This window comes from Leptodactylus fuscus, chromosome 4, assembly GCF_031893055.1.
Source record: "Leptodactylus fuscus isolate aLepFus1 chromosome 4, aLepFus1.hap2, whole genome shotgun sequence".
In the NCBI taxonomy this organism is placed as follows: domain Eukaryota; kingdom Metazoa; phylum Chordata; class Amphibia; order Anura; family Leptodactylidae; genus Leptodactylus; species Leptodactylus fuscus.
In genome coordinates this window covers 177723735-177980711 of record NC_134268.1, presented here as the reverse complement: position 1 = coordinate 177980711, position 256977 = coordinate 177723735, and the positions used below count along the sequence as shown (strand labels likewise).

Here is a 256977-nt window from a genome sequence, read left to right as displayed (position 1 = left end):
ATATGGATAGATAGATAGATAGATAGATAGATACTGTAACATCTTTGCCCGTCCGGGCTTTGGCGTCATCGTCTGGCTGCATGCTGCGGCACAAGAGGCGTGTTCGGCTGTGATTTCTTTCCTTGGGTTCTTCTTGCATTGTCTGAACACTGTCCTATTCTTTCACCTTGGTAATTGTTTTTCCACCACACTCATCTCCTTCAACTTCATTTCCCTCTGCTCCTCTAATAGTTAATTTTAGTCTTGCCCTGTGATTGACGGCCTATCCGCCTATCATCTCCGGGGCGGGTTTTTCCTCCCTATTTATTTTAGGCTCACATTCACACTGGTGCTTGCTATTGCCTTGTGCGTACTTGCTTTTTTCTGTCGCTGTTATTACTTGTATTCTAATCCTTGACCTCTAGCTTTACCTACTGACTATTCTTTTGGACTTTGATTTGGCACTGAATCGCTCGACTGTTACTGACCCTTGGCTAGCTGACATCCGTTTGTTGTTGTTTGTCTTGTCTGCATATTGTGTATCACATATATAGGAAGGGATCGTCTTCGAGTTGCCGCCTATTACGTAGGATAGGGCCTGGCAATAGGAAGGGACAGTGGGGGGCTTCAGCTTAGGGCTCACTGTCTCTTGTGTCCTGTTCCAGGGTTTCCAGCAGCTACTGGGGAACTGCTGTCCTAGCAATTCCATAACAGATAGATAGATAGGAGAGAGAGAGAGATAGATAGAAGAACCTCAAATTTATTTATATATTTAATTTATAGTATTTTTTATAGTTTTTCTTTGTTCCTTATAGCCTTTGTGCTGTGTCAGAGTGCTGCTACATTTTTCTGTTTTTATAGATAGATAGGAGATAGATAGATAGATAGATAGATAGATAGATAGATAGATGGTAGATAGGGATGGAAAGATAGATGTATATGGGGAGAGATAGATAGATAGATAGATAGATAGATAGATAGATAGATAGATAGACAGATAGATAATTTTGTAAAAACAGACAAACAAACAACTTTTTGGAGATGTATTTTCAGTTAACCCTTATGCTGGATTTACTCACACAGTTGAGTTCTTACCAACCAAAACAATCTCAAGGATATTGAAATTGTTGTGAGCTGGGCATCTACCACAAAGATTAGGTACAATAGGTCCATTCCCATCTTCCTCATCTGCTGATCTTCCTAAAAGCAAACCTTTCTATTCCCTATAATGGGGATAGGTTTGTTGGGTAATCTTTCAAATGCTGTTTACAGTCTATGGTTGAGATTGGTATACATGTTCTATGCATGGCAGATCAGTTTGATTGGGATTGGAGAATAATTGGTCAAATATCTGTACATGCAAAAGTATCCTTACAATTCCTCTTTCAGCAGAGAAAATGTGATCTTAGAAAGAAAGAAAGAAAGAAAGAAAGAAAGAAAGAAAGAAAGAAAGAAAGAAAGAAAGAAAGAAAGAAAGAAAGAAAGAAAGAAAGAAATTCCTCTTTTGGTTGCTTTTTGCTTTCAACATATGAAATGTGAATTTTCAAATACTAGTACATATACACTCACCGGCCACTTTATTAGGTACACCTGTCCAACTGCTCGTTAACACTTAATTTCTAATCAGCCAATCACATGGCGGCAACTCAGTGCATTTAGGCATGTAGACATGGTCAAGACAATCTCCTGCAGTTCAAACCGAGTATCAGTATGGGGAAGAAAGGTGATTTGAGTGCCTTTGAACGTGGCATGGTTGTTGGTGCCAGAAGGGCTGGTCTGAGTATTTCAGAAACTGCTGATCTACTGGGATTTTCACGCACAACCATCTCTAGGGTTTACAGAGAATGGTCCGAAAAAGAAAAAACATCCAGTGAGCGGCAGTTCTGTGGGCGGAAATGCGTTGTTGATGCCAGAGGTCAGAGGAGAATGGCCAGACTGGTTCAAGCTGATAGAAAGGCAACAGTGACTCAAATAGCCACCCGTTACAACCAAGGTAGCCAGAAGAGCATCTCTGAACGCACAGTACGTCGAACTTTGAGGCAGATGGGCTACAGCAGCAGAAGACCACACCGGGTGCCACTCCTTTCAGCTAAGAACAGGAAACTGAGGCTACAATTTGCACAAGCTCATCGAAATTGGACAATTGAAGATTGGAAAAACGTTGCCTGGTCTGATGAGTCTCGATTTCTGCTGCGACATTCGGATGGTAGGGTCAGAATTTGGCGTCAACAACATGAAAGCATGGATCCATCCTGCCTTGTATTAACGGTTCAGGCTGGTGGTGGTGGTGTCATGGTGTGGGGAATATTTTCTTGGCACTCTTTGGGCCCCTTGGTACCAATTGAGCATCGTTGCAATGCCAAAGCCTACCTGAGTATTGTTGCTGACCATGTCCATCCCTTTATGACCACAATGTACCCAACATCTGATGGCTACTTTCAACAGGATAATGCGCCATGTCATAAAGCTGGAATCATCTCAGACTGGTTTCTTGAACATGACAATGAGTTCACTGTACTCCAATGGCCTCCACAGTCACCAGATCTCAATCCAATAGAGCATCTTTGGGATGTGGTGGAACGGGAGATTCGCATCATGGATGTGCAGCCGACAAATCTGCGGCAACTGTGTGATGCCATCATGTCAATATGGACCAAAATCTCTGAGGAATGCTTCCAGCACCTTGTTGAATCTATGCCACGAAGAATTGAGGCAGTTCTGAAGGCAAAAGGGGGTCCAACCCGTTACTAGCATGGTGTACCTAATAAAGTGGCCGGTGAGTGTATACTGTAGATAGATAGATAGATAGATAGATAGATAGATAGATAGATGATAGATAGATAGATAAAACTTTTTGGCAGTACCATTGTAAAACACTAGGGGTGCTGTTTCAATGTAGTCTTGAAGGTATACGCATTTGTATGATCATGTTTTTGCAGAAGAAAGTGAATCTGTATACACACAGTACTGTAAGCAGCTCTGAGAGACCAAATCTAGAAGCTTTATATTGACAAGTCTCCAAGTAAAATGAATCTATCACAAGTATGACGAGTGTTCCTTACAGTTGGCACTTACACAGAACATATAGAAAGACATGGAAAAGCTTTAAAAGTCTATAAAACAGAAGTACAGTATCATACAAGAAGTTACAATATATCGCACATGCCCACAGTCACTCATGACTTACTTCTTTTGGACAACTGTAGTTAGCAGTCATGTTTTCTGATCCTTATACAGAGCGTCTAATACAATATGGAATTGGCAGAAATGGCTTAAGGATCTATTGCACCGACCAATTATTTGATCAATTATTCAGTTATTGACCTTGGATGGCAGCAAGCATTGCTGATGTCAAATCTTATTTCAGCTGGTCCGGCTCTGTTCATACTTGCCTTAAAGGGATTGCTTAGTTATGATTAAAAAAAGGTGACTAGATTCTTCTAAAAACAGCACCACACCAGTTCACAGGCCATGTGTGGTATTGCAATTCAGCCCTCATTTCCTTCAATGGAACTGCGCTGTAATACCAGCCATTACCCATGGACAGGGGAGGTGCTGTTTCTGGAAGAAAATAGCCAATCCTTAATGGGTTCTCAGGGCTTTCCTGTGTATTTAAAAATAAGAATTAGGTATTCTACAGAACTATCATTGCCTTCAAAAATACTGTTACCCAATGGCCCCATACAATCAATGTGATCCATCAGGATTTCCCATATTCAATGCATTGGTGGTTGCTTTCTGAACGTACTAAGTAATGACTGTAATGTGAATAGAACCTTATATAGAACCAACATAGATGTTTATTTGTGATCCGTCATTACAAAATTGTCAACGATATTAGGCAAATAATGTCTGTGTCATCTTATTTATTCATACATTCATTCATTCTCCGTTATATATAGCGACAATGGTTTTCACAGCCCTGTACAGTAAATATAGTTACCACAATGGACTAATTCATTACTTTTTTAGCATTACGAGTCTGCTGGAATTGAGATCACATATTACGACGTCCCAATCATTCTTTATTCTGTTGACTGTCTGAACTGTGCATTGACATGCAGATGTTTTACTACAGTGTGAATAATAATTTTAATTTACAGGAATTGCCATTGCCCACTATGGGGTCCATCGCACTATTTACATACAGTCTATACAGCAATTATTGCTCATTTTCGGCACGTTTAATAGCGCGTTCTGTGTCTGTGTCTGAAATGATTCATAAATGAAAAAAAAACTGATATATCACAAAGCATTGAAGTATTTTTTGGATGCATTATATATGTGTTTGTTGCATTCCTGCTATTTTCTATCTTGTGAGTTACAGCTGTAAATAGAGAGATAGCGAGACAAAGAAGACGAGATGTAGCATTAAGGTGCATAACCAATTTCTCAGCTCAGATGCTGTTCTTAGCAATGAGGACCTCCTGATGTAGGAACAGATGATCAGCACCACAAGCTAACACCATAGGGAGGCACATGGATGTCTGAATGCTTTGCAGAATACAAATGAATCATCCGCATTCTTCCTCTAGCAGACCGGGCCTCATTAGAATTTATTATCCCTCAGCTTTCTGATGTTAATGTACCAGTTACATAAATAGGAGGCCAGAAGGATTAGACAAGGGAACATAACGGCCCTAAATAAATACGAGAAAATAACAGAAAAGGTAACGCACAAAACAAGTCAACTAGTCGTAGCAATAGGACGAATAATACAAATATACAGTCATAGGAATGGCCTTCATTGTAGGGAAATCAATTCTACCATAGTGAGTGAGCGCGCACATGTTCACTACAGGGTATAATGCTACATTTAACGGCAACTGACCTAAGTATAAGGGAGCCAGTAAACTACCTCCCCCGGTGACACACGGTACTCGTTCTAGATGTTTTAGTGCCTATAAAGGCTTTGGATCAGAGAGCGCTCTCTCCTGATAGTTCCCTGATCGGCATTATCAAAGATTCACTAATGACAGCCAAAATGCTTCTCAGGTCTCCAGGTCTCCCCACAATGCAGACGAAATGTCTACTGTGTGAACAGCCAGTTATACGGTACTACTCATTGCTATGGATAAAAGCCATGGAGTGACAGGACGGGGCAGAGCCAACAATCCAAGAAGAACTGCTCCATACCCCTTTCCTATTAGATTGGATTTTAATTTTTTATAATGTGTGCTAAAGATTACACAGCAACCAAGTGTGAGCATTTCCTGTATGATACTGGGCGGATTTATATTACCGCTGTCATGATAGGCTGTATACAATTATCCATCGTTTCTTAATATTATTTCTTTCCCATTGCTCATATAGCATCAACATGTTCCACCGCCCCAACAAGTGCCTGTCCCCAATAGGGCTCACAATTTAATTTTCAGTTCAGGTCTAAAGTGAACATAAAGGTTTCTTTACAAGATTTTTTGTTAAACTTTTTTAGAATCTGTTTTCAATCAAGTTGGATATTGGGGGTGAAAAGAATATTCATGACAAAAAAAAGTTAAAGAATAAAATAAATGAATAAATTAAAAAAAAACAAAAACAAAAAATAAAATATCTAATAAAATAAAGCAAAATAAAATTTTTACATACATATACTTTACATATATACACACATACACTCATACATATATGTTACATATAAATACACATATACACATACATATATACTTTACATATACATACACACATACATATACATGTATACATTACATATACATACAGATACACATACATACACATATACTGTACTTTACATGTACATACATATACACACACACACATATATATATATATATATATATACATACACATACATATACATATATACGTTACATATAAATACACATACATGTACATATTCATATATACTTTACATATACATACCCACATACATATACACATATACTTTACATATACATTCACATACAGACATACATATACTTTACATATACATACAGATACACATACTTTACACATACATACACATATACTGTACTTTACATGTACATACATATATATATATATATATATATATATATATATATACTTTACATATACATATAAATACACATATACATACATATAATAATGCTGCTCTTCTGCTCTTATGTTAAATGAATTACCATTGCAGCCACGTGGAAGAGAAAGTGTTAAAATAAACAGTGACATATGCTGCAGTATGTCAACGAAATTGCTGCCATTACGGCGTCGAGAACAGATCGACATGTTAGACAAGCTGTACATTTTTACTGACAAATGGAATTTTCTGTTATGGTGATGGAAGCATGCCGTATAAATGTAATATAGCAAATTGTATGAATCCTGCTGCATTTTCTGGAACCTACGCCTACAACATTCAGCTAAAATGCTCAATGTAAGTCTTGTGTCAGCTGCTGAGTGACTGAAGGGTTATATTGTGCCATGATGTCATCTGAGCCACAGCAGCAGATATCAGAAGCTATTACCAGTTCTATAGACTAGTGGCAAAAATACTCAGAAACTTTCTTTTTATAATTTTGTTATTGACAAAAATACATATTTAATAAATAACTAATATTGGGCCTGGAAAAGTCTATATGTATCTGATTAATAACTAATCTGTCTGTATAACGTTACCTGCAGTCGGTAACTCTACAGGCAAACATACAGATACACAGGAATACACACAAGTATACAAAGATATATTCACATATATAGGGGTCAACTTATCATGAGGGGAGTTTTGTTGCCATGTTTTTGTCCTGGTGTTTTGTTTTGTTTTTTTGTTTTTTTCGACAATTTTATCACAATCTCTCACACTGGTTGATAAATGTGTCGCTATTCTGTAGCGGGGGGCTCCAAAGTTACTAAGGATTTTTGTGGGTGGATTTTCTCAGCCAAGTGGCGTATGCTTGCACAAAAATTTGGCAACTTTTTAAAAAAAAGTTAAGCTTAAACCTGCGCACCATGTAAACCACATCCATATTACAGGATAGTTTTGGAAAAGATACATTAGGCACACAGCACTATAAAAATGGCGCACAAATCAATTTCTTACAATGAAGAATAAAGTTAAAACACTCTATACTATAGGCACATAGACAATAGCACAGAGACAAATGAAGGCATACAAATACACAGATCAAATAACATACAAAGAAACACAACGCACAAACACACATATAACAACTCAGACCTGCTGTATACACAGGTACACACTGTATACCATTGCCTTGGCCTAGTAATATAATACTTAGAAGTATTTTCCAGCTTCTACAATTACTTCTGGTTTAAAATATTTTGAATGGAACCTATCACAATAAATCATAAAGGTTTTTATATCTTCAGTAATAAAACAGCCACATACAAATATTTAAATATAATGGGTACTTGATCACCATCCTCTATATTTATAATGGTAACTATAGGATTCCACTCGATCACCATCATACTCTATAGTAATAAAATCATCTGGTTCCATAAATTGTCGCTGTGTCATCTGTGACATTGTCATCTTACCTTATAAATCTTATAAATCAGAAATTCCTATACACAATATACCGTATATACTCCAGTATAATTTTTAAGCACAGTTTTTGTGCTGAAAAAGCCCCCCTCGGCTTATACTCGAGTCAAGCAAAAAAAAAATAAATTATTTATTTATTTTATTTGTATCCCTAGAATACATATAAAAGTAGAAAATTACTGTGAAACACATACACATTAGGTATTCCTGCGTCTGAAAGTGCCCAGTCTACTGAATATAGGGGATCTGCAGTGCTCCTGTTCCGTCAGAAAGGGGTTAATAGGAGCACTGCAGATACCCTATATTCAGCCAGGCTGAATTCTACGTGGGGAAAAAAACTCAGTCCTCAAACTCAGGGAAGGGGCAGACAGACAACAAAATCACCCCCTCCCCTTTCCCAGCACCCAGCAACTACTGCACCCAAAAACAATTTTAATTTTTGAAATTTTCCAGTAGCTGCTGCATTCCCCCCCCCCTCCCCCCATGGCTTATACTCGAGTCAATAAGTTTTCCCAGTTTTTGTGGTAAAATTAGGGGGTCGGTTTATACTTGGGTCGACTTATACTCGAGTATATACGGTAAATGGAATTTTCTTCTTGTACATTCATTGCACTTCTAGAAGTTGTAGCAGCTTAAAAAAAACACACGTGGTATTTAATGAATATTTTCCAGGAAAAAATGTACTTTTTATTTCAGAAAAACTTATTTCACTAGGGACTGGGTTGTCATAAAACTGTTCTGCAAAAATAGTCCAAGGAGGTCAATGTTAGAAGTTGACAGAGAATGTATAGGATAAGTATGTAAGCAGTTTTTTTTACATAAAATAATGATAAATATATTTCCCCATTAGCTTTCCATCCTAACATCCATATTACGGCACAATGGTTCTACTATTAATGCAAACTTATCTCACCATGTAAGAACATGCCTATGTATTATATATGTAATCCTGATAATAGTATTAATATCATGATTAATACAGTTATTATTGGGTCACCTTTGGTCCCCATATAGTGTTTACTGTTTACCCCTATAGATAGGAATATTTGCTGACCAACATACAGACATTTTTATTGGTACAGAAAATGGGTAATGCATCATTAACAGGAAAAAGTCATCTAGCGTATGACCCTTGCCCCCCTCCATATACGCACTGCCCCCCTGTGAGTTCCCTTACAATACATTTATGCCTCCACCAGCATTAACTATCCCTCAGCTGCACTCAGTTAGCACTGAATTTACACTCGGCTGGCTGAATATTTTATGGTCAGGTTCACATTTCTGAATATTTTTGAGGTTTTATGGCAGAATTATTTTGGACATGGGTAAATTAAGTTAAAGAGATGTTAAAATATAAGGAAATTTAGCAATTTTTAGAAAATTGTGTAAAAATTGCACAAAAGCCGTCACACATAAACAGTATGATTATTTTTTTTCTCAAAACTTTCTCAAAAAATTTCCTTGAATACTTTTAAAAATGACCAAAGATTAAGATAAGGCATTAAGACGATCATCGCTAGGATCAGAATGTACTCACAGAGATACTATACTGCGTTACAATGGAAGGATTTACATTATATTCCATGATGTCGTCTCCTCTTCTTCTCTGATGTCACAGTTTACAAGCTATGACCATGTATATCATTTTTCATAAGGTTTTTGGTTGCATCTTGTAAATTTTTGAAAAATTTCTGAAAAATTGTATTTGTATTTTCTTTAAAGATATATGAAACGCTAATAAAATGTATATTTCTTACAGTATAACATTGTACATGGACTAAACCAGTCATGGTGTACCAGAATATTGGTATAAGTGGTTAGATCCCATCACACATGGCCTTATGGCTTCTATTAATGCTTGGTTGTGAGCGCCAGTGCTTGCAATGACGCTATTAACACATATCCCTGAGATCTGACCCAGAAAAAAAATCAGAAAAATAAACTTGAGTAAATAAATGTTATAAGATACTGAGGCATAAGAGAAAGCCCTGAGTCATGTCATTGTCCATCAGACATCAGAGCATGTATCCTATCAGACAATGAGTATATTTGCTTGCACCGATATGATGGTCCGACTGCAAACTGGCCTTTACCCTCAGGCTCTGTCCCTCTTACTCCGGCTCATAGGATGTTAATGTGGGCTACTGTAGTAAGCCACTTTTGAAGGGAAGTCTACAGCTGCTGCAAAGCCTCTTGGGAAGCACCAATCATGCTTGCGCGGCAAGATAATAAGGCGGCAGCAGAGGTTTTCTATTTCCATGTCACTCAGTGAGGACTGCTGCTGCTTTGATTTACTGATAGCTCAATATCTGGGTCAGTAGGAAGCAGACACAGTTTGTCAGGCGGCTCCTGGACACGCTATGCCAGCCTAAAGTGAATTCTGTGGGGCTATCGAGCATCATTAGAAGAAGAAATATGGCAAATGTGTGTATTACAGAGGAAGGTTGAAGGGAGTCAGACAGGGATGAAAGCACAACCAAGGAGGATAAAGGACAGGACAATGGAGAACATTTTGGGAGACAACAATGTATACTGACCGTATAATGTTATAAATGACAGGGCCTTGTGGTAAATGCTTTAAAGGGCCCTATGTCCTCTTCAATTTTACTTTAAACCAGTATCAATGGTATTTCATGCAGAAAACTCACCAATGCAGTGAAGGAAATATAATAGGCCACCATTAAGGTATAGCCTATGCATATAGCCCAATTCATACAATCAACCAGGGGCATAACTTGAGGGGTTGCAGAGGGTGCAGTCACACCAGGGCCCAGGAGCCTTAGGGGGGCCATAACCACTGGCATCAGTATTGAGACTGCAGCTTCCATATGGCCCATAAGCCAAGGAGACCCACAGATTATCCTAACCACACTAAGGCGGATTAAACTCCTTAGCTCCCGTAACCATCACTATCAAGAATTCACTGTATGAGGTAGGGGGCCCCGGACAAAAGATTGCACCAGGCCCACAAGACTTTAGTTACGGCACTACAGTCAACTGATACATTGTGTGCATACTCAATAATCTACAATATGAGTGAATCTTCCCACATGAAATAGTCCATAGTGTCAAGTTATTTCTTTGAAGTCACAGCCAAATAGTTTTGTCCTCTGTTGGACATTTGGGGCTCATTATTATGTGTCAGAGTCTGGGCCCATCAGAGGATCCTCCAGTACTCTAGCGACCCAATCCAACATAGAGAGATAAACCAGTGCCATATTCTCCCCTTTTGCTACCTAGCAAACTTGGACTTTTTGGCTAAGCTGAGTGTGCATGTGCATAGGGAAGTCTGTTGGCCAAAGAAGTCTTCATGTGTGATAAGATAAGCATAAAGACCACCATGAACGCTCCTGTCCAGCTACCATGACACTATAACAATATGATGATAGTACAATAATTATATGTATTTCCATGACATTACAATTGTAAATGGAGGTTTTTGAGAATCTTAACACTCATATATGTAGAGAGCACGTGTCACCTCTCCGGACATGTCTGCTTTAGTAAATACTTGTATTCTTCATGATGTAATCTTCTAGACTTCCTTATCATCTAGCTCTGCATAGTGCCATTCCTGTTATTTCTCCTCCATATTTATGAATAAATGGACAAATAGGAGTTCCCATTATATTCATAGGGGTGAGTTCCTAAACACTTTAGCACTGTTAGCCCTGATTGGACAGTGTCAGAGTGATAAGGGAACTGGTAACACCCAGTTGTCAATTTATTCAATCTGTGAAATCATCTTCTGTATGACAATATAAGGCTAAGGTCACATCTGTATGAGTCTCCAGTTGTGAAGTGCCTTAAATCAGTGGATGAACATGTCCTCCAGTGGATCAGAGCAACGGACAGTCTGGTGCAGACGTGAATGTAGCCTTAGCCAGTTTCTAATCAATTACTAGTTATTATTAGCTATTCCAAATACTAAAGAAAACAATTTCTAATCCACCGCTATTAGATGGAGTCTTGTCCCCATACTGATACTCCTATGATCCAGTTCTACAACATGGCAAGCAAAACTGTAACGTTTCGGATTTTCGGATTTATGTTACTAGGGTATACATTAATAATATACCTGTACATGAGGCCACAGGTCTGTACTAAGTGGTTCCAGGATCTCCAATATGAGGATTACTTTAGTTAGATTACAGGTAGAAGTTTCATGTTTTGTACGAACTGAGCTGTAACATAATATACAGTATAAAGTTATTTCTCATGGGAATATTTTTTCCAGAACCAGAATATTGGTGACCTCCCTTTAGGACAGGTTATCAATATCAAGTTGATGGGGCTTCAATATCTGACACTACCTGACAACACGGCCGACTATCTGCGGGGAAAGCTCCACTTCTGATGCTCAGACCTATGACATCATGTTCATTGTTCACAAGGCCTGTTTGCAGCTCAGTCGCTTTCAAGTAAATGGGACTGAGCTGTAACACCAAGCACGTCTGTTATACCTACAATGTACTGTGCTTGGCAAGCAGTGAAGAGAACGCAACACCCATCCAAAAACTGCAGCCCCTTCGGACAGCTGATCAGGTTTCGGACCTCACCTCTATACCAGGGATAGCGCATCAATATTATAATCCTGGAGAATCCCTTTAATATGAAATATTGTAAATAGGGCTATAAGCACAGCTAGGAACCCTATAAAAAGTAGGATCCAGTAGTGTCATTCTAATACTAAGCATGATTTTGGGAATTGCTGTTCTTTAGTTCTCTAATATATTAGTGTAGATTGTCAATCCTTCTCAAAAATCTAGAGGTAACAATAAGAAGGGCTAGGGTATAACTAAGACAAATAAGTAAGGTAAGAATACCGGGTGGGTAAGTAAGGTAAGAATACCAGGTGGGTAAGTAAGGTAAGAATACCGGATGGGTAAGTAAGGTAAGAATACCAGGTGGGTAAGTAAGGTAAGAATACCAGGTGGGTAAGTAAGTTAAGAATACCAGGTGGGTAAGTAAGGTAAGAACATCGGGTAGGTAAGTAAGGTAAGAATACCAGGTGGGTAAGTAAGGTAAGAACATCGGGTAGGTAAGTAAGGTAAGAATACCAGGTGGGTAAGTAAGGTAAGAACATCGGGTAGGTAAGTAAGGTAAGAATACCAGGTGGGTAAGTAAGGTAAGAATACCAGGTGGGTAAGTAAGGTAAGAATACCGGGTGGGTAAGTAAGGTAAGAATACCAGGTGGGTAAGTAAGTTAAGAATACCAGGTGGGTAAGTAAGGTAAGAATACCAGGCGGGTAAGTAAGGTAAGTACACCGGGTAGGTAAGTAAGGTAAGAATACCAGGTGAGTAAGTAAGGTAAGAATACCGGGTGAGTAATTAAGGTAAGAATACCAGGCGGGTAAGTAAGGTAAGGTGTACATGTAGCCTATGCACAGAGCGCTATAGTGATCCCGTGGAATAAACCGGAGTCGGGGTCCATTGACTTGACAGCAGCACTGTACTTCTTCATTGTGTTTGGAGGCCAGATGGCGGAGGAATCATTTACTTCACCTTGTTGTGCTTAATTACTACAATCAACACAGTATTTTCCAGATTAATCATATAAAGTCATTTCATTAGTAACACAGCAGGCTGCCGAGTTATTAGCGTCATAACAGGTTCGCAAACAATTAAACTTTATTTGAACCTTAGAAATTTGCAGGGTGGAACGCTTAGAAAGGAAGGAGCAGCGCACCGCGCACAACATCACCGCACCACTGACATTTCAATATAATTCATTGAAGATGTGAAACAATGGCTACACGGTATAGCTAAGAAATACACAAGCAACAGCAAGAACTGCGCTAAAGAATTCTGCTTTTATTTCCAGAGAACAATATGAAAGATTAACACTAAGGAAGGAGACAGAAATTCAGATACATTGTAGCATGTGATGTATAACATTAAAAGAAAAAAAATCACAAGTCATACATTAAAGGGCATATAATAAACCGAAAAGTGAACCAAAGGTCAGAGCAATGGACTGATCAGTTGGTGAAGGACTCCCTCTCCTGGGCTCCGGGAGAAAAGGATAAGAATACATTTTTGGTTGTGGAGTAAATTTTCTTATGTGTACCTATAAAATAAATTATAGAGGGGGGAGGGCTGGAGAATTCCGCTTCAGCATTTCTATCAAACATCTGCCACCTGCTGGTCACTGACTGCATGAACCACACAATATTTCTGAATTTTAATGCTCCGCACACAGAGCAAACGGCCTTTAATGACAGATTATTGTGGATACAAATGGTACGCTTAGTTACTAAAAAATAACCGAAAATCATATAGAGGCTTGTATAATGTAGCTTAGATCACAGTGTATCGTTTTAATGGTATCTCCTATTTATTTAGATTGCAAGCTTATATGGGCAGAGCTTTTTCTACTGCACCATGACTACATATTTCATTGACAATTGCACCTATTTACATCACGCTGCTTTCTATCACATTATCCTATGACATTTTTATTGGCACGCACACCATTTAGTATTGCATTACTATTCTTATTAGTATATTCATAATAACTTCATATACATGTATAAAAACAGATTATTATTAATGTGCAAATATTCCAAGAGTTAAGAGATAAAACATGCTAAACTTTAAAAAAATAAAATAAAATAAATTGAAAAAAAAAAAATATATATATATATATATATATATATATATATATATATATATATATATACTGTATGTATAACATACATAGATAGATAGGTAGATAGATAGACAGACAGACAGACAGACAGACAGACAGATAGATAGACAGACAGACAGACAGACAGACAGACAGACAGACAGACAGATAGATAGATAGATAGATAGATAGATAGATAGATAGATAGATAGATAGTAACATTCTAGATTAATAAAAAAAAATTGCAATTTATTAATGTGAATATTTCTTTGTATTTATTTTTTCCAAACATAGATTGATGTAGAAATGGAACGAACACACTATTAAGTTATAATAGCCGGAAAAATGCAATGTTAAGCAATGTCATTATTTGACAAAAACTCATGAATATACAACCCCGATACCACGCAAATAATATACGAAATATACCAAGACGACAGAATCTTCTCCGTGTTTCTAATAAAAGACGATTCCTGGTTTAACAACAACAAAAAAAAAAAAGCGATGTGAGAGAAGAAAACCAGACACCATGAGTTTATCGTAAATATCACAGTATCTAAGACAGAAATTAATTACAATGTTTGATTGAAGGCAATATACAGTAGTGAGCAGAGATAAGGCGGCCGCTCGCCTGCTGCAATGTGGGCTTCTATCGCATGCAGACAACTAATGGAGCAGTATTAATTAAGGCTTAAAAGCTATTTTTTGCCACAGTCCTTAAGTTAATATAACTGCTGCAGAGGTTTTAGGAAGGAAATGCTTATAAAACAGAGAACAGGAGAACACATGAGCCATTATGGTAGATTGGATTAAAATGTACTTACCCAGGCCTCTCAAATATCATACATCTCCATTATGTACGCTCTAGGCACCAAGCCAATGGATCCCTTCATTTCTCCTACCCACCAGCCATATCTATTGTACTCCTAATTCAAAACAATAAGCTGTATTAACCTTTTGCCTAGCACAAATGTAATATCATTTAATGCAAAGCTACTTTTAAATGTTTTTGCCCTATGTTTGGTCTGATAATCGCAGCCACGCAAGCCAGGTTAGAAGGAGCGCCGCCATAATGGTCTGCTTAGATAAATTCCAGTGGAGGATAACCGTAAGGACATGCAAAGGTGTAGGTGGATATACTGATACTATATATGGAACAAATGGAGGAAAAAAATAACATACAGGCTTAGAAGCTACAGTATAGTACAGGTACAACAGAAATCAGGGAGCAAAAAAGCAGATAGATGTATAAGACAGACAAGATGTGGACTATAAAGATGGCCATACTAAAAGATAACCAAAGTACTTTAAACAGTTGTTGTGAGCTCACATTGACATCTATCTATCTATCTATCTATCTAACTATCTATCATTCTACTTACCTATCTTGATCTTTCTGTGTGTGTATATATATACAATATATATATATATATATATATATATATATATATTTATGTATGTATGTATGTATTTCTCTATATCGCTCAATCTATCTTCCTATCACTGAACATTATCTATCTATCTATCTATCTATCTATCTATCTATCTATCTAATTTATACTCCAAAATGCCCCCCCCCCCTAAAAAAAGGACTTGTTTATTCTATATGTGACACTTTGGTCTAAAGACCCTTCACTTTTGACTTGAGAAAGGTGTTTGGACTGAAGCATCACACATGGAATAACCAAGTGCTATTATTTCTTGGACCATATAATGGGAAAGGAATAGATACAGATCCTTAAGATGTTCATAACCAATTTTTGCAGACTTACTGTGCGGCCCCAAACTTTGTAGTACTATCTATCTATCTATCTATCTATCTATCTATCTATCTATCTATCTATCTATCTGTCTGTCTGTCTGTCTGTCTGTCTGTCTGTCTGTCTGTCTATCTATCTACTTTTCTACTAGCACTATAAATATTAATAACCAGGACAACATAATACAATACCAGAACAGGAGGTACTTTATACCTCTTTATACCTCTACCTTTATATAGGGTATTTTATACCCTCAGGGTGAATTCCCACATGGCAGGTTTGTTGCAGACTGTTCCATACATCGTACTTGTATAAAATCATGCACTTGCTGCAAAACAGCCCCATTCAGATGTATAAAATATATATACAATCTGCTGCATGTGAATTTACCCTTACACTATAGTAAAAAGTCAATAGGACATATGTAGCAGCTAAGTACCTTATAAATATAAACTGCACATTACCATCCAGTCAGCTCAGTCTGTACCATATTCCATGTACACTGTATTGTAGTAACCTTGCCGTAGGTGACATACAGTTATCCAAATAGGTAAACAATTTACTAATCTGATATTAAAAGTGTGGCCTAGCTTGTCCGTCATGCCCAGTGTTTTGTGGTTAACCCATACGTGCAGTGTCTACAATGTGGCGTGTTTCATACAGTGTCATGTGGCGTGTTTCATACATTGTCATGTGGCGTGTTTCATACAGTGTCATGTGGCGTGTTTCATACATTGTCATGTGGCGTGTTTCATACAGTGTCATGTGGCGTGTTTCAGACAGTGTCATGTGGCGTGTTTCAGACAGTGTCATGTGACCTTGCCATAGGCCTATAGGAGAGAGGGCATAGGACGGACTTTTTTAACATGATTCAGAGTTATTTTGGGGGCACCGGCTCTATAATTTGTAATTATTACTATTTGGGGATGTGTACAGGGATTACCATTCTATAATTTGGATTGACTTTGTAATATATTTATATTACATTTATATTGGAAATTTTACAGATGTGGCAGACTTTGAAACTTCACTCAACAGAAGCCATTGAAATGTCTGTCAAATTAATGTAATTAATGTAATTAATGTGTTAAGTGTCAAGTTTAAGTATGCTATATTTGCACAGGATCACTAACTATATCATAGCAATATACATCCACCTATACCTGGCATGTATCTCAGCCATCTTATAATATCATACCAGACAATCCTAATATACAGCAGCCCATCTTAGTACATATCAATAGGAAACAAGATCTATATTCTTATCAGGTACCACTATACATGGGCTGGTAGCCATTTCTGGAGCATGTATTCTGGCTATACAACGGCACACACAGGGTGTCATATAATGTCTTGGGTCTGCTGACCGGAATATTGTGAGGATTATACACTACGTACGATTCTTCTATACTTAGAATGTTCCCTAAAATCAGGGACTCTTATGAATACAATTATAGTATATTTGGCTATTGCTGTTTATGCAGTCTCCTAATATAAAAGTCTGAAGCTGCAAATGACATAATATTTTAATAGCCTCCCAGGAACCATAAAGTCAATAGTTGGTGAGTATAGCGCAAATTCCACAAAATGTGTTATAATGGTACATGTGGCATAATAAGTTTGGCACAATGGGCTATGTATGTTCTATACAACATAAACATACAGGTATTTTAGTGTACATATACTAGATTATTTTTGTATAATTTTCTATGCAATTGTGCCACATTTTATATCTTATCCCACCATGTCATGTTTACATCTACAGCATGCAAAAATTATTCTATAAAATGTTGAAAGCGTCACAACATATAAAAACACAATACTCTGGCTTGCTTTTTGATACCATACGCCTGTGTGACATTTACACATAAGAAACTCCATTACATATTCATCATTACAATGTATCACACTAAGAGCAACATCAAGATAAAGGAAAGATAAAAAATATTAAAAATGAATATTAAAAAAATAATTTCCACGTTACAATTGTATGCTTTGACCTCATAACACATTACAATAAAATATAGACCTGTATGGGGTATAAAAATAAGTGCACTACCCTAACGTGTATATTGATTTCATTCACACCAGGATGAGACTAAAGAGTTAATAAATTCTGGTATATTACATGGTTGTAGTAACACGGCTAGAAATTGCTTACTGCAGCTTTGTAATATGTTGTGTGTCACGACTTCCCATTTGTTTCCACTTGAGCTGAAGAACAAGGCTTCATTCACACACACACGCACACACTTTAGTGTGAGTTTTTAGGCTTGCAAGGCTGCCACAAATTTTATTGGTTTGGTGTATTTTAAATTTTTTATTGATTTTTTTAAAATTTTCTATAGAAACGTGCATGTAAAAAAAAGCGTTACCTACAGCCTACTGCAGTGTGAAAAAAAATCCATAGATCCAAAAAAATATACCAAAAGTAAAAAAAAAAAATCACACTTTGTAATTTTTTCCCAACGTCTTTACTCCATATTCAGTATTTCATATGGTGTGAAATTTAGTGTATAAATAACTGATATAAAATGTATATAAACACTATGACTAAATAGCCATGTCTCATATATATGTATATATATATATATATATATATATATATATATATATATATATATATATATTTATATTTATTTATTTAAACACATTGGCAAAAAAAAATATGAATTAAAAAAAATGATAAGACATACCGTAAAATAAATAAGAAGAAAGTGATATATAAACATACATAAAACAGAATACAATTCTCATTATGTAAATGCATCAGAATATTTGCAACAATTTTTTTCATTGACACAAAAAGTATTTTTTAATTGTCGTACCGAAGACAGAAGCCTGCGTGGACAATACGTGCAGGTGTGCTAGAATTCGAGAAATGTCATAATTCCTCTGTACTTGTGATTTATACAGCTTAGACACATCGCCTGAAGCTGACTAGCACACGTTGGTTAGATCTTAGAAAGCAAAGCTAAGAATTCTTGCCTATAAATTGTAGCTAGAGACATGTGATCCTAATTTTATGACATGCAGTAGAACATCTGGCTGATCTGTGCTCAGAATACCCAGGATGCAAAGCACAACTGCTCCACAACATTTTATGTTCTTAAATAAGGATAGTTCACTTCTGCTAAGCATGGACATTTTTACATCACACACTTCCTACAAACCACAAAACCTGATTTATGAGAGGTCTGTGATGTCACATTTACACTCACTGCAATCCTATACACACAGGTCAAAGATTTGTACGAAAAGATGGAGATGGCCACTAGGGGGCAGGACAGGGGAAGATTACAAATTCAGAGCATTTCAGCTAGAAGTTTTCCAAAATAGGTGTCCCGGACATGTTTTATGGGTTTTATAGTTTTATATAAATAAACTGCAGAGAGTGAGAGTGAAAAGTTTAATCCGCTCTAATAGATTCTGGTAGAAAACTGAATTCTCATTGAGACGTAGGAGAATTAGTTGTAGTGTGAGAATGTTCTATGTGCAATGACTTTATAGTAGTATGCAAAAGTTAGGATGAGGTTTATATTGACTGTAAATGGAGTTCTTTTCTATAGCTTATGTAGCGACAACATATGCAGAAATTGTCACTATTCATACAAATCCATGTCTATAAATTCATTCTCAGACAAATGTACTAGTACATTTTTGGGGTGCGGGAAAAAATCCCAAATGTATTTAGTTTGTAAATTGTACAGCGTTCGCCAAAAGTATTGGCACCCCTGCAATTCTGTCAGATAATACTCATTTTCTTCCAGAAAATGATTGCAATCACAAATTCTTTGGTATTATTATCTTCATTTAATTTGTCTTCAATGGAAAACCACAAAAAGAATTGTCAAAAAGCCAAATTGGATATGACTCAACACCAAACATAAAAAAGGGGGTGGACAAAAGTATTGGCACTGTTTGAAAAATCATGTGATGCTTCTCTAATTTGTGTAATTAACAGCACCTGTTACTTACCTGAGGCACCTAACAGGTGGTGGCAATAACTAAATCACACTTGCAGCCAGTTGAAATGGATTAAAGTTGACTCAACCTCTGTCCTGTGTCCTTGTGTGTACCACATTGAGCATGGAGAAAAGAAAGAAGACCAAAGAACTGTCTTTGAGGACTTGAGAAGCAAAATTGTGAGGAAGCATGAGCAATCTCAAGGCTACAAGTCCATCTCCAAAGACCTGAATGTTCCTGTGTCTACCATGCGCAGTGTCATCAAGAGGTTTAAAGCCCATGGCACTATGGCTAACCTCCCTAGATGTGGACAGAAAAGAAAAATTGACGAGAGATTTCAACGCAAGATTGTACAGATGGTGGATACCTCAACTAACATCCAAACAAGTTCAAGTTGCCCTGCAGTCCGAGGGTACAACAATGTCAATCCGTACTATCCGTCGGCGTCTGAATGAAAAGGGACTGTATGGTAGGATACCCAGGAAGACCCCAGTTCTTACCCAGACATAAAAAAGCCAGGCTGGAGTTTGCCAAAACTTACCTGAGAAAGCCAAAAATGTTTTGGAAGAATGTCCTCTGGTCAGATGAGACAAAAGTTGAGCTTTTTGGGAAAAGGCATCAACATAGAGTTTACAGGAGAAAAAAGAGGTCTTCAAAGAAAAGAACACGGTCCCTACAGTCAAACATGGCGGAGGTTCCCTGATGTTTTGGGGTTGCTTTGCTGCCTCTGGCACTGGACTGCTTGACCGTGTGCATGGCATTATGAAGTCTGAAGACTACCAACAAATTTTGCAGCATAATGTAGGGCCCAGTGTGAGAAAGCTGGGTCTCCCTCAGAGGTCATGGGTCTTCCAGCAGGACAATGACCCAAAACACACTTCAAAAAGCACTAGAAAATGGTTTGAGAGAAAGCACTGGAGACTTGTAAAGTGGCAGCAATGAGTCCAGACCTGAATCCCATAGAACACCTGTGGAGAGATCTGATGGCAGTTTGGAGAAGGCCCCCTTCACATCTCAGGGGGGACCTGGTGCAGTTTGCCAAAGAAGAATGGTCTAAAATTCCAGCAGAGCATTGTAAGAAACTCATTGATGGTTACTGGAAGTGGTTGTTCGCAGTTATTGTGTCTAAAGGTTGTGCTACCAAGTATTAGGGTGAGGGTGCCAATACTTTTGTCCGGCCCATTTTTGGAGTTTTGTGAAATGATGTTGAGTTTTTTTTTTTTCTCATTCTCTTTTGTGTTTTTTCATTGCAAGCAAAATAAATGAAGATATTAATACCAAAGCGTTTGTGCTTGCAATCATTTTCTGGAAGAAGACAAGTATTATCTGACAGAATTGCAGGGGTGCCAATACTTTTGGCCAACACTGTATTCAAAGATTGTAATGCTTTTGAGATGGCAAGTGCTTTATGTTGCCATTTAATGTTAAAAAGTTTGTACATATACAAATAACATGAAAAAGTAAGAGAGAGCATTCCGGTAAGATAGTACTAGGTGAGTATATAAATCATCCTATACATGACATCAGTGGTGGATATAACATGTTCTCAAAATATCTGCATTACAAAAAAAATAAAAGTGCATATGGAGCAACCAAACCCAAATACCGGCCAGAATATCTCAAAAAGAAATGAAAGAAGAAAATATACAGACCACAAGTTTCAAAAATTGAGCTGAGCTGTGGGACTTCTGTAGGCAGCATATTCATTTATGGTGTGGATTTTAAAATTATACTGGAAAAAATACATACACTGTCTACCAATAAGTATTTGGCACCCATGCAAATGAAGGTATTTGCAGTCGTAATGTACGTCACGCTTTCCGCCGTTAAACAGGAAACAGCGTTGGCATTAGTCGCATGTAAGATGCCATGAAGTGCAGAGTTGTCCGATTTTGAGAAAGGGGACATTGTGGGGTACCACAGAAATAGTCAGTCCTTAAAGGGGCTCTATCAGCAAAATCATGCTGATAGAGCCCCACATATGCGTGAATAGCCTTTAAAAAAGCTATTCAGGCACCACTAAAGTTATATTAAACTCCCCCCCCCCCGTTTTAAAATAATACCCTAAAAAAGAATGTGATCAACTTACCCATCGAGCCTATGATTTTCAATGGGTCTATTCATATGGCACTATTTATGTCCATTTTCACTGACAAGGATGGTGCATGTCAGTTTTTTAACAGCAGTGAAAAACTTTTTTTAAAGGTTTTTTAAGATGTTTTTTTTTTCCCGATAGAGAAGTTTCTAGAAACAAACCGGCAAAAAAGCCACAACCAAAGAATACAGCATTTTGAAAAAAAATAAAAAATAGAATCAACCAAAAAATGCACCAAAGATGAGAGAAAATGCTGTAAAAAAATGTGCACCATATATGATGTGTTTCATAACTCTCTAATGCAAATAGCTAGCATCGGGCCGAGGTGTGTACCCAGCCTTAACAAACAGGTTCTTTTGTTTATACATGGATATAAATTTGAGTAAATTTGTCAATATGTTCAATTACTATAACTGCACTGATTCATGCAAGTAGTGCACGGCAAGCACACGGACCCCATTATGGTCTACGGGGTCCGTGTGCTTTTATAGCACAGCGCTTGCAATTGCACTTGTATTCCGTTTGGGGGGTCTCCATGCGAACTCATTCTATACAGAATACAAACGTTAATGTGAACCAGGGGTAGGTCATTTCCAAGAGCATTCATATTCTGCTAGTCAGCATTGGCAGCAGTCAACAAGCTTGTGGTCAGACACATTTCCTGGTGTAAAAACAATACCTCTAATGATCACCAGAGTAAGCATTGTGCAGACAGCAAAATATCATGGCACATAGGAGATTTCAGCTCCAAAGAATGCAAAATTGTTATTATAGATCTACCTCTAATATAGACTGAAGCTCAGGATCAGTACAGAATAAAAGCATTCCTATCAGAGCACGTACACAAAGTGGGACAAACGTAACATATTAATGTAAGCTATGCTCCTAACCCAATCCATGTTCTCTTTGTGTCCACACACAATAATAAAGTAGTGATGGTTGCACAGACGCATAGCCATGATGCCTCTTTGGTTCCCTTCACACACTATGATGTCCTTAAATTGCTCCACTCAGTATAATGCCCCCTTAATGGTCCCACACAATATGATGCCATGTTGTTGCCATCCGCAAGTACAATGGCCCCACACATAATGCTCCATTAGGGGCCTCAACTAGTATAATGGCTCCTAAATGGCCTCCGCGCAGTATAATGTCCCCTTGGTTGACTCCACACTATAAATTGTCCACTAAATGGCTGACACATAGGATCATGCCTCCTTAGTATCCTCCACACAGAATAATACCACTTTGAAAAAAACGTCATGGAGTAAAAAAATGCTCTGTAAAAATGTTATGTCATAATAAACCTATTGAGTAATGTGTTATCTTTACCGCAGAAAAAAAAATCACAAAAAACCCCAGTGTACGGTGAAAAGTCAGAAATCTCTGCCATCATATGGAATCTACTAGGTGCCATGCACACAATACTTGTAGGGAATCCCAGGGATTGCTAAAAGGACGAAGCATCCCAGTGCTGGCTCTGTTAGTTTCTGACCGGCTCTGCTCCACTCCCCTTGGGGATCTTTTGCTTTTTGCTTTTAGCAATTTGTGAGTTTCTCAGCACCTGGATCCCGACCAATCAAAATGTCTGACATATCACCGTGACATGGCGAAAGTTTCTTTAAAGTGATAGGTACCCTTTAACAGCTGCAACTTACAAATAGCTTCCTGTCTCAAGCAACTGGTCTGTCTCAGTTACAGAGCTGAGGAAGATAAGGAGCGGGGATGACATGAAGACAACCCCTTTAAAAAGATCCTGTCATCTCTCCTGCCGTGCCGTGTCAGTAAATGCTTGCATTTCACAGAAAAAATTGTGGAGCACCTATTTCTAGGACTCTGCCTTGTGCCGTTCCCCTGTTATTCCTTCTAAGTATCTTTGAATACATGGACAACTGGGCATTGCACAGTCTGTAATGTCAGTCCTCATTGGACAATGGTGAAGGGATACCCCACAAAGGGTCATTTTCAGGCGCAAATTTGTTCATACATTTCTCCACAATAAAAAAAACTAAGGGTAAGAGCTGTGGCCATCCTGCAGAGGTTAACCTGTGAATTCTGCTGCAAGAGTCTTCTACGTTTGTTGCTACAGCAGAATTTGCTAAAATCCATTGATCATTTTCTGTAGCCATCTTTCTGTTCAATTTAGACCCAGTCCTGTACTCACCATAGCTAGTGTACAGGCTTACTAGTGAAGTGAAGGGGTATAACTTGAGGGGTGCAGAGAATGCAGTAGCACCAGGGTTCAGGAGCCGTAGGGGGTCAATAATAGTAAATGGTACATTATAGTTGGGGACCAGAGTTTATATTGGGGCCGGAAACTATATGTTACACCTCTGTTGAAGGGTGACACCATGATGAAGCTTGGATTGATATGCGCATGGGGCGCTGGACTGGGCACATACTATGGTGGTAGTTAAGCCACTGTTGGGGCAGTGTTTTTTCATTCTAGGGTCTATTGTGTCATTGTCTGGATTATATTGACTGCTCATTACTGTGGAATTATGGTTTGTATTAGATATATTATGACATTTATCAGCAGTTCCCTATTAGGTTTGAGCAATCGGGATCAGCAAAGATCGGATCCCGATCGGCGATGGAGCAAATTTCGTGATCGGCTGGAAAATGATCGAAAATCAGATTTTAAAAACAATCCTGAAATCTCAAGATTGGCTCAACCCTACCTATGACTTATTGCATTTAGGGTTGAGCCATCGGGATCGGGAAAGATCAGATCCCAATCGGCGATCAAGCAAATTTCACGATCAGGATCGGCTGGAAAATGATCGAAAATCGGATTTTAAAAACGATCCTGAAATCACAAGATCTGTTCAACCCTATTCCCTATGTCACCCTGTCTGTTAGATGGAGTCAAGTTTTTAATGTTTGCATATTTGGTGCCCAATAAAGTCTACATGAATTTTGATATTTACGAGTAGCATTTATTCTATGGGAATAATAATAGGTTTATTCATTGTAATATTTCTGCCTGAACAATCTGTTCCACATTCTCTGAACATTGTATAAGCAACCAGACGGGAACCCAGGGGTGCAAAAAGTCAGGATCCAAACCGGAGCATTATATTCCTTTTGAAGGAAACATTATAGAGATTTATAATGATCAAGGTGCAGAGGTTAAAATCTGCCCAAATGCCCAAAAGCTTTGGGGGACAGACAGCAATGTAACAGCAAGTAACTGTATCATGTGAAACCACAAGGACATACATATTTGAGAAACTTTCAAGAAAAACACACGTCCTTCATGGACCAAGCCAACTTTCCTATATGAATGCGGCCTTATAGGACTGAATATTACAAATAGGCTGATCTGGATATGTTAAATAAATACCATATGAATGGCGGGATTTTCCTTTAATAAAAACTTCATCAATGTTTACAAGAGCCGCAGCCGCTGACAAAATGTTTTTATTAAGTTAAAAATAATTTGGCCAACTTAATGCACAGATTATATATGTTACATTTATCTATAAACAATGTCTGGATGAATTATGAAGAAGTAATCTACACCGAATCCATTCCTTATCAGTACTGGCGTTTTCGTACGGGTACAGCGACAACTACTGTGGTTACGTCCAAATAATGTATTGGCAAAAATTGAAGGAGTTTCAAGTGGCCATTCCCTAGCATATTCTTCATATGTCTTAGAGTCATTTATCAATTGCACATAGTCTGGCTATTCCCTTCTGCACTGTATGTGGTAGTGAGTAGGAAAGCGTCATGTGCTCTGTCAGAAATGTTACTGATGCATTCAACCTTAAGCGCGCTATAATTGCTTGTAACAACTTATCAACAACATGGTTTTGTCATGATTCATTTCTGCACATGGCTGACACTTGAGGAGGAGAACTTTAGCCTACTTCAAATAAGAAAGAAGGCGCGCTTCCTCATTCTTGCCACTAGATGGTGTAGAACCTAATAGAATGCACCTGGTATTCCCATATGTGTTCTTAATGGACTAAATATTAAACAGAAGGATTGGAAAGTGTTGTTACTTGGGTTTACGTAAATTCATCTTCCTGGTTTATGAAAGTGAATGTGAAAATATTTTTTGTATAAAAGTGTGCGATCATTTCTTTTCATTATTAAATTTCCCTTAAAAATTTCTATTTGTGTCACTATAGTGATTTCTGTAACATTACTATTACTATTAGGTTCTTATGCCATACTTTATTAATGTGTCTAGATTTTTTATTCAGTAATATAACAAAATCAACTACAACTGCCCATATTATTTTCATACTGGGTATACACATATACATATATGATGACAATTTACCTACATAGGTATATTCTACAATATATAAGATAAGATATATGTATCATAAAGATAGATGTATTTGGAATTAGGAAGAAAATGTGTTATACCTTCTTAGGCTTGGTTCACATTTGTGTAGGTGAGTCCGCATGGGGAACAGACTACCAAATGCATTGGCAAGTGGTGTGCAGTGAAAGCACACGGACTCCATAGACTGTAATGAGGTCCATGTGTTTTCCGCACAGTGTCCACAGGGAACATGCGGACAGAAAAGTGGTACATGATCTACTTTCCTGTCCACATGACTTGACGGAGACCTTGCGGAAAGCACACGGACCCCATTATAGTCTATGGAGTCCGTGTGCTTTCACTGCACACCACTTGCCAATGCATTCGGTAATCTGTTCAGAGGAGTCCCCATGCGGACTCCCTGAATGGATTATCAACGCAGATGTGAACGAGGCCTTAATGTTTCTTCCCCATCATCTACATCCTATGACTGCATTCTGATGGCCATAATACATATGTACTTTAGTTTACATATTAAAGGTTAGTCTGTCCAGGTCGCTACATCCGGACCTTATGCGAACAGCTGAGCATGGCTGCTGTATACTGATCCCATATTTCCCATAGAGGAGAATTGGAGCTGCAGAAACAGCAGAATAATTTAGAGTATCCGAGGAATCTCTTGTGTAGTAAATTCAGGTCATTATACATACCATACAGTAGGATCTGTGGCTGTATTATAGGAGCTAAAATGTGCTAAAATATTAGAGACTCGAATAACTTCCATTATTTATGTGTTGAATAAATTTTCTAAATTTTTAATACATTTTGAAGGGCTAGAGGTTGGGTTTTCAGTTTTACTATACATCTTATTTCTAGTTTATAACTTTTCCAATTTTACAAAATTCAAGGTCCGTGCTGAAGTTGTGGAGTTGGGACCAATGTTGGGTGGAGATGGATTCGTAACATGTTTCTGACTCTGCCTTCAAAATTAAATGATTAATTAGTTTGAATTATATGATACAGTTATTGGCATTGCAAAATTAATTAGATACATAGCTGGCTGCATATTTACTTTCTTAGTACCGTATATACTCGGGTATAACTGAATTTTTCAGCACAGTTTTTGTGCTGAAAAAGGCCCCCTCGGCTTATGCTTGAGTCAAGCAAAAAAATTTATTTATTTTTTATTTATTTTATTTTATTTATTTATTTATTTATTTTTTTTTTTTTTTTTTGGGGGGGGGGGGTCTATGACCATCCACAATAGTAATGTATAGAATCTCCCATAAAATAGTGAAAAAAAGAAGTTTTAAAGAAATATAATAAAAAAATAAAATAAATAAAAGTTCTAAATCCCTCCTTTCCCTAGAATACATATAAAAGTAGAAAATGACTGTGAAACACAAAAACATTAGGTATCCCTGTGTCTGACAGTGCCTGGTCTACTGAATATAGGGGATCTGCAGTGCTCCTGTTCCGTCAGGAAGGGGTTAATAGGAACATTGCAGATATCCTATTTTAAACCAGACTGAATTCCAAGTGGGGGGGAAGAAAAAACCCAGTCCTCAAGCTCAGGGAAGGGGCAGACAGACAACCAAAACACCCCCTCTCCTTCCCCATCACCCAGCAACTACTGCACCCAAAAACTCAGACCATTTTAATTTTTGAAATTTTCCAGTAGCTGTGCTTACCAGCAGATCTCCACATTGAACATGCGGAGAAGAAAGTACTTCACAATCTACTTTCCTGTCCGCATGATTCGTGCAGTAAGCACATGGACCACATTATAGTCTATGGGGTCTGTGTGCTTTTACTGCACAGCTCTTGCAAATGCGTTTGGTAAACTGTTCGGTGGGTCCCCATGTGGACTCCCCGAATGGATTACCAAACACAGATGTGAACGAGGGGTAAGAGTGACAGTAGCCCTTCCACATGAGGACCCCTCGAACGGAATACCAAATGCATTTGCAAGCGGTGTGGAATGAAAGCACATGGACCCCATAGACTATAATGTAGTCAGTGTGCTTGCCGCGCACTGCCCGCATGAATCATGCAGAGAAGAAAGTAGATTGTGAAGTACTTTTCTCTCCGCATGTTCTGTGCGGAGATCTGGCGGCAACCACACGGACCCTATTATAATCTATGGGGATCTGTGTGCTTTTACTGCACAGCGCTTCCAATTGCATTTGGTATTCCGTTCATGGGGTCCCCATGCAGACTCCCCTTAACAGAATACCAAAACAGATGTAAACAAGGGGTGAGAGTCCTGCTCGCCCCGTACACACACAGTGATGGACAAGATTCTGTGCACACACTCTGTGCCGCAAGAGGACATCATGTGTTGGCAAAATAGCTCAAGAAAGAAAGACTGCTACCTTTTCACCTGGGCAGCAAGTTTAGGATCCCTTTAAATTCACCTCACTATACAATGACATAAATATTCTAGGTCGTATTAGCACCGAGACATTGCGACACAGTTCAGACCTGCATTAATTGTAATGCCACCTTCATTAGCAACCGGAATGTCAAGAAGTGAATGCAAAATGACAGCAATTACAACATTATCTATCATTTTATTTATGTGGCCAGTAGTTCTGTAGCATTTCTTTCTATAAAACAAATGATAGGTTCCTGCCGCTGCCAGACAGACAGTTACTGAATCTTCTCTCCTTCATTTCTGTGTTAATTAAGTTCCATATGCAAGTAGATAGTGCCAAACTCTCACACAATGGCTGAAGATTTGGACAATTGTCCTGTCACGTTATAAAGATTTACGGAGGTCCTCCGCTCGCGTGAAGTACTGAGCTCTATTTCATACACGACAATATCTTGGGGGATATTTATGAAAGGTAGTGTGTATTCCCTTTCTAATACGTCCTGTAATCCATAACTAATGAGAATCAGACATGTTCTGGTAACTTTTTGTGAGCCAGTAGGGATTTGCACAATTCCGCAATAAACTTCTACTGTTCTACTCTGCAATAAGGGTCCATTCACACGGAGTAAACGCGCGCTCATTTTGGCAAAATACACGTGTAAAAATAAGGCTCCCATTGACTTCAATGACTTTTTTTACATGGGTAAAAAAAACATGTCAAAATACACGCGTAAAATGTCATTTAAGTCAATGGGAGTCTTATTTTTACATGACATATTATATATTATATATAATACACATTGTGTATTCTTTACACGTGTATTTTGCCAAAATGAGCGCGTTTACTCCGTGTGAATGGACCCAAAGAGCCCCTTCACACGGTGTAAGCCCGTCGCTCATTTAGACACGTATGCACGTGTCCGAGCGCGGCGCTTCAAAACAGAGCCCATTGATTTCAATGGGAAGCGTGCATATATGCCGATATACGAGCGCTTCCCATTGAAATCAATGGGCTCTGCTTTGAAGCGCCGCGCTCGGACACGTGTATACGTGTCTAAATGAGCGGCGCACTTACGCCGTGTGAAGGGGCCCTAACACAGAGGAAAACTTTCTGGCCAGTAGGGGGCCTTTCTCAATCAGCACATCATTAGAGGCCCTAAGTATAATGAATGTCTCACATTAACTGCTTGCTGCCCATTGGTACTGGCACATTTTTGGCTAGTTTGGAGATGACTGTGCAGTAATAGTGAGTCTCCCCAGAGACAAGGCAGAGAGGGTCTCTTACCATCCCTGCCTTCTTGATCACTGTAAACACAAAACCCAATGAGCCCTGTATATACAGCTATGGAAGCTGCCATAATGTGGCTCTCTCTGCCTCAGGAGTCAGGTGATCGCTGGGTCCTAAAGGACCCATATCTGCCCTGCAGGGTATACTAGGAGACTGTACTTACCCTCTAACTGGGATAATATCTTAACCCCAGTTACAGGGAAAATCAGCATGAAATGGTTAATGCTGTATTGCTTTATTTCTCTTACTTGTAATTTAGTTATGTAGTAAAATGTCGGAATAGGACAAGACCTTTGGAGCACGAGACCCCCTTTCACTGCTCTGCACTGAGGCTATGAGATGAGGATCCTGAGCAGAAGCCTTCCTCTATTATCTCAGTATTTTCTATTAGGGTATATGAATGGGGCAATCCCTTTAAACAGTGGAGCGGGGTCCCACAGTCTTTGTGCTCCCCTAGCAACTCTTACCTTTTACCTGGTATCGCCCAATCCTGGCATAAAGAACACTAATGCATTCCTTATAACCCTGGTCTTGGTTCAGATCTGCAACTATCAGAGAATATACAAAACCTTCATGTAAGGCTTACAGCGGCTGGTTCCTGGTGATAGATTGGGGATTATTGGAGTAACAGTCTGTGGCGGCATAACATGTCATTGCTAATACAGACGGTGTAATTAATGGCTGTTTCATTATGAGATGGGCGAATGACAGTGTGCATGCTAAGGATATGTAGGGCTGCTGTGACTTTATTGTTAAAGAAAAGACTTTGAAGGTAGCTGAATCATATTTCATAAATCATAGTCACGGCGGCACTGAAGGGACAGTCATAGGGCAGACTCGCACATTGTTGACTGAAGAAGTTTGCCGGTTCCCAGTATTTACAGAGTGCATTCCTTGATTACTTATATTCATGGGGAGAAAGAAATGTTCCAGTCTCATGAGCTAACATTCTTCATAATAAAGTAACAGCGCCAAATCTAGTGAAATTGAACTGTCAGCCCATATAGTATATATATATATATATATATATATATATATATATATATATATACACTACAGGACCTGTCAGACTGTACAGATGGGGATATTCACATTGTACTAGGCTATATCAATGTTCACAATATCAACACCCTATGAACTTGAGCTTTGTGCCTCACTATATACAGTCAGTGGTGACATAGTATCATGAAAGCCATTGTGCCTAGAAACATTCTTGTTTACCTATTGGTGATAACATGACGTGGCTTTATGGTTATATATCTATGTATAAATTATAATTTACACATAGATATAAATGTATAAATTGTAATTACATTAGTATATAGTATAAAGGCAATAACATAATAATTCAGTGTCCATTAGAGACAGTATAAGATTATTAACTCCTTTCCGACATCCGCCATACTAGTAAGGCGTGTAAAGATGGCGGCCGCACGGGAGCTGGGCAGCCACCATAGCAGTCAGGTATCTGCTGTTTATACAGCAGACACCCGCACTGATCACGGGCATTAAACCCCCGGGTGCCTTGGTGAAGGCTGACTGAGGCGCTATTTTACTGGAGGCACGTGGGTGTCGCCATTTTCTTGTGGATCAGGGCCGGCATCCAGTTGTCATGACAGCCGGGAGCTTTATGAAGTGCAATATGTTCTATTGCAGGCTACTCTATGTAGCCTGCAATAGTACTGACTTTTTTTTGCAATGCATTAGCATTGTAATGCATTGTATTAGTGATCAAACACCTGGGGTTCAAGAACCCTAGAGGGTCTAATAAATGCATAAAAAAAAAATTTAAAGTAAAAAAAATTTAAAAAAATAAAATAAATGTTCATATCTCCACCCTTTCCCTAGAATACATCTACAAGTACTTAAATACTGTGAAAACGTACACATTAGGTATTACTGTGTCTGAAAACGCCCGCTCTACAAATCTATAAATATATTTCTCACTTATGTAAATGCCGTAGAGAGGAAAAAAATCTAAACTACCAAACCTCACTTTTTTCAGTTTTGCCTCTTATAAAAAATTTTTATAAAAAATGATCAAGGCAATAGCAATTCCCAAAAATGGTAGAACTAAAAAGTACACCTGACGCTGCAAAAAAGATGCCCTATACCCATGATGGCAAACCTATGGCATGAGTGCCAGAGGTGGCACTCAGAGCCCTCTCTTTGGGCACCCATCTGTGGAACAGACTATATTGTGTGGGGGTCACCGTGGAGCTGATTATGCTGTGTGGGGACCACTGTGGAGCAGATTATACTGTGTGGGGACCACTGTGGAGCAGATTATATTGTGTGGGGGTCACTGTGGAGCAGATTGGACTGTGTGGGAGTCACATTGGAGCAGAAAGCTCTATAAAGCCCCATGACCATATTTTGCAAGTCTGTAATTGAGTGCAATTGTGGATCCTCACATTATTAAGGTTAAATTGCCGTGTTTGCACTTTGTGATAAATTAGTGGGTTTTGAGTTGCAGTTTGGGCACTCGGTCTCTAAACGGTTCACCATCACTGCCTTGTACGTATGGCGACTTTTAGAAAAAAAAAAAAAAAAATTTGCACAGTTTTGGATTTTTGTTAAGGGGTTAAAATGTAAATAAAACCATATAAATTTGGTATCCCCAGAATTGTACCAAAACATAGAATACAGGTGTCATGTCATTTTGGCGGCACAGTGAACACCATAAAAGCGAAGCCTGTAAGAAAGTCCCACAAATGCACTTTTTCTTCAAATCCATCCCATTCTGATTTTTTTACAGCTTCCCAGTACATTGTACAGAATAATTAATGGTATCATCATGAAGAAAAATGAGTCCAGCAATCATTAAGATCTCATATGGCTCTTAAAGCAGAAAAATAAAAATATTATGTGGTTTTGAAGGGAAGGAGTCAAAAATGAAAATTGAAAAATGCCTGCGGCGGGAAGGGGTTAAAGGGGTTCTCCAGTTTCAGTAAATAAATTTTATCTCTTTTCTCTCTATCTTATAAAAATGAATTTCTGTCTGTCTGTCTGTTCTTTATGCGCGACCAAACGACTGGACCGATCTTCACCAAATTTGGCACACAGATACTTCAAGTATCTGGGAAGGTTTAAGACAAGAACCCAACTCACTTGGATGTATTGTTATGGAGATACAGCTTTCCCAAGACCCTGACCCCCATTAGCCAAAACAAACCTGCAAGTCTTTCACTCATATTCCAACAGAAATACACACAGTCACTGCACATGTACAATCCAACACTGATAACCAAGCTGAGATACACGCATCAGAGGATTAGATACACAGGTCAGCACACAATATCATATGTGAGAGGATTAGATACGCGCATCTCCACACAGTTCTGCATGCCAGAGGATTAGATACGTGCATCTGCACACAATTCCACATGCCAGAGGAATAGATACATGTGTCTGCACAAAGTACCATGCGCCAAAAGATGTCTGCAGACAGTACTACTCACTGGAGGATTAGATACGCGCGTCTGCACACAATAACACACGCTGGAGGATTAGATACACAAGTCAGCACACAGTGTCACATGCCAGAGGATTAGATACACACGTATGCACACAATACCTCATGCTGGAGGATTAGATACACAAGTCATCTCACAGTACCACACGCTGGAGGATTAAATACGAATGTCTGCACACAGTACCACAAGCTGGAGGATTAGATACGCGCGTATGCACAAAGTACCAAGCGCTAGAGGATTAGATACATGTGTCTTCACACAATTCCACAAGCCAGAGGATTAGATATGCACCACTGCAAACAATACCACACACCGGAAGATTAGATATACGGCTCTACACAGAGTACCACATATTAGAGTTTTACTCCAGGTTTCCATAGCAACCCAGCCATTTTTCTTCACTGCTTTATGTCAGCATTAAATGGGCAGAGAGCTGTGGATGACACTGTTACGCAAGGTAACATACACACAGCTTTACTCCAGGTCTCCATAACAACCGATCGCAGGTTTTTCACTGATATCCGAAATGAGATGCTTATGGATACACACACAAATGATATGCAAAATACACTAGTGCAAAACTGGACAATACTTATGGGGCCACTACACAAACCAAAAATGAAATATATCCGTGCGAAGCCAGGTCCTCCTGCTAGTTATTTATATAATGAAAAGTTCTACAATTTTCCAGTATACTTTCTATATCAATTCCTCACGGCTTTCTATATCTTTCTTTGATACAATGTTTACTTACAGTGAATAAAAATCAGTCCATGGTCATGTGATATACAATCTATGATCATGTGAGGGACACACAGATGCACAGACGTCTGATTACTGAGCTGTAACGAGCTGTGTAACGAGCCTAAGGCTAAGTTCACACATGCGCAAGGTCTCCGCTTGTGGATTCCATTCTCGAATCTGCTTGAAAAATGCATCTTTTGGATGGAAACCCAATGGACCTCATTATAATCTATGGAGTCTGCGGGTAACCACTTTTTTTAGGTTTCCATTTTTTCCAGGTCCTCAAACTGGCCCGAAGAATGGAAACCCAAGCGCAGGTGTGAACCTAGTGTAATTTGTACATGCATGACTGTGTGCTGCAGTAAGTACACTAACTAGCTTAGGCCTGCTTCTTTAAGGTGTAGCAGAGCAAATACATGTGCTGCTATAGAGAGACTGGAGACAGTTAGAGAGTCGTTGGCCAAACAGGTGTATACAGTGGTCAGATTTCTATTATAACAACCTCTCTTACTCTAGAAGACCAGAGCAGTTACATTAGAAAGCCTATTTGTGCTGAAACTAACAGAAATTAGTGCTCAAGAACTATGTGGTTTGGGAAAAATTTCAACTTAACGGTGAAGGATGCAAAGATTTTGACTTGGTTGAGGTGGTGGACGGTCATCATGTTTTTCTTCGGTTTAATATAGAAAAAGTACTGTAAAAAATTTCTAATAGTTTTCCCTCTCTGTTCCAGATATTTTTATATAGGTGACAACTGTTGTGTCACTAGGGGTAGGGATAGAACCTGTGACATGGGTGTGGTAGTGACTTTTTTTCACATTGTCTCACTTGTATAGAGAGCGATCAGAAGGCAGGGACTGTAATAATCCATCCCTAAAAGTCATACTCACCTTTCTACGGTGGTTCGGTTCCTAATTTTGCGGTCCGGTCTTCTTGGTCCCTTGCTGACATGTGACAAAAGTCCCAGCCACACGTGACCACTGAGGCCAATCTTTGGCCTCAGCGAAGGTCACGCGTTGTCACTACCTATGACATCACAAATCTCTTCCTGAGGCTTGCAGAGGCCAATCAGCAGAACTCGGGAAGAGACCCTTAAGAAGCCGCTGATGCAGAAGGACCGGAATGTACCAGAAGGACACCAGAGAATCGGATAGAGGTGAGTATGACTTTTTTTCCACTTCTCCTGGTTGTCCAGGCATTAAAAAAAATGCCTGGACAACCTCTTTAAGCATGGACGCCCTGGATGTGTGAAGTCTATGGGCCATCTGAAAGCTGTTTAATACAAAATAATTAAACATGTATATCATGTAGTTTATGTATGTATCTGCTGAATGCTTTTACATACAATAATGTAGTCAATAGAGATGAGCGAGTAGTATTCGATCGAGTGGGTATTCGATCAAATACTACGGTATTCAAAATACTCGTACTCGATCGAATACTACTCGCTATTCGAATGGAAAAGTTCGATATAGAACCAGCATTGATTGGCCAAATGCTATACAGTCGGCCAATCAACGCTGGTTCTTCTCCTACCTTTAGAAGTCTTCTCCATGCAGCTTCAACCGCGGCATCTTCCGACTCTGAATTCACTCTGCCAGGCATCAGGCCTGGGCAGAGCCGACTGCGCATGCCCGCTTGTAGTGTAGGCATGCGCAGTCGGCTCTGTCCAGGCCCGATGCCTGGCAGAGTGAATTCAGAGCCGGAAGATGCCGCGGGAACGCTTGCCGGAGAAGACTTCTCAGAGGATCCAGCCTGACCCTCACTCGTGGACTTGGTAAGTATAATTTTATCGAATGTTGCCTACCCCTGAAACGAGCATTTTCCCCCCATAGACTATAATAGGGTTCGATATTCGATTCGAGTAGTTCAATATTGAGGCGTTACTCGAAACAAATATTGAATCTCGAAAATTTTACTGTTCGCTCATCTCTAGTAGTCAACTGATTACAAGAAGGCAAAACTTTAAAAAGCTTAAAAAGCTCTCCACAAAAATCACTACCAACATACAAATCTCAAGTTCTCCAAAGTATATATAAATCAATGGATGGATGGATGGATGGATGGATGGATAAAACTGAAAGATTGATAGATGTAGAATTATAGATGGAAGCTAGAACTTATAATTTTTTTAGCCCTTCCATAAAATTTACACTTGTGTGACAAAATAATTGTGAAATACACCATAAACATTCCTTAAAACCTAGAATAGCAACATAAACACATGCACCTCATATATAACAATAAAACATCACCTCTTACCTGGAAGGTCATATGGTAAAACATATGGTAAAATGTAATAAATACATGTAACGTTCATAAGGTAAATGCAATAGATTTGGATTATCAGGGGCACCCTGGTGTTAGAACCTTTTTGCAGTGCTGTGGTCTTGTTTGACCTCTCTTGCGCAAATAATTTTTTCTAATCACAATCATCTTCTATGAAAGGGAAAGATGAAAATAATATACGTATTATCAGTAGGCAGTGGAGGGCATCCTATAATTATTGTCCATTATACTGGCCTTTCGCTGGTTCCTTGCCAGCCCCTGAGGCATGCATAAACATACTTTTAAGTTGATTCCTGTTATTAGGTTATGTTCTCAAATGTGATTGTATTAGAATGACAATGTAATTTATTATTGCGAGGGTAAGGACAATTTGTGTGAGAGATATCATTTTGGGTAGCGTATACAGCACTACTGGTAATGCCAAGTATACTCTCATGGAATTTGTCAAACAAACCAGTTCTCAGCATAGAAATGCACTTGCGTAACTTACCTTACTAAGAATATAGATGATGTCACCATACTTAAAGGACAATTCATCAGGGTGATCGCCTGTACAATCCCATAAGCCCCTGTAGTAATTTGCATAATCTGTCTCTTTTCCTAAAGAAGCAAATGATTATTATAAAAAGTTTTGCTACTACAAACAAATCAGAAACAAACTTAATGCATTCCCCCCAATGTATTCTAATGGAGGGTGCGTCACAAGTGACTATCCATTTAGATTGACTTGTTATTGAATAATTTGGCCACCTCTGTTATCATACTGTGCAAAAAGTTGAATATATTCTAAAAAAAACTACAGTAATGAACTTTACCATAACTATTTATTGAAAAAATACTAAAATTATAAATCAATTATAAATAAATCAATTAAAAATAGAATACAATCTAAATTTAGTAACTATTTTCTTTTCAAGACATAATTTCGCTTAAAACAAGGGTACTGCTATGGGGTCAAGTTATCCCCCAGATATGCCAACATGTTTCTGAAAAAGCAAAGTTTAGTATTTTACAGTATTTATTGCAGTGTGGCGTCACATGAGAGCTGATATAATATCAGAAGGACTCGTTTAAGTTTTAAGTTGCCCCAGATAAACCTGTTTAAAGCTCCCCCAACCTCCCGCCTCAGCTTCGCTGTAATATACATGATCCCACCGACAACTAGTGGAAACTGTGTATAGATTTCAGCTGGCAGTAAGAATAAAGAAGCACATTATTTCACAGACAAGAGCCAAATGTTAATAAAGATAATTACAATTTGTATCAATGACACAATTGTTGCCAAAACATCAAAAGTTGTTTGCAAAGTTTTGTTCTGCTTTACAGCAATAACTTTATATATGTTGGCGCAATCAAAATAAAATGTATTATTATTAAAGTTTGCATTTACTACCAATGTTTGAGTAGGTTTCTCCAGTCTCTTATTCCAGATTCCTTCCACAATCCAAAAACATACTGAAAGGTTTATTAGACTTTCTGAAATTGCCCTTGCAGTTGGGGTATGTGTTTGATATATGGGATTATGCTTTTATTGGAGAGAGGGAAATCTATGTAGATTTTTATAACTTTGCAGGACGTGATATGTATTCTGTGCTTGGAGAATGGAGACAGAAACATACTGTGCTTGGCTATCTGTGGCACAGCCATAAAGAATGAATGGAGTGGTAGGGTGTAAGCTTGGACTGCCACTCCATCAGGGTGGGGAAATGGGACCCAGTTCTTGAGATCATTAGGGGTCCTGGCAGTTGTCCCACTGATTAGGATGTTATCCTCTACCCTACCGATAAAAAATGGTGCAATTCCTTTAATGATTGTTAAAGGGATCCTGTCCGGTGCTTTTCCACCCTAAACTGGTACCAACATATGTAGTAGCATCAAGTAATGATCTTTCCTATGCCCATCACTAAGTTTTCTGTAGCTGAAAAGTCAAGTTGCAAGCTTTTAAAACCTTAGATTGGCATATAATAATACATAAAACATATTCCGTATCACTTTACAATTTGTAGGGTTCAAGTACAGACAAAAAAGATACATTACAAAGAAATAGTCACTTCATACAATGGGACTGAGGGCCCTGCTCGCAAGAGCTAACAATCTGAGAGCATATGCAAATTTTCCTTTATTGGTCATGGAGGGAGGGGAGCAGCTTCATCTAGTCATGTAGTCATTTTACTAAATCACACCCTTTAAGGCCAACATTTGATATTGAGATTGTAAGTCTCTCTGCACAGGGTGTGATTTAGTGTAATGACTCCATACAAGATGAGGATGTTTCCAAACCCTGTGACTGCTTAAAGGGAGTCTATTTAGTTACTTATACAGCATGTATAGTGTCCATATATACTGCAGCACTATACAAAGATTAGTCAGTATTTTTTTTTATGTATTTCTTGGGCACATCACATATGAAGACAACCGCCAAACAACAAGCGTATCCTAACAACTGCACAGCGACAATGGATGTAGTGTGAAAACTGCCATACACACCATTAACTGACTAAATACCCAACACTCATTGATCTGCAGACAGGATAATGTATGGATCTCCTCATGCTTACCATCTTAGGCTGGAGTAAGACGCTAGATTGAAATATATCATTTTCCATTTTGTGATATGGAGAAATGTAACGTAAATCTGATTTAAAGTGGAATCTAAAGAGTTAATTTAAAACTAGGAGAGTGACATTAATTAGAAAAAAAACACGAATCCTCATGCCAAATATTTTGACAAGATACCATGTGTTTGACAATGGCAATCTGCATGTAAATTGCATCATTTGATCTTGATGGAAGCGTAAACACAGTTGAGACTTTACCGCCAATCTAAGGTTGTTATAAGATCTTTAAACAGCAGGCCCGGTGGATTCCATAGCACTTTATAACCCACATTTACATCTCATTAGCAAGTTGTGTGCATAATGCATAGATCAGGAATAAATTACATTGAAGTAACTTCGTATGCTAAAAACACTTTATAGACAGGTTTACAAAATGAGCGGTATTGATAACGAAACACTCATAGAGAAAGTGGAACGCTTAGCGATAAATCCTCCGAGCTCCTCCACGTGAGAGAATTGTACCAATAAATTGCTAATTGCACAATGTCAAGGAAAACAGGCAACTTACTCGAGAATTACTTCTAATGCTAAGTCACTGACAAGCTCGACAAATCCTTACTAAAAGAGCTGGAATTTCATGAGCTTGCAAAAATGTTGAACCTCGGAGGTTATTCATTTCTATCATAGCCCCGACCACAAGTCATGCTATAACTTCAGGATAAGAAATATTCTACTAGTGATGAGAGTGCTTGTAGGGTTCTGCAGATTTCATTGGCATCAGTAGAGGACATGAGGGTAAAAAATATGCAAATCTATTCTCCAGGATGTAATTAGGAGAACAGTGCCTCTGTATGCCGCCCTCTACAGGGCAGCATCCTTAACATCATGCATGACTCAGTTAAAAAGTCTATTATCATGATGCGGATTTAATTGCCAAATTAGTATTTCTATTCCAAAAGGAACAGATTCCCAGTTATGGACAGCGCTGTTTCGGCCTATTGGGCCTCCTCAGCATAGCGCAGGGATACTGATTTGGCAGAGTGAGAGACTATAGACCAGGGTCAGGGGATAATCGTACACATCAGGGAGAGTGTGTGCCTACATAGGCAGTACAGAGACTTACAAGTCATGCCTAGCGGAGTAGGAATGACTTGTAAGTCTCCGTACTACCTATGTAGGCACACACTCTCCCTGATGTGTACGATTATCCCCTGACCCTAGAGGACATGACACATGCAAGGCTATTCCATAAGTGGAAATGTGGGCTGTGTCATTGGTGGGACAGAATCTTCAGTATCAGGGCTATTATGGTGTGAGCTGGGAGTTCTGTGGATGGCACAAAGCTTGGGTCCCTCAGACATGGGTATTCAGTGTTAGTAACTGCTGATTCTAAGGCCCAGTTCACATCTGCATTCAAGTTTCAGTTTGGAAAGTCTGAAGAATAGAAACCTATACATATATACTGTATATGTTCTGCATCCAGCATTATCTATCCATTTGCTACATCCAGTATTATATATACATTTCCTGTAGCCAGTAAGATGTATACATTGTCTTGTATTCAGTATTATATATACATTTTCTTCCATAAACATACATTACTATTTTCTCTTTAATTTGTTTCAACAGTTAGTATTTATTAGTTTTATTAGCAAAATTATTCATTTGGGAATGTAAATTCTCAGCACATAATTGTTGTCTATTGACAAGGGCCAATCTAGCTTTTCTGCTGCCTGAGGCAAAAATTAAAATAGTGCCCCGTCATAAAAATCACAACTCATCTGGCCTCATGGAAAATGTGGTCCTAACTGTTATTTTGAATAATATTTTGCCTACTGATATATTGTGCATGCTGCACCCAATTTTGCAATGTTTAGCTGTGTCCGCCATATTAGTGGTTTAAGTCTACCAAGGCATGTGGCACAGAAATGTTGGCCAAGCTCAATATAATACATATCTGCATTGTATTATCCAAAGTCACAACATAGTCAAGGCTGTACAATAGTTACGGCATTTTTTAGATTGTATTAATAGGATCTAGCCAAAACTCTGTTCCAGAATTACTTTATTTGCCATTGAGTTGCTTTGTGTGGCAACACGCAATGATTTCGACATAGTAAATACATAATATATCATTGGCATGGTTTTTAAATCTGCAGTATTAAATTAATATCCCATATGGATGCTTTGGGACATTGATCTCAGTGTGGAATATGTACTAAAATCTATATAACAATTCTATGTGGACATAACATAAGAGGTCCCCCAGTTATTTGTGAGGTACAGCTGGGAATGTTGTTTCAAAAATAATGATCATATGCTACGTTGGCCTATTCTCTGGCTACATCAGTCTCTGGTTTGGCAACATACCTTACAATTGCAAGATGAATTGAGATAATATATAATTTGGCGTATAGTGTAACCAATGGTGAGGCCTAGTTATCACCATGTCTTGGCTGGGGAATTCCAGGAGAAAAAGTTTGAGAAGCCCTGATGTAGACATCTGAATACCATAATGTATTGTAGTATATTAGAGTATGTCACCCTACAGTAAAGGCACTTGATAATATAGGTTGAAGACTGCGGTCTATGGCATGTTCCGAGAATAGATTGAAAAGTGACTTTGCACTGAGCAGAAAGCAGAACTCACAGCAAGTGTTGGTTTTCACACAAGTTTTTATAGACATTTTTAGTGCCTTGTAATGGTGACATATAGTATGATGTGCTTACTTCCTTTCTGCAAAACACAAAGCGAGCCCAAACACTCCTGGTAACCTGTTTCTGCTTTCCTGTGCGGGCCCTGAAATCAGCCTTTTGTTTCCTGTCCACATGTCACACGAGGAAAAGAATGAAAAGGAACTTCCTGATCATGGTCTCCATGTCCACCCTTGTCCTGACAGCAGGAGAGGAGTGATGTATATGGCACGTACAGCTGAGAGGGCGACCCAGACTACATTTCCTTACAGGACACAGTAAAGATAGGGCCACCATGCCTTTGCTTTTGCAGAGGTGCTAAATCCTGATAAGAAACACATCTTCTGCTGTCCTGGATTGTGTAATCTGTCTGTATTATTAAAAGTACAATGCCCTTGAGTTCAGAAATATATATTGTTCTTAGTCGGAAAGTTTCAAAAGCCTTGCATGACGTATAGTAATAGTAATATCAAATCTGTACTACTATTTGTTTCCATTGTTACTATTTGTTAATAATTAGAGATGAGCGAACACTAAAGTGTCCGAGGTTCGAAATCCGATTCGAACAGCTGCACACTGTTCGACTGTTCGAACGGATTTCGAGCCCCATTATAGTCTATGGGGGGAAATGCTCATTTCAGGGGTAGGCAACATTCGATAAAATCATACTTACCAAGTCCACGAGTGACGGTCGGGCTGGATTCTGCTTGAAGTCTTCTCCCGGCGCAGGGTCCCGTGTCCTCTTCCGGGTGGAATTCACTCTGCCTAGGCATCCGGCCTAGGCAGAGCCGACTGCACATGAGCGTGCGGCTCTGCCCAGGCCCGACGCCTGAGCAGAGCCGACTGCGCATGCGCGTGTATGTGCGTGCATGCCCGCGCATGCGCAGTCGGCTCTGCCTAGGCCGGATGCCTAGGCAGAGTGAATTCCACCCGGAAGAAGCGCGGAGAAGACTTCTAAAGGTAAGAGAAGAACCAGCGTTGATTGACAGAATGTATAGCATTCTGCCAATCAACGCTGGTTCTGCATCGAACATTAAACTTCGAACAGCTAGTAGTGTTCCATCCAGTACGAGTATCTCGAATACCGTAGTATTCGATCGAAAACCTACTCGATCGAACACTACTCGCTCATCTCTATTAATAATATTACAATTGGCCATGGTAGAATTTACAATCTAATTTCTCTAAATTTTACGATTTTATTAAAATCAAATCATTTGGAAGCTAGGAAAGACTGGGGTTGGGTAGTAGTGGAATGGCATCACTATAGTAGCTTTGTGCAGTGGTGTAACTAAAGCCTTGTGACCTCTGGCGCAATCTTTCATCTGGGCCCCCTACCTCGTCCCTACAGCGAATTCTTGATAGTGATGGTTATGGGTTCTAAGGAGTTTAATCAACCTTAGTGTGGTTAGGGTAATCTGCGGGTCTCTTTGGTTTATGGGCCAAATGGACGCTGCAATCTCAATACTGATGCCAGTGTTTATGGGCCCCATAAGGCTCCTGGGCTCTGGTGCAATTGCACCCTCTGCACCCCCTTAAGTTATGCTTCTGGCTTTGTAGATCCCTGACATTTCATTTCTAACAGATGGCAGAATACCTTTTCTGTACATAGGATGTACAGGTGAAGTAGTAGACTAAAAACACCCCCATAGAGCATGCTACTATCTTACTATTATCAGATGTCACCACATCTACAGTCCTATGAAAAAGTTTGGGCACCCCTATTAATCTTAATCATTTTTAGTTCTAAATATTTTGGTGTTTATAACAGCCATTTCAGTTTGATATATCTAATAACTGATGGACACAGTAATATTTCAGGATTGAAATGAGGTTTATTGTACTAACAGAAAATGTGCAATATGCATTAAACCAAAATTTGACCGGTGCAAAAGTATGGGCACCTCAACAGAAAAGTGACATTAATATTTAGTAGATCCTCCTTTTGCAAAGATAACAGCCTCTAGTCGCTTCCTGTAGCTTTTAATCAGTTCCTGGATCCTGGATAAAGGTATTTTGGACAAACAATTCAAGTTCAGTTAAGTTAGATGGTCGCCGAGCATGGACAGCCCGCTTCAAATCATCCCACAGATGTTCAATGATATTCAGGTCTGGGGACTGGGATGGCCATTCCAGAACATTGTAATTGTTCCTCTGCATGAATGCCTGAGGATTTGGAGCGGTGTTTTGGATCATTGTCTTGCTGAAATATCCATCGCCGGCGTAACTTCAACTTCGTCCCTGATTCTTGAACATTATTCTCAAGAATCTGCTGATACTGAGTGGAATCCATGCGACTCTCAACTTTAACAAGATTCCCGATGCCGGCATTGGCCACACAGCCCCAAAGCATGATGGAACCTCCACCAAATTTTACAGTGGGTAGCATGTGTTTTTCTTGGAATGCTGTTTCTTTTTGGACGCCATGCATAACGCCTTTTTTTTATAACCAAACAACTCAATTTTTGTTTCCAAAATGAAGCTGCCTTGTCCAAATGTGCTTTTTCATACCTCAGGCAACTCTATTTGTGGCGTACGTGCAGAAACGGCTTCTTTCTCATCACTCTCCCATACAGCTTCTATTTGTGCAAAGTGCGCTGTATAGTTGACCGATGCACAGTGACACCATCTGCAGCAAGATGATGCTGCAGCTCTTTGGAGGTGGTCTGTGGATTGTCCTTGACTGTTCTCACCATTCTTCTTCTCTGCCTTTCTGATATTTTTCTTGGCCTGCCACTTCTGGGCTTAACAAGAACTGTCCCTGTGGTCTTCCATTTCCTTACTATGTTCCTCACAGTGGAAACTGACAGGTTAAATCTCTGAGACAACTTTTTGTATCCTTCCCCTGAACAACTATGTTGAACAATCTTTGTTTTCAGATCATTTGAGAGTTGTTTTGAGTAGCCCATGATGCCACTCTTCAGAGGAGATTCAAATAGGAGATCAACTTGCAATTGGCCACCTTAAATACCTTTTCTTATGATTGGATACATCTGGCTATGAAGTTCAAAGCTCACTGAGGTTACAAAACCAATTTTGTGCTTCAGTAAGTCAGTAAAAAGTAGTTAGGGGAATTCAAATCAATAAAATGATAAGGGTGCCCATACTTTTGCATCGGTCAAAATTTGGTTTAATGCATATTGCACATTTTCTGTTAGTACAATAAACCTCATTTCAATCCTGAAATATTACTGTGTCCATCAGTTATTAGATATATCAAACTGAAATGGCTGTTGCAAACACCAAAATATTTAGAACAAAAAATGATTAAGATTAATAGGGGTGCCCAAACTTTTTCATAGGACTGTATTTCACTGTGCAGTAGGCAGTCTGGTGACATCATTTGTACCTTACATGATAAAGCTGAGGACAAGACTACTGTCAGCTCAGACACTTCAAGAGTTTCACTAGATAAGTATAACATTTTCTTTTTATCTTTTACATATACTATGTTGACAGACATGTAAACCAGATCTCCAAGACAGTCAACTGGAGTTCCTCTTCAGAATAGCTGTAGACAATTCACTCTAGATCTGGTCATACATATGTGTATCGCTAGCCATCTAATGTGTATAGGGGCCTCAAAAGCATATGAAGTGGTAGTGAAGGGTTGGGCATGTTGGATTTCAACATACCCAATCTATTTGTTCTTGAGAAGATAAGCCAGTGCTAGGCATGCCCGCCTGAAGCTTTCTTCATACTCCTCTTACAGAACACATGCATACTTGGTGAACTGAAGGTATGTGGGGGTGTTACTAGAGTTAGATGTGTACAAGCTTTTGGTTGACATCTTTACGTTGGTCATATGTATTAGGCAAATGTTCTATGAATGTGTTGAATTCTGCAGTACCAGCCTACTGCCTAATATGTATGGGGATGTCCTGACTGTCCTAGTTGACAGGGGTCAGATATATTTGACAATGGCTTATTCACTTCTCCCTATGGAGAACACATGTAATTTTTGCATGAATGGGTATGAAGAAGGAATAGATGTCAGTTGAGCGTTTGGCCAACAGCTATGTAAGGTGTATGATCATCCTTAGTCTAGTGGCAGACCTGAAAATTACATAAATCCAAGAGCTTACCCAATGTTGAAATATGTCTAAATTTTCCATTTAAGGATACATTCGGCCATTAACACTATAGTATCAGACTACGGCGGAATGCTCTAACCGAACTTCCTTGCCTCCAGACTTGTGTCCTCCTCTAATTTCCATGCATCTGCTGTAGTGTTGGGCCTTTCTTTTCTCCTATTCGATTGCTTTTTGCTATAATCATATGCAATGAAGATATGCATGGCCAACATTTAACCAGGCTGCAGATCAATTAGTGGTCTTAGGTTTATCTGATTTTTATCAAAGAAGACAGAACTGTGGGTCGATTGTCAGAGCCTGTGTCAAGTTGACCTTTTCACAAACGTCTACATTGCCAGTCCCCTGGGTTACTTGTTGTCCCCTGTCAGCCTCTGAATGGCAGAAGTCTGTTCTGTTCAAGCACAAAGTATACACAGATGTCTATATTACATTCTCATAGGTGTGACAGGGACTGCATGTTGTATCTATAAACTGTCCTTTAGCGGTGACACTTCCTCAATGATGATAAGCTAATTTATGCAAGTAAATCTCCTTTGTGCAGAAATGAAAGCTAATTGAGTCATTACAAAGTAATTCAGGAAGGAATGCCTTGTATAAACCGGCTTACTTTAGAAATCCTCCTCAAGTGTGTTTTGTGAATCCTAAATGGATGCAAGTAGCTTAGCTGCCACACAACATCCAGAACAGACAACTTTTACGGACGTGAATAAATTAAAGCTAGATAAGTTATCGCTACATTGTAATCACCTGGAGCACTTGGAGGAGTCGGGTTTGAAGGAACCAAGCTTATGGGTGTCTTCAATGGCTTTGGTATCTCAGGTACATTCACAGGTTCGCTGTCCTCTGAAACACAAACACAGATTCTGAAATGTGTGATCCTCTCATTGTCAGACACATATAATGCTAGTCAATAAAATGTACAAACTAAACACAAAGTCATCACAGCCCATTGATGGAACAATAGCTAAGTGTTGTTCGGTTATTGTCGGTGGAGCTCAATACATTGCTTCCTCTGCAGCGATCTATACAAAGGAGGGGAAGTGGCCAAGACAACAGGTAAAAGTACCAACAGCTGCAATGCAAACATTTTCACAACAGCCTGCCAATATGACTTAATCTGTTCCTCTCCTGGTGACAGATTGGTTGGCCTCCCTTGTCCCATCAATCTTTGGCCTTCCTCATGAAATTGTCAGCGAGATTGACAACTTTCAAAAATGGAAACCACAAAGTCCTTTCAGGTGGCCTCAAGGAGGCAACGTCTCCGGTCACTTAGGATCAATAGACTGTTGATAATTGTGATAGTCCTTCAATACCTTACAGCGTGCCAGACACAGGTAGGCGCTCAACACAGGAACGGATCTATTATTGTACAGCATCGCCATGCATTGCATAGATTGAAGACGAGAGCCTTTGTCTTCTGTTATTAATAAGTATTTATATATCCTGTAACACTATACAGAGGATGAACACCTATTAAAAAGTACCGGTAGATATTATGTATTTTAATGTCTATGAAAATGAAATAGTTAAAAAATAGCAATGGGATGTCTATTATCTTACTGAGAGCTACATTAAAGTTACACCAAAGTATTAATATGATGACATATATCCAAAAATATCCACATTCAAGATACAAGAAAATCCAAATAATTTACAGATATTAAAAAGTAAAAAATGGTTTCAAAGTCATTCTAATGTAACAAATATATGAGGTGTAGAAAATGGTTTCTCCAGTTTTTTTATTATTTGGGCCATACATATAAAAATTCATTGCTCACCACTTCCCAAGCCTCTGTTTCCAGCGACATCTCACAATTGTCAGCTGTTTGTGCCAGGTGACCACTGCAGGTGACTGACTACAGCGGTCTGCTAGCACATACGGGACATCACTGGCAACGTCAGCCAGAAGACCTGTATACAGATGAAAGGAGCTCCCTGGAGAGAAGCGAATAATGTCTTTTCATGTTTATGGGCCGCTCGGCAACTCTATTAAATAATAAAAATCCATTGATAGTCTTGAGATTTCATTGTACCCTGCACAGATTCAAGACACCCTGTGCCAGATGCAGCAAAGCAGCCCCAGAACATAACAGAGCCTCCTCCATGTTTGACAGTAGGGACAGTGTTCTTTTCAAGATATACTTCATTTTTCCATCTGTGAACATAGAGCTGATATGTGCCTTGCCAAAAAGTTTGATCTCATCTGTCCATAGGACATTCTCCCAGAAGCTTTATGGCTTGTCAACATGTAATTTGGTTATTATTACTTTTGTCAGATTCAAGTTATTTCTATGACCATTGTGAGTTTTTCTTTCATTAAACGAGGGGTAGCAACAATTTTGTCCACGTGTGTATACAGCTGACAAAGGGGTAGTTGTTGACCAACATGTATGTCACATACTGTATATAGTCAGCCATATTGTGACTGCTCTTGTGAGCTATGCAACAATGATACAATTTGCTAATGCTGTAAATATCTTTTTCACATCTTTGCAGATTTCTGCAACATCTACCAAATATTACAAAACATTATTTTTTCAACTTTGATGGTAACATGTGCAAAAGGAACGTGCCATATATGACATAATAGATGGGGGGGGGGGGTTTCAATACAATAACGATAAAATGCATTAGATTTAGACCTGGATCAATAGCTCATTTCCATTGAATTACACAGCCTCGTGTAGGCACAAAGACATTAAGTAGTTTTATAATAATAAATGATAGTATGAGGGTGCTATGGATTTATGTGTGTACATATGTATCTATGAGGATGTGGCTCTCTATGCTCTTTTTTAACATTAAACAAAACCAGTTCTGCCATGTAAAATGATCTATCAAACTGCACAGATGGCTGTGGGGCTTTCATTAGATAGTTACCATGGAAATCATAGCGAAAATCTGGAAGATTCTTACAAATAAGCAGCTTGTATTTACATGCCTCTCAGCTGCAATGTGGAACTTGTCTGTAAATGAACTTATTATTCCAAACACACACGGCCCACAAAACCCACCGGACGGATGAGCTTCTGAGACAATGGACCCATGACAGGTGGAGTACACAGCTCGATACTGTGAATACAACCCATCACTGCCATATACTGTATGCAGTCCCAAACATGGAAGATATCATGGGATTATCCCTCTAATCAAAGTCATATACAAAGTCCAAAAATAGTGTTGACTGCTTTTTTGCACGTTCCATACAAACAATGTACTATGCTATCTTTTTGCTTCTCCGTGTTCCCCTTAGCACCTCTGAAGATGCAGAGATCGAAGCAGGGAAAAAATAAGTGTCCTTCTCAATCTACGCAAGACTGATTAGTGAGTAAAAGGCATTGCAGAAGTGTGGAAGGCTAGAAAGTGGAAAGGAATTTGAGGCAAAAGTCCACCTGATTCCTCCTTATTTTGTGGCGTGTGACGTTACCCTATTTCTTTTACTCCTCCCTGCACCATATCACTACTGGTTAGTCTCCTTCCTCCTCTGGCTGCTCTCTATATAGTCCCTAGCACGTTCCTAGTCATGCCAGTTTTAGGAAGTTGAAATCTATACCAGCTAATAACTGCCTGAGCTCAGACCACAAGAGATATCTGTAACATTTCTGCCTGTTCGGGCCTCTGCGCCACCCTCTGCTCGCGTGCTGCGGTGCAGGAGGCGTGTGCAGTTTCATAATCTGCTTAAAGTTTTTAGTCACACTGTGTGAACTCAGCTCTAGTTCTGTGATTGCATTTGCACCACACCCGTCTTCTGCCAATGTTGCCTCTGTCCGTTAAGTGTTTGATTTTGTCTTGCCTGTGATTGACAGCTTTCCTTCCTATCAGGTTCAGGGCGGGTTCTTCCTCCCCTATTTAGTCTTGGCTCACAGTCACACTGTGCTGGTTATTGCCTCTTGCTTGCTGGTTCTTTTGCTGTTTAATTACTTGTATTCTATTCTTGACCTCTGGCTTCCCTACTGATCATTCTTTTGGACTCTGATTTGGCACTGCATCGCTCTTCCGTTACCGAACCCTGGCTACCTGACCTCCCTTTGTTGTTGTTCGTCTTGTCTGCGTTTTGTGTTTCACGTATTCAGGGAGGGACTGTCTTCGTGGTTGTCGCCTATTACCTAGAATAGGGTCTGGCAATAGGAAGGGAAAGCGGGGGGCTTCAGCTTAGGGCTCACTGTCTCTTGTGCCCCTCCCTCCAGGGTTCACCAGCAGCTTCTGGGGAATTATCGTCTGCTATTCCCTAACAATATCACAATATTATTAAAAGGTAATAATTTTAGAACATCTTACCCCAGCATGGCCATTCTTTTAGACTGGTAATATATGTCCGTCCTAATAAATCAGTCCCTTTATTTTAAGTTTTATTATACTTATCCTGCAATTTATTTTGATTAGATAATTCACTATATTAGTTTACAAGCAATGTTTCTTGCCTGTCAGGGTAACGCTGACAGGCATTCTGTTAGAGGAGGCGGAGTCTAAGATCGGACCACAATGGAGACTGCTGTGGTCCGATCTTAGACTCCGCCTCCTCACAGACGAGCCTCCGCCAGAACCAGCATTGATTGGCCGAATGCTGTACACTGGCTAATCAATGCTGGTCAATTCATTCCTATGAGAAAAAGTCAGCTCCCGCATAAACGCAAGCTGCCAGCTCTCCCAACTAGCAAGGACGAGCCTGCTGCAGAACCAGCGTTGATTGGCTGAATACTATACACTGTATAGCATTCGGCCAATCAACGCTGGTTCTGAATCGAATCCTTAGTGTGAATAGCTAGTAGTATTTGATCGAGTACGAATATTTCGAATACCGTAGTATTCGATCGAATACCTACTCGATCAAATACCACTTGCTCATCTCTTATTACTATATATGCCACAGATGGAATTTGTATAGAAGTACATGATGGCCATAAAGTTACCTAGTACAAAGCTGCACAACCTCTAAGATGTTGTATAGACCCTATTATGTGCCTAATGAACTGAGATACTGTATCCCTATCACAGATATTTTATTAGAAAGTACTGTATACAGGGCTCTATATACAATGTTAAGCATATCTTATGTTACAATATTGCTGCCGCATACAAGAAAACTGTTGAAGGAGTTGAATGTAAAGCTTATCTCTCACAAGAATCTTCAATCCACAGAGGCATCACAACCTGCTTTATCTCTACACAGAAAGGTCACTGGAGAGCACCATTTATAACATGGGGCTTGGTAGTGATAGGAGGATATTTAATGGAGCTTTTAGCACTCTGGTCATTTATCAGTTAATTCAATGAAATCACTTGCAAGTAAATGGAGTTGGGCTACAATACCTGACATAGACCATGGATCGGAATGGCACTGTTTCTTGGGGGAAAAAAATCCACTTTTGCTAATCTCAGATAATCATTTAAATGGGTTGTCCGGAATTTAATAATTGTCTGACAGCAGAGGATCTGCTAAAACAAACATTAGAAGGGTGCTTACACACTCACACTGTTTCCATCCATTCTTTTATTGTACTGTTTGAACAGAAGAGTGGGATAGACATTAATACAGATCCGACCAGGAACAAATCTTGAAAGACCCCACTGACTAAAATGGGGTCTGTTAGCTATCCATTGCCTGTTTTTGCTCTCACATCGCCTGATGAAAAAGTCATGCTTGCAGAGACAGATGGAGATGTGAACTGGTACCCAACTGTTCATTCCCCCTGCTGCTCCAGCACCATTGCTCTGGTGGTCCCTGACAGTCTTTATTTACTGACAGACCCACACTTCCACATGGCATGGCCAACCACTGGTGTCATGTCATGCAGATATCACTGCGGAGTTGCAGTGATCATATAGATGTACATCATGTCACCAGAGAATGGTGCATATATGTATAAGGCCTGGTTCACATGTGCGTTTGGTGATCTGTTCGGGGAGTCTGCATGGGAACCCCCTCCCCCCAGAATGGATAACCAAACGCATTAGCAAGCAGTGTGCAGTGAAAGTACGCGGACCCCATAGGCTGCGTTCACACGTAGTAAAGTGGAGCGCAATCTGGCACATATACGGCGTGTCAGAGTTTGCGCGCTCAAAAAGATCACATTGATTTCAATGGGAGTTACGAGCGTATATGCCGAGTAATTTTGCGCTCGTAATTTTGCCATTGTGTCTGTTCGGTCTCATGGCTTCACTTCTGGAAATTCTGTACCTAATTGGTCTCAGCAATCACATGAGGTGCAGGACTATCAGCAAGGAGGTGCCAGACCGAATGGACACTACTGGCGGACAACGGAGCGCCGGGGACAGATGAGTATTCTTTTTTATTTATTTGTTTTTTATTTTACCTCCCGCCCACCACATGAGTTGCTCCAATTCCTGGACAACCACTTTAAAGGATTTATCCCTCTTTCTAATATTGATGGTCTGTCCTTAGGATAGGCCATCAATATTACATCTGCGATGATATAACAGCCAGGACCTCTGCAGATCAGCTACGGGTAATGGTAACATTTCTAGGAGCCATACTGTTCACTTGCTATACAGACTGTAACAGTAGGTATATGTAGTGCACATGGTATAGTGCGTGAGCAGCATGGCTCCCAACATGTTATTACCTTTAACGGCCCTGTCTCGGTACCGCTGATCTGCAGGGTCCTGGCAGTGGGTCCCTAGAAACAATTCCACTGGTGGGCCCTGGACACCTCAGTCCGACCCTGGTGCAACTCTTTAGCATCTTACAACAACAAATGGACAATTACCCAGGCTAGGTTCACCCCAGTGCACGGATCTCCGTCATTCAGAGACTCCGGTGCAGATGTGAACTGAGCCTCAGAATTATGTATATATACAATTTTATGGTATGCATACTCAAATTAAATAGACTTTAATCAGGAAAAGCCTGGGACTTACAGTATATCTCAGTTTTGTGACCCTAAACAGTGAAAAATATGTGAAAATGCCACAATTACAATTCTAAAGTTAAGATTTATTAATATTTGGCCTGTACAGATTTGTATAATAAACACTAGATCTACATCATGAATAGCCGGGATTAAGATTTCTCGGCAGATAGCTTGGTTTAAGTGTACCTATTTAGAACAAGAAGGATAGGATGGTGTTTCCTATATATTCTTACATCCTGTAATGTCCACTAACTAAATATTTAATTCCAGTAAGGTGTTGCACGGTCTCTATTTTTCATGTTCACTCTTAGGCATCACTACATGTAGCTGCAACTTGTAGGAACTAACCTTATGCTTATCTATCTAATAGTATTTTAAAGCAAGACAGTATTAAAAGTACAATAGCATACCTGAGCCAAGTAAAAATCATTACCCCTTGTGGAATAGAGTAGGGGTAGGCAACCTTCAGCTGTTGTAAAACTACAACTCCCAGCATGCATACTTTCTCTGATGTTCTTAGAACTCCCATGGAAGTGAATGGAGCATGTTGGGAGTTGTAGTTTCACAGCAGCTGGAGTGCCAAAGGTTGCTGACCCCTGGAATAGAGAGTCATTGGAATAAGTGAATCGCCAATGCCTGTATTCCTCTGCCTACTTGTAGAAATATTCTTAAATGTTCCATTATCCTTGATACATTTCTATTATTCAGACGAGATGTGGGCTGTGGGAAAAAACTTTAAAATTGCTTTAGGGATCACATTGGTGTAAATATGAAAAGATAACACGTCAGACACAACTGTAAGTAAATTGTTCAAAACAGAGAAATATCAATACGTTGTATTCCTTGACAAGGAAACTCCTGTGAAAACTCCTATTACAATATTCCATGTACGAGTCTCTCACCAGTTCTCTGTATATCGGAGCGGGGCCATTACCTAAGAATAGTGTGAATCAGGGTTTAGGGACACATCTTTCAACTCGAGTTTATGGAGTTCTATGTGTCACCAATATCAGGCTTAAGCAGCTTCTGTATTGTGAGATTGCATGGCTCTCCATAGGGGAGGTGGAATAAAAATGCTTATCATAGATACTGATAATGATCAGATAGTTCCCTTCATACACTTATAATAATCTTAAATTATTCAGGAGAATATAGAGGGGATAAAAATCACATTGTACTCCCAGCAGGGAGAGATGGTACTAGCTCTAGCTGCACATGTGCCAAGACATCATGGGAATGGTAGCAGAACACAAAGGAAGAGATCGAATAAGAAATCTATAAATACAGATAAGCCTCATTGTAGCTATATGCCTAATGTATGCTGTTTTATTTTATGTTTATTCTTTGTTGTTGTTTTAAAAGGGACAGCATACATTTTATTGACATGTTTTTCTTCAGCTGGTTTTATACTTATACCGTACAAACATATAGCTGTAAAGTTTGGACAGGTCCAGTCATTTGGAATGTGTGAACCCCATATAATTAAATGGTTAGTTCTCCATAGACTTCTTTACTCACCATATGAATTTCATTACACATACAGTATTTTTATTTGTAGCTTTTGTTGTTTAATTTTTTTCTATGTAAAAAGTAAAAAATGCAGCATGCTAAATAGGTTTTTTTCTATGAACTTAAACTGTTAAAGATATCATAAAAAATATATTAGTTAGAAAAAAAGGTTTTTTTAACTTCATGTTTTCAACCCCAGAGATTGATTTTTTTTTATTTTTTTTTAACTAAGACTTATCAGCGACCCTTGTATAGTCACTGTATGCAATGTCAGATTAAGGTCCCTTAGGCCCACCCTGACATCAACAAACCCTAGGTAGAAACTACCGGGATAGTAGTGGTAGAAGCTGCCAAAGAGCCCGGGACATTAGGGGGCTCAGCGGCGGCCACTACTGCTAAAGATTTTTTTTATTTTTTTTCAATAGCCCATTACCTGCTGGAGTAACTCCATCAGGTAAGGGGCTCTATTTAATTACTGATCCTACCATGTTTCCCCGAAAGTAGGACACCCCCCGAAAGTAAGGCATGCGGGGGGTTTCTGTTGAATTTCCTAATATAAGGCAATCCCGAAAATAAGGCAAGCCTAGCAGTGGTGGGCGGGGTTTTGTGGGCGGGGCTGAGCAGAGCTTTCATGGGCGGGGCTTAGCAATCCCCTTTCACTGACACAGCAGCCGGCTGGATGCCATGCTCTGTGCTCTGTGTGCACAGCAAAGTCTCTGCTGTTGTAGAATGAGCTCTCCCTGCTCATCCCAGTGGCAGCAGCCGGCATGCAGAAGTGGCAGCAGCTGGCTTTCCTGTGCACACGGAGCACAAAGCACGGCTGCTGTGTCAGTGAAGTGAGGCTCGTAAACCCCGCCCACGAAAGCTCCGCTAAGCCCTGCCCACCACTACCGGAAGGTAAGTATGATACCTTCCCCCCCTCCCCTACACTACCTACAACCGGCAGTCATGCCGGAGCTCCGCTAAGGAAGTGCCGTCATGACTGCCGGTTGTAATAAGACGTCCCCCAAAAATAAGACAGGTCCTATATTTAGGGTGACAATTTAATATAAGACACTGTCTTATTTTCAGGGAAACATGGTAGCTCTGTTCACGGCCGTCTCTGCCCATTTCAAAAGTTCGCCACGGGACTCTGCCATTCCTAGTTCCGCCACTGGGTAGAAGGTCATAGTACCATTTCAAGTTTGGTGTCTTCTGCTGGACCCTTATTGTGTTATAGACTGGACCCCCCTGGTTATAGATTCTGGTGGTCCAGTCCAACACTATCTTTATAGCATATGTGAGAACACACAGAATGTAGGCCCCATAATTAGAATTAACCTTCTTATATAATGGATGTCACATGAAGATAAACTATAACATTCACGCAGGGATCCAAGATGTAGTAATTTTAGTTCCGAAATGTAACCAAAATCCATGAATCTTCCGCTTGGTAGTCCTTCTGCAAATGCTGAACATGATTTAGATTTCTATGGGGTTTTAGAAGCTCTGTACTTTATCCCTGATGAATCATTACGTGCCTGTAATAAAATGTATTACGACCATACAGCTTGTGAGTTTTAGAAATGATCATGACATAAATAATGCGAGTTTAACTTATTTTTGTATATTTTTGCTGAATGACATACTGATATAGAACAGAGCCGGCTGCTTCATCCTCCAAATAGCAGAAAAATGTGAAGTATTTACAAGCTGTGCTTCATTTCAGAATGCAGCCTCTTCTGTACACAGAGACAAGGAAATTTAGGGAACTGCGGTTATTGTAGACTGATATAAACTTGGCCCAGATGAGACGTATGCCTGAGAATGTCATTTCCAGGACACGACCAAAGAGGGACAGTCTCCTTACTGTACTACACTTTACAAATAGGAAATCCAACATTTTGGCAGCTCGTACAGGAAAAGTCTGGCTCCCACATGTTTCTTTCTATCGCACAATCGCTTACAAATTGTTTAGAGAAAAGATTTTCTGCACTTATTGCATGGCTGACCCGCGGACAGATAGGACTAGGAGGCAACCAAACACAGAAAACTAACAAGCTGCTTTTTTGTGTTTTCACTGCTCTCTCCATAAGCTCTGGAGCCCAGGGGTCAAGAGGTTTATTAAGGCGATAAGATAGAACAACAAATACTGTCATTTGCCATGTCTTACATTAGGAATAACCCCCTTATTTTCTTTTTAGGAATGACATGACAGTGAGCTATGGTATTCTCTTTTGTCTTTTGGCACGTAATGTGCCACGTAGATGCCGCGGGAGGTTTTGCGGGCCGTATACGCTCCCATTGTTTTCAATGGGAGCCGATACCGTATACGCGGCGCTATTTTGCAGGCCAATTTTTGGTTTTATGTTTCTGCTTATTCCTCCTCACATTCCAAGGGTCATAAGACCCATAACTTTTTGGATACTGTGTTTCTCCCCGAAAATAAGACATAACCCGAAAATAAGCCCTACTGTGATTTTTCAGGCTTTTGGGGTATGCTATAAGCCAGGGGTGCCCAAAACGTCGATCGCGATCTACCGGTCGATCGCAAAGGACGTATGGGTGACATTTTTTATTTTATTTTTTTTTTACTTTTAGTTTGTTTGAACCAGTGCAGAGAGAGCTGCCGCTCTGCTTGCGCTGGTTCAGACGTCTACGTTTCAGCATAGGCGGCGTTATCACGGCACCTACGCTGATACGCAGACGTCTGCCAGGAGAAAAGGATGCGGTGGCGGCAGCGGGAGCAGCAGAAGCATCATCGAGGTCGGTAAGTATGAGAACTTTATGTTTGTTTTATAATAGGCCGCTACCTGCTGGAGTATTCCCATCAGGTAGTGGTCTATTTACCAACCTCCCCTGACCTGTTCACTGCCGCCCCCGCTTCCCCTTGTAATATAGGCCGTGGCAGCAGTAGTGAATAGGCCCGGGCCAGGCCGCGATCCCACTAACGCTATTATTATATTCGAGGGTCTTTTCAGACCCCCGAGTATAATAATCGGAGCCCCAGGAAGGTGAGAGAACATAATAAACAATGTTACTTACCTCTCCGGGATCCGCCCACAGGCCCCGCCCACAAGAAGTGGGTAGTAGATCTTTTGACTTGGTCATTTTATAAGTAGCTCACATGCTGAAAAAAATGTGAACACCCCTGCTATAAGCCCTACCCCAAAATAAGCCCTAGTTACAGTTCATTAAAAAAAAAATAAGTGTCCAGACAGCTATACATGTAAAAAACGTAAGTATAATACAGCAGAACTGATACAGTAGACGCTTAATCAAGGAAGGTGGACATTCCAAAAAGAAAGCAGAGACCCCCAAAAGAATTGAACCCCCAAAAGATTCGGACATTGACTTTAAGTGAGCTATCTGTACAAGAGTATCACTAGTGAGATAGTTCTCCACAACAGTAAGGGTTGACTACCCCAGTGCTGGGCTCTCACAGATCAGCTAGTCCTGCTGGCATCACTCTGTTGTGGCTGCTTCAGGTCACAAGGGGCAGCCAACTGCTACACTTGGCTGCAGTGGATCACTGATACAATGGAAAGGGAAAGGGAGATGCCTTTGACAAGAGTGACTCAGGTCTGTGTGTGAGAACCTGTCCACCATTGGCACTTGCAGCCACTAGTTATTTTGGGTGTAAGGGGGTCTGGTGAGTAGAATGTTGTTCATGGAAAAAAAATAATCGCTGTTCCAAAATGGTAGCATCATGGTGCCAATGTTTTTGCAATGCTGTAATTGCAAATGACGATGTCATCTAAAGGGCTAAAAACTGGGCTGGCACCATTTGTGGCTGTTAGTGGTTGGTGCCATGTTTATTATACAGCTGGTACCGACCTTTCATGAAACGGGCTTAGCTCTTGAGCCCTCTCTATAGATCTCCTTGTGACTCATATTGCACACTATGTCGTTGATCATTAATTAAGGTGTTTAAAGAGGACCTTTCACCACTTTTGGGCACATGCAGTGTTATATACCACTGGAAAGCTGACAGTGCGCTGAATTCAGCGCACTGTCGGCTTTCCCGATCTGTGCCCGGTGTAAAGAGCTTACGGTGCCGGTACCGTAGTGCTCTATGGTCAGAAGGGCGTTTCTGACCATTAGCCAGAGACGTCCTTCTGCCTCGCGGCGCCTATCGCGCTGTACTGTGGAGCGGGGAGGAACGCCCCCTCCCTCTGCTCACACAGCTCGTCCATAGACGAGCATTATCAGGAGCGGGAGGGGGGAGTTCCTCCCCGCTCCACAGCACAGCGTGATTGGCGCCGCGAGGCAGAAGGACGTCTCTGGCTAATGGTCAGAAACGCCCTTCTGACCATAGAGCACTACGGTACCGGCACCGTAAGCTCTTTACACCGGGCACAGATCGGGAAAGCCGACAGTGCGCTGAATTCAGCGTACTGTCAGCTTTCCAGCAGTATATAACACTGCATGTGCCCAAAAGTGGTGAAAGGTCCTCTTTAAGTGGTTTTTGATTCTCTTAAAGAAACACTATTGCAGAAAATGCATTAAAAAATCAGAACTTGAATATCCATGTCCTTGTCATTGAGGACAGATTCTCAAAGAATTTTAGAAAATTCCAATGAAAAGACTGTCTTATCAAAGATAACCCCTATTAAATGATCAGGAGATCAACATGGGCCTGTTTTCAAGACTCCTGGCAAACAATTGATCTTACCAATGAAAGCCATAAACATAAAAAGCCCTCCCAACTATGTAGAGTTTATATATTATTGATGTGATTTAACCCCTTAGTGACTTATATTTTATCCGTAAAAGGTGTGTTATAAGTAACTAAGAAAATGTCATCCCTCTCCACAAGATACAGGATAAACGTCTGATGGAGTTTAACTCCTGGATCTCAATGATCACGAAAAATGGGGATCTACAAGTGTATTTTGTGAGATGGGGTTTTTTTTGTTTTTTTTAAAGTACCATTTTGATACATAGATTGTGTTTCATACATTCTATCACTCTTTGGGTTGGGCAGTAGGAAAAAACAATAATATTCACTATTGTTTTTTAAAAAGTTCATACAATATCGGTGTAGTGTAATAATGTTTTATGGTGAAACCAAAGTTATATTGTTTTTGCTCTTTTATACTACTTTTGTACAATTAAAACATAATTCATCTATGTGTCAAATTATTCACAGGGGTGGGACTGAAACATCACCTTGGAATAAAGACTCACTGGCTATTACATCTGCTGGAGTGCTGCCATTTTATTTTTTATATGTTGATCAGAAGTCGCCATATTCCTGAGGATTTGCATCTAGTTTGCAAATGCAGTAGTAAAAGTTGTAACCTTTTTTATATATATACACATACTGTATATGTATGTATGCATTTGTGATATTTACTGTGGGGGAAAAAAATATATTCATTTTAGAGAGGACATAAAGGCCTGATAAAGGACACACTCTTTTAAGTCCTGCCTAACTAACCCCTTGTTCACATCTGCATTTGGTAATCCGTTTGGGGAGTCCGGATGGGGACCCCCCCCATCGTAATACCAAACGCTTTGGCAAGCGGTGTGCAGTGAAAGCACACGGACCCCATAGAATATAATTGTAATAATTAAAGAATTATGCAGACATGACAGTAGATCACGAAGTACATTATAATCTATGGGGTCCTTGTGCTTTCACTGCACACCGCTTGACAATGCGTTTGGTATTCCCTTCAGAGGGGTACTCATGCGGATTACCAAACAAACACAGATGTGAACGAGGGGTAAGCTGTGCAGACAGTCTATAATGTGACTTCCTACACCTCAGAAATGAATGATCCAAATAAAGGATTGATAAGGACAAGTCTGTAAAAGTTGTACACCCATATGTATTTTAAAAACTTCTCCTGAAATGTATTGAAAAAAATAATGCAATGTTATACATCCTTACATGGTTGCTAGAACATCATATCTAAGATCCGTGTGCAGCGGCAGAAGGAATACATTTAGTTGCACATACCAGATATGTCGGCACTCTCTGCACCACCACTTAATACCTTCAGTAAATTCCCGCACTCAGCATTCTCCTAAATGAGAAAACCTCCTAAGGCTAAGGCCCCATGGGTCGTAAATACAGCAATAAAGCGCTGCGTGAAGAACCGCTGCGTGATCGCATTGCGGTTCTTTCCACAGCGCTTTGAAGAGAAAGTTCACAGAGTTTTCCTCCGCGGACTTTCTCTTCCCATTATATCTAAGGGAAAGCTGCGTAGATATAATTGACATGCTGCTATTTGCAAAACCGCAACAGCTGCGTGTCCGCACTGCGATCTTTTCCGCAAAGTGGGTATGGGATTCGCATGAATCTCATCCACTTTGCCTGCACTGTACAACGCCGCGATTTTTCCTGCAGCGTCTCCGCTGCGGGCAAGTCACGGCGTTTACATCCCGTGGGACCCTGGCCTCAGGCTGAGGCCACACATTGCTGAAAACTGTGTTTTTGGTTGCAGAGTTTGTTGCGTTCCGTTAGTAACATAGTAACAATTTTAGTTTGTCTGTGTACATGGAGGTACAGTATGGAATTGCAGCTTTCTTTAGGCTCAGTATTTGGCACATTCCTAAAAAGATAACATGACCTTTACTTGTATGTTTTTGTTGCCTTGATTATTTACAGATGTTGCTGATGCCAGCTTGTCAACTGACATTTCCATCACACTTCATTATACATTTATGCCACTAGGTGGCGAGTGTTAAACTAAGCTACCATCTGCTGCACCAAAACCAAGACTTCTAGTTAAAATCTGCAAAAACCAGATTACACAGATATTATATACAGTATATATATATATATATATATATATATATATATATATATATATATATGTACTTCAACTGACGTCGAGATCTAGTAATAAGTCAATAAATATGTATCTATAGCATAGTTTTTATTAAATGGGAATGGTGATCTCTCACCACTCAAGTTTTCTTTAATGTAGTTTCCCTTATGGGTGTTGTGAATGTGTTTTATAAGCAGTTTTTGAAGCCAAAGCAAGGGGATGGTTAAAAACAAAGTAGATATTGTCCTATAAACTTCCCCACCCTTTATAAGACACTTCTGACATTGCCTTACAACATTTGTTTGAGGCTTTGGCCAAATGTAGCTAAAACAAAACAGCAAAATCGCTTGCGTTTTCACTGCTTTTCCATTTTTGCATACAAAGTGTAGCAAATCCCATGCCCACTTTGCAGGAAAAACCACAGTGCGGACATGCTGCGATTTCCTAAACCAATGCAGTTTTGGAAATTGCAGCATGTCATTTAGACCTATGGTAACGCCTCTGGTTTCCCAATAGGTATAATTATTGAAAAAATTCCGCGGAGGAAAACTCCAAACTTTCTGTTTAAAGCGCTGTAGGAAGAACTGTGACGAGTTGCGGTTTTTCCCGCAGTGCTTTTTTGCTGCGGGACGTCCCATGGGGTCTTAGCCTAAAGCCACACGCTGCAGGATCATAGCGAACATCCCACAGCAGACCAGCCGACAGCAAAAAACAACCAAAATCGTCTGGTTTGTGCTGCAGATTACATAGGGGGTTTCTTTTATGGCTAATCTGGGTTTCAACCTCCTCATTGCAACATAGATAATCCGCAGTGGATCACACAGCAATGACTGACATGTATAATACTTTGCAGCGGGTTAATTGCCAGCAATTTCGCCACGGCTAACCTGATATGAACTTGCATTGTGTGGCCTTAGTCTTAAAATGGCAAGTGTAAAAGTACCCTAGAAGAGTACTTCATGGGCATTAATACTGTGCCTTGCTAGAAAAAAAAAATAAAGTACATGCCCTGCATTAACCTTTTTCTTTCTCTCAATTTTTATTCTGGTCGAGTTTCTGTAGAGAAAAGCACATTGCAATAGATGAGTGTACTAGACCATGATGGCTGAGTTTACTTCTGGCTGATGTACTGAAATTGTAGGACAAGTGTTGCCCTTTAATGTATGATATTTCCAGGAAAGCTTTAGTCCTAGCAAAAGATGACAAATACACTAGTTCATGGAAGTCATTAAATTAGAGTAGGTAAGAAGCAGAGAATTCCCATAAGGACCGATCCTTTTCATTATAATGGCTCTATTTGTGCCATTATCTAGAATCAGTATTGTTATGTGCCGCCAAGTAAACACTTGCAGCAAGCAAATTTCAGGGGAAAGCGGTGTCAATTCTGAGACCTTTTATTCTTGTAGATAGTAAATTACGGTATTGTCATTTCCAGATTACTACCATGACTATTGGTTACACTTACAGTTGCAGGAAAATTTAATAAGGAGAAATCCACAAGCAAGATGGACATTGTTTTAGTTTTTGCTAGATACAAGAGACACCCATATATGCCAATTCAAGGTCTCCATCATCTTTATGTTTGTATTCTTGTATAAAGTGTATGCCTAATTTGCAGTCATGTAGCGTGGAGGAATGATGGCCATTCTAGTGACTTGTGGGGGTCCATTTGATTGGACATTTCTCACCTACTTAGGAATGGTTGGTGAATGAGGATTATAGAAAAACCCCTCGAAGCTAAGGCGCCACAATGCATTTTTGACCATTTTGGAAACGCAGCAGATAAAAAAAATGTTACATTTTACATAACCAAAAAAGTGAATGAGATTCTGACTAATCCAGGCCACACGTTGTGTAAAATAAATGCTGCGATCCACTGTGGTTTTTAGCAGTGGGGGGGTAGAGATGAGCGAACACTGTTCGGATCAGCCGTTCCGAACAGCACGCTCCCATAGAAATGAATGGAAGCACCTGGCACGTACACTTTGCTGGCGGCCGGTCGCCGTGCCAGGTGCTTCCATTCATTTCTATGGGAGCGTGCTGTTCGGAACGGCTGATCCGAACAGTGTTCGCTCATCTCTAGTGGGGAGGCTTTAGCACATTGAAGTCAATGGTAGAAGCTACTTGATGGGTATGTCATGACTAGAGATGAGCGAACAGTGTTCTATCGAACACATGTTCGATCGGATATCAGGGTGTTCGCCATGTTCGAATCGAATCGAACACCACGTGGTAAAGTGCGCCAAAATTCGATTCCCCTCCCACCTTCCCTGGCGCCTTTTTTGCACCAATAACAGCGCAGGGGAGGTGGGACAGGAACTACGACACTGGGGGCATTGAAAAAAATTGGAAAAAGTCATTGGCTGCCGAAATCAGGTGACCTCCATTTTAGACGAATAGTGGATTTCAAATCCGGGTCATATGAGAATGTGAACTTTGTGACTATGAGACAGGGATAGCTGTACAGGCAGGGATAGCTAGGGATAACCTTTATTTAGGGGGGAATGTTATTAAAAATAACTTTTTGGGGCTCTATCGGGTGTGTAATTGTGATTTTTGTGAGATAAACTTTTTCCCATAGGGATGCATTGGCCAGCGCTGATTGGCCGAATTCCGTACTCTGGCCAATCAGTGCTGGCCAATGCATTCTATTAGCTTGATGAAGCAGAGTGTGCACAAGGGTTCAAGCGCACCCTCGGCTCTGATGTAGCAGAGCCGAGGCTGCACAAGGGTTCAAGCGCACCCTCGGCTCTGATGTAGGAGAGCCGAGGGTGCACTTGAACCCTTGTGCACCCTCAGCTCTGCTACATCAGAGCCGAGGGTGCGCTTGAACCCTTGTGCACACTCTGCTTCATCAAGCTAATAGAATGCATTGGCCAGCGCTGATTGGCCAATGTATTCTATTAGCCTGATGAAGTAGAGCTGAATGTGTGTGCTAAGCACACACATTCAGCTCTACTTCATCGGGCTAATAGAATGCATTGGCCAGCGCTGATTGGCCAGAGTACGGAACTCGACCAATCAGCGCTGGCTCTGCTGGAGGAGGCGGAGTCTAAGATCGCTCCACACCAGTCTCCATTCAGGTCCGACCTTAGACTCCGCCTCCTCCGGCAGAGCCAGCGCTGATTGGCCGAAGGCTGGCCAATGCATTCCTATGCGAATGCAGAGACTTAGCAGTGCTGAGTCAGTTTTGCTCAACTACACATCTGATGCACACTCGGCACTGCTACATCAGATGTAGCAATCTGATGTAGCAGAGCCGAGGGTGCACTAGAACCCCTGTGCAAACTCAGTTCACGCTAATAGAATGCATTGGCCAGCGCTGATTGGCCAATGCATTCTATTAGCCCGATGAAGTAGAGCTGAATGTGTGTGCTAAGCACACACATTCAGCACTGCTTCATCACGCCAATACAATGCATTAGCCAGTGCTGATTGGCCAGAGTACGGAATTCGGCCAATCAGCGCTGGCTCTGCTGGAGGAGGCGGAGTCTAAGATCGCTCCACACCAGTCTCCATTCAGGTCCGACCTTAGACTCCGCCTCCTCCAGCAGAGCCAGCGCTGATTGGCCGAATTCCGTACTCTGGCCAATCAGCACTGGCTAATGCATTGTATTGGCTTGATGAAGCAGTGCTGAATGTGTGTGCTTAGCACACACATTCAGCTCTACTTCATCGGGCTAATAGAATGCATTGGCCAGCGCTGATTGGCCGAATTCCGTACTCTGGCCAATCAGCACTGGCTAATGCATTGTATTGGCTTGATGAAGCAGTGCTGAATGTGTGTGCTTAGCACACACATTCAGCTCTACTTCATCGGGCTAATAGAATGCATTGGCCAATCAGCGCTGGCCAATGCATTCTATTAGCGTGAACTGAGTTTGCACAGGGGTTCTAGTGCACCCTCGGCTCTGCTACATCAGATTGCTACATCTGATGTAGCAGTGCCGAGTGTGCATCAGATGTGTAGTTGAGCAAAACTGACTCAGCACTGCTAAGTCTGCATTCGCATAGGAATGCATTGGCCAGCCTTCGGCCAATCAGCGCTGGCTCTGCCGGAGGAGGCGGAGTCTAAGGTCGGACCTGAATGGAGACTGGTGTGGAGCGATCTTAGACTCCGCCTCCTCCAGCAGAGCCAGCGCTGATTGGCCGAATTCCGTACTCTGGCCAATCAGCACTGGCTAATGCATTGTATTGGCTTGATGAAGCAGTGCTGAATGTGTGTGCTTAGCACACACATTCAGCTCTACTTCATCGGGCTAATAGAATGCATTGGCCAATCAGCGCTGGCCAATGCATTCTATTAGCGTGAACTGAGTTTGCACAGGGGTTCTAGTGCACCCTCGGCTCTGCTACATCAGATTGCTACATCTGATGTAGCAGTGCCGAGTGTGCATCAGATGTGTAGTTGAGCAAAACTGACTCAGCACTGCTAAGTCTGCATTCGCATAGGAATGCATTGGCCAGCCTTCGGCCAATCAGCGCTGGCTCTGCCGGAGGAGGCGGAGTCTAAGGTCGGACCTGAATGGAGACTGGTGTGGAGCTATCTTAGACTCCGCCTCCTCCAGCAGAGCCAGCGCTGATTGGTCGAGTTCCGTACTCTGGCCAATCAGCACTGGCCAATGCATTTCTATGGGGAAAAGTTAGCTTGCGAAAATCGCAAACTGACAGGGATTTCCATGAAATAAAGTGACTTTTATGCCCCCAGACATGCTTCCCCTGCTGTCCCAGTGTCATTCCAGGGTGTTGGTATCATTTCCTGGGGTGTCATAGTGGACTTGGTGACCCTCCAGACACGAATTTGGGTTTCCCCCTTAACGAGTTTATGTTCCCCATAGACTATAATGGGGCTCGAAACCCATTCGAACACTCGAACAGTGAGCGGCTGTTCGAATCGAATTTCGAACCTCGAACATTTTAGTGTTCGCTCATCTCTAGTCATGACTCCTATGTCTCAAAAATGGGGGTAGAGGTTATGCCAAAAATGGTCTAGTTTGAAATATCCCTTATATAGATAAGATAAAATATAAAGAAATTTATATTCATACAAATGTGCACAGGCATTATGGGGGCATAAAGGTAATAAATATAGTAGTAATAATAATAATACTTAGGATTTATACCAGGAAGCTCTTCATAAATGTCTTCATGATCATCCTCAGTTGGGATTGGCTGCGACACATCATCATACGTTTCTCCATCTATAAGAAGAAGAAACATGACTTGTATTAAGAACGGCTTCTCCAAATGTGCTCATATTCAGGATCCATCGCCACATGAACTGAGACAACTCCTGTATTGTTTATTACAGCTTATATATTATGTTCAATATGTTGGTTGTGCCAATGGAAAATGTAGTTTAGTTCACTCTGCCCTTATAAAGTCTTAGTCCCCAACATGGCAGAAGTCCACAAGCAGGTGTACTGAAGGAACATTTACGTGAAACCTCTCATGGATCTCTGGAGCAGTAGAAATAAGCTAGCTTGGATGGATTATTACCACAAGGGAAAAAAGTCAGTGGGCCACTTTAAAGCCACTTTAGCCTTGGCCAAAGCATAACATTGAATGATGTCCTAAGACTAGACACAAGGGTATATATCAGACATAAGGAAGAAGTACAATTTTAGGCTATAGCCCCATATTGTGGAAAGGCAGTTTTTTTCTTGCATATTTTGCTGCATTTTGTTTAAGCCAAACCCTGGAGTAACTACAAAAGGAATGGGGAATATGAAGAAAGCTCCTAGACGTCTCCCCTCTGCTCAGTCCACTCCTGGCTTTGAGTCAAAAAAATGCAGCGAAATCTGTAACAGAAAAAGCAGCTTTAATGCAACGTGGGGCTTTAGACTAAAACTATATTGGGCCTGATACCATAGAGCCTCTTTCAAGACCCCTTAAAATTTGAAACCATCTGTCTTTATGGAAGTTCAACCCCATTTACAAATGTTAACAAAATAAGGCTTTGTCTGAAGCCTCCGTCAGACTGGGTTCACACCAGTTCACTCCATTCGGGGATTCCAATCTTAAATCCAGTTGAAAAATACAGAGGGAAAAGTCCTGCAAGCAGGTCTTTTCTTAGCATTTTTTCGCCAGAAACTGTGCAGAAACCCAGCAGACCTCATTATAGTTTATGGGGTCTGTGGGTTTCTGGGGCTAACTGCTTTTTAATCAGATTGAGTTTTCATTTTTCGGGTCCCCAGACGGACCTGAAGAACAGAAAAACCAAGCGCAAGTGTGAATCTAAAGTCAACTGATTTGATGGGAAAAATGGCAGAGCATGCAGTACTTTTCTTCCCATCTAAGTGACAGACACCACTATGTAACCCTGTAACTCCATAAGGCAAGTGGTGGTGGAAGTTTGGAAGTTGGTCCCAACACCTGAGATCTATCATGTGATGGGTTCTGCTTCAATGTAAAGAGGAGTGTAAACATTTTTTGAGTCAAACATGCCTCTTTTTGACAATGTTACTTACACTCACGCAGTCACTCAACACAGTAGACCCGCAGTACTGATGGAGGGGCTCATTATGCTTCTAAAATTGCCGCTAGGACAGTCAACTAAGACAGGATGGCGAGTGGCCACGTGTGGGCATTCATCCTTACCCACTGCGGGAGTAGACAATATTCTCACCCCCACAGAGTGTACCCCCAGGTATACTGCAGATTGGGAACCACTGTCCTACAGTATGAGTATTCTATTATAAAACAATACCATATATTTCATAGGACACAGCGTACTATAATCAGGTCTTCCGTCATTTACCTTGCTGAATTGCACTTATCCACTCTTGTGCCTCCTTGGGGGTTGATGCAGCAAACTAAAAAAAAAGGAAGAAACAGACGCAAATGATTTGCCAGCAAAAATCACTAACATTCATGTCACTTCTCTATGGAAACATTAGAAATTCTTTACGTGTCTACTGATACTTTTCTTGCAAGGATGCTTCTTATAATGTACAGTTAATTTTGACAAATTTACGTAATTGGAGCAGAGGATGATGGATTTGAAACTGTGATCAGCAGCTGGCAGCTGTGCAGAAAAAAACTGCTTCTCTTCATCAATGTCAAAGCCAAAACTGATGAACGAAATTTGCCCTTGACAATTAGAAGACACCCGTGAATATCTTTCGACTGCTGGGTATAGTTTTCTTAAAAATGTTCTTGTCAGATTCCAACACATTACCTGACAAGTTAATTAAATGATTTTCAAATGCAATTTCAGATATTTAAAGTGTATTAGAGTTACATTCTGTATTGATGCCGAAATGATAGATCCTTGAAATGCTCCACTGACGTACGGGTCTGGTCTGATTCCCTCGTACCCCTGGCGGCCATGTTGTGATTTAGCGTTTAAGGTGTTTGTATTGATAAATCTGCATTTATTGTCTAAGGAATTCAACTTTTCTCATACCGTATCACGGGCTACAAATTGACAGTAGTAAAACATAAAAGGAACAATGGAATTGATATGTACGCGGCAATGTTGCTTTATAATTTGGAGGACATGAACTTTATCGGAATTTTGTTTTTCCTATTATATTCCCATATGCATCAGCTCGCCGTGCAGATGCGTCTGCCAGTTAGTGAGCTGTTACAACCCAAATGTTCCTCTTTCTCCTAGACTGCCGATGTTACAGTTTTATCAATTTAATTTATACGGCGGTGTAAAGAGTCCAACCTGATAGACGCGTTTATCAGGAGCGTAGATTTCAAAACAGCAATCTTTCTTTCCATCCTTGCGTAGAGTATTATTTATCCTGGCGCTGTACCCTTCTAGAGAAAATTCACCTTTCTGCTGTTTGTCTGTCAGAGATAAAGAAAAGCAGCACCTGTAGTTAAATCTGCAGTGGCTGGCCATGTAAATGAAGCGGTGGCCAAAGGTATTGTGCCTGGAGCTTTTAGAGAATCCCTGTACAATTACAGTCAACAAAGTAAATGCAGTCGGATGCAAATTCTATACCCAAAATTCATGATAGTGCAACTCAGAATACCCCAGCTGTTGCTATATACTGATCCTGTTTGGTAAGCACCCCAGCTGTTGCTATATACTGATCCTATGTAGTAAGCACCATATCGTATTTTCTATCAGGCGCATTTTTGAAACATCTGTACGAAAGAAAAAGCAACTCATCTTTATGAATCTTAGGGCATTTTATAAGGGAAATCCTTGGCGAAACATCTGCACCATCTGCGAGGAAAATTTCAGAGTCAAACGAAATAATCCTTTAATATGATGCATTGATGTATTTGACGTACAGATGGGCCTGACACTGCAACCTGCATGCCAAGGAGGGTCATAGGAAGCACAACAGTTATTAGTTGCTATAGTAAAGAGTGCCTGGTAGGGGGGCAGGTACATGAATAACATGAAGTCATTTTTAGGGCAAATATTCTATGCTGATTAATATGATAATACATCACATAGCTATGGAGCTGAATGACCAGACGTATTCCAGTAAATGGGGCTTACTGCATTTGGATATGTGCAGCTCCCACTGTACTCAATAATAAATCTGGTTCAGTAAAGCTTCTGAGGTTCTCCTTGTGGTGACGGTAGGCAGATGTTTTTTTTTGTTTTTTTTTTTATAGAGAAGAAGTCCAACAGGAACACAACTTTCCATCACTCCAACCCCACCTCACTTCATCTCACATTCTGAATATATATATAGAAATGATTTCCCTGCAGTCTAACTTTTTGTCTGCTGGTTCTGCTGATCTCTTTCTCTGTACCATGCTATTAATCCCATGATGCCTCAGCACAACATCACATGAGCAGCTAGAGCCAGCACCATCTCTGCCAGCTGTGGGGCCACTCTCCACACTATATCCTATGAAATAAGCTAAGAGACTATAAGTATACAGTCAGGGAACCTGAACTGCCATCTTCTGGATTCACACCTGTGCTTGCAACTCGATCGGGGATTCCATCCCCAATTCTGCTTGAAAAATGCAGAAAGAAAAGTCCAACAAGCAGGACTTTTCTCTCCACATTTTTTGTGTGGGGAACCAGGTGAACCCTATTATAGTCTATAGTCTTTTTAAGCAGATTGGGTTTCTGTTTTTCAGGTCCACAAGCGGAAACCCAAGGTGTGAATCTAGCATAACTGCTGTCTAATAATCAGGAGTGACTGTGATAGGAATTTCTGTCCCGCTCCTGTAATAAGTGTAATCATACAGTAAGTTCTGGTGCCCCAAAGAAGGGAGGTGGCTTAAAATGTAAGAAAGCTGGCTAAAAGAATAACTACCTTTATTGCCGCAAATGGACAATTGTGTCCAACTCCTGGCATCCTTTCGTGTATGCAAAGTACAGCTCAAAAGCGTTTATGACTTGTATTAATGTTACGTTTCACTATAGGTTTTTCCATTCAAGTGAACAAAACAAAACTGCACTACCAGGCACAGCCACTTCTACAAGTAGAGCGCTGTGACAGGTGCCAAGAGTCTAGAGATCCCACCAGCCTAATACTAATGGGCTTTACCTAAGGAAAGTCTTTGTCTGGTATTTCAATTGTAGCTACCTGGTCACTAACTATAGGTTTCACTTTTATGTTTCCAAGCATTTTCAGTTACAAATCTCCCTCCATAACATGCTTGCTTCATATGGCTGAGCATCACTATTATTTCTATGAAAGGAGGAGACACCTTTAACACCTTGAGGATATAAGCTTAGTTGAGTCAAGCACCAAATATATAATAGTACATGTGCCAATCAGATTTACCATAACTAATACCATACTTGTAGATGTACTGTATATATCCATACACCTTACTATGTGACTGATAACTCTCTCATGTGCCATGTACGTCATCATGTATTACAATATTATAATGGTGGGTTCACATCTGCGCCCAGTTTCCAGTTTAGCCAATCCGGCTGGTTTCCAACTTCTGCCCCGCAAAACTTGAAAGGAGACAGAAACCCAGCGGTCATTTTTCAAACCCATTCACTTGAATGGGTTTCCAGAGGTGACCGCCTGTGTGCGTCTTCTGCCTGTCCGCAGGGAAACCGTTATTTTTAATCCGGACACAAAGTCACACAAGCAGGACTTTGTGTCCGGTTAAAAAAAAAACAGTTTCCCAGCGGACAGGCAGAAGACGCACACAGGCGGTCACCTTTACAAACCCATTCAAGTGAATGGGTTTGAAAACTGACTGTCAGGTTTCCGTCTCCTGTCAAGTTTCGCGCCGCAGAAGACGGAAACCGGACGGATTGGCTAAACCGGAGACTGGGCGCAGATGTGAACCCGCCCTAGGACATGTCACGGTTCCATGCCAATCATTGCCAGAAATGTATCTGTGCAATCTTTTAAGACAAATTGTTCCTTAAGATCTTGAAGGTAAGATTACAATGTTAAGAAATATTGAGTTTATTAAGTCTCCTTATATAAATAAAGAGTAATATTAAACAACTTACCTTTGTCACTCCCGTAGTAATAGAAGGTGGTTAAGGTTAGTACACACCAGCGCTTCTGCCATTCTGATGCAAAAAAACTGTGGTCTGATATAGGGAGATAGAATACAATATTAAGGTATGTTGTTATATATAGTTCTACCTGCAGGATCTTTCTCTTGACATATTTTAAGCGGAATGGAGAACAGAATTCGCCGAACAGTCTCCCAACACTAGTGTAACTGCAGCCCTACATATACTCTACATAGCTAAATTCAATGAATAAGCACTGCTAAAATAATACTCTATTAAGGAAATGGGGATACTCAATATTAAGAAAAAAGACATTAAATGTGTTACAAAACCATATTAGATAGGCTATGGTTAAAGCACTAATAAAATAGTCAAATATACTTATCGGGATAGATCATGAGTTTTTTTCATTTACGGTCCCATGGATAGGCCGTAAATTTCTGATCAGTGGGGGTTGTCAGCAGACCCCAGCATGGATCAGCATTGATCACCATTCCTTTGTTCAAAAAAACGGCATCATAAACCACTATAAAATTGTATGTGTGACACTAGTCTTAAAGAGAACCTCTCATGGTTTGGGCACAGGCAGTTCTATATACTGCTGGAAAGCCGTCAGTGCGCTGAATTCAGCGCACTGTCAGCTTTCCCGAACTGTACCCCAGGTGAAGAGCTATCGGTACTGGTACCGTAGCTCTTCACAGTCAGAAGGGCGTTCCTGGCAGTACAGTGTGAGCGGGGAGGAACGCCCCCTCCCCTCCTGATAATACTCGTCTATGGACGACCACTGTGAGCAGAGAGAGGGGGCGTTCCTCCACACTCACACTGTACAGAGCGATAGGTGCTGCTGTGGAGAAGGACGTACTTGACAGACTGTAAAGCGCTACGGTACCGGTACTGATAGCTCTTTACCCGGGGCACAGATCGGGAAAGCCGACAGTGCACTGAATTCAGCGCACTGACGGCTTTCCAGCAGTATATAGAACTGCCTGTGCCCCAAACCCATGAAAGGTCCTCTTTAAATGAATTTCAACAAGTAAATGGCGGTTTGATTAAAGTATCAGCAGTGCTCAGGTGAGTATTGCTTCTGGTTTATAGGCCAGTGGTCTTACATTCATTCATCATGTGGCCTGTTTGCAGCTTAGTCCCATACAAATGATAGGACTGAGACTGAGTTGCAAGCAGGACTTTTCTCTCCAAATTTTTCGAGCTGCAACCAGGCAGGCCTCATAAAAGTCTATGGGGTCTGCAGGTTTCTGTCGGTAACAACATAAAGATATTTTTCAGCAATGTGTGGATGGGATTAGCCAGAGTCCAATCCACTCTGCAGGGACTATAAAATGCTGCGGTTTTTACATTGGTGTTTCCGCCTTGACAAAATCATGGCATTTACGCTAAATATAACAAGGTAGTGTTGATCTGATTTTGATTCAATGACATACATTACACAATGACGTACCTTTCCTTCGCTTCTCAAGATAGCCTGCCTTTGTAGCTTCCAGATCCTGAGCGGCGACTGGAGGATGCACATTTCCTAAAAAATTGAAAGTGGGTTCACAATGTCATTTTGTTGTCAGTAACAATCCATATTTTACCATGAACTGCACATATACATTTCATAGATATGTAAAGCCATTCCAGAACAGGTGGCCGATGGTTGCTAGCATGTTGTCTTCACAATGATAGACAGCACAGAATATTATATTGTAGCTGGTTTTCTACTCATACAGATGTTTTCTATAATATCAGAGAATAACCAGCTCCATACAAAGATTATGTCATAATGAGGAATCCGAGACATCTGTGTGCTCCTGAAAATACCTTAGCTGCCATTTTCTTTAAAATTTGTTAACCTAAGTTTAATATAGTAACAAACATAAGATCTCAGTTTAGAGGCAGCAAACCCAGAGAATTAACATGTAGCTGATTCCTTGCTGCAACATTATCAAAATCTGAGATAACTGCGATCACAGCAGTGTAACCACTTATAGGCTGCAAAGTAATTGCCCCTGTTTTACATTGACACCCCTATAATAACATTATGGGCTTCTATTGATTTAACATCTCTGCTCCACCCTCAACTCGCACACTGCGGAGCAGAAGGTGTGTTCAGTTTGATTCCTTGTTTAGAGTTTTTTGTTTCTCTGTCTGAACACTGCTCTATTTCCTATCCTCTGTAATTGAATTTCCACCACACCTATCTCCTGCACCTTGTTTCCCTCTGTCCATCAAATAGTTAATGGTAGCCTTGCCTGTGTGATTGACAGCCTGTCTACCAATCAAGTCTGGGGCTGGTCCTAGACTTCCTATATACAGGTCATCAACCCACACAGGTTTGTTGGCTATTTTGGCTCTATCCTATGACTTTGTCCTCTCTAGCTTCCTACCTGTTCTTTCTATTGTATTACTGACCTCTGACCTTTGGCTTCCCTTTTGACTATTCTCTCAGATTTCAATTTTGTACTGCTTTGTTTATCTAGCTTTGACAATTGGCTTGCTGACTTCGATCCTGTGTGGTTTTTTTCCTGTCTTGTTCTGTATGACACTTATTTTTAGGAAGGTTTTGCCGCCCAGTTGTCGTTTGTCACCTAGGACAGTTCAGGCAAGTAGGCAGGGGTTGGGCTGAGTTTAGGGCTCACTGTCTTTACTTTCTTCCATTGTTCCAGCAGCAGCACTAGGGAATTTCACAACTAGCGATTCCCTTACAATTGATTTTCAATGCAGCAGGGGGCCCAAGCAATACCCCAGACTCTCCATCTTTGTACACCCATTCGATACTGCTAGTGGTATTAGCAGTATACTATACAAGTGTTTGAACCTCCTGCTGAAAATTGTTACAATATATATTTAAAAAAAATCTCACAAAAAGCACCATTGTCATTTAAAAAAATAAAAACAATAAAAATCTAAGCATATTTGATATGGGCCTGTCTGTAATAACCCTTGCGATAAAACTAATTATTTATTTACCTCGCATGGCAAAAAAAAATGGCCGACTTACTGTATTTTGGCCAATAAAAAATTCTGGCTCTCAAAATATGGGGGCAAAAGCAATTTTTTTTTTTTTTAAATGAACGACTTTGGAAAACGACAAGAAGAAGATAAAATAACACAACAACCAGAACTCTGTTCTTAAGGGTTTAAATGGCTGGTATTGGATCCGATTCATCTCGGCCTACAGTACATAAACTGGGTAGTTTCCTAAATAATCTACCTGTACATTATACTGACACATAGCCTGGTTTGTTCTATGATGAGTATCTGTTTCATGTATAAGTGATCTGTGCCATGTTAGGGTAAGTTGTACATTTAGGCTGGTTGGGTTCCTTTACACTGTTCCATTAGATATTACAGTATATAAGTTTCATCTACAAGTTGTCAATAAACAAGATGACATGACAGTGAAAACATGATTGATGGGAAATATGACAAGACCTCTTGTATAGACCCTTCTGTGAAAACCCAGACGCTGAAGTGCTGCTACTTTATCTCCGTGACTTACAGCGTAAATCACACTGTAACAAATAGTACTTGACTTTGTGGAAATGTTTAAAAATGTATTCACAAGATGACAGCTGGAAGAGAAAAAAATGGACGGGAGGTTGGGCAAGGTCCACAGGACACATCATCTAAATTAGCCTTATTACCAGAAGCCGCAGCAGTAAAGTAAGAAATACAATGAAAACATCGTAATTCAAGGGCAATTTTTTATATCTGGGAGACAGTAGCAGCAAAATGAGCGTCCTAGAGATCCATCTTTCTCAATAACCTGTGCCAAGAGCGAGAAGGAGCGCTCTGCTAAAGTCCATCAGATATTTTGAATATCGCGTTGACTAAATTTCCGTCAAGTGGCGGCGGACATTCTCTGACATTTCCTGCTTTTAACACTACACAAACCTATCTTTAATGTTAAAAGATAAGAATACAATATCATTGTCTCTGTTAACAGCAGAGATGCCCTTTCGTTGACAACTGTCAGTGTTGTTTTTCTCTCATTTTCTTCTCATTGTGACGGAGAGGCTAATACACCAAAAGGTTGGAAAGTTAATATACCCATATACAATGGGATTTCTATGGCCAAATAGCCCATTACGGGCATAATTGACAGCAAATTAAGTCACGGTGTGGACTCCAAAAGACCATTAAATCTGATTTTTCCATGTTTGCAGAGAGTAGGATAAATAATACTATTAAGTAGTTATTACCCAACTTTAATACCAGGCCACATCCAGGTAATTCGGCCTACTTGGTCTCTATTAAATATACCAAATAACTGCAATTTCTCTATGGTCACACCTGACGTATCCCTCGTATGATGACCGCACATACATCTACATTTGCAGTTTAATTCACATCCCATAATGCATTAACCCTATCAAATATTTCAGCTTTTATATTAGGCATCTTAAAGAGAATGTCATTTTTCCTACTACTTTCTATAGATGATTATGAAGGCAGCCATCTTGCCTGAACTGCTATAAGAGGATTTATAGGAACTACATAAGCCATAGGGACTGTAGTCTAGAGATGTTCATTGACTTCTATAGGGGAGTGTTCTAGGCACGCTCAGATATCATTCTACAGGGATGGGGAAGAGGGGAGCTGTAAATGGACATGGGCAAACTTCCCAAGAATTGTTTCTACAAATATTCATAAGGTTCAGGCCTCCAGTTCATTTTGGGCAGAGCTTGTCCTGACATCAACATGCCCCACATGACCGCGGCACGACATCAGTCAGAAGAGGACACTGGATGAATGCTGGAAGCTGCAAGGATGCCCATGAGATGTGAGGCAAGTTGAGTATAGATGTTCGCTATGTTTACTGCACCTCCACCTCCAGTGGTTAGCATTGCAGCCTTGCAGCACTGGCGTCTTGGGTTGGAATCCTGCCAAGGACAACATCTAAAAGGAGTTTGTATGTTCTCCCCGTGTTTGTGTGGGTTTCCTACCAAAGACATACTGATGGGGGGGGAATAGTGGGTGAATAACCACAAAAGTGTTGGGTTTTGGTCTAACCCGAAACTTCTGGGAAAATCGGGTCAAGTCTATTTAGCTCCAAGCCAGTTCGCTCATCTCTACGTGAGAACAGTCGATTTTTTGTTTTGCGTATGTATATTGAGTTACTTGTCATTGTAATCTTGCCTTTGATGATAATGAAATGACCACTGAAAAGTGGTCTCTATGGAACAGGAAGTATGAGCCTCTTGTAATGCTCAGTCTTCTTTAGGATTTTTTTTAATGTAGCTATGCCCTTCAGCCATTTATCTGGTGGGATATGCTCTTGTTTTGTAATTCTGTTATTTTTGCAAGTCCCCACCTCCTTCACTTCCTTACTGTACACCCCTTCCAGACTCCTTATCAAAAAAAAGGTCAAAATGGAAAATTTGAAGAAAAAAAAAAAATGTTATTTAAAGGGTAAGACAACTTTGGATAACATGCTTAAACAGGAGCCATCTCTATTCCTAACATGTTCTACTTAGAAAAAAAACTGTACTTATATTATTCCACATGAAATATCAATGCTGGAGCACCTTTACTTAGAAATATGTCTTGTAACATCCTTGTAAGGGCTCGTTCACATCTGCGTTGTAGGGTCCTTATTCCAGGTTTCCGTTTCCTGCATAAAACAGATGCAGGAGACGGAAGCCTGCAGGAGACTTTCTCACTCATTCATTTGAATGGGTGAGAAAGCTGTCCGGCCGTGAGCGGCAGTGAGCGTTTTGCGCTCTCCGCCGCGAAACCGGGTTTTATAATCCGGACACAGAGTCGGACACGCAGTACTCTGTGTCCGGATAAAAAAATCTGGTTTCGCGGCGGAGAGCCTAAAACGCTCACCGCCGCGCACGGCCGGACCCGGTCTATGGTTTCCGTCTTCTGCCATGCAGAAGACGGAAACCATAGAACGGAGACATGAACGCAGGTGTGAACCCAGCGTCACTCCTCAAGGAAAGCTATAAATACAGAAATATGACAAGTCCTATATCAGCTAAAGAACACCATTACAATGAAACACAATACAATGATAGAATTAGTGATATACCTTGAAATTAAAGTTTTTGAGATGAAATGAATAACATTGGTTATCTATGTATATGGGCACCTGTCAATAGACGGCCAGAACATTGAAGCTGGTTGCCACAGGCTGATCAGAGTGCCCTTGCTGACCCTTGCCAACCTCCAAAAAGGGGCACATGAGCATCAGAACTGGATCCTGGAGCTATGAATAAAGCAAATGTGAATGTGGATGTGGGTGTGTGTCTATCACTTATCTAGGAAAGAGATGGCTCCAGGATACAATATAGGAAAAAAGACAAGCCAAAAGAGGCTGTGAGATGTTTTGGGAAATTATCTGGTGGGAAATCGTGTGTCCCTGAATTTGTCTGGATGTTACTTTAATACGTACCACCTGCATAAATGTGGCAATGGTATTCCCTAATGGCATTGGTCTACATTAACGCATCCGGTTTCACTACAAATATTGTTCACTCCAAGGAGGTTCCATCAAGTTACAGGATGCAAAGGATCACTACTAATGTCTTGGTGCCAGATGCAATAAGACAATCCATAATTTTGTGGGTCAGAGTTGTTATGGTAGCACAAGAGGGATATACTGTACACAATATTTGATGGGTGGTTTTACTATTATGGCTGATTGGTATCTATACATACAGTATACTATATTTATACATGTATGTAAACACAAATGCCATAGAACTCCTTGTTTGCAAATAATCTAAATAAGAAAAGTCTCAGCATCTGAGATTATGAATTCTGCCAGTGTGGCAAAATTTGTCATGGCTTGACAGAGCATTAAATAGTACAGATGTTTCTTAATATAACTCGGTAAGTTTTTGAGGGACCCATGTGCTCAGTGCAGTCTATAGGGATCATGCTGCCATAACATGGATTAGATTCCATAAATTACAAGCCGAGTACACGCCAAGAATATATATATATATATATATATATATATATATATATATATATATATATATATATGCATGTGTGTAGGAGTTATACATATATATTGTCAGAGTCTGGGGTTGATAGGTGGGGTGGCATAGACACACAAGTCCAGTTTCTTTTAGTCCAAAAACAAAGGTAGAGTTTATTTTCACTCAAAAAGGTAGTGCTGCAACTAAAGGAAACAATACAAAAATAAATAATACCTGCCCGGCTAGGCTCTAACTAAACATACAATAGGTTACCTCACCTAGAATAACAGAAATCCAAAAAGCCAGTAAAATCAGTCAGGACACAGCTCCAAAAATATGACCTCTCTCTTTCACTCTCCAGTCAAACTCTGCCAAAGTGTTGCTGCTGGAGCAACTTCTTAAGCTTCCTTGACAAGGAGACTCTCTGCAGCTGAGTCGCTGCCGGAACACCCCCAAAGTGTGGACTGGAGGGGGGTGAAATGACAGGTCCCACTACCAACCTACCTGTCATTCCTAAAAATCCAGCCCAATACTGAGCATTTACCAAAATGCTCAGCAGACGAAAGTTGTCTACTGAGAAGAAACATTCCTGGAGTTTTCTCATCTCACCCAGACTACTCAGGTGGGTGAGATGTACACCCCCTCCATTACCTGACCAGCCATCGGCTTACAATATGTTAGCACAACAGTATGTGGTTAGCGTATGCCCCACGGATCTATGGAGCTCCATGCTGGATAACACCGCCCCTGTATATGCAGCAGTGATGTGTCCTTATACATTAGTTAGGTATTTATTTATCTTACTTGTATAGCGCCAACATATTTCGCAGCGCTTACAGACATTGTCAGCAAAGTCCAAAATTCCATATCAGTATATCTTTGGGGCATGTGAATAAACCGAGTAAACATAGGAAGTGCATACCAATTCCATGCCAACTATATCGCTGACCTCTGCGATATAAGACAGACCACTAAGGACAGTGATTGACCACAGTAAGAAGAAGACAGATAAGTATAGTCTGTATTGATCTGTTAAAGTCAGCATTTGGTAAAATTTTTATAACTTGGACAACCCTTTAAATAAATACAATTCGGTTCCTGAGATGTTCAGAGATTAGACAACCTTCACTACTGAAGTACTTAGACTTCTTTTGATCTATAGTGTTTGATGGCACCTTAAAGCTGTGGGGTGACTTATCATTTCACAGGATACACAAATTATTACTCATTGGTATAAAATATTTAGACATTATTACAAAATATGATTTACATGGACCATAGCTTTTATTTTCAGTAGTATATACAAATCTCCCCCAATGTCTGGGTAATATAGGAAGGAGACCAAGCCTAAAGCTCAGGGATATATTCTTCATCTTGTAAGGCTTTGTGCACAGGCATCTACAAGTCCAACCTTCCTTCATTCCATGAATTTCCAGATAGATGGAAGAGAAATACTTAGATATTGTTTAACTGTATGGAGTGATAAAGCGCCTGTATATAAGGGTGGAGATATAAGGAAGCTATACTTTTCCTTCTATCAGATGCTCAACATAAGGTTCTCAGATGATATTTTGCTCATTCAAAGTATAGATCAGCAGGAAATAATGGAACAGAATTAACAATCGTAATAATCCCAAAACCTGAAAAAGTTATCATCTTTTATTCTGCCACCCTTTGCAGCGTTGATATAGAACTCAATTCAGTAATGAGGAACGCAAGGCTGTAAGGGGGAGTTCACACGGAGTAACGTGCCGCGTGACCTGGCACGTATACGCCGTGTTAGATTTTACGGGCCGTATACGCTCCCATTGATTTCAATGGGAGCCGGGATCGTATACGTGGCGCTATTGTGCGGCCGTGATTTTGACGTGACGTGGCGTATACGCTCCTAACTCCCATTGAAATCAATGGGAGCATTTTGAGTGCGTCATCTGCCGGCACGTGTATACGTGCCAGATTGCGCTCCACTTTCCTCCATGTGAACTCCCCCTAAGAAAACCCAAAAGCGGCACGTGCTCTTTACTGATGACGGGCAAGAACCTTAAGTCTATGGTCCCTTGTAGCAAAAAAGAATGCAAGTGAAAATGTATTGCTTGTTTTTCCATAAAATTTTTCATTGAAGTTTTGCCCCGTTATTCTCCTTCTCCTATTAAATCTATAGGGAAAGTGCTCACAGGGTATAGGGTAGGTATTGTATGTGTCTTCTAGAGGATAACTAATTTGTATCGACAGAAGGTGAAAGACTGGATTCACATATAATCTTATTGATACATTTAAAAAACGACAAAAAAAATAAAAATTATTAAAAAGCTGGTGATTGAATTCCTATCAAGTAAATATGTAACAAACTATGCATGGAATTAATTATTTAATATCAATAATTGTATAATAAAATTGAAAATAATTCATTTTATATTGAAGTCAGAGTTTGTAACTTTTTTTTACTCCAACCATAATTGGCCCCCCCCCTCCATGACTTCATGAATGTATTGGCTACTGGCCAACAGTGTGGAAGGCCAAGGGACAGCCGAAATACAGCCATAACGCAATGGATTGATAAAAACAGATTGTTAAATGATTGATGCTTGTTCTTTTCTGGGCAGTATTGCAGGTTTACCTGCCAAGCCGTGCAGCCATTAACATATATTAATCATTTATCAATCATATTTTAATAATCCGCTTCAATACTTACATGTCTGTGAGATTTTGGAATACATCACTTCTATGCCTCTGCCATCCCTTGGCTGCTTGGCTTCTGCGTCATATGCCCTAAACATGACTATTTAAGACGTATTTTGCTACAAATGGGACGTATTGAGATTTTTTTTTCATTTATTTAAAATTAACTACTGCATTGCCTTATCTATGTTTTTTTTTACTGATTCACCAATTATCACTCCTTTAAACTATTATGGTGGTAGAATTATAGGGACATCTACAGCTGCCTTTATCTACTTATATTGCCTTCCTACATATTTAGTTAGTTTAGGATTAAGCCCCCCATAGTATTTCAGATGGCCACAGGACAACGATGATGGCGCCATGAACAAAGAGAAACAATCCTTTTTACTTTGACAACCTGGATCACTGAATATTCCGAAAAAAGACCCGGTGTTTACAAAGCCTTTAGCAGGGCTCTGCTGAGCAAACCAGGACCCAGGTAAGAAGAAAGCCCTCGTCCATTGATGATCTTACCTGTCGAACACATCTGTACTCACATAAAAGCTAAGTTATTAAATCTCGAAGACAACATGTTGGTCGGCAGCAGCTGAGAAGTATTAACTACTTAATACCCAGATGTCAGAGATTTATGTCATTTTGTTCCAGGCCTTACTGCTATGGGTTGGTCTATGTGGTTAGCATTACTACCTTGCAAATTTGTCCTATTCTTGTATGCTTATCAAAAGATTTATCCTGGCCATACTCATGAGATACGTCTGAATGTGCAACTAACCAACGCCACTGATATTGCTTTTTGTCTGGAGAAATAAAGAATTGGACTGGTTTAAACCCAACAAATATTGTCCCTGTAAAATATTTGTGTCCTCTTGACAGGTGATGGTAGGGGACAGATGGGCCCATATACGCACACTGTTGTCTTATCTCACCTAAACTCTCAACATAGACATAATGATAGCCAATATATAAAAAGTTGAATGTTTTTGTAGAGTGCCGACCATTACGGATCAGACGACTGCTGACATGCAACTTGTCCAAAAGTAAACTACAGAGATGGATGTTTTGGCCAGTAGTTGGCGGTAAGCTGAATGCAAATATATGATCATTCCAGAGAGTAGAAGACTAGCTGAGTCTATGTGAAGTCAAGTACACAAGCATCAGATTGTGCCAAGGAGGGGACAACACGGTGCCTCAGTACCTGGCACTACAGCGCTGGAGTCCTGGGTTCAAATCCTGCCAAGGACAACATCTGCACCGTTTATATGTTTTCCCTGTGTTTTGTGTGGATTTGCTCTCATTCTCCAAATTGTGCCAATGAAACCAAATATACCTTACGCTATGGTCAACCTACTATTATTAACGTCCATTGCTGACATCCATTATAGGATGACAGCAATGGATATTAACTGTAGCATAGTAATGGACACACGAAGCCCCCATGCTTTTGGAACCAAGAAAGAGTCCTACATGAACTAATGTTTCTTCCATCAGAAAAGTGAAAAAACATTCAAGCAGATGATAATGCTGTAGGTACTGGGAGGCAATGAGCACTTAATATTAGTGCAGTGCATGTCACATAGAATTTTACTTGGTAGTAGATCTCGCAAATCAGTCATCTGTGGCGAGAAGTGTCAGCCGCAAGAGGTTGGTGTGTATGTATATATGCTGTATATGAGGTCAAAGAAACTACAAGATCTTACAGACCTTACTACAGTAATGTAGTAGGGTGGCCAGTTGGTCTAACCCATAAGCAAGAATGGGGTCTGGGGAGTTGGGATTATGAAAAGAAACTGTAAGTATTGTAGAGAAAGGAGCAGAAGGGCAATGACATTATTATCCATCTAATATGTACCGCCTATGGTGTTTTGTCCCACATCCGGTCAAGCATATAATATTTTGTGTGTACATCAAGTATAACCAGATGCACATTATTGTTTTGTTAAAAGAACTTGTTCAATGAGATAATACATATGTCACAACATGACAACCACCTACAAATACCACACACAAAGAAAAAAATCATTGTAGTCCTTAAGAACACAATGGCTTAGCATGCTGATACATCCCTTATTTGGTGCCACCCCCGTGCCATAGACAGATTGATACATGAGCGTCGCTACTCTTTATCTTCCATTCTGTGAATAAATTCACCTGACGGCTTTGCTTCTCTAAAAATTGCTACATTCTCCACTTTCATAGTTAAGAAATCATGTGTAACATTACTGCTGAAAAAATTGTACAAATGTATTCTTTGCCCTAACCTGACCATTTATCATATAATATATCTGTCAATTTCAATAATACTCATGACAGGAACATTGGTGTGAATGATGAAAACTTCACCTAGCGCCCAGTCCAGCAAGTGAGAGCTGTTTCATCTTCTTTCAGAGTAGCAAATCAGTAATCAATATTTGTAAAAGCGAGCTAATCCTTTGTAAAATCACTGCCGCAGTGACTTAAATTTGCTCAATCTGCACAGTTAATCCCTCTTCATCTGCTTGATCCCTTTATTTATTCTAACCACTTACAATGCTAACTATGCCAGATTAATATATCTCCTCGTGCTACATGCGATTTGACAGCTCACACAGGTTATTGATGTCAAGCTAATCTTTATAAACATTGCCCTCCACTTCTGCTCTGCTTTATGTCAGGCTTGTTTCATCAAAAGTTTACAAACAAGCAAGATATGAACCCTACAATATATGAGAAGACGTGGCGACTTTTAGCGATAAAAGGACACATTCTTGATTTTTGGGGGGCCTGAATTGTTCAATTAAAATGAAACGTATTTTTGTATTTAAATCTGTGTATACATTATATTGTAATGTTTCATCATTGGAACAAACAATATAGAGCACATATACAGGACTAAGGTCTTGAATGTGTTTTCCAGCATTATAAAAATATACTTTCATGGATAAACAGCACGCTAACTGTCTGCAGGTTGTGTCTGGTACTGCACCTTAGCTTCATTGTGATGTGTGCTATATAAATACCATGCCAAGTGTAACCTGCAGATAGGTTGAATGCTGTTTTTTTTTAAGAAAGTAGATATGCTTTTAGAATACTGGAAAACCCCTGTACCTACGTACCTTGAGGGTACCTGTACCTACATACTTGCGGGTACTTGTACCTACGTACTTGAGGGTATCTGTACCTACGTACTTGAGGGTATCTGTACCTACGTACTTGAGGGTATCTGTACCTATGTACTTGAGGGTACCTGTATCTACGTACTTGAGGGTACCTGTACCTACCTACTTGAGGGTACCTGTACCTACGTACTTGAGGGTACCTGTACCTACGTACTTGAGGGTACCTGTACCTACATACTTGAGGGTATCTGTACCTATGTACTTGAGGGTATCTGTACCTATGTACTTGAGGGTACCTGTACCTATGTACTTGAGGGTACCTGTACCTACATACTTGAGGGTACCTGTACCTACCTACTTGAGGGTACCTGTACCTACGTACTTGAGGGTACCTGTACCTACGTACTTGAGGGTACCTGTACCTACGTACTTGAGGGTATCTGTACCTATGTACTTGAGGGTACCTGTACCTATGTACTTGAGGGTACCTGTACCTACGTACTTGAGGGTACCTGTACCTACATACTTGGGGTTCCTGTACCTACATACTTGAGGGTACCTGTACCTACGTACTTGAGGGTACCTGTACCTATGTACTTGAGGGTACCTGTACCTACGTACTTGAGGGTACCTGTACCTACATACTTGGGGTTCCTGTACCTACATACTTGAGGGTACCTGTACCTACGTACTTGAGGGTACCTGTACCTATGTACTTGAGGGGACCTGTACCTACATACTTGAGGGTACCTGTACCTACCTACTTGAGGGTACATGTACCTACGTACTTGAGGGTACCTGTACCTACGTACTTGAGGGTACCTGTACCTACGTACTTGAGGATACCTGTACCTATGTACTTGAGGGTACCTGTACCTACGTACTTGAGGGTACCTGTACCTATGTACTTGAGGGTACCTGTACCTATGTACTTGAGGGTACCTGTACCTATGTACTTGAGGGTACCTGTACCTATGTACTTGAGGGTACCTGTACCTTCGTACTTGAGGGTACCTAGGCTTTCAAGTAAGTTTTGATTGTCTGGCTTCAAACATTTATTGGCCATGATAAAACATAGACCTGTTTGTTGCTATGTGAAGCAGGAGATTCTGATCTTTCATATGACACTAAGATCACAGTTCTACCAATACTATATCCAGAGATATCATCAGTTGAATACTCAGTCAGGACTGGAATATTTATATGTAGCTACAGCTGCTCCCAATCCCGACTGTGTTTGTAACTGGTGATATCTCTGGGAATGATCCAGGAGATCTTAGTGTCACATGAAAGGTAAGGCATGCATTAAGAGAGAGGATGAGCCACCATTCAGGAATGTTTTTAAGTCTGAACTGAGAGCAACTACATAGAGTAGGGGTAGGCAACCTTCAGCACTCCAACTGTTGTAAAACTACAACTCCCAGCATGCATACTTGCTCTGATGTTCTTGGAACTACTATGGAAGTGAATGGAGCATGTTGGGAATTGTAGTTTCACAGCACTTGGAGTGCCGAAGGTTGCTGAGTCTTGCAATAGAGCATCTCTTGCCCTTCAAATCTGTTTATTACATGGACATCAATTGATTTCAGTAAGAATTATGCAATTTGCTTTTATTTGCTTCTAGTAGGAAATTAACACTTGCTGTCAAGTTCTCCCACAGAACTATGAGTCCTAGTAGGGTCACATTTTGTGATCACCTTAAGAAAAACATATTAGCGAAATTAGATAACCTCTTTAATTTCTTTTTTTATTATACTAGTTGTAATGGATATGACTGCCATTGTGCACATGAATATAAATAAGATGGAATGGCAAAAGTTTCTGTTAGTGCAGGTTACAGTTCACAGCTATAAGAATGGTAGGTAAGTCCTTTAGGCAGCAGTATTGGCAAATATATTGATTTTCACAGCATGGTGGCTAAGGGAGAGTTCACACGGAGTTGCGTGCCGCAAAATCATGGCCGCAAAATAGCGCCGCGTATACGATCCACACTCCATTGAAATCAATGGGAAAGTGAACGGCCCGCAAAAGCTCACGCGGCGTCTACGTGCCACATCACGCGGCACGTAACTCCGTGTGAACCCTCCCTTAGTGGTTAGCATTGCATCGCTGAAGTCCTGGGTTCGTATCCTGCCAAGGACAACATCTGCAAAGAGTTTGTATTTTCTCCCCATGTTTGTGTTGGTTTCCTCCCACACTCCAATGATATACTGATAGGGAATGTAGATTGTGAGCCTTATATGGGACAATGCCTGTCAATGTCTGTAAAGCGCTGCAGAATATGATGGCGCTATATAAGTAAGCCTAAAAATCACCAAGCTTTTACAAAACCATAACTAAGATGACCCTGAATAGAAGTTTTGGCATCTTAACAGAAAGGAAAAAAAACTCATCTTGAATACTTACAAGGGGTTATTACATTTTTAATACCTTGTACATAAGCAAATTAATTGCCCATAACAAATTTTGAACAAGGATTTAGCAGATCAATTGATTTTTGTTTAAAGAGGACCTTTTACCGATTGGGGCACAGGCAGTTCCATATACTGCTGGAAAGCTGACAGTGCTCTGAATTCAGCGCACTATCGTCTTTCCCGATCTGTGCCCGGTGTAAAGCGCTATCGGTGCCGGTACCGTAGGGTTTTACAGTCAGAAGGGCGTTTCTGACACTTAGCCAGGGACGCCCTTCTGCCCAGCAGTGCCTATCGCGCTGTACAGTGTGAGCGGGGAGGAACGCCCTCTCCCTCTGCTCACACAGCTCGTACGTAGACGAGTATTATCAGGAGGGGAGGGAGGAGTTCCTCTCCGCTCCACAGTACAGTGCGATAGGCGCTGCTGGGCAGAAGGGCGTCCCTGGCTAACTGTCAGAAACGCCCTTCTGACTGTAAAGCGCTACGGTACCGATAGCGCTTTACCCGGGGCACAGATCGGGTCAGCTTTCCAGCAGTATATAGAACTGCCTGTGCCCAATCTGATGAAAGGTCCTCTTTACACTGGGCAATTGTTGTATTGTTGGATGGATAACCACATAGTCCTTCATACGAGACACTTACAAGACTGTATCTGCAGTTTTTGGCTTCTATCATTGCCGCAGAACATCCCCGATCAGCCAACCAATGGGGAAACTTGTCATTGAACTTGCTTGGTGGGCAATGATTGGGAATTAATGTTAGTAGGGACATTTGCTTGGCTGATGTATGGTCCGTGTAACATGTCTAAGTTTTCCAAATGCCATAAAGCACTTTTTTTTTTTAATTTCATGAGTCCCAAAGATATTTTAGACACTGGAAACTGGAATAGATGGGAATTCATTTGACTGACATATAAAACGCCACACCTAATAAATTCCCCCCAATAAATTTGGCCTTTGATATAGAAAATTAATGCCACGGTCTAAATATTATTGTATAAACATTATTGACTTTCATTACTGTATTCTCTAAAATCTGACACAGGGACACAACCCTTGGGTAATACTGTAGATATCACAACACGCATGGAGTTTGCCTGTTCATTTATGCTAGTCAATAACTGATACTTGTTTTTCTCCCACAAATCTTCTCAAATTAAAAAAAAATTGTAAAAATTTTTAACTGTAAAAAGTAAGAGTTATTAAAAAAAATTTAAAAAATCTCATCCATGGAGTTTGCAATCTACATAGTTCTGCTGTAAAATGGGAGAAATAATAAACCTGGCTCCTATTTTGATGCGTAAGAATTATTATAATTTATTCTGTAGGCAGGTAGAGCTGAGTGACAACCGATATAAGAGCTCTAATGGTGGCCACCTTGGATATCTTAGAAACAAATACATCTAAGAAACTCTTAAAGTGAATTTTTGATCAAACTCAAATTTTCACTTGAAAGTAGAGTTGCCCTTTAAATTCAATGTAGAAGGTCAATTGACATACAGTACATAATTGTGGAGGCAATCATTCTCTTAAGGGTAGGCAGTATATTAGAGTTCATCTTTATCAAATGAATTTATTGTGGGTTTTAGCATGCGAACAGTAATTGTGATTTCAGGTCAATGTACCTTTCAGGTTTGTTCATCTCATTAGTGTTACAAATGCTGAAAGAACACTAATAAATAAATAGGAGATGTCAATGCGATTTATGTGGAAAACAGAATTGATGTAAACAGCCACGTATAATTAGAGCGGAATTTATTTTAATGCTACTTTCATAAAAGGGTTTATTTAATTGGTGGGGACGGCAGCGGCGGTGGCGACGGCACTTTGAGTCATTGATTGCTGACTGGAAACACAGAGCAATAAATGAAAGCGTCGAAATAAAATATGTCTGGACTTTACTTGAACTTCTTAAAAATGTTAGAAGAAAGTAGACATACATTACCGTGTAGCACTGTTTCAGCTACTATTGAAGGCTTTTCAATGCACGTTTCATGGAGTTTCAGAAGTTCAATATGATGTGCAATTTACTGACTCGTGGTATACATGTTTATCTCCATTCAGTAATTCAATGATATTATCTAACAGAGTCAAACTGGCCTATCAAAGGACTAGTGGATCCTCCAATGGGCCTTGTCTCTTACTAAAATGACCTTGGAAAAATTGAGCAGTATACAACCCCCATTTTGGCACTAGTCACTGACAATCCCTTATAGGCAATGAAAATATATATGAAACATAGCACATCTTCTCTGTAAATTCTCAGAATGATGTTATGATATTTTTTCTGCCTAAGGATCCACAGTACAACTGTGTTTTCACATGAGATTTATAGACCGTTTAGGTCTGCATTCGGTAATCCGTTTGGAGAGTCCGCATGGAATACTGAACGCATTGGCAAGCAGAGAGCTTATGAAAGCACACAGCTTTCCGCGTGTTGTCCGCATGGAACATGCAGACAGAAAGGTACTTCATGATCTACTTTCATGTCCGCATGACTCGTGTGGACATCTCGCGGCAAGCACATGGACCCAATTATAGTCTATGGCGTCTATGCTTTTACTGCTCACCGCTTGTCAATGCATTTGGTATTCCGTTCGGGAGGGTCCCCATGCAGACTCCCCGAACAGATTACCGAACACAGATGTGAACCAGACCTTAGTACGACAGTGCATTTATAGGCTGAAAAGTAACTGTAGAAGGTGTTTCTTGTCACGAAATCTATCATATATAGTAAAAAGGATACCAATATATTGTTGCTACCTGAAAACTAGATTATAATGTGAAAACCACTTCTCTGGGCGCTTTCATGATAAAAAGTAAAGGAGATTCCAAGTCTGGATTGAAGTCCACCTCAGGCTACATTCACATCTGCACCAGAGTCTCCATTGCAGCGCTCACCTGTCAGTATGTCTTTGGACTGTGGGAGGAAACTCACTCAAACATGGGGAGAACATACAAACTCCTTGCAGAAGTTGGCGTTGATAAGATTTGAACCTAAGACTCCAGCGCTAACTACTGAGCCACCATGAGCCTATGAGAGTATAGTGCTCCTCCTCAGGATCAATGTGTGTAAGAAGACATAGTTTTTCTCACAGCTTCATATGGAATCCATGAAATAAATCAATGTATGCTTTTATGCCTACAGTATATCAGACAGAGCCCACTTGTGCATGAGTTTAATTTTGACCCAGCTGGAAGAAGACAATGAAGATGACGTTGGTGACGAAGATGGAGGCGGCGCTGGAGAGAGTTCTCTCGCAGCATTGGGGACACCCCCAGTGCTGTTTGAGGGCTGGGGCCCGCCCCCAGTGATGAGTGAGAGATAATTTGCATACCGGGAAAAAACGGGATTGCAGGTGAGCAGCGGCGTGTAGATGACAATGAAAGGTAGGAGAAGAATAGCCTTTCTTAAGGCTATTCTGACGTGGTACCTAGAAAAAATTGCATCCGAATGATAGGATCCTTGTAAAAAATAAAGCAAGTCTCATACCTGTATTTCTGCCACACGTGCCATTGGATCTGTTGGCTTATCAACATTGCAACGCAGTGGAGCAAATCTGCTGCTTTCTAAGCAGAATCCACAACAATAATGAATATGGTATGGATGTAAGTATTATTTAATATGTTTTTTGCTGCGTATTAATGAGGTAGAAAATACTTTTTACATATATTAAGTGCAGACTATCAGTTAGTTCCTAAATCCTGACAGAATTCTGAATGTGTGAACATGGCCTAATAGTTTAAATATGTAATTAATCTATATAAAACATTAAAGGGGTTTTCTGGGACGTATTGATGATTCTTCAGATAGTTCATTGATATGTCATCAGTAGGGGTCACAGAGCATGCAGTCCTGCTATAACATTTGAGATCTGAGGTAGAGGTTGTGTTTGTATCCAAACACAAAAAAACCTCGAAACGCGTAATCAATAAACGCTGTTACTTTGCCATCGGGGGTCTTTTTCTTAGGCTTCAATCCATTGGATTGACTTCCAGTATCTTCCAACAGCTCTTTCCACCAGGAGAGCTGTTTAATCCCAAGGTGCGAACCATTGTCTGGATACCAATCATCTCCCATTTTACCTAATTTGAGAGGACAATAGTCCTAGGAAACATATGGGACTTTTTTAAGGACAAGGTTCTAAACGTGACCCAATTTAATATTTCCAAAAGGAAGCACAAGATATCCTTCTTTTTTGGTTCCCCTCCATCCAGCATATCAGTAGGGGTCTGACAATCTGAACCCCCACAAATCCATAGTTTGGACAGGCAGCAGCACTCAAGAGCACTGCAGCATCTTCCATGTGTCGATGACATCAGATTCATTGGTCAAAGGGTACCAATGAGCAGCATCTTAGTACTGTTCAAGTGAATGGGCATAAACTGCAATACCATATACAGACCTTATGCAATTTATGGTCCTGTGCTTGGTTTGCAATGAAGAGGTCACAGCATTCACTCAAAAGTTGCAGCCTCTTTAATCAGCTGATCTATTGGGTTCCCCATGGTCAGACACCAACGTATGACATCTTGATCACTAGGGTTGAGCGATCAGGATCGGAAAAGATCGGATCCTGATCGGTGATCGAGATCGGCTGGAAGATTATCGGAAATCGGATTTTAAAATTGATCCTGAAATCTCAAGAGTGGCTCAGCCCTATTGATCATCTATCCTAGGGGGAAAAAACCCTTTATTGTTGCATTATCTTGTACTTTACATTAGTTACAGCCTGTAGTATAGTCTTGGGTATCCACAGGCTTCAGAGCTGAAATGTCTAATGGCTCAATTCTTGCACAAAACTTTCCACAATCTGAAAGATAGGTTTTTACACCAGATACTTTACAGTGAACCAATTGACCCCTAGCTGTATGAGTATTACAAGAAGTCAACTAAGGAGGTCAAGTAAGAATAAAACAAGACTTATAACATAGCACTCAAAAGCTGTACAACTCTACAGTAGTGTTCAGTTTAAGCTGTAGTTTCTCAAAGTCATAGCTTGACGTATATTATTTAGACAGCAAATTGTCCCACCAATTTATAGATAATGATAGACAATCCTCAGCATGAAACCACTAATAATAGGAAATAAGAGAGGTAAAGAGTAAGAAAAAAATCTAATTCTTTATGCCTGGCTGAGCCCAACACAATGTTTTATACATCAAAGGAAATTGCATCATGGCTGCTCTTCCTGACCTCTGAGGAGTGACTCTTCTTCCACAGTTATCATTATATCCTACTGTTTATGTTATCCCAAGTGAGCTTCAAAAGTGGAGGAAATAAACATTGTTTCAGGATGTAACTTACCACCCGTTCCATGGCCTCATATGATAAAAACTCAACATTCATCATGTAGGTTTATATTTTTGTCTTTGGTGTAAGCTGACAGGTTGAAAGTCATATTCTTCTACTGGTGTGTAGGGCAAAGAGCGCTCCGAATGAGGTGGTGTTAGGACTAGACCAGTAGGCGGCATTTTTGTTGAATCCATGTCACTTATTTTTTTTCGACCCTGCACAGTCTGTTCCAGAGGATACTGGAGATATCTGGCCTAGTTAGGTGCATAGATGGGTGTAGCGATAAGGGGTGTAAAGGGGGGCCCAAAGGCCCCTCTACAACATAAGAAGACACCAGTATCATAATAAGTGGGGACCCATTACAGATTTTGTACTGGGGCCCAGGTGCTTCAAGTTACACCTGTGGGTGCATCCTAGTGCCATCAATAGGAATCAAAACCATTCAAAAATAAAATACTGAACACATTTATGTTACTATGTGATTCTCCATTAGAAAGTTTTTTTTGTTGGTTTGTGGTTACTTCTGCTCGGTCTCCTGAATGTGACTATGTGAAAGGATGGTTTATTTTACATTTTTGTTCTGCAAATTTGGCAACGTTTATGGACTAGGCAAGGGGTGCCCAATACGTCGATCGTGATCTACGGGTCGATCGCGAAGGACGTATGGGTCGATCGCGGGATCGGTGTCTGCTTGTTGACGGCACAGGCTGAGAATCATCTCTGGACACTGGCAGGCCGGCACCTTGCACTTTTTCGCAGTGAGGGCTGCGGCGGCCCCGCCTGCCAGTATCCGGAGATGATTCTCAGCCTGCTTTGTGAACAAGCAGACGCTGGAGAGCTGTCTCCTGCTCTCACGCTCCACCCCGCCCACAGGCCCTGCCCCTGGCCCGCCCCGGCCCCGCCCATGGCCCGACCCACCCCCGCCCACGAGAAGTGGGTAGTAGATCTTATCCCTTGGTCAGTTTCTAAAGTAGCTCACATGCTCAAAAAGTGATTAGGCAAATATGAGATTTTTAAGGCACTTTATATCAAAATTATAAAATTCACTACTTCAGATTTCTCTATTAATTTATTTTTTTATTTTTTTAATCTATGCTTATTTCTAATATGTATTTCCAGCAAAGGAAGATGTAGCCAGACAGACGTTTCTCCTGCAAGGACTGTAGCATTTATTACATAGAGGCTTTTTTCTATGAATAACCAGTCATTTAAAGAGAATCTTTCATTAATCTACCTCTCCACTTCTTAGTATATGTTAATGGGTACTGCTCCAACTATTCCAGTACAATTGGAATTTTTTCTTTAGCTCTAACAATTCCTGAGCAATGAGCACCATTAGTTTTGGTGACTTATATATTATTTAGGCTGTGTACTGTCAGGAGGGCGGTGTCAGGCAGGAGCAGGTAAAGGGTGTGATCCTGAGCTCTGACACTGGCTGCCTCTGACTGTAGTTCTGAATCACTTCCCCTTATCTGCCCCTACCTGACACTGCAGATCCCAAGTAGCATATCAGGCTACAAAACTAACAGTACTAAATGCTTGGGAATGGTGGGGGCTAGAGAAAAAATTCTATCCGCGCTGTAATGTGTGGAGCAGCAGATAATAAAAGGTGCTAAGAACTGGAGTTGGTGGAGGTAGTGAAAGGTTCGCTTTAATATATGAATGACCCAATTAATCTATGGAATCACAGAGTGAGGTCAAGTGCGGGACCCTTCCTCTTATGTGTAATATAGCTTTCAATAGAACATGGTACTTTTTATGTTGGATTCACTCATGTACAGTACCACAAAACAAATGTCCATACTGAGAGGTTGCAAAGTGTGTGGTTTCCCCTGGGCCTGATAACCTTAGGAGCTCATAAGGTGTCTCTTCCAATATGAGTCAACCACTGCTATAAATTATACATTATAGTTGGGAGGTATGGGGGTTTTACATTGGGACCAAGGAGCTTTATGTTATGCCGTTGCCTCCATATACCTCTATATGAAGACTATGGGCACCAAATTACATTTGTGTATAACTCTTTGATTATATGGAGCTATGATTTGTTTATGTGAACAAGGCCTAATTCTTATGTAGTTTCAATATGAATACAATATTCAGATTGCACAGATGAGGAAATGTTCCGCTCCCGGTTTATCACCATATACTGATAGTATCATCACTGAAAGGCTACTATTAGATATTCACAAAAATAACCTAGAACCATTCACAAAATAAACCCTATCTTATCTTATTAGTTAGAAATGGCCAATACTTCTTAGTCTTGACTGCATGCTTAATGCTATGGCATAGATTATTAATAAATTTGTTCGTTCTTTATGCAAATTGATGTGTTTATCTAAACTGAATATTCGCCTTTGAAGTATATGGGTCCCTTAGTATTCCTCAAAATGTCCTAAAAGAGCCACTAGCCCAGAAACACTTGGAAAGCCGACTTAACACCCCTCTCTGGTGATATCCTATTGCAATTACTGCCGGATATTACTTATCTATCGCCTGGCACTAAACGATCATTGACACATCTGGCCCTGCCCCTTTAGTCGATACATTGCCGGGCCCCCCTATTAATGTTTATGATGTATGGTGGTAATTATAACACGGGGTAATATGTTTACTTTCAATGTGATCCATTTTCGCAAATAAAGTGTATGCCTTTTATTAAATGCGGCCAAATCGGACAATTTAACCATCTGTCAACTGGCTGGGTTTCAGCAAGCATGCGCCTGTAGTTTTACCTCTAATTGTGTTTAATGGTACACTAATTATTTCAATTGGGAATAATTTGGTACAGTCAAAGTTGACTCATTTTATAAACTGGAAGCTCCTCAGCTATAAATTGGCAGGTATCATCCTTCATTTCTCCTAAGCGTTGTGCCAAAGGGGAATAAGTATATGGTTGCTCTGTGACCAAATGTCATGTGCTGGGCAGAAACATTGATCCTGGCTATTAATCACTCTGCAAGCCCTCCCAGTAATCAAAGGGCACAGCTGCAATGATATATAACCAGTGTCACAGCAGAAAGCCCTTTACAAGACGGCATGCCTACCAGCTGATTTCCAGTATGTTCTACAGCATGCACACTAGCCAGACCAAAATGCCCAGGCTAATTAATCACCACATCTAACCGTTCATACCATCATTAAACACCTTTATTGGCCGAATTACCAGAGGAGTCGTAGCCCCTAATTACTTAGGTCTGAAAGCCGGCTCACCTGGATACAAAATGCTGCCTATTACCTGTGGTCTACCAGCATGCCCTCTCATTCTCTCCGCAATAAAAAGTGTACTGACCCAGCAATGAACCTGCATCTTGGAGAAAATTGGATACGGTTGTGACTGATCTCAAAGCAGCCTTGTATCAACTGATCAAGACAGAAGCACAACGCAACAATATCAACCTGTCCAAATTTAATAAGACTTAAGGGTCCTGCACCTAGAGACAGAAGGCGCACAGCCATTCCCTGCTGTGCTGACATTCTGTTATTTTTGGAGCCTCCCATACAGACACTAACAAATAAATGTACATGCAATGTATTAACTGCGGAATTACTATCTATGGATCTTGTCTCCTCACGCAGCAAGGGGGTTTGCACTTCAAGAAGAGAGGGCACAGGTTAAATGTGTTTAGACAAAGGGTTATAGTGGGGATATATCGCTTATGTGCTCGTAGACTAGGTCAAATCATAGGACTAACATTGTATAAAGCTTGGTTTAATTCAGTGGAAAATACTTTTTATTTTGAGCAATGCATTGTACATTATTATATTTAGTCTGTAATAATATCGTATACCTTGGTAAAAATAAATATATTTAAAAAAATTGTCTGATAAATTTAGCTTATATAAGTAAATGGCTCTTGTATGCCTCACAAAATAATTCTGTGGCATTTTTTTTTTTTTTTTAATTTGTGTTGTTCCTCTCTTATACCTTCCAGAAATGCATGACAATTTTATCAAATAGGTATTACCAGTTGAGGGATGTGCAGTGGCATAACTAGGAATGGCAGAACCCAAGGCGAACATTTGGCATGGTTCCCCAGAGTATAATGAGACACAGGGGAGGATACAAACATAAAAAGAATGTTACTTACCTCTCCTGGGCTCCTGCGCCCTCCCAGCAGATGTCGGCCATCTTCAATAATGGATGAGATGTCACATGAGCTGGACTTGCGCTGTAAAGCACATGGATGCAAGCCAGGGCCCACGTGACGTTTGGGACATCAACAAGTAGGGCCAAAGTCTTACGGAGCCCAGGAGAGGTAAGTAAAAGTGTTTTTTATGTTCCCTCACCTCTCCTAGTCCTACGATCATTATACTCAGGAGTATGAAAAGACCCCTGAGTATAATGATAGCAGTGTTTGTGGGGTTTGCTGACCCACAGATTACTTACCAATCCCCCTCCTGCTCCCAGCAACCTCCACAGAAGGGGAAGCACCGGCGGCCGTGATCAGGAGCAAGGATCGGTAAGTAAATAGGGCCCATTACTTGCTGGAGTTACTCCAGCAGGTAACAGCCTATTAAAAAAAAAAACAACACCAGACCTGGGCCCTGTGACAGCCGCTACTGCAGCTACCCCAGTAGTTACACCCTGGGGATGTGTCCATATATGGAAGGGTATGGCCTGAAGCCCTGCTCACTCATGACACCCAGTAGCCATGCAGTTTTGCAGGGTAAACTGATGTACAACTCAACTGCATAGTCTCGCAGTGCGCCATCTGCCCAATCTGTACTGACTGTGTATGGACACACCCCAGTAACACCCAACAGGTGTTATAGAAAATTGATTTCTAAGGTTCTCTAGAATTATTATTTTATGGGGAATGCAAGTAATGTATTTATAACATCAAATTCAACAGAAGAGTTAGTAGATCTTCTTTAATTCAATTGTCCTATCAAGACATATAGACATTGCGGGGATGGGGCGGGCAGGCAATTATAAGGAATTTTGTAATATATTTTATCAGAGAAAAATATTTCTTTATACCTTTATCAGGCTGTTTCCCTGTTTCCCTCTGATAAACTGACTTTCACTCTGAAAATTCAGCTATATCCGAGACAGACTTTAGGTCACATGACTCAGATTGCACATGTCTATGGAAAATAGAAGGGATGGGGATAAGCAGAGGGAGTAATAGATAACAGCAGAAACACCAGTTTATCCTGATACTGAAGCTAAGCAGGTGTTGTCTGTCACAACCAAAGTATTTTATTCATATTAGCACAGGTCATTAAGAGAAAGACAGTTATGGAGCAGATTCTCCTCTATATACTGTGTACAGTGTATGGTAGCTAGTCTACAAGCACAAGCTCAAACTAAACTAAGCAGAAGTATAAACTACAGATAGAAACCTCAGAGGGGAAAACTGCTAGATAATGTATATACACACACTGTTCAACTGCTTTAAGGAAAGCCTATTTAAAGGTTAGGTATGCTTTAAAGATTATCAAGAAGAGCTAAAAGATTAAAAAGAAATAGAGAATAATGTTAAACTTTAACATGGTATGCTATATAAGAAAAAATTTTCATATTGATGACCTATCCAGACAGATCATCTGTTTTGGCAGCCTCGGGGCACTGGAAGCTGTTGCGGTGGATGGGAAGCACATGCAGTCTGCTCCTATCAATGTAAGAAGACTAGAACTGTATCCCCCATTCACTCTATATTGGTGGTTCTGCGGATCTGCACTTGTGTTCCTATTTCCTTAATAGGAACAGCCTGTGCGGCCTTCCTGTCTACTCCCTGTCCCGAAACCCGGAGGCTGCCAAACATTTGATCTTTTCGGTGTCCAGTTATAGGACCCTCAATTCAGTGGCATAACTACCGGGGTAGTAGCGGTAGCCACTCCCACAGGGCCTGGGACATTAGGGGGCCCCTGATGGGTTTTTTTGTTGTTGTTTTTTTAATAGGCCCATTACCCACCAATTTACTTACCAATCCTCGCTCCTGCCCACAGCCGTCTGCGCTTCCCTTCTGCAGTTGCAGCTGTAATCAGGAATGGGGATTGGTAAGTGAGGCGGCGGGCCCATGAACCCCACAAACACTACTATCATTATACTCTGGGGCCTTCTCAGATCCAGGAATATAATAACAGTTGAGTCAGGGAAGGTGAGGGAACATAAAAAACAATGTTACTTGCCTCTCCTGCACTCCGGCAGGCTTTGGGCCTGTTTGGTGACGTCACAGACATCATGTGGCGCAGGCTAGCATCACTATGCATTGCCTGTGTGAGGTGATGTCTGGTCCAACATTGACGAGATCTGCGCTTGAGCCAGGGAGAGGTAACAATGTTTTATATGTTTGTATCCTCCCCTGTGTCTCTGATCATTATACTCTGGGGTTTGAAAAGACCCCAAAGTATAATAATTGTTATGGTTGGTTTCACGATGGGGCATAATACTGTGTGCAGGGGCCACCATGGGACATAATAGTGTGTGCAGAGGCCACTATAGGGCATATTGTGCAGGAATGCGATTTGTACAGGGGTGGGTGGTTTAGGGGGCTGGGGAGCCCCATGTCAAATATTCGCCTTGGGGCCCTGCCATTCCTAGTTACACCACTGTCCCAATCATTTTGGGACTGGAAAACCTCTTTAACACAACTCCACAGATGACCATTGCCTTTGGAGATCATTCAAGTACATTAGCATTTCTTTGTTTTCTGTGTTCTGCTTCCTAAAATTTCCAGTAATTCACTTTCCTGTCTTGTGAGTGTGCTTCATTTTATTTTTCTTGGTCAGGAGCAGATGGGTGATGGACTGTTATCTAATTTCTATTATCTCCAATATCATTCAGTGGGATCCATTAACAGGCTATTAAAAGGCTGCTGGCTTAATACAGGATCAGAAATTGACCATAAGCTACATTTAGGGCTTCCAAACAAGACAGATTGATAAGAGACTCCTGGATTATTAAAGGGGTACTTCACTTAGAAGAATCTCTTTTGTTGGAAAACTTCCCCAAAAATAACCCAATTACTATTCTCTGCAATTCAACAGTAAAAAATCCATACCCAAGAGAAAAATTGGCCAGATGTTCCAGTGTAATGGGGGCCTTATGACCAGGTAGACCTTGTGCCTAAGGGGCTGAAACAAGGATTGGACATGTTGAATTTTAGCACCCAATCTTTTTGAGAATTACAAAGGGAAAAAATGGGGCGAGGAAAACACAGCCCATATGTAAGAATAGGAAAAATGAAGAAATATATTCACGGACTCACTCAGATCCATCTGTTGGTCCAGAACAAATCCACAGTAGGAAGTGATAGAAGCAAGATCCAGCAACCACGGATAGCTAAAAATCCATATTTATTTCTTTATTTAAAAATCATATATGCCAAAAAATAAAGCCGTGTGGCAGATGAATTCCCATTAATAAGAAAAACGTCCTAGCTTGACAGACTGACGCGTTTCGGAACGAATTCCTTAGTCGTAGCCCAATCTTTTTGTCTTGTGGGGTTATAAGCTTGGCAGAGTCTTACTCCTCTCTTCACATACATTAAAAAATCAACCAAATAAGACGTCTATGTGTATGGATATTGGGGTTGGTAGAGCTAATGAAGGTGTATGAAGTCCCCTACATTCCTAACAAAGGGAAATTAGGTATTACCCTGTTCTCATGTGCCATCTACATAATAGACAGCTGGGTCCTACAAATTGGTGTAGGTTATGAATGGGGGATCTTTTTCTAATAACTTAGAATGTCTCAATGGGGTATTTGTAAACAGCAAATATGGGGTGACAAGAGTTGGAACTCTAACAATGTAATATTAATTGCCTATGATATGGATAGGTTGTTAGTTTTAAAAGGCTGGATAACCCCTTTAAGGATGTACTTACAATTTTGTTTCACATCAATAGACGTACAGTTCTGGTTTATGCCTCACAGAACATGCATGGAAGTTACCATCAAGAGATTATTACATGCACAGCATCATTGCTCACAAAGCCATACACTGATGCCTGTTCACACTAGCATATCACAGAATGGATCCATGGGAGATGAAGTGTATCAATGAGCGCAGCACAGCGTTACTTGGACACTTCTCCAAACTAACCGTGCATACAGCTGAACAATTCCCATGAAGGGAAAGAAACCGCTGACATCTGAATGCGAATCTCTTCTCAGAAAGGTATGGATTACAATTGTGGAGATCTATAGTTACATAGAATCTATAACTGGAGGATATACCCGGGGTTATACCATAATTCCAATTGACTCCGCCATCCAACATCAGGACACAGAATGACAAGCAGATTAGATTTTATTTTTGACTGTTATTGCAATGGGGAAATCCTTTCCAAACCAGATCGGACCACTTATAGCTATGTGCTTTCTTCCCTCTAGTATACGTGTCTTGTATAGGGGTAAAGAGGTAGGAGTTGGAAGCTATCCCTGGTTCCTAAGGGGTCCCTATGCCACCAAAGAGACAAAGTCATTATATATGGTGCCAGATAGAGAACCTGTTTCAGAATTTGTGTTGGGTATCTAAAATTTCAAGGGAATTTACAATCTTAGAATATACTGTATATGACTATATATTTATATGGCTTTACCTTGGTTCCCTTCATAACATCTCTATAATTCACTGACTTGCCACTACCTCCGCCATGGACTTTATCCTTCCTCTTCTGTCATACACCTGACATTTCCTCTGTTTAATGGACATAGTTATGTTAGTAAGGCACATACCCTGGCATATATTTATAGAATATAGGGAACTTTTCAGACATACCCACCATTGCTTGGATCATATCCTTTATAAATTGTCCATAAATAGACGTAGTACCCTTCAGCCAACACCAGGTGACTTGTCCACATTGTTCCGTTTTCCCATTATGCTTTCTTTCTATTCTTATATTCATCTGCTACCTAGAATTCTTCACCCTCCATACTTACCATCTCCATAGACCACCATTGATGCAACTAATATAGAAGAGGGGAGTCAACACAGATAGTTGCATCGGTGAAATGAAAGAAAGCCATAAAGCACGTGTACAATGTCATGTGTGAATATGGTCTAAAGCTTGCTGGAATTTACTTCTTGCATGCTTCATCTCCTTGTTCCATTCTGGTAACCGGTATTCAATTGATTTCCTAAGGCCTGAATTCTGAGACTTTATATATTAAAACGCTATATTATGATATTCTGTATATCTTGCATCTCTCGCTAGTTACAAGCACATAGGTGATTACTTTTTATCACACTGTGACACATGACAACAATTAACGTGAGCGCTCAGTATGGGAGACTGAATGGCCTCATAGGGGACAGTGTTATTGATCATCAGCAGAAGGCAGCATGTGAAATTGGTTTACAACAACTATTAGGGTAACAGATCTGTTAAGGTAATTGTGTTTGGTTTACGACAAGAGCTCAATGATTTGGTAGTATACTATAGTCAATAATATTTACATATGATACCACATATATGAATAGTATAGAACACATCCCATTATTGACCATACCAAATTTTGTCAAAATTATCCTATATGTTTGTAGCCGATTACCCCAGAGAACAATAATCCTTTATACCAGTCCCATAAAATTGTATAAGAAAAAAAACACTTGAAAAAAATGCATGCACAGTGCAACCCTGATGCAGCTATAGTGGAGGCTGAGCCCAGAAAGAAATACCGTACTGGATTCCCCGTTAGTGAGCGATCTGGGCGACTGCACGCGTGCCAGCAGAAGGATCTCTGCATGCCCTCTTTGGTTCTGATTCTCTCTGGTTCGCAATTACGGATCTAGAGACAAAATGGTGCTCAGTATAATGTACCTGACAATGCACTGTGGATTCATTGTGCAAGTCCAAAAAGAATCTGGATACCTTTCTTGAAAGGAAAAATGTTACAGGTTTTATATTTTTGGTGAAAACAATTTGATCCAGGGCTTTATACTAATTGCCGGATTTGGAGTCGGAAATGAATTTTTTCCCCCAACATGGGGCAATTGACATCAGTCTCATGTTTTTTTTTATTTTATTCTGGATCAACACTGTAGGGGTATGTAGGGTTGGAATTGATGGACCTGTATCTTCATCCAAACTCATCTACTATGTTACGATGCTACTATATTGAGTTCTTGGGTTACATACTTCCATTAAGTGTGTGTGACCTGTCTTTGCGCCATTTATTCACTGACCCTTTCTGAAAGAAGACCCACAAATGGACTGGCATCTGAGCTTTGTAATTGTTATTAACCATAATACTGATTTATAGCTACATTATTGAACCATTGTGTAGTATTGTTATTATATCTGTTCAAGTATAGAGCTGTATTTAGTCACTGCTTGTTGGCATTGCTTGAGATACAGCAGAAGCCATCACTCCGGCTCTATTGGACATGCGCCAGCAGACGTCAAGAAGAGTAGGACCCAGCCCCAAAGAAGGAAGTGATCTCCTATGCTGATGGGAAAGTGGGGAGGTAGGCTGAGTTAGTTGGAAAGGGCTAATAGTGGGAAGGCTAGCTTGGGAAACGGAGAGGTGTGACGGAGTGAGAGAGGGAGGGGGAGGGAGGGAGTCAGAGGGGAAGATAGTGTGAGTCGGCTCATGCAAAGCATCATGGTAGTTGTAGGAAAACATAATAGGAAGCTACCCATGCAAACATATGCAGAAGCTGTCAAGAGCTCTCGGAGAAACCCAGAAATCACTCAAAACACTAAATCAAGTCAATATGTTAGATATTTTTAAAGAATTTTTGATGATGTTTTTTTAATTTTCCATGGCACAAGTTTTATTTAGAAAAAAGTACAAAATCTTACAATTTTAACTCTAGCAATTATGCCTAATAATTGCAACACATCATAATTAGAGATGATCGAGTAGTACTCGATCGAGTAGGTATTCGATCGAATACTACGGTATTCGAAATACTCGTACTCGATCGAGTACCACTCACTATTCGAATGGAAAAGTTTGATGCAGAACCAGCATTGATTGGCCGAATGCTATACAGTCGGCCAATCAACGCTGGTTCTTCTCCTACCTTTAGAAGTCTTCTCCGTGCAGCTTCCCCGCGGTGTCTTCCGGCTCTTCATTCACTCTGCCAGGCATCGGGCCTGGGCAGAGCCGACTGCGCATGCCCGCTTGTAGTGCGGACATGCGCAGTCGGCTCTGCCCAGGCCTGATGCCTGGCAGAGTGAATTCAGAGCCGGAAGATGCCGCGGGAACGCTGCAAGGAGAAGACTTCTCGGAGGATCCAGCCCGACCCTCACTCGTGGACTTGGTAAGTATAATTTGATCGAATGTTGCCTACTCCTGAAACGAGCATTTTCCCCCCATAGACTATAATAGGGTTTGATATTCGATTCGAGTAGTCGAACATTAAGGAGCTACTCGAATCGGATTTCGAACATCGAACATTTTAGTGTTCGCTCATCTCTAATCATAATTGTAGAAGTCACTTCATTTGCGTCACAGACCGTATTACAATAGGAGCTGATATCTCTGGTGATATCATCACTGACCCATCATCCCCTACTAACAATAGATAATATCACTACTTATCTTATCCCCCTCCCCACATTGAGCATGCCTGAAAAACTCTTCCATAGACATCAATGAGTAAACTCCAGTCCGTTGCTGTCAGACTATGACTGTGCTGTAAGGAATATCACTAAATGCTGTTAACAGAACTATGGAGAAGCTCAGGCAAGATGGTTGACTCCATATTCATGTACAGAAAAATGGAATCAAAAATCAATCAGGTTACAAAAAGTCACATATTTCACATTGTGGTTTTATTAAAAAGTCTTAAAAACTGGGGATTTGTTCTCTTAAAAAGTGCTGATATTGCAGTTGTTCTATCTATCAATCTATGGAAATAATAGAATCTATATGAAAGGAAAGGATACCGGGTGGGAGCCAATTCCAGGTTGGTTTTGTTCCCATCTCAATGGTTTATGAGAACCTCCACAGGTACTACAATATTACCAAAAAAGATAAAATTGTACTTGAAAATAACTTGGAGACACAAAGACCTCACTCACCTTGTTAGTGTCAATGAGCCTAATTTTCTAGTTTACTTCCTCCAGGTATTCCACAGCCTATGGCCATTGAAGAGCGAGGTATAAGATATATTGCTACTTGTTTGATGACGATTATATTTGTGTGCCTCAAAAATATTTTTAAAAAAACAGTCAACAATGATGTCAGGACCGGGTAAAAATAATTGTTCCTACAATTCAATGGTCTTTGTATCACGTCCATAGTCTTTGACATGCATCAGTCACCTGAAATAGGTGTGAATGAGCCAATCTTTAGACAGCCAATGAAGGGTTTGTGCTCTCCATTGTGTGTTACAGACAAAAATTCAGCACCAGCTTGTGTATTTAGCGGGTGGGTGTAATGAGGAATCTTTTGCTACACATTCTTGTTATATTGTGCCTTGCTACTTTGTTTTAACAAACCCCAAAACAAACATCACATTTCATCACTGTCTAACCGGAGAAGAAATCTGGACGTGCCATTGGAGACTTTGGAGAAAAACCGGTCTGGAATAGCGGGGTTTGTATCTAGATCTATTTCTAAAATATACAATATCCCAAATAAATACCTCACCAATTTAGAAGCGGATGCAGGGCAATCCATCAGACAACCTCTAACGAATAGCAAACTATTGCAATTGTTTTACTCTTACGACAGGGCGGGGGCTAAGTGAGAGAAGAAGAAAAATGACCTCAATATGAGATGGAAGTGAACGTACTGTTTGAAGTTCTACCGAAGTCAAGTGCTTTATAACAATTAACTCAGTTTGGAAAAAGCCAATGTCTCTGCAATCGAGGGGAAATTATATCATTAGAGGGAATGCTACATTTAACTGAAAGGGCCCTTTTAGAAAGGGAGAAAAAAAGAAGATGATCGCAAAATTGCTACGGTAAATCTGCACATATTAACAAATTAAAAGACTAAAATGGCTATATCAAGTTCCTAAGAATACATCAACAAAATTAAAGCCTGAGCTTTCTTCGGAATATGCATTTCAGGAAGAATTATGGCCCGGAGACAATTTGTATACTTTTGAAATACTGTTCCCACTCCATTACATCATTTGTAGTGCTACTTAAACCAACATATTTATTTAGCTATATTCTGTTCTGGTGCATTTTTTAATGTTAGGCCATTAGTCAAAGATCCTTCTTTTTTGTAAACACTTCAGCAACTTTAGCAAGCCAAGAAAATTAATTATAAAGATAAATGATGACTATTCTGTGTGGAGGCAGAAATGACTAAGTGGAATTCTAAATGTGTACATAGGACACGAGTAACCAAGATATATCACATAGAAGCAGGTACCGCGTCGCCGTGTTATATGGACGATGGGAATGACGGCAGACAGGATAGGGATCTTGGCGCTCAGGCACTTAAGGGTTAAAAAGCAAGGCTTGATAAATGCGCTGTGTGTTCACCGATGTTTAACCTCACATTTATCAAGCAGTCTGAACATTATTAAAGGTGTCTTGTAGTTTCGATAGAAATGGGAAAAAATAATAAGCGGAATACTTCAACATGTACTAAACATGCATGGATATCACAAGTGATGGTGATTGATACATGATACATAGCAAAGTAATGCTAACACTTAGGCTTTATGCACACGGCCATGTTATTTATCACGGACCTGGTGTCTGTCTGTGCAAGTGCATTATTTTCAATGTCCATTTTTTGATGGTCATGGAAAATGTGCATGTGAGTATACACATTGTATTCAATGTGATGGACATTGCAAAAATGGCTGTCACACAGTCATTTTTAGTGGTCATGTGAATAAGTGACTACATGCATGAGCCAGGTCCATGGTTGACTGACACGGATAGCACATGGATGACGCCTGTGTGCCGCCTGTGGATGATCTCACCTAGCAAGAGAGCACAGACGTCCATCTCTAGCAGTTGGCCTCCTTCCTTCCATTACCGTCTGGTCCTTGGTGACCAGTCTGTGGATTCTGAAGCCACCTCGACCTCTATTGGTGTTGTGACTCATTCACAACACCTGAAGGTGAGGGACCAACTGGTCCATTTCTCTGTACACTTTTATTTCCAACATCCATTGCAAACTTATCTACACTATAAGCACGCTCTGTGTTCTCCCCCTTTTTTGTTCCATGGACCCATTAATTTAGTTTAGTGAACCTGAGCCCAGTCCAAAAAAATGGACAAGAAGAGGACCTGCTGAGTTTCGCCCTAGGGTCATGGCCCCATACACAGGCCAGTGATAACACGTGGCTGTACAGAAAACAGGCCAAACATGAAACAGAACTACCTCTGTTACTAAACATCAGGTGACAGCAGCATTACAATGGTATCTACGCAAAAAGAAGGCAGATTTATGCTACGCAAGAACCTTCTTTAAGACCGGGTCCCTACATGCCATAAATGCTGCAGTTTTCCTGCGGGCGGAAACAGCAGCATTATACAGTCACTGTGTAGTGGATGGGATTCTAATGAGTCCCATCCTCACACTGTGGGAAAATACACTCTGTATTTCCAAAACCGTTGTGGTTTTTCACATGGCGCTTTTTTGCTGCAGGAAGTTACATGGGGCTTTAGCGTAAAACTGAAAATCCAGGGGATGACATGGGCATTTTTGGAGATTTTGAGTGTGATTATATAAACCCCAGGTTTAGGACTCTATATGGAAAGTACTACAACTGTCATTTTCAGTGACCACCATCACTGAGACTATAACTTGTATAGACATTGGTGTTTGTAGGTATGACTGCTTCAATTGCATGGTCCCGATTTGTGCCAAAGATTTGAGTCTTTGGTGGTTTTTCACCATACTCAGCACTATTTAAAACAGTAGACAGTGCGATGGGGACCAAGGGGGCGGGATGGCTTGACCCATCAGAAAATCGGTGGGCGTTATAGCTGACAGTCTATACAAGTCCCTGGCTAGTGTAGATTTCAATTCTTGTGCATGGAACTTTCCAAAATGTGTTAAAATTGTTAAGACATTTAAGCACAGTAGGGGAACTGAATAAGACTGGTGTAGTAAATGCCAGTCTAAATAATTCCCTCTTACACGGGTTCACACTAGAGTTCGGGTCTCCGCTTTCAGTCATGCCGAGTCCGGCCATGAGCGCCGGTGAGCGTTTTATGCTCTCCGTGGCAAAACCGTTTTTTTTTTTAAAACGGACAGAAAGTCCTACATGTCCGGTTTTGCTGTGGAGAGCATAAAACGCTCACCAACGCTCACGGCCAGACACTTTTAAAACCCATTCAAATGAATGCCTGCAGGTCTCCATTTCCTGTCCAGTTTCGGGCAGGAAACGGAAACCTGAAAGCGGAGACCCCGGGCACAGATGTGAACGAGCCCTTATTGTGGTTTTTATAGGGAATAACTACTATGTCAGTTTTATCATATATATTGTGTTACTGTCCACAATTATTACTACCTATTATGTGCTGCTGTTTCATTGTCTTGTCCTTAGGTAGTTGAGGTAAGGAAACGGTGGAAGATATTTGTTAAATTATGGACAACTGTGCCTGGTATATACACATGTTCATACAGTGAGTTAAATTTAAGACATACAATACTACCGCATGACCACTAAATCATTGGAGGAGTACAACAAAGTATGACCACCCAATGGTGACAGAGGTCACTGTGTATATTTGACTTTTATGACTAGTTACATAGTTAGTAGGGTTGAAATAAGACTTATGTCCATCAAGTTCACCCAATGCTATTTTGCTCTAAAAAGGCATCTTTTTTGAAGCAATCTTTTTTGAAGCTGTCAGCTGTGACTGCTGTGACCAACTCCTGGGTAGGCTATTCTACAGATTTATAGTCCTTACAGTGAAGAAGTCTTGTTGGCTCTGAAGATTAAGCCTTTTTTTTCCCAGATGGAGGGGACATGCCCTTGTCTTTTATGGAAAGTTTACACTGAAGAGCTTTTCCCCCATATTTCTTGTATGGGCCATTTATATATTTGTAAATATTTATCATATCTCCCCTTGCAAGAATAATGCGACTAATTCTACAAATGTTGTAAAAACACAGATGAACTTTTTTTTTCCAACCTACTGATCCATTTTTAACCTCTTCCCAACATCTGCCATAATAGTCTGTAACAAAGCTGACCAAGGCACCATTTTCCCAGCGATGCATGGGCACTGCCAGTTTGGTGAGGATTGTGGCCCCCGGAACTTCCAGGGGCTTGTCTGGCATTAATTAGGTGGTCTAATAAATGCAATAAAAAAGTTAAAAAAATACATAAAAAATTAAAAAGAAATACAGTTTAAATTACCCCCTTTCACAAAACTACATGTAAAAATCACTGTGAAATACACATTAGATATACCAGTGTTCACAAATACCTGGTCTACAAACTTATAAAAATATGTTTCCCATAGAAGAAAAAATAAATAAATCAAATGTCGAACTGCCTTTTTTAGTCTTTTGCTTGCGATAACAATTCCACTAAAAAGTGGTCAAAGCAATAGACATTCACCAAAATGATATAACCAAAAAGTACCGCTGCCCCCACAAAAAAATGTCCCCATACATGGAAATATAAAAGTTATGGGTGTCAGAATCGGGCGATTTTAAGAAAAACATTTTTTTTCTTGCAAAGTTTTAGATTTTTGTTAGGGGATTAAAATGTAAATAAATTTATAAAAATTTGATATCCCTGGAATCATACCAAAACATAGAATACATGTGACATGTCATTTTGGATGCAGATTGAACGCTGCAAAAACGAACCCCGTAAGAAAGTCGCACAAATGCGATTTTTCTCCAATTTCACCCAATTCTGAATTTTTTTTCCAGCTTCCCATTACATTATGCAACATAATAAATGGAACATTATGAGGAACAATTTGTCCCACAAACATATGGAAAAATTTAAAAAGGTATGGTGTATGGAAGGCAGGGAGCTGGAAACGAAAATCCAAAATGTCACCAGTGGGAAGAAGTCACTTGGATACAAATCCATTTTGACAGACATTAAAAGCGGAGCCATTGACTTATATTAGGTGTGACCATGAGGATGGCCAAAAATAGGACATGGATATTTTGTGATGGATATGTGATGTTATTCACACAAAAAAAATGAGTACACAATAAATTCAATAGATTTTCATTGTTATGAAAACACCTGTTAACCCCCCCCCCCCCCCCCTGTTAAAACCAGCTGTCACATGACCATTTTTTCACTGTCATGCACATGAGGCCTAAGGCTACATTCAGACAACAGAGGTGAAAATCTGCCTTCTTGAACCTGAGGGGTGCCTGTTTTCACGGATCTCCACTATATTTCAGTGTGTGGAGGGAGCCATGAAAATGGACAAAAATAGTACATAGGACAAAATAAGAGTCATCCAAATAGCCCCCATTCACTGACATTGAATTTGATGCTGCCGTGTGATGTCTCTTATAAAAACGGACATCACACGGCCATTATTCACTGTCATGTGAATGTGACTTTACAGTGAAGACTGAAGTCCAGGCAACACAGTTACATATAAAGCTCTGTGTCAATCCTTATAGGCAATGTAATAGCCATTATTAATGTTTGCCATTTGGAAATCTCATCTACCCATGTAGAAAGTCCAGATAGCTCAGGAACAGCAGCAATGAAAATGAGAAAGCTTGACAGGGATGATAAGATGTATGTAATTCTGGGTGGTTTTTATGATTTGGAGGAAATTGTGTTTCAAAAATTTTATCTAGATTATTCTTTATTTCGTGAAAAAACGTAACAAACATGCTGGTCATTGTAGTTCCACAACAGGTGACAAGCCATGGCTTAAGAGCTATGAACAAGGGCTAATTGATACAGTTTATGTCTTTGATTTGCATTTTAAGGTCCATCTGCTTCTGTCTTATCATAATGCAAATCTGCTGTAAAATGTGACTATTGACACACAGTGTGTCTCCTAATATTGGCTATGAGGTCACTAGAAAAAGTAGAAAGGTAAACTGAAATTTGCAAGTTCAGCATTGTCAAGTATGTTGTGAAACAGCTCAGTAATAAATGAGTCATAAATAGGGTTGAGCGATCGGGATCGGAAAAGATCGGATTCCGATCGGCAATCAGGTAAATTTCATGATCATAATTCTGACCTGATCTTTTCCAGCAGGATCGAGATCGGAGGTTATCTCAAGATCGGCTCAACCCTAAAAGTGACTTTTCCCATAGAGAAGCATTGACTAGGGTTGAGGATTGGGATCGGAAAAGTTCGGATTCCGATCAGCGATCGAGCAAATTTCATGATCGAGATCAGGATCGAGATCGGCTGGAAAATGATTGGAAATCAGATTTTAAAATTGATCTTGAAATCTCAAGATCGGTTCAACCCTAGTCATAAATCAATTAATACATAAAAAATTAATCAATAAATGAATCATAAATCAATTAATAAATAATAAATTAATGAATAAACGAATCATAAATGTATTAATAAATAGTAAATACACCAATACATAAATTAATTAATAAATGAATCATACATCAATGAATAAATAATAAATTAATCCATAAATGAATAAACAAATCATAAATCAATTCTACTCTATATATTACCTTTACAATAGAGCAATATCAGATAAATAATAAAAATGTAATTGTCATTTATGGCCCTGTTGACATCATTAATAACATATGTTCCTTTAACAGAAAGGAGGTAATCCCTAATAAACACTAAGGTAAACTATTGGACCTATTAACCCCTTAAGGACCAGGCCATTTTTTGGTTTCGCATTTTCGTTTTTCCCTCCTCACATTTCAAGAGCCATAACTTTTTCATTTTTCAGTTCACAGAGTCACATGATGGCTTATTGTTTGCGGGACAAATTGTACTTTGTAATGGCATCATTCAATATGCTGTGCAATGTACTGGGAAGCTGGAAAAAAATTCAGAATGAGGTGCAATTGGAGAAAAAATGCATTTGCGCCATTTTCTTATGGGTTTAATTTGTACAGCGTTCACTGTTTGGTACAAATGACATGTTACCTGTGTTCTACGTGTCAGTACAAATGCGGTGATAACAAATTTATATAGTATTTGAAATGTTTTGATACTTTTAAAAAAATGATAAACTTTGCAAAATAGAAAAAAATTTTTGTGTCATCATGTTCTAACACCTGTAACTTTTTCATATTTCCATGTATGGAGCTGGTTGTGGTGTCTTTTTATGCGGGACAAGATGACGTTTCTATTGATACCATTTGGGGAAAGATCTGATGGTTTGATCACTTTTTATTCAATTTTTTATAGGAGGCAAAGTGTTGAAAAAAACGCTTTTTGGCTGTTTTTATTTTTTTTGCCGCTACGCCGTTCGCAGTACGGGATAAATGTTTTAATATTCTAATAGTTCGGGCATTTTGGAGCGCGGGGATACCTAATATGTTTATGTTTAATGTTCTTTAATTACTTTTATAGCTAATCTAGGGAAAGGGGGGTGATTTGAACTTTTATATTTTTTTTATTTTTTTAATACTTTTAAAAACTTTTTTTTTTCTTCTGTTACATTTATGATCAGACCCCTTAGGTACCTTGAAACCTAGGGGGTCTGATCGCTCATACTATTCACTGCAATACTACAGTACTGCAGTGAATAGCAGAATCCCAGCACTTCTATTAGACGATGCCTCTGGCATCGTCTAATAGATCTCGGGCAGAGACAAGCCTGGAAGCCTTCAATAGGCTTCCGGCTGTCATAGCAACCGATCACCGCCCTCTTGTGACGTTCAGGAGGGCGGCGATCGGGGAAACATGGCGGCGCCCATGCCGCCTGCGCTGTTTACATGCTGCGGTCGCGTTTGACCGCAGTGTGTAAAGGGTTAACAGCAGCGATCGGCTCGGGCACCGACCGCTGCTGTTATTGGCAGGTCCTGGTTGTATGATACAGCCGGCATCTGCCGTGTATGGAGCGAGCTCAGCGTGTGAGCTCGCTCTATACATCCCCATGCGACCCATGACGTACAGTTACGTCAAGGGTCGCTAAGGGGTTAATATGTGGTGTTTTACAAAGGGAAACAGAAAACATAAAATGTATCATTATTGTCCATCTCTATAGGATACATATTGGATTATATATCGTATGTGTAAATTCCAATGGTGATAAATAATCTACAATTACACGGTCAATCCCACATTACTATGTAGGTCATAACATATTCCCCAGTGCAACATGTAGAGTGCTGCCAATCTCTGTACAGTGCTGCGGTATATGCTGGTGTCCTATAGGCTATATGAAATAAATCCTTTCAAAAAATGATAGAGAATATTATTTTTGCGGAGGGTAAACAATATATTTCATAGGGTAACAGGTGAGCAGAACATTATGTTGCTTGACAGATTCATACATTGAAAAAAAAAAAAAATCAGTCTAAAATAAATGTCATCTCCATGGGCAGACTTCCCCAGAACCAGTCTGATGTGTCTGTCTGAACTTCCCATCAAAACATTGTGCTAATTCAGCGTGATGCCATAAAGCCATAAAAACTGACTTTTTTTTCCAAGCAGGGTTCTGCAGCGCCATAAAATTAAGGCCATCATGGCCCCTCTGTCTTGTCCCTTGCTAGAAGGGTTGTAAATACCTCTGTCTTCAATAAAAGAGAGACAGGTTTTCCCATCTTCCAGGCTCATTTCCTGTGGGAAATGCACTGTTGTAAATCCCAGTGACACATCATGTTTACATTTACATTTTCATCAGGATGAGCTTCGCCTCCATAGCGTAAAACGCAGCCATTTTTATATATTCCGGTGCATTAATATCAATTAGATTTTATATCAGTGAATGGAAATTTATAAAATATTTATTGTACGCTTATTTATATATTACATTCATATTTTTGTCGAAAAAAACCCAACATCGCTCAAGTTTGGGCTGCATTGAAGCGCGTTACGATAAACCCTTTGTTTGCCGTATTCTTTGAGCGTGACAAAAGAAAATCTTTCGCAGGCACTAGAGATCTATGTTGTGCAAATGCAGCTGTTGAGCAGTGAATACGCCTTGGTTCTAATCAAATAGCCAAATTCAGAGATGCTGCCGGCTTGGGGCATGTAGCGAATTCCACCAGCTACAAACTTAGGAACAGTCCTGCATTATTTGTTGCTGACCGCTGGCTGAACCCAGTCCTGATGAGCACCATTACCATTAGCTACTTCTCAGTGTATTCCATCAACCAATGGCGAGAGCGGCATGCTGCAGCCCCAGCTACAAGGAATTGATCAAACAGGGTAATGAGACTATTTCTTCACCGAGGTTATTTTAAATGAATATAAATATTTTCTTTCTACATAATTTGCCGCAAAAAGGTCACTGAACTCCCTCTGAGTCAGAAGAAAGATGGGGCAGCATCTCCTTTTAAATCTTGGAGCTGAGAAGAAAAAATAAAGTCAAAATAAAAAAATAAAAAAATAAAAAACAGCAAACAATCACAGGCGTTGGATGCATAAATCCTAATGAGCGCTGATGCCGGGTAATTAAAGGTAGCTGCTGCTTTGCTACATCTTTAAATTACAGCTTGCAAGCTGATGTGATATCTCCAAAACCTTGCGTTCGGATCTTGGCACGTCAATAATAAATAACACCGGTGACAACTGAATAGGCTAAGCATTAAATATGCATCATAGACACAACTGGGAAATTACAGCAGAATGATGCCTTGTGAATTTTAACTTTTTTTTTTTTTACTCTTTTTATCATAGACCTGACAAATCATTCCCTCAATTTATGTTCGCCAAATAAAAGTCTGAGAAAACGTTTAAACAGTGGGAGACGCGCATTTTCAGCCGTATTAGTCCTACTCCTTGGCTGTTACAATGGTTATTACCCAATAATAATACTAATGAACGATAACAATATTTAATTAATATTTGGAAAGTAGCGACCATAATGGCGCAGCAAATTGTTCGCTTCCCACTTAGTGGCTGCTAATCTAAAGTGTTAAGCGTTGAATTTTGAGTATAAGTGGCCGTGTCAGCAATAGATCATGTAATCTGTCATGTCTGAGTGGAGAAACAGTGTTCATGAGAAGTGCAAGTAATGACATAGGTGGTTGGATCTATTACTTTCTACAATGTATGTGGGCCGTATGTACTATAATGTGTATATTATAGGCAGAGTTTATTTATTATGCTTACTTATATAGCGCCATCATATTCTGCAGTGCTTTACAGACATTGACAGGCACTGTCCCATATAGGGCTCACAATCTACAGTCCCTATCAGTATATCTTTGGTGTGTCGGAGGAAACCCACGCAAACACAGGGAGAACATACAAACTCCTTACAGATGTCATCCTTGGCAGGATTCAAACCCAGGACTCCAGTACTGCAAGGCTACAGTGCTGCCCACTGAGCCACCGTGCTTTAAGGTTTGCTTAAAGTGAACCTGCCACTTCTTTTCACATACCTTTTTTAGTAAATTATTATATTCTTCATAAAATAACAATTATGGATCATATTTTCTAAAAGCTTTACATTAGACCATTCCTCTGTGATGCCTCCTAGAAATTTAGGAAGAAATTGAAACATGGTGTGCTACCTGTAGGGGGCGTGTCCCTGCAGCACTCTCATGGTGTCCAATCAGTGCAGGCAGCACAGTGACACGCCCCTTACACTAGGGACATGGTTGTAAATTTCTTCCTAAAATTATCATAGGAACAGATGAGCATAACAGAATGTTCTAGAATTTTTTTTTACATAGACTAAAATTATTCATTGTCCATATAGAGGACATCTTTTATTTGATAGAACAGAGAGCAATAGTTATTAACTGAAACATAGGAAATGGAACTGAATATATCAAAACATAGCTGGGATGAGGAGTAGACACCGTAGGCAGCAGCCTATGGCACCTTTAGGCTATGACCCCACGATGTGGAAAAGTTGTTTTTTTAGTTGCAGATTTTGCTACGTTTTTTTGAGCCAAACCTAGGAGTGGCTACAAAAGAAATGGGAAATATAACGGAAGCATTTATAGTTCTCCTTTGTGCTCAACCCACTTCTGGCCTTGGATCAAAAAATGCAGCAAAATCTGCAACAAAAAAAGTTGCGTTTCCGCAACGTGGGGCCTTAGCCTTAAGGGGGGGCTTATATTTAAACATTACCAAAGTTTACACTCTAATAAACAATTTCCATTAGTGCAATGAAATAAATGATTTGTTAAACCACCTGCTATAATATTAAGGGCATGGGTATGGGTATGGGCATGTTATGGGCATGTTATGCTATTCATTCGTCAGTTTGGGTTAATATATTTTAAGGGATATTAGCTATTTATGTTACTTATAGGCCATTATGGGTTAATACAAACTCATTGGCACATCTACCATGTAGTTATAGTGAGTAAGCTAGCTATTCTTATTACACCTCAAGGACACATGTAACTGTAATAGGGCTATGGCCTGACAGTCATCTATAAAATTGTGTAATGCTTTTTATTTAGTGAGCCACATTCTCATGGACCTGGGTTCATATACTGGACATTCATTCCAGTAATCCATTCATAACGTAATATGTTTTCAGCTATGGAAGTGGCTTCTACTCCATACAGGTAATACCATTTGCATTGACTTGATGGATTTGTATATAATGAATTAGTTTGCCTTCTCACAATATTCGTTTTGTCAGTTCTGGAAATGATGCCATTTTGCATTGAATTGTACCCCACGAAAACAGTATGTGCTCAGCCAGTGGGTGACCATACCGGACCTGCGGTGTACTGCCGGCTCATTTGTAGAGGCACTCAAATTAATTTCCTGTTCATCCCTAGGGCTGCTTATAAGGAAAGTATTCCTATTTTATTTTTTTAAGACATTTAGCATAAGCTATGGCACAATGGAAATTTCCTTGGGAAAAAAATACCATCCATGCATGCCATATTATCAAGGTGATGAGCCACATATTAATTCCAAATTAGGGTTGAGTCGATCTTGAAATTTCAGGATTGTTTTTAAAATCCTATTTCCAATCATTTTCCATCTGAACCTGATCCCCATCCCAATTCCGATCCTAATACAAGTCAATGGGGTTTTTTTAATGACTGAAGATCGGATTTTAAAAACTATCCTATTTACTACACAGCATAAAGTCCAAAATTGTTTCAATTTTTGGACTTCACGCTGTGTAGTGATTAAAAAAAATCCCCTGGCTACTTAGCCCCCCTAGTGTCCGTTTACCTGCACAGATCTGCTGCCGCTCCCCATTTTTCTCGGTCCGGCCCTCTTTCTTTCACATGCCTTCAGAGCGCTGTGCATGCCCCCACCTCCCTAGACTAGTGTTAGAGATTATGGGAGTAGGCAGGGCTTGTTGTGGCTTAGGAGAGTTTGGGCAGGGAGACGTGAGTGCATCACTCACATCTCCCCTCCCAGTACCCACCCACACTCTCCTAAGCCACAAGCCCCGCCTTCTCCCAGCACCTCTAACACTAGTCTAGGGAGGCGGGGGCACGCAGGGCACTCTGAAGGCATGTGAAGGAGAAAGAAGAGGAGTGAGAAGAACGGGGAGCGGCAGCAGATCTGTGCAGGTAAGTTGAGCATTCGGGATTGGAATTCCGTTCCCAATCTTTTTTTAGGCGGGATCGGAACCCGATCACGATCATGAAATTTACTCAATCACCAATCAGGATCCGATCTTTTCTGAACCCCAACCCTCAACGCTATTCCAAATCTGTTTTTTTCCTCCCAGTGAGTTTGCTTTAATATAGCAGGGTCACCAAAGTTACTGGACATATGTGGATATCAGAGGCATAACTTAAAGATCCCTGGGACTAAGTGTAATAAATGTAATGGTACCCCTGCATTCCATGTGTTATCTACAGTATAATACTGTTGTAACCTTCTGTTGTACAGGGCTTTATACCCTCTGAAGTTGAAGGGCCGGGTAGCAATTAATACCTCTGCCCCCTATAGTTACTCCCATGATGGGAATATCTTTAAAGGAGTTGTCCCATCTCAATGATCCTATCTATAATGGTAGCCTATGCAAATTGAACACTTTTCTTAAATATATTGCTTTAGAAATTTTGCTTAGTTTGCCTGTTATGTGAACTTTTTCCTCCCATTGTTTACGCAGCGTTGCTATAACCACGGAACTATAGGACAAGTGACGTCACTTATTCAGTGCTCTTGCCGGCAGGACAATTGTTCAGCTAACTGCAGTTTCCTGATAAAGCTGAGTCTGCTATATCTCTATGTAAACATACAGATAACACTGAGCCTGTTCTGTACAGGCAAGTGCATATTATGTGTCCCATTCAGCAAGAGGGAAGAGAGAGGAGAGAAATATAGGAAGTGAGAAGAACAGACTGCAGGCAAAGCTGCTGAAACACTGAGATGGGAAAACCCCTTAAATGTCTAATTGGTAGCCATTTACATATAAACTCTTTTGCAAAAACCTTCAAGAATTTTCCAGTCTACATATCAGTGTTCCACAATGTCTTTTTGAAGATATTGTAGACCCACATGTTGACCCTTATAAAATGTTCAAACTCCATTCCGAAGGAAAAAGAACTTAAAGTGTAACTAAACTTTTGGATAACTTTTGATTTTCTGGCAGAACTTGTGTCATTATTACATTATGTAATATACTCAACAAATTTTGTCCTTTTGGTGAAATCCTGCATTTCTTTATTCTTTCCTCTGCTCTTCTCGCTATCGAGATCTGCTCCCTACATCTCACTGTGTATGAAAATAAGGGTAAAAAATATGCAAATCTATTCTCCAGGATGTAATTAGGAGAACAGTGCCTCTGTATGCCGCCCTCTAGAGGGTAGCATCCTTAACATCATGCATGACTCAGTTACAAAGTCTATTTAATCATGATGTGGATTTAATTACCAAATTAGTATTTCTATCCCAAAAGGGACAGATTCCCTTTTGAAAATAAGGGGAATGGAAAGTGACTTTATACAGTTGTATCTCAAGCACTAGAAAATGGTGTCATAGGAAAGAGAAGATTCTCATTTTTTATATGATTTTTTATATGGATACAGTGCTATCTACAGTATATTATTTCCAGATATATCACTGGTTGAAAACTCAGTTGGGTTTGGGATATTTTTATACAGTTGCATAAAATTATTCCAATCTGGGGCCACGCGGTGGCTCAGTGGTTAGCACTACAGCCTTGGAGTCCTTGGTTCGAATCCTTCCAAGAGCCAAAAAATCATCTGCAAGGAGTTTGTATGTTCTCCCTGTGTTTGCGTGGATTTCCATCCCATACTCCAAAAAAGACATACTGATAGGGAAAAAATATATATATTCCAATCCCTACTCTATTTTCAACCAGTCATGTACAAATACTGTAGAACTGCAACCTTATTGTCACAAGACATGCCGGATGTCACCGAAAGGAGCCAAATTTTTTGAATAAAGTATATTTGAAGATGTAATAATAATAATAATAATACATTTTATTTATATAGCGCCAACATATTCCGCAGCGCTGTACAATTTATAGGGTTCAGATACAGACATACATAACAAAGAACGTCATTTCACACAATGGGACTGAGGGCCCTGCTCAAAAGAGCTTACAATCTATGAGGTAGAGGGGGTGACACAAGAGGTAGCAGGGGCGGCATTGCTTATACAGTGTTCAGACAATTTTGTGCATTAGGAATTGTGATAGGCTTGTCTGAAAAGATGCGTCTTTAGTTTGCGTTTGAAACTGTAGAAGTTGGGAGTTAATCTTATTGTCCGGGGTAGAGCATTCCAGAGAAGTGGTGCAGCTCGGGAGAAGTCTTGTATACGAGCGTGGGAGGTTCTGATAATAGAGAATGTAAGTGTTAGATCATTGAGTGAGCGGAGAATACGGGTTGGGCGGTAGACAGAGATGAGGGAAGAAATGTAGGGAGGTGCGGCTTTATGGAGAGCCTTGTGGATGAGAGTAATAACTTTATATTTTATTCTATAATAAATAGGCAGCCAATGTGGTGACCGGCACAGACCAGAGGCATCGCTGTAGCGTCTAGCCTGATAGATGAGCCTGGCCGCTGCATTCAGAATAGATTGTAGAGGGGAGAGTTTAGTGAGGGGAAGACCGATTAGTAAGGAGTTACAGTAGTCAAGGCGAGAATGAATCAGAGAGACAGTAAGTGTCTTTAGTGTATCTCTGGTAAGGAAAGGGCGTATTCTGGAGATGTTTTTGAGGTGGAGGTGACATGAACGTGCGAGTGATTCAATATGAGGGGTGAAGGAAAGGTCTGCGTCAAATATGACCCCGAGGCAGCGGGCATGCTGCCTAGGAGTTATAGTAAGGCCTGAGACTGCAATGGATATATCAGGGACAGATCTGTTAGATGGTATTAATGACACAAATACTGCTAGAAAATCAAAAGTTGTCTGAAAGTTTAGAAACGCTTTAATGTTCAAAGAAAACCCATTCAATATGTGCCACATGACAGATGCATCCAAAGCCAGTGAAAATCTCTTAATAGTCTAAACGGTTTGTGTTTGGTAAGGCGTCACATGGGGACATACTATAATAATGGCTACTGCACAAAACAACTATTCTCTATCTATTACAACACACATCCTCTGCATGTGAGGATTTTCACCTAGCAGTGAACAGATGCATAGGATGTGCTGTTTCCCACAATAAGTAATCCCAAGGGTCTGCAGAGGAGAATGGATTATTGGCCAAACTCTTAGACTCCCAGCCTTCATTGCCCTGCACGTTAACCCTCTCAGTGGAGAGCGAGCAGCTTCTCAGTACTTCTCTGTCATCTCAAAGTCCCTTCCGTAAATGAGTATGTGACCAATCTCAGTGAACTTTACCAAGCAAGGATAGTAGAAACGTTCCAAACATCTGTATCTTTTGCTGATATTCTTGTGAATTGCAGTATTTTCCCACAAACCTGCAGCCCAATTTAACTTTGCCTGAAAGTTCTTAATATCATGGAGAACTCTCTTGATGTAGCTAATGCATAATTTAATGTATTTTTCAATGTTCATTACAAATAGAGAAGTTTGTCCCTAGTGTAGTACAGGAGATATAATCCAGATGCCATCCACAGCGCTGATGATGTCATCAGAAGAGTATAGCTGCCATTCTGAGAAAAGAGTTCTCCTGGGAACAAGGGCAGATTGAGACACTGTCCTGCTCTGTTATCACAATTGGGCTAGTTTTATGTCTGTGTTGGGAATTTGGTTTTTCTGTTCTGTCATAGACTAAACTCATGTTGTGACATCACTTGTGATCTGTCACATAATGGACGCCAATGACACAACTGATGTGGGATAGCATGCTACTGGCTTATTGTCAAGGTTACTTCCCAATAAAATGGAGAGTCCAAAGTGGGTGACTCCAATAACATACTGTATCTTCTAGTGATAGAACAATTATTTTTTGCTCTCAAATATGGCTGCTAAGAGAGCAGATAGTCCGACAGTATGCAATCTGTTGGGTTCCAACACCTGAACCCTGCACAGATCAGTTGTTCCAGCAGCCTCCATGTGACAGAAGCTGCTGTAATCTGCTTATATCCTAGCTCTGTCCACTGTATAGTACTGGTGTTGGGGAATTGCAGTTCTGTTCCCATTACTTGAATAGGATCAAACCAGATCATGTGCTCCTTGTCCACTGAAGCAGCTTCGGGCACTTGGAGACTGCTCATACAACTGATCTGTAGGGGGTTTGAATGTAGGACCCCCACAAATCAGATAGGTCTGATAGATAGTACGAAAAATACGTTTGGGGTGAGAAAACCCCTTGGCTACCAATCTATGATCTAAACCCATATACTGGCAACACATATATCTCCAAATGCAGTCACTAGTCCAAACTACAATGTAGAAAGACACTAAATGAATGCACGATAATGTGGAGTGCTGAGGATATTGTGTCCATATCCCTGCACCCTCCGCTATCATTTGCATCCATTCAATCATAATGAAACAATACTGGTACGATCAATACCGTCCTGATGGCCTTGCCCACGCTATTAGTCAGCAATACATAGCTTAGAATGAGCAGAAAATCATGGATTAGAGAATCATGGACATATATTTGTCACTATTAATGTCAGATAGAAAATGTATCTTAGAAATACAAATATAAAACATATAACTAGACATGCTCAACGCATATTCTGCCATTACACCAACTCAAAGGATATTATTACAATGGATTACAGTAATCAAATGGGATTATGGTAATAGGGTTGAGTTGGGGTTCGCATAATGTTAATAAAATAGAGCAGGTTACATTACGACTACTTAAATTGCATATGTTAAATAGGTAAATACATCCCTGGAAGACTGTGCAAGAGCCACAATAAAGATGGGAGATGTGTATAACTTGTTCTGTGCAGTGATCCTCGCACTTATTGAATCTTTCTTTAATCTAAAATGTCACTGCGCACTGCCTTCCCCGGGCCTGGCTGGCCATAGATAGCCTCCCAAATGAATCATACTGCTAGCCAAGCCAGACATATGCTGCTCACGGGTCACAACCTTCATACACTGTAGACATAAGATATCTTGTAATTGCGCTAGGCCCTGAGGTTACTATTAAAGCTTCTGCAGCACTCAAGCATTTCCTACCGCAAGTGCGGCTTGAATGGATTCAGGAAAGCAGCAGTCGTACAGAAACAAGGGAATAGGTGTCTGACCTCTCTATGTCATTGCTACTAATGCAGGCATCATTTTAGGGCCTCATGACAGTGGACTAAACTTACAATAGATGTTAATTTTTATTTTATTTTCATAACAATTTTCTATATTTTTTTATTATTGGAGCAATTGTAAGATCAAAAGGTCCAGATTTTTTTGTCCTGCAGTTGGCAAGTATTTTATTTCTAACTTTGGATGAAAATGATCATTCCAATAAATACTCATGTGCTGAAAGGTATGCAAATTAGTAGTCCGTGAAAAGAAAAATTCACCACTAGCACCCCCTACTGGAAGGTGACTTCCTATAAATCAATGCCCGACTTTTAAAGAAGCCTTGTGACATGATCTGAGATATGTCAAACCAAAAACAATGTTCCAAAACTGTCTCTTGGCAGTGCAGAGCAGGGTTCTGGTTGGCTAGGTGGAAGACATAGTGAGAATTGACATAGGTCAGAAGGGGTACTTTGTCGAAAAGACCACTGCATCAGCATAGGGAGACTTAGCAGTTATTTACACTGCCTTGGGATTTCTAAGAAAATGCCATTAATTTTCCTAGTTGGCAAAAAATCTGTGTCTGCATGCTCAATTTTTATTTTTTTTAATGAAGATTGTAAGCCCCATATAGGTCTCACAATGTACACTTTTTTTCCGATCAGTATGTCTCTGTAGTATGGGAGGAAACACGGAGGAATCCACACAAACACCAGGAGAACATACAAATTCCAGCGCTGCAAGGCTACAGTGCTAACCACTGAGCCACCGTGTTGCCCCCAGCATGCTCGAAATTGTGATGTGTAAAGCAGAGATGGGCAATCTTCTGAAGATTCGTTTGGGGTTCAGGTTTTGTGGCTTTGGTCCCTGATTCATTTCAGTTTGAGCAAATTTGGCATGAAAAACACCTTACATTAGTTTAAAATATATTGTAGAATACTCTTATGGTTCCTAGCAATCTATCCAATGTCTAGCTCTCTAAGGCTAACACAGCCGAAATTATGTCTCTTCAGACCCCAGAATATAATAGGTGGAGGCCCAGGGAAGGTATAATAGAAAACATTAATTCTCACCTTCCATTACCTCTTTCAGATTAGTTGCGGCATCTGGCGTTCTCCTGGTGATATCCAGCATTTTGCTGTGACTTCATCGTTCCAGGGGTCACAGATGAGGCCTGTGATTGGGCCACCAGAAGTCATATGGGCACAGCAAGCATCATGACACTCATCATTCCCAGGTCACGGCTGAGAGCCAACCACAGGCCTCAGCTCTGAGCCTGGGCTGGTGATGTCACAGAAGAGAGCCAGACGTCACCAGGAGAGCTCCGGATGCCATGAGGGGGCCCAAAAGAAGTAGGTGAGTATGAATTTTTTTAAACTTTTTTTTCACCTCCCCTAGGCTCCACCTATTATGCTCTGGGGTCTGAAGTCCAAGTCAAAACTCCATTTGTTCAGTTTCATAAAAAAATTTGGAATATTCAGGTCGAACTTGGCAAAGTATGAAAGTATTCACCCATCTATAGTTTAAAGCATACAGAAACTTATATTTATTTTTTCATAAATCAACAGTGGAAGTGAAGGGAACAAACTTTGCAATATGCTTTACTAAAAAAAAAAAAAAAAAAAAAAAAAAAAGCCTGCGTCTGTATCTTTTACTGTTACTCCCATCATTACTTCTTATCTGAGTTATTGTGGTCCATACTCTATGCAGAATCAGCGTCAATTTACAATGAAGTCTATGGAGATGGTAGGAGAAGGAGAGAGACAAATAAGACTTTCTGCTGAATAAAATAGACATAACTTCTCAGGAGAAGGCTGGATAGTAATCCCTCATAACCCAGCGATGCTGTGAAACAACTGTCTCCTATAGTGTAGATGTCTCTCTGCTTTGAGGAGCCCTTCTTATCCTCTCCTTCCCCTCTCCATAGACTTCTAATATTGTATCTTAAGCCACTCATACTTTTTCATGATATCCCACTCCTAACTACTAAGCCACGTTTCTTTGTTTAGTAAGGCTCAAAAAAGTGCAAAATACATAATAAAGTCCATGCTTAGCATTTATTGTAGTTTCTGCTGCATATTAAGCCAGAATTCTGGACATTTAGTTCAGTTAATATCTCATAGTACACAGAAAGCTTCTAAGTAACGGCTAGTGGCAGCCGCTGGTAAGGCCTTATTAAATATTGTATTGGGCCCAGTGTCATGGTCTCATAAGTGGCCCCACCTATCACCTTCACTTAGATATACTTGACCCACACAAATGGTAATGCCCAGTGACCCTCCGTGGCCCATACATAGTATAATGCCTCTTAGTGAACCTCACACAGTATAATACTCCTCAGTGGCCCATCATGCACTCAAATGCCCCTGCATTTGCCACCCATAATGTAATGTCCCTCCAGTAGACCCTCAGTAAATAACCTGTCTCCCCCAGTGGCCCCTCAGGCATTAATTAAACTGTACCACCCCAAGGGGTCCCTCAAACATTAACCTGTCTTCTCCTGTGTCCCCTCAGACATTACAATACATTAAACAAAAAACCTACTCACCTAGTCCCATCCCCATGGTGCTGAGTACATGCTCTGGTTCTATTGATATCTGGATTGAAGCTCATTGCTCCCACCGGCCTCAAACAAAACTACTGGGGACCTGAATTGTGGAGCACAGAACTGATAGCCCCGTACCGCAGCACTGCATTTGAGAACCACTGCCAGGAACAGTGGGACAGCACTCTAAGTCCTGAGAGCCCCATCCTGAGGGCAACCCCCTCCTCACTACTATAGGGCAAGTGCACTGTTTGCCTTATAGGTAACATGGCCCTTGGTTGCAGACATACCTTTTCTATGTACAGTCATGGTTGTAATACCTATCTGAGTAGTATTTTTAAGAATCCTCTATTGATTCTCCTTAAGAAAACAATGCCTAAAGGACCTCTTACACAGGACAATTTTCTAGTCAATTATCATGAACTACCATTCCTAGTAATAGATGTTCCCGATCATTGCCCCGGAGTAAAGGTGCCAGCAAACACTTGTTTGCTGGGTCATTGCATCTATTATATGGCACCGAAAATCATCACTTGTTGGCAGCCCATCACCGTCTGTAAGCAATTTGTTCAGCCCCATACAGCGGAGATGACTATCACATGTAAATGCAGCCAAGAAGCGGGCAATGATCGGGAACAACCTTACCTAGGAGCCTCCGTTCCTGATCATTGCCCCACCATTCACTACACCGCTACTGTACATTGCAGCAGGTTAGCTGTGGCGTTTTCAACCTGTATGGCCCCAGTCTTATTGTTTGGTCCATTTATAATGCACATCGGGATTTCAAGTTCATTTTCTTTGACTCTTGGAATGATTCATTGGGGAAAATTTACTAATACTGAATAGTTAGACTTTCTAAACATGCACCAGATTTATCACAGTGACTGATACTGGAAGATATAGAAAAAAATTCCAGGCACTTGTTATTTGCAAGGTGAAAACATCTAACAATTTATTTCACATCACATGGTGATAATACCCAGGTCCAGGATTCATAACATTTTTTTAATATACAAAGTATCAAGGGCATAAGAATTCTATAAACTATTAAGACATATAAATATAGGTTTAGTGGCAATCCCAGACGTTTCAGTAATTATAACCTTCTTCCATGGGAACAGCATAAGCAGCATACCTACACATGGTTCTTCTATATCTGTTTCCATAAATGGTCTTCCAGTTCCCACCGAAGAAGGTTATAATTACCGAAACAAATAAGGGAACAGCACCGAGCCGGACTTCTTGTTATACCATATGGGCAAGTGCGAGAGACAAATCAATGAACTGCTCACTCACCTTCTAAAGTTGCGATAGGTCACAACTACCAAAGAGCATAGTCATTAATAAATACTAGGACAGCAGCCAGATCTCTATGGACCTCTCTCCTGGACATCAGCAAGCAAAATGAAGATGGACCAACCAAATCCGAACAGACTGGCAAAATATTAGGCGCTAATCCAATGGAGTAAACTAGGGTTTTCTTCATGTATAGAACAGGAACACACAACGCGTTTCGAGTATAACCCTATTTCAAGTGTATAAGTTGACAGATGTTTCGTATACTAGTGTGACATTGGCTCCACGCTAGTATACTTCACATCTGTCAACTTATACACTTGAAAAAGGGTTATACTGGAAACGCGTTGTGTGTTCCTGTTCCATCCATGAAGAAAACCCTAGTTTACTCCATTGAATTAGCGCTGATCATTTTGCAAGTCTGTTCGGATTTGGTTGGTCCATCCTCATCTTGCATAATTACCGAAACGTCTGGGATTGCCACTAGACCCATACTTACATGTTTTCACCTTGCAAATATAAGGGGTTTCTGAATTTTCTTCTATGGTGATACTTGAAGATAAACCTGGCACATCTTTAAACAGTCTAGTCTAAGTGTAAAACACCTATGTTTTGACTTGCACCAAAATTTTGGTACATAGTTTAGCATTAGCACACATTGATCCAGACTTACTAATAGATTGACAGTGTAAACTTAGAAAGGTGGTCTGAAAATACACCAGATTTATCATAGTGGCTGATGTTGGATGATAGATCTGGCATATCTTTGGTCTGCCGACCCTAAGTCCATGGCACCTTTATGTTGGCTCACTTTGAGACAGAATTTTTCGACATTATCTTTGCTCATTGTTGGTGCACATAGCCATCTCCTGAGAATCTACATCCACTTTTCTGGGAAGTCAAAAAAATTTAACCCAATCTAAATGCACTAAGATGAGTCAAAGGTGTGCCACCTTGCACCAAGCATGTACCATGTTTACACCAGTGTCAAATTTTGCTAGAATTTTGGAGCATTTTCAGAGGTAAATATGCCCCAATGAACGACAAGACAACCTCTCTCTATACACCTATGACGTGTACACATCATAAAGTAAAGAAACAGGTAAGAAAAGGAACTGCAAATTTTACCAGATGTCCATATAAAGTGAAGAAGCAATTAAAAAATTCTTCTTTAAATTATGCACAACCAAGGAAACAGAAGAAAGCAACATATTTAGCAAATCATACTTAGCGTGTTAGACTTACTCTCAGCTAGATCACATTGAACATTATCATTAGCTAGTAATGGCAATTCCATATACTCAGGGGTAAAATTAGCCCTGAATGTATACATTACGGTGCATGCATTAGCAACAGCAGACAAGATATTGTGAAAAAAAAAACTACACTAGAATTCTTTTTGACGGAATTAAAGTCAGATTCCAAAAATACCACTTTACGCAGACACCACAAATATAATCTGATATGTATGAAGATTTATGACCATGTATACTGCAGATGAACCTGGTTATAAGGTTATCAATGCCCAGTGCCAAGGGAGGTTCAACAAACCCATTAAAAGCTTAAAATGTCCTTTCCTTTGCTTGATTCATATGTTAATGGGGAAAACTGAGAACTTGTAGGGGTCCAGATAAGATTAGACTTTATGTTCATTCTTCTCTCTAAAAGAAGATCTATAAGGTTCTGACATGCTATTTCTATTATAATATTGTATTCCCCAATAATTGACAAGTTCAGAGAACCTATTAGAATTTAATCACAAACAGTCCCTCTGTTAGTCCTCTAGGAAATACAGGAATAAATTGATAACTGGGTGTTATCACTTTTTTTTGTGCATAGAGTTTGTCCTACTATCTGCTCTATCTGTTTTGTCCCACTGATCAAAAGGAAGGCAAGGAGCAGGTGTTAAATTTTGTACATTTCCAGGAAAAATAACAGAGGAACTATAGTTCTGACAAAAGATGCTCCAGAATTCTTATTAGACTAAGGCCACAGTAAAAAAGCGCTATGGGAAAAAACATGGCGACAACGGATCACGCAACAGTTTTGGAAATTGCAGCATATCCACTGCACATAATTTTCTGCAATGTGTCGATGGGATGGGAAAATAAATTTTAGTTTTGGCTAGCATTATACCGTAGATACTCGAGTATAAGCCGAATTTTTCAGCACAGTTTTTGTGCTGAAAAAGCCCCCCTCGGCTTATACTCGAGTCAAGCACACACAAAAAATATATATATATATATATATATATATATATATATATATATATATTTTTTATTTTTTTTTTTTTTGGGGGGGGGTTATGACCAGCTGCAATAGTATTGTATAGAGTCTCCCATAAAATATCCCTGTGTCTGAAAGTGCCCAGTCTACTGAATATAGGGTATCTGCAGCACTCCTGTTCCGTTGGGAAGGGGTTAATAGGAGCACTGCAGATACCCTATATTCAGCCAGACTGAATTCCAAGTGGGGGGAAAAAAAACAGTCCTCAAGCTCAGAGAAGGGGCAGACATACAACAAAAACACCCCCTCCCCTTTCCTAGCACCCAGCAACTACTGCACCCAAACACTTCGACCATTTTAATTTTTGAAATTATCCAGTAGCTGCTGCATTCCCCCCCCCCCCCCCCCCCTAGGCTTATACTCGAGTCAATAGGTTTTCCCAGTTCTTTGTGGTAAAATTGGGGGCCTCGGCTTATATTCGGGTCGGCTTATACTCGAGTATATACGGTACTTATTCAATCTCATTTTTATATGCAGGTTTTGGTTGCAATTTTTACGGTGAATGAAAGCCAAGACAGCAGGTCTGCACTCAATAAAGCTACCGATTCATTAAGTCTTAGTCATCTATAGAACTGACAAGAGACATTAAAACTGCAGCCAGTATGGAGTTCTGAACAGAAATGTTTAGTCTCTCTTGTAACACAGTCATGTAGCTATACTGTTATTCTAAGTATAATATATGCCTTGGAAGTGACAGATAAATTCTGTAAAGCTGGAGAATGGAGAGCACTTTATAAATAGTAACAAGCTTTGTAAATGATATCCTGACTCCTGCAATGGAAAAACAACCGATTCCTAAAATCTGACACTTGGTTCTTTCCGTATCTTTAATCTTCATTACTCTTTACAAAAAAACTCAAAATAATAATAACCAAATCAATTAGGTCTAAGTTTTTTGTAATGGAATTATTTAATCTGATATTCAATAATCCAAAATGTATTATAATGTAGCAAAAATGAAGTTACACTTATAGGTCAGTTTTATTAAATCGCTATTTTATCCCACGTAGCCGGCCACAGCCAAAAAGCACTGCAGCAAAAACAGCGGTGGAAATGCATCAAGGTTTTTCCTGCAGCACTATTCACACAAAGTCAGTTCTAGATATTATGAGTTCACATTACAATATTATGTAAGAAACAAACTTATACTTGTAGGTTTCGTGCTAATGGGATAGGTCAACAGATTTATCCAGCCCTATGAAAGGGCAGCATGAACTATGGCCAGGAATGGTTTGTCCTTTATTTGGTGCAGTAGGTTTTATAAACTCACCATTTATCTAGTACATCGTGAGGTATCCATGGTGTGAACTAGGATCCTAGTTTGTATGGGCCTCCTCTAACTTCCCACTGCTTATTGACAGCATTCTCCCTATACTGTACATAGGGAGAATGCTGTCAATGTGCAGAACTAACCAGTAGCTCATGAATATCAAGGATTCTAGAATTGCACCTGTCATAGTAAGAAACTGTGAAAAGTATTACAAAAAAAAGTAAGTGACCCAGTGCTGGAATTGGAATACCCATCTATTAAACCTGGTGATGTGTAAGGAAAATAACTACATATGTTTGGATGAATATCTTTCCAAAATTGTTTGCTTGTTTGACTATGATGTATATAAAGAAGAGGTGACCACGACCAAAACCAAATGAGATTCCCTCCTGGCAATTGTTAAAGGCTCGCCTACACTTTTGGAAATTAATTAGTTTGCTGCCCTATCCCAGTAATTTTATATCCTGCCAAGTAAGCATATCTTTGTTGTTGCGCACCCCCAACACCTACAATCTGGGGCACATTCCCAGCCTGCCCCCACCCCTCACTTCTCAGTGCAGGGATATTGCTTTTGTAAATGAGTTCTACAACTTGTTCTTCATATCTGTATTTGCAGGCACTTTACACTTGTCATAAAAATTGATAAATCTGGTGTATAGCCACAGCAACGTTCCTTTCAATGCAATTGTACTCAAAAACAGGTGCATTTGGACTCATCAATCTCCCCCTGTACACACAGAGATACTTGCATTCAATAAAATTTCCTACATCCTCTTAAGCAGTATAAAACAAACACTTCCAGGCCAATGACAGCAATGAAAAGGGCCCATAGACATTGTGGTGCTGACAGCCAAATGACTCCATCTGACCATGTGTGCAGTCATCCTGCACAAAGTGTGCCATGTAGACTACTGTATCTTAGCCTCCGCCAAATAAGTCATCTAGATGCAGATTTTTTGCTTTTTCATTACTACTGGAGTATACAATACCCAGATATCCTACTAAGATTATAAATGTGAAAGTTTAGATGTTTGGATATTTGGATGTTTGTTCCTCGATCACGTAAAAACGGCTGAACGGATTTGGATGAAATTTGGCACATAGATAGTTTGTAACCTCAATTAACACATAGGCTGCTTTATATCCCAGTAAATGACATGTCTTCCCGACTGCTATAAATTTATGTTCATATACTATATTACACTGCTCTTGCAGCAGCTTATCTCAGCTAATTGGAGGCTGCTGTTAAAGCCAGGTCTGTTATCTCTCTATGTAAATACACAGATAACACTGAGTCCATTGTGTACACAGATTTCCATATTATCTGATCTGCTTCAGGCAGTGCTGACACACTGGATGGGAAAACACCTTTAATCCAAATTGGCAGTTTGACAGTTTTAAACATGATGGGAAAAATAAAATCTAGTTTGTGGCAAAATTCTAAAGTAACAAGAGCTATGAAGGTAGCCAGAAGTCACAGAGTTCTCCTCAAGCGGAGGGGAATCATTGACACCAACAACACACACATTATATGGCATCCCAGAGAGCTGCTGAGATGCCAGAACAGTCACAGGCACGGCGTGAGGGACAAGTTCAGTGACAGGCCAGCTTGACAGCTGCTGGAGCAGGAGGATCATCAACGCCTACAACACGGTCATTGTATGGCTACCCAGCGAGCTACCCAGGAAAACCATCGATGGCAGCAATTTACTGAATATAGGCGGATCATTGACTTCAACAACCCGCAGATGAATTCACGGGCAGAGGCTAATATATATAAACTTTCAGAAGTTTTGAATATTCAGATCTGATTAAAATTATCACTACTTTTATACACAAGGCCTGAAAAATAACAACATACTCTAGCCATTTCTGACATCTCTATTTCAGTAAATACTTGTACTCCCCATGACTTTTCTCACAACCCTGCATTGTGCCATCCCTCTGTTATTCTTCTTGCATATTTATAAAAAAAAAAAAAAAATGATGAAAAAAAGACAAATGGGTGTTACTCTTCCCCTTATCATAGGGGGATATTCCTAAACTGCAAAGTTAGTATTGATGTGTCAGTGCATAGAGATACACTTGCAACTGGTAACTCATATGTGTCAATTTATTCATTAATTTCCAGTAGGAATAACAGAGGGATATCACAATAAGGAGTTCAGTGGATGGAAGCTCCAAAGTTATTTCAAGAATAATAACAAAAAATATTTACTAAAATTTACATGCCTTGAGAGATCCATCAATTATTTGTGTCTATTTATCCTTCTAGTTCTTTACTTCTTTCCTATTTATGGATTTATCAATCTTCAATGTGTCTAATATCTATCTATGGCCTCTTTCTTTCTTATATCTCTATCTATCTATCTATCTATCTATCTATCTATCTATCCATATCTATCTATCTATCTATCTATCTATCTATTCATCCATCTTTATATTCATGAGCATTGTCAATGAGCTCCATTTCTATACAATATAATATACATAACCTTTGGACACTTGCAGAAATTTATCTCAAGCTTTTTTCTATAACCCCTTAGAAGACTAAGCCTATGTGACCAGCAGCAGCAGCGTGCCTATATGAGAGTCCACAAGGCTGGCTAATGGGGCAAGGCCTGTGCTCAGAATGATGCAATTTAACCCTTACGAGGACATGAGCCAGCAAGGCTGCAGCCTCTGGTTATCTATTAACTACTTCCCTCCCATTTGTGGATTTACCACTCATCATAAGCAAATACATCACATAATTAAAGCAGCGGCGGCAAGTGAGAGATAAATAATAGCCAGTCAGAAAGACATTTGTTTCTAGAAAAGATGAAACTTCCCAAAGATCAAGGATCTAGTTAGAATGCGGCACATTGTAGTCTGTAACTTTATTACTATTGACGGGGCAGCTGCTGGTCCCTTTATTGATATGGTGCAATAAAATGAGTCCCTGGATGTCTAGCACGAGCCTATTTTTAAAACTATTACCACTATGTCTATGGAAACCCTTCATCCCTTCTGTGTAAATACTGATCATATAAGGAGTTTTTTATTTCTAAATGTAGTGTAAAATTTTAATAAAATTATTACATTTAAATGTAATATTAAATGTACGAAATAATCTAAAATATGTCATTTGAAGTACGTGTCAAAATGCAAAATGCTGGAGAAAAAATACATTTTAAGGGGAATTTATGATGTGCGGTATTTTTGTAGTCAGTTTTGATGGAGACAATGTAACCATGTTGCAGTAAATATTTGGTTGATACATTTGTTACATCTCAAAATATAGCTATAGATGTATCTTTTATTTTCATGCTACTTGTCCGCCTCCAATGGGATTGGCTAAAATCTTGTGACATTTTAATAAGTCGCAAATTCATAACCGTGTCACATCCCGGCCAAGCAACACGCCGCGCCCACTTCTAACTCCATTTTTAGAAAAGGCTGCAATTTCCAGCACAAAGGGTTAATATATGTATCCGACAGAGACTAGGAAGATGCAAATGTATCGATCACTGCGATTCAAGCTTTAACGATGCAGATTTCAGGATATCATTTTAACCCTTAATCTGCTTGGACCTCCTTAAATGATCCGACTCCTCGCAATTACATTGATCCCTCTAAATTTTTTTTTGTTTCAGCTGCCAAGACAAAATGTATTCGACGTCATCCCTTTCAATACAGGTTTATTGTCATGCCAGGTTTTGAGACGCTTCGCGCTCGGTGCGAGTTATTAGTCAGCGAACATCAATAGAAAAATAATACAATTCTGATACCTTAATACGAGCGTTGATATTGAAATCTGTCATTTAGATGTCATATCACCGACACATCAATAAATGAAACAGGAACCCTATTCCAAAATCAATTATCTCGCCCCTATTGTATGAAGCACCTTTCAAACAACTGCTATTAATGAGAGGACATGACTATAGGATCGCCATCCGTTTTGCTGACAAATTGGTGGCCACTTTAGTCCCTCATTGAAATTCCATTAATCTCCGGCATCAAGGTCCAACGTAAAAATCAAAATTCCTGCTTGCTCGCAGTAACCTGCCTATGAACTCGGTTTGATGCCGCGCATGAACCTACCATCTTGCGATGAATCAGCATAAAGCACGGGCCGCGTATTATCTACGTAATATATTTGTGATATGTAATTACATTATTTGTATGCCGTTAAGGGTAGATTTTTGTTCTTCTGCTCAGTACCATGTAAAACCAATCGCTTTCCACCCAGACTGTGATAATTGCTACTAGCAATCAAGTCTAGGCATCACTGATCTGAAGTGTGCGAGAATTTCATTAGAAGATATAACTTATTTGACTTTCCTACAGTACCTAATAATCCATAAAGAAACCAAAACACATATGGCTTCGGGGAATAACTAGAAAATTAGGTGGCCATTGGGGAACCGCGTGAACTTTTGAACCGGAGGAACAGTGAGGGAGAAATATTAAAGAGCACCAGAGATTCCTAATGCATATAGAAATATAGGGATGTGACCTTTACGGTACCTTGAAAATTACATTAGCATTATGAAAAATACTTATCATGTTTAGCGCTCATAATCTATCAGTTTATATACTTTTGTTGGTGCGAACCGCAAAGAAGAAGTCAAAAGGACAAAATAACAATAAGATTTAATAACAGACCTCGCCGTGACCCGGGCTAATTTCGTTTCACTCATTGTTAAAATTCTGCCTGCTCGAGCTAATAGAGAATTGTGTGACAGCTGAAGGATTCATATAAAAAAAAAAGTGAAGAAATAAATGTAAAAAGTTATTTTTTAAAAAAATTTGCAATCGGACCAGTAGGTGTTTTTGGAAAATTTGGAAAGAGTTCATTTTGTGGAAACAATAGCGAAAATTGTGCAGTGGAAGGCAATGAGACATGATATAAGGCCGAGGCTGCTCCTAAGGCTAAGGCCTCATTGAGACGGGGCGTATTGTACCCGTGTTTAACTATTCCTATCCCGGATGGCTCTGCTAAGCTGAATGTACAGAGTGATATGGCGCTGTATGTTCAGATGTTAAATCCGGAACAGGAATAGTTAAACACGGGTACAATATTACCCCGAAGGCCTAATGGGTGATTCTAATGATAGATATCTGGACTGGACACATGACAGGTTTGCAAGCACTCACTTCATCTACCTTTGAACTCCTTATTTTTAATATAGTCATAAAATCTGAATTCACATTAAATCGGTGAATTTTACGGTCATCCTTATAGACTTATCTTTAAATGATATTGTTCGTACAATAAACATGTATTAAGTCGCGGCCTTATCTAAATCCAATAAGCGAGCATTGAGGGAGCCATTTTCAGTTAGTTACTGATGAATACTCCAGTAAAGCAAAATAGTGCTTCATTTCTAGTAAAAGTAAATCATATTTGGGCAGAACAAGATGGAATATACTAACTGCTCCCATATATAGGGGTAAAGTTCTACGGATGACAAAATATGTTTCCCTGAATCACTGAGTACAGTATTTATTACACATGCATGCAGCTCACTTATCCCTGCTCTGCAATAGACATAATTTTATACCCCATAAAGGCAATTTATGTATCCAACGGGAATGATCTGGATAACATAAAACCTTGAGTGCTGTGTTGCAGGAAGCATATTTTAGTTTGGCAATTGTACTTAGAGACAGAGTGGCCCTGCCTGATCATCATATCATGTCACAAAGCATTACTCAATCATAACTTTATAACCAACTTAGAATGCTTTCATTCACTGCATGGAATTAAATCGCAAGAGACTCCGTACAATGCCCACGGAAGTTATTGCAAAATATCATTCCCTAACTTTTACTAAATGCTTCTTTATAGAAAGCAGCGCCAATTATTACTTTTTAGAAAAAGTCAAATATTTGTATAATGGCTGGCTAGGAGAAAAGTATTCTCTGACATTGTGTTCTGCATATAGGAAAACTCCTCCGAATATTGTAAATATAAATGTCTTTAAATCTTACACACATATATATATGTTATAATATATTATATATAGTATATAGAATATATATGTTCTATATAATATATATAATATATATATACATTATTATATTATAATATATATATAAAGATATATTTATATATATTTTATATATATAGTCTATTATATATATATTCTATAATATATATATATATATATATATATATTATAGAGTATAATAAATTCTATATATTATATAGACTATATATTCCATATAAAATATTATATTGTAATATATATGTAATATATATATATATATATAATATTATATTATAATATATATATATAATATATATATTATATTAATAAAAAATAAATAAATAAAATGATTACATTTGCGTTACTTAACCTGTGATATCGTTCCAGTGTTGAAAAGAAAATAATAATGACATAGCAATAGAAAAATGAAAATAATATTTTTAAAAATAAAATACATTACAAAAATAGCATTGATCACTTAGATTTAGTTCAGCTTAATATTTTGGTTAATTTATCTAAAAATTCAACATAAAAACATATACTGCAGTTTAACTTTTTGTATTTTTTTTTAAATATGCAAATACATTTTGCATTTTTAATAAGAAATACATCTAGAACTGTACAGCAACAAAAGGTTGGTTAGTTAACTATTATAGCTTTTATCCATCACTAGTACATCTGGGGTACTTGGGGATTTCGGTTAATACAATTATAGATCTTACATACAATAATAAAATAGGTAACACTCTTGATATTAAGCTAATAAAGTGTAAAGAAGGCCTGGAAAATCTATTTCTCTAATTAAGGAAGAGGATATAATATGTAAAGGGGAATGATAAGTAGAAATCTCAATGTAAATGACATAATCATAAAGTAAACTGCTGTTTGAAAAAGTTTTGCAGTAAAATAAAATCAATTTCATTTCATAAAGAGCCACTAGAGGGAGCTCTTCAGTCCTATAAGATTGAGAGGCAGAAAATACACAGGAGAGCAGGAAGCCTGTAATTCTATTTCTTGTACCTTGTTATACTCACTTGTAGGAGAGAGCAGTATAGTGTAAAATAAACAGCAGCAGCATACCTTCAGAAGGCAGATCCTCATCCTTATCTCGATCAGAGGCAAGAGAAGATGTGTCAGGGGGGCGAGGAAAAACATCCAAGTCTTCAAGATCATCTGAGTCTCCTGGAAGAAAATAATAAAAATGTGATTACAACTTGTATAACAGTAGAGGATGTGGGATCTAATTCAGCCTTTAGTTTTTCTCTGACTCCAAGAAGCAAATATTTGGTGTAGAATTTAGAAAAAGAAAGATTACCAACCGATGGTTCAAACTGAAATGTACAGTAAAAAAATCAAAGTTAATCAAGGATTCATCTTTATTAACTCTTTCTGGGAAGGAATAAGAAGAGAATACAATTTGCCATAGATTTTCATATTACAAATTTTGTAGTCCTCACTGTGCCCCCTAGATATCATCTTTATGTTAGTCTGTGGGTCAGTATGATGATAGGGGTACCTAATATGTTTAGGGTTTTTTTTCTATTTTACTACTTTTACACAAAAAACTTTGTCACCATATTCTGGATGCCATAACTCTTTATTACTCAGCTGTATCTCAACTTGTCTTTTGCAACATGAGTTGGTGTTTTCAATAGCAGAGTTTTGGATGCATGCATCTTTTAGGCCGAGGGCCCCATGTTGCGGATATGCTCCAATTTGACAGTGGCAGAAATGCTGTGGTTTTACAGTACCTGCAAAGTGAATGTGATCCTGGCTAATCCCATACATTGCAGAAACAAATCCACAGCTGAAATGCTACAATTTGAAAATTGCGTAAATCACAACATGTCAATTATACCTACAGAAACGCTGACGTTTTCCATATAGGTATAATAGAAGCAGAAAGTTCGTGGAGGAAAACTCTGTGGACTATATGAAAAGCGCTGCAAGAAAAACTGCAATGCAGTTTATCCTGCGGCACTTTTGCTCCCTACATGGGACTTTAGCCTTAGACCAGATTTTATTTACAATTTTGGGAGGCCAGATGAAAAAAACCAACCGTTGTTTCAAAGCTTTTTTCCCTGTTTTAAATAATGTGATAGTTTATGGTGACGGTGACTTTGGCCAAGACTCCTGTTGCTTGAGTGAAGATTGCCCTGTTGCCCTGCGACTCCTTCACTATCTTAAAGAGCACCATTCATGTCCTCAGGCACATGCGATTTTATATACCGTTGGAAAGCCGATCACATTACAGCATCTGAGGGGTTAAGTGTTTACAGTCAGAGATGTCTCCGATCACGGGCACTGCCACCAGGTCTCCGTTGTTGTACATAAGTGAGCACCATAGTAAAATACCCAACATCTGCCATACTTGTATGGGGGGATGTCGAGAAGGGTTTAAGCCCGTGAATAGTGAATGAGAAAATTGTATAACTTTTCTTTATTCAATAATCAGATGCATGTCTGCTTCTTTAAGAAGACAATAGTGCACTTGAAAGTTACTCATTGTAGGGTGTTTTGTTCCTTCCTTTGTCATGAGGGTTTGCAGGAACACGGACATGTGAATCTACAATGGGAAAATGGCACGGACAGCACACGGTTGATATCCATGTACCACTCCTGCCCAGCACAGACACATTCATTTCATCTAATGAGCGCAGGCTGCAAAATTGACAGGAATTAGACCTGTCCTGAGTTTTTCTCCAAGGCTCATGGACCCCTACAAGGACCCCTGATAATACATGGACATGTGCAGGGGGCCATAGAACATAATGGGTCAGTGTGCACAATGAGAAAACACAAGGTTGTGTTTATGGAGCCTAAAGCTTGCCATACATATTAGATTTTAGACTGCTGAAGTGGCAGATTTTACACTGTCTACTGTTAGTTGTTTGTATATAAACCTACAACGGTCTGTCCCATACAGTCGACCATCAACTAAAGTTGGTCAGAACCAAAATCTGTCTGCAGTGGTCTGATGTGTATAGGCTAGACTGACAGATCTGTGGGAGATTTTTGCATTGTTGGTCTGTGTCTAACACACAAAGTGTCCGTCATCTGCTGTTCTTGGCTCCTTATAAACATTGAACCACTTTCATCAGTTAATCTTGGGGTCTGGGGTAGTTAAACGCTCATTGGAAGGTTTGTAGTTATTCATGTGTTTGGGAAAGTCTTATTTAGGAAAGTCCAGACATCCTGCTCCTCCAAATCTATAGGGACAAATTCAATGCATATTCAACACATGTTGCGATGATCAGATTGTGCGGCGGCTGCTCATGATACAGTATATTCCCATCATTGCTGCAGACCAAATGAGTTGACCTGGGCAGTAAAATATTATGTAGTCAGCAGAAATCCTATTACTAGTATCAGGGGTGGGTTGGCAATGTACCATTCCCAGTGGGCAGCCGGACAGGCTTTCTGAGAATGGGTCACTTTGCCAGCATCCTAATATGCTTTAAGGCCGCTAACATGAGTCCGCTCTGCTGTATCCAGGATAGGTCCAGAAACCCACCCTATACCTTTAAGACCGCAGTACTGGGTAGGCTAGAGGTCAATGTGTGAAGTTCATATCTGGATGACTAACATCTTGACACAGTGTGCATACAACCCTGACCCCACGTGTCTTCCTATAATGTACAGTATATAGGACAGCTGCCTTTAACTGCATGTAATCCAGACAGTAGTCCTGTAGTAAAGTAGGATACCTTACACAGGACTGTCTGATTTACGTGGAGAGAGAAGTGCTTACATAGGACTGCTGCCTTTAACTCCATGTAAAGTTGCCTCTTCCTCCATGTAAAGCCGTCCTGTGTAACATGGAGGAAGAGGTAACAGGTCTATGTAAGTAAAGTTACATTATCAAGCTGAAACTATACCTTACATAGGATTTCTTTCTTTCCCTCCATGTAAAGCAGTCAGTCCTGTGTAAAGTATTATACGTCACACAGGTCAGTGTCTGCTTTCCACAGAGATTGAACAAGATTCAGTTGAACAAGATTCAGCCCAAAGTTCTGGATTCCTTTGCGATTTGTTTCAGATACACCACTAAGAATGGTGAGGAACTATTCCACACCAAATGTCCAAGAGTCATGCGAGACCGAGAGTAAAGCCTAACCCTACCTTCCCTTACCCTGCCTACTTACACTGACCCCACTTAGGGGGTCACTTTCAGATATTTTTCAAGGGCCACTTTCATTTCCCAATCCACCCCTGAGTAGTATGTTTAACTACTTATATGCCTTTGGGTTCCACCAACCTGTCATGGATCAGTCCTCACTGTGCTAGCATCCTCCTGAACAGTGACACAAGAGAGCTCTGCGTGAGTAGCAGAACAGGGGTAAGAAGGAGTTCACTCTGCTGTAGATATAAATGATATGCCAGTGCTTACAATGAAGCTGCTCTCGTACAAGCGGAGGTCTGTAAACACTTGCAGCACAGAGCTGAGGAGGGCGGAGGTGCCTTGGAGCTGATTCTGAATACGTCTGAGCGTCTGGAGATGGAACCAGGGACATAACTAGAGGGAGTGCAGAGGGTGCAGTCTCACCTGGGCCCTGGAGTCTTAGGTGTCCATAAGGTGTTTATTCCTAATATGAAGAGACCACTACTATAAATTATACATTATAGTTGGGGCCTGGTACAGATTATGCATTGGTGCTCAGGAGCTTCAGAGAACAGAGAACTGTCTACCAATGTCCTACATTCTGTCTTGAATCTGCTGCTGCTGCTAGGGACAGAGTTCTCTTAGTAACAGGCATAGGCAGCAAGTTACCAAGATAGCAATATCTAAGATATGTCATCTCTCCTGACATGCCTGATTTAATAAATACTTGTGCTCCTCTTGACATTAGAATTTTGGAAGATCTTTTTTACTGTAAAGGCTGAGTCTGAATTCAACCAGTTGTCATTTCATTCCAAAATTTCCAGGAATGGCGCAAGACGAGTTGCTTTTTCATGTAGAATGCAAGTATTCACTAAAACGAACATATCAGGAGAGGCGACATGTCCTATTTCATTATAGCAGATCTTCCAGATTTTAGCAGGATATGTTAACAAATTAATATGTAAAGCTAAGGCCCCAATAGCGGACCACAGCAAAAAAGCTCTATAGGAAAAACCACGGTGGCAACGCATCGCGGTTTTTCCCACAGCGCTTTTCACAGAAAGTCCGCAGAGTAAACTTCTGCTTCAATTATACCTATAGGGAAACCTCTGGCACTTCTGTAGGTATAATTGACATGCTGAGATTTCCAAAACTGCAACAGTTTCACTAGAATCCCATACACTTTGCAGGGACTGTTAAACGCCTTTTTTTTCTGTGCTGATTTTTCTGATTGCCTACTAATCACAAATTGGTAGAAGTGAGAATCAGGCAAGATTTCAACATGTCCAATCGACTGTTCCACTGGAGATAAGCTGCTGCATGAAATCAGGTATTTTTGCGCCGCCTTTCAAGACTTTCTCTAATAAGGGATGTGGTGAGGTCGTGCAGGAGGGTGGTGTGTGTTTCATTGTACAGTATATGAGGAGCACCCCCTGCTGGCAATGGGGTTATAAAGACTGGTATTGATAATGACAGTCTTCATAAATCTCACCCATAGTATCCTATATTCCCATGGAAATTGGTTGTTTTGGCTTATTTTAATTATTACATAAACCATCTTTTTAAAATGGCGCATCATTAGTAATGATATTATAGTGATCATTATTATTGACATCACTGTGTGCATTATCCTTGTACTGTGACATCACTGTGTGCATTATCCTAGTACTGTGACATCACTGTGTGCATTATCCTTGTACTGTGACATCACTGTGTGCATTATCCTGGTACTGTGACATCACTGTGTGCATTATCCTTGTACTGTGACATCACTGTGTGCATTATGCTTGTACTGTGACATCACTGTGTGCATTATCCTTGTACTGTGACATCACTGTGTGCATTATCCTAGTACTGTGACATCACTGTGTGCATTATCCTTGTACTGTGACATCACTGTGTGCATTATCCTTGTACTGTGACATCACTGTGTGCATTATCCTTGTACTGTGACATCACTGTGTGCATTATCCTTGTACTGTGACATCATTATGTGCATTATCCTGGTACTGTGACATCACTGTGTATATTATCCCTGTACTGTGACATCACTATGTGCAATATTCTTGTACTGCGACATCACTGTGTGCATTATCCCTATATTGTAACATCACTGTGTGCCTTTTCCCTATATTGTAACATCAATGTGTCCATTATCCTTATATTGTGACATCACTCTGCACATTATATCTGTTCTGTAGATTCACTGTATACAGTACTCCACGGCATACATTACCTCTGCATTGTGACATCACTGTGTAATAGTAATAACAATCACAAACTTTATATGAACTTGCTTGGTGGTGTGTTGCCCCATCACAACTTGGTTGTTGCCCATGGTTTATTGTTAATCCCCTGAAAGCAGATATATATATCTTTGAGGGTTATTCTCATCTCGGCCAATAATAGGAATAACTGGCCATAAGTCCTTCTACCAGGAAACCGCCAAGTAGCACTTCTCTATGCTGTTTCTGGAACTCCTATAGAAGTGAATGCAAGCTCTGGAAACATTGTAGCACATTTACAGACACAATGTAGCTCAGCAGTGCTATGCTGTTTCCAGAGCTCTCATTCCCCACTATGGGAGTTATGAAATGCAGTGCTGCTCTGTTGTCTCTGTAAGTCTCATCCTGGTGGTCAGGACTTGTAACAATTTATTTCCATCTTTAAGGAAAGGTTATCTGGGCGCTGTATGGTGCTGACAATCCCACTTATATGCTGCATAAAAGCATTATTTGGGTACTAAACAGAGTTCATCATCTTCGCCCCACCCCGTATGGCCCCTCCACCTGACCCATCTATCAAAGTCAACGGAACCACACTTACCCCTGTCCCACAGGCCCGATGCCTTGGAGTAACACTGGACCCCGACCTATCCTTCAAGTCACACGTTTAAACCCTCAACACTTCCTTCCACCTCAACTCAAGAACATCTACCGAATCCGCTCCTTCCTCACCCCTGAAACGACTAAGATGCTCGTCCAGGCCCTCATAATCTCCCGCCTAGATTACTGCAACATCCTTCTCCATGGACTCCCAGCTAACACCCTCGCCCTCCTTCAGTCCACCTTAAACTGCGCTGCTCGTTTAATCCACCTCTCCCCCCGATCTTCATCGGCTGCTTCCCTACCCATAGCCCAGCAAATTGAGTTCAAGCTACTAACGCTAACATACAAAGCCATCCACAACCTGTCCCCTCCATATATCTCTGACCTAATCTCCCGCTACCTGCCTACACGTAACCTCAGATCCTCCAATGACCTCCTACTCCGCTCCTCTCTCATCCGCTCCTCACACAACCGTCTCCAAGATTTCTCCCGTGCATCCCCCATACTCTGGATCTCCTTACCAAGACACATAAGACTGACCCCCACAATCACAGGATACAAGAAGGCCCTGAAGGCTCACCTATTCAGGAAGACCTACAACCTCCAATAACACTATCACCGCACCCCCATCTGTACAGTCTCCCCCTCTCCTTCTGTCTCTACCCCCCTTCCGTCATAGATTGTAAGCCCTCGCGGGCAGGGCCCTCTACCCCACTGTGCCAGTCGGTCATTGTTAGTATTATATCTACCTGTATATTCTGTGTACTGTATGTAACCCCCAAATGTAAAGCACCATGGAATTAATGGTGCTATATAAATAAACAATAATAATAATAATAATATTTCTCATGGGGGAAGCGCCAACAGAACGTAGTACACAGGGCCTCATCCAACTTTAGACTGACCTTGAAGATGTTACCTTTAATGTCCATGCACTGTGTGTTAGCCTATTGTGAAGGCTCACTGACTAGTGTTAAAATTTCACCAAAATGGTATGTTTAACAGATTATTGTCATTAATAATAGTGGCGGTATAGTGGTCCATCTTCTGGCAGCCCGTGCTCCAGAAACCCAATAACTGGTATACATTTCAGCTATAATCTCTACCAGTTTTTGGATAAATTATGATATATATGTCAGACCATTAGGGTCCCATCTGTTCCCTTTAAGCCCCACCCAACTTGTTGCACTAAAACTAAAACTGGTGCCCTGGGTTTAACAAATTTCTTCCATTGTCTAAATGAGCTAAAATATCACATCTATTTCTCAAGCTGAAAAATGAAAGTCTGCCATTGACACAAGGATATTTTGGAAATCTAGCATCCATAGGATGACTTTTAGAAAGTGGCACAGTTCCATCTCGGACAGTTGTGTTTCCACGTCATCGTTTTCATTGCGCTCTTGATACGTCTGGTTAACCATGAATGCAAACAAAATAAATGTATGGACAGTTTTTCTCGACTTTCTGCAGTTTTGCTTGTCTACAGAACGCTAGGACGAGGGAAATTAGTAAGAGTTATGTCATCATTCTGCTATGCTTTATATGGCGCTGCCACGGTGGTTTTTCTGACAGTGCTAAAATACCAAATGCAAAAGAGTCAAGCCAAAAAACAATACTAATGTATGGACATCATTAACCTTACTAGAAGTCATAAACTTTCCTTAATTCTAACATTTCTCAAAAGGTGATAGAATATAGAAAGGGTCCGTTTTTCATAAAGTGATTTCTAGCGGCAGAGAAAATGTGTAGATTATGGGATACATGCCAATACATAGCCAGTATATAGTCGTACATCATAAATACCTGCTACTGAGTGTAAATGGGATCTGTCGCCTCTCCTGACGTGTCTATTATAGTAAAGTCTATTTCTCATGAAATATCAATTTCATAGCATCTTTACTAATAAAACTGTCTTGTTCCGTTCCTCAGTTACTCCTCCTAGACACCTTGATGTTACCATTCTCCTTATCAGAGGTGTGTCCCTGACTACACTGGCACAGCCAATACTGATTGGGTCGTGTCAGACTGTGTAGGGACACCCCCTAGTGGTGACACCCAGTTGTCAATATAGTTATATTGGAGGAATAAAAGAGGAACCACACAATGGGAGGGTCTAAATTATTTGCTTCCTAATAACAACATGTGGAGTAACCGGTAGCCATACCAGGCCATGTATAAGGGGTTAAAGACTTCTTATTGCATATATTATCCTAGAATGTAGGTTGAGCCATTGTAGCCACTCATATGTATTTACTGATTTGTTGCACCTCTTTAACCCCTTATACATGGCCTGTTATTCATACCGGTTACTCCACATGTTGTTATTAGGAAGCATTTTGGTTCCCCTCTCTTTTCCTATTGTATTATAAATTTCACTCTTTTCATGTTATGTTTTTAAATTTCAAATAAAATTTGTAATTTTATGGTGATTCTGTCGTTTGACATCGTCTTTTCATATGACACTTGCATAGTAAAGAATATCTTCATAACAAGGTGCCTTGTGGGGACACCGTGTGACATCAATGAGTGTGTATGGATCAGTAGTAAGGACTCAATGGGAGGAATTTAGCAACCAATATATGGCGTTATCTGTCATAGATGTGTGATAATGCAGATCATCTTCGGTGCAAGGTCTTTTCTTGTGCCAAATATCAGCTACCCAACACCACATTCAACCTTGGCCTGACACAATTATGAGAACGCACGTCGGTTTTGTAGTGTGAGCTATACAGGAATTCTGTCTCAGTTTCTGCCTTTCTAACACACAAGTGTGAACCTAATTTAGTCAGAGCATCTAGATAATTCAGGAGCGCCATAAGACACTAAGACTGGTCTATGGAACGCCAGTCTTACTAAACCTGCCTCACTGTGTCCACATAAAATCTCTATGCACACGGCTCTGTAGTGTACATGAGCCCATATTAATATTCAATACTATTAAATAATAATTCGGTTTTGTTCACATATAGTTTGGAGCCTATGTTGTAGGTATATGTTGGCAGGATTTACCCATGTATACGTCTGATAGATGGCTGTAATGTATCCCAATGTAGAGACTTACAGTAGGATGCGTCCCCCATTGGATCCCATTGTATGTGTCACAGTAGACTATGCTTTCCTATACAGTGAAAAAAGATATGCCAATGCATTCCAGCCCAATGTCTGCCAAAGGGACACTCTTATGGAATATACTGGGTGCAAGGGGACCTATAAACACATGGAGCAATGCTCCCAATGAATAGTCCAAGTGTGAACAGAGCATAAGGTTACTGCTGAAGATGGGCAAACCTCACAAGATTACTCTCACCGAATATTTGTGAGTTCTTCCACCTGTTTAGCTTCAGACCAAACTGCTATTATTATACTCTCTTGCATCTTAATGTCATTCGAGAGTCCAGAAGAGGAGAGATGAGGATGTAGAAGGACTGTTAGACAGCGCGATGGAGCCAAGGGGAGGTAAGACTATTACATTTACTCGTCTTCCCTGGTCCTCCGCTTATTGTGGTCTATAGATAGATTCTTGGGTAGTATACCCCCAAAAATTTAGGGTTGGAAGAATTTGAGAATTCTAGAAAAGTCATAACAAACCCTGATTGTTGCGAACTAGTTCACTCATCCCTACATACTGTACATGATATCACAGCACATTATGCAGAATGACGTAAGCAGCTTTACTATATATACTGTCTGGTTCGATACCATAATGTGTCTTGGTGTGAAATATCTTCTAAAAACAAATGTTTTCTGTACAATCAAATAATTGTATTTTTATACGAGACTGTATCTAAATTCCAGCGATGGTGAAATGTTCTCCCTCAAACAATACCCCTAAAAGCTTGTCACTAATGTTATGAGTCTATTTCTATGAACTGTAAGCAACCTCCATTCTGGACCTGTAACGTGGGGCTGAGCGGTCATCCATCTTTGTCTAAAGGCACTTAATATGTGTTACTTGTATTTTGCCAAGTAATGCTGTGATTGAGGTTTATGAGCATTATAATTAGGAACATTACACACTAATCGGACATTGAAATGAAATGTATGTTCAAAAGAATGCTTAGAGCCCCATTAGTTCACAGTCATTCTATTACCATCACAAGTACTGTCAGTGGTGCCTTGAGCTTGTGCCAATGACAACAGCATAAATTCTGCATCTCATTTCTGTGATCATAAAATTAATGATCAGTTTAAAAATACTTCTTTGTAAAAAGTTATAGCACAAGACGAAGGCTAGGATCTCAGCTAGAGGCATGGAGGGATCATTAAAACTTCACCGCTAATTAAAATATCTTACCCGTTCTAAGCTATGGCGCTACGAGGATGGCAAAGACAGAGGAGATAATTGCAGGGAGGCGACAGGTGGAATAAGCTGCAATTGCCCAATTCTACTATAGAGCCAGGGACACATGGGATGAATGCGCTGCCAAATTTCCCGTCGGAAAATTGTGTAGTTGTTACACTAAAAACCACTGCAAACTGGTGGGTTTTGATGTGACCCTGCACACGCACATACACAGCACAACTTTGCGCTGCATGTCGGTGAGGAGGTCAAAAAAAACATTCCAGTAAGTCGCCATTCATAGAGAAACGCACAGATAATGATATGGCTTTTAAGTACCAGTCAGCAATAAAAAAATTCACCCTGCTCATTCTTGCCATGTGTTCAGCGCCCCATATACCTTTATTGGTGCCATATAACATCTCAGTGGTTTACAGAGCCATATAGTCATTATAGTCATATGCATAAGAGTTTAGGGAAATTTTTCCCTTTAATATATGGGAGGGTTGGTTGGCAAAATATGAGTGTTATATTATAAATGTATACATACAGTATAATTATATAAGATTTAGTTAGACAAAACGTCATATCACTTTTATGACTATTTTGAAGCTTTCCGTAAAGGATAGAGGTAGAGGGTGACATAAGAGGTGGTTTTGTTACATAGCGACATCACATCCATCTGCACGCCAGGGAACCGCCATGTGGCTTTTATACAATGGAACAATGCAATCCTCATTCAGAGCTCCAAGGCAATGAGGACGGACAAGTGAGCAGGATTTTACATTGCTGGAGTTGAACCCTGCCTTGGCTACAAACATGGACCCTACCTACCTTACACGGCTGTACTAGCCGAAAAACTAACAGCGTGAACAGATAAAATGTCTACCTCTATAACCTCTATTGTTCTGCTGAATTATTCCCTCTGGTCATAGAGATTAGTCCTACAGAAGAAATATGTATTTGAAGACATGCCTGTGCTCCTGTATCCTTACTTGAGAAACCGGCCTTGGTATATTTGTGCTCCAGACTTCTGCTAGCTACTGATCTAAGAAAACATACTTTAATCAGTTATTTAAGTAAAGACTCGATGGGACAGTTTTCTTGTGTAGATGTGCAATAATGTGACAGTATTCTGCGCCTTTCTTGCCACTTTCCGTGGATGTGGGCACTGCAGAGATGCCTCGGACCAACATATTTATTATAAATCATACTAGTTTTCTGGCATGGGTTATATGGGGATTCTACTCGTACCATGCATGCCCACCCAGCGTGCACGATACGGTATGATTAACATATTATTTTTTAGGGTATTATTTTAAAACAGGGGGTAGTTTAATATAACATTAGCAATGCCTGAATGGCCTTTTTAAAGGCTACTCACGCATATGTGGGGTTCTATCAGCATAATTTTGCTGATAGTGCCCCTTTAAGGCTGAGGCCCCACGTTGTGGAAAAGCAGCTTTTTTTTTTGTTAGAGATTTTGCTGCAGTTTTTTGAGCCAAAGCCAGGAGTGGATTGAGCAGAAGGGAGAAGTATAAGAGCTTCCTATATATTTCCCATTCCTTTTGTAGCCATTCTTGGCTTTGGGTCAAAAAAGCACAGCAAAGAGACCCCTGGGCATTTGCTCCATTTGCCAACATCATACTATAGCCATGCATTCTCATCCTTTTTATTATATCTATTTTTATTTTTTCAGTGAATAAGGTCAAGGCTTGTGCCAATGCAAAATATCAGAAGCAAGAAGGAATGAGGGTGACTTATTACATAACAGATCTGCCTAACATGATTAAGAAGAGTGGTGAAAAGTGTTCTGGTTTCTGGCTTAAACCTCATGCAGCCATTTAGACCACTTGCATTGTCCGTGTTTTTCGCGACTAGCAAACTGACCCATCCATTTCAATGGCCTCATACATTTGGCAGTGTATTTTTAGGGTCCTGTGAATGGGCTCATGAGCCAGGAGCAAAACTCAGGACATGTCCTTTTCCTGTCCGTTTTGTGGCCGATGCTCACTGACCTCAGCGAATGGGGCCATGGAGGCACGGACGGCAGACAAATGTCATGCATGCGTCGTCCATGCTGTTTAATCACTGTGCAGTGAGACCCATACAGTCATGTGCATGTCACCTTATGCAGGATCCATTTCCCGTGTAATATGGAGATTGAGAGCCCTATATGGCGGTACTATACAAATATGCATAATAAATAATATGGAAACAATCAATATAATATTAGGCACTATCACCACCCCTCTGTAACACTCTATGCTACTGCATATTATTTGGCAAATTAAATTGAGATCCCTATCCAGAGGTGCTGGCTCCACCTTCAGTTACATAAGCACCATGTAACCTAAGTACATTCTGCTGCCCCCAGGGGGTACAGGACTACACAAATGGCACAACCCTACCTACAGAAGGCAATACTGGCAGAACTATTTTAACACATTCTTTGCCTGTGTGTTCTGATGTGCACCGCTGTGCGGGCTTCTTGAGCACCAAAGGGGTTGAGCACAATGTATGTAGCAGCTTGTTTGCGTTTCACACTCCATGTTCAATAGTTAGGCTATGACGTTGCACGCTGCCTTTGATTCCAGCAGCTGCAGCTTGCTGAACAAGTACTGACACATATGTCTAAAACTTTTGCTACACGGTGTTAACAGCGCAGAGTCTAAGGAATCAAAGCAGAACTGAAATAACAGGTTTTCTCCCAAATAAGAATTGTGATTTGATTTGTTTTCCAGAAATGTGGTGTTTAAACAGTAACTTTTCTGAGTTGCCAGTTGGAAGACAAGCCGGCTCATGTGTGCAAATACTTAGGGCCTGTGCAAATATTAAAGGGATATATTACTAGAATAATACACTGCAAATAAAAAAAAACTGGTGCTAAAAAAAAGGTTTTGTAAACCAATGTATATTAGAGATGTCTCTTTTATGCTAGAAATAGTGCAAACTAGATTGAGAATTGGTTGGTATATCTATGGGCATGAACCGCCCTGGTAATGGCTGCCTTGGAGGAGCATGGGCAGCACTGCCAGTGACTCAGAGGTTAGTGCTGTTACTATGTGGCACAGGATTGAAATCCAAGCAGGGGCTACATGAGCTCAGACCGTGTATATCCTCATTGTGAGTGTGTGGTTTTCCTCCAGATACCCCACTTCCTCCCTCCAAAAACAGAATGATATGTTTATTGGCTTCCTGTAAAATTGTATGTGTGAGATAGTGAAATTACAAGACAAACTGCCTAAAAGTGCTAAGGAATACACTAGTGCTCTATAAATAAGAGGATAGGGGAATTGTTACACATAAAACACGTATATGTTATACCCAATGCGTATAAACCCACCATGGAAGTAACAAGTAGCCATAGGGCCCCCTACCAGAAATTGTAGGTATCCCTTTTGCACAGGAATATCACAGTAGTAGGATAAGGAGCACAGTGAAATTATAGCCCAGTATAATGTACGAAATAAAATCTCAGTACATGAATAGACATTGATGTCACTATACATACTAAAATCACAGTACAGGGTTAAGCACACAGTTATGCCAACCTAAAGGAATAACACACACAGTATAGCTCCCAACTCTCAAAGGATTGAAAGAGGGAGAGAATGTGCAGCACAATAGGGAAATTTCCTATATAATCAGATCAACCTCTCGTCCCACCCACTTCCATTTTGGCTCTACCCATTCCAATCAATGTCTCTTTGCACCCCCACACAGTATAATGCCCTTGTATTGGCCCTGACACGCACTGTAATTGTGCACCGAGTATACTGTCCCCCCCCCCCGTTGCACCCAATGTATACAGCTCCCCCTCCAGTTGCCTCCACAGTATACAACTCCTCCTTCAGTCGTCCCTACAATATACAGCTCTCCTCCAGTTACCCCCACAGTATACAACTCCTCCTTCAGTTGTCCCTACAATATACAGCTCTCCTCCAGTTACCCCCACAGTATACAACTCCTCCTTCAGTTGTCCCTACAATATACAGCTCCCCTCCAGTTACCCCCACAGTATACAACTCCGCCTTCAGTTGTCCCTACAATATACAGCTCCCCCTCCAGTTACCCCCCACAGTATACAACTCCTCCTTCAGTTGTGCCTACAATATACAGCTCCCCACCAGTTACCCCCACAGTATACAACTCCTCCTTCAGTTGTCCCTACAATATACAGCTCTCCTCCAGTTACCCCCACAGTATACAACTCCTCCTTCAGTTGTCCCTACAATATACAGCTCCCCTCCAGTTACCCCCACAGTATACAACTCCTCCTTCAGTTGTCCCTACAATATACAGCTCCCCACCAGTTACCCCCACAGTATACAACTCCTCCTTCAGTTGTCCCTACAATATACAGCTCCCCTCCAGTTACCCCCACAGTATACAACTCCTCCTTCAGTTGTCCCTACAATATACAGCTCCCCTCCAGTTGCCCCCACGGTATGGTGGCTCATATAAATACAAAAATAAATGTAAAGATCATAACTTGCTATGGTGGGAATCCTTAAAAACTTTCCATGCCCTGCCCAACAGGATGGTGAGTATCATGACTTTAATATATATCTGGCTGGTGACTACATCCATATGCAAACCTTCTATCTGCTGGAAACTGCGGGGTACTGTATGGTCGATCACTGACCTCAGTTACTAACATCCATTTGGAGGCTGTAGTTTGTAATGCTTTGCAGCCTCTTCTCTCTGCATCCAGATGGCGATGAGACTGAGTCTTAATACAATGTGAACTGAAGCAGAGACACATATGCAGGATATGCTTCTTTTTAGGAAAATTAATCCAGTCATTTAGTTTTAAAGTTTGGAAATCTGGAAAGATATGGTGCTGCTTATAGGGAGGTGAGTGAACTGTCAGTACTCTCTCATGTTATCAGGTGGACCTGGAATGCTCTCCCATCTGGGATGGATGCCTGGGAGGTGCCAAATATCAGTTCTTATTACGAAATTCTTTGATCACACACTAGATCTATGCCAGGAACTACTTACTATGCTGAAACCCAACTGCGTTTTTACAACCAGTGCTGAAACATGTAAGAGACTGGGGAATTTTTTATATAACTGACATTTTGCAAGAACTTGTGTACAAAGAGCTAAAAGATTGTGTAAAGTTGTAAAAGATTTTTCTTTGTCTGTAATGACAGGAAAAAAAATGTATATATATATACTGTGAGAAGGTGACAGCAAAGTGCTGGAGTCCAGATATATCAGCCCGAGGTTTCTGACATATGTGTGGTCCAGGGTGGATCTGGAGTAGGCCTCAGCCCAGGTGTAGATCCTGGGCTCATTACTGGGCCAGAAAAGGCTGCAGAGCCTGCAGTCCAGGGCAGTTCCATGAGGTGAAAGGAGGTGTGTGGTTCTGTCCTGTAACCCTGAGTCTGGTGAGGCTGTATTGCACTTGTTTCGTTCGTGTGGTTGGAAGTAAGCCACACGTATAGTTAGGTTATCCGTTCTGTTAGCTAGTGGCTCAGACGAGCAGGTTTTTTTATTTTGTTTTTGCCTGAAGTTAAGGCTGTATTTTGTTTTGCTCATTTTGTGCCTGAAGTCTAGGTTTATTTATTGTTCTGTTTTTTTGTTTTTTAATATTCCAGTTTGCTGCATATTTTGTGTCCCTGTCTTGACTGTTTGGGTCTGCACCACTGCTTCTACTCAGCTAACTTCCCCACAATATTTTATCATATTGACATTGACACAATGCAGTATTACTGAAAAAATGAGCATTGATGACCTCAGCCATATATTGCTAAGTGTCTCTGTCTTCCAGCGTCATACTATCCCATACTATAATATGTAGGGACTCCAAGCAGCATAGACAACTGTTATGCTAGAAGTCTCTCTCTCGCATCATGTTCAGGACGGTAAATCCAGCGCACATAAAGACCAAAATTCGGTCATGTGAATGCGGTGAAACCAGCAACATATTGGAGGTCAAGATTTTTGAGCAATTAATCTCATCTTGTCAGTAATTTGCCAAAATTAGAATAACTTTTTAATAATGATCTGCATCTAAAAGGAACATAAAATAATTCTCTACTAGAGATGAGCGAGTACTATTCGAAACGGTCTTTTCAAATAGCACGCACCCATAGGAATGAATGGAAACGGCCGACATGCCGACTTTGCTGGCGGTCGGCCGCTTAACCCCCTGCGGTCCAACTGCATCCATTCATTCCTATGGGTGCGTGCTATTCGAAACGGGAATTTCGAATAGTACTCGCTCATCTCTATTCTCTACCTTTTGCCATCATGTTTTTTTGGATTAATTTTTTTAATATATCATTAGGGTACACCTATTAATATTTAGTTGACAATATCCATGACCACACCCGTTATGGACATGGCCATTTTGTATATCATCATGTCCCCATTCTTGTGCCATGCCCACTTTTAGACATTAGCACAGAAAGTGTCTGTCACATATAAAGTACGGTAACTGCTATCTCAGTGGCCCGGGAGATTTGCAGGCTCTTCCAGGAGTCTGGGTAGCCACCCTTTTTTGGGAGCCTCCTTGAGATACAGGGAAAGTTGACAAGTATGCAGTGACAGCTTTGTTTCTCTGATACAAAGCTCCAAATCTAAAAATTCTTTAGATACAAGGTTTGGACTACTAAGGGGGCGTTCACACTACCGTCGGTGTCCGACAGGTAGTGTCCGCTCCTAGTGTCCGCTCAAAATCTGTCACGGACATTAGGAGCGGACACTAGCTGTGTCCGTGACACCTGTCATTTATTTCAATGGGCATCGGGTGCGTTCTTTTGCACTCCGTGCCCGTCCTTCCCTGCATGCAGGGTTCCTCTGTCCGCTTGAGAAGTCGGCCATCTTCACTTGCGGACAGGAAAGGACGGGCACGGAGTGCAAAAGAACGCATACGATGCCCATTGAAATAAATGACAGGTGTCACGGACACAGCTAGTGTCCGCTCCTAGTGTCCGTGACAGATTTTGAGCGGACACTAGGAGCGGACACTACCTGTCGGACACCAACGGTAGTGTGAACGCTCCCTTAGAAAGTTGTTGCCCCAGTTGAAGGAAAGTTTATTTACTATTCTTAGGTAAGACACTCAGATGAGGAAATTGTAGGTCTTAAGATCTCTTTACTCAGGTTTCAATCAAGACAGTTATCAGGAATGACCGTTCCTAGACACGCTCATTTCTGGTGCCACATAAGCAACATAAAAGCAACATAAGGCCGGGTTCACATGGAGTATTGTGGCTCGTCATTTGGTACGTAGACGCTGCGGGAGGATTTGCGGGCCGTATACGCTCTCATTGTTTTCAATGGGAGCCGATACCGTATACACAGCGCTATTTTGCGGCCGTCACAAAATCACGGCCGCAAAATAGCGCCGCGTATATGGTACTGGCTCCCATTGAAAACAATGGGAGCGTATACGGCACGCAAATCCTCCCGCGGCGTCTACATAACAAATGACGAGCCACAATACTCCGTGTGAACCCGGCGCCTCCTGGAGACTCCCATGCAGAGGGGTGATCTTCCGGACTCCAAGTAAAATGGGTAAATCTACCATGCCCAGCAGAATGCTCCCACATCTGCTGGATTCTCTCTAATTTTACAGGTGAAATGGACACTTTATGAGCCGGTCACATCTCAAAAAAGGGACGTGAGCAGCACATTGCTTGCCCATTTCATATGATTGAGACATGACTCACATAAGAGGGGCTGGCCATGGATATAGGATATGGCCTTGCCCAAAACTTTGCACACAAAGGGCTCTATTTTCCCTAATCCCATTTACAATATAGTGGAAAGTATGCATAAATTATCAGCAGCATATATCACTCCATGTAAACTGAGTAGTGTGTACATTCATGGGTGGGCCTTCACATATAAGTATGTTCTATGTTGGACTGTTCTGTGAAGTTGTTTAAACCAGTTAGTCATTGTCCAATTGTAACTGGACAGTGTGTGTATAGAAAAGATAGAAAAGATCTATCATAAGCAATATAATGATTGTTATAGGCAGAACAATAGAAGAAAGAAAGATGATAGATAAATAAAGTGATAGATAGATAGATAGATAGATAGATAGATAGATAGGCAGACTTGCAAAAGAAGAAGCACCCATACTAAATGGATTATCCAGAGAACATTCTGCAACAGAATCTTTTGTGACTCAAGAGGAAATTCATTACAGAAGAATTTCATGTACACAATACTTTACTATTTGTAGGAAATCCTCTACTGGGATGTTTATTGCACACCTACTCATTGTCCATAAGGCTTTACAATTACAGTATATGTAGCAGTATAGAATACAAGTCCACACTAAGGATATGAGGCTGTTCAGCCCTTTATAACTTTAGCTTTCCTTAAAGATAGTGTAGCAATAAAAAGAAATGTTATAACCATAAGTAAGAATCCTGGTGAAAGCCTTGAGTTGTCCTCTCTTTAAACTTCTGGAAATGTTGACTAAAAACCAATTTGTATGATCATTTGTCCATACACACCTTTCACCTTCTGCACCTCCTCATTTCCTGCTCTGTAGTTTTAATTTTTCATGTATAATTACTTGCACACTGTGTTATTGTATTATTTGGGTACTATATGTACGCTATAAGGGGTGCAGCGTCTATAGAAGGTAATGTACAACATGCATCCAACATAAAGGTGCCCACAAAAATAAGAGTGACGTCACTTGAACTGCCAATTTCAGCAGAACTGGCCAACAATCTAATATGTAAGGGGATGTCTTGATAGATGAAGTCAAGTAAATGAGGGATCAAGCTTGTTGGTAATACCTTACCCTTTGTACACTATCAAGCTCGTTACATTTCAACATGACCAATGCTTTTTTTTCAGAAGCAGTGTATGGCTTCTTAGCCCTGCAGACCCACATCTACAACCCCTCATGTAGCCAGTCAGTACACTGATTAAGGGCAATAACCCCAAAACAGCTGTCCGTATTGGCTTTAATCCCAGATCAGGCTACAAGGTTTCTAGAAAACCAGGTATTGATCTATAGGCAGTTACCTTCCAAGAAGTGGCGCTAAAGCAAGTTCACTGCTTTCCATTATGGAGGACTTATTATCATATTCTTTACCATAATACTTTGTTTTAAGGGGAAATAAGCTGCCTGGTAGTAATATTCTCCTCACTCACCATCCAGAATACATACGCTCAACTGAAAGACGTGAGCATGTGTATGCGGAGGGGTGCTCGGTCTATTAAAGGTGGTGGCTATTATTGGTTGTATATGGACAATTTTCGGCCAGCCCTTTATCTCAGTGAAATATCATAACATTTCTACGCAGTATGGTGGCTCACTGGTTAGCACTGTTTCCTTGTGGTCTAGGGATCTGGGTTCAAATCCAACCACCAACATTTGCAAGGAGTTTGTATGTTCTCCTTGTGTTTGCTTGGGGTACTCTAGTTTACTCCTGGGCTGCAAAGACATACGGATAAGGAATTTAGACTATGAGCCCTATAGCTGACAATGGCTGCTGCATGTGGCATCATTATGGATGTATTGTAGGGGTGCTCAGAAAGTTAGAAATCGTTATGGTAAGTATATGGGGAAGTCAATCTTTTTTATACTTTAAGCTGGCTGCCACCAATGTATTAAACCTGTGAGCTGTATACTCAGAAAGATTGATAAGACCGTGCTGTAGAGCGAGACATCTCTAAAACTTACCGCATAAGATGTACTTACTTATAATGAGAATGTACACAGATATTTATGTATAAACTTGTGAAACCTGAGTAGAATGAAAAATTTCCAAATACAAGAAATTCAACCAAAACTTCTCTGATAGTAGTCCCAATGACAGGAAATAAGAAAAAGTTTGTTTCATAAGTTCGTCCACAATAACACTTTTAACATTTTTTTCAATAGGAATATTGATTTGGTTGCAAATCTTATCCATTATTTCTGCTTAAATTTCTGCCTCCTTATAGCCGGCTTATGCCTAGGAGGCTCAAAGAGAAGAAAGATACAATGCTATAAATAGTTAAAGGGGAGATTCAACCAGTAAATTGTCCTAAATGATAACATGTCTAGTCTGGGGAGGGCCAAACAGAAAAAAAACTGCAATTTTTTTTTAGATAACTGACACACAAGGCATAATAAATCTGCCCCAAAGAGTTTAGATATGTGTACTGCATGGATCTACCTTATGCAATGACCTAATTTTATCAAACATATATAAATAAGCCATAAATAAACCTGAACACAGCTGTGAAGAAACTGGACCAGGGTGTCAATGGTTAACAATTCTGCAAAGGAAGTTCCTTAAAAAAAAAAAAAAAAAAAAAAGCCCATAGCATATCCAGCTGCAGTACAACTCTGTACCAGCAGGGTGTGCTATGATCCTCGTTTCTGTATATTTGGTCTAAAGTCTAAATTTTCATTTGTGTATTGCTGTAGTATGGCATGTAGGGGACAGAGAGGTCACTGGCATTACCTTTATCATGGAATTCCTGTGGGTAGCTAAAAAAGAAAGAAAATATATGTTAGCGTAATCATATTATCAGGCCATAGTTCTGTTAATTAGAAAAAGAAATCCATTATGTAATCTGAGATAATATGCCAGGCTATAATTATAGTAAGTAGGCAATAAAATGCAGAACTTTCGCCCTGGAGGTGTCATCCCGACTGATGTTAACTGTGTCATTTGTGCCATTAGTCAGGATTCATACGCATTTTAGTGTTAGACAGTCATTCCACACTATGTAAATTGGCTGAGCTCTAACAAACATATTATCCAAATATAATTACCAAATTTCTACTTATACTCATTTTATTGCCTTTAAATTAGCAATTATCAATGGCCTGAATGGTGTAAATGTGAATTAGTATAATAAGAATCAGCGCAAGAACACATTAAGGTTTTGGGAAATGACAGAACATATTTAGATTAAAAGGAAAGCCAAATATCCAGATATTAGATCAATAAATCCTCATAATTTATTATATATATAGACACAAGAGATGGGGAGTAATAACTAGATAAAGAAATGCAGTATTTAGATAGATAGATAGAGTTATAGATAGATGATAGATAGATAGATAGATAGATAGATAGATAGATAGATAGATGATGGATAGATAGATAGATAGATAGATAGATAGATAGATAGATAGATAGATGAGATTTACATCACTGGTCTATGTCCAGACAATACTATTCATTAGGTGGTATTTTAGCCATCATATTATAATGAAAAGTTCCGCAGTCGTGGTCTCAGCTGACATATCCGGTCCAGTCACTTGTTCAGATACTTATGTAGGACGCAGTAGAATATCAGGGACCGTCCGCCTGACATACAGCACAACTGTGCTGAAACTATCTATACTGATTGCTTGGGAATAGTGGGGGCGAGAATAAAATTCCAACTGCACGAGAATCAGTGGAGCGGCGCCCGTTGAATGATGTAAAGAGTTGGAGTTGGTGGAGCAGGTGAAAGGTCTTCTTTAACTTTCCATTAAGCTGAAAGAAAGGCCGGATTAAGAGGCTTTGTCTTAAAAGGGAGGCCTATATGACAGGGAGGACAGGAGAGGACAGGAGAGGGACAGGAGGGGTAATTTGACTGTTGATGTAGAGTGGATGGGGACGGGAGGAGATGTGTGGGGGGGGTACATAATGAAAGAGCGTGAAGTTTGGCGTCAGTCAGGACGAGGTGCCCGGATCATCATCGCCCACCCACACACCCTTATTTTGATTGTTAATGGGGTTTTGGATGTCACAGTAGTTTGGCAGGGGGGTCCACGAAGCTGGTGGGGTAAGAAAATGTTTCTGGTGCAGAGGGTCCTGCGGTAGGGGCTGGACTCCCCAGGCCATTTGGTGGTACTAGATGGGTTTATGCTGTAGTGGACTGGAAAGGATGATGAGCACCAAGGAGCTTTAAGAGATTGGTGCCCCCGAGCTTGTGGGTAATGGTTAGGGGTAATATTCCTGGTGCTAGGGGAAGATATATATATTTGTTTCAACAGGTTTTGGGCTTCGAGGGCCTCCTTTGTTGGGTCATCATGGTCATTGCTTATAGTTGGGTAGGGGGTAGATACTTATTTTGTCTACGGGCTATTGTTGGGTTTTGTATTATGTTGGAACTTTAAAATGCTATTAATGGTTATTTTAATAAAATGGCTGCTGGGGCTGATTCTCGTGTCATTATTTAACAAACAATGACTTGACAATGCCCTTGTGTTTGGGAGACTCGGGCAGGATAATGTACTGCGCCAAAGTTGTAGACAGGTGATGAAAAATTATATAAAGTAAGAAAGTTTTCAAAAATAGAATAATTAAATCAGTAATCAAAATTATGTGAATAAATAAAAGTGAAATCTAATTCACATCAATATTTGATATGACCGTCCTTTGCCTTCAAAGCAGCATCACTTCTTCTAAGTACACTCGAAGGAAGTTTTTGAAAGAACTCGGCAGGGAGGTTGTTCCAAACATCTTAGAGAACTAAGCCCAGATCTTCTGTGGATGTACGATTGCCCCAATCCTTCTGTGTTTAGATGTAATCCATGACAGACTGGATGATGGTGAGATCAGGGCTCTGTGGGGGCCGTATCATCACTTCTAGGACTCCTCCTCCAAACGGCAAAGGTCACACCAAATATTGATTGAATTTAGATTTCTCTTTTGTTAATTCAATTCATTTTGTTATTAGTCAAAAATAAACTATTAACACTTGAAAGCATTCTTATGTTTTCACACTCGCCTAAAATTTTTGCCTGTTACTGTAGCTAGCAGCTGAACGAGAGTTTGGTTATCCTTACTAATCTCTTGAGAGAGTCGCTTTTATCTGTCCAGGGGCTTATAGCAGGTAGGGGAGTCTGTAAACCACTTCACTCAAGTCTCTGAGAAGAGAAGACAGCCAGAGAGGCCCAACACCCGAGCCGAGCACTTCGCCCTCTTCTTTTAGAGACTGTGGGGTCTCAGTACAAGTAAAATCCTTTGACTTGTCACTATGGCATGTACAGGCTTTCTGGAACCGGAGGTACACTTTATATGTTAAAGCATAGCGCTCCATATAAAGGCAGTAATTGTACAATATACGTCTATCATATTATCATATTCTGTTTTATGATCCTGCTGAGATATATAGATACTGTGCCGCCATTCAGACATGACAACTATCGCAAACACTTTTATAGGACATTTTACTGACGTCTAGCTTTTTATAGTGATGCATTAATATGTCCAATGCCGACAGTAAAAGCCGTATCAACGAGTGATTGTAAAGTGCAAAGTCTTTTATTTTACCATTATTCTCGCTGCTATTCTGTATGGCGACAAGAGCTTACAATGGAGGCAGTATATACTTTTGAGACTTGTGTGCGTATCGTATACCAGTCTTAGTAAATGGAGCAGGGAATGGGAAGTTTATAAACAAGCTGTGGTTATAACAGACCTCACCAATGACATGGCATACATGCTAAGGGCGGGTTAACACCTGTGCCCGGTCTCCGCTTTGCAGGTTTCCGTCTTCTTCCCGAGAAACTGGACAGGAGACGGAAACCCAGCAGTCAGTTTTCAAACTAATTCACTTGAATGGGTTTGCAAACTGTCTACCTGTGAGTGTCTTCGGCCTCTTCATGGCGACGAATCATTTTTTATTTAACCGGAGACAAAGTTGGACATGCAGTACTTTGTGCCTGGTTACAAAAAAAACGGTTTTGCCGCAGAGAGGCAGAAGACGCTCACAGGTAGACACTTTGCAAACCCATTGAAGTGAATTGGTTTGAAAACTGACTGCTGGGTTTCCGACTCCTGTCCAGTTTCTCGGGCAGAAGACGGAAACACGCAAAGTGGAGACCGGGCGCAGGTGTGAACCCGCCCTCACAAGCACAGGCATAGGATGTCATCTTCACTGCACACTGATCGACAAAGACCAGTAGAGACCACCAAAGTAGCTAAGCTGGAGTGGTAGGGGATTTTTTTATGACATTCTTTAGACAACCCTATATGATGACTTATACAGTGGGGCAAAAAAGTATTTGTCAGTCACCAATAGTGCAAGTTCCACCACTTAAAAAGATGAGAGGCGTCTGTAATTTACATCATAGGTAGACCTCAACTATGAGAGACAAAATGAGAAAACAAATCCAGAAAATCACATTGTCTGATTTTGTAAGAACTTATTTGCAAATTATGGTGGAAAATAAGTATTTGGTCACCTACAAACAATCAAGATTTCTGGCTCTCACAGACCTGTAACTTCTTCTTTAAGAGTCTCCTCTTTCCTCCACTCATTACCTGTAGTAATAGCACCTGTTTAAACTTGTTATCACTATAAAAAGACACCTGTGCACACCCTCAAACAGTCAGACTCCAAACTCCACTATGGTGAAGACCAAAGAGCTGCCAAAGGACACCAGAAACAAAATTGTAGCCCTGCACCAGGCTGGGAAGACTGAATCTGCAATAGGCAACCAGCTTGGATTGAAGAAATCAACTGTGGGAGCAATAATTAGAAAATGGAAGACATACAAGACCACTGATAATCTCCCTCGCTCTGGGGCTCCACGCAAAATCTCACCCCGTGGGGTCAAAATGATCACAAGAACGGTGAGCAAAAATCCCAGAACCACGCGGGGGGACCTAGTGAATGAACTGCAGAGAGCTGGGACCAATGTTGCAAAGCCTACCATCAGTAACACACTACGCCGCCAGGGACTCAGATCCTGCAGTGCCAGACATGTCCCACTGCTTAAGCCAGTACATGTCCGGGCCTGTCTGAAGTTTGCTAGAGAGCATTTGGATGATCCAGAAGAGTATTGGGAGAATGTCCTATGGTCTGATGAAACCAAACTGGAACTGTTTGGTAGAAACACAACTTTTCGTGTTTGGAGGAAAAAGAATACTGAGTTGCATCCATCAAACACCATACCTACTGTAAAGCATGGGAGTGGAAACATCATGCTTTGGGGCTGTTTCTCTGCAAAGGGGCCAGAACAACTGATCCGGGTACATGAAAGAATGAATGGGGCCATGTATCATGAGATTTTGAGTGCAAACCTCCTTCCATCAGCAAGGGCATTGAAGATGAAACGTGGCTGGGTCTTTCAACATGACAATGATCCAAAGCACACCGCCAGGGCAACGAAGGAGTGGCTTTGTAAGAAGCATTTCAAGGTCCTGGAGTGGCCTAGCCAGTCTCCAGATCTCAACCCTATAGAAAACCTTTGGAGAGAGTTGAAAGTCCGTGTTGCCAAGTGACAGCCCCAACACATCACTGCTCTAGAGGAGATCTGCATGGAGGAATGGGCCAACATACCAACAACAGTGTGTGCCAACCTTGTGAAGACTTACAGAAAACGTTTGACCTCTGTCATTGCCAACAAAGGATATATAACAAAGTATTGAGATGAAATTTTGTTACTGACCAAATACTTATTTTCCACCATAATTTGCAAATAAATTCTTACAAAATCAGACAATGTGATTTTCTGGATTTGTTTTCTCATTTTGTCTCTCATAGTTGAGGTCTACCTATGATGTAAATTACAGACGCCTCTCATCTTTTTAAGTGGTGGAACTTGCACTATTGGTCACTGACTAAATACTTTTTTGCCCCACTGTATATCTGTATATTGTATTGGTCCATACTAAGTCAAAGCCAAGTAACCTTTTTGGATTAACCACCCAATATACTCCTACAATTGTGTTTGCTATATCACTAATATCCTCCAATATATATTGGATATAATATACTATATACAGAGAATAGGTCTCACTACACAGGCAGTAGTGAGGGGTTTATTTATCTGAAGCCCAGTGACATGTTTGTTCAAGTGACAGTTCTTATGTGTACAACGTTACACAAATGATATTTGGCCATTTTGCTAGAACTGTAAAATTTGCATTAGGTCAATCAATATGTGTGCACATTTGATCTGTATGTGTCATGAATAATGTCACAAATTGGATAATGTCGACATGTAGATAATGGATGATTGGAATTCATTATCATGTTTGAAAGAATCTTCAGAGCCATGTTCACGATGGTAAACGGCCCTAGAAATGAGAGGAAACGTGGAATTAGATGGTATGTATTAACCTTTCCATCTATCTATCTATCTATCTATCTATCTATCTATCGATCGTATCTATATGTTTGGAACTATCTATCTGATATTATTTAGCTATCTCTTTAGATATATATATATATATATATATATATATATAATCTACCTATTTATTTATGTATGTATCTATATTCTATTATCTATATGTCTATACCTTTATCTTTTTACCCATCCAGTTATCTATGTAATAAGCAAAGTTCAGAGCAACACAGTGTCTAATAAATAAGGTATGCACCCCAAGCGAACAGGGTTTAGACCCCCTCTCAGTATGTTAGCATGTTGGACAACATGGTGGCTCAGTGCTTAGTGGTCCGAAGACTTACTCATAGGGAGTTCAGACTTGGGATACTGAGTAGAGCTGTATATGCTGGTGCTATATAAGTAAAAACAAAAATCTGGTGAACTCCATTGGAGGGAGTGTATCCAAGAGTAGGAAGGACGGCACATGATCCAAAAACATTGCTTGGTCTAATCAACATATATGTACTATGGCTACTGAAACAATATATTCATACTAGCTAGCCATCTGACTATAAAACTATCTAATATTATAATATCTAATTATCTTTTGTTCATTCTATAAAACTTGCAATCTTGCTTAGGCTAGGTTCATACTTGTGCCGGGCTCTCCATTGTTCGAGACCACCAGGTGACCCAAACCTGCGGACCCCATAGACTGTAATGGGGTCCATCATGTTCCGACGTGCAAGACTTTTCTCTCCGCCAATTTTCAGTGGATTCTGCAGCAGAGTATGCTATGGAGGCTTGATGCAAAAGTGAACCTTGCTTTACAGATTCAATTGCTTATTATGAGAAGTTTTAAAAAATATCATATCTGGCGATACATACCTAGCTTTAATGTCTTTTATCTTCTTTATAAGGGCATCCTTTTTATCCTTTGCTTTTTTCGATAAGGATTCTCCTTTTAAGACATCACAGAGATAGGCTTCCAATTCTAGTAGAAAAAGAAAGTGGATATGTGTTACATTGTATCTGTAATGTAACAATGTTACTGATTTCGGTGCACTTGTAGCCACCTCCTGACCTGAAAAGTTTAATACTAAAACCACTCTAGTGAGGAGAGACATGTTGGGGAAATCAAACTTGTTTTATTGTGATAGATGTAACTTATAGGCTTCAGTCTTCAAAGAGAAGATTCATTCAAGGTACAGTATGTTAGACTATGTCATATGCAGCCTCCCCTATAGCTTTATGACTCTTCCTTTTATCAGTAGACACAATCTGATAATAGAGTCTTTCTACAGTATGCTGCTATGTTTTTATTGCTATATTTGGGGTGCCATGTATCAATCTAAGTACTGAAAAACATGTGCGAGTGTGTCAGAATATTTGGAGATTGGAATATACTCTATATTTGTCTAAATGTCACTGCATTTTGTGTTGACAGCCTCCATAGATTTTATAGCATAATCCCATAAATAAAATGATAATAACTATCGTTTATAGGACCAAATAATTTACTGTATACAATAGTAAAGGGAGTCTGTCAGTAGTAAATTGGTTACAAACCTCATCCCAGTACTTTGTAGGGGAGAGTCTACAGTTTCTAAATATTATTCAGCTTTTCCCCTCATTTGCATATGATTACAATTATGATTTACATGAAAACTGAGTAACTGAGACATTTGGAAACTGTTAAATCACCTCTACAAGGTACTGAGATTAGGCTTATAATCAGTTTACTGCCAGTAGACTCCCTTTAAAGAGGACACTATTTTTTACAGAGATATTGGCATTTTTCATTCTATCAGCCTTTCCATCAGTCTTTCAGTCCGTCTATAATAATAATAATAATAATAATAATAATAATAATAATAATAATAATCAGTATATCAGCCTTTCTATCAGTCTTATTACAACCACAATGCCCCGGTTTCTCCTGTATCTGCCATACTCCCCCATGACAGCCACAATGACCCCTTCTTTTATAAATCCAGCCTACACTTCCTTACTTCTCTCGTATGAGGCAGACCCAGCACCGCACCTCCCATGAGGCGACCTGAAGCGACCGCTTCAGGCGGCGCTATGCCGGGCCCCCGGGGGGGAGGCATTTTTGTTGACCTAAGCCAGTCCAGGACAAGCTGTCCTGGACTGGCATAGCGTCACCGTCTCGGCAGCCCGGCACGGGAAGCGAACGGTAGATTGGGGAGGCCCTGTGGACGCAGCGCTGCTCCACCGGCCTCCCCTGACACTCAAGCAGAGAGCAGGTCCTCTCCCTGCCTGCTCTCTGCCCGCTAACGCCGCCCTGTCCGCTCCGCCCCCCTTCGCCTCTCCCCTGTCGTCTGCCTTAGGCGGCATAAAAGCTAGGTTCACCCCTGGGCAGACCTAAAGCTGTGTTACACATGCAGGAAAGTAAAGCATTACATGCAAGCTATTCAAATGCATACCTTCCATAGTTCAGCAAGCTCTTGTAGGAAGATTGAAAATGGACCCACCACTGTTTGACGAAAAATGACACCGACTTTGCCTGGACCCCACTGTTTTGCACTGTGTTGCATTCTAGTTGTTGTTATTGGTTAGCCATGACCCTGTTGTGCAAATACCACCTTGTTATCATGATTTTGTTGTTGCAGTGCAATGAATACCATTCTATATTGCGCTGCACTAGATAATGTTGTGTCCTTACGGTGAGTATCTTTATTATAGTCATATGTATCACTTTTAGTACTGTATGTATTGTAACGGTATTGTTAAGTTTTTGTAATGTAAAAGTAGACCATAGGCCTCATGTATATGTCAGGGTGTGGTGATGTAACAGCTGGTGGAGATAGAAAGATATAGGTGAAGAAATGACTGACACATGTAGGTACCACTGGGTAGCTAGTGAAGAGTCCGAGGCATTGACAGTGCAGGTCAGGGGTTTTGTACTATGCCCTAAAACTTAAATGCACTGAATCCTCCATGTCAGATCACGGATTAGCGCAGAGTCAGCCCAGCATCCCTCCACATATAGTAATACATAGGTCTACAAAGTTATTCCCAGCATAAAAAATAAATGGCAGAAACTTTGTTCCTTATATGACTATTACACTGCTGTATTTGCTGTTGCATTGATTTTAGCAAACACAGGGAGAAATAGAAATCTTCCAAAGACAGGACTGGTATTGTGGGCCGAGTATGAGCTTCATCTTCTTTACCACTACAATGAACCTCCTACACCATTTATCACAACTCTCAGTAAATTCCTACAACATTTGACATCCATGATAAATGACATTTAATGGTTAAGAAGGCTTTTAGGAAACCAGTGCCGATTCTCCAGGCAACATTGATGTCACATAGTCGGCATTCCAAGTGCTGTAACAATTTTTATTTTTACGTTCCATGCAATATTTCATTTCAGTGAGCGAACAATCTTCACAAGTGAAATTCAAGTCAGCACAAATGTGCTGTTACAACGGCTGTAATGGCTATAACATCTGATATGTTTGTATGTATGGCCGTATTTATGTATGTATTGCCATATACAGAGCCTTTCACTGGCTATGCATTATATTCTGTAGCTACACTGTTCTATGAATATATTATAAAATACACAAGTATTACATGGAATATACATTACATTAAATATAGTATACATTACATTACATGATAGCCTGGCTGCTGAAACTATATGCCCTTATTATGACATATGAACACCACAGACCAGGATTCCCCCTCATGATCCAGAAAAGGCGGCTGCTCCGTACAAGCGGCTTCCATTCTAGTTGTTTTTCAGCCATTTGAGTGGTCACCATGTAATGCTACCTTTCCTCTGACTAGCTGTTTGCCTCTCTAATCTCCTGATCATCTCACAGACCACATTTTGAGAGGGGTTTTCTCTGATTAAAAAAAACCCTTTGAACTAACACTTTATTAAATTGCATTTTCAATAATTGTATTTTAAATTGCATTTTCCATGGCCCATTCAAACTATCAAGTCTGATGGCTGCACATGGACCCATGAACTAAATGGAGCCCTACACACATCCTCTATTATCAGAACCTCCCACGCTCGTATACAAAACTTCTCCCGAGCTGCACCACTTCCCTGGAATGCTCTTCCCTGGACAATCAGATTAACTCCCAACTTCTACACCTTCAAGAACAAACTAAAGACACATCTTTTCAGACAGGCCTATCACAATTTCTATCGTAAACCCTTAACCCTCCTCTGTCCCCACTCCCACATTTCCCCACATGATATGATATCATCTCATGCTAACTTTATAGGTCCAAGTTCCATCCACATCTTAAAGGACACGACTGTTGACGGCTCATAAGGTTTTATGTTTGTGTAATGACAGTAACCTATATTACAAAAGTGTCTGACCTCTGTATAAGCAATGCCGCCCCTGCTACCTCTTGTGTCACCCCCTCTACCTTATAGATTGTAAGCTCTTGCGAGCAGGGCCCTCAGTCCCATTGTGTGAAATTACTTTCTTTGTAATGTATCTTTCTATCTGTATTTGAACCCTACAAATTGTACAGCGCTGCGGAATATGTTGGCACTATATAAATAAAATGTATTATTATTAGCAGTGGGATTATGAAGACTGGTGTTATCAAAGCCAGCCCTCGTATATCTTCCCTAATGACTTCCTCTAGACTGTAGCTGTAGCATTACACCAACCAGTCTACTCTATACCTAACAACAAACTGAATTTGAAACGTAAGAGCGAGTTTATATACGGCAGGTTTATTTCCCACTAGTTCCACATGCCCTTCACAATATATGTCAGAAAGATCTGCAGGAAAACTAGAACAGGAATCAAGTTCACCAGGAAAGTCTAGCCAAGATAAGAAAAAAAGTATCAAAAATGTTAACACGACATTCCTTCCGAAAATAGATAGCAATATTTGTTTAGCTACTGTTTACATTAACAATCTCGACTGCCTTGGAGCTCTCTCCAGAGAGAGAACGTACTGCAATACTTAAAGGAACGGTTAATAGAAGCGTAGAGGGATGGCGGCACAGATAAGTGATAACATACCATTTACAAATTACTTAGTGTCAATTACAGAGAGAAATGATTTGTGAAAATAGAGATAAAATGTACCACAAGCACTTGGGTAAAATAGAGCAGAGGAAAAGGCTTTAGAATGAAATAGGATGATCACCTTAGACAATCTTAACCGCTGTGATAAACTGCTTATGCCTAATGTACATGCTTATATAGTGATGAATACTCGCAGGTGGGAATTTTATAGGTGGAGTGTGAGGCCTCCAGGAATTCGGCCTGAAAACGGCTGATTATACTGTAAATGGCCGCAAATTATAGATAAACACAATGGGGCACATGTATCAATGTGTCGCGCGTCATGAAAATGTTGTGCGTGTACTGGAAAAGTCGCTCACCGTTAGAAGGAAGGTTTGGCTAATAACCTTACACATGAAGGGTAGCCTTTTAATGGGCTGGAATTTGACTTTCAGGTAGACATAGGTGAACCAAGAAAAATTCATTTTGCTTATTTTTCGGGAGGTTCAGCCTTAGAGTCCATTCACATGGAGAAAAATGGTGAGGAATTTGGTGTGGAATTTCAGCGCTGATAAAAAAAGCCTCCCATTGACTTCTATGGGTTCCTTAAGCCAAGGAGACCCACAGATTACACTAACCACACTAAGGTGGATTAAACTCTTTAGCACCCATAACCATCACAATCAAGAATTCGTGGTAGGGACGAAGTAAGGGGCCATGGACAAATGATTACACCGGGCCCACAAGACTTTATTTATGCCAATGGTAGGAGAGATAATTTGCTGGCGTCGAAGGCGTTATAGAGTTGCAATCTTTATTTTTTGTAGGGGTTTTGAACAAAAAAAATGCAACTTTTTTCTCTTTGACACAGCCCTTTCTATTTTTATGAAAGGAGATTCACTAGGGGGTGAACAGCGCCGCACCTCCCATGAGGTGACCTGAAGCGACCGCTTCAGGCGGCGCTATGCCAAGGCCTCAGGAGGGCGGCATTTTTGCTGACCTAAGCCAGTCCAGGACAAGCTGTCCTGGACTGGCTTAGCGTCACCGTTTCTGCAGCCCGACATGGGAAGCGAGCGGTGTATTGGGGCGGCTCTGCTGGATGCAGCGCTGCTCCAGCGGCTGCCCCTCACACTCAGGCAGAGAGCAGGTCCTCTCCCTGCCTGCTCTCTGCCTGCGAACACCGCTCGCTCCGCTCGGCCACACCTCCTTTCCACTCGACCCCGCCCCCTTCCACTTGGCCCCACCCCCTTTCTTGTGACCCGCCCCCTCAGCTTCGCCCCTCCTCCGGGGGGGAGGCTTTCTGACCCCGCTTCAGGCGGCAGAAAGCCCAGGTTCACCCCTGGGGGTGAAGCATGGTTGGCGCCACAGTGCCTGTAGTATTTGTGATAATTTACACCCATTTACTGCCCTAAATGATGCCAGTTATGAGATGGAATAGATTTCAGAGCGGGGCACACCATCAGCAGAGGAATGCCAGTCTTGATGAATCCCCATTAGTGTCTGTATAGTAAAGGTCACGATACACATTTCATGGACTCACTGAAAGAAAGAATTTAGCAATTTTTTGGGATACTTACAGACAACTAGGGTTGGCCTTTTCTTCGTAAAGTCCCTAAGTCCCTTGTATGAATGGAGTGGCAGTGTGCATGCATGCCCAACATTGTTTCAATGTTTATGGGATTACCCGGGATGTCCTAGTACAGTGGTCGGCTGTTTGAGTTTGGTTGCTCTGGAACCTCCAATATTGTATGGTGGGGCATAGGCTGTGAATAGGTAGGAAATGTTTCTTGTGGAAAAACCCAAATGAAATGGTCCTTGGCAATTTGGGTACTCCTAATTGGTTTGCTCATTATCTTGCAAAATATTATGAGGGGAGTATGCAGCAGCCAAAATCATGTGGTGGCTAACCTCCCCCAAAACAAAAGTATTAAGCATGTTGAAAATCAATACACATGACCTCATTTTCACTTTCATCTGCCAATGTGGGAGAGTTGAGACACCCCCTCCATCATAAATATTGGAGTTGGTTGACTGGTCCTACTAACAATGGCAGGTCCAGACAACATTTATCTATAGCCAGCTTAACATACACTTGGTTAGGGAACAGAGTATCGCTGGAGGATCAGACTACAAAGGTTTTATTAGAGTCTGTTGCCATGGGGATTCATAGGTCTGCATAGAAGCTGCAGACACAAATGATAAGTTGGAGCAACAGATGGAGATACAAAGGTAAAAAACTTAATGCATTTAAGAAATTCCCCTGACTATGGAGGCATAACTGCATATTTAGAAGACATGTTGTTCCTTTTTCTTCTTCATTGTCCATTGCTGTTGTATATTGTGTCCTCAGCCGCTGCCTCCAGGACGGTGACAAATTCTACCGGTTGCAGTGCTTTACTACTTTGCTGCTGGAGCGCTTTGCTGGAAGTTTTGAAGTGATTGATCACAGCAGGAAAAAGGTAGAAATAGGGAGTAATGAAAGACCGCGGCACATTTAGAGGACAAATTACTGCTATATGGCGACTGTCATCACAGGTTAGTTACAGTAACACATTATTGAAGCTGCTCTTGTACATGGACAGAGTCCTAACACATACTGTAAAAGGAAACCACCAATAATGTAGCGAATAGTAAATGAAAAGCATTGCGGTACTTAGTCTAAAACCTGAAATGGAAGTGAAAATGAAGTATTGTCCTCTTTACATTATTACATCCTTGAGATTTAGTTGTTCTTAGATAAGTTACAGCCTTTTACACCAGCAGAAGTTACATGGTCATAATCATCCAGTATGTCAGGGGGAAAATGGAAGAGATTAAGAGGAAATTAATACTTGTGTGCTCTGCAAGGTTTTTACGGATTGTGCCATAGAAGATCCTGCAGAATGACAAATATTGTAGCGTTGTCTTCTAATCACTTTTTCATGAATTTCTAGTTTACTCGACCTAATACAATACGTCATACCGAGCCAATATAATACAAGTCAAAAAGACAATAGACAACTATATTCAGTTTACCCTAATCGCAGGCATTGCTTTGTGTAATGCCCCCCCCCAAAAAAAAAAAAAAAAGTGCCCATGAGCCCCACATTTTGCGAAATGGCTACAACCGCCCTGTTCCTATGACAGCCGGGTACCCAATAAAGGCTGGTCTATGACCAACCTCAAAAACGCCCAGTTGTGGGGGAAAAAAAAAAATCACAAAAGCCAAACTGATGTTTTTTCTCCTTTTCGCCTCCCATAAAAATTAGAATAAAAAACAACCGAAACATCAAACATTGCCCAAAATGGTATAAATAAAAAATATATTTGGCCCTGCAAAGAAAACACCCATAAACGGTGATATAAAAATGTTATGGATGTCAGAATATGGCGACTCCAAAAACTATATAAATTTGGTACCTGCTGAAATGTACCTGCCTACTCTTAGAATACAGGTAACATGTCAATGAACACCGTAAAAAATGAAGCCCATAACAAATTACACTCAGTTTTTTTCCCAATCCAACCCATTCTGAATTTTTTTCCGGCTTCACAGTACATTGCACGGGATATTAAATGGTACCATTACAAAGTACAATTTGTCTCACAAAAATTAAGTTCTCATACGGCTCTGTGAACGAAAAAATAAAAAAGTTATGGCTCTTGAAAAGCAGGGAGTTTTCAGAATGTATCTATAGTAAGGGTAGCATATGTAGTGACCTTATACCGGACCCCATTGTCATGCACCCAACGACCCCTACACACTCTTAACTGTTTCCCATATGCACTAGGGTCAGTGAACTCTAAGTTTCACAGAGTAGAAAACACACCAAGGTCGGGGTCTTTCGGTGCCTGTTTGTCACTTGAGGGCAGAAGCCCTGTGTACTTCCAGCAGCCCGTACTATTAATATTTTTCAGTAGCCTACAATGGGCTCAGTATGGAAGCTCAATGGTTCACCAATGTAGAGAACTGTACAGTCTGTATGTGCTGATATATTACGCCATCCGATTTGGACATATTGTAATTATTACACCATACATAAGGTAATTTCACTCCTATTCAGGCCGACAGCAATAGATCTTGCTATACCCTTTATTTGTGGTATGACACAGTAGGTCATAACCACATTACTCACAAAGATGACTTTAAAGAACCGATCGCTCCCTTAAACAAGGGTCTTTTGTGTTCTTCAGATATCATGGCGTAAGACAGAAGTCCTTTATAGTCCCTCTACCCAAGTTTTATTGATATGTCCTCTTGGTAGACATGACTGGCTCAGTGGAGAACTTTCATTTGCTCCATTTTTACATTCCTAATCTGCTCTACTACAGAGAACGTTCCTAACTTGACTGGTATGGCCAAGAACATTTGACCTTGGACAACATAAATCCATAATTTGCTAGCATTAGGATTTTCCCATGATCATAGCAATGGTACTCATTGTTCAGCCATAAAGGTAGTGACCATGCACACGTGTGGAGTTGGGGGGTCTACAGCTCAGGGTTGAACACTCTTGCAGCACCAGCTCTCCTATAGGCACGGCCAGTTAAGGAATAGCGGTTGTTCTGATAATACTTGGACTCCTCTGCAGAATATATTATTTCCCGGCTGAGCTTTAAATAGCGAAAAGTGTCTTATAACAAATCTATCAGTTCAGCAACAAAATCTTAACCACAGGTTACAATAAGAAGCTATGAAAGCTATTAATACTTGGCAGGTCAGACAGCAAAGTGGTCAAGATACACGAAGAGAAAATCTCAAAGCAACAAGTTAAATCTGGTTAATGGTTTTCTGGTTAAGCCTCATATTTTCATCACAATTATAAAAGTAGACAAATCTAAATGTATCTGAAATTGTCTTATTAGAGCTATATATAGCTATGTATCAGTAATAGTATCATTATAGACCATTCCCTACCACATTCCGCATAATTCTTGATTTATATCATTTTTATTTGTAATATAAGACGAGGTTTAGTCATGTCACTCATTGTGACCCCTTTAACCCCTTCCCGCCATAACCACTTTTCGACTTTTGGGGTTATTCTAACTCCCAGTCTCCTAAAAGCCATAACCGTTTTATGTTTCTGTTCCCCATATGAGAGCTTCATTTTGATAAATTTTACTGGTACCATTTAGTATTCCATAAGATGTACTGGGAAGCTGGAAAAAAATTCAGAATGGGGTAGAATTAGAGAAAAACTCTACCTGTGCAACTTTCTTACGGGCTTCGTTTTTATGCCATTCACTGTGCAGCCAAAATGACTTATCACCTGTATTCTGCGGGTCGGTACTATTCTGGAGATACCAAAGTTCTATAGTTTTTATATTTTACCACTTTTAAAAAAAATCCAAAAATATTAAAATGAAAATTTCTTTGAGTCACCATATTCTATAACACCCATAACTTTTTATATTTCTGTATATAGAGCAGCATAAGGCCTCTTTGTTTCAGATGTACTTTTTATTTATACCATTTCAGGGAATGTCTGATGTTTTGATCTTTTTTATGCAACTTTCTTGGGAAGGCAAAAAAAAACTGTGGAAAAACATTATTTTATTTCTCAGTACTTTGATTTTATAAGTTTGTAGTTGGGCATTTTTGATGGTGATACATTGCAGTGTACTGTAAAATCCATAGAAGTCTATTACAGGCTGTCTAGCACAGCCTGTGATAGAACTACACTGACGGCAAGCCTGGGAGTCCTCAATATGCCCCTGGCTGTTACAGTAACGGATTGCTGCCCATGGATCTCATTACTGGGAACCATGATCATCCTCAATATGGCAGTACCCTGCTCCACTGGTAAGTAGATGCCTCAGTCACATTTTATTGAGCTCATCTGTAGAAATAATGTTCGCAACCAATGAGAGAATTGATGGCAGGCATTGCCTCGGGCTCACCACTATATAATACCTGGGTCTCCTGATGTCTGCTGGTATGATACAGCAAATGTCAGGAACTGGTTAAATGGCACCTGTCACATCTAGCTCTGGGCAGCATGTTGGAGAGCAGGAGATGCTGAGAAGACATGAATTTTCTTCACTTATTTACCTTCTTCTGCCTCTGATCAAATCTGTACAATAGATCTCTATGGAGAGGGGAGATGGGAGGAAGAGGTATGTCCACAGACACACTTTTCTTACCCAACACAACCGGGTTATCAGGAATTACTTTCCAGCCCTCTCCAAAAAGACTTATTTAGTGCTGTAGATGGCTTCATGTCACTGTCTCTCTTCTTCTACTCCTCCCCTTTCCATAGACCATATTGTGAACTAGTCTGCTTGTGTACAGAGTACAAACTAAAATTAGTCAGGTAAGAAGTAAGACAAAAGTAATTCTTAAAGATATACTTTGGGGAAGTATATTGCAATTTTGCTCCTTTCATCTATTGTATTGATTTATGAAACAGTAAATAAACATACGCTTTAGCTCTGCTCATTCTAAGCTTAGAAGTCCAGTGTTTGGTCCCTATCAGTCATCTCTGAATGCATTCTCAAAGCTGTCATTCATTGAGTAGGACCGCCCTCTGGACTCCTAAGCAGGGATTTCAAGAACTTACATTGCATGTTCTGCCACACAACAGTTCTCATTCTATAATGAGAACTGTTGTGTGGCAGAACATGCAATGTAAGTTCTTGAAATCCCTGCTTAGGAGTCCAGAGGGCGGTCCTACTCAATGATTGACAGCTTTGCAGCGCTGGAGTCCTGGTGTTCAAATCCCGCCAAGGGCAAAAAAACATCTGCAAGGAGTTTGTATGTTCTCCCCGTGTTGGATTTTCATCCTGTGTTCCAAAAAAGACATACTGATAGGGAAAAAGAAAGGAAAAAAAAAAGTACATTGTGAGCTCTATGTGGGGCTCACAATCTACATTTAAAAAAAAAAAAAAAAAAAAACATTTCTCATTCTGCTCAGCTCCTCCTGCTCTGTGAGATTTTCGTAGTGACAGGTTTCCGACTGCTCTTCATTTGTAGAATATACAATACAAACCACAGATAATTGATAATATTATCTGATATAGCTTAGCAGAAAAATGGTATGGAAGTTTTATATAAAGCAGACCAATACCATTTAGTTTGATATATTATATACTCAAATATGGCTGCCAGGTTGCACCCACCAGAAGGAATAATGCTGAGGAGCCACAATCCATCTACCTGGAATATGTGTATGTGCACTTTTAATTGCATCATAAATTTTCATTTCTTTGTACACGCAGGACGTGTCAATAAGGATCAATAAGGCTTAATATATTAATCGACTCATAAGAAACAGACTAATGGTAAGTGAACACCGGAGGAAGTTTCAAATGCTGTTTCTAAGAAGAAGAAACTGCTAAGGACCCCTTTGGAAGAATGAACAGGAAATTTCAGAGACACAGACATTTGCATGGGGAAACCCCAGGAAGCAGAGTTCTGCCCAAGATAAATGCATAGCAATAGTAATACAGTATTATTACAGTACTAAAAATAAAATGCTTTTAAAGGGACAATTTAGTAATTTTTTGTATTCCTTGTGATCCCTGTATTAGGAAGTTGTCTACTCTCAGTGTCTTTCCTTTTCTGTTTTCACCTTCTTCAATAATTCCTATGATCTCTTTTTCTAGCATAGATTGCTGTGTAAATAAGACACCTCTCTCTGCTGCCTGCAGATACTCATAAGAACTACCATGTGACCTCAGACTCATAAAAGATCCCCCCACCTCATTATTCTACCCTACCACTGCTGTCATAATGTCTCCCTGCTCTGCCTCTCACATAATCTACCCCCCCTTAGACCCAAGGTCCTATGGTGATATCTAGAGATGAGCGAACACTAAAATGTTCGAGGTTCGAAATTCGATTCGAACAGCCGCTCACTGTTCGAGTGTTCGAATGGGTTTCGAACCCCATTATAGTCTATGGGGAACATAAACTCGTTAAGGGGGAAACCCAAATTCGTGTCTGGAGGGTCACCAAGTCCACTATGACACCCCAGGAAATGATACCAACACCCTGGAATGACACTGGGACAGCAGGGGAAGCATGTCTGGGGGCATAAAAGTCACTTTATTTCATGGAAATCCCTGTCAGTTTGCGATTTTCGCAAGCTAACTTTTCCCCATAGAAATGCATTGGCCAGTGCTGATTGGCCAGAGTACGGAACTCGACCAATCAGCGCTGGCTCTGCTGGAGGAGGCGGAGTCTAAGATAGCTCCACACCAGTCTCCATTCAGGTCCGACCTTAGACTCCGCCTCCTCCGGCAGAGCCAGCGCTGATTGGCCGAAGGCTGGCCAATGCATTCCTATGCGAATGCAGACTTAGCAGTGCTGAGTCAGTTTTGCTCAACTACACATCTGATGCACACTCGGCACTGCTACATCAGATGTAGCAATCTGATGTAGCAGAGCCGAGGGTGCACTAGAACCCCTGTGCAAACTCAGTTCACGCTAATAGAATGCATTGGCCAGCGCTGATTGGCCAATGCATTCTATTAGCCCGATGAAGTAGAGCTGAATGTGTGTGCTAAGCACACACATTCAGCACTGCTTCATCACGCCAATACAATGCATTAGCCAGTGCTGATTGGCCAGAGTACGGAATTCGGCCAATCAGCGCTGGCCAATGCATTCTATTAGCCCGATGAAGTAGAGCTGAATGTGTGTGCTAAGCACACACATTCAGCACTGCTTCATCAAGCCAATACAATGCATTAGCCAGTGCTGATTGGCCAGAGTACGGAATTCGGCCAATCAGCGCTGGCTCTGCTGGAGGAGGCGGAGTCTAAGATCGCTCCACACCAGTCTCCATTCAGGTCCGACCTTAGACTCCGCCTCCTCCGGCAGAGCCAGCGCTGATTGGCCGAAGGCTGGCCAATGCATTCCTATGCGAATGCAGACTTAGCAGTGCTGAGTCAGTTTTGCTCAACTACACATCTGATGCACACTCGGCACTGCTACATCAGATGTAGCAATCTGATGTAGCAGAGCCGAGGGTGCACTAGAACCCCTGTGCAAACTCAGTTCACGCTAATAGAATGCATTGGCCAGCGCTGATTGGCCAATGCATTCTATTAGCCCGATGAAGTAGAGCTGAATGTGTGTGCTAAGCACACACATTCAGCACTGCTTCATCAAGCCAATACAATGCATTAGCCAGTGCTGATTGGCCAGAGTACGGAATTCGGCCAATCAGCGCTGGCTCTGCTGGAGGAGGCGGAGTCTAAGGTCGGACCTGAATGGAGACTGGTGTGGAGCGATCTTAGACTCCGCCTCCTCCAGCAGAGCCAGCGCTGATTGGCCGAATTCCGTACTCTGGCCAATCAGCACTGGCTAATGCATTGTATTGGCATGATGAAGCAGTGCTGAATGTGTGTGCTTAGCACACACATTCAGCTCTACTTCATCGGGCTAATAGAATGCATTGGCCAGCGCTGATTGGCCGAATTCCGTACTCTGGCCAATCAGTGCTGGCCAATGCATTCTATTAGCTTGATGAAGCAGAGTGTGCACAAGGGTTCAAGCGCACCCTCGGCTCTGATGTAGCAGAGCCGAGGCTGCACAAGGGTTCAAGCGCACCCTCGGCTCTGATGTAGGAGAGCCGAGGGTGCACTTGAACCCTTGTGCAGCCTCGGCTCTGCTACATCAGAGCCGAGGGTACGCTTGAACCCTTGTGCACACTCTGCTTCATCAAGCTAATAGAATGCATTGGCCAGCGCTGATTGGCCAATGTATTCTATTAGCCTGATGAAGTAGAGCTGAATGTGTGTGCTAAGCACACACATTCAGCTCTACTTCATCGGGCTAATAGAATGCATTGGCCAGCGCTGATTGGCCAGAGTACGGAACTCGACCAATCAGCGCTGGCTCTGCTGGAGGAGGCGGAGTCTAAGATCGCTCCACACCAGTCTCCATTCAGGTCCGACCTTAGACTCCGCCTCCTCCAGCAGAGCCAGCGCTGATTGGCCGAATTCCGTACTCTGGCCAATCAGCACTGGCTAATGCATTGTATTGGCGTGATGAAGCAGTGCTGAATGTGTGTGCTTAGCACACACATTCAGCTCTACTTCATCGGGCTAATAGAATGCATTGGCCAATCAGCGCTGGCCAATGCATTCTATTAGCGTGAACTGAGTTTGCACAGGGGTTCTAGTGCACCCTCGGCTCTGCTACATCAGATTGCTACATCTGATGTAGCAGTGCCGAGTGTGCATCAGATGTGTAGTTGAGCAAAACTGACTCAGCACTGCTAAGTCTCTGCATTCGCATAGGAATGCATTGGCCAGCCTTCGGCCAATCAGCGCTGGCTCTGCCGGAGGAGGCGGAGTCTAAGGTCGGACCTGAATGGAGACTGGTGTGGAGCGATCTTAGACTCCGCCTCCTCCAGCAGAGCCAGCGCTGATTGGTCGAGTTCCGTACTCTGGCCAATCAGCGCTGGCCAATGCATTCTATTAGCCCGATGAAGTAGAGCTGAATGTGTGTGCTTAGCACACACATTCAGCTCTACTTCATCAGGCTAATAGAATACATTGGCCAATCAGCGCTGGCCAATGCATTCTATTAGCTTGATGAAGCAGAGTGTGCACAAGGGTTCAAGCGCACCCTCGGCTCTGATGTAGCAGAGCTGAGGGTGCACAAGGGTTCAAGTGCACCCTCGGCTCTCCTACATCAGAGCCGAGGGTGCGCTTGAACCCTTGTGCAGCCTCGGCTCTGCTACATCAGAGCCGAGGGTGCGCTTGAACCCTTGTGCACACTCTGCTTCATCAAGCTAATAGAATGCATTGGCCAGCACTGATTGGCCAGAGTACGGAATTCGGCCAATCAGCGCTGGCCAATGCATCCCTATGGGAAAAAGTTTATCTCACAAAAATCACAATTACACACCCGATAGAGCCCCAAAAAGTTATTTTTAATAACATTCCCCCCTAAATAAAGGTTATCCCTAGCTATCCCTGCCTGTACAGCTATCCCTGTCTCATAGTCACAAAGTTCACATTCTCATATGACCCGGATTTGAAATCCACTATTCGTCTAAAATGGAGGTCACCTGATTTCGGCAGCCAATGACTTTTTCCAATTTTTTTCAATGCCCCCAGTGTCGTAGTTCCTGTCCCACCTCCCCTGCGCTGTTATTGGTGCAAAAAAGGCGCCAGGGAAGGTGGGAGGGGAATCGAATTTTGGCGCACTTTACCACGTGGTGTTCGATTCGATTCGAACATGGCGAACACCCTGATATCCGATCGAACATGTGTTCGATAGAACACTGTTCGCTCATCTCTAGTGATATCATCTTCAGGCCGGGTTCACACGGAGTATTATGGCACGTAATGTGGTACGTAGACGGCGCGGGAGCTTTTACGTGCCGTCTACGCTCCCATTGTTTTCAAAGGGAGCCGGTACCATATACACGGCGCTATTTTGCAGCCGTGATTTTGTGGCGGCCGCAAAATAGCGCCGCGTATACGGTACCGACTCACATTGAATACAATGGGAGCGCAGACGGCCCGCAAAAGCTCCCGCGCCGTCTACGTACCACATTACGTGCCATAATACTCCGTGTGAACCCGGCCTCACAGGAAGGTGAATTTAGTATTAGCTATGCAGTGTTTTACAGAAACAGTAAATTGACATGGCTACAGGTACTAGACATGGGTACAGGTAGCAGGCATGGGTGCAGTATCAGCAATAACAGATTTTAAGGGTATGTTCACACGTCAGAATTTGCATTCTGCGTGTGAACATTCCGCATGGCTAGCCGTGACGGGATGCCGTTGCAGTGCACCGATATCCAGTCGCAGCATTACGCTTGAATAATGAGCCTAATCAGGGAGGAGCCTCGCACCACGGACACCATGGCTAAGTCAGCCGCGGAATCTGCGGCAGAATAGGACAACGCACTTCTTTTTTTCGCTACTAGCTAGCGGAAAAAATAAGCGAGTGGCTCCCATTGAAGTCAATGGGAGTCGTTTTTGTAGCCGGATTTTGAGGCGGATTCCGTGTCAAAATCCGCTCCAAAAAACTCTGTGTGAACCTACCTTAAATCTACTTTATTGACTACCTTGCATAGCTAAAACAAATATTGAATTATAACTATAACTATAGATTAAATATATGTATTCTTTCCATCTGATTTTACTGGAATGGCTTGAATAAGATTTTAGTCTGGTAGTCAGTAGCCTCAATATAAATTTGCCGAGTGCCAACGGCACATATAGTTAAAGGAATTATCTATTTTTTTATCCCAGAAACAGCGCCACTCTTTTGGTTGTAATAGGTATTGCAGTCTCTTTCACTTGAATAAGCTACAAAGCCGGACACAGTCCAAGAACACTTACAATACTATTTCTAGACTGAACAGCAGACCCTAGGACCCCACATCAAGTGCTTTGTCCACTTATAGAATAAACTGATGTATCACATCATTCTTTGTATTAATCTCCCATTACAGGAGTTTAATACACTTAGGGGGACAGTGCTAGTGAGAATTCTCATAATAACGACATTGAAAACCAGCCTGTAAGAAATAAAACCCCAAATGACATTCTATAAACTCTTAGCCTCATTACATTGATCCACCTTCATACTTAAATGATTATCCGTCTGCAGGTCAAATTCCTAAGTACAAGGTTTATGAAATATTCATATAACCAATGTGGCTGGAAGTTCTGTGGTCTGCCTGAAAAGTTCCATTTCAAGAATTTCTACTCAAGTAAATACCGCATACTAAAAACCTAAAATTAAAGGTCACCTAAACATTAAGTTTTCTTGTAAAATTTCACAAATAAAGACCATTTTGTTGAAGGTTATAACTCCTACAGATGTTTGGGAACTATAGTTATGATTCCTACAGGCCGGGCAAAGATACCGAAAATGCCCTTCAGAGCACTGCAGTAAACAACTGTCCAGCTCCGGCTGACTGATAAGATATTACAATTGCTTTTACTCAGCTAGATAACACGTATTAATATGAAGTGGTTTCTGTCAAAGTCTGGCAGGTTTTGGAAATGATTAAAATTAGTTTATAAGCAAAGGTCTGAGTAAGTGATTTAGCAGTATCTAATCGGTACTGACCAAAGTCATGTGGAGTTGTTAGTACGGCCATGAAGGGGAAATGTGTGGCCACCCACAGTTTCCTACTAATGAGACAACCGCTGATTAATTTTAAGGTAGAGTTCACACTGTGCTCACAGGTTTATTATAGTTTAGATCAGATTAGCATCAGATTCTTCTGCATGTATGCTAAGAGTCTGTGGCTCCCACCTTAGTATTTTACTTTATACTGTACAGTTCTCAGCTTCCTGCCTTTGATATCATGCTATTTGCTCATGTAATTATGATAAAGTTAAAGGGGTTTTCCAGGGAAATAAAAAAAAAAGAAAAAAAAGTGCTATTAATGGGTTAATAAGCACACCCATATCCCTTTAACAGTGTTTGGTGTGATTTCTGGGAGCTCCTGGCATCTTCTGCATTTGTTTACATGGTGTAGCTTCCTGTGCTTCTAGCCTACAATTACCATAATGCTTTGCTCCCTCCCCCTTTCTCTCTCCCATACAACCCCTCCCTGTCTCCCTAGCTAGCCTTCGCACTACTAGCCCTTCCCAACTAACTCAGTCCCCCCTTCCTCATTGAAGATTCCCTCACAATATCTGTTGATAATCAGTGGAAGAAATACTCCTGCACAGAGATGAGTATGGGGTTGGGGTTTTTTACACCTTCCTGGCCTAATTTTTTTTTTTTTTTTTTTTATTTATCCTGGACAACCACTTTAAGCCTTGTCATCTCAGTCTGCAGCTGAAGATGGAGCAGATCATCATTCCTGCAGGATTTCTACAAGTCTGTTTTATGTCAGGATCATTCAGAAAATCCTGCAGACTGATAAATAGTGAGAGCAACTATATCTACTCTGAAGCTAGTGCTTGAAATGTGTCCCTGAATCTGAGTGGGAGCTACTTGCCCTGATATCTGCCTAAATATCAGTTAGAAAGAACACCTGCCCTGGGCCTGTCCACTATACCATGTCTTACCTGTCACTTCGATGCCACTAACTGGTATCTCTTAAACCATCCTGATCTTTACTGCTGAAACTACTAGTAGCCCAAAGCCAAATCAGGTTAGTGGTACAGTGGGTCCACACCAGCTGCATTACAGAGACCAAGTCATCCAGGAATGGATGAAAAACACTTAAGAGCCATCACTAAATGGTCAGAATCAAGAGAACATACCAGTTTAAACCTTTGATCGCCGCTGTGAAGACGGCTTGAAGTGGAGAGGGGTCTCCACCTTCAACAAGCTCATTCGGTTTCTCCCAGTTAAATCGAGGCTTCACAAAGCCAAAACAATGGGGCAACACGGTGGCTCAGTAGTTAGCACTGCAGCCTTGCAGCTCTGGAAGCCAAAACAATGAAATAAATAAAAAAAAAATTATGGATTCTAAAATACTAAAGCAAAAAATGTAACTGTTAAAAAAAAAAAAAAAAGCAACAGACCCGATTAATGTAGAGCTAAACCACAAAATATTATTAGCAGCGTCATTATGGGGAAATATAATTCTAACTATATGTAACTATATGTAAATATAGAAGAAGTGCACCGAGCGACCACAATCTGTTTACTCCAACTTTCAGAGCAAATACCAGTAGTGGACTGGAGTATGGATGACCAACAGGAAACCCAACACCCAGCCGGGTGGTAGAACAAGGATATATGACCACAATTAGGGAATAACACTGCGCTGACTAGAAGCGTTTAATTGTAAACAACGCACTTTATTGGATTCCAACACACATCCAATAAAGTGCGTTGTTTACAATTAAATGCTTCTAGTCAGCGCAGTGTTATTCCCCTAATTTTGGTCATATATCCTTATATATAAATATAGCATTGTTTAAGGCAGGGTCGGACTGGCCCACGGGGGATCCAGTGAATCCCCCTGTGGGCCCCGTGCCTTTAGTGGGCCCTACCAGAGAAAAGCTGCTTTTTTAATAGGAAGTGGAGGTCTGGTAACGGGCGGCAACCAAGCCACATATTGTTAATGGAATGGGACCTGGCATTATATTGGCTCCTTTCCCATAATGCTATTATTATACACTGGGGTCGTCTCATATCCCAGAGTATAATAATTGAAGGCCCAGGAGAGGTGACTAAATATAGCAAACACTTATATTCTCCTGTCCTGAGACTCCAATGGATCCTACCATCTTCTTCGGGCCTCTTCTGGCCTGTAACTGAGGTCACACGTCCCAGACATCACTTCTGGGGCCTTTGATTGGGCCCTGCAGTCAAGTCGAGCGTGCCAGCTTTATTACATCAGACGTGCCCCATGTAACCAGTGAGGCCCAAACACAGACCACAGTAGTGACGTTTGGGACACGTAACCTCAGTTACAGATTAGAAGACCCCCAAAAAGATGGTGGGAGCTGTAGGAGTCCCAAGAGCAGTAAGTATAAGTGTTTGCTATATTTAATCACCTCCCCTGCATGACCTTAGTCACATGCAGAAGAGTGAAAGAGGATGCAGAAGACTTCTGGATGAAGTTATGCTGCCCAAGTGAGAAGAGGTAAGGTGAGAATAAGTTTTTGTTATTTTCCATCATCTCCCCTGGGCCTCCGATTATTATACTCTGAGGCAACCACAGGCTATTATAACAATACTAAAACTATTCAGGATGACGAAATTCACCAAATATTTAACAAATTAATCTGAACTAGTTTAATGAGGACTCTTGGGAGCATTTTATTCTGTTTGGTGCCACTGTGGGGAGCATATTATTCTGTGTGAGGCCACTGTGGAGCATATTATTCTGTGTGGGACCACTGTGAAGCATATTATACTGTGAGAGGCCACTATGGAGTATATTACACTGTGTGGGGGCCACTGTGGAGCATATTATAACTATGCTTGTCCATCATGAGTCATCAGATATCTGAGACACTACAGTCAACTATGTTACTAAGTAAAGCTAAGGCCCTATGTAGTGGCCCACACCTAAACAAACCAGCAGAAAAAATGCAGTGGAAATGCATCACTTTTTTTAAGCAGTGTTCTTCATTGATTTTTTTTTTTGCGTTTTTTCTTCGCTTATTAAATCTATAGGGAAAACACAAGCATTTCCGCAGGTAAAATTAACATGGTGCGTTTTTGAAAAATGCAGCTTTTCCACAGTGTTTTTTTCTGCTGCATATCTGCAGAGTACGGCTTTAGCCTAAAGGAGGGTTCAGACTCGTCAGATGTTTTTTTCTGAATGCTAAAGGAACAAGGCACTTATAAAATAGAAAGTGGTCATCCCTGTTACACAATGCCTGTACTTATTAGTTGTTATGACCAAAATAATCTACAATTAAACATCTAGAACTATGAAAGGTCCCTATTGTCTGCAAATGTAAGACGCACAAGCAATGCTTTATCTGTATGAGCTCAATATATTTACTGTAAATACTCGCAGTATCAATGTTTTCTACTCGGATCAATAAGAGAACATAAGAGAACATAGAGGAAAGTGTCATTTAGAACAACATATGCAAAAAGTTCTGCAATACAATGGATGGACCTTTCCTAAATTGTGCTAACTCTAAAAAGTAAAAGCAATAGAATATCTAGAATTACCGGTATATTATTTTCAATATTTATTTTACTTGAACACTTTTATATCTGTAGTCATGTAAGAACATAGAACATGAGTGATAAGAGGAAGAAGCTAAAAAAAGAAATATAAAAAAACTATTGTGGTAATGTTGGTATCCTGTGGTTATTATTTTTAAATATTTCCTAAACGTAACATCATCTATCCACAAGATATAGATCTGTTCACTGGTGAGTTCAACCATCAGGACCCCCAGTAATCACAAGAATGGGGGCCTGCAAGTTACCCTGTGTGGTCCATGTGAACGGAACAATTGAGACATTCCTGACGGTCTAGGCCTGTAAAGGTATTCAGAATTCTTAATGATTTAGGGTTGCACAAAGGTTAATGGAAGCTTCCCTAGTGATCTAAGGTGATAAAGAAGTAAATGGGGTTAGCGAAGGTTAGTGGTAAATTCCTTTGTGATGTGAGACGATAACGGTATTAATGGGGCTACCGAGACGCTTAAAGGGGTTGTCCCATCTCAAGGATCCTATCTATACTGGTAGCTTATGTAAATTGAAGCTTTTTTCTAAATATATTGCTTTAGAAATTCTGCTTTGTTTGCCTGCTATGTGAACTTATTCCTCTCATTGTTTACACTGCATTACAATAACCACGGATATGGGAGATAGGACAAATGACTTCACTTACTCACTGCTCTGCCAACAGGACAATCCATTCAGATAATTGCACCCTGCTGATAAAGTCTGTTATCTCTCTAAGTAAACACACAGATAACACGGAGTCGGTTCTGTACAAGAATCTGCAGATTATCTGACCTGCAGAAGTGTTATTTGTCCCGTTCAGCAGGAGGGAGGAGAGGGGGAGTGAAATACAGGAAGTGAGAAGCAGACACTGCATACAGCCTAGCTGAAGGGCTAAGATGGGAGAACCCCTTTAAGTTGATGACATATCGATTAGGCACAACACTTGGGGGTCCGACTCTGGGAACCCCCGTGGATCAGTCGATTGAAGTGGTGGCAGCGCTACCTGCACTCCGCATGTCGCGTTCCTCGGTCACATGGCCTTATCACAGCTTAGTCCACTTCAAATAAATGGGCTGAGCTGCATTACAGTCACATCTGCTGCGCAAATGTACAACACACTGCTTGGTAACTATGGAAGAGGCTTCAGTGCTCACTCAAGCGCTGCAGCCTCTTAAAACAGCTGATCACCCAGGGGTCTATACACTATACAAGGCAGTTTGCTCTCCAGGCTCAAGTACCATGAAGAGACCTGCTTAATGCTAAGTGTGCCTCTTCTTCTTCATGTCTGATCACAAAATGCAGAAGGTAGAATATATTATGTGGCCATTTAACAGCTATGACATTTAAGGAAATTATTAAAAATGCCTGTAACCAAGTGTATAGCTGAATGGGGTTCAGGTCCTGGTGATTATTGTAGCCCAAAGTCCCCTTACCACATAAGAAGATAGTAGTATATGCATATAGAGTGAGTGGGGTCCTTGGTACCGCTTTTGCAATGGGGCCCAGCAGGGATGAACCTATCCTCTCTGCCACATGTGGCAAACTATAGAAAGGTGCCCCCTCCCCTCACACAAACAAACAAAAAATACTCAACCTAGCCATCTTTGGTGCCATGATGGGGCCCCCTACTTAGGATACACCCCCATTGGCAGACTGTTTATGGACCCCCATATATTGTATATGACCACCTTTTTTGCCTTCCACACAGTATATGACCAATTTTTTATTGTCCCCAGACATTATGGCTTAAGCATCAGTTACAGGCGGTAGTGTAGGGTGGCATGGACAAGAGCATGGAAAGGTGCAATAAACAGCAGCTAATTTAAAAAAAATGCTGCCCCCCTCCCCAGTTTATTTCATGAGGCGCTGCCTGAGGACACTGCCTCAAGTAGCCTCCTGGAATATGTGCCCCTGAGGCCCAGGAGCCGTGAGCCACACCACCAGTAACACATAGAACCTTTATTTCCAAGCAGTATGCTGTGTTTCTTTAAACTGCAGCATCACCCTTATACATAATGTATATCGTATGTAGCAGCCCCCTTGAAAAAAATAAGGAGAAAAAAATTATGCAAAAACCATGGTTGCACTCTCCTTTTATGAGCTCTCATTTATTTCAATGGGAGCTGAGTTGCAGTGAAGGCGCCAGGTTGATAGACATCGGATAGAGTTTTCTGCTTCGGGCCCAATATTGTGTATTGGACGGGCCCCGGAAGCGGCTCAGTACAGATGATCCAGTAGTGGGCCCCCTATCAATCATATATCTATGGACTATCCCGACAATAGGACATAAAAAAAATAAGCCCTCACAACCCCTTTAATAAGAAAAAGGAAACCATTACTGCAACTAAAGCAGTGATGGTTTTGTATACTGTGTGGTGTGAACATAGCTTCAGAGACATTTAACATGAGACGTGACATTCTAAAGAATATGTCACAGACATTGGTCATACTGATGACAGTTCTTACAGCGACTGTGGCATTATTGATAAATCAGAGGCTTTATATATATAGTATGTTACAAAATATTAGGTAATATTTTATATAATATAATTCTATATAAAACTTTCAGGCTTGTATTAAGGGGAGTCGACACCGGCCTCATAAATATTCGACTGCTCCCACCTCCATATAGAGTACATTACAGTGATGAACAATATTCCTTTGATATATATGTCCCTTTTGCAGATTTGGAAAAAAAACTAATTTGAAGTAATATGCAAATGAGGCAATTCGTGCATCGGGGGCAGTCCACTGAGCTCTTGCTGCTTAAGTAGGATGGGGGATATCAAAGCAATGGGAGGATCAACTCACAGGGTGGTGCAGGCAGGAGATAGCAGGGGTCTGAGCAGCTCAAGTCCTGCACCCAGTGATGTGCTCTGTAATGGGGTGGCAGCAGCTGAATATATTTGAGTAGGAGGGATGGTAGACTCTGTTTAAAGATTTCATAGCATTTACATTACATTATGGTTTATACTATAAGCTAAATAACAAAAGAAAATCTGTGAGACCTATGTAATATACCAATTTGAGTAGATATGTTGTAGTTCAGTGGTTCTTAACCAGGGTTCGATCGAACCCTAGGCCATATGTACGGTTCATTTTGTGTACCAGTAAAAAAACATATACCTATGTCTTGAATTTGGAAAAAAATCATATTTGATTTACCACTAAAGAAGGGTTCGGTGAATGTGCAGATGAAACTGGTGGGTTCGGCACCTCAAACAAGGTTAAGAACCACTGTTGTAGCTATATTGTGCACGTATATATGTGATTGAAGACACAAGTTATAAGTCTTTGTATTTAGCAAATTCCAAACCGGTCCCTGATCCGAGATCCTGAAGTGTACAATGTACTAGTGTCCTGTATGTAAGTATATAGACGTAAATGTACCCAGCACACCCATAGATTCTGCACCCTGACAACCACAGTACATCAACATATGTTTAAACATTGTGGTCTCCATAGTCGCAGTCCCCATGCTGTAAGCTGCAGGTCAGAATGCAGGTAATTACAATGACTCGTAACCTGTTCTACTCATTTACATGAGCACAGCAGGAGTCAGTACAGATCCCCTTTAAGAACTCCCTGTACACTACACCACATGTAGCCTCACCCTCTGTCAATTACAGTACCTGTTATTAAGGTCTTAATGTCCTCGGGTAGCTGTTGAGCCATTGTGAACGGCTAGTTTGGCTTGTATAAAGCAATATTTCGAACACTGAGTAGTTGGCAATGAGACTCGTAGTTTTTGCACTGTGCATGAAAACAGGGAAGTAACATACAGAGAGGAAGAAAGAACAGGCGACTGTGTGTTTGCAAAGTTTAAGGAAGTAACTGGACAAATCAGTCGGTTTGTCCTCACCTCCTCCCCCTAGCCAAAAGCACAGAATTGTGCAATGAAGTGCTGAAAGTTTTACGTACTGTATTTCATAAATGTATATTAGCATCAGTCAGTCATTTTAGCATATTATATAATGAAAATAGCATCATAGACAGAGGTGTATGATATCAGATATGAAAATGGATCTTTGCATTATTGGAAAGTCCAAGATCAGTATGTTCATAAAGAGCAGAACTATATCATAATGTGCTCTAAGAAAGCATAGCATGTACAAAGCAATGACGGGTCCCCAATATCGTGTTATATGTAATGAGTAGGGGCTCTAGACTGGATGTCTGAAGAGTTACATGCATTGACCCAATAATATTCCTAAGCGGGCTCAACCTCTGCCTCCACACACACACACACACACATATATATATTATATATAATTTAATGTCCCATTAAGTAGCCCCCCATAAGGCCCCCTGCCCCCTCAGTCACCGATATTACATACAAAAAATATCAATGCCTTGGCACCCCTTGGGCCCCACACAACAGACATCATAAGCCAAACACAGATTTTCAGTGGAACATTTGGTGCACATGATCAAATACACTACATTAGGTGTGTTACAGGTGAACATACCTGGAGTTTTATATTCCCTGTTAGAGTTTGGTATCTCTATCCTGTCAGTGGTCAGTATGTGAGGGCAGGTACGTTCACCTGTGTTAGGGGCACAAGACCCCCAGAGCTTATGTTGTTGTAGTTTCAAATTAAATAACAGGCCAAGATCGGCTACAGCCATCCTTTGGCCTGGAGAACCACAAAGACACAGATGGTGGTGTATCAAAATGGATTCTGATTTATTGTTACAGAGAGGTAGTATTTATACAGGTTGGGTTATTCTAATGACATAGTAACATAACCTAGCATCTTCTCATTGGCTAAGGCCTAATTACATCTAATTAGTACATTCCAACAGGAAACTACCACCCCACAGTCTCTCTCTCTAGATGTATATCCTCGTTGGAGACAATTAGCTTAATTACCCTTCTCTTCTCCCTTTATCTAAAAAGGGGTCTTTCGTCTTTGATCTTTTCCTAACAATGCCCCTGGTCCCAGCCAATCTGTCTCCGTTCTTTGTAAGATAGCATCACCCAATACACAGAGCATAGTGTCTACATAACCAGTCTGGCAAGTTCCAAACTGCTCATCTCTGGACAGATAGAACAATCTCAGCCCCCACCTCTATACATAATTTTTCATAAGATATTGTTAGCCCCCCACACCTGTAACACACCTAATGTAGTGTATTTGATCATGTGCACCAAATGTTCCACTGAAAATCTGTATGTTGGAGAGACCTGCCAGAAACTCAGAATGAGAATCAATTCACATCGCCATACAATTAAACAACAGAGAATGGATCTTCTCGTGCCAAAACATTTCTGCCAGGAAGATCAACCTTTCACTTGGGTTCATGTCTTTCTATACAAATCACTGAACTAAGACAGCCATAAAGATAAAGAATCTGGGAACTGGGAATTGATTATTTGTTTTTATATGTACTTTATATAGTAATAAGCCTCTTCCCCCCTCCATCCTGAAATCCTATCCCTGTGTCCAGTTGTACATAAATATGCAGCCTTCAGAAAGTGTTTTTAGATATATCTGAAGAAGAAGCCCAAAGTAAGCTTTGAAACGTCATATTCTGTCATCATTATGAGTTAGCCATTAAAAAAGGTATCACCTACTGAAGACTTGCAAGTTTTTTGTTTTTTTTTATATTTCATAACCACTGGCTAACACGGTACAAAAACAAACATTTAGCCTATCAACTAGACACTCCAAACTCAATATAACCTCTATAGAAAGTGGGAAAATACTTGGAAACCTTCTGTCCTCTACATTAGTATCGACAGAAAGACAAATTTTAAGCTAAAGAAACATTAGCATGCACCCCTTTAAATCACGTTGCCCATGACAACCACGGATGGCATAGACAAGGGAGAAATCATACAGCACCCACCCTTAACTGTCATAGTGTATGTGTGTACCTCTATATACATCTGTATGTTATAAGTATATACTGAGCTCATAACAAGAACTGGAGATGGGAGAATTATTTGCAAAAAGATTGTATATACAGATGGTGTATATATACAGATGGTGTCTATACAATCTTCAAGCAGTGGTAGATCTAAGTTTAGCTCTTATAAGAGCTGTTGGAGTAAGATTCCTACCTAAATAATTCTAATTGCTAGCTAACCCTGGCAGAACGTCTATCCCTGTCTAATTCACAGTCGCATCTGAACCGAATCTGACACCCACTATTCTTATAAAGTGGAGGTCACCTGATTTCCCCAATGTGGGACTATTAAAGGATTATCTTATCTTATCTTATTTAGTTTTAACTTCGTTTACCGTGTGGTATTGGATCGAGTACAAATATTTTGAATACCGTAATATTCGATCGAACACCTAATCGATCGAATATTACTCGCTCATCTCTACTAATAATAGACGGATTCTTATCATTCTGCAGGGACCTCAGTTACGTCACTATAGATGATGCCACTAATACCCATTATTGCATCTACTCCTGCACAAATGGTGAAGGGGCTTCAGAGGGATCGTCAGTAGAGAGGATTGTTTGACCCACGAATAAGCATAAGCAGCTCCCACAGTTTTCTTGTCCACCATCCAGACACAGGTGACACCTCCATTGCAGACCCCTGTCTCCGTCCAGACCATTTCCAGACACTTAGTAGAAGGAAATTTGTTGCCGCAGTAACTATTATATGCCTTGGCATTGCCAGCGAGCCACTGTCACTATAGTTGTAGCATTTTAGTGATGTCATAAATTTCCAGTCAGGTCTGAGGCCTACTTCAAAACCTGAAAATGCCAAGGTTCTGGCTATGTTAGCTATGACGGGCTGGCAGGAGCTGCCTCAGCAAACATTCCCAGAGCTGAGGTAGCGCCACCTATTGGACTCATGACACACTTGATTTAATCCATTCTATTGTAAACTCAATCTTGATTTCATCCACCCTAAATAAATGTATTACATCCCTGGATAGGTTTAGGAATCACCTGAATCTATACCTCCTACTTGACATCAATCAGGACAGCTGCGGCCCGTTATATATTTTAAGGTGACCCCAAAACAAATCTCCATTCTAAAAACCTTGTAATACAAATGATTCACTATGGGACAAATCTTTACCAAGATTGAGATTAGAATAGAATGGCTTAAATCAGGTGTGTCATGAGTCCAATAGGTGGCGCTACCTCAGCTCTGCACCCCATTTTACAGGATCAGTGGAGCGCCCGGTCAGGAAACTCTCACCAATCTCACCCATGTGTCATATCGAATTATGTGTGGGTATGGACGATAGGAAAAGCTTTAATGCTGCATCAACCTAATAGTTTTATCGGCTTATAAAACACAAAGTTAGGAAAAGAACTTCAACCGGAGCAAATTTGGAAAACATGTCAAGCAAAGCAATGAAAAGTTAGAGACACAGCTACATAACCATTTAACATCGGGAATAATTACTACAGTTGTTTGAGATGCAATTCTGTCTCTTAGATCTGAAATAATAATCTTCACATGAAGATTGAACAATTGAAATGAATACAATGCCCAGTGAGGGTAATAGCTGTTTAAGTCCACATAAATGTAATAATAGCAGAATGAATGGATGATAAGGACCATTAGTCCCACCTAAGTGCCCATAAATAAAACATCGGCCGTCCCCGGGACCCTGATTACAATGTTTATAACAATCTCAGCCACATTAGAAGGTTACAAAATCTAATTACTATTTAAATGGCATCTTATTGAAAGTCTTTAGGTTTTACTTATTACACTATTATAGCAATGATTTTTTAAAGAAATATTGTCCTATTAAATTCAATAGATTTGCAACATTTATACAAAGATTTCTTTTCATTAAATAAGAAACATTTAGGGCCATGTTGGACAAAGATGGCTCTCTTTACTATAGGTTTTCCCGTGATGGCAACTTTTCCTGTGTCTGATCCATGGGTTCTGACTGATGTGACCCCCACTGATCACATGAACAGGGTTCCGTCTATGGGACTGCCGAAGAGAAGCCAAGTACAGGTCTGTCCAATAGTAACAGAAATGAATGGAGCAGTCTTCATTAACTCCATTCTTGTGATTGGTTAGAGTTCACCAATCAGATACTTATCGCCCATCCACAGGTCATCATGGGAGACCTCATTTAAAGGGGTTATTTAAAGGGATTAATTTTTAATAGAAAAGGGGCCGAATGTGTTCAGAAAATAAAATAAGCTTTATTCACTGGCTGAGGCAGGTCACCATTGGGGCCAGTGATTGACTGTGCAGGCAATTCTAGGCATTTCCTACATGTTGAGACGAGACCAGCAAATAGAGACTAGAGGGGACCCAGTAAGTATCAGAATGGCAATGTCAGGGGATCAGTGAGATGAGTACTGCTTCTTTTTTTGCTTGTAACCCATTCTAAATAAGTTTAGAACATTATTCTTAAAGGGGTTATCCAGTTTCTACTATTGATGAAGAATCTCACGCATCTCACGGCGGTCCACATCAAGGGATCCTTGAATGTGATAGCGGACCAATTGAGTCAGGGTCTGACAGTGTCAGGCGAGTGGTCCCTGAACAGAGAGATCTTTCATCAGGTAACCAGGATGTGAGGAATTCCAGAGGTGGATCTAATGGCCACCAGGTACAACGCCAAAGTAGAGAAATTTGTTAAAGCCCACTCTACCAGGGCAATGTCCACCTCTTGGGCGCAAAAGCACTCGGTATCTTTGGAACATATTTGTATGGCTGCCACCTGGCAGTCTCAGACTACTTTTGTTAGACATTACCTTTTAGACCTCCAAAGGTCAGAGGCTACTGCCTTTGGCCAAACTGTGTTATCATCTGTGTGCCGAGGGGTCCCTTCCTAGGGGTTATCTCGCTACATCCTCATCTGTTGTGTCGCGGTTTGAACATGGGGGAATCGAGGGTTGTATAGATAACCTGTTTCCTTTAGTCCAAACAGCAGCACAAGACTCCCACCCTATGTTGTCTGTATTTGCTATTTTATTTTGATGGCTTACTTTATAATTAACACAAGGGGAGGAGGTTCCTCTTACCTTCTTATAGGGGGTGGGCAGTGTCAATTAATTGTTTAATTAAAATTCCACCTGTCCTAAACCACGCACAGGGGTAAGAATACCCCATCTGTTGTGCCGCTGTTTGGACTAAGGAAAACAGGTTATCTATATAACCCTCGATTCCCAACCTGCTCCATTCACTTCCATGGGAGTTCCAAGAACAGCAGAGCAAGTATGCATGCTGGGAGTTGTAGTTTTACAACAGCTGGAGAGCTGTACATTCCCTACCCCTGCGCTATAGCTTTGCCTATCAATATACTTTTCCAGCTGTGTGATACTATCTTACTCTTTATGACTTGCAGCCCCTATACCCATGCAAATAAAGCTTCACTGTATAGAACCTATGTGGAGACCTCCCTCAGGAGACCCTATAACCTTCCTTTCTAAGTTATGCCTGGGAATATAACAACTAGAGACATTTCTAGCTATGCTAGCACCAGACCAATAAGTAGAACTGCATATAAATCAATGAGCCTTCATCCAATTACCACATGTCACCCGAAATACAATATAGGAGTTCTTCCCTACAAATACTATCAGCTTCGCTCAGCAGGCCTCCTTCCTGTCCGTTTCAGTTCATCTCTACCGTTACGTGCTCTCAGTATGCTTTATGCTTTCTTTCCACTTAAGAATTTCAGGAACATTTTTGTCAGCGTGATTTTGTGTTTTTGCAGCTGTGTTCACTCTTCAATGTTTTCAACCTTTGTAACCAAAAAAATGAAAATCGTGGAAAACAAAATCTGATGGGAGATGCAGCAAACAATGCTGTGATGTTACAACAAATACGACCAAGCGGGAAAGAGACATTTAAAGTAGAATGGCTGAGTTCAGTGCTAACCACCTGGGAAGGATACAGTATCTCCGAGCAGGCGGCAATAAGACGGCAATAAGACGGCTCACAGTTGTGCAAAGGATATTGAAGTGTGTTAGTAATTCGTTGGCAATTATCCATGGAAATTGATTTTTTTCACTCTGTAACTTATGGTATTTCTCCCTCTTCTCTCTGGCCTATGTTTTGGTAGCACTGTGATAATAGATGAGAATTTTGGTGCAAATCTGTGTCTCACATAGTGATTATTCATGAGGGAGTCCTATAGATTGTCCCATAAATAACTCATTTCTAGTGCGATATGACCAAAAACTGGTGGTGGGAATTTACTCTGTCATCTACTTCTCTCTACATCCTGCTCTTCAAAGTGGGCACAACAAAGAGGGGCAGACCTGGACCGGGACCCCTCAGATTTACTATAACTCACACCAGAAAACTGACGTGAAATCTTTCTAAGCTAGTCCCTGACTGGTGTAGCTTTCAGTTCTAAAGAAAAAGACCTTCCATGGTGAAAGCTAGAGGTTCTTAATATTTCTGCCGCATCCTATGCCAGTGAGGGAATGGATTAAGACTAGAGTAGAAAATACCTGACATCATAAATTCTTCCTATTATGTGTACATGTGATAGGTTATAAAATAACATTGCTAACAACATTCTGATTGTAAAAGAGGGACATATGTTTTTTTTACTTTACAGCCTGTCGTACTGAAAATCCTATTCATTCTGCAGTCGTGGTGTTATAGAGCAGGAGGAGATGATATGTAGAATTGTGGACAAAGATTCAGTATAACGTCAGTCTTATCACTATAGATCTCTGCTCATTCTGGGTTTACTAGTCCATTGGGTGGTCTTATTCAGTGATCAACAGCCTTCTCTGTATGAGTTTGCAAGTAGCGATTTCTGTCATTCACTCAGTAGTACCACCCATTGGACTCAAGATGTAAAAATTTAAAGAATCTTTTCCCCAAAAAATATATCAGTTTGATCTTTACCATGCTGCCCGCATATTGGATTGGATTATTAATTTATCAGGATCATTTTAGAAATCCCTAAACTCAGAGCCCAATGCACAACTCAGAATAAAAGGTACTTGCATCATGCATGGTAACCTACACACTACACAGTGTACAAAGCTGTCTGCATCTAGCTCTGTATACTGTGCTGAGAACATCTTATCAGTGTCGGACCCCCACTGATCTCACACTAATGACTTATCCTTGGGATAAGTCTTGAACAACCCCTCTATATCATCTCATATATATCGTAAGAGACAAAACTGATCACCTGGCTTCAGAATGTATTATCTTATTCCTCAAACTTTTCAAGACTTTTAAGACATGTCACACATGCTGAAGAAAAAGTATGGTGGTCTCCAGGTCTCCTGTGTTATTGTGTGACATCAGCAAGTTCTGGCTCTCCTTTGCCCATATCATGGGCTGCTGGTTTAGTGTTTAAAACCTTCCTACAGTATGTCTGTCTGCCCTGGGGTTGCTCACAAAAACACACCAATGCACACCACTTGACAGATGAGTTTTTTTTATCTGGTTTATGGCTGGTTCCCATAAACCCCATGTGAAGCCAAAGAAGCCAGAACAGTACACAATGGCTTCACTGCATACGTGTCACACCTCATTTTCTTGAGAAAATGGCTGGACTGGGGTCTCGGTCATTCAGGCTCAAACCAGTTACCCGCTATAATGGGGTCCTCTGGGTGTCCGCCATTTTTATACTAAAACTGGTGGAGAAAAAAGTCCTTCAATGGAGACTCCAGTGCAGATGAGAACCTAGTCTTAGCTGTGCTTGAAGTCTCACTTACAGGGAAATGTATTGGAGTTGCTGCATCATCTTTGCAATATATTTGCATACATAGCCCTGTGTTTGTATGGAATTCCTTGGGGGACTTCAGTTGCTTCCCACATGCCAAAAACATAATAATAGTGAAAATGTCTTCCTGTAAAATAACTGACATTAGTGTATGTTGAGATGAGCTGTATGGCAGCCACTAACTCCTCCAATCCACAACATCCCATGTGCTTGGAGTCCCTTGTGTAAGAAAACCGCATTACAAATGTCTTCCATTATCATCATTGTGCACCTGCCTAGTAATGCTGAGGATACAGCATAGACATGCTCATGTGCCAGTTTTTAAAACAACCCAGGACAGACAGACTTGCCATAGGAAGGTTTGGGACACTAAACCACCAGTCCATAAGACATGAGGCTTAGTGTCCCAAAATGTAACAGCACATGTGAAAGTCAAGTTAAAATTTTCTGCAATAAAGTTTGCTACATCTAAGAATAAGGTTCCAAAGTTTATGTATGTAATGATGTTAAATTATGTGGATCAATTGTCAATTAAATTTGTATATTAAACTATTTTGAAATGAAAACTATAAAATAAAAAATTGTTACATCTAAAGTACAAATCTCAGCTGTCACCACAATCATCTCCACCTAATGGTCACACGTAGTACTGCAGATTTTATCAACCCTGTAGAAATACTTAGTGATTCCAGATGTCAGAAGAAAACATTGTCAATAAGCATTACTTTCTATTAATAGCAAGATTGTAAGCTTTTGCAGTGAATAGTCCTTTGATATGTTTTATGCAGACACATAGAACTAAAAAAAACTAGGAGAAAAAAAAAATTAAGAATGCTGTAGGATTGTAATATATTGTTATAGTTATAGCAGTATAGTATATTGATATAGTTAGTAGTTTGAGATTTTGGAAGAGTTCACTCGCAGTAAAAAATAGTATAAAAGTGAAACAAAAATATATGTATTATGTATCTATTAAATCCCCTGCTGTTCAGATCCCACTGCACTGGCGATCCAAGTAGGTCCTGTGAAATCACATGCATCATTCATGTGACTGCTGCAAGTCATTGACTACTGGAAGGGACAACCAAAACATCAGCACAGGAGTGGCAGGGAGTCATTTTTTTATACCATTACCAGCCCTAAGGGGATTGTTATCGCTCTCATCCACAAGGCTCTCCATAATGCTGCACCTCCCTACGTTTCATCCCTCATCTCTGTCTATCACCCAACCCGTGCTCTTATTATTATCAGAACCTCCCACGCTCGTATACAAGACTTCTCCCGAGTTGCACCACTTCTCTGGAATGCTCTACCCCGGACAATCAGATTAACTCCCAATTTCTACAGTTTCAAGCGCAAAATAAAAACACATATTCACAATTCCTAATGTAAACCCTTCCATACCATAATTAGAATCTCTAAAATTAACCCTCCTTTGTTCTAGCTCCCACACGATATGGTGCCGTTTCAGGCTGACTGTCCAAGCAAAGGACACGACTGGTGGCGGCTCAAGTACTGCTATATCGGCACAACTGGAATATCTCTTCTATCACTCACTGTTCCGAAGCACACAGAGCAGATATTTTCAGTACCCAATATGCTAATTAAGTTCTGTTCTGTCAAGTGGGTGGTCTCAGGCAGAAGCAGACATAGGGGTGTGATGCTGAGGACTGATACTGTTCACCTTTCTGTCATGACCCTATGCTTGTGTAACCCCCTCACAGGAGTTCCTAATGGTTATTTGGCCATATAAGTGCCTTACATGTTATGATAGTTTGTATATGTTGCCATGTTTATTCTGTATTCATTTGTGTAATTTTGTTAAGCTGTTGTTCTCTGCTTTCACTTGTCCTAGTGAGCTGTGGTCTCCATAGCAACACACACTATAGTGAATGGATCTGTAGCTGGAACAGGAAATAGTCATAGCAGGGAGAGGAAGTAGTATTCTGTAAGAGCCAGGGAAGGAGAAGGGTGGCAGTGGCCATCTTGTGTGTCAGACACTGTGCTGTGAGGATTGCCACAGCAGCAGCAGGACAGACAAGCTGTGTGACAGCGCCCCCATCACTATCAGTAAGAGGACAGGATTATATCAGATTAAGCAGAGCTATAACCCCGGCAGCCTGCACTGACCTCTACAAGGTAACTGAGCCCCTGCAGTAGACCAGAAGCTGGATCTGCAGCCATCTTAGACTCTCTGCTAATACATGGGAAGGTGTCAGCCAGCTACAAGCCACTGTGCCACAGCTCACTGCTACAGGACAAGTGACCCAACAGATGCCTGTTACAATAAAGCAGTGAGCACTTCTACTGATCCTGGCCTGGACATTGCCTTCCTTGTAGCTAAGCCCTGGGCAAATGCTCTTTGTTGGAGTAGAGCACTGGCACCCACATCACCATCTCAGCCCAGGGACCAGCGGGTGTCTCAATACTCCAACTGGCGTCACATCTAACTGACTCTGCCTATTTCCCTGTGCACCTCTCCTGGGAGTTCTGGTGCCTATAAGGTCACCGTGACAGTCCAGCCTCCTGCACGGTTCTCCCAGGGTGGTCGCAGTTGGCGTCACGAACAGGATGCTGTGCCATTGAAAAAGAAGGGAGGCACTTGAGCTGCTGGCAGGAAAAAAAGAATCTGTGACTGCGACACTGTGCAATATCGCCATCTTGGCCCTGCATCGCACGCTATACCTGAATCTACAGCACCGGCAAAAGCAGGTGAGCCACGTACTGCCAGTATGTTTAGGAACAAAGTAAAAAAGGATTTTGTCAGTTTTAAACACCAAGGGTCCAGTAGTGAGGATGAGGAAGAGGGGTGTAGTGTTTCAACCCCCACAGCTGCAGTAATGCCAATCACAATGCCTTATTACCCAGGCGTGCCATGGCTGCCACTCTATGTAGGCGAGCCAAATACCCTAAAGGACTTTAAAGAAAAGATGCAAGCAACTTTCAAAGTTTATCCCCTCACTGCTGAGCAGAAGGTTGCTATGTTAATGGGTCAGATGGGAGGACTAGCCCTCCGTGAAGTTAAGTCCTGGGATGTTAAGGAGAAACAAACTGTTAAGCAAATTTTTGATAAACTGCGCACCATATTTGAAACTAAGACTCTGTCAGAACTAAAAGCTCGGTTCTTTAGCCGCAAGCAGAACGCAGGTGAAAGTCTTAGAGACTATGCTCTGAGCTTGGATGAAGCTCTCCGCCAGGTTGCGCAACTAGATCCTCATGAGCTTCACAATTATGATTGCACGCTGAAGGAGCAATTCATTGAGGGTGCTACACCTGATGCAGTTAAAATGCAACTACGTATGCTTAACTCTCAAGACCCTGACCGACCCTTCAACCTATTTAAAGAGACAGCCATCCAAATCCTTAAAGTGGACACAATGCCAGAGGAGCAGCATAATGTGCCCTCAGCTTCTACAGCACCTCCGCCCTGTGTAATCCAACAATCCATTGCTCAGTGCGCACAGATCCAACCTTCTGACTCCAACATTGAACTCCAAGGACAAATCGCTGAACTTTCAAGGAATCTAATTAAGCTTTGCAAAAAAGTGGAGGACCTTCAGCTGACACCACCGAGGTCTCCCTCATCCCGGCACTGGCAGCGACCTTCGCCACGTCAGTATTCACGCAGACCGTTATTCCGACCCGGTCGCAGGGTCACGGACCAGTTTGATTCATCCGAAGGCCCATCTGTCGAAGATTGTCGAAGTTGTCATTTACCAGGACACGTTGAACGAGAATGCCAGTCTTTAAACTAGGCCATCCTGGGGCAGAGGACCTACCCCCAGGAGACAACCACCACCATGGTCCACTATCACCTAAATGGGGCCGACATTTCATTGGAGACCGCCCTATCCTTTCCATCAATATGAACAACATCCCACTGACTGCTCTCTTGGATACGGGATCACAGATGACTACCATGCCCCTTGCCCAGTTTGAAAAATATTGGTCTCGAGATCAGCTACAACCATGCAATCCTCATGAGCATGTGACTCTAATTGCCAGCAATGGACAAGAACTTAAACAGGTAGGATACTTCCTAGCCACCCTTAAGATTGGCAAAACCGAACTGAAGGATCAAGGGATTGTCATTGTGGACGTTGCCAAAGACAGAGACACTCCCTCCATCATTATTGGGACCAATGTCCTAGTTAATTGTTTTGATGAAGCCATTGCTGCCTTGTCTGACACTCTTCAAATAGCCGCTCCAAAAGAGAGACACATCTACCATAAGGCCATTAAGGTTTTGGTCCAACAACAACAGGTCCAACTTTCCCAAGGTGAGATCGGAAAAGCTAGGGTGACTGACGCTAGACCCATCATCTTACCACCTGGTCATGTGATGATGGTCTGGTGCCGGGCCAGGTTTGGTGTCAAAGGCAGGGATTACTCCGTGCTCATCGAGTCAATGCCTACGGATCGTACAGTTATTGCTGCCCGTAGTTTGGCTAAGGTGACCCATGGACGAGTCCCTGTACAATTGTTGAATTTTGGGGATTCTGAAGTTACACTACCACGGTATACAGTGGTTGCCAAATTATCCAGAGTTCAGGATGCTGATTGCCTCCAGAGAGTCCATTGTGGAGCTCAGACCACCAATTCACAACCCACATGTAACCCCACTGGGGAGCAAAAAGAATGGTGGCAAGAGATTCACCTTGGAACCCCTGAGACGCCTTCATCTCAGCTGCAAGGGGTATTGCGGGTAGTTCACGAATTCGAACACATTTTCAGCAAGTCCCCTATAGACTTTGGGCATGTCACTGCAGTGGAACACACAATTCAAACTGGTGATCATCCTCCCATCAAGGAAAGACATAGGCCCATTCCCCCAGCACAATACCAACAAGTAAAAGGCTTACTTCAAAACATGAAGGATTCTGGTGTCATAAGGGACAGCCGAAGCCCTTGGGCTGCTCCCTTAGTACTTGTCAAAAAGAAGGACGGTACCATTCACCTTTGCGTGGATTACCGCAAATTGAATGATATCACCCACAAGGATGCGTATCCGCTGCCCCGGATAGAGGAGTCCCTTGCAGCCCTTCAGTCTGCAGCCTACTTCTCTGTCCTGGACCTTACCAGTGGATACTGGCAGGTCCCTATGTCCCCAGCTGATGATGAAAAAACTGCCTTCACAACACCAATGGGTCTGTTTGAATTTGACCGGATGCCATTTGGGTTGTGCAATGCGCCTGCCACATTCCAACGGCTCATGGAGTTCTGTTTAGGTCATCTAAACTTTGAGTCTGTCCTGTTATATCTGGATGATATAATTGTTTACTCCAGAACATATGCAGAGCATTTGGATCACCTTGCGAGAGTGTTTGAGTCTTTGGATCGCTATGGTCTGAAACTCAAGCCTTCCAAATGCCATCTCCTAAAATCTGAAATCCAATACCTGGGACACATTGTGAGCGCTGATGGGGTGTCGCCAGATCCTCAGTACACTGAACGGATACGCGACTGGCCAACTCCTGAAACGATAAAAGACATCCGTAGATTCCTTGGGTTCGCCGGTTATTACCGCCGATTTGTAAAAAACTTTGCCCGGATTGCTGCACCCTTACAGGCTGTACTGGTAGGTCAGTCTACCACCCGATCTGGTAAGAGTCCAACTATCCAATGGACCCCTGAAATGCAAAAAGCATTTGATGAGTTAAAAGCGGCCTTAGTCGGTCCAAATGTCCTTGCTTACCCTGATTACAGTAAACCGTTCATTCTGCAAACAGACGCAAGTAAAACTGGACTTGGTGCTGTCCTTTCCCAGAAACAAGAAGGTTTGATTAGACCCATTGCATTTGCCAGTCGTTCGCTTCGGGCGACTGAACGTAATGACTCTAACTATAGCTCCTTTAAGTTGGAGTTTCTGGCCTTGGTTTGGGCGGTTACTGAAAAATTCCATCATTATCTCACCGCCACTCCTTTTGTTGCATACACAGATAATAATCCTCTGACCCATCTTAGCACTGCCAAATTGGGAGCAATTGAGCAGCGTTGGGCTTCACGTCTTGCCAATTATTAGTTTACCTTAAAATTCCGTGCAGGGAGGGAGAATGTTAATGCTGACATTTTATCTCGGTTACCCCAAGAGTCAATTAATGACCTAGATGACCCTGACATATGAGAAGAAATTGAACTCCCTGACTTCTATGACAAAGTCACTCAACGTGTTAACCAAAATGTCCGGACCAAATATTGTAACCTTCAGACCATGCGGGTTGAGTCCCTCCATCATATGGATTGGGAACAAATCCAAAAACAAGATCCAACATTGCAAAGATTAAAAGACCTTTTAAAAGATTCAAATTCAATAGGTCCAGATAACAATGCAAGCCCTGAACTTCAAAATCTCTGGCGAGAGTGCGGTCGTTTAACTTATCTGCAGGCAAAACTGGTCCGCCGTTATGTAAATCCTCGTACCCATGAGCGAGTGTTTCAGATTGTGATACCAAGACATGACGCTCCTTTGATCTTGGATGCGTATCATAATCAGTCAGGACATTTCAATGCCCAAAAGACAGAACGAACCATTAAGGATCGTTTCTACTGGGTGGGAATGCGCCCTCAAATTGAACAGTGGTGCCGGGATTGTGCACAATGTGCTTTGCGGAGAGGATCTAACCAACGTGCCCCTCTACAGGGCATTGTGACAGTCAGACCACTAGAGTTGGTAGCACTTGACCACGTCAAGTTGACTCCAAGTCGGTCAGGTTACACTTATGCACTAACAATGATTGATCATTTTTCAAAATTCATGGTTGTAGTCCCAGTAAAAGATCTCACTGGTAAAACAGCAGCTCGGGAATTCCAAAGACATTTTGGGCGACCCTACGGTTATCCTGAAAAGATCCTTACTGATCAAGGTCCTGCATTTGAGTCAGAGCTTTTTCAAGAGTTCTGCAACCTCTATGGGTGTCAAAAGATCCGCACTACAGCCTACCATCCCCAGGGTAATGGGCTTTGTGAAAAAGCCAATCAAATCATTATCAACATGCTGAGAACAGTTGCCCGTGAAAAACGATCTGAGTGGCCAGAGCTATTGCCAGAGATCACTGAGATCTATAATAACACCAGACAGGATTCCACAGGGTACACTCCTGCATACCTCCTTAGAGGACAGTTAGGACAGCTCCCCGCTGATCACCAAATGGGAGTGATTACAGAGGTTAGGTCCCCACCTTTACCAAATGACACTTGGGTAGCAGAAAGACTAAGGGTTAATAGAGAACTTCAGGAACTTGTGTGTAAATCTCTGGACCAGGCTAGACACAAACAGGCTCTCCAGTATGACAAAGGAGCAAATGCTCAACCCTTGCAACCTGGAGATAAGGTCCTAAAAAGGCGACATGTTAGGCATCATAAGTTAGAGGATCGTTGGGAAGACAAAGCCTATGTTGTCCAAGAGGCACCACATGATAACCCTAAAGTGTGTAAAATTGTTCCAGAGGATGGAGAAGGTCCATCCCAGTTAGTGTCTCGAGATGATCTCAAAGTCTGTCCCTCCTCTTATACAAGTCCTAGAGTGACCCGTCGGTTACCAGCTACTCCACACGCTCTGTCACAACCAAGACGGACATTACCCTGTATACCCATTCTTGGCCAACATGGTACAGAATTAGGACTTGCTCTGGCTTCCCCTAACTTATACTTCTTTGTGAGACCTACGGTTACACCGTTGCAAAGAGAGACTCCTTCTGTGTCAAGGGAAACAAGTGACTCCATTTCCTTAGAGGACTTTGTATCAAAGACTCCGGATACTCAAGTACTCCCTGACAGAGAGGAGGCCTCAGAGCCTGAAACAATTTCTCAAAGGAGATCCCAAAGGGTAAACAAGGGTAAACCCTCAGTTCGCTACAGCCCTTAAAGGAACTTGCCAAGATCAGCCATAGTAGACTGTGCATTTCAGCTGATCATCTGCCTTGGAGACTGTTGTTTATCTTCACTTCAACAAATAAGCCATACACCTGGTGCCATAGTGGCGACACCATGCTTGGACTGCCCAAAGTTCTACCTCTATGTTTATTATTTGTTCCTAACCTATTTAACGTTTATTCCATTTACTTTGGACTATGGGATATTTAAGCCATTGACTGTTTTCTGTGTTATTGGTAGCCCGAGGACGTGCTACATTCAAGAAGGGAGGGATGTAACCCCCTCACAGGAGTTACTAATGGTTATTTGGCCATAGAAGTGCCTTACATGTTATGATAGTTTGTATATGTTGCCATGTTTATTCTGTATTCATTTGTGTAATGTTGTTAAGCTGTTGTTCTCTGGTATCACTTGTCCTAGTGAGCTGTGGTCTCCATAGCAACACACACTATAGTGAATGGATCTGTAGCTGGAACAGGAAATAGTCATAGCAGGGAGAGGAAGTAGTATTCTGTAAGAGCCAGGGAAGGAGAAGTGTGGCAGTGGCCATCTTGTGTTTCAGACACTGTGCTGTGAGGATTGCCACAGCAGTAGCAGGACAGACAAGCTGTGTGACAGCGCCCCCATCACTATCAGTAAGAGGACAGGATTATATCAGATTAAGCAGAGCTATAACCCTGGCAGCCTGCACCGACCTCTACAAGGTAACTGAGCCCCTGCAGTAGACCAGAAGCTGGACCTGCAGACATCTTAGACTCTCTGCTAATACATGGGAAGGTGTCAGCCAGCTACAAGCCACTGTGCCACAGCTCACTGCTACAGGACAAGTGACCAGCAGATGCCTGTTACAATAAAGCAGTGAGCACTTCTACTGATCCTGGCCTGGACATTGCCTTCCTTGTAGCTAAGCCCTGGGCAAATGCTCTTTGTTGGAGTAGAGCACTGGCACCCACATCACCATCTCAGCCCAGGGACCAGCGGGTGTCTCAATACTCCAACTGGCGTCACATCTAACTGACTCTGCCTATTTCCCTGTGCACCTCTCCTGGGAGTTCTGGTGCCTATAAGGTCACCGTGACAGTCCAGCCTCCTGCACGGTTCTCCCAGGGTGGTCGCACTTGCTCTTGTCGGAGACCATCCATTTGATAGTATATAAACAGAATACATGCACATACACAGTGTATAAACATAATATAAGGTAGATCTGGCACATAGTGGGTGAGAAGATGGCAGCCTCCGCCAACGTATAAAGGTACAACAAAGAAACAATAGACACAGAATTTTTGACCTTAAAATGAAATGGAATTAAAAGATGATCATTTACTTTATGCTCTGGATCAGATGCATCCACAGTACACCCATATCTTGCTTTAGACTTCATACACACATGACATCACACATATTACTCCTGACAAATACATATAGAATCCTACACCAAAAAAATGCCATATGCATGAAATTGGCAGTATAGGCATAACTCCCCGCAAGTCAGTCACAGATTTCAGGCGCTGTCCTATATGTTCCAGGTAGCGAGAGGTATGTCCCAACTCCAACTCAATTTGCATCTGATGGGGTTGAGTTCAATGGTGAAGCAAGGAGCCATAATGAAGTCAATGGTGAAGCAGGCAGAGGCAATAATAAGGCCAATACATCGAGTCTGCTCCTCCCAAGTCATTGACAACACAGACCAGAGTGGAATTTGGGTTAATGGGGGCCACAAGGGGGCATTATATTGTGTGAGGGCCACTGGAGGATGTTATATTGTGTGGGGCCATAGGGGCATAGTACTGTATGGGTGTAGTAAGGGTGCAGTATAGAGAGTTGAGATCACTATAGGGGCATATATGCTTTGTGTGGGGCACAAACGAACTGGATGGAATTGGTAGTAGCCAAAGGGGACATGAGAAGTGTTAGATGTGTGGCCTATTATGTGTAAATTTACTGTGGAGCACACCACACTTTATTCTCCATCTTTCCGTCCTCTGAATGATGGGAGGTTTGGCGGAGGTTTACTAGTGGCTTTATAGTCTTTGTTTGGCACTGTGTGTGCATGAAGCCTTGTTATTCCTCTTTTATATGCTGAATGCCATAGCCAGTAACCAGACTAATGAGCAAACGCACAACAGATGGAAGGATTTGTTCTATCTTTGTACAACTGTATTTCCCATGCATTCTAAAAAGATCACACCATCTGAAATTTACAGACAGCCATGTTTTCCTGTGAACGGTTATTGGAATGAGCAAAAAATCCTTAAATGATTTCCTTGTTTCTATTGGTGACCACCAGTTTTATAAATGAAACACTATAAATCACTGGCCTGTAACTATTTTCTGAAAATGATTTTCTATTTCCCATCCTCCCAGACTCATCCCAGCTTGGATTCTCCGCCTGGTAATCATATTCAGATGTATTACATTTGTAAAAATATAGGCCGTCCTGAGAAACCATCAGGCGCGAGGATCTTTCAGCACTGGGGACTCCGGGACATCATGGATCAATTATATCCATAACTGAGAGTTCTATGGCATTATCACATCACGTATATAAGGTAGACCACATACCATACTTTATTCGCTATGTATAAAAATGTGAAGTTGGTTAAACACCTGTTGCGGATTATGGTTTTTTCTTACTTAGGAGTGTTATACATCAAAATTTCCTGGCTGCAAAACAAGGAAAATCCATGGTGAAAAAGACTATCGGTTTTAGTTCAGCGTTAAAACCATTTGTTTTCAATAGCTTTCCCCGAATCAAGGGAAGAATTTACACAAAATTTATGTTTTTAATATCTTTTCTGCTCAAAACCTTTAGGTGGTCTGAAAGTTTGTCTCGGTTCCGATAAAATGGTGAAGAAACCAAATTAAAGAAGAACCAAGTTATCACCAAACAATGAAGTAATATTTCCAGGCAATAAGGGGTTGAGGGGATATCGTGACTCCATAGGGAGAGAACCACCATTAAGGTGTGTAGAGTCTTATTAAGCCATGAGCGCTCCACTGTGCAAAGGAACATGGGAAGAATATGCAAATCTGACTTCCATGATGTAATTAGAATGCCAGTGCCTCAAGTATGCACACCAATAGAGGGCGCTGACTGAGAATGTGCAAGTCTATCTTCCATGATGTAATTAGGAAGACAGAGTCTCAGTCAAACAAACCTATAGAGGGCGCTCCCAACATGCCAACCTTCTCAGAGGCCTTTGTTTGGCAATGATGTTGGGATTATACCAGGTACAGTCTTCTCAGCCAAGGACAGCTGTTTCGATGTATTTGCATCTCATCAGCTTGGAGTGACGTTATCCCCTCAACCGTGTCTAAGCCTCTCACCTCTGCCAGATCAGTCCTCTCTGCGCCAAGCTGATGAGATGCAAATACATCGAAACGACTGTCCTTGGCTGAGAAGACTGTATCTGGTATAATCCCAGCATCATTGCAAACAAAGGCCTCTGAGAAGGTCGGCATGATGTTAAAGGGAGCGTCCTCTGTAGGTGTGTTTGACTGAGACTCTGTCTTCCTAATTACATCATGGAAGATAGACTTGCATATTCTCAGTCAGCGCCCTCTATTGGTGTGCATACTTGAGGCACTGACATCCTAATTACATCATGGAAGTCAGATTTGCATATTCTTCCCAGGCAATAAAGGTTATATAAAAAAAAAGACTAGAAATATCTTTGTACAAAATGGAGTATTTCCAAAAGTAGAACAAGTATACCAGGATACATTTACTAGCTTCTGAACATGTTTGTAGGAACATAGTTACAACAGCCCCTCGTACAGAGGAACCATAAATTTAGACAAGACTTTGGGAAAGTCTTTCATGATCTTGTAAGACAGAATCCGCTCCTCTTCTTGTCTCTAATTATTTGACCATAATATACTTGTGTGCATGAGATTTCACGCTTTCTATGATTTGCAAGATTTTTGTCTCTCAGCTTTGATTTTGTGATATATATGTGAAGACCGTGCAGCGAAAAAAGTGATAACAAGAACATCCCTGGAGCAGCGCTGTAGAGGTGCTATCAGAAGTCTTAGAGATATATCCTCTCTAGAAACATGCTGGGGCACATATATCAATACTCTCAACCTTTGCATATTCATACTTTTAGACGTATTTATGAATCTGTCATACGGATCTTCATAAATATGGAGTGTTAATAGAAGCTCCAAAATTCTGACTCAAATACCATCCAAGTAAAAGAGTTGAGGTTCACCATGAGAAAAATATTTGGTGCAAAACATGTAGACAAAATCTATAGATAAAATCTATAAACACAATCTGTACACCAAAAACTTAACTCACAAGCTTTAAGTTTATACCATTTTAAACTCTGTTTACTTTGCGCAAGAAAATCTGCTCCATATTCATTCTTTTCTGCTTCATAAATGTGTTGGAAAGTTAGATACTTCTAAACCAGCCCATGCACACATTTCAAAAGTGTCGAGTCAGTCCTATTTTTATGCTCTGTCTGGTACACACTGTTCATACATATGTCGTAAATTCTGTGCAAATATAGACAAAAACATGTCGGACGTCTATTAATAAATATGCCCCACTATATGTCAAATGGACATTATTTTGTTATGTACTTGCAAAAAGTCATATATATTTGGGCGCAAAAGTCATATATATTTTGCCAACATGCACATTGAGTGTAGTGTCCAAATGCAGTGTGGACAGAGCCTAAGCGTGGAAACGCATTTGGGGAAATTAATGTTGGTTGATCCTACTGATTCTTCCTACTCAAAACTTTTTATAGGTTTAAAAAAAAAAAAAAAAAACCTGCACCCAGTTGCACAGTGTTGTATTCTATTAAAATATCAATTCATCACCTATTGATTGGATTGGTGATAACCGCTTGGTCAGGGGGAGTTTAACCACTGAGACCCCCCACTGATCACCAGAACAGGGAGCCCATGGAGCCTGTTCCCCGTAGCTCTTAGTAGGAGATACACATGGACACTGTTACTATATTCAACTTTATGGGACTGCTAAAGAGAAGCTGATTACAGTATTTGGTAGGCCCATAGATATACATGCTTGGCCACCATTGCATTCAAATCCTCCAGGTAGTCAACTTTTTCACTTTGAGAAACCTAGGACACAGGACTCCCATCGTGGCAATTGGTGTGGGCCCATAAATTGGTGGGGGCCCACCTTTCCAGTGGATAACTGATAGCTTGATTTTACCGGAATACACCTTTAAGGCCAAAATCAAGAACGCTCTACAATACAGAAAGAAAGACAAACATTTTTACCTCGTATTGAAATTGTAGACCTGACATGACTTTGGGGACTTGAGATCCAGATAAACTACAGGATACCTAAACTAGAAATAATTGAATAACCGCTGAAAATAATGCTCTGCGATATTACAAGTGATTTCCCTGACACAGATCTGTGATATGAAAGCGCACCTTACTTTATAAATGTACATATCCTATTTAAAGGTCATGTACAGGGAACCACACAGCCTGTATTTCCTGAGGCTATTAGACTTGACATGAAGTTATTCAGACCATTAATAAATCTTCTGCTAACAAGGAGGTGTAAATGTGTTTTTATTGCTTATTGTAGAGCTCAGGCCGGAGCAATCCACTTCATAAGCCCAGGAATCACGCTTCCTAAACTACGATGACAGAAAAATTATAAACTGTCTTTTTACATAGAAGTCTGGTCTAGTTTCGGTGCCGGCACACATGGTTCTACTTACCGCTGCCTTTATGTTTCAGCTTCTTCTAAAATTAATCAAGAAATCATAGAAAGCAAATATGGCTACAAGTCTCTCCCAAGGGGCATTGTTAGTCACATATATAGCATGCTTTTCTAATTTTATCCTGACGTGATACACATTGTAACTGGGTCAATAAATGCTGCAGTGCTTTAACACTATGTGTTACCTCTAAGTATGACACGTGTTATTTTCTGCATGAACATACAGTGTGGTTACAATGTGAATAGAGCCATTGTGATGAGCCTTACAGAACTGCATTTTTCTTACGTCTTGTCATACATGAGAGCCCCATGTTAGATGCTTGCCATTCTTATCCCGACTTGTCAGTTTAAATTATGGTTAAGGCTTGGAAACTAAGAACATGAATGAGAATTATTAAAGGGATTATCCCACCATAAATAAATATCTCTTATGAACAAGATAGTGGATACATTGCAGAGCTCGGGTTCTGAGGCTTCTGCCAGAAATATCCATATGTTGTGGATATGTTGCTTTGGTGTAACACAACCCTATATACAATAAACTATCAGTAAAGTACTTTCTAAGGCTAGGTTCCTACTGTTAGGTGGATAGGAAAGGATGGAAGAACCAATCTACATCAGTTTTGGCATCAGCATCTTAGAGCATGACCCTTTCTTGCACCAAAGATGTGTCGAATCGTTCCTTCTGCACCCAGCTAAATACTTTGTATGAAAATGGGGGGAGCAGAGACCAAGGTGGGCCAGACCAACATATTTACTATAATTCATGCTAAAAAGTTGGCATGAGTTATACTTGCAATCTATACTAATTCCTCACTGGTGTAGACTTCAATTCGGGCCCATGGGAGTATACCTGGGTTAATAAGAGGCTAGAGTCTCTTAATAATTCAGATGGAGTTAGTGCCAATGGGGAAATGGAACGAGACTGATGTACAGAACATGGCACTTATTAAATGTCGCCTCCTTATTGTAAAGGACACTATTCCTCAAAGGAATGCTCACTGAAAATTGCAGTAATGACAACCCCAGCAGTACATGCAACTTTAGTACCTCACGCAACAGTGTTAACAGAGGTAAGCTTCACCTTCACTTTGCCCCTCATTGTTGCAGAAACCCCACTCACTCACTCACTCACTCACTCGGACACCCTGATCTTGTCCTACCATTCTCAGACAGTTCACTTGCTTAAAGGACTGGAAAGCACTCAAGCCACTTCATAGGCCACAGGGTAGCCAATCTCTAACAATATATAGGTGCACTTCCAGGACTGAATTTTTCACACAGCTCCTTCCGACCTCACTATGGCTTCCTACAAGTCTGAAGTCATCAGTCTCTCATAATTGGCCCTCCCTCACATAGGTAAACAATATACAGGACACTTACCTCGGCCAACTTACAGGTGAGATTTAGGCCTTGCTACAACACACTGCTCTGCACTTCTCACAGAATGGGTCCTTTCCAGAACTTCAGTTTCTACTCAGATACCCCATCACTTCACTAAATTTCCTGCACATGGATCAGCTCCTTGGAAGATCAGGCCCATTCTCTCTCTTAGGGCAACATCAGGTCTCTTAAGCACCCCATATGGTTAAGTACAGCAAGTGAGCACTGCTTACATGGGGAAACAGCTGATCTGTGGGGGTCCCAGCAATCAGACTGTTGGCAGTCTTAGGCCTGGGGCCCGGTTCACATCTGCGTTCAGTATTCCATTCAGGGAGTCTGCATGGGAACCCCCAAATGGAATACCAAACGCATTGACAAGCGGTGAGCTTATGAAAGCACACGGACCCAATAGACTATAATGGGGTCTGTGGTTTTTTTCCACGCATTGTCCGCACGAGTCATGTGGAGAGGAAAGTACTTCATAAAGTACTTTTCTCTCCGCATGTTCTGAGCAGACACCACACGGAAAACACACGGACCCCATTATAGTCTATAGCAGTGATGGCGAACCTATGGCACGGGTGCCAGAGGTAGCACTCAGAGCCCTCTCTGTGGGCACCCATCTGTGGCACAGATCATACTGTAAGGAGGCCACTATGGAGCAAAATGTACGAGTACTGTGTTCACTGTGAAGCAGATTGGACTGTGTGGGGGTCAATGGGGCGCAGATTGTACTGAGTATATGTTTTATTTACTCAGTATATGTTTTATAGCAGACGTGATATTATTATAGGTCATAATAACATTGCATGGTCATGATAAAACAGATCTGTGCGATGTAAATAGTGAACAATAACTGTTCAAATTATACCAAATGCGGTGCAAAATTGTTTCTATGATTGAAAGCTCTGTAAAGCCCCATTTATATGATTGTATTTTGCTGGTCCGTAATTGTCTGCATTTGTGGATCTGCACAGTATTAAGGTTAAATTGATGTGTTGGCACTTTGCAATAATTTATTAAGTTTTGGGTTGCAGTTTGGGCACTTGGTCTCTAAAAGGTTCGCCATCACTGGTCTATGGGGTCTGTGTGCTTTCATAAGTTCACCACTTGTCAATTCGTTTAGTATTATATTCGGGGGGTTCCCAAGCGCACTCCCTGAATAGAATACCAAACACAGATGTAAACCAAGCCTTAAATAGATGACTTATCCATAAATAATAAAATAAGTAAGGATAAGACATACAGTGATGTCACAGTAGGATAATAAATAGTTGAATAAACAAGGATAACAGATACAGTAAGGTCACAGCATAGAACACAGAAAATAAAGATAATGATGTCACTGTAACTGGCTGAGGATCATAATTTACGGATAGCAAGGTCACAGTATAGATGTTATTAACACAGTGATGTCACGGCACAAATATAATAAACAGTGATGTCACCATCACTGGCATAGCTAAAGCTACTATATGTTATTGTAGACAGTGATGTCATAGTATAGGGATAATAAACTACTGAGTACTGATAAGTACATATACAGTATATAATGTGGCACAACTATAGTCCAGTGCAATGTCTACACTGCATTTACCAGAAACCATCAGTACAAAATCTAATCTTTTTTCATAAAGTCCCATCAAAAGCACATCAGTTCCTGTTTTACTTATTTTTAGGAAGAATTTTGCAAATGACAAGGTACAGTTTGTACATTGTATAATTCCAGGGCTATCAGCATTGTCTTAGTAGTAAAGTAGTTGTAGTAACAATTTCTAAAACTGACAGCCTGTGCATTGCTTTTTCCAGTTGCGCAAAAGACATGGATGATTATACACAAAATGACTGCAAAATATGCGCTCATCCAGTGTCCTGATTCTTGCAGTATGTTCCAGAAAATTAATTTACATATGCATGTGATAAGCAAGTCTAATCTTCCTGTTAGACAGTTTTAATGTGCAGAGCAATATGCAAAATCTTCATTCTTCTGGAACCCAAAGTGAATTCCTTAGTATTGCAGTCTGGTGTCTCTGACAAACTAGTTTATTTGACAGGCATCAGGGACCTGAAGCCGACTTGAAGGAAAAAAAGCGGTAATCATTCAATCTTCATTGGATTTCTATGACAGAGCGATCAAATTCTGCAGAACCTGGCATAAGCACATCATTATCAGGACCTGCCTTAGCATTTCTTAACAGATCACGGATTGCGCTGGTCCTTGGTGGCTCTTGTTTTTTTGGCACTGTTTGTAGTTATTTGACCTTTTCTGAGTGGATAATCCACACAAAAAGCCGTAATTACTTCCCCAGCTTTAAGCAGCCGGGCGCTGGGAATAATCAATGCGGCTGATTTAAGTATTGCACAATCAGACGCTTCCGCTGGTAAAAAATCTTTCCATTGACCTGAACCATCTGTAGGACAGTATCAGACATTGAGCCTAGTGTCACACACATGATCTGATCACACAACCAAGGCGGGACATGGCTTTTATTACAACGATAAGTTTTTTGTTAAAGAGTAGAGATGAGCGAACAGTGTTCTATCGAACAGGCTGTTCGATGTGTTCGATTCGAATCGAACATCATGTGGCAAACTCCAAAAAAATTCGATTCCCCTCCCACCTTCCCTGGCGCTTTTTTTGCACCAATAACAGTGCAGGGGAGGTGGGACAGGAACTACGACACCGGAGGCATCGAAAAAAAATCGGAAAAAGTCATTGGCTGCCGAAATCAGGTGACCTCTATTTTAGACGAATAGTGGATTTCAAATCCGGGTCATATGAGAATGTGAACTTTGTGACTAAGAGACAGGGATAGCTGTACAGGCAGGGATAGCTAGGGATAACCTTTATTTAGGTAGGAATGTTATTAAAAATAACTTTTTGGGGCTCTATCGGGTGTGTAATTGTGATTTTTGTGACATAAACTTTTTCCAATAGGAATGCATTGGACAGCGCTGATTGGCCAGAGTACGGAACTCGACCAATCAGCGCTGGCTCTGCTGGAGGAGGCGGAGTCTAAGATCGCTCCACACCAGTCTCCATTCAGGTCCGACCTTAGACTCCGCCTCCTCCGGCAGAGCCAGCGCTGATTGGCCGAAGGCTGGCCAATGCATTCCTATGTGAATGCAGAGACTTAGGAGTGCTGAGATCAGATCCCAACTAGAAAGTGGATTACTTGTTAAAGGCTATATGGTTGCAGTGTGTAGCAGTCCAGGCTTCTCATTCATGAAATAACTGCAAATGAAGGAGACAGTGGCTGGCTGTGGGGACCATAATACTAAATTTCCTTCTGGTAGGTGACTGGAAATGGTAGTGGAATGTAAACCATGTGTTACCTGTGTCTAAACAATGGACAAGAAAACTGAAAGAACTACATGCTTGTCGGCAGATCAAATGATCCTCTCTATTGGTGGTGTGTCTGGGCCAGCCAGAGCCTGTTCACGTGTGTGTGACCTCACGTAACCATTGCTCCCAACACCTTGTAACAGCTAGGTCAGAATGGCTTTGGCTCAAAAAAAGATGCAAATCTGCAACATAATGTGTGGCCTCACCCTAAGGCTGAGTGCACACAGGGTATTTTGGACCGGAATCTGAGGCGGAGGCTACCTCAGGTACTGGTCCAAAATACAGGTAATCCACGACTGGATGCCAGTGCAGTCATCTTTTACCACTGTTGCTGTGTTGCAGACATGGATAAGAATCAGTTTATTAAAAATATAATCCATCTTTAACCCCTTCCTGCTGGAATCATTTCCCAATTTTGGTGTTTTAATTTTTTATTTCCAGCCATAACTTTTATTATTTTTCCATTCACACTGCTATAAGAAACAAGTTATACTTTGTAATAGCACCATTTAATATTCCATACAATGTATTGGTAAGGGCAGTGGCGTAACTAGGAATGGCGGGGCCCCGCGGCGAACTTTTGACATGGGCCCCCCCCCCATCCCAACTGACGCTGAAGACCTCGACCGACCCCCTCCTCCGCACTCTATTATGTCCCTTACTGGCCCCTGCACACAGTATTAACCCCAATAGTGTCCCCTGCACACAGTATTAACCCCAATAGTGTCCCCTGCACACAGTATTAACCCCAATAGTGGCCCCTGCACACAGTATTAACTCCAATAGTGGCCCCTGCACACAGTATTAACCCCAATAGTGGCCCCTGCACACAGTATTAACCCCAATAGTGTCCCTCTGTGGACATCCATAAACAATTATTATACTCTGGGGTCTTTTCAGACCCCAGAGTATAATAATCGGAGACCCGGGGAATAAAAACATTAAAAAAAAAAACACTGTTGCTTCTTACCTGTTCCCCGGCTCTTGTGCTGTGCTGTCCTCCTGTGCTGACCATCGCTCGCGTCCTTCGTTAATGATGTCGGACATCACATGACCCGGGAAGCATGCCGGGTTCATGTGAAGTCAGAGACGTCAGACAACAGTAGGACGGAGGCCTGGCAGGATCGCGGAGAGGTAAGTAACAGTTTTTTATGTTTCTTACCTCTCCCGATCCGCCGGTCATTATACTCGGGGGTCTTTGCAGACCCCCGAGTATAATGATAGCCCCTGTGGGGCCCGCAGTGTCACAGTGAATAGGGCCCGTAACAGCCTATTTAAAAAAAAACGCAGCGGTAGCGGCTGTCACCTGGCCCCCTAATGGCCCGGGCCCTGTGGCAGCTGCTACTGCTGCTACCACGGTAGTTACGCCACTGGGTAAGGGTGAGTTCACACTACGTAAACGGCAGCTTATTCTGAACATAAAACACGTTCAGAATCAGCGGCGTATAAAGCAGTTCCATTCATTTCTATGGGAGCCGGCATACGAGCGCTTCCCATAGAAATGAATGGGCTGCTTTTTTCACTACGAGCACTCCCATTGAAGTGAATGGGATGTGCTCGCGTGTACGGCTCGGCATGAGCAGAGCTAGCCGTACACGCCGGCACTTCCCATTCACTTCAATGGGAGTGCTCGTAGTGAAAAAAGCAGTCCATTCATTTCTATGGGGAGCACTCGTAAGCCGGCTCCCATAGAAATGAATGGAACTCCTTTATACGCTGCTGATTCTGAACGTGTTTTACGTTCAGAATAAGCTGCCGTTTATGTAGTGTGAATGAGCCCTAAGCTTGGAAAAAAATATTGATGGCATGGAATTTGAAGAAAAACATAGTTGTGACATTTATAGGGGTTTGGTTTTTGGGGTATTCATTGTATAGTAACGATATGTTACCTTTATTACCGGGGTCAGTATGATTACGGTGATCAAATTTCTATAGTTTTTGCTATGTGTAAAAAAAAATATATAGAATTTTGGAGAAAAAAAAGTTTGCATCACCATATTCTGACACCTGTAACTATATATATATATATATATATATATATATATATATATATATATATATATATATATATTTCCATTGTGTAAGGTCTTTTTGTGGGGCAAAGTGCAGTTTTACATATACCATACTGAAGATTCACTGACTTCTAGATAAAGTCTCCTATTTTTTTCACATTTTTTTCAGCGGTACACATCATTGTGGGAGATGTACAGCATGTCCGTTTATCAATAGAAGTAAGGAATTTACCAACAGCATTATGGGTACAACATATGCATGCAGAGACTTTGCAACATGTGCTACAACGGGTGTAGTTTATCTCCTCAGTTGTCCATGTCCCATGTATTACGTGGGCAAAACCATCAGGCAACTGAGGAGAAGAATTAGAGAGCACATCTGTGATGTAGCTAATGAAAGAGATACACCAGTGGCAAGGCACTTTAATAGATGTCATGCAGGGGATACTTCAGGTCTGAAAGTACTAGTCGTTGAAGTCGTGAGACCTCCAGTGAGAGGAGGAGACTGGGACAAGTTGATCCTACAAAAAGAAACGTTATGGATCTACAGACTAGATACGTTATCCCCAAAAGGGTTAAATGAACAGATGGATTTTACCTGCTATATTGAATAAATATGAAGATACACCTAATGGTATAATAATTCTTTTATAGCTATAAGCTTACAAAAGGGCATTGCAATGCACGATTAGCATATAGTGTTAGTGCAGACATGGTTACGCTAGGCAAGGTTTGCATAGAATGTTAATACAAATATGGTTACACATTACTCTCTGTGAGTGAGAATTGATAGTTCTGTAAATACAGCTCTTACAAATACTGTATTAGTATCCCACGTTTAAATGTATACTAGCCACTATACTTATACTGTACATATGCATATAAATCCCTATATTTACAATTGCTGAGTATTCAGACTATGCGATATTTAGATGAATGAAAGGGTGACTCGCTTTCATCAACTAGGAGGGGAGGGGAAATAAAATCCCATATATCCTGGGGCATGTTATACATCGTTAATAGATTGAGGGATATCCCGGTGTTTATCTTTAGGACACATAGCTTTGTTGCAATTTGTTCTTGTATGTATAAATAGCTTAGATGATGAGTCAACGCATGCGCACAGCATGGTAGGGGATCGTGAATTTACCCATAGAGCCGTAGTAAATTGCGCATGCGTATGGAGGATGGTTAAGATCATATAACAGCGCCTACGTGTGAGAAGTGAATGTCGCCTAAAAAAGCACATCCACTAACAGGAGATGTTAACAGAGTGTGTGCGATTGAGATATATTGAGATATATAGCACGAAAGGATATCTTATTTAAGATCGTGCAGACAAGTCGCACACTATGACAGAAATATGGGTGTGTATGGATGAACCAATCAGAGACCGGATATCGCGTATGCAGATGCTGCATTGATATGAGGGATTGAAGCATATGCCAAGTGTGATTGGCTGGGCCAAGGTACAGTGGGCGTGGCGAGTAGCTTAAATAGTTTGGTCTCGGCAGTACACTTCACCGCTGCCTATAGAGCGGTCCTGCCGACGGTCAGACCACATACCGTTACACATAATATCTGTTGGGCAGTATTTACTGCTGGTGATAGAATCTTCCTAAATACAAAATTAACCCCTGAAGAGTCTCTTTAATGAGATGAAACGCGTAGGGTTGAAATAGGAGTTATTTATGCCGCAGTAGGTGTGAATAGGAGCTAAACGTCCCAGGACCTGTCTGTCTCTATCCTTTACCCCTGTTGGTGTGGCAGTAGGCCAGTATCCTCAGGGAGGGGAGGGAGGCAGCAGGCCATAATTATCAGCTGGGAGGCGTTCTCCTTTTGTATTTATGCTGCGGTATATCATTACCTTTGAGTGAGGGAGATAGGGCATTTATTATAGGGATTTCATGAGTATACCCTGAATCTCAGCCCCTACAAAAAAACTATCTACACCCTACTCATTGAGTATTTTAATCTATTAACCATAAGCTATAGGTTAATATGGTCTGACATTATATATGTTTTTAAACCTTTGAAAAATTTTGTGTGTTTTTATAGAGGATATCAATAAAGGTTAAATTTTATTATCTATTCCTATTTTTGGGTAAATGCACCCTTCAGTGAATACATACTGAAGATTGTATGACTGTCTGATCACTTTGTAGTAATTTTTTTACCATATGGGATAAATACCAGGGGTGTAACTACTGGGGTAGCTGCGGTAGTGGCTGCCACAGGGCCCGGGACATTATGGGGCCTGGCGACAGCCAATACCACTGCGTTGTTTTTTTTTTTTGTTGTTTTTTTTATATTATTATTATTTATTTATTTATATAGCACCATTAATTCCATGGTGCTTTACATTTGGAGGTTACATACAATACACAGAATATACAGGTAGATATAATACTAACAATTGGCTAGAGGGCCCTGCCCGCGAGGGCTTACAATCTATGAGGGAAGGAGGTAGAGACAGAAGGAGAGGGGGAGACTGTACAGATATCAGTGAGGTGATAGTGTTATTGGAGGTTGTAGGCCTTCCTGAATAGGGGAGTCTTCAGGACCTTCTTGAATCCTGTGATTGTGGGGGTCAGTCTTATGTGTCGTGGTAAGGAGTTCCAGAGTATGGGGGATGCACGGGAGAAATCTTGGAGATGGTTGTGTGAGGAGCGGATGAGATCAGAGCAGAGTAAGAGGTCATTGGAGGATCTGAGGTTACGTGTGGGCAGGTAAATAGGCTGTTACTGGCTGGAAATACTCCAGCCGGTAACGGGCCCTATTTACTTACCGATCATGGCGGGGCTGGGATCAGTAAGTGAGGCCGCGGACCCCACAAACTATATTATTATACTCAGGGGGCCTTTTCAGACCTCTGAGTATAATGATCAGAGGTCCAGGAGAGGTAAGAGAACATAAAAAAAATAGTGTTACTTACCTCTCTGGGCAGGCTTTGGGCCTACTTGTGTGACGTCCCTGATGTCACATGACCGGGGACTGCATCCTTATGCTTTGCGACACAAGCCCCCAGGTCACGTGACATCCCGGACGTCATTGAAGATGGCCACTATCAGCCAGGAGTGCAGCGGAGCCAGGGATAAGTAAGTAACAGTGGTTTTTTATGTTTGTATCCCCCCTGGGTCTCCGATTATTATACTCTGGGGGTCTCAAAAGACTCCAGAGTATAATAATTGTTCATGGGTGTCCACAATGGGGCATAAACCCCTTGTGCAGGGGCCACAATTGGGTATAATCCTGGGTAAAGGGGCCACTATGGGGTATAATACTGTGTGCAGGGGCCACTATGAGGCATAATACTGTGTGCAGGGGCCACTATGGGGTATAATACTGTGTACATGGGCCACTCTGGGGCATAATAGTGAGCGCAGGAATGCACGGGGGGGAGGGTCATCGGGGTCTTTGGTGTCGGTCAGGGGGGCCCATGTCAAAAGTTCACCACGAGGCCCCGCCATTCCTAGTTATGCCACTGATAAATACTTTTATATTTTAATTATTGCAGCATTTTTCAACAATACAATACCAATTAAATTAATTTTGTATTATTATTTTTAAGATTAAATAGATAAAATAGGGAAAAGAGAGAGATTCTAATTTTAAGGGTTTTTTTTTTTTTAAACTTGATACATACACTTATCATTATTCAATTTTGCAATTTTAAAGCTCTGGTGATAACTAATGTTATCGGGTCACTGACAAGCCATATTAACTTATGAGTGTTTCTTGACTGATGTGTTTTCTTATGTACTGCATACATCATCAATGAAGTCATCGTTCAGGAAGACAGAACCTGTATAGATTATAATAGACAGGAAGAGGTTGCCATTAAACATCACATTATCATTACCGTTTATCACAATCTACAGACCACAAAGTATGCAATTTCATGTCTAGATCATCGTCAGCTTTCCCCTTATGTGCCCTTCTCCATCCTGATCCGTCCCATTTCTACTCTAAATGTTTACCATCGCTCAAAAGTATATCATTGTAATTAGAGATTATGTTTCATTCTGTTCTCTTGTGAGTGATTCACACTTAGGCTTTTTTTTTTTTTTTATTAATTTTAACATCAGCTGGCTCGTAGCTAGTTTTAGACCAAATTAAAGAAATGCAAAAAAAATGATGTTATGTTGATTACAATACAACACTGCCCCTAGTGGTAGTATAAAGTATGCTAGATTTTTTTTTCTACTTTTTCTGTCCTACATGGGCAATGACGGGGATGATAAAATAACAATAATAAAAGAAGCAGCCTGCGCTGCGCACAATAACTCTTTCTAACCAAGATGTGAATGTTTAGCGAGATCAGATTTAAGTAATTAGATTATAGTATAATATCTGTGTCAATGTGTAAAGTAACACAAACCAGAGAAGACAAAACAAAGGGGCAATTTCTAATATATTTTTATAGAAATAATACTAATTGTAGCGATCAATTAATTACTGAAAATGCAAACTGACTTTAAGAGAACCGGAGACATTATCTATATGCTCAGGGAATCAAAAAAATTCTATTATTCAATATAATTAATCTTCCGCTTAATTACCTGTTTAAGGCCCCACATTGCAAATACGAAAGAAATGCAGCGGCAAAAAATGCAGTACCTGGAAAGTGGATGGGATTCTGGCTAATCCTATCCACTCCTTGCAGAAAATAAATCTGCAGTGGAAATGTTGCAATTTCACAAACCATTGCGTCAAATATGTCTACAGAAATGCTGATGGTTTCCATATTGTTCTAATGGGGACAGAAAGTCCTCAGAGGAAAAAAGCGTCGGTAATCCGTTCGAGGAAGTCCGCTTGGGGACCCCCCCGAATGGACTACTGAACGCATTTGCTAGCGGTGTGCATTGAAAGCACACAGATCCCATAGACTATAATGGGGTCCGTGTGCTTGCTGCAAAATCTCCACAGGGAATATGCAGACAGGAAAGTAGTTCACCATAGTCCAAGGGTGTCCGTGTGCTTTCACTGCACACTGCTTGCTAATGGGTTCAGTAGTCCATTTGGGGGGTCCCCATGCGAACTCCCCAAACAGATTACTAAACACAGATGTGAACCAAGGGTCAGGGTCAGTGCACACAGTTTTATGAAACTGATTTTGATACTGAATCTGCCTCAAAATCAGCCTCCAAAAAAAGCCTCCCAATAGAACTCTATTGGGAGGCTTTTTTGGAGGATGATTTTGAGACGGATTCAGCGTCAAATTCAGCAGCAAAAAACTCCATGTGAACTTCTCCTAACAAATGTACACTCTGTTAGGCCAGGCTCGTATTTTGCAATGAGGAAAGGGGAATAAACTACTGCCGGACAACTCTAGTAGTGGTTTATCTCCCTTGAGAAAGAATCAAAATTCTAAAATTCTAAAATCGGGGTGGAATCTGCCTGAAGATCGATCAGGGCATTTCTTTTTTGAGACAGCTGATTATTTTCAGTACAAAAACAAGTGTCGGCCTCTAATTACATTTTTGGGAAATTCTGACTTTAGAAGTTCTTCCATGTGAACTGCCTTTGTGTTTTTTAGTATTGTAGTGGGTTTTGGAAGTTGAATACTGTATAAATGTTTTAATGACCTCCTGGTGTATAACTCCATCCCTATGTAGGGTGAAGCAATGATCAGTTTTGGTTTTATGACTGTCAGAGGGTTTCTGTTTCACTGCCTTGTAAATCTTAGCTGGCAACAGTTTATGTTGTAACACAAAAGTTATATAAGATTCATTACAACTGCCTGTAGTGTCAATCTGCATGCGCACTTCACCACCAATAACCTTTTACCATAGTACCCAGATTTTTTGCTGATGATAGGTATATTGGCACAGTTTGGCCAGAATCCATTTACCGTATATACTCAAGCATAAGCCGACCCGAATATAAGCCAAGACCCCTAATTTTACCACAAAAAACTGGAAAAACTTATTGACTCGAGTATAAGCCGGGGGGGGGATGCAGCAGCTACTGGAAAATTTGAAAAATTAAAATGGTCTGAGTTTTTGGGTGCAGTAGTTGCTGGGTGCTGGGGAAGGGGAGGGGGTGTTTTGGTTGTCTGTCTGCCCCTTCCCTGAGCTTGAGGACTGTTTTTTTCCCCCACTTGGAATTCAGTCTGGCTGAATATAGGGGATCTGCAATGCTCCTATTAATCCCTTCCCGACAGAACAGGAGCACTGCAGATCCCCTATATTCAGTAGACCGGGCACTTTCAGACACAAGATACCTAATGTGTATGTGTGTCACAGTAATTTTCTACTTTTGTGTCTATTCTAGGGAAGGAGTGAGTTAGAACTTTTAATTTTTTTTATTTTTTTTTAAAGCTTCTTTTTTTCCCCCACTATTTTATGGGAGATTCTATACATTGATATTGCTGCTGGTCATAGACCTCCCCCCCTTAAAAAAAAAAAAAAAAAGAAAATTTTTTTTTTTTTGCTGACTCGAGTATAAGCCGAGGGGGGCTTTTTCAGCACAAAAACTGTGCTGAAAAATTCGGCTTATACTCGAGTATAAGCTATTTTATACCACTCCAGAATGCTAGTAAAAAAGATTTAAAGGGGTATTCCCACCTCACATACTCATCAGTCTTTACTGCTGTAAAATCTTCTTTCTTCCTGGTTTCTTGCATCATTTGGTGGGCGGGGTTTCACATGCAACCTGCCGTTTAGCTCCGCCCCAAAATTTGTATGTAGCTCCGCCCACCCATATTGGACTATGAAGTACAGGCAGCAGCAACTCCATTCTGTGTTACATACAGAGACTGCCTGTCTCTGCCATAATGAACACAATTGAATTAGCTAGCCTGATAACTGGGAGAACAGAAGAAATGAAAGCAGCTCCTCTCCTCTGAGTGCAGGAAGCTAGGTCACGTGGTGTAGACACAGGAATAGCTAGATACACAGGCTTGCTCCCGTGCATTTAGCCCCTCCCCCCTCCCCCCTGAGAGCAGCAGATACATCACTTGACTTTTGAGCAGATAAGTCAAGGGATGTGTCAACAATGAATTGAATAAAGTAAGATAGTGGACAAACAAATCAGTTTTGCTAAAGCAGTGTATTTAGGAAAAGTCTTACATCCACATTAACAAGCAGTATAGATAGGATCCTTGTGATGGGACAACCCCTTTAAGCCCATTGCATGTGACCATGTGCTAGGTCATTGTGCTATCCAAGTATTTCCTAGATAGCACACTGACCCATTCATTTCTGTGGGTCCATACACATAATCGTGAATTACAGTCAGGGCTGCAAAATATGGAGCAGGTTCTATTTCTATTTTGCGAACATGCTTCCACGGCTCATATTCATTGAATGAATGGGGATGCAGAAGCACAGCCGGTGCATGGCAGCACAGGAATGACTTCCGTGTGCTGCCTTTTCACCAGCTGTATCGTTCATTCACAGCCGGCAGTTAGCACATGATTGTATGCAACCCGCCTTAGGCAAAGGATCCGCCATGGAAGCGCATTGTGGTTTTTTCTGCAGCAAAACTGTAAGATAGTAGAAAAATAGCTGACAAATACCAAAGAGATCATAATACAGGAGATCTGGAGACACTGGAAATACAGGGCATGATGCAGCTAAAAAGATCACTGAGACAGAAAAGGAGAAGTAAGAGCAATATTAGCACAATAAGGAAAGCTACTAGACATCTATGATTATCATCCCCACGACAATAAAACAAACAGCCAGAAGTGCAAGTATAGAAATAATAGACTCCTTATATTGCATTATCTGAGATACTGCAGAATGCTCTCTCAGTCCAGAAAATTTTTCAGGCAGAAAACAGCAACGATTTTAGTTAAAGTGCATTTCAGTTGGTCCAGGATTAAAGGTTTAAAGGATGCAAAGACATGGAAGTGGTGAAAAGTCCTCTATGGGCTAAAGCCCCATGTTGCAGAAACACAGCTTTTTTTGTTGCAGATTTTGCTGCAGTTTTTTGAGCCAAAGCCAGGAGTGGATTGAGCAGAAGGTAGAAGTCTAAGAAGCTTTCTATATGTCCCCCATTTCTTTTGTAGCCATTCTTTAGCTGAAAAACTCGCAACAAAATCTACAACAAAAAAGCTGCATTTCCGCAACATGGGGACTTAGCCTAAAATAGCTTTACTTGCAGTCAGCTTGCTTGTTTACATCCAGTTGCTGGAAACCTCTAGTAAACACGTTCTGCCAAACCAGTTTCAGTTTGTTACATTGTATCAGTGCCAGTGTGGAGATACTGGAAAGTGGAAATCCTGCACAACAAGTCTTGTGTTTAAAGGAGGTCAAACATATGTCGAAACATAGAGATTGCTTAACCACTGCACTTTTTAAATCTGTCAGGACTGTCCTAATTTGAAGTTATAGTGAGTAATATGTTGAATAAATGGTGTATATTCTGACCACCATATATTCTATTTGCTCCATATTCTTGTTCTATGATGATTGATACAAAAGCCCTTTTGTATCATGATGTTATGTCATGACTTCTCAAAGCTGCAGATTCAGCTCTGCCCGACATCTTGACCTTAGTTCCTTTTTCACATAGATGAATATACTGCACAGGTAATTGTCTGTATACACTGCTGTTACGATATGCCTTAGAAATGTATATATGACAATTCTGGTGCATCTGGCCAAAGATTCAGCATTGCAAGCATGTACATATTAGCCCAATGGAAAAACTGCAAATTGTTTCAGATCCCGAAAGCAAAAATATGAGGGAAGTATTAGACTGAGGCCCCATGTTGTGGAAACGCTGCATTTTTGTTGTAGATTTTGCTGCTTTTTTTTTTTTAAGACAAAGCCAAGAATGGATTTTAAAGAGGATAGAAGTATAAGAACTTCCTATATATTTCCCATTCCTTTTGTAGCCAATCTTGTCTTTGGCTCAAAAAAATGCAGCAAAATCTACATAAAAAAGCTGTGTTTCCGCAATGTGAGACCTTAGTCTTAGAGTGGTAAAGAAGAGTTTGTCATTGGCAAAGAGGAGGTTCTGTGTGGGGTGGTATCCTTGAATTAGAGAACTGTAGGCTAAGGCAAAGCCGGGAGACCAGAAGGTCCAATTGTCTAGGCAATGATTCAGTACTAGATGCCTCCCATGTAAGGCCTCTATTGTAGCACAAGATTTAGTCAGTTATTAATAGAGCCACAGCCAATTTAATGGGTATGTTATGGATGCTAATGGATCCAGGTTGGGTCTATTGACACATTACAAATTTGGCCATACAAATAAGCGGTGCAGGGAATTGACTGTTGGCTATCTCACTCGGCACCCCATATGCGTGAATGCTCAACTGAGCAGGGCATATGTAATGAAAGACTCCTCTCTTTATCCAACTGCCTGATCTTATACCTCCCGACATTTGCCAGTGAGGCCTCCATACACATTAGATGGTCAGCCGAACCCATTGACATTACCAGGTTACAAATCCAATGTGTATTGAATGTTTCATGTTTTAAAAAGTTTTACACATTGGTATGACTCTAAGAGGCGAACATTCTCAATATTTTCATCTTAATATTTTACAACTGTGCAAGTGCCTTGGCGAAGGAGGAGAATGAATATATAAACCAAATTCACATTACAGTTCAGGGCAGGTCTTCAACAATGGCCATTACATTTCTTTTGAAGGACAAGCTAAAGTTCGGATTCTTCATGGCTGGTGTGGAATAAGGACAGATTTTTGGGACTGGTTGTGAATGAATTTTCACCTTGTTAGGACTATTTCTATAAAATGTTATCATGAAATGATCAAAATACTTTTGTCTACCTGACAGTCACAGCCCAAGCGCCTGGAGAGCATTCTTACCATTATGTATCTACTGACAGGTAAATCCCTCAAAGAACAATGTCACTTATTGAAGCAGAAATCATAATTTTACTTTTCTGAAGTTTGTAAAGGGTTTATAGTCAGTCTACCACCTCCCCCAAGCATCTTCAGTCGCCTCCACCATCTTAATGAACACATTGTGGTGATAAACAACATATCTCTGTTATGTATGTCACTTTTGTAGATACGGAGAAAATCAACTTTGAAGCCTTATGTAAATGAGGCACTTTATGCCCTGGGTGCGGGTCTGCTGCTCAGACCCCTACCATCTTCTGCCTGCACCATGCTGTACAGTAAGATTCTAGCAAATCCAATCCACACTTTGCAGAAAATTAATCCCAGCAAAAATTCTGCGATTTCCAAAGCCTTCACGTTTTTGGAAATTGAAGCATGTCAAAAATACCTACGGAAATGCTGGCAGAAAGATTGATGCAGACTTTCTGGAAAGAGTACTGCGGGAAAAACGCTTTTTCACTGCGGCCCTTCATGTCAGGTGCTAGGAGAGCCATTTTACTAATTTCATACACTAATTTCAGTGGGACCAACTAAACATCTAATGGGTATAAAGTGTCTCCGCTCCTCCCTGACCACAGATGTTAAGGGAAAGAAGGATCGGACATGATGATCCAGGGTTCTCAAGGAAGATAAATCGCCACCAGAAGTGTCTGACACAGATTTGTTTCCTTTCCCTATTGACAATGCATGCACACTTGGCCAAGGTGAGCATACGTATAAATAAGAAAGTCTGGAGGTAACTGATAGGCAGCTATCTATACTTACCAATATGGCCGCCTTACAGTTAGTTTAATTACTGATATCAATGTGTTTTGTACTTGAATTTCACTTTACTAAACCTTTGTGGACAGAATCTACATATCAATTTGTCATCATTTTCAGAACTAATATTGTTATTTTGGATCAGTGATATTTTTGCAATATGTAAGAAATACAGCACTGAGATCTTTGGCAAATGCCTGAAGACAGCCCCAACAATGTACATGAGTATTATCAGTTATTTTGGAGAAGAATGTGGACAGCAGTTCATGATATGCCAGCAGCCATCTTAGCCAGAGGGTAGATGAGATAAAAATTTGTCAGATCTGTCTTTTACTTAAAAAGATGTTCTTGCCCGACACACCCCACACCATCTCATATCTACTGTCTTAGATTTTTCTGCTGTAAACCAGGGATAGGTACAGCGAGAATTCAGAGAATGCAGTTGCTTTATTGTATGGACATGGTCCAAAAATGAAGACTTTTTTCCTGTGTCAGACTAACCAATTATGCACAAAATGTTGTCAGATATAAAACTCATGCAAACACCAAATACATCCAAAGTGTTCCTGCTTATAATACTTATGCACATGGATAAAATAAATGGTGAAGTGACCGTCATCTAAACACAATGAATTAGTAACCCCATCTAATACTTTATTCACAATGCAATGTTTTGCATCAGTGTCTCTAAGCCAAAGCCAACATAAGGCTAAGGGCCCCTTCACACTGAAGTGAATGGGAAGCGCTCGTGTGTACGGCTCGCCATGTGAAGGGGCCCAGCGCTCGGCTCATTCCGAGCCCTACACGCGAGCGCTTCCCATTCACTTCAATGGGAGCGCTCGTAGAGAAAAAAGCAGCCCATTCATTTCAATGGGGAGCGCTCGTATGCCGGCTCCCATTGAAATGAATGGGATGTGCTTTATACGCGCTGATTCTGAACATGTTTTAATGTTCAGAATCAGGCAGCGTATCTGTAGTGTGAAGGGGCCCTAAGGCTCCACTTACCGGCAAAAAAGCTCTGCAGGAAACAACGCAGCGACAATGCAGGTATCCTCTGCGGACTTTCTGCTTCCATTATATCTATAGGGAAACTGCCGGTGTTTCCATAGGTATAATTAACATGCTGCACATATTTTTCTGCAATGAGCGGATGAGATTCGTTAGAATCCCATCCACTTTGCAGAGAATGTAAAAAGCCACAGTTTTTGCCAGGGCGTTTACGCCTTGTGGGCCCCTGGCCTGAAGCTTCCTGCACACGACTGAAAGCGTTCCGGTTCTATGTTTCATTTGTTTTATAGGATCGGCTCTTTATCAGAACCATTGGATAACACACTCTGCTGTACACTTGTATGCATCAAGCCTTATAGTATGTGTTTATGTGTACACTGATACCTTTTTTAGATATTTGACATTCCAGCTGTCAATTTTTGAAGATATTCAGGGGACGCTTCATTATCAACTTCTGTCATTTTCCCCTTCCAACATACTGTTTGCCCCGGAGTAGTAGTGGACGACTTTTTACAACCTTCTAAAATCTTCAGTTTCTTGCATCCAGTGCAATAAATCAATACCCGGCCATGTTTATTCTTCTATTACTTGTGGCCATTCTTAACTTGATAACACACAAGAAATGCCAGATTTTAATAATCAAATTACTAACATGATAACCATAGTTATCCATTATATCTATTATACGTTGGTTTTCTTGATTTTATTCAATTATCTGATTTAATTACTTTTTTATTTTCATACTTTACTACCTCCACCAAAGCCAGCTCTTTGCATCTTTTAATAGGCGCTTCCCTGTTTCCAGAATAGTTGTAATTTTTTCCTCCCGGCTCCAGCATTCCCAAGCAATCAGCACAATTACATTTGGTGCCTTATGTGCTAATTTGGTTCCTTACTGACAAGTGGGTGGTGCAAACCAGGAAACAATGTATCCATCCATGGCTTTCAATATACAGAACAGCTTGCAATCTAATATTCTCAACGCTTAGCACATATAAAAACTAGAGAATAAAAGGGTGTAAATATACACTAAGCAGTAACTTTTACAGTCAGTCATTGCTGCTTTTCATCCTGGGAATGAAAATTATTCTTCTTATTATTACTAATATTAAGTATCTAGTCTTTGGGAGATTGCTGAAACTGTCGCCCATAGCTTCTTGCACTGTTAGTATATAGAACATCGTGGCTCCACCTGATTCATTTACTAACACATGTCTCAGGATACTCTCTGCAGTTACACAGACACATGTGGAGACTTGCTTTACCCTTATGGCACCATGATGACAAGTATGGTCTCCATGTGTTCTGTAACCGGAGTACAGGCCTTAATAGTTCAGATCTTAATTTTCTCCTTTTGTTATTTTTACCAGTCAGCAAAATATTATTATTATCAATTTAACTACTATAATGACACGACCTACAAAGACCCCCTACTGAAAAGACCACTCTGATCTAGAGAGGATTGTCTATGGCAGATTGTCAGTTCCTTTACATACATATTGGTCTACATCTTTGGGTGAACCCCCACCTCCCATTTAAGAGATCTTATTTCACTCAAATGGTGGATAGCTGTCTCAAATAGTTCTCAATATATTTAAAGAGGACTTGTCAACAGGCCTGAAAATACCAGTGGCCTACATTATCTGATAGGCATTATTACCCTGATCATTTGGTGTCTCGTTCAGCTATTCCAACTCTATAAGCCCTGATCTAAATTGGTATATAGGAGCCAAGTCAGCTGTTACACCGTGGTTTCTCTAGGGAAGGATCTCCATGTGTCATATCTAATTTAGTGTTAGGGCCTGTGCACATGATGTAATGTGGCGCTCATTGTGACACGTAAACTTGTGTCAGAGTCAGCGCTTCAAAACTTGACTTCAATGGGTTCCCTCTTACGCATGCTACACATTGAAATCAATGGGAGGCTTTTTAACCCATTGATTTCAATGTGTTACGCGCGTTGAATGGAACCCATTGAAGTCAATGGGATTCTGTTTTCAGCAGAAAAAGGAACCCATTGAAGTCAATGGGAGGCTTTTTTTTCAGCGCTGAAATTCTCAACACATTATATGACGACAGGTTAAACATTGCTATGAAAAATCAAACTCATGAGGGTGTATTCATATAATATATTTAACATCTGCGTGGCATTTAATACATGCAAAGAATAGCTGTAAAAGGCAGCCATCCATTTACATAGAGTTAGTGTTAAAAAAAAATTGATTATATTATATTTCATTTTAACTACACATGTATTCTGCATACATGTAATACCTTAGTACTGACACCTGTCTGTACAGTAGATTGATATAGACTCTGGACTAGTCCTGTGTAATGCATCCATGGACTAACAGAATAGGTCTAACCAATACGTGACCACTAACATTTACTAAGCAGGATTCAGGCTGGAAGAGAGTGGTTTAAATCAGCTGTGTCATAGATCCAGCAGGTGGCGCTGCCTCAGCTCTGAGAGTGTTAGTATATGTTCTTGCCTGCTAGCCCATCACAGATAACACATCCAGAGCCTCAGTATTTTTGGGTGTTGGATTGTTGAAATAGAGGCTAACTATGTCTCTCCTATATGCAACCTAACCCGCCTGGTTCGATGTGGATTCAGCAGGTGGCGCCTCATACTAACAGTCAGACGAGGCAGCGCCACCTACTGGATCCATGGCATACCATGCAGCACCTGATTTTACCCATTTCTTTCTACCATCTACCTATCATAACTACCTCACTGTGTGTATTTTGATTGTTGTCTGTAGATGATTTGCAACATGGTTGACTATATCTGGATGACAGTGTCAAGTTTTTAACGCTAAAAACAAAAATCAACAGATGGGACACATGGAAGGGATGTAAGATATTATTTATTTATATATTTCATAAACTCTGTTTCTTCACAGATACTGCCAGACATGATAAGATGATGCTGCTATAATACTGTAGACCAGGTCACATGACAGACACCATGTTTAGTCCATTTCAGTTCTCCTACAGATCAATTTCACTGGACCACATATAAACTATACCATTGTTTTTCTTAAGAGGGACAAAATATGATAAATATGAATATATAATATTGATATAATTAGAAAATTAAGAAATACAAAGCATTGGTAAAATAAAGATGTGTGAGCAAATACATGTACAATTGTACAATATTATGTTCTTTACACAAATAAATCAAGTCATGAAAACCAGAATACATCTTTACCTTTTTCAACTCTGTGGTTGCTTCTGCCATCTTTTTCGGTGTGGCCTGCTGGGGGAGCAGTATATCAACCAGGGACAGAAATAGACTTGACAGGCTGATCAGAAGGGCCAGCTCTGTCCTGGGGAGCCCCTTGGACCCAGTACAGGTGGTGGGTGACAGAAGGATACTGTCAGTAGTGAGCTCCATGCAGGTGAACAAATCCCACCCCATGTATGGGACCTTGATGGGACTTGGCAGCACTGTACGTGACCGTCTGCTCCACCCCAAGTGTGAGAAGGAGCGCTATCGCAAGTCCTTCCTTCCAACCGCGACCAGGCTGTATAACCTACATCAGACCAAGCAAAGATCACTCCGCACAGAGAACTAATGATTATGACGATGACTATGAAGTCTTCCTTCTTTCTTCTTCTGTTCCTTAGCTGCTATGGACTCCTAGTATATCTTCTCTTCTCAGCATATTCGTGCCTTTGTCTGTATTATATTACTGTGTATTATCCTGTACCTGTATTACTATGCTGCTGTAACATACTGAAATTTCCCCACTGTGGGACTATTAAAGGATTATTTTATGTTATCTTAAGATCTTAGTTACATTGTTCAGAATATGGTGACATTTCGTTATATTGTTTAGAAAGATAACATTTTTGAGCACTGAAGAAATCCATCAAGAAAAATCTTTTCCTTTGTGTTTTCATTCACTGCTAATTCTTACAGGTTCATAGAATAATACCAATTACTTCCTAGTAGTCACATAAATAGACTAGATTTGTAGGAAGGGTTTAGGCTTATTGTCTCTGCATGCTTGCATATATATTAGAGATTAAAGTACAAGTTACAGCCTCCGTATTAACACCCTGAACAGCATCTGATCATGTAATGAGGGCTGGGATTCAATGCACAAAGTAACCAAAGCGAGGACAATGTGTTCCATGTTTTCATAGAGGATCAATATGTCTAATCAATGCAGAAAACATACAATAGAGACTAGATTTCAATAAAGTAAAGCTTGTCAATGCACAGTTACAGCTATGGAAAGTCCAACTAACACACAGATACAAGTGCAATGCACCTATAGATTGCTTTTGATATGTTAAATGTTTTACCTCCTACTAATGTTTATGGACTTAACCCTTCTTCTAATTTAAAGGGAGTCTGTCAGGATCAAAATACCTCAGAAACCAATAACAGTGCACTATAGTTGCAATTTATGGGAGCAAAACACACCTTTGTAGCTACCAAATGATGTAATGCAATGCAATGCAAATTAAACTGCAAGTGCACAAGGGGCGGGACCTATTTGCCAGATTTGCTAGCAGATAGTTGTGGGGGTATTAAAATATAAGTTGTCAGTCAACAGGCAACAATTCTGTGTCGCTATTCCTTCATTCACACAAGAAAATATAAGCAAAGACTCCTCCAACATTACCCTATTTATTTCTATAAGTAGATGTCCTGCAAATTAGCCTTTTAGGACCATAAAGTACAAACAGCCTTAATATGATATAGCATCCGAAAGAACATAAATAAGACTTCTTACAAGCATTGGAAATTTCTTTACTTTGCAGTGCCTGGTAATAGGGTTTACCAGGGTAGATGCTAGTAAAGGCGTCCACCAGTGAGGTACTTGGGAGCAAAGATGGTCTCGGAAATGTTAATAAAAAATGAAAGCATTGTAAAGTTTTAGGATGGTTTGGCATATAACTAAAAGAAATGTGAGCAATGTATTCATTCTATTGTTCATGTTTTCTCTCTGTCCTATCTGTTAGGACATGCCCTCAAACTATGGCATGTGATACACAAATAGTACCCACATAGAATAATTTTTGGACCCATCCGCCAACTGCCCATAGGAACTAGAATATAGCATCTTTCAAATCTGGGTGTCTTTTGGTAGACCATTATTGTGTTAAAGCCTGGGTCCAATGGAGGATCCTTCTCTGGTGGACTAGTCTGATACCGATAGTGGCATCCAACACCTATAGTCAGATTAAGGTGTATTAAGACAGGATAATTGCATTTGTTCCATTTTTACATGCCAACTTGTTTCCATAAAATTTTTGTATATTTCTTGTACAAACAGTATACTGGAGGAACACGAAGTACATGCTATAGTCCTTGAATTATAATATATCAAGCCTGAAATGTAACTAGAATCTTCTGGGTCCCGGTGAGAATACTTTACCTGGAATTAATGCCTGCTAGGCTGACGTCAGTGTGCGGTATAGGATCTATATACAGTATAAAGATCATTCATTTATCTAGTGAGATATGTATAGCATGAGTGCTCCGCTGCAATTACTATGATCAATCATTGTGCCTCTGCTTACTGTGTTTTGTTTTCTTGTGCTTTGGACCCCCAGGATAAAGGACTGCTGAACCCCCTATGGCTACAATATGTATCAGATATCCAATCAGCGGACATGTCCCTGTTCTACACCCGGGACCAGGCACACTTTCCCTTTAAACCTTTTGATTCTCTATGAACTTACAGATTTTCTGATTTATAGTTTAGGCTGATGAGACCCAAACATGCCAGAAAGGAGGAATGAGCACAATAGCAATGGCTGTTCTGTAATCAGAGGCATCTACTATAAGAATGCACCAGAGACAAACATTCTCAATGACTGACTTACTACTTTCTAAGTACAATTTATCCCCATGACAGTTTCCTATACATATGTGACATCGATTGAACATGGGTTAATAAGGGTTTGTTAAACAGTGTGGTTTTTTTCTACTGTTTTGTTTCAGTGATGACAAATAGGAACCTCAGACTGACTTTAATGCTGTTTAATTTCAGGCTTGTTTACAGGAAAAGCGGAGGTTTATAGAAATGCACATTTCTATTATCCGGCCAGTATGTTTCTAATTTACGATTATTTTTGTCTAAAGGAAACTCAAATACTGTACAGTTATTCCGCGTATTGTATAAAAGACGCCAGGCTTCTGTAACTAGTCCCAGCGACCAGCTGAGGCTATAGCTTCCTATGCTTGCCTTGTTTGCCCTGCTCCTACAATGTATTCAGCCGCAGTCCCATTGGATCTAGCCATAGCTCTCCTGAACAGCGTGCTATGTCAGCCCTGGAATGAGACCAAGCCTTGCTGTCAAATATAGTATTTACCTTTATCTGGCTCCTGCTCTCAGGTATTGCTAGCCTGACTTCATATTGACCCTGAACGTAAGCCTTGCCCTTTGGATTGCTCATCTAGTGCGTGTTATACTTCTATATATACTTCAGCCTCATCCTCTTGCCCATTGCCAAATGGGTTTTCTGGGCAAACGATATTGAAAATCTATCCTTATGATAGGTGACCAATATCAGATTTAGAGATCCTTGCCTATCAACTGTTGTCTGTAGCCACTATACAAAGAACAGATCTAAAGAGCAGATCCAGTACTGTTCAATAGTTTTACATAGATGACGGCAAAATTCTGCAACGTAAGAATGCTTTCAACATAGAAGTGTTAATTAACAAAATGAAGTGAATGAAAAAAAAGAGAAATCTGAATCATATCAATATTTGGTGTGCCCACTCTTTGGAGGAGGAATCCTGGAAGTGCCCAGATCAGATGCGTAATGATCATGGTCGTGGTGAAGGTAAGGTTCAGGGTCCGCGGCCAGCTGGAGATAGCTGGGGCCTGATACCCAGCGGTCGGGGAAAGCCTGATTCTCCAACCATTATATTTTGTTAATGAAAAGGGGCCCCAACATGTCACCAGATGTCAATAGATACTAGCCCAGGGGAGTGGACTAAAAATAATAAACACATATACTCACCTCTCCAGCGTCTTCTGTCATGGGACTGAGGCCTGTGATTAGGCCCCAGCGGTCACATGGGGTGAAGTGGCGTAATGAAGTCAGTGTGCCCCCATGTCACCGCTGAGGACCAATCACAGACCTCAGCAGGGATGTGGGTAAGATGGCCAAGGATGCTGAAGACAGCCGGAGCCAGGATGCCCAGGAAAGATGAGGCAAGGTGAGTATTAGTGTTCGTTATTTTTATTCAACTTCCCTGGGCCTCCAAATATTATACTGTGAGGTCTGAGGAGACGGAGCGGAGGGGGGCATATAATACTGGAGGGGGGGACCACTGCTGGACATATATGAGATGGTTCTGGGCATATAATACTGGGGGGAACCACTGCTGGACATATAGGGGACACTGATAAGCATATAATACTGGGGGGGGGCACTGCTGGACATATAAGGGACACTGATAAGCATATAATACTGTGGGAGGGGCACTGCTGGGTATATAATATTGTGGGGGGCACTGCTGGGCATATAATACCTTGGGGGGGCACCACTGGGTATATAATACTGTGGGGCACTGCTGGGCATATAATACTGTGGGGGTGACCACTGATGGACATATATGAGACAGTGCTGGCATATAATACTGTGGGGGGCACTGCTGAGCATATAATAGTGTGGGGGGGCACCTCTGGGTATATAATACTGTGGGGATGACCACTGCTGGACATATATGAGACAGTGCTGGCATATAATACTGTGGGCGGGGGTACTGCTGGGTATATAATACTGTGGGGGGGCACTGCTGGGCATATAATATTGTGGGGGGCACTGCTGGATATATAATACTGTGGGGGGCACCGCTGCTGGACATATATGAGACAGTGCTGGCATATAATACTGTGGGGGAACCACTGCTGGGCATATAATACTGTGTTCTTATTTCTAAGGGAGCATTCACACGGTGTAACGTCCCGCGAGATTTGGCACGTGTACGCCACGTGACCCTTTGCATGCCGTACACGCTCCCATTGAGTTCAATGGGAGCGGGGATCGTATGCGCCGCGCTAGTTTGCGGCCGTGCATTTATTCACGGCCGCAAACTAGCGCGGCGCATATGATCCCCGCTCCCATTGAACTCAATGGGATCGTGTACGGCACGCAAAGGGTCACGCGGCGTACATGTGCCAAATCTCACGGGACGTTACACCGTGTGAATGCTCCCTTAGAATGGATGTGAAGAGTAGATTGCCAATTAGTTGCCCACCTTGCTTAAGTTCACTGCAAAACTAAAAGGTCAACCTCTATCAAAAAAATTAGAACCTAGCCTCACATTGTATTCACTAAGTATAGAAAACTATTAATGGCAAAAAATAGGTAAAGATCTGAAGATATGCCGCAGTTTTAATCTTTTTGTGTCAAGGTACTAAGGTTTATTTGTAAATTTCAAAAAGGAATGAGCTGTATGTAAAAGAAAATAATTTCTCTGAAGTGTCACAATATAAGAGCAAGACTAAGACCAAAACCAAACAAAAAGTACGACGATAATGATACTGTAATCAATTAGATACAATATCTGGTACAGAATAATAGCAAAGCACAAAAAACTTTGTTTCTATTGTGACTCCTTTACAATACTAAATATTAGACAAAAATGTAAATAGTCGATTACTGTACACAGATAACAATGTTACAATAATAACAGAAGATAAGATAGAGAATATAAAAAAGTATAAAAAATAAAAATGTATTTGTTATTATATATATGTGTGTGTGTGTGTGTGTGTTTTATTTAATGAAGTGGGTTTGTATTGAAGGTTTAATGTATTTGTTGTTTTATGAGCTTGTATTATATAAGAGCATCAAGTAAGAATTCAGGAATCATTCCCTGGAAGAAGCTATTACAGAAAAACTAAAGTTGGGCATGGGGGATGACCTGTTCTCTAGAGATGAGCGAACACTAAAATGTTCGAGGTTCGAAATTCGATTCGAACAGCCGCTCAATGTTCGTGTGTTCGAATGGGTTTCGAACCCCATTATAGTCTATGGGGAACATAAACTCGTTAAGGGGGAAACCCAAATTCGTGTCTGGAGGGTCACCAAGTCCACTATGACACCCCAGGAAATGATACCAACACCCTGGAATGACACTGGGACAGCAGGGGAAGCATGTCTGGGGGCATAAAAGTCACTTTATTTCATGGAAATCCCTGTCAGTTTGCGATTTTCGCAAGCTAACTTTTCCCCATAGAAATGCATTGGCCAGTGCTGATTGGCCAGAGTACGGAACTCGACCAATCAGCGCTGGCTCTGCTGGAGGAGGCGGAGTCTAAGATAGCTCCACACCAGTCTCCATTCAGGTCCGACCTTAGACTCCGCCTCCTCCGGCAGAGCCAGCGCTGATTGGCCGAAGGCTGGCCAATGCATTCCTATGCGAATGCAGACTTAGCAGTGCTGAGTCAGTTTTGCTCAACTACACATCTGATGCACACTCGGCACTGCTACATCAGATGTAGCAATCTGATGTAGCAGAGCCGAGGGTGCACTAGAACCCCTGTGCAAACTCAGTTCACGCTAATAGAATGCATTGGCCAGCGCTGATTGGCCAATGCATTCTATTAGCCCGATGAAGTAGAGCTGAATGTGTGTGCTAAGCACACACATTCAGCACTGCTTCATCAAGCCAATACAATGCATTAGCCAGTGCTGATTGGCCAGAGTACGGAATTCGGCCAATCAGCGCTGGCCAATGCATTCTATTAGCCCGATGAAGTAGAGCTGAATGTGTGTGCTAAGCACACACATTCAGCACTGCTTCATCAAGCCAATACAATGCATTAGCCAGTGCTGATTGGCCAGAGTACGGAATTCGGCCAATCAGCGCTGGCCAATGCATTCTATTAGCCCGATGAAGTAGAGCTGAATGTGTGTGCTAAGCACACACATTCAGCACTGCTTCATCAAGCCAATACAATGCATTAGCCAGTGCTGATTGGCCAGAGTACGGAATTCGGCCAATCAGCGCTGGCTCTGCTGGAGGAGGCGGAGTCTAAGATAGCTCCACACCAGTCTCCATTCAGGTCCGACCTTAGACTCCGCCTCCTCCGGCAGAGCCAGCGCTGATTGGCCGAAGGCTGGCCAATGCATTCCTATGCGAATGCAGACTTAGCAGTGCTGAGTCAGTTTTGCTCAACTACACATCTGATGCACACTCGGCACTGCTACATCAGATGTAGCAATCTGATGTAGCAGAGCCGAGGGTGCACTAGAACCCCTGTGCAAACTCAGTTCACGCTAATAGAATGCATTGGCCAGCGCTGATTGGCCAATGCATTCTATTAGCCCGATGAAGTAGAGCTGAATGTGTGTGCTAAGCACACACATTCAGCACTGCTTCATCAAGCCAATACAATGCATTAGCCAGTGCTGATTGGCCAGAGTACGGAATTCGGCCAATCAGCGCTGGCCAATGCATTCTATTAGCCCGATGAAGTAGAGCTGAATGTGTGTGCTAAGCACACACATTCAGCACTGCTTCATCAAGCCAATACAATGCATTAGCCAGTGCTGATTGGCCAGAGTACGGAATTCGGCCAATCAGCGCTGGCCAATGCATTCTATTAGCCCGATGAAGTAGAGCTGAATGTGTGTGCTAAGCACACACATTCAGCACTGCTTCATCAAGCCAATACAATGCATTAGCCAGTGCTGATTGGCCAGAGTACGGAATTCGGCCAATCAGCGCTGGCTCTGCTGGAGGAGGCGGAGTCTAAGATCGCTCCACACCAGTCTCCATTCAGGTCCGACCTTAGACTCCGCCTCCTCCGGCAGAGCCAGCGCTGATTGGCCGAAGGCTGGCCAATGCATTCCTATGCGAATGCAGACTTAGCAGTGCTGAGTCAGTTTTGCTCAACTACACATCTGATGCACACTCGGCACTGCTACATCAGATGTAGCAATCTGATGTAGCAGAGCCGAGGGTGCACTAGAACCCCTGTGCAAACTCAGTTCACGCTAATAGAATGCATTGGCCAGCGCTGATTGGCCAATGCATTCTATTAGCCCGATGAAGTAGAGCTGAATGTGTGTGCTAAGCACACACATTCAGCACTGCTTCATCAAGCCAATACAATGCATTAGCCAGTGCTGATTGGCCAGAGTACGGAATTCGGCCAATCAGCGCTGGCCAATGCATTCTATTAGCCCGATGAAGTAGAGCTGAATGTGTGTGCTAAGCACACACATTCAGCACTGCTTCATCAAGCCAATACAATGCATTAGCCAGTGCTGATTGGCCAGAGTACGGAATTCGGCCAATCAGCGCTGGCCAATGCATTCTATTAGCCCGATGAAGTAGAGCTGAATGTGTGTGCTAAGCACACACATTCAGCACTGCTTCATCAAGCCAATACAATGCATTAGCCAGTGCTGATTGGCCAGAGTACGGAATTCGGCCAATCAGCGCTGGCCAATGCATTCTATTAGCCCGATGAAGTAGAGCTGAATGTGTGTGCTAAGCACACACATTCAGCACTGCTTCATCAAGCCAATACAATGCATTAGCCAGTGCTGATTGGCCAGAGTACGGAATTCGGCCAATCAGCGCTGGCTCTGCCGGAGGAGGCGGAGTCTAAGGTCGGACCTGAATGGAGACTGGTGTGGAGCGATCTTAGACTCCGCCTCCTCCAGCAGAGCCAGCGCTGATTGGTCGAGTTCCGTACTCTGGCCAATCAGCGCTGGCCAATGCATTCTATTAGCCCGATGAAGTAGAGCTGAATGTGTGTGCTTAGCACACACATTCAGCTCTACTTCATCAGGCTAATAGAATACATTGGCCAATCAGCGCTGGCCAATGCATTCTATTAGCTTGATGAAGCAGAGTGTGCACAAGGGTTCAAGCGCACCCTCGGCTCTGATGTAGCAGAGCTGAGGGTGCACAAGGGTTCAAGTGCACCCTCGGCTCTCCTACATCAGAGCCGAGGGTGCGCTTGAACCCTTGTGCAGCCTCGGCTCTGCTACATCAGAGCCGAGGGTGCGCTTGAACCCTTGTGCACACTCTGCTTCATCAAGCTAATAGAATGCATTGGCCAGCACTGATTGGCCAGAGTACGGAATTCGGCCAATCAGCGCTGGCCAATGCATCCCTATGGGAAAAAGTTTATCTCACAAAAATCACAATTACACACCCGATAGAGCCCCAAAAAGTTATTTTTAATAACATTCCCCCCTAAATAAAGGTTATCCCTAGCTATCCCTGCCTGTACAGCTATCCCTGTCTCATAGTCACAAAGTTCACATTCTCATATGACCCGGATTTGAAATCCACTATTCGTCTAAAATGGAGGTCACCTGATTTCGGCAGCCAATGACTTTTTCCAATTTTTTTCAATGCCCCCAGTGTCGTAGTTCCTGTCCCACCTCCCCTGCGCTGTTATTGGTGCAAAAAAGGCGCCAGGGAAGGTGGGAGGGGAATCGAATTTTGGCGCACTTTACCACGTGGTGTTCGATTCGATTCGAACATGGCGAACACCCTGATATCCGATCGAACATGTGTTCGATAGAACACTGTTCGCTCATCTCTACTGTTCTCATTTGGAATGTGCACGATTTTTTTTGTTTCCTTGTAAGTAGAATAAAAGTACTCTATGGCCAATATTTTTCAGTGCTTTACTATTGTGGCCATGCACCTTCCTACTCTGTTGTAGTGTGTCTGGTTGGCGTAATCCTATTGAATTATATAAGATGTAAAGGGACTGTCTCTTTACCATATAAGATCTTATTAGACCTCATATATATATATATATATATATATATTACACTCACCGGCCACTTTATTAGGTACACCATGCTAGTAACGGGTTGGACCCCCTTTTGCCTTCAGAACTGCCTCAATTCTTCGTGGCATAGATTCAACAAGGTGCTGGAAGCATTCCTCAGAGATTTTGGTCCATATTGACATGATGGCATCACACAGTTGCCGCAGATTTGTCGGCTGCACATCCATGATGCGAATCTCCCGTTCCACCACATCCCAAAGATGCTCCTCTATTGGATTGAGATCTGGTGACTGTGGAGGCCATTGGAGTACAGTGAACTCATTGTCATGTTCAAGAAACCAGTCTGAGATGATTCCAGCTTTATGACATGGCACATTATCCTGCTGAAAGTAGCCATCAGATGTTGGGTACATTGTGGTCATAAAGGGATGGACATGGTCAGCAACAATACTCAGGTAGGCTTTGGCGTTGCAACAATGCTCAATTGGTACCAAGGGGCCCAAAGAGTGCCAAGAAAATATTCCCCACACCATGACACCACCACCACCAGCCTGAACCGTTGATACAAGGCAGGATGGATCCATGCTTTCATGTTGTTGACGCCAAATTCTGACCCTACCATCCGAATGTCGCAGCAGAAATCGAGACTCATCAGACCAGGCAACGTTTTTCCAATCTTCAATTGTCCAATTTTGATGAGCTTGTGCAAATTGTAGCCTCAGTTTCCTGTTCTTAGCTGAAAGGAGTGGCACCCGGTGTGGTCTTCTGCTGCTGTAGCCCATGTGCCTCAAAGTTCGACGTACTGTGCGTTCAGAGATGCTCTTCTGGCTACCTTGGTTGTAACGGGTGGCTATTTGAGTCACTGTTGCCTTTCTATCAGCTCGAACCAGTCTGGCCATTCTCCTCTGACCTCTGGCATCAACAACGCATTTCCGCCCACAGAACTGCCGCTCACTGGATGTTTTTTCTTTTTCAGACCATTCTCTGTAAACCCTAGATATGGTTGTGCGTGAAAATCCCAGTAGATCAGCAGTTTCTGAAATACTCAGACCAGCCCTTCTGGCACCAACAACCATGCCACGTTCAAAGGCACTCAAATCACCCTTCTTCTCCATACTGATGCTCGGTTTGAACTGCAGGAGATTGTCTTGACCATGTCTACATGCCTAAATGCACTGAGTTGCCGCCATGTGATTGGCTGATTAGAAATTAAGTGTTAACGAGCAGTTGGACAGGTGTACCTAATAAAGTGGCCGGTGAGTGTGTATGTATATATATATATATATATATATATATATATATATATATATATATAGGGTTAGGCAGGGGGGTATGGATGATTGGAAATAAGAGTTACATACATTCTGCCTCATCCTCTATTATCTTTGTATTCTTTTAATTTATTTTTTCGTATTCCAGCTTTGACCACTCCTTGGGCGTTGCACCTACATTTGGATTTTGGATATTCCATTTTTAAAATGTCTTTATATGTTGGGTTAATAATGGCTGTTCTGTATGTAGACCATTGTATGTGCTTAAAGTATAGAATGGAATGAACTGACTTGTTAAAATGTCTCTTTAGACATAAAGTTGCATTTTGTCTGAATACCTTCCGAGTTTGTGTTTGGTAAATTGGGATATGAGAAAACTTTCAAGAGTGCAGATGCCCCGCAGATACCCTTTTATACTAAGTTCAATTCTTTTCAAGAGAGAACTCATCACCTTCATCGCTGTCTCTACCTTGCATTTCCTGTTGACCTCGGTCTCTAAGGTTAAAGTTGAGTATCAGACCTGCTGGATTGTCTACTGGTGTGAAGGGAAGTGCTGAAAAGTATATATTTGCTGTTTGCTGATATAAGAATAGGGACGTGTTTTGGCAATCTGTAAATGTTCCAGGAGGCCTCCTAACCTGAACGTTTTGTGAGGATGATTTGAGGTTAACATTTCTACCTGCCCTTTTCCCATAGAATATAGAAACCGCAGTAGCAGAAGAACTTGTTTTATCAATGGCTCTGAAATAACATGGATTTTTCCACTGAGCTGATAAAATCATGTAGTATAGACACATTGGTGGAGTATAGATACCATTCATATAAATGACAAGCTATAAAGCTTCAAAATGACATGAAAGCTTAGAAACATACATAAAAGTTACTATACTAAAGATGGAGGATTTTCCATGTGAACAAAATATTCCAGTTGTTGCAGATATTGCTCATCACATGTGCAAAAGTTTTAGCTCATCTTCTATTGATTTCCTAAGCTAAATAAAGTCAACTTTTGCAAGCAATAAATTACAATATTTCTGTACTTTTCAATGTAGCATATCATCACTATGTATTTGCTTATTTTAAAGGGGCTCTAATAGCAAAATCATGCTGATAGAGCCCCACATATGCGTGAATAGCCTCTAAAAAGGCCATTCAGGCATTGCTAATGTTATATTAAACCCCCCCACCCCCCCACCCCCCGTTTTAAAATAAAACCCTACAACAGAATATTTTCATCTTACTGAACGTGCACGGAGGGCGGGCACTCAGGGTCTGACGTCATCTTCAGCCACGCCTCCTCTTCCAGCGATGTCCTTGGCTCCCGTCTAACTCATGAACTGACATTGATAAAAAATGGCACGGGCGCATGCGCAGTAGCATGCTGCTACTACTGCTACTGCGCATGCACCCGCGTCAATTTTTTTGTTATCAATATCAGTTCGCGAGTTAGACGGGACCTGAGGACATCGCTGGAAGAGGAGGCGTGGCTGAAGATGACGTCGGATCCTGAATGCCCGCCCCCCCGTGCATGTTCGGTAAGATGAACATATTTTGTTTTAGGGTTTTATTTTAAAATGGGGGGGTAGTTTAATATAACATTAGCAATGCCTGAATGGCCTTTTTAAAGGCTATTCACGCATATGTGGGGCTCTATCACGAAAATTGTAATTTGGTATATGCAACGTATTTAGCATCTCGCCAGTTGTAAGTCAGTTGCCAAACCTAAAACGTTTTTCTTATAAACGCCTCACCTATCCACAAGATAACTAATAAATGTATGATTGGGGGAGGAAAATTAGACTATTGGGACCCCCAATAATTATGAGAACAGGGGCCCCTGAGTGAATGGAATGGTAGTGTAAATACCAGACTACCACTCCATTCACTTCTATGGACATTGTACTTGGATATCTTTATCAGACCCATAGACGTGAATCAAGCCGCACGGTCCCAGCTGTAAGGCCCCCCAAAATACCTGTCCTGTGAATAGTTCATGAATTATTTTTTTATTCCTCACTCTTATACAGCTACAACATATTCTTCATCACTTTACAGACATTGTCATGACTCAATAGACCCAAATCAGGTTCACAATCTAAATTCCCTTTGGCATGTATTAGAAAACTGAAATGTCTGAAAGAAATCCATGCACCCATTTGAGAACATACAAACTCCATAATGTTGCCCTTGGTCAGATTTCACCCCAGGATTGCAAGGCCACACTGTTCACCAGTGAGTAATTTTTTGTTGGAATACCAAACGTATTAAAAAGCGGTGAGCAATGAAAGCACGCGGACCCCATAGACCAGGGGTAGGCAACCTTTTTTGTTCGACGTGCCGATTTAAATTAAAAAATCAAAGATGAGGTCCTCGGAGTGCCGGGCAATAATTGTAAAGCTGACGACACCTACACTAAAGTCATATAGCACAAACCACAACATAGGGGTGCTGTCATTCTGTGCTCCCAGCCACATGCACTTACCACTATTTGCCTGGATACACATGTTCTTTTCCTTTAGAAGCAATGTAAGTACATGCGTAACCCACAATTAGTGGTAATGTATGTGACTGGGAGCAGAGTAAGGTCATACCTGTGGCAGTGGACACTAGCTGTCGGACACCGACGGTAGTGTGAACGCTCCCTAAGTGAAACACAGATTAATTTCAGTCACTTTTAGTTCCTGGCGGTGCAGTAACAGAAAAACCCCAGCCAGGAATTAATGGGTGTCACACTTTCAACAAAGTGAATGCACTGGTGCCCAGGAACTGGATTTGGCTTTAATTGCATCTAGTTACAGTGTCACCACCCAATAGAATCACACTAAGGCTGAGGCCCCACATTACAAAAATGCAGCTTTTTTATTGCAGATTTAGCTGCGTTTTTTTTCCGTCAAAGCCAAGAATGGCTAGAAAAGGAACAGGAAATATATAGGAAGCTTCTTATACGTCTCCCTCCTGCTCAATCTACTCCTGGCTTCGGCTCAAAAAAACCAGCAAAATCTGCAACGAAAAAAAGCTGTTTCTGCAACGTGGGGCTTTAGCCTAAGGCCCTCACGTTGTTGGAACACAGTTTTTTTTGTTACATATTTTGCTGTGTTTTTCTGAGCCTAAGCCAGGAGTGGATTGAGCAGAAGGGAGACATATAAGAAGCTTCCTATATATTTCCCATTCCTTCTGTAGCCATTTTTAGCTTTGGTTGAAATAAACTGCATCAAAATCTGCAACAAAAACGCTGCGTTTCTGCAATGTGGGGCCTCAGCCTTGCGCCTCCTGCATACAAATGGCACGGATGTGGTTTTCACTGACCTATATGTTAAAATGAATTGACAGGGCCGCAAATGCAGACAGATATATGGGATGTATAGGACACATATAGGGGATGTATAGGACACATATAGGACCAACTCTATAGTTTTCAGCTCTTCAATTTGGCCCAGATACACAGCCACAAAAAGAATGGCTGTATATATGGGTCAATTGAAATATATAGGTCTGTACTTTATCCACAGTTGTAGATAAAGAGTCTGGTCATGTGCATTGCAGGTTACAACTCAATGTGCCTCATATTAATAGCAGTTAACCAAATCATGTCCCTTACATTAACCCCCTGTGTGCTTTACATAAGGGACACTGATATGTGAGACATATGGAGATAATAAGTGAACATCTTCATTATATAGGTCCTTCATTAGTACCCCCATATGTCTCACATATCAGTAACCCTTATGTGAGCCACACAGGGTTAATGTGAGGGGCATGATGGGGTTAACTGCTATTAATGTGCGACCACCCCGGGAGAACCGTGCAGGAGGCTGGACTGTCACGGTGACCTTATAGGCACCAGAACTCCCAGGAGAGGTGCACAGGATAATAGGCAGAGTCAGTTAGATGTGACGCCAGTTGGAGTATTGAGACACCCGCTGGTCCCTGGGCTGGAGATGGTGATGTGGGTGCCAGTGCTCCCTCCAACAAAGAGCTTTAGCCCAGGGCTTAGCTGCAAGGAAGGCAATGTCCAGGCCAGGATCAGTAGAAGTGCTCACTGCTTTATTGTAACAGGCATCTGCTGGTCACTTGTCCTGTAGCAGTGAGCTGTGGCACAGTGGCTTGTAGCTGGCTGACACCTTCCCATGTATTAGCAGAGAGTCTGAGATGTCTGCAGGTCCAGATTATGGTTTACTGCAGGGGCTCATTTACCTTGTAGAGGTCGGTGCAGGCTGCCAGGGTTATAGCTCTGCTTAGCCTGATATAATCCTGTCCTCTTACTGATAGTGATGGGGGCGCTGTCACACAGCCTTCTCTGTCCTGCTGCTGCTGTGGCAATCCTCACAGCACAGTGTCTGACACACAAGATGATCACTGCCACACTTCTCCTTCCCTGGCTCTTACAGAATACTACTTCCTCTCCCTGCTATGACTATTTCCTGTTCCAGCTACAGATCCACTCACTATAGTGTGTGTTGCTATGGAGACCACAGCTCACTAGGACAAGTGAAAGCAGAGAACAACAGCTTAACAACATTACACAAATGAATACAGAATAAACATGGCAACATATACAAACTATCATAACATGTAAGGCACTTATATGGCCAAATAACCATTAGGAACTCCTGTGAGGGGGTTACATCTGTGAGGCACATGGAGTTACTAAAACTAAAGTAATCACCCCAAATGCCTGACAGTAATAAGAATAGTTAGTAACACACACTTACCTGGTGTTGTGTTTACTTTCACTTTGCTTCTCTCCTCCTCAGGCTGCAGACGGCAGGAGCTCCTCCTCACATGTAGCAGCAGGTCCAGGGAGCCCTTATCCTGTGCAGTGAGAGGCTCACCTCTGATTGGTGGCAGGGAGAGAAGGGGGCGTGTCCTACACCTCAGCTCTACCAGAGCACTGAAGGACGCTCTCTCTCTCTCAATTAGTGTATGAAAGTTGCAGGCTGGCTGCCGTGCCGACAAAATATGCCTTGCGTGCCAGACTTGGCACGCGTGCCAGGGGTTGCTGACCCCTGCCATAGACTATAATGGAGTCCATGTGTTTTACGCACTGTGTCAACACAAATCATGCGGAGAGGAAAGTATTTCAAGAACTACGTTTCTCTCCGCATGACTCATGCGGACACCGCGCTGAAAACACTCGACTCCCTTGATAGTCTATGGAGTCCGTGTGCTTTCATTGATCACCGCTTTTTAATGCGTTCGGTTGTCCGTTCAGGGGGTCCCTAAGCAGACTTTCTGAACAGAATACTGAACGCAGATGTGAACCAGACCTGAGTCTTTACAGTTGCAAGTTTTGAAACTATTAAAACGTAGTTTAGAACAGTCATATTCTTCCAGGAAAGGTGGAAAGACAATCCTTAAAACAAGAATATAAAACCTGTTATAGCTGACTACAAGGAAAGTTCGGATTTCTGCCCAAAGAGGTATTAATAAGTACTGACAGATCAGAAGTCCAAAGTTTTGCACATGCCAAATTTCATTTCCTTTTTTATCCATTATAGATTTAGCAAATAACCAGTTACAATACATTGACATTTCCATAAGTAAGTCCTATTATATGGGATAGAGGTTCTTCTAACATCTTTTCACTTTGAGTTGGCAGAACATATCATTTGGCACGAGATGCCCGCACTTTGTATAATACTTGAGATGTGTTGTTACACATATATATGTTTGCTTGTCCAAGACCTGACTAACCATTATAGTCATTTCATTTGTGATAGCCAAGAAAATTATAAGTATAAGAAATGTAATAATTTTAGCACCATAGGCTTAAGTGGTTTTTGTGTGCATAAATAGTACAAGGCAAAATAAGAAATTTGTAATATATCTTATTATAGAAAAATGCTTCTTTCTCCACATGAGGCCTTTTCATGTGTCATCCACTCACATGGAATCTCTGCTCAGTCTCAAGACCAATAGGATGTTACAGAGGTCTCATATTACAGCTGACAATAGAAATCTATTGGGGGAATGAGTAGGTGTCCAGCAAGAGAGGACACAAACTCTGCTGCAGATAACAGTAAGTGTTTACCATTCTTCAAATGCTTGATTCATACCAATAAAGGTCAGGTGCTTGCAGGTGTGAGAGAAAGAGTTAAAGTGGTTGTCCAGGAACTTGTGGTTTATAGCCTCTGGAAAGGCCACGTATATCTGATCCCCACATGGCTCATTGAAAGCAATGGAGTTGAGCTGCAGTATCAGCACCAGGCCACAATATAGGGACTTTAGCCAACTTATTGTGTATAGTACAGGTGTCAGAAAGGGCCCTGTACAGCTAGTGCATGCAGTGTCCACCTGTTCACCCACCCCCTTCAATCAGATATCCTAAGCATAGCCCATAAATTACAAATTCATGGACAATTCCTTTAAACCACAGATTGTCTTCTACTTTCTGTGTTCAGGAAGTGGTAACAAGGCCAAGGTCATATTGCAATATAGGAATTGGGAAGGGTAAAGAAGCACTGGGCCTTCCGGGTCCCTGATTGGGAGAAACAGAAGGTGTGACACCCATTTTAAGTTTAATTTACCTTTTCTATGGCAAAACCTGATACTAGCTCAGTCAGAAGTGAAGAGTTGATAATGATCCTAGACAGATACATTTCATAAGCTCCTAAAATGTATGCAATCCATCTGTCTGGACATGCTTTACCGCAAATCCTACTTTAAAATAGTTAAGACAAGGTATTTTGTGTATCAGGGAAGTGTTTACCAGTCGACACTAATTATAAGAAGCCTCCAGACGTCTTGAGCAGCGCCTTCAATCATGCGCTAACTGCTGCGGATCAGGCACAATCCTTGTTAGCGATCATTTCATTTAAGTGTAATGTCAAACATGATATTCAATCTGGTCAATTTCTTTTATCAGTCGAATCAACATTTGTGAAAGGTCAAGTAAGAATAGTGGCAATTAGCCATGCATATCATTTGCATCGCACGCAGGGTCCAGATACCAGCGCTTCATAGCCAAATATGCCTGGCCTCTCGTGTGATATGATGATGATGTGGTGTAATAGAACATCGTCTTACTGTACCTAGCACGGCCTTGACATAGAAAAATGCAAAATCTGGCAATGTTTATATTGTGTTGTGCTGTCAGTGTATCAATGTCCTTCGCTGCACGTCTGTTTTACATGCTTCTGTTCGTGATTTGGCAATGTCAGAATAGGTTTGGGAGTAGTTATACAGAACACACTGAACTTAGAAAAGAGCAAGTCTGTGCAGTCTGTCTCTATGTAAACACCCAAAGCTTACAATAAACAGCATAGGCAGGAAATGTGTGTGTGTTTCCTGCTAATGTATTATATATGCAAAACCTATAAAAAACCATTCTTTATAAAGGATATAAAAAGCCATAATAGTTTTTTTGTATATTTCCACATACCACAAACGGGCAGGCTTTTGTCTCTTACATCCATTTCAGGGTACAATTGGTTCAACTTATGTGGCCACGGTCAGATTGGTTTTCCAGTGTATCAGAAAATACTCTGTTGGCCCCAGTTTTGACACCACAATAGACTGAAAGGTCCAGCAGCAGACAATGGACCTCATTTGCGCGATCGGTTGGTCTACGACGTGAATTGCAAATAACCTATCAGACTTTATTAATGATAAGTCCTGTCTGTGCAGTGAGAGCGGAAAAGTTTATGGTGGACATGCACATGTTCTGTAGACATGTAGGCAGACCCTCAGAATTGATCATTGTACTCATGCAGTCCCATTCCCTGTCATAGTACTACAATCACCAATACCATGTCATTATTATCCCACATGTATGACTGAAGAGTCTGTTCACCCCCTTACCCCCAAAAAAACCTTACATATCCTGAAACTAATTTCATGAATATCTGTCCATAGGATATTTGATTCCATCCATCAGCTTATATGAGACAATATTACTTAGTGACTCTAATCTAGGTATTCCCTTTCTGCAACATTTTCCACCTCAGAAGTCTGTATAAGTCACACTGGGCTCTGTATCATCTAGGACTATGGTTCTGGTGCTGTTTTAAAGCGGAGAATTTTAGCTTTAAAAAGAAGTAGGATCATGCTAAAGAAACGGAGATACAGGTAGATAAAAACACAGTTCTCTGTATCTGCCATTCTCTACTGTCTTTAACTGGTGACAGATCTGCTTCTGTAACATACAGAGCTGCAAGCCTGGGGCTAAGGAGCACGGCTGTCTGTGCAACAGAGGAAAACATGTCAGTATCTGAAGCTAATCCTCAGTAAAGACTCTCAGGCCTCATGCACATGACCATACTTTTTATAGGAAGATAAGCAAAAACAAGTGGGAATCCAGCGAAACCTTGTTGATATAAAAAACTTACTTTATTGTAGCAAAAAAATTTCTTTAAAAAATTACAGCTTGACTATGACTAAGAGAGGTTTGCTCTCGAAATGCGTCAGTCAAACCATCGCCTAAATATCATCTGGCGTTATACCATCAGCTGACTTAAATATTGGATGTTTCCAAGCTGTAATTTTTTAAAGAAATTTTTTTGCTACAATAAAGTAAGTTTTTTTTATATCAACAAGGTTTCGCTGGATTCCCACTTGTTTTTTTTTTTTTGTTTTTTTCTTAAAATTTAGATTGTGAGCCCCACATAGAGCTCTCAATGTACATTTTTTCCCTATCAGTATGTCTTTGGAATATGGGATGGAAATCCATGCAAACATGGGGAGAACATACAAACTCCTTGCAGATGTTTTTTTGCCCTTGGCGGGATTTGAACACCAGGACTCCATGTGGCCCCCTTCCCACTTGTTTTTGCTTATCTTCTTGGTGTTGCCACATTCCCAGCTGGAGGAATCTATTTGGAGGATCCGTGCAGCAACCATTTTTTCGTCAAAGTGAGTGCCTTTGTTTTTTATGCTTTGAGCCAATACCAGTCTACATATTGGCGTTTTTTGTACTAATCTGGTTAAGACTATTTTTGCAAACTACTTTGGAGGCTGTGTTTTCCCTTGCTCCTTTCCCAATTTCTTCAGCTCATACTTTTTATAGACCCATCTTTCTATTGTCCCATAAAGACACGTGTGAGTCTGGGCCATGAAAAAGAGCCACAAAATGTGGAGCATTTCCTATAGCTGTCCGTATTTGTAGTTTGGCCATTTCATTTGAATGTATGGGTCAGTGAAAACCATTAATGAGACATGGATGAATCATCCGCTACAAGCTGTATTCCTCCCAGAAAAATACAGAATGGTTTGCACCAGCATTTTTTCATTGGGGAGTATGCTACCTAACCCAGTTCTCACACACTCGATATTACTAACCAAACCCATTCAAGGATGATCCCTTTTTCACGCAGTGTCCTTCTACATGGGCAGACTTCATGTTTAGTAACTTGTTACCAACATTACTACAATATTACATTTAAATACAGATTGCATTTTGGCCCTATTTACTATTTATCCCTATTATCCCTATTCATTCCCACATTATGATGAAATGACAAATAATCTTCTTCGGTGGTTGATCGGGAACATATATACATGGTGCAAAGTTTGTATAAACATCCATTCTCCCAACCATTGACTGAACAAACCAGCAATACTAGTCATGTCTGACACATTTGTTACCTAGACTGTCGGTATAATCTGAATATAAAATTCTAAACTCTTTTCTAAACTAACATGATAAAAGAACAAAAGTGCAGACATGAACTATAGTATAGTTGTTTGATAAACTGAGTTTGGAAAAGTCTAACAAAATATTTTCCTAAACACAATGCTTCAGCATCTTGATATCGGCTGGAAGGTTTTAATATGCAAGACAAGATGTAGGGTGCTAGCTGATCCAAATGCCAGTCTATAGATTTGAAAGACTAAAGATCACATCACTGGGAGGTTGACAGAAGTGACACTTAGCAAAGTGCCAATGATTTATGCCAATGTCTGACTCGATGATACTGTTATAGACAGCACTGTCATTACACTCTCCCCCGGGACTTCAGGCTACATTTATAGTGCACAAATTATAGGTGAGCCCGGTGATCGAAGCCTGCCTTTAGCTTCAAGCAAAAACAGAATTTCACATAACTCTTCTGTGTATTATGTATCATGTAACTGAGAAGCTATAGGATGCGGTATATTTCTATGATTTTTCTACAAAGGCAATGTAATAGCAATGAATGTATATGTGTAACGTGCTCAGATACATACAACTTGAACTAATGTTAGCATGCTGCCCCTGACCTTTGTGAAGAGCGCTGACCCAATCAATGGATGGCAATACATTACCACTGTAAGGACACAAGGTGCTGATTAACCAGTTAAGTACCATAAAGACCAGCAGCACCCTTATCAGGTAAAGGCCAAAGATATAATGACTCTCAAGACCTCTTTGTGTACCGAAGGCTTAGGCTACAATGTTATCTTAAATGGGAGTAAGGAAAGTCAATCCATGAAACTACCTTTAAGGAAATAATTAAGAAAAGTGTATTATAAATTTAGTATTTAAGACAATTTACAACTTAACATCAAATTGTTATTCATATTGAATTGTTTGTATTTTGTTGATAAAAAAAGAAAAACATTCTAATTGGATGTAATGAAAAATTCTGCTTTGTTCGGCTTCTACAGGCAGCACATGTATGTACTACAATACAAGCTGCAGTATGCCATTCCTAATCCTTTAGACTGGTTGCTTAATGGCTTATTCTCAAGTCCAGTGGTATAACTAAAGCCTCCTACCTCATCCCTACAGCGAATTCTTGATAGTGATGGTTACGGGTGCTCAGGAGTTTAATCTACCTTAGTGTGGTTAGGGGAATCTGGGGGTCTCCTTGGTTTATAGGCCAGATGGAAGCTGCAATCTGATGCCAGTGCTTATGGGTCCCCTAAGTCTCCTGGGCCCCGGTGCTACTGCACCCTCTGCACCCCCTCAAGTTGCACCCCTTCTCAAGCTCTCTTTTTCTGAATGTTTTTTGGGTCTACCACATACGCCAAGCATGTTGAACTGGCATCACTGTGTTACCATACTTTTGTGATGCATCTCACTCTTGTAGATTATGAGAAAAACAACTTTGTAGTTGGAGCCCTGGGGGGGCTTCAGTTTCCTGGAGCATTGGTGTTTCCACTCCTGTCGGCACTACCCTATGCAGCAGGAGTTGATCCACCCACTATTATGAAATAACCCAACCTACTTCAGCAGCAAGAACAGTGCTCCCAAGGCAAGTCCCCTTTCATCCCCCCCCACCACCACCACCACCCCATGCACCAACTGCTTCATTACTATAACACTTGAAAGTTGATTTTGTTAAAAAAAAAACATAAATAACAAATGTGTGTTGTTCATCGCTGTAATATGCTCTATGATGTGGTGGTAACAGCTGCCCATGCTTCGGGGAGGTGATAGACTCCCTTTAAGCTGGTTTATGATTTATTTAGTACAAAGCTGTTCCTATTAAAGTTATTGTCCAATCAGAGCCGACTCCTTTGAGAATAAAGCCCCAGCTGCTCTTGACATGGAAAACCATGGCCAGTTAGACATGTCCCCTATAGCCAAAGCTGCAGGGGAACTGGAGTGTTTCATCGGTTCAGCAGAATGGGAGACAGACGTACAGTGCAAGCTTCCCTTCTGGCTAATAGAGAGGTCTTGAGTATAGGATCCGCTCTATGAGGTCCATAAAATGGACAGTAATGAAGCCAATGCTATATTTTACACACATGTAGTAAATCCAGTGTTTAAAAAAGGTCTTTATTTTTGTGTGCCCAATTTTCCTAAAGTGTAGGTGAATGCATAGAAGTCTAAAAAGTGTTTTAGATTTCGCCATCATACATCAGACTTGACTGTTTAGCTCCCGGGCACTAGAGGATTAAAACATTTTGCTCTAAAGAGGATTATGTTAAGCTTACAACTTGTCTCAAATACCAGAAGCAAACATGGTATTAAATGTAAATGATAGCAGAAAGTCTCCTAATGAATAGTCGTCCTGTCTGTCATAAGGAGGAACGTTACATGAATTCTATTAGATACAAATTATTGGATTAACAAGAATTCAGGGCAAATGAAGATAAACAATATAAACAAAAAATGTTACCTTGCGCCTTCTATCAGTCAAAATTACAGTATGATAGTATCACTATGTGGCTAGAAATGGTTATATGGAAGATGCCAGTCTGACTGCTACTACCTACAGTGTTGGACAAAAGTATTGGCACCCCTGCAATTCTGTCATATAATACTCATGTTCTTCCAGAAAATGATTGCAAGCGCAAACTCTTTGGTATTAATATCTTCATTTTATTTTGCTTGCAATGAAAAAAACACAAAAGAGAATGAAAAAAAAAGTCAAATCATTGATCATTTTGCACAAAACTCCAAAAATGGGCCGGACAAAAGTATTGGCACCCTCAGCCTAATACTTGGTAGCACAACCTTTAGACAAAATAACTGCACACAACCACTTCCGGTAACCATCAATGAGTTTCTTACAATGCTCTGCTGGAATTTTAGACCATTCTTCTTCTGGGGCCTTCTCCAAACTGCCATCAGATCTCTCCACAGGTGTTCTATGGGATTCAGGTCTGGACTCATTGCTGCCACTTTAGAAGTCTCCAGTGCTTTCTCTCAAACCATTTTCTAGTGCTGACCTGAAGTGTGTTTTGGGTCATTGTCCTGCTGGAAGACCCATGACCTCTGAGGGAGACCCAGCTTTCTCACACTGGGCCCTACATTATGCTGCAAAATTTGTTGGTAGTCTTCAGACTTCATAATGCCATGCACACGGTCAAGCAGTCCAGTGCCAGAGGCAGCAAAGCAACCCCAAAACATCAGGGAACCTCTGCCATGTTTGACTGTAGGGACCGTGTTCTTTTCTTTGAAGGCCTCTTTTTTTTTCCTGTAAACTCTATGTTGATGCCTTTTCCCAAAAAGCTCCACTTTTGTCTCATCTGACCAAGCACATTCTTCCAAAATATTTTTGGCTTTCTCAGGTAAGTTTTGGCAAACTCCAGCCTGGCTTTTTTATGTCTCTGGGTAAGAAGTGGGGTCTTCCTGGGTGTCCTACCATACAGTCCCTTCTCATTCAGACGCCGACGGATAGTACAGGTTGACACTGTTGTACCCTCGGACTGCAGGGCAGCTTGAACTTGTTTGGATATTAGTTGAGGTTCTTTATCCACCATCCGCACAATCTTGCATTGAAATCTCTTGTCAATTTTTCTTTTCCGTCCACATCTAGGGAGGTTAGCCACAGTGCCATGGGCTTTAAACTTCTTGATGACACTGCGCACGGTAGACACAGGAACATTCAGCTTTAGAGATGGACTTGTAGCCATGAGATTGCTCATGCTTCCTCACAATTTTGCTTCTCAAGTCCTCAGACAGTTCTTTGGTCTTCTTTATTTTCTCCATGCTCAATGTGGTACACACAAGGACACAGGACAGAGGTGGAGTCAACGTTAATCCATTTCAACTAGCTGCAAGTGTGATTTATTTATTGCCACCACCTGTTAGGTGCCTCAGGTAAGTAACAGGTGCTGTTAATTACACAAATTATAGAAGCATCACATGATTTTTCAAACAGTGCCAATACTTTTGTCGACCCCCTTTTTTAATGTTTGGTGTGGAATTATATCCAATTTGGCTTTTTGACAATTCTTTTTGTGGTTTTCCATTGAAGACAAATTAAATTAAGATAATAATACCAAAGAATTTGTGATTGCAATCATTTTCTGGAAGAAAATGCGTATTATCTGACAGAATTGCAGGGGTGCCAATACTTTTGGCCAACACTGTATAGTAATGGAGCTGTGAACGTGTAATGAACTTCATAGTAGTCGCTGCAACACAGAATCATTAGGTACCCGTTAGATAAACATTACCTATAGTACCTGCAAATCTTTTTACTATTCTACATTGACAACTACAGCTACACAGAACAGGTGATGTGTCTGACCATAAGGGTCCCACAGATGGACCTCCACCAATCATAAGAATAGGTGCCCTGCGTTCCCTGTATGAATGGAATTGAAATGCATAAGACAAGTCAGATCACTTTATCACATTATAACTTGCGGAAGAACCGCAATACGTTCACGCCGCAGTTCTTCCCGCAGCACTTTAGTGCTGCGTTTCCGGCCTGTGTGGCCTTAGCCTTATACAGTAAACCTGGGATCACACATGACATTTCCAAGGCAGTGTTTTTCTGTGGCAGTTTTTGATGCCATTTTCTGAGCCAAACACAGCAGTTGCTCCAGACAGAATGGAATATATGATACTTCTCCTTCCTCACAATCACCTAAACTCAGTTTACATGGTTTTTGAAGCACTAGACTGCAGACAGAAGGAAAAGCAGCCAACAAGTGTTCAGCAGCTCTGGGAACTCCTTCAAGACTGTTGGAAAATCATCCCAGGTGACTACCGCATGAATCTGATTGAAAGAAAGCCAAGTGTGTGCAAAGCTGTCATCAAAGCCATAGGGGGTTACTTTGCAGAATCTAAGATATAAAAAAAATTCTGGTTTGCTTAACACTTTCTTTCTGTTTACTGCCTTAATTCATATGTGTATCCTCATAGCTTTCCTCTCACCAGAAACCAGGATATCAATTACCTGGCAGCTACATAGGTTAGGGTCACTGAATCCTTGTTTTCCTCTTTTGACTTGATCCCTCTATTGGTGAGATATCGTTGATTTGTCAATATACAGATGAAGTCTTTGGTGCAAAGAGGCCATTGATGTTGCTCCAAAGAGGTAGGAGGTGGCAACAGGTTGTTCCAAAGAGTCCATTTGCATATTGCCAAGAACACCAATATCTTGATAATGGAAACACCCACCAGACTTTTTACTGATACTGTATGGCTGCAGTCAATCAAGTGGGGTAAGTTGGACTGTGTGACTGTTTCTGAACTTCCTCCCAGATGACGGTTGCATGCTAATTTACATAGACCATCCAGAGTTTTCTTAAGTGATTTCTTGAATTTTTTAAGATCACATTTAATATACAGCGAAATGTTTAGAAAATTATTAAGGGCTCGTTCAGGTTTCCGTCTCCTTTTCGACACTGGGCAGGAGACAGAAACCTGCAGGCAATTTTCAACCCATTCATTTGAATGGGTTTGAAAATTGTCCGGCCGTGAGCTCCGGTGAGCGTTTTGAGCTCTCCTCAGTGAAACCTGTTATTTTTAATTGGACACACAGTCGGACATGCATGACTTTGTGTCCGGTTTTAAAAAAAACGGTTTAGTCGCAGAGAGCTCAAAACGCTCAACGACGATCACGGCCAGACCTGGTCTGACAGGTTTCCGTCTTCTGCCAGCAGAAGATGGAAACCTGACTATGGACACCGAACGCTGGCGTGAACCCAGCGTCAGTCATGCAATAAGCCATGGTGCCAATGTAATAAACATACCAACAATGATCTCACTTGCCATGTCCCATCATGAATTGGTAGTGTAGGACAGTTGTGTCAGAGGGCAGACTCAACAAACATTCATATATTGGAATAAGTCTTCAAACACAACTTTAGTCGCCTGTTTCCACAAAGCGACATCACACCTGTTCCCACAGGTGAGACTCCTTTCTGCACACATGGACTAGGCCTCCAGTTTCTCATGACACAGTAGCTCCATGGTTTGTGGTTCGGACCAAGCAACCAGACAGCTTACTCTCTACCGCCTGAAGAGGCTCACAGGCTGCTCTTATAAAGCGCACCTTTTCCAAAGCATAACCCAAGTGTCATGGGAAAGCACTGATTAAAGTGTTACCCTTCCCCACATAAGGTCCTTTGTCCCCTCAACCACCAATGTTATATAACAACAACAAAAAAAAGGCCTACTAACTTAACCTTGTTCCCACGGACCTGCAGGCTCCAGCTGTAATGATATCTGCGGATCGGTGCTCATTGCGCTTCCCTGCTATGGACATCATCAGCTGAAGGCTGAATAATGGA

The 256977-nt window shown here is 40.9% G+C and overlaps 1 protein-coding gene across 1 annotated transcript; it reads right to left on the bottom strand.

The window, feature by feature from the left end:
* Positions 1-14456: 14456 nt before the first annotated feature.
* SKAP2 (src kinase associated phosphoprotein 2) lies at positions 14457-187261 on the bottom strand. The gene is made up of 13 exons (XM_075271460.1): positions 187120-187261; positions 162791-162896; positions 156306-156331; positions 135738-135839; positions 72756-72830; positions 71291-71374; positions 68555-68679; positions 67640-67694; positions 66003-66080; positions 46485-46580; positions 36882-36991; positions 14939-15040; positions 14457-14587 (listed from the first exon to the last, which is right to left on the bottom strand). The coding sequence occupies exons 1-12, from the start codon at positions 187160-187162 to the stop codon at positions 14948-14950; spliced, it is 993 nt and encodes a 330-aa protein (XP_075127561.1). The 5' UTR covers positions 187163-187261; the 3' UTR covers positions 14457-14587; positions 14939-14947.
* Between the last annotated feature and the right edge of the window lie 69716 nt (positions 187262-256977).

What these genes read in the sequence shown, in the direction of transcription:
- SKAP2 (XM_075271460.1), bottom strand. Translation starts at nt 187,162, where the DNA reads ATGGCTCAACAGCTACCCGAGGACATTAAGACCTTAATAACAG. An exon ending in TGAGGATCTGCCTTCTGAAG is followed by an intron (nt 72,831 to 135,737) that starts GTATGCTGCTGC and finishes TCAATTTTTTAG; the next exon opens with GAAATGTGCATCCTCCAGTC. An exon ending in TTACTACGGGAGTGACAAAG is followed by an intron (nt 68,680 to 71,290) that starts GTAAGTTGTTTA and finishes TATCTCTGACAG; the next exon opens with ACAAACAGCAGAAAGGTGAA.